The sequence below is a fragment of the Megalops cyprinoides genome, chromosome 7 (assembly GCF_013368585.1).
Source record: "Megalops cyprinoides isolate fMegCyp1 chromosome 7, fMegCyp1.pri, whole genome shotgun sequence".
Classification (NCBI taxonomy): Eukaryota; Metazoa; Chordata; class Actinopteri; order Elopiformes; family Megalopidae; genus Megalops; species Megalops cyprinoides.
Window position 1 is genome coordinate 33192721 of NC_050589.1, and position 288358 is coordinate 33481078.

General features: G+C 42.2%; 4 protein-coding genes across 5 annotated transcripts in view; all 4 read right to left on the bottom strand.

Moving 5' to 3' along the window:
- Positions 1-10081, bottom strand: part of chrna4b (cholinergic receptor, nicotinic, alpha 4b) — a 12710-nt gene extending 2629 nt beyond the window's left edge. The window contains exons 1-5 of the mRNA XM_036532638.1: positions 9985-10081; positions 5174-5325; positions 2866-2910; positions 2657-2766; positions 1-590 (exon numbers count right to left, since the gene is read on the bottom strand). The exon at positions 1-590 is cut by the window's left edge and continues 809 nt beyond it. Of these exons, the coding sequence (XP_036388531.1) occupies positions 1-590; positions 2657-2766; positions 2866-2910; positions 5174-5325; positions 9985-10063 (976 nt within the window). The 5' untranslated portion in view covers positions 10064-10081. The remainder of the gene's footprint in view (positions 591-2656; positions 2767-2865; positions 2911-5173; positions 5326-9984) is intronic.
- Positions 10082-54355: 44274 nt separating this feature from the next.
- LOC118780504 (potassium voltage-gated channel subfamily KQT member 2-like) lies at positions 54356-97115 on the bottom strand. Of its 2 annotated transcripts, XM_036533035.1 has the most exons (17): positions 96689-97115; positions 82685-82775; positions 81966-82092; positions 81064-81239; positions 78923-79048; positions 78564-78674; positions 78089-78184; positions 76201-76295; positions 71391-71459; positions 71030-71059; positions 69375-69428; positions 66517-66761; positions 60176-60284; positions 59637-59768; positions 58428-58520; positions 55841-55964; positions 54356-55761 (listed from the first exon to the last, which is right to left on the bottom strand). In XM_036533035.1, exons 1-17 carry the CDS (start codon positions 96982-96984, stop codon positions 55045-55047), a joined length of 2691 nt encoding a protein of 896 aa, XP_036388928.1. In that variant the 5' UTR covers positions 96985-97115; the 3' UTR covers positions 54356-55044. The 2 variants fall into 2 exon arrangements, with proteins under 2 accessions (XP_036388928.1, XP_036388927.1); XM_036533034.1 differs by lacking the exons at positions 54356-55761; positions 55841-55964; positions 58428-58520; positions 69375-69428 and having other exon boundaries at positions 59247-59768.
- A 4723-nt stretch (positions 97116-101838) lies between these two features.
- LOC118780531 (phosphatidylinositol 3,4,5-trisphosphate-dependent Rac exchanger 1 protein-like) lies at positions 101839-201576 on the bottom strand. Its single transcript, XM_036533076.1, has 40 exons — positions 200946-201576; positions 174135-174200; positions 171420-171542; positions 165661-165765; positions 163945-164046; positions 160252-160413; positions 156416-156549; positions 156071-156186; positions 153772-153921; positions 147253-147400; positions 142428-142528; positions 140445-140548; positions 140069-140118; positions 138147-138222; positions 136518-136590; positions 134832-134974; positions 130378-130470; positions 127601-127749; positions 126731-126816; positions 124652-124791; positions 123939-124062; positions 122115-122296; positions 121557-121718; positions 120741-120951; positions 118592-118877; positions 117918-118124; positions 114707-114795; positions 113974-114056; positions 112768-112858; positions 111474-111602; positions 111303-111344; positions 110170-110387; positions 109642-109744; positions 109009-109152; positions 107983-108097; positions 107687-107753; positions 106898-107085; positions 106328-106430; positions 105670-105737; positions 101839-105001 (listed from the first exon to the last, which is right to left on the bottom strand). The coding sequence occupies exons 1-40, from the start codon at positions 201084-201086 to the stop codon at positions 104959-104961; spliced, it is 4917 nt and encodes a 1638-aa protein (XP_036388969.1). The 5' UTR covers positions 201087-201576; the 3' UTR covers positions 101839-104958.
- A 2861-nt stretch (positions 201577-204437) lies between these two features.
- On the bottom strand, positions 204438-232877 carry LOC118780246 (ral GTPase-activating protein subunit beta-like). The gene is made up of 30 exons (XM_036532655.1): positions 232570-232877; positions 230554-230753; positions 229703-229905; positions 229110-229276; positions 228053-228239; positions 227404-227535; positions 226761-226939; positions 224783-224934; positions 224051-224264; positions 220876-221077; positions 219871-220038; positions 219314-219428; positions 218812-218959; positions 218664-218728; positions 217938-218076; positions 216066-216199; positions 215401-215583; positions 214192-214343; positions 213534-213721; positions 212805-212911; positions 212232-212384; positions 211630-211839; positions 211123-211281; positions 210381-210546; positions 209926-210051; positions 209242-209378; positions 208817-208922; positions 207517-207595; positions 206970-207118; positions 204438-206340 (listed from the first exon to the last, which is right to left on the bottom strand). Exons 2-30 carry the CDS (start codon positions 230719-230721, stop codon positions 206147-206149), a joined length of 4482 nt encoding a protein of 1493 aa, XP_036388548.1. The 5' UTR covers positions 230722-230753; positions 232570-232877; the 3' UTR covers positions 204438-206146.
- Between the last annotated feature and the right edge of the window lie 55481 nt (positions 232878-288358).

Below are 288358 nucleotides of genomic sequence, written 5' to 3' on the forward strand. Positions count from 1 at the left end.
CGGTGATGATGATGGAGAGGGTGACGAAGATCATGGTGAAGAGCAGGTACTCGCCGATGAGCGGGATGACCAGCGAGGTGGACGGGATGATCTCGGTGATGAGGAGGAGGAAGACGGTGAGGGAGAGAAGCACGGAGATGCACAGGGTGATCTTCTCGCCGCACTCCGAGGGCAGGTAGAAGACCAGCACGGTCAGGCAAGAGATCAGCAGGCAGGGGATGATAAGGTTGATGGTGTAGAAGAGAGGCAGCCTCCTGATGATGAAGGAGTAGGTGATGTCCGGGTAGATCTCCGTGCAGCACTCGTACTTCTTGCTGTTATAAGTCCCCACGGCATTCACGATGACCCACTCCCCACTTTCCCAGTAGTCCATCTGATCCACATTGCTAGCCATGCTCACCAGGTCGATTTTGGCCTTGTCGTAGGTCCAGGAGCCAAACTTCATCGTGCAGTTCTGCTGGTCGAAGGGGAAGAAGGTGACGTCGATGCTGCAGGAGCTCTTGTAGATGGCTGGGGGCATCCATTTGATCCTGCCGTCATGAAACAGGTGCGCCTTGGTCAGGTGAGTCACTGCAAAGTCTCCGTCAGCACTGGGGAAACAGACATATCCCATTACTCGCGCTGGCCTTTTAAATCAATCCCCAACATTCTAATATAACATTTTAATTGACAGGTGTTACACATTGGAGATTATACAGTGTTTGACCTTGAGCTGGATTCACGTACGTGTTCGATTTTAATTTCATCACTTTTTGTGTAAAATGCACAGTAATTACACTCCGTATAACCACCTGCTTATCTAAGCATTATATCTTTTTAATGCCCTGCTCTATTACAGTATCTATGGATTAGATGCATTAAGCACAGGATATTATTGCAATTATTACTACCATTTTTATCATTTAGAAGGGAGACTTTGGGTCACAGTTTTATTAGTATAAGCTAGGCTTGCCTTTGGTGCTTTGCAAAAATTTGCACATGTGGATACATAGCACTGAAGGCAACTATTTTTCAGACTTAAATCCTGTCAGCACTGCCAGCATGATACATACAGCACTGGGTGGAGGAGCAGAGCAGCAGTGAGATTACATTACATGACATGCATTTAGCAGATGCGTTTATCCAGACCGACTTCAAGTGCAATAGAACAGAAGTGTGTCCATTCAAGTTGAATGAGCAACACTGTTAGACCCGGCTAACAATACTCACAGACCAGTGAGTGTGAGCACAACACCATTCAAGCCCTACCACAAGTTAACTTGTGCAACCTGACTAGGCAATGGAAACCAAGTACACTACAAGTACAAGTACAAAGGTAGCAGGTGTTAGCGGGTGGGGATTGAAGTGGAACCGAGATGCAGTGAAGTGATGGGTCTTCAGGCTCCGACGGAAGATGGCCAATGATTCCACTGTCCTAATGTCCGTGGGGAGTTCATTCCACCACTGAGAGACCAGTACAGACAGGGATCTTGTCTGAACAATCCCGTTGGAACGGGACAGTCAGTTGCCCCGTAGAGGGCAGCAATCTTGATGGAACATGGGGTTTGAAGACCGATTGTAGGTATGAGGGGGCTGTCCCGTTCATTGACCTGCATGCCAGCGCCAAGGTTTTGAACTTGATGCAAGCGTTAACAGGAAGCCAATGAAGTAAAGTGAGGAGTGGAGTAACTCGACTACGTGTAGGGAGATTGTGGACAAGTCGTGCAGCTGCATTCTGGATTAGTTGTAGGGGTTTGATCGCACAGGCAGGAAGGCAAGCAAAGATGTGTTGTGTTAGACAGGTGACTCTGACACCAGTTAGACCACTGCGTGGAGGGAACAGGGCCATCACACAGCCCCACTGGGATTTTGAGAGATTTGCATCGGTTAAGCCTGTGTGAAGCCAATGTGAAGCCTGCGTGGTGTATATTGCATTTGATCTCCCTCTCCTCTTCTGTTGCATGCTCGGCGAACTGAAATCGTGAGCCTCAGTGATCTACGAAAGGACGCCATGAAACGCTGTGGTGGTATTCCACATTCGCCCACAGGAAGCCAAGGAGTGAGCCACCGATAATGATCTTTGCACTTACTCAGACTGACTGACAGCAGGCAGTAAGCCCCAAGCTGAAGCTTTAAGAGTTCTGATGAAGGAGAAGAAAAAAAGAACACCCGCAAAGAGACAAACACATAATGTGCCTGTGATATAGTTATATTAGTGCATGTCACATGGTTTACATCTAATGTCCATACTGAGTGCAAAATGATGCTTACTGAATGACGCTTACTGAATATTTTTGCCAGAAAATTTTGTTTTCCATTCAGTCATCAATTATATTTTATATTTCAGTCAATTATATTCAGTACATGGCGGTACCACAGAAATGTCTTCATGGATACAAATATTCATCCTCTCACAATTAGCATTTATTCTTAAATAGTTTATTCTTTATATAGCAAAAAAAAAAACATATGACTGCTAGGCATCACTGAAATGCATCAATCCCTAAACATCTGGCTAGTTTCTTTTGGAGTTTGTTCTGAAAGAGACAGTTTTGCCAGAATTTGGAAGGACAAAGATTTCTAAAGACAGAATTAAAAGGGGGGCACAGAGGAAAGACGCGTGTTGCCAGTATACAGGAGTCACAGCCACAATCAGTGTTATCCTGAGACAACATACTTATTGTAAAGGACAATGTCTGGCCTCCAAATGAGCTCGGATGGAATCCGGATGGAGGTCACATTGTCATACTCTTCCGGGTTCCATCGTAGTTTGTAGTCATTCCACTCCTGTTGGAACGTGAGTGGTTAGAACAAGGTCCACGGTATACAAGCACACAATGAAGGATGAATCCAATATATGCTAAAGGTGCTGCGTGCACAGCATACCTGCTTCACCCAGACGTTGGTGGTCATCATCTGGTTCTTCTCATCCTATCAAGAAATACAAAAAAAGGAAAAATAAAAGATAAAGATAGTTAAACTACGGTTCACCTGGAGTCCAGACACCATCACACTTTAAGAGAAGCCCCATAAACCTTTTTTCCTTGAAATGAGAATTGCTTTATTTTACTGAAGATTAGGGTTAGTTTCTGGGTGTCATTGCTAGCGAGTGGTCTGCGTTTTAATGAACCACTTAAAGTAGCTAGTACAGTGGTGAAATTGGACAGGTTAGAACCTGCATATTATTTTCATTATTATTTAGCATTTTAGACTGTTTGAAACCTTATTTAAATTACTCCCAAGGACTATAATTTGCATGAGCAACATAAAAAAGGTCTGGAAATTATTTCACCAAAGGGAAAGATTTTCTTTTGAAGTAAATGCACTGGCAAAAATCTACATGAGAGATAAAAGAAACAAAAATCTTGAAGTTGAAAAATAATAATAAAAAAATGCATTCCTTGTATTAGAAGTGAATGCATTTTTTCAAAGTGCTAAAAGGAGTCTGATGCAACAGCACAGGAAGTGTAAATTTTGAGTTCTTAACCGGGATTCAAATTAAGTAATTAGTGAATGAGGGTTATTCGGAAAATATGCAGTAATTGGTTGCATCCTTTTACTCACTGGAAAATACAGGGCGTAGAAATAATAATGGAAACATCAAAAATATGTGAGTGCCTATTAACTAATAAGGAATTGGGTTGCTCTTTGCCTACAGAACAGTTTAAATCCTTCCTTTTCGGAATGGTGTTGCACAACTGCTTCTGGTGGGATATTGGACCATTTTAAAGAGGGAAAGCCTCAGTTCTTTGAGAACCAAATGAGGCAAAAATCTGCTCTGTACTCTACGCTGCAGAGTCTCACACAAAGGAGTAAGATAGTATTTAGATCTTGTGATTTGAGAGGCCATGGAATGCAATTGATTTCACTTGGGTGTTCACAAGACTACTCTTGAATCAGTTTAGCAGTGTTCATGGGGGCGTTATCATCTTGGAATATGGCAACATCTTGAGGAAACAATGTTTGCACCATAGAGTGCACCTGGTTGCCTAAAATTGTGTTCCTTGGCCATAATTCTACCATGCAGAGTTACAGTCAGACCCAGTGACTCCCACAAGATGGCTGCCCATTCCATAACAGATCTACCACCATGTGGGTTGAAGGCTTCCTTTGACTTTCTCTAAACATAAACCTATCCAGATGTAGAAAAAAGAGTAAAAGACAGTTAATCAGACCATATTACTGTGTTCCACTGCTCAAAGGTCCTGTTATTGTGCTCATTACACCAGGTTATGCATTGTTGTGCATTGGCCTTGGTTACAAACGGTTTCCAAATGGCAGCTCTACCATAAATATCAGCATTCAGGCTTCATTCATATTATTGACTCATGCCCTGGTTTCAAAACTACCTAGTCATCTTGAGGTAAAGTGCTAGTCTTTAAAAATCACAGCTTTCAGAATTCTCCCCAAAATAGTAAACATCTTGAAATAAAAAAGACCCCAGGATTTAGACAACAAACCATCTTCGTGGAATAAATCACTTTTCATGTCACAATGAATTAATGTGGTAAGGTTTTTTATGGAATAATGCTTTTCCAAATGATAACTGGGTGGGTCTGACTGAATCCAACAGACAGTATTTACTTTAAAGCAGGCTTGTTCCACTTTGATAGTGGTTAAGATGAAGGGTCCAGGTGGTATTCCTCAGAGACACGATATTAATCATGTCGGGACCCACATACTGATTCTTCCTAGGAGACTAAGCACTGAGAGGGTTTAAAGCAAATTAAGAAGATACACTTCATCCTCACAGTGCTCCAAATCTCTGTCTCCTCTTTAAAGTGCCACTTGGACCTTGGAAAACTTCTGTGTTAGGCATCAGAGGTTCAGCAGCAGGGAGTGTCACACAGTGGATGAGAGGAAAATAATTTCCAATGTCTTCCCAAGCCATTTCTAAGAAAACTCCAGAGAGAATCTCTCTGATAAGCCCAGCAGTAGATTTCCGTCTCACCTCGCTAGCGAGCCTGACTGCGATCACTGAGAAAAAAGCATGTTGAGAAGCTGGGGTAACTGCTCTAATTGTTTGTCAAACTTGTGAAAATTGCTCCGGTGGGGATATTGTGTGTGAGGCCTGGAGTAAAAAAAAAAAAGGATATGTTTATTTGCCTTGCAAAGAATGCATAGCCTGCTTTAAGCATGTGGATTTAGAGCGTTGAGCTTGTGGGCGTTTTGTGTTGCGTGGGCTCCTCCTCACCACGTCAATGAGCTGGGCAATGGAGAGGCCGAACTGCACCAGCACCACATCGGAGATGTTGGCGACAGGGCGGGACAGCTTGTTGTAACGAGTGAAGAGCGTCTTCAGGAGTCTCTCCTCAGCATGGGCCCGTATTGTCACAAGACTGGAGACTGAACAAAGAGCAGAACACGGAGGAATTTCAGTCCATGGTCTTACTGAGCTAGCCTGCCCAGCACACGGGTACGGAGTATAGGATGCTTACCTCACAGTCTGAACAGGATTGCCCTATTTCATTTTGATACACTATGTTGTAGTGGTTCAGCGTCAGGGCATTGATGATCTTTCTAAGCCATGGTCCAATCACAACAGTTGAATTTCCTCATGTCTGTGCCTTTCCCCACCCTTGTCCTGAACCGTGTGTGACTGACAAGGCAATAACCAATCAGCATGACCCTTTCCAGACATGGACTGTCTCTTGTATTCTGTCAGAATTCTTTACTGTTTTGTGATATTTGATGAGGAGGTATGACATTTGAGTTTTACCACCCAAAATTGGGTCAGTTTTAGTCCTACAGTGGCAAATACACTTTTCATCAGAATGGTATACCCTATGACCTTGTGCAGATCCCAATAACTACTTCTGAGCACTTTACTACAGTCCTGGATGCATTGATGTATGTCAGGTTCCTTTCTTGTACTACCTAGCAAATATAAGGAGCTACACCATGGTACTACATACCCTGTTATTCATGCTGTGCTACTATATACACATGTACAGTCCTACCATATTTCAAGAGTCTGAGTAACCACTCTATTTCATATGCTGTTTTTTTCCCCAAATGGGTGGTAAAAAAACCCCTCAGTAATAAACTGGTGATGCTTTCTCTTCTAGTGATAATTTTGGTCGAGTTCTCTGCTCCAACCTTGATAAAGAGTGATGAAAGAATAAAAATGTTCTTTTTTCGTATCACTCCCAATCAGTCTTTGTGGCACGATCATAGACCGGTCTGAAAATTGACTTCTTCTTCTTGGTCAGAGCTGATGCTCATCAGGAAAGAGGGCCTCCCTAAGGATTAAATTTAGTCTGGGTAAAAAAAAATGCACTTTGGTCAGCACTTTTAAATGCATGGACCATTCAGTTCGCTCTATTTGCGGATCCGAGCAGAGTCCAGGAAACAGCAGAAAGTCGGCCGTGTTTGCTCTGTCTGTTTTTGTTTGTGTAGTCTACTGGGGAAAGCACACGCCCTGGGGCAAGGTATCAGCGCGTATCGGTCCATCGGCGCTGTCTCCAGGGAGACAGAATCTTGCATGGTAGACCATTCTGGGATGCACAGGAGGGCTCTTTGCTGTTCCATTATTACCTGTTTTTGTTTAATACATTTTAAAGAGCACTTAGGGCTGTTCTCTACAAAAAATAGCAGCAGTGTACACTCACAAATATCATGCGACACACATGTCAGATTTCAACCTGAAATGATTTTTGGAGTTTTCATGTAAAAAGGCTTAAGCAGTAAGTACCTGACAGCAAACCTCTGAGAAAGTATTTAACTGGATAGACCAAGCATGTGCTAAGCCAATAGCCCTCACCAGCCTCATTTATAAATGCTTTATATAGCCAATCAAGCCATCATCCCCAACCATCACCAGAGTGACACAATTAAACAATTGGAGCAGAACTTCCCAGGGTTTACTCAATAAGGCGCATTTGTTGACGGGAGAAAACAACATGAGAGGGCGTATACATCGAAAGAACACCTGCATTGCACCTACATATTTCTGTGTGGTACCTCTTTGTGATGAACAGTGCATCTTTATAGTCAGAAGGCAGAATTTTATATTAGAAGCAAAGAGGAAACTTCCAAATTTGCAAACGCACAGCTCTCCAAGCTGATTTGATGACTTTTCCGCTGATCGGGCTGTTGACTGTTTGGTGAGGGTGAAAACATAATATTTTTTATGTCTGTCATTCTGTACACATGAGTGAACTCCGTCCCTTTTCAATGACGTATTTGCGTTCTAGCAGACATCTAAATGAGTGGTTGGGAACAATTAGGGAAGACGTCACTCACAAAGTCCGGAGTATTTATAATCTGTATAAATATTCTTTATTTACTTAAGGAAAATTTAATTCTGGCTTCCATCCAAAACTGTTAATATATAGAAGCTGAAACAACTAATGTGGAGACACACATGACTACACCTTACAAGAATTTATTCTTGGCTGCGCCCGGAATAGAGGGGGGACTCATATTTTGAAGGAGTGCGGCTATAATTTCGCTAATAAATTTAATAAACAAGGAGGAAATCCCCAGTGTGGAATTGATGTTTTGAAGGGCTTTGAGATGAAGGTGAGGAGGTCTCCCTCCTACTGTTCTCAAGCTGTCAGAAATTCTAAAAAAATAAAATAAATAAAAGCATCATAATGTCAAAGCCTATCTACCTTGAAGAAAAGGTGACATGTGACTGTATGCCATGAATAACCTTGCTTTTACTCACAGCTAGGCTCTTTTGCATTGGTGAATAAATGGCAAGTTTGGTTAATGCAATTTCTGGTTTTTAAGCCACACTTTGGGGAGGTAAGAGGGGGGTGGTGCAGAATGGCTGATGTTTTATGTATTAAACAATAGGCTATCATTTAATGGCATATATAATGCCATAATGGCCTATCTGGTAACAAATGGAAAAAATACACTGTGTCTAACCACTTCATCAGGGACATAAATGAATGGCAGTAGCCTAGAGCCTGTTAAGAGCCCCAGGCCCACCCTCTCCAAAGTTAACCTGAGTTATAAATCATTGCTATCTGTTGTAAAATATTGCCAATACTGTAACATACAGATGCAATACCTTAATGACAGTGTTTCAAAGACAGGCCAATACAAATAATATAGAATACAAACTTTTTTAAGTTGGTCATTATTAGTACAAATGTCAGTATGTTTTTTATGTGCTTGCGAGAGCAAATATCCCTAAGAGCTCTTCCATATGTGCCTGCCATAAATATAAATCTTTGAAAACAGTCATGACAAATGATAAGACATTGCATGTCTCTTAAATATTGAAACCCGTTTAAAATGAGATGATCCGCAGTAAATATGAGGGGTATTACCAAAACACTTGTTTTTTGGATGGATTTTTTTATGGCTTTATCTTCACTGAGATGTCTTCATTGCATCAAAAGTACACAAAATGTTATGTACACGCTGAGGAAGAGCTGGGATGATGACATCAATAGATTTAAAGGAGACATTTCACTGTCTTACAGACCAAATATGTTTGATATGTACCATTCGGACTTTTTCTTTTCTTTTTTTTTGCTGAGCATTTCTCTCATGTTATTGCAGACCTGACATTTATCGTGTAATCTAAATGCAGGTTCCAAATCGGGAGTATAATTTAATTAAAAATAATAAAATTAATCTATTTCGCAGGTCTTCTCAAAGGACAAGCTGTTACAGAAAGACTAATTTTCAAGATATAACTAATATAAAAGTCAAGGGACAAAAAATGACATAAAAGATGCCCTTTAAATAAACCCACCAAATGCAAAATTTTCACCAATTATAGCGAGTTGTTATTGAAGCTATGTGCTTTGTTCTCCAGATAATTTTGACTTTCAGTTTGCCCTTTCAGTTTTCAGTTTTGATTTCAGAGATCAGAGCTAGCCTACTTCTAGATAACATTCTGAAAGTCTCTTGTCATGAAGTAGACAGTGGACAAACATGACCTTTAGTTTTCTTATGTCTTATATTGGCAGTGAACTGTAAGTTTATTGGATCAATTCTATAAAACAGTGATGCACTTTTTGTTTTTGATTGCGTGTATTTTTTCCCCACAAATTAGCTTACTAGTTATTACTTCTCCGTTAAACTTCACTTTATTTTCACTAAAAAGACTGAACACTTGCAATCTACAGACCACGCAGCTTTGAGTAGCGTATAGAAGCAGTTGAATTGAACAGCAAACCCCTCCATGTTTTTTTTTTTTTTTTTACTGCGCTTGGAAGATGCGTACACCTCTAGCAACGGATGTGCCCCTCTGTCCACCACTCACTAATTACTCCCACAGTAACGAATATTTGCCACTAGAAGACGAAAAGGTTAGCAGAGTAGTCGCAGCTGTTGAACGGTGTCAATTCACTGTTTCTACAGTGTTTTGTTTTAGCCCAGCGTCCAGTGTTATGAACAAAGACCTGAAATGTTTGCATACATTACAGAAAGTCACATAACGGAACAGCCGTAGGAGTTTTCAGGTATGGAACTGCTTCAGAAACGAGTGAGTTGATGTTGAGGACGCTTGGGATGAAACCAGACTATTAGATTCATGACATTTCATCGTTTCCACAAAATCATGAGAAAAGCACAGAACAGTATTGTCAACACATTTCAAAATATACACATGTAACACAATCTGTTATAGCAGAATCTTGAGGGGTTCTGTCGAATCACAGGCATTATATGTCAAAATCATATAACCTCTGGTGAAATCTTATGCATGTTACAGTAGGCGTCAGTTGAACGTATTCAAAAATAGTTCTGTCCATGTTTCGTACCTCTTTTCTGCCTTCATAACGACTGGACTATTGGTAAAAGCGTTTAGCTTTTCAGCAAAGTCGTTTTCTAAAATCATCATTGTAATATAAAATGTAAGGTTAAATTTAATACATATATTTAAAAACATGGCCAAAAATACAGAATACAAAATTCCCTAAGCGAGACACTTCATTCTGTATAAACTTTGAAAATATGTTATATTGCATTCTTTGCACACAACAGTGCCCAGTAAAACAGTCTAAAAGTCTTAGATTTACCAATAATGATAAAGCTTACCTCGAGAAGCATGTAGTGAGATAAGGAGGACCAACAAACGTAAGCACTTGGTGAGAGACATTCTCATTAGATAATGCATGGATTCGTCTTGCTACGAGTTTCAACCAACTCTTTTTAGTTTATGGATTTCCCCCCTAGTCTTCCAAGTCGAATTCGCTTGTACTAGTGTATCTATGCGTCTTTCAAGGGTTCCGCATGTCATTGCAGTTCCTTTGATACATTCTCCAACTTGCTTTGTCGGGTAGGGAAAATAATATAAAAACAGCTGGTGATAGGAAATGCCTGGAGTTTCTCCAGTGGTTGAAGTCTTCTTCCACCCTTTTCAGAGACAGCTTAGATCATATAATACTTGTTCGGTTGCTCATTCTTCCCCATCGCCTTCTCCGCAGTTTAAGAGCAAGAGGGACTCGTCTCATTCAGTTTGTTAACCTGAGATTACCGTCTTCGCTCAAGTCTTTACTATGCCTCTAACCCTATGCAGACTCTCTCTGTTTCTCCCTCCCTCTCTTCTCCCCTCCAACCCAGTTCAGTTTGCGCGTCTCCCCAGACTAGCAGCTACTGTCCTGTAGCATGTGTTACCGACTTATCGATTTATTACCAAACACAGATATTGCGACTTGGCGACATTTACTGTATTTACAACATCACTGGATGTTATTTCATGCTAATTAAATTCTAAAAATGCAGTTTTGGGTATATATAAAACACAGCCGGAAAATGATCTATATTTCTCTCTAGATAACCTCCAATTCCACCCTTCTGACTGTGTGCAAAAGCGGTCTGAGGAGGACAGTCTGTTGGCTTTCCGCTCTCGAGAGGTGGCAACAGTGTGCAAGAAGAGACGGGAAGGTGTGCGGGAGTGTCAGATCTCATTTCGGGGACAGGATTATGTCTTTACTTTAACATAACCAGAGGAGCAGTCAACAGCGCTCTTACACTTTCTCCATTACAACCGGCACTCCAGGCGACAGTAGATTTCCAAGGGTGGAAGTATTTGAATACCCTTTTCTCATTCATTTTACGCTTCACCTCGTCTGTTTACCCCGTTTCTTCTCTCATTATCTCCAACCTGCAAAAAGCGCCATGGGGAGGTTGAAACCCCGCTATATTTAGATGAAGACTCGCAAGTCGTAACAATGTTTTTTTTCCGCATCATTTCGTTTCCCCAGGCGCCACGTCGTTGATTAGTCAGGGAAATCTCACCCCCCGCACTTTACTGTCATCCGTGCGACTACTGGCATATATGACAAGCAACAAGTACGTTTGACTTGGTGACGAAATTGCGCTGAGATACACTTGCAAATGAGATTGAAAGGCTGTAGTTAGATTATACAGTATAAATTCTAGCAAACAGCAAACCCTGACGTATGCTCTACTTTAAATCTTATGTAGCCGAAGGCATTATGAGGAGAATTCTGAAACGTATTTTCACAGAGAATATTTACAGAATACCAGCCTGTATTTTTTCCCTTCAGGACACTGGAAATCGATGGAAAATGTGTCTTTAAAGAATGTATGAACACCATATCCTTCCCTACCCTCTATTGATTTTTGAAATCAAAGTGTCCTTCAAAAGAACTGATGACTAAACCTGTGTTGGTGGAACAAAAATATATAACGCTATGGGTAAACCTTATTTCATACCCTTCAAACCTCTAAAACCAACACAGATGTATCTTATTTACTTATATTATGTTTAATTAATTTATTTTTATTTATTTTTAACCTTTTTGGCAGGTTGGGGGGGTGTGCAATGTAGTGATTTCTTTGGGGGTCACATCAAAATGTGCTTGTTAGTGATTTACTGTGACTAAAGGGGTTTTATCAGCTTTAATTAATGGTACTTAATGGGCCCATATTTCTTCTAGATGAGAAGAATCAGACTGCTCTTTAGATGTGGAGAAAAGGAACAAAATGACCAATTATACAGGGTTGTTGACACAATGTGTGTGTGTTTGTGTGTGTGTGTGTGTGTGTGTGTGTGTGAGTGTTGACCACCTCCTCTAATGCGCTCAGCCATCTGTGCTGTTTGTCTGTCATGAGGCTGTTTAATTAAGCCTGCGAAGCTGAAATGAGAAGAGGGACTCACCTTTTGCCCTGGGCTCTTTAATAATTCAGAACAGATTATGAACGGTCAGCTCCTCCCTGAGTGCTGTCCTCCTCGCCAACCTCTTGTCCAATCCCGTTTGCTCGCCCACCACTTCTCCACTTCTTGTCCGATTTAAATGTGCGCTGACCCGTCACTCGTCTGGTCGGGGTCTACTCGAACAGATCAGGTTCCCTGTTTGAGCCACCCTCTCAAGCGTTCGCAAGTGGTTGGTCTGTTTGGGGCAAGTAAAAGCCATGCTATCTCCTCTGACACAGGGGTGGCCAGGTCTCTGGGGTTTATCAGCAAGTGCAGGTTATGATGGTGAGACAGCCTTGGGGTAGCCTGTGGGGCCATGCTGGGTTGTCATCAGCTTTGACGTGGGTTTCCCGCAGTGCAATTGATGGAAATGCAGTGCTGGTCTGCTCATACAAAGGCCCTCTCTTCAAGTGTGTAGATACTAATTGAATCTCATTGTAAAAACGCAGTACACCGATCACTGTTTGCAAGGAATGCTTTTCCCTTGGCGATGCAATCAACATTTTATGTGTTGTTGTTTACCATTGCATTACATTACGTGCTCAGCAGGCATCCTAATCCATGGAAAGTTACATTTGTTACATTTTTACATATAATCCATTTATACAGTTTGATATTTACTGAAGTGGAGATTGGATCTGCAATTCTGATTGGGTCTGGTAAGTCTGGAATTCTGAAATAACCATACCACACTGATGTCAACTCAGTTAGTTATGTACAGTTGCTGACTAGGGCTCGCTCTGTTGTGTGTCACAGGTTGCTAGCATCATTGCACTTTGCACATGGTATTTGATTGCAGCCCATCATGATCCACTTAATGAGTACTGGTGCCTCTGTGTAACTGCAAATCTGCTTGCAAACGATGGGGTGAAAAAGGAGCCCCTTTACTAAAACACCAGATGGATACTGATCCCGATCCCATTTCAATTAAAACGTAATCAGTGTTAATATACGTATGGATTCATTTCCAAAGAAGTGGAAGACAAGCAGAGGTAGACATGTATACATAAGTTTGTATACAGGGAGACACACTGTCATTCCACCCTTGAGCACGGTGCTTAGACTGAAATATTTCATGTAGCTATCCAGCTTTGTAAATAGGCAATGTGAAAATCTACACTATGCAGCATCTGGGTGAAGGAGCCTTTAAGAACAATGTCAGGGAAACACGCACTTGTGATAATCTATGGCTTTGATCATTTTTAGTTGTTATATACACAAAGATAAAACAGTAGGATTGGTTCAGTTATCTCATTAAGAACACGGTTGACTTCAAACCAGTGGCTTCCAAGCTGTGAGAATATGTGGTTTGGAAGGAATGATTAGTGCCTAGATTGGCCAGACTCAAATCTGCATAAATTACACTGTCTGCAGTCGATAATAATAAAGCAAAATCTCATTTAGATAAGTCTGGAAATATTTAATCATGACCTACAATGTTAACCAATGGAATGAGTTACTTTTAATATGTGTGTGCAAAGGCAATATATTTTTCTTTAATGTCGCACTATATATATCCCAGCTGAACTTGACGTAGTTGGATGGATGGATACGTCTACATGTATTACGGTGAAATATCAAATCAACATAAATGTAGGTACTACTTTTCAATATCTGGTATTACAGTGACGCACAGTGATTAGAGTTGCAAGCTGGAAGTTATACTATAATCATACACTGGGCCTTAGGGAAGACTGTGGGAAGGAGGGTCAAGCATATGGCAGCATATTTTGCTGGTGATTAACATCTGCTGATTATAGGAGTGACAGGCTGCCCACACTCCTTTAGCTCCATGGACACTACATTATTAATGGGCTGAAAACTGAATGAATCTGTCCAATATTGATCTTTTGGTATGGGGTGTTCTATTCTGTGACTTCCATTATCCTTAAAAAACAGTGGCCTGGAGTGTCCATGAATACACAGGGGGCCTAAGAAGTCTTTGTACCTACAGATGGGAGGAGTTCTTCCCCCTCTGTTAACACCGGTGAGTTCTTGTCCCCTTCGTCCTCATCAAGAGGTCAGAGTAGTCCTCCTTTATCTCTCAGTGTGCTTACAATTCCCTCCAGAGCGGCACAGTTCTCAATTTGGCAGGATGACTGGTGCTTCTGACCACCTACACCATGTTCAGCTGGAGGAGTGAGCCCATTAATGAGACAGGGTTAATCTTACACAGCTAAACTTAGACAGAGAGGGAAAACTTTCAAAAGGTGTGTGCTGCTTTGATCTTACATGAGGTTATTCCAAGAAACTGTGATTTGCCTCTCAAACTATTAATGCCTCAGCCTCCTGTCAATTTCTTTTTGATGAGCTCCATATATTTCGTTTATCTGGATAATGTTAAAGAAGGAAAGCATATACGTCATCTCTTTGATCCTGCAGCTCCCTCATCACGGTGTGTCATTAGATCATTTTGGACGCAAAGGCAGCAAAGCGCTGTTAGCTTGATAAAGTTCCTATAAAACTGTCTTCAGCAGAGACAGCAGCAGTATATACATTCCATTGTGTCAACTGTAAACACGGCCATAAGTCTTGAGCCTTGAAGTGCTCTCACATACTAAAGGAAAGCTATAGAAGAGAGCTGGCTGCCAGGTCAGTGCAACTCAAAAGCTTGTACCATCTGTCCAGGAGACAGTGCTGGCAATGTGGAGATTTCAGGCAGGGAAAAAAGTGTTAGCTTTCTGAAATTGGGAAGCGAGAAATACAGGTAATTGCCTGTAACAGCCTCCTTATTTAAAGACAGATAAGAAAGTGTTTTCAATCGTTACATAAGTGATTAGGGTCATTTAAATTCCTATCAAGTCCAACAAACACGCCACTGCAGAGGGTGAGATACCACAAATAAATGGCCTCACACCAGCCTATTGCAGTCACTGGGGTCAGCCTTGAGACTTTCAGAGAGGCCATTTAATTCTGCATGAAGGCGAGAAATGAAAGGAATGCATTCTGTAATGATAGCAGTGTAAAGGGTATGGATATGACAACTTCTACAGCTGCAGCTGCTTTTCTCTGGCCACTGCTGTTGCTGCTTGGTCTTCTATAATGCTCTCTACGAATGACCACGATAATAATGATGAAGATCATCATCATTATGTTGTTGACTACTAATGATGCCAGAGGTACAATAAGAGGTATATGTGCAACAGGAAATCAATCAACCAATCAATACTAAAATTAAAAGAATAAATCATCTAATTTAAAAATAATGGCATTTCCCTTATAGGTAATCAGAACAGTCTCCCTGTATATTCCAGTCATGCATTCCCCTTAGACAGATGACATGAACTAACATGGGCATTCAATAATGCTAATTTATAAGAAGGACTATACCATTTCTGTTTGAACCTTTATATAACATATTGTGACTGGCAGGGAACAATTATGCACTGAGTGTAGTGTAGTTTTTATATTTAACCTTTTTCACATTTTCACACAGTTTTTGGAATAGCCAGTTGTATAATCTGCTTGACTCATTGTACACCTTCTATGCAAATGTGGCAGGCCTAAATCATGACAATTATAATCCTCCAATATACTCGGACTCAGAGTCCAATCAGAGTATATGTTATTTTTCATACTGAAAGCCCCACTGTGCACTACAGTGGGGAACAGGCTGATTAGAGGATGGGTGGATGTCACTACTGATGTCACTGAGGGGCTTCTCAGATTCCTCAAGAGCCATTAGAGGGCGCCACAGCAGAGAAACAATGGAGCCCTGCTGACATACCCCTTCAACCCCTGACGCAACAAAGCCAATCTTTGTCACTGCTGGGGGCTTTCAGTGGCAGAGTTGGTATTAAACCCAGACCATAAAGCTCAGCCAGCACATTCTGAACAAGAGTTTTTGCAGTTTTCATATATTCTATAGCTTTTGCACTGATGTTGAAGCTCAGGCTGCTGGAAATTGTATTTTTTTTTAAATGCAACGCCTAAATGATTTCAATCATTAGCTTGCAAAATTGAGTACATAATGAATAAACTCTACATCAATACATGGCATACTTCCATTGAAACTGATACACTTACAGTTTGTAGTCAATTCTAGTGAAAAGCCAATAAAAATGTCAATGTTTTGGTGGGATGCATACAAGCGTTTTCAAAATAGACAAACACTTGGTAAAGTCAATAGCAAATGTGTTATTGCCCATTTGTGTTTTCTAAGTCCGCTTAAAGAAAACATCTGACAAAACATGACCAATGTATAATGACAATGATAATGCAATTCAAGATATTGCACCAATTTATTTCAGAACTCACATACTTCTCTTTTAACTTTAATTCAAAGAGAAATGCTGTCGAAGTTAGATTCCTATGCAAAAATAACCAAGTATATCCTTGAGCTGAAATGTATTCCTCACTAGATATCTTTCAGCTACTGGAACAATTGGCACCCATTAGGGAATCTACATTGATAATCCTCACTAGTTTTAAGTGGGATTTGTGAGAATACTGCCAACGGGTTCTAGAATTGCCCTTCTCAAATGGCAACATGTGTCTGCAGCAGTTTAGTAAAACCCATACATTGTTAAATATGTGTGTAAATACTATTTAATAACATTTGAATAATGAATGCATTGCTGTAATATTAAGCTGTCTTTACCCCTTGATGTTTATACTTCATCAAGTTCTTAAATGTTGTATAAGTGTAAAATGAAAGTAGTATTTACTCATTCAGATGTAGTACTTAAAGGTAAGGTTAAAGAACCAGTGAGACTAGATGCACCTGCATTAAAAGGGATGCCAAGAACAACAAATTTAATCAGCATAGAAGATCCAGAGAAAGTAACATGCATGTGTATTTGAGTACATCAAGTGTCAGGACTCAGGCACGGACTCAGACGCGGACCACGAGTGCTCCAATTACAGGCGTTTATAGCAGAATCCTCAAACAAGCAGGCAGTCCAAAAACAGGCAGGGTCAAAATACCAGGTAAGCAGTCCAAGGGCAAAACAGGGATCAAAAACAGAAACAGGCAGGGTCAAACCTTGAAGGCAGGCAGATCAAGCAATCAGGACAGGAGGGCAGGCAAAAACGTAGTCAAGGAACAGGCAAGGCAAAAACCAGCAAAATCCAAACAGGAAAACAGGCGGGAAACGAGACAGGCAGAAAACACTGAAACGATCTGGCAAACAACACAGAGACAAGCAGGGTAGATATAGGGCTGGGCTGATTAGGTGATGGGAAGCAGGTGTGCAGGCAGGCGGGTTGAGACAATCAGGTGGGCGGAGACAGGGCGGAGAGCGGGGCAGGGCTAGAACACAAGGAAAACAAAGGCACATGGACAAGGAAAAACAAAAACACAACAGCTAGGGGGCGGGAGCCCTGACAATCAAGTATTTCAGGCAGAGATTTCATGAAGCAAAGAACATTGTCGTTACCAACATTCTTGAGACCCTTGAGATGTTGCAGCGTGCTTCCCTGGATGACGTCATTTGAGTGACAGGAACCATGGCCTTGATAGTGCTGCTATTCTGTCACATAGCGGCATGTATTGGTATGTGACAGGTGATTGTGCTCTAGATTGTTCTCTGTGCCAAAAAGGTTGAGGTGACAGACTGTCTTTGTGTCTTTGAAAGGCACAACAGATTATTAAATTACAACACAGAGGAAGAGAGGAGAGTGGCATTCTGGTGCTTGGTATTTGCTGGGGAGTGCTCCATTGATCAAACATTTTTTTAGTGACTAAAGAAGTTCAAAATGTGGTTTTGAATCAGTTTTATGCATAAATGCATAGATATATTTGGAAAATGTTCATATATTAAGAGACAAAAAGAAAAAAGACAGCTAGATTTTGAAACGTGCTCAACTGAATTCAATAGCATTTCAATTTGGACAGCCAAGTGATGTTTATGTAAAGGATTAATTACAGAAGAGGGCCTGGAAACATCAAGCCGTTTGTATCGACATCATTTGATTGATGAGTGTTTGAGTGTTATGAACCACCACTTTACCAGGCTGGATGAACTGTTACAACACTCATGAGGCTATGTGCATAGGAAGTGTAAGACTTCCACCACCTTTACATGACAAGATTTCCTGATCATGTGGTGCAATAGTGCAGTGGCTTGGTGTCTCATTAGATTGGAGAGGGGTGTTGTTTGTACAGATATGGCCTGCTAAAACTGCACCAAAAATCCAGGTGCAGAGCACTTGAGGAGCTCCCCTGGGCATCAGGTCTGACAAAACTATTGCCATAAGTCATATGCTGCTCACTCAGTGGCTCACTGCAGCATTGGACCATCTCTGCAGTGCTAATTTGACTGCAGCGTTGAAAGCATTGAAATTTTAGAAGCTTACACGAATCTGCTGTCACACCTTTAGCTGACAATTTCTAGTTCAGAATGTCAGTACTCCAAATTGACTGCTAGGATAAAAATTCCAGCCTTGTAAGAACTTCAGCACTTACAAAGAACATAACTTTGGATAATACAGTCAAATGACGCCCTGTTGAAATGACGCACAGGTTAGGACAACCGAGATATTTCACTGAAATAAATTTCTAACACAAAGCTGTACTTTAATGCCAAAGTTAGTCTTTCATATTCCTTTTGTACCAAAATGCACAATACTACACATTCAAATAGATATAACTGGTTCAATTATACAAACCAGTCCTACACAGCAAAGCATTCACACACCTGCCCACATTAGTCAGGACATTCTGAGTAGAATGGATTTCCATGCAGATAATGAACAGCGTGTCAAGTAATTAAAGCTGTCAATTGCAATGGATTGAAAAGCAGAGTCGGTACTATGCCATACAGAGGAAGCACAAGCACTTCCTGCTAAGCCTGTCACGTTGTTATAAAAGGTAAATACAAGTCATAAAAATAGTAATAAAACAATTATAATGAAACAACAGATTACCCCCTTAAAAAGATTCAGTTGTGTCATAAATGTTCTCATCAGCCTACGCTGTTTGGTTTTTCAAGTTTAAGGGACGCGAATCCTTAAAGTAAGCAGTCTGCAGATATCGATTCCATTGAAAATCAATCTTCATTGTCTGTGTTAGTGGTTTTAAGGGAACTGGTTTGAATCAGGAAGCGGAACTCCAGCCAAAGCCACTCAGTTCAGCACAATGAATTCTTTCACGCTCAGTGTCAGATTTCGATCTACCCTTAGACAATATTCTCAGAGCCAAAAGTCTTGAACATTATGACAAATACGATGTACAAGAGCTCTACAGAAATGTGTATCAGTATGTACGTTGATAAGAAATTTGGCCTTTCTTCACGTTCGTGGACAATTTCCTCTGTGTGGATTCAGATCCTAGAAGCACAGTCTTCAATAATACATGCTAAAAATACCACTTTAAAAAAGTTTTTTTTTTACTTTACTCATCCACATAGCTGGGATGCACAACATTTCCAGGTGGAATGGAATATTAGTGGCTACAGCTGAAATCAATGTCAAATGCAATTATTGGTGTGGTATGTGATGTGTAGTATTACATTTAGTCACAGGTAATTTTCATTCCACTTTTCATTCAAATGAAAAAACAAACGTGGCATTAGTAATGTGACCCAAAGTGTATTAGTGCATGTCTTTTGGTTATCACTTTGGTTTATGCTTGTGCTATGTGTTTATGTTGAATAGGCCCCAGTTTGGAATGAAATAAGGAGATGCCAGGATGTCAGGACAACTAAGGACAACTCTGTGGTGTCCATTATAGGGCTATTATTTATTTATTTTATCTCAGACACTGCCTTCAACATTCAGCCTTAAAAAAAAAAACAGCATGGTAAAACATGTTTATTCCCAGCCATAAATCTTGTCTGTTATCATGAGTTCCCCATTTGGATGGAGATTCCTTCATTTATCATGCCGTGAGCTGACAGACCGGAGTGGTGGGGAGGGCTGGGGACACGTCTGTAACCAGCTCTGCCTTTTAGCTCCCCCTGAACGCACCGCACAGAAGCTGTGCGACAACGTTGTGGAACACACAAATCCATCAAACGCATCTTTAGAGCAGTTTGAATCAGAGCAGCAGTGCACCAGTGCAATGAAAGCAATGAAAGTGTGTTCAAAAAGAGACCATCCTCTGGGGAGCTACAGTAAAACCCGCAACTGGGAAATTTCTGTTCTGTTTCACGAATACCCCTGCCTCTGTCATTCTCTTCTACCTGCAGTACCGCTCCGAGTTCTACTAGTTTTTAACACTAGTCACATCTACTGACCATATTAATTATTATTATTATTATTATTATTGTCATTGTTATTAACAATAGTAAAAACAATAATGCAAAGAAGCAATATGCACAAACCTTTAATGCCATCCAAATGTCATATTTTCTCTTCACCGCCTTTGTCAAGTCTATCCATTTGGGGTTTCAGTATTTAAAGGAGCCTGTGATTGGCAGTCACAGGGGATGGTTGTTGTACAGTAAACATGTCATTTTAAAATGCATGAAGGTAATCAGGACAATATCAAGCACTTCCCCTGTTTTCCCCTGTGGAGAATTAACAGGATCTGAGCCATCAAAAAGCAAATCATTAAATATTCAAAGTCGTTCTAATTTTTTGGTAAGTAGTTCAAAATACTCACCATAGGAACATGCAAGTGAAGCATTCCCAGGACGTTGCTGCGGCTTTCAGGACACTGCATATTACATCAGGACCGGAATGCAGCCTCAAGGCTACCGTTTCCTCTGTGAATTTTAAGGACGGTGATTCATACATTCCTAAATTCTTGTCTGTACAGTTAGGGCAAAGCATTGTTGATATCAGCGCTTTCTTGCTGGTAAGAAATGTGGTTCATTCTCAGGGGAGCAATTGTTATGATCAGGGCTATTGGCTAAACATGTTAATTTTCATACAGGGAGCACTTAAGGTAATGATGAGTAATAAAAATTTGGCCTTATGATATTTTTTTGCTGATTTCTTATGAGGCAGCAAAATTGTCAATGGTCAAAAACATTCTGTACCTATCAAAAGATCTACCAGCATCTGGAAAAGGAATAACATCTTTCCATGCCCTGACTGTTGAAGCAGCTGAGTAATGACTGACTCATAAATATGGAAATATGGGACATTATTGGATCATTCCTTAATTTGGTCATTTTTGCCAAATGAATTGCAAAATTGTCCTCATCATTATTTCTGAGAAGAAATAATGAGCAGATCATTGATGTAAAAAAGGAAAAGTTTAGCTTTTTGGACAGTGTGACTTTGCTGCTATTGTGAAGGTATTTAAATTATAGCTCACCTAAAAGTTGGTGCTGGTGAAGAATGAAAATCCGCAGGTCAATTTTAGTGTACCCTAAGATGCATTGCGTTACTATGACAGTGTCCAGTTATGTGGATGCCAGCTTTCTGCAGAGACAAGTCACTTGCTTATTATATTAACGCCTCCAGTGGCCTCCAGGAAGTCTCCCTAACAATGCAAACACTGTGTGGCTGCTGATTGGTGAAAGGACCTCAGTTCCTTATGGGCCATTAAAAACTTTCCCTCCTGACAAAATGTCGATAAAGGGGTGAATATATTTCCATTCGTCCCCCCCCCCCCCCCAACCCATTTTATGGCTCATTACATTCTATGTGTCAAATTGCAAGACTTAAAAAATAATGAACGTGTAAAAAGGAATATGTTGAGATACAGACAAAGCCAGACAAAGCCAACCTGCAGTGCTCACAGTATGCCGACAAGCAGAGAAGAACTTTCATGGTTGCTCTTCAGAAACTTCACAGAGGACAGATGCAAGCTTTTTACTGCTTCTCGTGGATAGCAGCTCATTACCTCATGCTGATTGTAAGAGTGTGAGGACTCCAGTTTACACCGGTTGCCTTTTATGGTCTTTTCTGTTAAGCATACTGCTGAACAACAAAATATAAAGAATTCGCAATCAAATGGCGCATCAGATAAGATTTGCTTTTGTTTCCATAGACTTTAGAGGCTATTTTCATCTTTCTTCTGTCTATAAAGTTGAAATATTTTTCTTCATAAAGGACTGTTTTTTTCATCATATACATCCATCGGTCAATTATTTGTTATTAGCCACACTGAATCTAAACTATATTTTCCACTTCATATGGTCATCCAAGAACCTTCTTTAAAAAAGGACACATTCTGAAATGATTGATTTGTTCCACTCTGTTGGCATGGCTTGTATATTCCAAAAACCTTTGAGCTTATTTTAGACAGTGAAAGTATTCAGTTGCCAAGATACAACAATTCTGAAATGTGTGTTTATACTCCTACTCAAAAGAAGGCTGAACTAATCCAGTTGACCCCTCTCATACAGACAGACTCTCTGATAAACAGTTCCTCTACTGAAATGTCACAGCAGTGTGAGTTGAAACACAGATTGTAAGGGAGCCCACACTTAACTCATAATCATTTGTGAGTCAGGTTCCAGGACATTGATTAAAGTAAGTCGACCTGATTTGAAAGTCTTTTCCAATGATAACCTTACCCACACGTCTATCTGCACAGAGGTTGGTCATTCCATTCTTTAATTACCTTGCCTCAGTATTAAGTGTCCTTTCACATCACCACAATAAAGTATCTCCAACTGGCTAATTCATTCATCCCTAATGGACTTAGTGGAAGCCGACACATAGCAAAAATGCCTGGTTTGATGAGGTGCTATTATTGTATAACACATACCTCAAAATGTGCTTTTTTAAACAACACTCATTCAGCAGTGGCTATGCTTTAGCCCAAAGCATTTGCATCAGTATCCACAGACAGTGGATTGCATTACAAAAAAAGATATTCTTCCTCAGGCCATAAAAACCTAAGAGCAGGAACACAGTGAGCTTCAGGTGGTCCATCGTTTAGGAACTTCCAAAAAAGTCAATCACGCTGCCAACGATAAGCAATACACTTGAGGATCCAAACTCCAGATGGCTCCAAGCACCTTCACTGCAGGTAATTAAGAGCAATAAATCAAATATAGATAGATGCCAGGGAGCCCATGTTTTCCAATTATATTTCCTTGAATGGACTAGTTCCTGAAATAACACCTATTACCTACACTGACATTTGTGATTTGAGCCAGTCCCCCCCCCACCCCACCATATTTGACCAAGACATCAAATACCAGCAAAGTTGTACCAAACTCAAACTTAGTGACTGAAAGTGTTTTATCCATCTAAGTTTGCTTTCCATCATGAAAAAAGTGGCCATGGTCACAAGCACAAGATCTAATGATAGCAAGCTGCAACAAGTCCAGAGGACTTGGTTTGTTAGGGCTGTGGGCAAATTGCTAATTCCCTGGAGCCGCCAAACTATAACTTTCGAGGAAAGTGGAGGGTAGAAGAGTGGCTCTTGTGATGTGTTCCAAAGCAATTAAAAACCCGAAAACTTGTATAGGCCCTCTCCTGTACTAATGCCAGACATTTCCTCAGCTAAGCATTCTTTGGTCCCCAGGTACCGAGAGAGATAGTTAATTTTCAGTGCAATTTCCAAAAGACAAGGGAGGGAGGGCTCGCCTATTTAGACCAAGGTGGCTGCATTTGAAAGGAGGAGGAAAAATCCATTCCCACTGAATGTATACAATGGGACCTGCGGCGCCCGGGGGCTTCATCAATACTTCTTCCCTGATGCCTTTAAAACGTATCTCCCACGAGAGTGCCGGATTGGTGGGGGAGGAAAAAAAAACAAAACATCAATATGTCCATTTGCTTACCCCAGTGCACTGAAAGACCAACAACAGCCTTGCCTGTCGGTGACATTCAGAGGAGGGCCTTCCTCTGACCTGGCCATATTGACAGTTTGCCACGTACTCCCACTGTGGCCCCTGGAAACATGTGTGATTGACATGCTCCTTGCTGCATATTGATATATTGTGAGGCCATAAGATAAATCATGATCTGACACAGGTTATGGGTGGTGATGAGTGTCCTGGTCGTTTCATAATGGTTGTTGATTGCAGTGCAATAGTGGGGTGGTATTTCATTTACTGTGCAATTGAGTTTAATATTGCACATCATCTGCCAAATGTGAATACAATGATCATCAAATTTGTGCAGTGACAGGTAAAATGTTTTCATGTATTCAATTTTGTCACAACATTTTTGTGCAGGCTAATTTTAAAAACACAAGACAATAACAGATAGTTGTTGTAGAAGAGGGGACACTTTTGATTTGTAACACTGAGATACCCTTCGTCAGGAGTTTGGTGGCTGTGACGGTTTTTCAGTGGGTGCTTTGTTGGAGAAATGACATTCTCATGTTACATTAAGTAAATACAAGGACAATGTGGACTGGGTTCTACCGGAGTTCTACAGATCTGTGTATAGCAGTACAGACCCATCACATAAAGTAGATTTTAAACTCCTTGTTCCAAAAATCCATAAATCCACAGCATTCTGTCCAATAGTAGCTTGCAGATTTATTCTTTTTCTGCATTCTTTGTAGAGCAGCAGACTTTTATTTTGAAGGAAGAGTATGGGAGATGAGGGAAATGAAAACAGAAATGCTTTGTGGGCAAAATTATGGAAATACCCTTCCGACCTTCCGTATTTGATTGGAGGAGGAGCTCTGAAATGCTATTCTCAGACAATGCAAGCTGAGCATATTAGCATTTTCGCGTTCTGCAATTTTCAGCACATTGGTGCAATCACTGCAATGGATAAACACAACAGCTAAAGCGCTTTATGGGATCAGCTCCTTAGTAACAGAGTTTTCAGCCTTATTTTGTTTTTTATGCGATACTTTATTAGTATGCATACAACAATAAAAAGTGGTTTTTAGCATGGGATCAAAAATGAGATCTATATGTGCTGCTTTGCATTGCCATGCTGATTTACCAATGCAAATACTTCCATCCTCCTTCTAACAAGAGCAGCGTATACCAGTACAGACACTGAGTCAAACATGCACACACGAAACACAGACACACGTCCCAGAGAGAGACAGGCCATGTGTTACGTGTTATGCTCACCTCTGGGATTTAAATCCCTGCTTAGAAATACCCGAAGTTGTAGAAGTCACAAAACTGACTGAAAAATAGGTAGTGGATCATAAGTACAATCCTCAGGGCATCTTAAGATAGCTATAAATCAATATCTGCCTGCCTTCAGAAGGATGGTTTTGAATCAATTCCTTGCATTGCACAGATCATTGGACTCTCAGCCTTGCCTGTCTGATTGCATTTTGTTCAAAGATGGGCTTCCTCTCCCTGCTCACACTAATATAGACACCATGTAAAACCCATAACATGTCTGCACAAGTCATGTTATCTGCACTGTGATCTATGACATGACATACTAAGTTCAAGAAGGGCTGTGTTGTAAAAGCACCAGTGACCTTAAACAAACTGTGTCACTCTACCCTGACCATAACGACTTTTGTACTCTTCATAGGCTGGAAAGACAGAATCACAATTAATAATCACAATCTGAGTACCTAAAAATAGATTGTTAATGTTTGTGGGAGTGTAGTGCCCCACACTCACTCCCTGCCTGAGCCGCTACCACAGTAATAATGTTTTATCATGTAGAAGCACAGCATAAAGGCTAGTGGAGAAGGCTTGCCTAATATGAAAAGTGTATGTTCAGAATTTTTTGTGCCTTGAATTAAAATTCAGTTGTCTTTTTTGCTGTTTGCATCAAATGAGAACAGCCTTTCTTTTATGATGTTAAATGAATTTTGAATGTGAATCCTTACTTTCAAGAAATACAAAACAGCTCTAAACTCTGCTACATTAAGTGCATTCCTATGCGCCTTTCCCATTTTGGTGTGTTCTTCACTGTAGCTTTTGTTCATCTGCTACATTACATTTCTGTCATATGTACAGTCCTCAGACAATAAAGTACTTTTTTGTTTCCTTTCCTTTATTTGCAATCGTATTATTATTTGATGTGTGTTACTACTCCTGTATAAGCTGCAGTCAAGGCCAAAGAACACTTTCAAATAAAAACACCGCATTTTGTCTTCTGAACTGATATGTCAAGGTTGTTCAGACTTTTCTCATTTTCTTGTACCCTGCTTCATTTTTTCCTGTGTTTTCATGGGCTGCAGTTACAGTGATTTACTTGAGTGCTCTCAATGTATCAAACCATATATAAGCTTTTGTGATGCAAAGATACATTTTCGAGGCAACACAGTATCAGGCTTTAAGAGGATATAGGTAGTTTTGTTTTATAAAGAAATAAAAAATATTCTGTGGAATTGCTTTATTGAGTGTTGGAGTACACCAGGAGCAAGGCAGAAGAAGTATCCTCTCCACTGTGATTTTATGTCCCTTGGGAAGAGCTTGTGGCACTTCTTTGGGAACAGAAATAATGTGTCTCCAATTAGTGAATTGACCTTGCAAGGACAGGCTTTCCAATAAAAGACATCCAGAGTGAAGATCTATTTTGGCACAAATGCCAACATTCTCATTTGTTGTTATAACCCTTCAATACAACTCCTTTGACTGTTGCGAGTAACCTTCAGGAGTGGTTCCATTTATGATGTGCTCCTTATATAATCTGAAGGACTAAACTAGTGTGCAGGTTCTTAATAGCCCTTTAATTTCTAGCTGCTGTAGTTCCCTGCCAAAAAAGTTATTTTTATCACAGTGTCAGAAATGAGCACCTAAGCAAAAAATTTTCAATGAATAAAGCTGAAACTAAAGCTAAAAAACAGCTAAAATACAGATTTGTGGCAGTGTGGTTGGAGTAGCTACCATGTCGAGTGGTGATTGGATAAGAACCTCGCTGGATTGGATATTTTCCTCGCTGTGGGGTGTGGGTAAATGTGAAAAGAGAATAACCATGCAGAAAAACAACAACAAATAAAAAAACCAAACACACAACAAAACTCATGGGGCCAGTTACAATGACCTTAGCAGGGGACACTACACTCTATTAGAATTGGAACAGGTGTTCTTTAGAAAGGCCCACAGAGTACAGTGGTCCAGTGGTCTAAAACCTGGTAAGGTTATTACCAGTGGACCTCTTGGTTTCTCAGAGAATATGTAAATCTTGAGCATTAACACAAGAGGGCAAGGCGTGCACTGGCTTTTCCCAGGACTTCTCCCAGAGAGGCTTGGGAGTTGTGCCTTTATGCAAAGCTACCGATTTGGAAACAAGCAACAGCTCGAGCGTTAACCAATGAGTTACAGCCTCTGTCCTACCTGTGAGTAAGGCCGTGTTCTCCCTGGCCCTGCAGCATTGCTGGTTCATAGGAGGATGAATGGACAGTGAACGGTGAGAAGTCCCAGACAGGGGAGCAGCCCTCACTCACTGCTACCTTTCCACACCTTTCTGGTTCACAAGGACACCATCTGGAGTTCTCGATGGCAATAACTTAATGATGTTTTCTGTATTATTTCAATAAAGCTTTTCTATAAACCTAGTCACACAGATGTAGCAAAACTTGCAACCATCCATGACTGGAAAATCCAGACGGCATGATCCAGATCCATGTTTCTGATGCCTCTTTAGCATTTGGCTAGCTCTTTGTTTCCCTAGCACAGACTGGAAAATTATTCAGGAGAATGTGATTCTCAGTAAAAGTGAAGTCCACTGCATTTAATGTCTTTGAAAGTCACAGCAGAACAAGTTTGAAAGTTAAGGCTGAATGCAGTGCTTGCCACTGTATCTGCCATGTCAAGATATCCAAACATGCCAATGGAAATGGGTATTTACAAAGGAATCATTAATGCCTGGTGAACAAACATAATATGACTAATATTGCAAAGTAACTATTTTTGGTGTTACTATTAGCTCAGCGGATGCCTTTTCCCAAACAACTTACGGCGGTATTAGGCAGAACATGAAAGTTAAGGCAGCGTGTAAGGATTGAAGCATAACTGAATGGCCTATATTTATATACTTGAAATTTAATCACGCCACCCATTATATCCACAGTATTTTGCCTCCAGCTTGGCTAACAAACATTCGCTGGCATTAATAGCTAACCTGGTTTCGAGTATTCAGGTCACAATTTCCTCCATATTTTCCAAATGTTCTTTGCTGGTAAATGCCAGACCATGTATGTAGGCCACTGAAAAGTCCAAAGAACCCTATTCAATCTGATCCATTATCCGTCCAAGGGTAGCAGCAGCTCCACACAGTCCAAAAGGAGCTGTGGGGAATCAGTATTGGCCACAAGGTCCCTTTATTTGACAGTTTCAGTGGCAACTGTCAATCAATAACAGTTTCATTAACCTCCTAAGTGGCTTCAAAATCCCTTCAAAAATGTACTTTTCTACAAAACTATCTATGAATTTATCTATGAAATACAAGATGTAGAATTCATTGAATTCATGCTATATATGTGTCAAGTTAAGAGTGCAAAGTAGGTGGATACAAAACAGTACTAATTTTGTGTACTAATGTTTTGTACTCTTTATCTGCATCTATATTTTGTCCTTCCTTGCCGGGTGCTGTGATATGAGTCATCTGCATTATAAGAAATGATGATGCTGTGCTCAGGTCAGAAAGTTTGCAGAGTGTGTTTCAGCCTCTCATTTATAACGTATTACAGCAGACCTGTGCTTCTTTTACTTCTCTTTAGACTTTATCTATACTACTATGCTTCCTGTTTTCCTGCACCATTCAAAGACTTGCTCCAAACGGAGACTGCCTCCAGGGGACTGCTTTCTGAGTCAGACTAGAATTATACAGTCAGTACATACAATTGACCACATAGCCTGTGGGAGAACACAGCAACATGGCAATGGTGGGGATGCGAGTCTGATGTCTACCTGCACCTTGCAGGTCTTTTAATAAAACGGTCACGTGTCTGCTAGGTAAGTGCTCTTGAATTTGAAATCTGCTCTTACAGTACATTGATAAGGGCACTCTTGTTCCATTATGTTTTTTTTAAAAAAAGCTGCCCACAGCTGTCTAATTTAAATGCACTGATAAAGTATAATGAGCACAGTGGCCATTATATTAAAAAGTGATAATTTTATGTGGTTCACTAAGGTTGCCTTAAAATAAATCTGAATGGACTGATGCTTACCTATGACTGCAATAACGCTTTACTCATAATTTCTTTGAATTACTTGCTGCCAGGCTGAATTTAAAGGAATGCTGTATTTTGTTAAAGATGGCTGGTGTTACTTTCGCTTCGTGGGATACAGTGATAAGGTATGAACTGTGATTTTGTAGACATTTGTCCTGCACAGTTGAAATTGTGCCACAGAATATTTGCTTCTAATTACCTTGGCTGGTGGGGACCCAGATTAAAAAGTTAAGACCCCAAAAGACAAGACCCCAAAATCATTTGTTACAGACTACATGTATATCTAGAACCCATGCAGTTTTTAAATAGCTTTTGCCATTTTATTTTTTAAGAAGCATCACTTAATGGTGATGAGCATAATTACATTTTCAATATTTAATGATTTATTCCAACAGTGAGTGAGATGGGTTTTAGACTTGTCCCCATGTAACACTTCAATGTTGTGACTGGAATTTGTAACAAGCCTCCATCAATAATGACATGGAAACCCACTGTTTTAATGCGCTTTTCTCTACATTACCTTTTTTAGCCTTCAAAGCATGGTAACATTACACATAGAAGGATATGAGGGTCCTGGGTTGTTATCATTGTGTGAGATAAATTTTATTTCAACGTGTGGCATATTAAAATTTGAAGCTCACAGACATCAAGTTTTACAGAGAGTCTGTGTAAAGTGCCTGCCTGAACTATTCTATTCAGACAGAATAGAATGGTGCAGAGCATCGATATTCTGTAAATGAACAAGAGGGGCAATCGTTTTTGGAATTTTTCCAGTGCTTCCCTTAATGTAATGGAAGTGGCATTTATAGTGTCTGGAAAAAGCGCCCAAATCTTTTGCCCTTGTCCCTCTCACACCACCCACCTGCTTTCACTTCAGATTGCTGGCAGGCATGTATTGACATACTCTGCCATGTTGAATCAGTCGGTTTTGTATAACTTTTGTTTCATTCTGTGATATTTTGTGAACAGTATTTGCCAAAAAACAATATTTGCCAAACAGTATTTGGCATTTATGTGTTTAGAATGGTATTTGTGCCCAAGCAGACTTTACTTCCAAATTCTGTGTCTAGCTTGGTGTATGTTTATATCCAAGTATAAAACACGATAATCACCAGGTTAAACCACTGACTAATGAGACACATACATATTGAAATTCAACTAATTTAGCTTACATTCAACTTACCAATCAATACTAACTCCTTTGCTGTGCAAGTAACTGATTGAAGCCAGACAGGTTAATTAGCAGTTCGTCCAGGATCCTTTGCTCTGTGTGCTGAGATGAAAGCTTGCTAGAGTAATGAAAAATGTATGTGGTTGCAGAGCACCCACTGTGAAAATTACTACTCTCACAACTGAAACTTTTCAGGACCAAGGACAGAGCTACCACAGACAGTCTATATTATGATGAGATATTTTACTTGTTTATTCCTTCCATCCTACTTACTTCTGTATCTACAAGTCCGGTTGGTAATATGAGGTTCCAGAGCTGTGTTAATTGCCTGCTATGGGTTTTATGTTTTAGACCACACCTAAAATAATAAAACAGCAAACTGAAACAGTGGTAGCTTCAGTAATGACAAAAATATGACAAAGATGACTTTCAGTGAGAACCACAGTGAGCTGAATATCTTGTCAATATATAGAACAGCTGTGGTATTACTATACCCTTACAGGACAGGCTACAATATGAAATTCTGCTTCCTGTGCAGTCCTGAACATTTGGTTTTATGCTGTTTGAGGCAGGCTATGACAGGGTAACCCAAGCGCAGGAGTCCTGCATTATTGAATACCGTTGTTGTGGGGTAGATTGGGATGGGATCCAGGAAAAAGTTCATATCAAATAACGTGCCATACGGTGCACCTTATCTAATGTTCATTATTCATATGCCGTGAGGTGAGACTCGTGAAGTCACTGAAGGGAATAATGCATGAGCCCATGCGTCACACTGTGTTGAATCAGCCAGGATTTGAAGTCTGAGCCACTGCTGGCAGACTGACACACTCAGACACCTCGCTTTTGGGTATGCACTTTGCACTTTCCACTTTTCCTGAGTCCACCACGCAAGAGCATGATACAATGACCTCCTCAGCTTTTGTGTGATACAGTGCACCATGCAGCACCATGCACCTAAGGGACCGATGGGGAGCATGTCTACAGCGGAAAAATAGTGTCTTAATAGTGTAAGCCTCAGTTGCTCTCTCCATGACTGGCCTTTAAGCCACATGAAATGCTGGAAGTTTCTGGAAGACACATTTTTGTTACTTTTTAAAAACAGATGCACACAACAATTTTCAGCTTTTTATCCCAACTCTCTTAATTTCCAGTTTTGTTAAACCATTTACCAAGACCTTTAGGTCCCCATAGTGAGAAATGGTATGCAATTCATGGATTTTAAAAAATAAATCTATTGTTACATAGTCATATTTTGTGTAGCCGACTTTTCTCAGAAGCTCTGTAATACACTACACCCCCATCCTCCAGATATGGATTTAGTGCAAGGCTTGCCAACTACCCACAAATCTATGGGCATTTCATAAACAAGAATGATCTCCATAGGTCACAAAAGCTGCAATTGGGCATATTTTTTCACAAAGTCTGTATTTGAGAGATAAGATAAACTGACATCAAGCTTCCAGAGGAATTCCTATTTCCTAGTCACATGAATGAATAGGCCGTCGCCTGTTTTGATTGGCGCGGAAGCTTAACGTGTCATCTCAGGGCCAGAAAGAGCCAGATGCGTTTGCTTAATAATAAAAAAAGAGTCCCATTGGTTAAGATGTCATTCTGTGCATGCCTGGAAAATGTTGGTGATTCATACACCATCACTGAAGCTGCCACTCTATACAAAAAAGTAAAATATTAAAATAAGCAGGTAAATTAGACTCTGTTCTTTCCTACTTTCAACATTCATATGCGTTACCTCAATTAATAAAAAAACAGTGAATGTAAATGCCATACTTTTGAGGTCTTTCTTTGTTTCCTGTGAGAATTTAAGAGCAACTGCATACAAAAGCGAGGATGGCCACCCTGAATGGGTATGAAAAGCCCTGCCATTTCATTAAGAACATTAACGCAAGCATTTTATCTCCCCGGCTACCTAAGCTCACTGGCTTTTCACTGCAACACTTGTTTACTTTGTTTATCAGGCTGTATAGCTATTTTCATGTATGCTTTTGATCTCTTTTTTTTTTCCAAATATTCTACATGTGGTGAGAAATCTGCTCTTTCAGTCTAAAGACACCAAGGTCTTTTTGGCAGCTGGCTGACGTCAGTGCTGATTTCAGAGTCATGTGCATCCATAGGTACTCATTGGGTCACATTGTAAAAGTTCAGCCATTCGTCAGTCCCTTCATTTCCTGGTACCCAGTCGACGCTTCCCTGACCCATCTCAATTAGTCACCACGCTTAGGATTCACAGAAAATTCACGAATGCAGCAGTGAGCTGCAACCTTCTCTAAAGCCCCCCCCCCCCCCCCGCCCCCCCACAGGTTACACAACAAGGTATGTTGCCTTTGAGCTGAAGGCAGAAAACGCTTACTCAAGTGCAAAAGTAAGGAAGGTGGCAGTCCCAGGCTATTGTGTTTACCGTCAAAATGCTGAACTCACAAAGCAGTCAAAATGGTAGGGATGTGAAAACGGAGTAAACTGAGAAAACTTCACGGTGTCCTATTTGTGTCAGTCTGTCAGGGGAGACGCCCACAGAGCACGTGGGACAGGGGTCAAAATGGTGCTTTGTTTCTGAAGAGAAGATCTGAGCTACCTAATGTACACATGACCCTTCCACCTGTACCAAATACAGCAGGGCACAGAGAAACAGGCGTAGAGAAACATCCAATGCAAGGCAATGAACTATGCATTTTCTACATGCGCCTGATTTACATTTGAGAAACTATAAGTCATACATCAGGAAAGTTTGGGGAATTCCATCAGTTTATCATGTCAGTGATATTACTGTGACCTTAATGAATGGTGATCATATTTTTTTTTAGCAATCCCACTGCCAGCATTTCAGCACCTTATGTTGTTCTACCCCAGAGCTTGCCAATTACTTGTCTGAAACAATGAAACAAGGCGTTTGCCCTCTGTTGAAATTTGCTTCAAGTACCTTGGCACCTTTAATTGCACATCTTGAGATTTGCAGATCTTCAAGACAGAACATGTTTTGAAGGCAGTTTACTCTGGGGGCACAATCTTTCCTTCCTCATTTCATTGGCAGTAGATGCTTGGGATCTGGAAATGGGTTCACTTGGCACCAATTGGCCATCCTACACCTACCGAGAAATAAAACCCAGTCCCTTGTTTGCTTCATGAAACAGGTAGAATGAAGTACAAGCATTTGAGTTTTTTTTTTTCTTTTTTGATAAAACCACACACCGGTAGGTTTGAGTTCGGAAACCAAAATTGCTGTGATCAGCTTGTGACTGCTGTAGCTCCAAAGAGATTGGAAATGGATTGAGAAAATACTGGGTGGGTCAAGAGGTCAGATTGATTTCATCATCTCAGACAAAAGTCGCTGCTTTCAGCTCTGCTGTGGGCTGGATTGTACAGCTCAAGGGCCATGCTCTGTGAACAGTGGAGCTTTTGATGTGGCACTTGACAGCTCAGTTTCCAGTCCATGTCAGATTCTCTTGAGGTGGGGACCCGTTTGGTTTCTTGCCAGTCCAAAATATTGATTCAAATTGAGCTTACTTGTCCACTGGCATTGATGGAAGAAGAGTTGAACAACATGGCTGTCATTGAAGTCTGAATTGCCTGAATGGTTGTGTGTGTGTGTGTGTGTGTATGTGTGTGTATGGGTGTGTGTGTGTGTGTGTGTGTGTGTGTGTGTGTGTGTGTGTGTGTGTGTGTGTGTGTGTGTGTGCGCGTATTTGTATATATATGTGCATGCGCTAGGGCAGATAGGATTCACATGTTTAAATATGCTGCATTGTTGAGTTTTAGTATAAATTCAGTTTTAGATTTTCACTTTTCCTATGTGAGTAATACTTTGACTATACTATGCCAAGCGATACTAAGGTTTTGCAGCCACTGAAGACATTAATGACTTTTCCATATCGCTGAATAGAAATTAATGTGAATATAATACGAACATGGGGAAACAGCTTTCAGCAGTTTTTTAGTACATGTTGTTTTTCCTCCAAGTGCTGGTTGCACTACTGAAAAGTGGATCCTATACAATAAAAATCCATTGATAGACACTGTTAAACTGACTCCAGCAGTAGCCATTTAACAGCAAAATATCACTTTCTAAACCTTGCCAAAAAGGAAATTTATCTGATGCATTTTGGCAGTTTGTTTTAAGCAGCAAGAAACTTCCTTACAGTACCATCCAGGCAATATGCCATAAGAACAATTGCATGCCAGCAGGAGAGTTTTTGTTAGGCCTAGTGCTTTAAAGGGCCTGGCATGAGGAGGTCAGTATTTTTTCTTTTTTAATGATGCAGCAAATTCTGATTAGGCCAGTATAGTCTATTTGGGAGTTTGTTGTCCATGAGGAGAAAAAAAAAATTAAGAAACTTTTGAGAAAATTTTTTTCCAGCACTGCCAAGATGCTGAGAGTGCAATGCAGGTCCCCATTGTTGCCCATCATCCTCAGTCTAAGCCCCCCGACATTTCCCTCTCCACACACAAGGCATCACCTCCGCTGTATGGTTCATGACTCGGCATGAATCAGCAAAAAAGCAGACAACCTCTGATATGCCATTAAGCCTACAGGATGACTGGCCTTCATGTACTTTTACAGTGTTCGTTTCACATCTGCAAAATTAATTCATTTCTTTACTGATGCATATGAATGTACATCAGAGTTTCCAGCTTTTACACATGCAAAATGATATTCTTTGAGACTGTGAGAAATAGCCTTGACCAAACCAGTGTCACGGTGAATGTACAAAAGTTGGCAACCCCATTACATATGAGTGAGTTATGTGTGTGTGTGCTGTTAGTCAGTCATGTGTTTTATAATATCTTTTGGTTAAATATATAACGTGGTGTTTTCATGATAACCATAAATGAATGGAACTGAACCAATGCTCTAATTGAGTGTCCGTAAATGATATTTCATTAAGTAAGGGTGTAATCCGCTTTTTGTGACAAAAGGTCATCCATTGCTGACCTAAATGTAATTTTCTTTCAAGAGAAATCATGAAAATCTGTTAGCTGAGGATCAAGGCATAGTCTGATAAAGCACACTTTTACTGAAGACCTGCAGGTAACTTCTCTAAATGATTAATCACTACAACTTGCATTTAAGAAGGTTTTTTTTTTTTTTTTTGTGAAAGTGGTCATTTCTTGAGATATTTTTTTCTCATTCATTACCCATACTCTAAATTTAGGAAAATTTGAGAAAAGCCTAATTTTTCCACCCCCGCTACAGGTCAAAATATCAAGAGTGTGGGAAGTGTAATCCAAGGACATACTGCTTGTGAATGGCCAGGAATGCGTGCGTAGGCAATGGAGAATGACTCGGAGAATGGCAGACTCCGTTTCTCATACAGTAAGGTTAATTAAAAGTGGATATATTTTTTTAACTGCGGTCTTGGCAGACAAAGGCTGATACTTTGTCCGGAATGGGAGCCATAAAATGTCCTGAGATATCGCCCTAAAACGTGCTCATCCGCGCCTTTCCTGTTTGACCTTAAGCGAGATTAGGCCAGCAGTTCTCAGAGAGGCAATGTGCCGCAGAGAAAAACGGCGGGGTCACAAGGTCCAGGCTGACTCCATCAGAGATGGAGAGTTTTAAAGTCTGCAGCTAGCAGGAGACAATGCAATGACATCTATGTGTTCAAGAATACATGGCACAAGATATGATAAATGAAGATCCAGAGGTGGCCCACTTTGCATGAAGATGAGTTAAACCAGCAAGATAAATCCAGCTGGAATCCAGCTGAATCATCTGTTTTGAGAACTATGTTGGCTATATTCCTAAAACATCACATTGTGCTGTATGTACATCTTTTCTTGGAAAGGCAGAGAAGAGCAGTGACGTTTGGCTGAGAGCTATTCACTGTGAATATGAACAAGCTAGGGAATCCTGAGAGAAACACTGCACTAAAACAGAAGTTCTTAAGATAATAACATACATTGCTGTAAATATGTTATGCACTACAAACATTGTCTCAAAAAATAAGAAATGAATTGTCCTGGGTCTCCTCATTGCTGCACTATACTGTGAATACTGTACTTCAGTAATGTTTTCAGTGTTCAATACATTCTTGTACAATAATGTACATTTCTGTAAAAACACAGACACAGTAGCTACATTTTTGCAAGTATTTAATATTATGATATTAATATGAAGTAAATGAAGTTATGGATTAAATTAATTCAACATAAATAAATCAATCAAAAATGGTTTCTCCAAGACCATCCCCTTGTGCAGTTGAATAGAGCAAGAAAAAGTTTTCAGTATTAGCAGTTCTGTCAAAGAACAGCTGTCTTAAAAGATTTAGTAAAGTTTTAAATTGTAGTGTGTCTTGGTGACAGGAATGGTGACCAGTTAAGTGTGCCACATATATAAACAGTGTGGCAGTGATGATAAAGCCTCGCTGGTGTGTAAAGATATAGCCCCAAGGTTAAACAGCCACATAAATACTGTGTGTAGTTCAATAAACCAGGAAGCCTCTGATGAAAATGTCCTCTCAGTCAGTCTCCTGGTACCTGTATCTGTGCCGTTGCAGAGTCCATCTGAAACAGCATTTCACTGGCGCAGTTTCCTCTACTTCTCTACTCCTGAGACCCGCTAACCTCTGCTACTGAAAGAAATTTAACAAGGCATTGAGGCTGACACCCGGAATGTTAATGATGTGCCCCCATTCTCATCCTGAGAAGAGGAGCTCCTGCTATGATGTCAGGGCTGATTTAGCCAGAAGCAGCAAACACCACAGCTAGAGAGATGGATTTAAGCAGTCCATGACAAGGGCCGGTGGAAACAGAGAACCTACCTTTTCACAGATTGCCCTGGACCTGATTCTGACTAATTTTCATGATTAACAAGGTCGACAATTTCAGTAAATGCCAATCAACGGCAGCTGGTTCCTCTCAACTTGATTGCATCTGATAGCTGTCGCATTATGGTACCTTTAGCACTTCAGATGAAATAATTTCAGTTCTAACAATTAAACTGAATTGCATTAAATAATGTTGATTATTCCAACGCGATCTGAGATTTGTTTTAACTTAAGTCCATTTGATAATTACTACAGATAAAACATTTTTATTAGGAGTGAATGTAGGTATCATCAAGATTCTAATGGGTGGTCTGGCCTTTACTTACTAAAAAAAAAAAAAATATATATATATATATATATATATATATATATATATATATATATATATATATATATATATATGTATATATATATATATATATATATATATATATATCATATAGGTTCAGGACAACTCTGAATTACAGATAAGTTCTCCACCTCTTCTGTTTGTAGCTGTATGGTGGCCACAAGCTGCACATCTCTCACACTGTATGAGAAAAGAGCTAGACTCCATTAAAAAAACTACACACAAGAGCTCAGACTCAGGAACATAGGGAACACACAGCCCTGTTGGCTGTTAGATTCATGCACTGTACTTTTCATGCTGCAGTCCTGAGGCCCAAGGGTGGAAGTGACAGACTGACTAGAATAAAACTGCAGATACAAGCAAATACAGCTGCACAGCTAGGAAAGCAATAGGTCTGTATGACAATTGCCCTTGATCTTGCTAAACTGAGGATGAATTTGATATTCAGAGGCAACTAACTCACCTAATGTTACAGCCTAACACTACACAATATGGTTAGTAGGGGGTTGTTTTGATACTGCAAGCACCAAGGGCGGGGGTGGTAGTGTGATGTAGAGGCAAAGGAACTGGGTTTCATGACAGAGAGGTTGCTTGTTCAATTCCCAGGTCGAGCATTGCTATTGCTACCCCTGAGCAAAGTACCTACCCTGAATTGCTTCAGTAAATATCCAGCTGCAAGCTATGTGTTGCCCCGGATAGGGGCTTCTGCAAGCAAGCAGATGAATAATGCAATGTAATCTCAGAGGAGGGATTCTGTGGCAGAGAGCTGAGCACAGAGTCTCAGCTGCACTTTTTGAATGAAAATGTTTGCAAGCCCTGAAGAGGTGTAGCACGCACAAACTGGCTATATTCACAAAACTTCCCCTGCCTCCCACAAACCCAGTTAGGGAGAGGCCATTTGGCAAGCAAAAGGTGCAAAATAGCAGACTGCCAGAGCAAAGCATGGCAACGGGATTCAAGGAGAGCACCCAGCCACCTAAAATAACCTCTTCATCAATGTGCTCGGGGCACCTGAAGACATGCTCTTCATATGGGAGCTGACCTCTCGCCGTTTTCATCAGAAGAGGCTACACAGCTGGATGGAGGTATAATTTAAATGCCTCTGGGAAACAGAGTCTTTATGAGTTTAAAGAAGGCACAATCTTTCAGGCGGTTCATTGTACATCACAACACTGCACTAATGGCTGCTCTGATTTCCTGAACTAGGCTTAGAACAGCTTGGGAGTCCATGTACAGGCTCACTGACCTCTTCATCTCGCTTTTTTGATACGTGACAACTCAATTAACCCAAATGATATGGATCAGAGATAATGTCTCTCAAAGCGGAGGAACTACAGAAACAGGTATGCAAGGTATGCCTCAAAAATTTTGCTGTCTGGCAGCACTTTCACATTTACTTTGAGCCTTGTTCTACTTGACAGCCTAAAAAGTAATTGCAAAATGATCTCCCAATGAGTGTTATATTTTCTCCAGTTAATGTTTTTGCTTGCATTATTTCTAAAAAAAAAAAACCCTAACCCTAACCCTAACCCTAACCTGTTGAATATTCTACATTGTGTTGTTGGAAACCTGTAATGAAAGCTATATTATGATACGCTCTTTTGTCAACAACTTTTATTAAAAAAAAATCAAGTAAAGCTCATGATTAAATAAATGAATAAAATAATCTCATTGAGAAATTAGAGGCTAGTAAGCTGAAGTGCAAAAGAAGCCTGCTATTGTTCTGGGGAAAGAAAAGGTAAGGAAAATGGCAGAAGTCCAATAGATCTGTCAAAATGAAAAACATTTTAGGTATAACTACTATAAAGCAACAGCTTAGCCATATTTAGTCACCATATAGCCTCATGTGTCTCCATTATTTTTACACACTGGAAAAATTCCCTAAAAGACATTCATTACAAACAGGGTTCAAACCTTACAACAGGAGATCATTAGCTTGGACTTTTGCACAAGTGAGTATGGTAAGAGACTCCAAGAGGAATGTCATGTCTGAAAACAGACCCATGTAAACATTTATCTCTGCCACATGTGCATTGATTTTTTACACTTTTTTCCCCTTCAGTCAACTTTGTTTTGGAATTTCCAATGGTATCACAGCAAAAACCTCTGTAGCAGAGTTCCTATGCAATAGTCTGCAGCCAAGAATAATTTTTCACACTACAGGTCTCATAGTGCACTACAGTGGAGTGGGCCCTCAATGAAGGACAGGCGCTACTCTGCTGACTTCACGGAGAAACTTCTGCACCTGATGGATCACAGTCTGCTTGAGAGTGGTAAGAGGAGAAAGCCCTGGCGGAACTGATGTGCAAGCGACATGGCCGGTTTCAAGTCTGGGCCATAGGACCTGCCCTGCTCTCAAACCTGAAACCCTGTGCCTTGAACTCTGAGCTAGTCAGAGTTAGTTTGGTTTATTCGCATCAGGTGAAAAAGGTTTCAGTTGCCAAATTAGTTACCACCAGGTTCTAATAGGTTAAACTGGGGAATAAATACAGGATACTTGTGGCATTTCCCATGCGGAAGAGAGCAACAGAAAAGTGGCTTGTCTAAGATATTTAATCTAATTCAGCTTACACATCTTTCATTTGTAACCTCTGGACTTTCTACATTTCCAAAATCATGCAGTAACTCGCACAATTGGGCCAGACCATTTGAGAATGTTATTAAATGTCATGCCTCGTGACTGTGAATGTGCAAAAAAATCCACAGGGAAGCTGACACATCAATCAAGTGATTGTATCACTTCCTGCACCTGAGAAATGACCTCTCAGATTTGCAGGAGGCAGATAATCGCCTGAACAATCTTAATAAATTCAGTGCTGCTAAATACTAAGTGACGAATGACGTCACGTCGATCAATGTTGTGTAGACTTCTGCGTTGGTGCAGAATGCTCCATTTGCACTCATCTTTAACTTGAAGAAAGCTGTGCTCTAATGATTTAGATACAGAGCAGAGCAAGGAGCGTTAACTGAATCCTTAAACATCTGAAGCATTGACAAAATTATAGCCGACATTGACTGAATGAGCAATTCCAATAATGAACTGGAGCAAGACTAATTTCATATGCAAATTGCCCTTGTCATTTTGGTTCTCGTCACCCCACTGACCCCCTCCACGGAGAAAGCTCTTGTCTGGAATATATGTGAAATGAATATTAATGTAGGACCATGCTAATCAATAGCATGGCCTGCCTTCTTTACAGTACTGCTATGGTCAGTCTTGCAGAACATGTCTGTGTGTACAGTACATGAGAGTCAAACAATGAAGGAGGTGAGGGGCTAGTGATATATTAGATATGATTGACATACAGGTAGTTCCTGCTTTACCACAATTCTGATGGTCCACGTCATGAAATGCCCCCACAAACTGTTTTTCAATAATGAGAGAGTGACTGGTGAGTGAGAGCAAGAGTTAAAAAAAAAAAGAGATGTGACATAGTGAAATTTTCCCATTGGGGCCTTTGAGTTTGTTTTCTCATCCTTCAGATTTTAGTCTGATGTTTTCATTTAGAAAATTTGTGAGGGCAAGCTGCAGAAGATCATGAGTGCATGCACCGTCTTGCCCCTGTGCAGCTAAATAAACACATGACTGAAGATGGCAAATTGTATCTTGATATCCTGTCACTCCCAATCCATGACTGTCACTTTACATCATGTGTAAGTATATGTAAATATGCAAATATTTATACCATGTCCATACCATATGAATATTCAACTTAACTGCATATTTAACTAGCCTTTTGTAAAGACTGAGATTTGTGGCCCAGGTTCAGGAAAGTAATTCCTACTTGCAACGCGTCGTCGGTGGGGAAATGAGATCCATTTCCTTACAATCAGGTTTGTGTCAGGGTTTCCAAGAACAGATTGTGTCATAAAAGTCAGGACCATCTGTATAAACAAGAGGAAATGCATTTGAAATCTAACCCCCATGGAAATACTCATCTTTCCCTGAGCAATTTACCACTAGCCATTTAGCAGATGTATAAAGATGGATATTTAAAAGCTAATGTGACATATTAACAGATGCTGACAAGACTAGACACCTTACAATTTTCAAGTCGCAATTTGGTGGGATGGAGGACAATTGGAAGTGAAATGGAGGACACAGTAATGGCATGAGATTCAAGACAGCTGCTGGTTAAGGGGGGGGGGTGTTTGAGGGATTCTGCAAATCTGCTGATGATCTCTCATAGGTATTGATGCTGATTACTTCAGAAGAGTCATTGTGACACCAAGGCTATGACTCTCTTCCAAAAATCCACCCTGCTGTTTCAGATGGCTTCCAAACCTGTACCACTAAACAGGGACATTTCTAGCTATTGAAAAGATCCGGGGCTAAGTCAAGTTTGCCTGGGGCTTGTCTTTTTTTTGAAGGGAGATCAGCATCGGTAGGTTGGGGAAGTTATATGTACCTTTATTATAAATAAATATTATCACAAGTCAAGTTCCGCTCTGTTACACAGTCTGTCAGTTGTTTCGCTATAAACACGTCCTTTTTCAGGGCAAAAATATTCAGGGCTAGGCTTAAAATATTCAGGGCTACAGCCCCAAATGATCGGACCTAACAACGAACAACGCCACTGCCACTAAAGTCCACTGGTGAAGGGAATAACTCAGTTTTTTGTGTGCAGTATAGGTGTGTGGCCTTCAGAGATGATTGATTTTTAGTGATCTGTAGATGAAGCTGGTCTGTAGATCTCCACGGCAACATTCGTGTACACCAGGAGCTGATGTGAAAGCCACTACAAGCCATTTGAGAATTACAGTGAAGGTTTCTGAGGATAACAATGTGGGTCTCTTCTAAGTTACATTAAAGTGAGGTCTGTCCAGGCTATAAGGAAAGGAAGCCCATGAATACATTATAGACAGCCTCTGTTCCAACAGTCAGAAGCTGAAACAAAACAGTCTGCTCTGGTCAGAAAACACAGATTCTGCAAGAAAAGGTGCCAGTGTGTCAGTGGAACAGAGTGCAAAGCCAATGGCTAGGATTAAATCAAAGCTATCAAATCGTCTCGAGTACTACTCAATCAAAATAAACAGCACCTAGATTAATCTGCTACTGTATTATACATTAACTACACCACCAAGCCTTGGGGGAAAATTTTGTGGTCATTTTGTGGTAGTACGGTACAATAATAAACTACAGCAGGAATATTTGTTCTTTTTATGATTTCATTGCACTTTCCCTTCAGATGACTTGGCTGTGTTGACTGAATCCAGGGTAATGCACAAGACACAATGCAAAATACAATAGCTAAAATGAAGGATATATATATAACAGGTATGAAATGGTGTAGACTGAAAGGAGTATGATCAAATCAGTGGGTGAGGGGCAAATTAGGAAGAGCTGCAGTTACAAGGGAAGATTACATCATACATTCTAATCACACCTCCTCAATCTCACCATCTGATTATAGTCTGAATTTAGTATATGTTGGCTATATGATACTATAGTTGATTCTTTCACCTTTCATCATCCCTCTAATGTCCATTTGTCTATCTTAGATAGGTCTTAGCATTGCATTGATTCCAAGGGTGGATGCTGAGGTGTGTCTCCCATTCTCTATAAAAAAAAGCTTCTGGATCCTTGATGTGGAAAAAAATGCAATTCAAATCCATTCATATCACATTGCATTACTTCCCCAATGAAAGGTCATGCCTCCATTGATCAGCAGTTCGTATCGTTCATCACTGGCTGGGGAGTAAATAGTGCTCCCGTTTCCCTATTAAGTCAATTTCCATGATAATCCATTCCCTGGGACGGTTTTGTCAGGGTGACTTTCAAGGTCAGCCATTACACACACAAATGTGTCAATAAAACTAGGCAAATTGACACAGTACAAATTAAGCAGAAAAGAACAATTAAGATATCTGGGTTATAATAGTGACAACCAAGGGCTATGATACAATTGTTAATTACTGGGCACACTAACTAGCCTACTACTACACATACATGTGCTGCCATGGTGATGATGTTAATATATAGATCCATAGCTGGGAATCGATATCTGATATACACATAGAATATATAAATATTTTAATATGATCTCTGAAGCCTTAATAGTTTAATGTGTATTCATTTGAAGCAATAATATTTGAATTCCCTACCCAAAAAGTAGACTATTAATTTAATCCACTCTTTGTATAAATTTCATCCAATATTAAATGGATTTTACCAAGTCTTAAGTATTATGTTTTATAGGCCTCTTGATGAAGTATTACATAAATGTTGAATCATAATACATTGATCAGCAATCAAACCATACTATTTCTCTGAAATCAGACTGTGGTGTGCTTTTTTGCCTTTTATCTGAAAAAAATAACAGACCCCAGTGACTCACTTCAGCCAACTCAGTCCATGATTCAGACATGTTATTGCACTCACCATTGCGGGAGAATTCATTCCCTTTTTTACTACACCACTTTACATTACAGGCATCAGAAAATGCTGTTCTACCATCTGACATTTCTCGTTTTGAATTTGCTGTGAGCACTGATTGCAGCGAGCCCTGCTTTGCAGCTCACTGCACTCACATTGAAGTTATCATGGCTCGGAAAACTGATGGACACTCTATCCCTCGCCTAACCTCGGGAGGAATTATAGGTCAGCGCTTCAGCCTGCAGCCCGACCGTCAGCAAATTCCACCACTCTAGCGTTACGCCACCCAATCCTTCCAGGGTGGCAGAGCAGTGACCCGGCAAGGACAGGTGTCCAGGAAGGGCGGCGTTATTCTGGCTCCTTCTGAGAGGGCAGGGCAAGGTGAGCTCAGGTAACACTTCCTGAAAGCGACCCCCGTGTCCTCCGCCAACGCGCCCTGGATCATAAATAGAAGGCTGCGGATTTCGCCCTTGCCAGTCTGGTCGACTTCCTCTCGTCTCAAGCAGATGTGGCAAGATTTATTACAGATTTTCTCCCAGGAGCTGCACAGTGTCTGTCTACTGTAAGAGACTATTAATAGGCTCGGATTGTTCTGAAATGCCATGGAGGGGGCGTGTCGCCGAACCCTTTGTTCTGCCAGTGGCAGCTGGTGTCACATACAGCTGGGTTCCAGAAGATGAAGACTCTATTAAATCTGCCCACAGTACACTTTGGTCGCAAAGATTGAGGAAGGAGTGACATTTCTTATGGCATACATTTTCTATTCATTTCAGGGACTGGTAAATGTAAGTTAGTGTACACATCAAAAAGCATAATGCTTATTTAGATGTGTTACCCAAAGGTAACTACAGCACATTGCCATTTGATCAAATCTGGATCCAAGTCTACATATGGAATACAAGCATTTTTGTTTACTTTTTGATTGATTGAAAGGGTATGGTATTTCATGTCTGTTCATCACTGCTTACAGTGCCTCGTCCAGGTCTCTTTAAATTATGAGGTGTTCTCAGAAATCTCACATTTATATTTTAATATGCAGATGTAATTTGAGCTTTCAATTAGTTTCAAGTTTTCTGGAAAAAGTCAATACGTATTTGAAATTGAACTCCAGAGAAAGTGTTTGGTTAGACATAATGAGCACACAGCAAATTAGTAGCCCTGAATTATTCATGCTTACTCTGTACTACCACATAACACTTTCCCTAGGTTTAATATTACCACCATCAGTGTATTTTTTTAAACATTTACATCTGCTATTAAATCAATATGTGTATTAGGTTTGACTTAAGAAAATATTTTTTCAGTAAAAATAGAAATTCTATTATTTATTTCAAGAAAAAGGGACACTCAAATTTATTTGTAAATCAGCATTCCAGGAGTTAGATAAGGTTTCCCACAATGCATAGTGTCCTTGAAAAAATGACAAAAAAACAGTCCTTCTATACTTCCTGATAAAGACTTAAGCTGAAATGTGTCATGCCTGTTGCCTTTCTTTACCTAAACGGAAGGAACTTGGATAACAAAGTCAAGGTTTGCCCTTCACTTTTTTGAGTCCAGGTTCTAAGGAGCTATGTGGGAATTAGCATTAATGAACTACCCACTACTTTTATTTGAATACTCAGCTACAACCTACACCTCAAAGACACCTAAAGCCCTGTTCTGTGAAGTACTGTATCTGCCTTTATGTTCACTGTATATTCTCTTTACACAAATTACAGCCTGATGCCTGTCAAAACTAATGGTTGGAGTAAAAATATTTAAGCAGCGACCTTACCATCCTCACTAAGAACCTTTCACCCCTACACGCTGACCTTTAATGGCTGATAACTCATAAGTAGTGGTGCTGATGACAGGGATATGGGTTTGGCATGCAGTCAAAGATCATAGTGTTCAGCCTCAGTGACTGCTATGAAACCATCAGTCCAATTATTATAAAAGCCGGCCCTGTTTGCAGCACGCAGCTGCAGCGGCAAACCATATAAGTCTCTGCACATACTGAGTAGTTGAACATTTTGTCAGCGATGTCAGTTACCAAGTCCGTGAAAATGTGAGTGATCAAGCAGCATGACCACCCCTTGGTTGCCTGCTTGTGCCTCAGGCATAAAGACAGCCATCTGAATATTCACAGTGGTTGAATGTGTTGAATTTGCTGCCACTGCCCCTCATTAGGTTCAATGCTATTCGCATGTTTGCAGAGTAACAGAAGCCGTAGGGAGGACCCCGCAGAAGGAGCGAGAGAGCAGGTCTCCATCTCGCTGGTGTCAGTCGGTGACCTTTTGGGCTGCTGAAGTGTGAAGTATTTTGTCCCGTCCTCTTTCAGCTGTAATTGATGATGGAGGACTGCCAGCTGGTCTATTAGGCTCAAGGGCACTTGGTGGGCTCTTCAGAATACAGGGGATTGAGGTCTTGGGCCGTCCAAAAATTGCAGGGGATTGACCCTGTCATGGCTAATCTCCTGGAGCCCTGTCCGTGCTACAGGGCTGATCTCTCCATTGGAACCGCGTGTGAAATCAATCAAAGAGTGAGCTGAATGCTGCTAACGCCTCGCAGTGCTCTAACCAGGTCAAAAAAAATCCCAATAGTGGGAGCAGGCCTTCAATCTGCCCACAAGTTTTGTTTTGCTTCTGTACTATCCGAGTAATGAATTTATGGATGAGAGATTCATGTGGAGACTGCAGTGATGGTTTGCTGTTAGTATAACTATGCTGCATTCTTCGCAGAGTAGTTTACCAGCCTAAGCAAGCCAATGAAAAAAAATGCTGGATTCAGTGAATGCAGATTGAAACCAAACACATTCCCAGGTGAGTTTTGAAAAAGCAGCTTCTTGCACTCTCTCTCATGTTAGCTTTATTTCCCATGGCAATTTGTAAAGGACTGTTCTGTATGATCAAACAAAACATGAAGGAAAAATAGGAAAAATGTAGAAATGCATATTCAAGTAAATGTATCAAAACTTCTGATGCTTCTGGAAGACTTGTTTGGAGAAATAACCGAGAGGGACTTGGAGCATACCCTGCTGGTAAAGTTTTGCACTCTGTGAACCTGCTCTGTAATCTCACCCTCACTGTTCTGGAGCCCTCATACTGTTTGGTGTTGGCCAGCCCAGGCTAGGGGATGGTTGGGGAAAGCTGGCTCTCCTGCAGACTCCAGGCTTTAGGAGTCTGCCACCACCAAGACTGGGAGGAAAACCGCTTTCAGTGCCCTGATCATGAGGCCCACAATATGTAATGCTTTGATAAGACTTGGCCTCAATAAGACATGCCTGGCCTACTCTGCAGTTTCTCTGAGCATCAGGAAGGCGCAGTGTCCAGACGGCTCGGCAGGTGGGAAGGCAGTCTGAACGGTCCAGCGAGCCGGGGGTGTCGGGGGCGGGGTTGTGAGAGATGTAGAGATGATGGCAAGTGCAGCTTCCCTCCCCTCCAGCTAGTATACTTTCAAGCAGCAAGCCTGTCATGTGAAATCACCCTAAGTGCCAAATCACCGCCAAGGCGCAGCTATCCCCCGGGGCACAGTTGTACAGAAAGGTCGTGCCACAGCCCACCCCCCAGTTTAAGCTTGAAGACATGTGCCACCAAGTTTAATGTCCCAGGGGCATGTACCCATATCAACAGCCTTCCAGCAGCAGCATTTATTTATTCCTGAGGTTAAGGGATCCAGGAATCCTATTGGACGGGGAAACCAGGCGGAGAATAGCGGCTAAAGTAGACAGGCAATGCAAAGCAGCCCAGAGACCATGTTTTACTGCCTCTGCCAAATGAATCCCACCAGCTGCATGGAGAGATAAACCAAAGGGCAGCAGCACTGATTGAATCTGTGAGGGAAAGCAAGGGGCCACATGCATGAGCCAGAGTCTGAACATTAACAGCAACAGGAGACTCGGAAAACAACAAAATGGTAAAAGGAAAAATAAAACTAGCAATTAGACTTAAGTTGGCCAAGACAGCTCCCCATTGCTTGTACCCGGCCATGCTGACTATACTCAACACATAGCAGAGAACCAGAAATCAGCAGAACGTACAGACAATATAGCAGCACAACTGTAATAATCAAGGGTGATTTTCCTTTTTTTCACTGAACTGATTGCTCAATCATGCTTATGGGAACTATTTCATAATACAGCAATTTGTGTGAAAGTCATAGCTTTGATGTCTTTCATTCAAGGTGACCACTTTGTTTAAAAGTGGTTCACTCTCAAATACCAAGCATCCAAGCACCGATCAAGCCAAATCCTGCATAGCTTCAGCCATGTGACAAACAAATCAACAGGATGGCACAGGTGCTGATAAAAAACCAGATGGCAAGCTCATAGCTGTAGGTATGAGGACTGACATACACACATGTTGCGGGAACAAGTCCATTTACCAAATTGTTTTTCCCAAATCCATTTTCCCTGATTGAAATGTAAAGGAAATGAGTAATGTATGCAACAAAACAGCAAAAATAAACTTGTGTCGTGAGCAACCCACAGATGGTGAGCACCCCACTGCAGCTTGATGTAGCATTCAGCTGTTGTTTAGGAAAAAAAAATCAGATGAGATTTAGTCAGAAGTTTAAACTCTTGCAGTTCTGTTTGTGTATCCAGTTAACCACAGTAGTCTTGACATTTCAAGGTTTAGACCAAAAGGGCGTCTTATTCTTATCTATAAGCTTATTAAATCTCCTTTTGTTATGTTAGAGCACACAGAGGGTTTAGACTCTTCAAAGTTTCATCCACCATAGATGCAAAAAATAAATATCGCACCCAGACTCACACACATAAATGGATTTCAAGAGCAAATTATGAAATTATGTTTATATTATATTTGGAAATAAAGCTTTAAAGATAAACACATTTTTTTCATTGAAGTATCTAATGCTGTACAGAAAGGTGATACTTGCCTTGCCTGGATGTTGCGAAAGACAGACTTCCTTATGTCAACATGGTTTTGGGTAGCTGGGATAATGCACTGCTTATCATTTTTAGGTCAAAATTCTGCATGGAAATGTGACCTTGAGCTGTCGCTTCACAATGTGAGAGAGATCTGTGCAAGTCAGAGAGAAATTTAGTATAAAGCAAGCAGTTTGAGTGTACAATTTTTACAAAATCTGATTTTGATCAGAGAGTAGTCCAATATGTTTTTAAACATACTATGACTATTACTACTTACTACTACTACTAGTAGAACTACTACTACTGCTCAGACTTCGAGCAATTGAAATCCAAATCTGCTCAGACTTCGTGCAATTGAAATCCACAGGGGTGCCCAAAAAGTCATAAACACTACGTAGGCATCGGAATATAAGGAGACAACTGGGGGTGCAGTGAGGTCCATCTGGGGATGCAATACACCCCTAAGCACCGGCCTTGCTACTACTACTACTAGTATTACTACTACTACTACTACTACTAATAATAATAATAATATAATTAGAAGAAGAAGAAAGTAAATGATAACAATGAGTACATTGATAGATATATGCATTTTGTCTCAATGTTTGATATTTCTTCATTTGTTTGAAATCATCCTTTGCCTAAGGTAGCAATATTGTGGAGCAAAGATGTTATTAAAAAGTATTGACTGCCACCTAGTGAACATTTCATGCATTACAAAGTGTGCCTGGAAGGATGGGCACACTAAGAAACTGAGTTGCAAGTTGGCAGCAGACTATCAAATCTATAGAGTAGATAGGATTAAACTCTTTAGACCTCAGGTTTCCCACAGAACCATCTACCTCTGAGTCCCTCCAACATTTACTTTTGTATTATCTAATAAATCATCTAATAAACACATAATTGTAACACAACTTCAAGAGGCGAAGCAAATACCCATAAAACAGTCTGCATTCCTTCTTCTAATAATCTATCAAATCTTTGCAGGTTTTACAGTGCCTTAAAATAATTTCCCACTTGTCTGTCCTGTCTTCATAACTTAAATGAGACCATATTTAGCAATATTAATATGTACTTACTTAAGTCAAGTTAATGACAGAAAAATCAGCTACACTTGCAGCTGATAAGAAAAAGAAGTGGGACTTTCTATTTGGAAAGTCATCCATCCTGGATTCATAGTTTTTAAATTTATTTTTAAATGATTATTTTTTCTACTATTCTATTATTACTAATACTATTATTGTAAGCATTGAAGGTATACCATTCAGCTGTGGAATTTTACATTACATAAATTATGTCTCATTCCCTTACTCTTTCTAGTGTTTCCCACTTGTTTGAAAAACATTTGAAGAGCCAGTAGCCATACCATCTGTTACTGCTGTCATGCCTGATGGATCAGGTTAAGTGGGGTCAGCTGAGGAGAGTACGTGGAATCTGAGAACATCTTTGGTTCCTTCTTGTAATTGTCTTGGTGATTCAGCTGGGGACAGCTCTAGATCAAGCAAATTCAATGGCACAGTGGATTTATGAGGACATGGTGCCCTAGGAGGTCCATACTGTGGATAAAATGCGAAAGCTGTCACACTGTGGTCATTAAAGATCAAATGACAGTTATTGAAAGAAGAATGGGTGTTAAGCCAGTGACGTGGCTAAATTTAACTATAGCCACCTAATCATTCCCCTGCAGTTAGGTAGCTGCACAATCTGTAATATTTCCTACAAGAAACCACTTCTGTATCTTCCCAAAAACACTGATAAACTAAGAGCAAATGACCTGCCTTTCCTGCTCTGACCAAACTTGAACCAAATCTTCAAGGGCTCCAAATGTGTTTTATCAGTCTAATCACATGACCTATAAAGACAGAAGTCTGAACAAACCTGGCTGAACTGCAGCAAGTCTGATCAATGTCAGGCAAATAAAACACCAGCTGGAGGGTGCAAAATAAACAAAGGAAACACACTCCCAAAACATATGACATAGAAATTTTATTGTACAGTTCCCATGAGGCCATGGATCAGTGTCCTACAACACAGATGCTACGTAATATGTGAAAGCTATATTCATGGCCTTAACCTGTAGTTAGCATGCTGTAATGCAGTTTTTTAAACAGAAAAAAACACAAATAAGATTCTGACATTGTGTAAACTGATGCAAGGTGTATACAAAAATTAAGGCTTGCTGGACCGTTTTTCATTGCAGGCTTGAAGAGGTTCACACTGTGTACTATTGCTCGTTTCTTTCCTTTCTCACTTGTTATCCCGTTGCTTTTCTCTCCTCCCCCAAAGAGCTTCGAAAAGCACGCTGACCTTTACACACAAGCAAACCCGCCACTGAACGAAGCAAGACACGGAACAAAAATCTCCCTACGGAAAACTCAAAAGCTGAAGTGCAATAGCATCATAGGAGATTACATTCACAAGCACGTTTCGTGTTACGCTGCACATCAGTGAACCACGTAGACTCAAAATGACAAATGGACAAATCGTTACAGTTTTAAATCCAAGGCATCCGAACGATATTCTTTGGACAAGTAACTGAACAAATATGACTTGGCAAGGCAGCATTAAGGAAAAAAAGAATTAAACAAAAGGTCTAAAAGATCCTAATGTACATAAGTTGCATTTTGTGTGCACAAGAGTGACCCCCATCCAAATAAAGTAGAACTATGTGTTGTTGGGTTTGGACCTAAAATGTTAACAAGAAGTCCAATGTATTTCAGTAACAAGTATGAGTGAGACAGGGAATTTTATTCTTTCTGTTTGTGGCTGTCTTATCACCTCACAAACAGACTTCTGCCATATAGAATGAGCAGTCTGCTTGCACAAAATGCCAGCGGATTAAGGAGAAATGTCTTGTACCGTCTTTATCAGTATTACTGTTACAATGTTCGTAGCTCCTGCAACAATATGTGTTTTGGAAACAGTCATAAAAAGAGAAACTGCCAATGTTTCCCATCCCACACAGAAAGGCAAGAGAGAGAAAGGTCCTTCTGAAACTGTGGAACACAGTTCCTGGCCTGTACACACTCAGTTTGTTCTCACTGTGGACAAGGCACAATGGAGGCCTATGTTTCAATGTTTCCTCAGGTTTCCTGTAGACATATGTAATTATTTAAGAAGTGCTACTCAAGCAAGCATAACAGCACTCACAACCCTTTACTAACATTCATTAGACTACATGACAATACTCATTCATGAAGTCCTAGCCACTTATTTGTACTTACATCAAATGTCACTGAGTATGCAATGAGCAATGACAGTTGTCAGTTTGAGTAAATGGATTTGGATTTTTAGGAATGCAGTTAGACAGACTTATGTAGCACTTTCGAAGTTATGTGTCTACATCCACAGAGGACCCCATTAAGTTAAAATGTTAATTTCCAAACATCAATCAGGAATCAAACACCACATTGATTTTTGTCATGAACAGCACAGCAGTTTTGCTTTTTTCAACCTAAAATAAATGGTTGCAGGTAACAAGTAATACTTGAGAATTACATCTTATTGAATTACAGGAGTTACTATGGCTAAACACTTTGTTGCCCAAGGGCGGTTTTATTGTGCTGACTATTAAAAATAGTCACCTAAAATAGTAAATAACTAATAATAAAATAAAACAACCTATGTATTCTAAAAGCAGGCACATGACTCAGTTGTCAGTTCAGATGGAAGCAGGCATATATAAACAATTTCTAAATACAACTACTTTACTTTTGAAGTATTGCATTGGATATGTCAAGGAGGGAAATCCTGAATAATATTGAATCCGTGGGTGTAAAATTAAAGGAATTAACAATGCATCATTATCTAATAATAATGAAAGGTTTTGCATTGTCTTTCATTGTCAGCTAAATTCTTTCTCAAGTTTGACTTTTTGGATAAAGTAGAATGTACACATAATATTCATCACCCACTGGTGATAAATATAAGATATAGTAAGATATAAAAAGGGCAATTTTCAGCAATACATTAATAAAAGTATAACTATAAATATATCCACCCAAATAGTGCTTGTCATGTCTTTTAAGATGCACATTATCTGAAGAAAGCTAGAAAGACATAAATACATACAGAACAATATATACAGAGATAAAGATTCAAATAACTCTTTTGTTTTATAATGTACAATGATTCTGTAGAAACATGCTGAAATACAATATACTGAGATTTTGTAAGGCAGGATGTTTGAGAATTTAGCTTTCACATTGCTTCTTAATGGGCTACTAGTTTTCCTATTGACACTAAAACGCTCATATTCAATCTAACCACAATGCAGTTTGTCCTTAACTCCAAGCAATGAATTTTAGCAAAGTTCCGAACAAAAGTTTGGTATTCACTGAAATTAACAATGTAGTGCAAGGAACAAACAAAAATATAGGGCTTTCTTAAGTCTGTTACTTGAAGTTAAGAACTCACTGCATTGTAGTTGGATTGAACTCCAAGTTCCAGGTTTTCTGGCTTTTACTGGATAAGGCACACCTTATGGCTTAAGAACGTTTAGTGGATGAAGGGGTTTGCATATTAGAATGCAATAATAGCCTTGCCTTTCAAAGACACAGCACTAGCAAAGGAAATATCTAAGAGATTCTCAAGTTATGCAAGAACTGTTTTGATCAGTATTTGTACCTCTTTGTACTTTACATGTCTGTAGAATCTACTGGGGAACATTGAAACAACAGTGGATCTGATTGTATGATCGGATTGCTCTTCAGTCTGAACATATGACCAACTCTGAATTGTTGATAAAATCATTCACTATCTATATATTTAAAGCAGAATTGATAATACCACATTTATGAACCCTGATGAATGAGGTTGCTGGAAAGCAAATATGCTTCTTTCTGTCATATTTGAGGACCATGTTTGTAGGTGAACTTAGTGTTTATTATAATTTTAAAGAAAATTCAGTTGATAAAAAAACTGTTGATAATATTGTGGCTCATCACTGATTATGATATTATGGTATGGAGTTTTGGACATCAAATCTATTTGTTCGCTAATATTATCATTACATTGATCAGTGAGGTGATTTTTTACATGGGAGCTTGCTGTTATTATTCACTATGCTGTCACTGAGTCATGCCATACATTTCAAAAATGCAATATTTGCATGTAAAAGAATTATAAAGAATGTGAAATCATTAAAGCACTTTTTAAACCCCCATAGAGCCACAACAAACCTAATGTTAATCTCCATTTCAGCTTGCCTATAAATTGAATCTATTTATAAAAAGGTTGAGGTAAAATATTCATGGATATTTATACGCTTGTTCTCTACATTTTCTTATTAACTTCACCATTGCAATGTTAGCTGAAATTAAACCAATGCCAATCATGCAAAGTAATGCTTTTGATTTCATGTCAGACAAAACAATTAAATGAAATTCATTCTCATTTCACATCCCTCTGTTAAACTACATGTATTACTTTGACCCAAATGCATGTCAGTTGTTATATACAGTATCTGAAATTTGTTTTACGTTATACAGTATAGCGTTAACATTCTGTAAATTATGATTAATCTATTGAGTTATAAAATTAGCTTTAGAAGGCTCTGACTTGAATCAAATGCTCTCCTTATTTCCAAAATCATACAGTAGCTTTGTTTTCCAAGGCAGTTGTTTGCCATTAGAGCACATTAAGCATTTTCTAGTTATAAGACTTGTTGCCATTGTGACAATATTACTTGAGTGAACTTCAAATATGCATTACTTGTAATGACATGCTTTGACCAACATGCAAAGCAGTTGTGATTCACCTGGAAGGATTTATTTCTTCATAGCTTTCATTAGGTCATGGAAGAACAGGGCTCTAATGCATTGCTAGCTGGTGCATAACCGTAGTTTACACAGTAGTATATATTTGCAAGGAACAATTTATCAATTTTTTTTTGGTGATTGTGTTGCCATGGGTTAAGACAGGCAAATCCAGAAATGAGCTCCGAAGTGGCTGTCTGACTTGTGTGTTGCGTCACATAACTGAAGATAATGTCGATGGTGATGAGAAAGTGCATGGCCATGAAATCTCCTGAACATCTTTCATCACATCTCATCATTCGTAATTGTGACTGAATGAATGGCGATCTTCCTGCTCCTTAAACGAAAGAATGCTTCTGAAGTTTGCCGCATACATTCGGGGGGCAACGCAAACAGTCTGTCACAGGGACATGGGGATACCTCAAAAACACCGTGCAGACACAGTCCACAGAGTACAGTATATGTGCCTTTCGTGAGGTTTACCCGAATGTCTCAAACTATAAGAGGACTTCTGATGGGTAGAAACAGCCAAGACTGCGGCCTGGTCACTGCAGAAGTTGCTTCATCATTCCTTTTAGCAGTCATTGCAGTAGTTTCAACAGTCATTCCAGCGTTCACCAGGTGGACTGAAGCACAGGAGCCTGCTAGGATGCGGTCTTCTCCCTTACAGGAGACACTTCCAGATATGGTCTCCGGGGCATGCTTGGGACCAGTAGTCCCAATTTTTGGGCCTACTTGGAGCCTGACCAGCCCCTGTCCCCATAGACTGCATCTCCGGTCGAGTGTGGTGACGGGGGGCAGGGGGTGCAGAGGTCAGAGTCGGTGTCCGACTCACCCTCAGCGATGTAGGGCCGGACCTTGGCGCAGAGCGCCACCCCGCCGAAGTAAGCACTGTTGTTGAGGAAGTCCACGTTCTCCTTGGACTGGGAGATGCTGAAGCCGCTGAAGGAGCGCTCCAGCTCCTCGTGGTCCACGGAGGGGATGGAGATGGACGTGTCGCTGTCCCTCAGGGCGCTGTCCCTCTCCAGCTGCTGCTGGTGCTGCTGTTCCAGACGCAGGGGATCCGACATCCCCCGGTGGCTCCCGCTGTGGCCTGTGGAGGAGCGGTCGTGGGCCGGGGGAGGCGGGATCCGGACGAGGGACGGGTCTCCCACAGGTGAGCTGCCCTGGCTGGGGTGCTGCTGCCAGGAGGTGGAGGGAGGACAGTGGCCCTGGGTGTTGCCCGGCGGAGGATCGAAGTTCTTCTGGCCGGCCGAGCTGCCGGAGTGGATCATCTTACCAAAGGGTCCGTTCTTGTCCATCTGTCGGTTCTCCACAGGGCTGTGGTAAGGAGGCGCCGGGTCAGGCTCCTTGGACCCAAAGTAGGCGTCAGTCTCAGACTGGGGGATACCCATGCGCTGGATGTAGATGTTGACCAAGAAGTCCAGCTTCCTCTCCATGGAAACCACCTGTGGGAAGGAAAGGACTCGTGATGCCTGGCACACAGCCTGGGGAGAAACCCCAAGAGGCAGCAGAGTCTCACCCTACCTGTTTCTCCACTTTGCCCAGTCGGCCCATCATGCTGGGGTCATCCGGGATCTCTCCCTCCGCTGTGCCTTTGGGACGCTCCTTATCCGTTACCTGACCTCCCCTGCCAACAATCTGGTCAACTCTAGCAGTTAGAAAAAGAAACCAAACCTAGAACAAAGCCGGTTAAAAGAGGCCTCCTCCATGTCTACTTTCAATACACTGGCAGTATGGAGTAGTGAGTCAGGTGTATTCCTCTTATTGCTGTAGAGCCAAATGTAATGAATAGTAAATACACTCAAATATGCAAAATGTAAATATTTTCATTTTGTGAACTGTATCTAAAGAATGTGCAAGATTGCAATTCTGTTGCCATATTTCCTTAACACAAATGTTTTTAAAATTGCAGGGAGCAATTGTAAATTTGTGCAACGACTAATACATTGAATGACATACGTTGAATGACAAAATTAATCCATGTCTTAAGGGAAGTTTTGTGGCTCTTAACCTTACACCACTTACACCACGCTCTCGAGCAAACAGACTCAAGTCAGGTCCTACAATGACCAAGGATGACCAGTGGCCTATGGGAGAATCGCTCCTGCTGTTGGCTTGATTGGAAGGAATGTAGGATTGTGGGTACTGGGGGAATGAGCACTCTCAGGTACATTTCTCATCTGCCAAGCTGAGATTGTAGAGTGGGTGGGGGGGCACACACATGGGGTAAAATGAAATGAATAGGGGATCGACACAGAGAGAAGAAGAAGGGATGGGGAGCTCTTCAAACCCTTGAAGGTCTTCTTCCTCCTGTTTTTTGTGTGGCGGCTGAGACCTTCAATGTGCTTTGCAAGCTGGGAAACGCATAGACAGTCAATCTACTTAATTCATGTGACAAAGACTTTTAAGTCATAGGAGACCTATAAGTCCCTTTGCCCTGGGTGCGTTGAGATGAGGGTGCACTCGTAGGGGGTTCATTAAAGAAATGAAACTGCAGACTTTGGCACCCTTTGCAAAGTCACTTGTTCTGTTATGCATAGTATGATTCACCAAACCTGGCTCTGCATCATTCTCAACAGAGAACAATGTCACACTAACATTCCTTGAAGTGTGTAAAAATTAACACTGATTATAACAGTTGCATGATATCGGTTACTCAGTGTGTGTTAACACCAAAGGGAAAGGGGCCTTACAGTATACCCTGTATATTAAATTGGTGAATAGTCTTACACTTAATATTAGTTAAGACTGATCCATACTAGTTACCATGAGTTTTCCCCAAATTGCCCAGCAGACTGCCACTTCGATTTTGACCTGCATGTACATAAGAGGAAAATACAGGCCCAGCTAGAATTCCATTCATGAGCCCATTGCTTGCCCTGCCTGGAGACAGTGCAGCTTCTTAAAGTAGGGTTTCATTAAAAAAAAGAAACAGAAGGGATATGTGGCATATCAGGACAAGGGGTATCATCTGACATGCTTCATTATGCTTCATGCCACCATGCATAAAGCAGTGAATAGGGAGGTATGACATGTTTTAGAGCACCATTTGTTTTCCATTTTCCATTGCATTCTGATGAAGCAGAAATTTTCAATGCATCGCAGTCATATCAGCTCAATACCTTTTTTGTTCAGCCATATGACAGCCTGCATGTGTTTGGGGGTTGCTTATTTTAGCTTGTAATGTTAGTTAACATTTAGTTGAGAGGATAATTTAAAGATGTTTAAAACTATAGGTCACCTAAGACTGTTTACTAAAAAACTGAGATGAATTTTATATTTATATTAAATTTACCTTAATATATATACCTGTTTGAAGAGTTATATTACATTTATGTTTTCTTTTTTTTTTTTTTTTTTCAAAATAACCCTCTTTGGAATGTGTCAAGATGGCTTGATATATCAAACCAAGCATTTTGAGTATTTCCCCTGGTTCCTTTTCTAACAGAGCCTGTAAAATTTGATATTCCTGTGATGAAAAAAGAAATAAGGGCAGACTGTCAAAAGAGTCTGAAAAGAGACTAGCATGAAAACGTGCAGCTGGGCAAAGTCTGAGACATCCTAATTTGGCTAACTGAGGCTGTTAAATCTGCAGCTGCAGTAGTAATTTACATAATATGCTGATTATGAGTATTTAATGTTCTCAGGTTGTACACCAAAGTAAGGAATGTTTTACCATTAGTTGAGTAACAACCTTCTGGACTATTCCTTGTACTTTAGACCTCAGGAAAAATGGGTAATAATTAGATAAAAACAAGGCACTGGAATAATTAGGTATAAAAATGTAAATGCAATGTTAACTTCTTCCCAGAAGGTATGGCTTGTTACAAAGAATCAATGAGTAATGTAATTATTAAAATAAGTGGTTTCAGAGGTGTAACATACAACCACTCTAAATAGCAATGCTAACAGTCCTCGCTATATTACTCTTCCAGCATGCTCATTAACTGTGGTCAATAAGTGACCTTAACTGATGGAAGCTGAGACAAGTACAGGTGCTGACTCTAATGTACTGCCACATAGCCTGAATCAAAAAAGGTTTTTTTGCTGTTGATCAAATGGGAGAAAGTGAATGGCCCAATAAGAAGGATGCAGTTTGATGCAGCCTAACCTAGGAGAGTATTGGGGAGACTCTTTGGGTCCCTTGATGGTATACTTCTTATGGCGGGGAGTTGAGATTGGGGGACCCACAATCAAGTCTATCCTGGCAAGGCAAATAGAAGAGACACCAGCACAATGCATAATGAAGCAACATGTGGGAATTCTACGACACATCAAATTACAAAATAATAATAATTAAAAATAACATGGGCAAATAAGTGAAAATATATTCCATGCACACAATGGATTGTGCTAACAGCATTGTTTGTTTTTTGTGCTTTTTTCTTTTTCAAATAAATCTATTTCAATGAAACTGCACACCACTATTGTCTTGTTTGTTTCGCATTTTTGATTCTGGAAGCTGGAATATATTTACATATATGTGGAACCGTTTTTTCAACTCGCAACATATATAGTACTTATTCAGTGGAGAAGTTGCCCATGGAATGAGGGTAGAGGGAGCGAACCAAAAGCTTTAGGGGAGGCAAGGTGATTCCCTGTTTTGGTTCATTTTCCCCCGTTTGGATGGTTGGCACAACTTCAGAAACATGAATTAGCTGTGTCCATCATCAGCACACAAGGCCACACAGTACCATGCTCTGATGGTAAAGAGATCTCGTCCAGCCCAGGGGGCACTGAATGCAAAGCAAAACGCCGCTTCGTGCTGGCAGTAGCCATTCAGTGAAACAGGTTTTCAAGTTTTTTACTCCCCTGTAAGCACAGATCTCCAACATACGGGATCCGGTCAATCCCAGTGACAGTCTCCTTATGCAGCAGAGGCATTCAGATAAGACAAGAGAGCAAACTGTTTCATGAAACAGTGGGCTGGGGTCCTGATTGTGTGAGGAGTTTGGATCAACAGAATAAAATACACAACATGATAAAGGTCATTACCTAGAAGCCTCCACCTCACATGAGACAAAGAGGGCATAGCAAGACACCCTCTTCACCACACAACAGCCTTTCTTTTGAGAAAGGAGACACAGGTGGACAATGTGACACAACACTGTGGGAAGGACAGTCACGTACAGCAGACAGGGCAGATATGAGTCATGCAGTGTGCAGTACTGCACAATTTAGGGGACCGGTTGACAGAGTGCTGTACCCAGTGTTTAGCCGTTTAGCTGCAGACAGGCCTTTGGAGAGAGAAAAGAGGACAGAACAGGAAGCGGAGGGGTTTGGGTGACCAGAGAGAGGTGAGATTCGCTCAGGGTCTTGCCTGGACTGCAGGTTTTTGATTCGGGACAGCATGTCCAGGTGTCCAGCCGAATACTGCTCGATGACATCCATCACATCATAAGGCCTCAGGCTCTCCTTGAACTTCCTCTTTGAGACCATGAACCTCATAATGCTGGGGAAAGGGGAAATGTTGCAGGCGTGAGAAAATTCAACACACGTTATTCAACCTGCATGAAAAATTTTATATGGTTTCACTTCCTTTGGTTGATAATCATTTCCCAATACTTCACACTCTCTGAGTTTCCAGGGAATTACCAAGAACAAGGCATTTGGGGATTTCCTCAGACAAATTATAATCGCTTTTAAATGACTACAGTTTCTCCTCTACACTGTTTCTGAACCACTAAGATTGTAAAAGTAATGGTTCAATAAACTGATCTAAACAATGCAGGAAGAAGATGAAATCTATGGTCTAATGGGCTGGTCAAGTGGATAGTGACCAGTGCCAGAATGTGAGGACAGTGTCACAAGTTTTAATGGAAATGATTTATATCAAAATGTGCTGCACAAATCTCTTACCACACAGCCCTGATTGTAACTTTTAATCCTGGGGTTAAGTCTTGTGCAACAAACTCGCAATGGCAGCTCTTATTGTCATCGACAATGTCGTCTCCGGGGAGGCTGGCTTCTACAAAAGAAGGACAAAGTCTTTACAGATGACTCCAGCATTGGTGGGAGAGGGGGGAATGCAGCCCCAAACTGCCCCCTAACCTCCAGACATTTAGTCTCAATGCTTGCATGGAAGCGAGGTCGAGGCACGGCCATTAACTTGCGCCACCCGGTAACTGGCGTGGGGGTTGACGCCGCTAGATAGGGGGCAGGTTAATGACAGTGTCCGTTTGATTTCAGTGGCTGGTCATGTCAAAAATTCCTGATGCAGGAAGGAGGTGGGTGCAGCACTACCAAAGAGGCAATCCCAGAGATTAAGGGGTTGACCTGACCTCTGTGGCCCAAAAATAAAACTGAGGCATTCTGGGACAGTGGCACCACGCTCGCGGGTGAAGCAGCTCGATAGTGCCAACACCATGCCGCAAAGAAAGGCAGGCATGGAGGTCGGCAGGAGCCAGACAGCTTCAGTATCTGTCACACTTGTTGGTCACGTTCTACATCAAGTAATTTACAGATGTAATCACATCGCAGCTGAATAATTAATCTCTCTACAGCAGCATGAAGGTTGCATAATTTGGGCAATTACATAAAAAGGTTGCGGTTGGGTTTAGGGTTAGGTTGGGGCCCAGGGCTACAGATGATGTTGGGGTCAGGGTTAGGGTTAGGGGTAGAGTTACGGTTAATAACACAACTTGTATGATTAGATAAAAACAAAAGTCATGTTCCACATGAATTATTCAGTGACAAGAGGTACTTACAGCATTTACAAATCACTACGATGTAACTACATAAGTAAATTATTTTCTTAATGTAACGTGTTTCCCTGCATTTTATATGCAATCTGCAGGTTGAGTTACAGCTTTGTAGGCCAGAGATGAGAAATTAGGCAGGAAGTAGGTCCCAAACCTCAGCAGATTACGTATATAACAAGCAGGGAGGCTGCATGAAGGGATCTTATTATATTCCTTAGTAAACAGGAAATGCAGGGAGCTGACAGTGCAGATTTAAAAAAAACTGCAGATGCCCAGCAAGCAGTTAGCAGTTAGCAGTCAACAAAAGGCATTTTCTCTGGGTTTTATGGACATTTTACAATCTGTCAAGACTGGTAACCACAAGGGGAGGAGGGAGGGGGAAGAGGGTATATATACAGAGGGCAGAGAATATTTCCTGCTGTGGACCCTGCATTTTTTAACAGAATGCCACTTTGCAGATGGACCTTTGTAAGCAATCTGAAGAGTTAGTTTCAATGCAATGCCTGTCTGATCAATTTCCAAAGCCAGACTTTAAACTGAAAAATACAGCAATGTTGTGTATTTTATCTCAATGCAAAATGCTGAGAAGTAGTTAGAACTAAGCCTGTAGCCAGCAACCCATGTGTCAGCACACAGAATTTTGAAAAATGCAATACGCCAGCTGATACACATTTACAGAGACAGACTGGGTGGGAACAGTATGTCAGCATTAAACAAGTTATGGTCTAACCCACTATTGTGGTACATTTTCCAAGTTGGAGTTCAGTAAAGATGCAAATGTATTTTATGTGTGGTTTCAATATTGCATTTACATTTCTATGTGACCTTTAGTTCTAAGGAATGAAACGTCTCACATTCCAAACTGATTCTCCTATGTTTTTTTTTTTTTTTTTCAGTTTTACACTCATGTGGTGGCTAAATCCAAAAACTGAGCAGACAAGCATTACAAAGAGTTACCTCCCAATGCTGCAAAATAATCAAATCTGGTGTAAATGAAACATTATACTTCTCTTTCACGAAATGATCTGGTCATTGCAGCTAGGTTGGTATGCATGAAATTTAAAATTAAGTTATAAGAGCAACATTTAAGTGTGGAAAGTGCCAAATAAAGTTCTTCAGTTTGGGAATATGTCTAAATGATACTTATGAGCTACTGAGTGCTTTTAAAATGTTTGGAGTCTTGATATGGGAATGAACAATCATTTGTAAGGAGAAGTAAGTGAGAATGAGTTTTAGGTCAGCAACAAGTGAAAACAGCTTTTCTCAGCTGAATATTCAATATTACTCAAGATTTCTTGCCGTTAAAGTAAGTCATTTAAAAACTCAGTACTCATTTTCCGGTGTCAATCCAGTAGAGAGAAAGATTAAATGATCTTGATTCCTGACTGCCTGGCATATTTGTATATTATTTCAAATAAATTTAATATAAGTCACAAATTTCTAAAGTAGTCGCTGTTGCAATATCAGCTAAGTAAAATATTATATAATAAAGCTGACAGTGTGGAACAGATCATTTGAAGATCAGCACTTTCAACACAGAATTGCTGTGAATACTCTCCAAAAACAATATGGTTACTCATTTTACTGTCAAAACCTGTCTAGACTTCACAGAAATACAAGCACCAAGAACTACTCAACACCTTCACAGTTCCAGTCAATCCATTACTCACATTATTGCCATAGTAGCTATATATTTTTGTGAGAAGCTATAATGAACAATACAGCTGCATCAAAATAAGAGCTTTTCAATGATATGACAAGGAAGAATTATAATTTCAGTTATAAATCAGGTGCAGATCATATATTTTCACAAAGCATGCAACAAAAAAAAAAAAAAGTGAATTCGGGAAGAATAAATGGGGCCTTGTTAAGAAGTCAGGGATTTTGGGCCACAGTGTCAACTTTCTCCAGCAACCTTTCTTGCATTAGGGAAGGGGTAAAATAAAAGATCGAATGTGCTTCAAATGCAAGTCTCCTACAGAGCCATGAAAAAGTTCCCAAACCCCAGTGCTGAGTGGGTGGGCCCATTTGTGGGGGGGAGCTAATTCAGTGCCCTGTAGCGCTGGGGGCAGAGCCCCTCAGACCTCATCGATCATACGGAGTCGTCTCTGTGAGACAAGAGTAGGTCAGCTTCCTTCATGCAGGTCAGAATGCAGGAATGGCAGCCATTGGAAGCGCATGGCTTTGGGTCAGCGTACGCAAGTGGTCATTCATTATTATGGAGTGATGGTTGTTGGCATGAGGTGATGAGATGTGACTAACATCATTGCATGCACGGCTTGCTTCAGCCATTGATTCTGACACAGCTAGCTTCCTTCATATATGTATGTATATTTTTTGTCCTTGCAGTCAACCCCTAGCAGATGTGCGATATTCTCTTACTGATTAACCCCTCAATTGCTGCAAAGAAGTGGAAAGGGAGAGACATGAAATAAAGTTTGTTAAAGAATAGTTAAAATGATAACAAAATAAAATTGTAATCATGATTATTCTAGAATAAATAGGCATTTCATTAAGCAGAAGTCACCAATAGGCCTAATGGGTCTTGTGATTTTCCTTTTTTTTTTTTTGAATCCTCTACCAAAGAAACCTGCATTAGTGATCATAGACTGGCTTTTTCCCTTTATTCTCTGAATACATGTTCATGTACTGCACTAGCTCTCTGAAGGTACAGTGTGGCTTTCACAGGAGACTGTCAAATTTTGGGGTTCTGCAAATATCTTTGGTCAAATGCACATGAGCAAAGAAAAGTGGATGGTGTATTGGTGTATGGAAAGCAAGGGCAGAAATATCGACTGGACTTCTAATGGAATGGATTACAAAGGATTTGTTGACAAACTTCAGGGTGTCCCTGCAAAAAGATGATAAGGGGTGATGGGAAGATCATTTCAATAATTAGAAATAAATAAAATGTGGTGGATCGCTAAACAGTTTCTAAGTTTCTTAAATCAACAGTCATAATGTTGAGCTGTATATCAATCACAATAATATTATTATTCCCCAATGCAGTCTGAACCTGATGAAAATGGATGTAAGCATGAAATGGTTTTCAGCCTTAGTGTACCTTCAGGAGCACTGATAGTTTCAATGATTTTCTGTTTGTAAATTTGAAAAGAAGGTAGCCAGATAATGTTGCTCTACGACATGAAACCAAAAATGTATGCATTTGTTGATAACTGGAATTCACAACAGATGATTTTTTTTCTCTAATCTGGATTAAATTGACCACAACCAACCAATTTCTAGCACCTCCAGGTACTAAAACCCAATGACAATATGTCATATATCACCAATTGATCAAAGATTATGTTTACTGCTTTATTTGTGATTTACTCCAAAATAAACAATTTAAAAATATTATTATACACACTAAAGGTTGGGGTATTTAATCCAAACTTCCATTTTTGTTTTGAGAAGGCAGAAAACAAAGATTTAACATCACTTGGATTCCATTATCAGTTGACAGATCAGCATAGATTTTAAAATGTCCAAGGCTCAGATCTAACCATGGCACATATGCTCTCTCCTTAGCTCAAACTAAAGATACACACCATAAAGAGCTCTGTGTTCAAGGAAATTCTTTTTTAAAATTACATGTGTTACACAAAGTTTAGAACTAAGTACACTGTGAATAGATGTGGGCCTTAGACAAAGCAAAGCTGCCTAATTTGATAAATGAATACTAATATAATAGCCAAAAAATGTCCATCATTATTCATAGTGTATGCTATTGTTAAAAGCCTGAAAAGTTAAAATTACTCCTGTGTTTTTCTCTATACCGCTCAGTAACTGCTGTGCTTGAACATCAGTACTGAGATGTCACTACTGAATTTTCCAATGATAACACTTAAAGAGGAGCTCCATCAAAGATTCAATTCAAATGTTATGCCCTATTATTACTGCACTCAGAAACGTGCAGTTGTTCTGAAATAACATATTTTGGTGCTGTTCACTACAGTACAAAATATCATTTGGACTGAAAATGTAACACTTATGTGGCTTTTTGTCTGAGTAAGGCTGAGATTCAATCAAAACCATGAAGCCATCTTTAGGTTTAGCCATAATCAATATGACTTTTTTCATAAGGGCTCGAAATCCTGAAAAAGATGTAGTCATTTAAACTGTGGAATCATTAGCTTGTCTAAAAACCAAGTGCTTTGAAGGTGAAATACAACATATCAGAAATCTCATTTGATTGAAAAGGGAGTTTCAACTCCCTTTTAGTTGTACATTATAGTAAGTAGTATGATATACACCTGAATGTCAGTAAGCATTTGATTAGTGGTACATTGTTACTGCAGGACTAATTTGCATCTTTACCAGGTTGCAGTGTGTTGGAGTATGATTGCATTTATAGTTGGAAACAAATAAAAATCCACAGTACATTTTCAACAGTACATGTCCAGTAACTTAAAATTCTAAAAAGGAAAAGAAAATGCATAGATGAATTATGATTTTAGAGTAATATTTGAATTAATACACAATATTTAAAAGAACAATAGATGCAGTCGTTAACTTCACACTTGTTTTCTTGTTTACCTTACTACATTGTACACATACCCATGTTCTTATAAAAAATGTGTTTTCTTTAAAGGAGAAAAGCACAATAGCATAACCTACAGCTGAAAGTTATGCTGTGGTGCTTTGGATTATTTCACTGTAGAAGTTCAATGGATAGCAAAGCACCCATTGCTTCTGCTGACCTGGCGAGCTCTTCATTCTGAAATCTTCATCCTGCATCTCAATCAGCACTTTAGCATCAGCATCAAACAGAGAGATGGAAAGGCATTGGTCAGAACTGGGTTGTCCCGCATACGTAAACATACGCTGTCTTACAAAAGCACACAAATGACAACACAGATGCACAGGTAGCAGACACAAGCATGTACCCATACCAAAACAGAGATGAAAAGATAGAGTCACCCACTATGACTTTACCCAAAAGATACCACTCTAAAGTCTTTCCTCCCTTTTGAACAGCATTTATGATATTCACAATGTGATAGACTGGAGGTGGTATGCAATGTTCTTTGAGGATCATTGACAGACAATGAGTCCCTCTGCAAATCTTGAAAACACTCAAGTTATATGAATAAGGGCAATACAACACATGTCTCTGGACAAAAACTGCCAAACCAAGACATGCATGGGAAGCTCTGGAGCTCTGGACATGAAAAAAAAAGATAGAACATGGTAAAATACATGTAATCCTTTCAGTGTCACCCATGTCTTTTATTAAATATTGTGTCGTTAAAAAGACACCACAGGTAATTGATATTAAATTCAGGCACTATAAGCAATAATTGATGTCACCTTTGCAGACAGGGAAATTCTCTTGCAATTTGCTGTGCTTAGGGGACAGAGCTACATACAGATGGTACTTTGTCACAGACTAAAGTGATCATAGATGAATAATCGGTGTCCCCAACAAAGGACCAAAGGGATATCAATTCAAACCACCTAACGAGATTCAGTGACGGCCCCCCAACCTCTCCCCACCTTCTGAGTTTTGCCGGGACGCGCTGCCCTTGATGCGGAAGGCCTGCCTGGCACGGTTGCGCTCGGTGAAGCTCCAGCTCTTGGGCACCTTGCTGGGGCTGTCCTCCATGCTGTTGTCAGCACTGGGGGACCTGCGCATTCCCTGGCCCTGCCCCTGCCCGGGCCCCTGGGGAGAGCTTTTCCCTTTGGTCCCGGAGCTCCGGGGACTGGAGAACACCCTCTCCTTCAGGCTGACCTTCTGATTGCTGCAGGCGGGAGGGAGTGAGAGGAACCACAGAACAGGCATCAGCTGACCATTACCGACTCGTAAGCAATGCCATACCGTCACCAAAGAAGGTTTCAATACAACCAATGAACGGAGAGAAAAATGAATACACTATATCCACACAAAGAATCTCTGGCATTTATGAAGACTCAAAATATGGATTAATATCTCATTTGAGTTGATACAGTATATATGGGTGCTGTTGGAATTATAAATATGAATTTTAAAATACACTCATGATATTCAAAATGTATGTAAAGTGTAAAAATGAACATGGTTATTGAAAGAATATGGACACATGTCTCTGATACAAAATATGATTGCAAATTATACTGCAAAAGTAAGGTACTTTTAATATATATATTCCAATTGAAATACATGGATATAAGTATTAATTTTGAATACCTTCATATTATGCTTTATCATGTTAATTCATTTTTCCTCCATTATAATGGTACGTAGTTTCAGCATTTGGCAAATCAAGTATAAAAATGATCCCTTACCTCTGCACTAACAACATGGAAAATTTGGTTTCACTTTTTTAACCTCTGTGTCTGCACACATGTCAAACATGCAATGATTTGGGCCAATGGAGAAAGACAAGCAAGCATGCGCATATCAGATGCTTCAAGCTTCCTCCCTGTAGAAGACAAGGTCACTACAAAACATACAGACTGCTAGTAGACCATGTTCTCACTTGCGTTTGTCTCGTCACTTGCCTTTAGCAGAATGTTAGCGGAATGAAAGTTAAAAATGTTTCACACCGGCCTAGGTCACAACATTCTCATGTCCAAGGCCGTGGCTTTTCATTCCACTTTTTGCTCTTTCTCAGAAAAGCCAGATGACACAGATTCAAAAATATGGAATACAGAAAAAGGACACCTGAGTAAGTGGTTATGTGAGTAGCACTGCAAATAGAAAGGTTTCTGAAACTGACTACACCACAACCTTAAGCAAAATAAACTTGTCATACTACTAACTGGATTACATTTGGATTACCTCATATACAGTACTAATCGCAAACAGCATATTAAGTATTCCTGTGCTTAATGCAATTGCAGTATAAGCTGTTATGGAGTCAGACTTCAAACTGTAGTAAGTATCAATTCCCCAAATTCCATTCTAATTATAACACTTCAATTCAATTCAATCATACCAGTGCGTCAGGACAGACTACAGGAACAGGAACATCAGGACAGACTACAGGAACAGAAACATCAGGACAGACTACAGAAACAGGCACAGACTACTGAGTTGCCTGAACTCTTCTTGTATTTTGTAAGATTGCTGTGGCCAGTGCAGGTCAAGCGAAATAAATATATCATTTTATTTGTGATGCAGGTAAATTGTGGTGATAAAAATATACTGTTACTGTTATAGCTTACAGTGGTTTTATAATTACATTAAAGACATTGCCTGTGTCCTCCTGGGTGCCAGAAGGTAGCTACTCATACATATATTAAACAGGCTTGAGCTGCCACCCCAGCACCCCAATTTAGAGAAATTCAAGGTGACAGTAGAGATTAGTCCACAAGGTTCAGCTTGATTTCTCTCACCACAAACACAGCTATAAGAGCAGAGAGGCTTCTAATCTGAGAGGATCCTGGAGATGTTTTCATAATTAGAATCCGGACTAGGATGTCTGGTTCACTTCCATGAGAAATACTAGGAAAAAAAGGCAACACATCACCTTAATCTATCCCAGCATGCAAAGCGTGACTCAAACATGCACGTGTCTCTGTCATTTTCCCGCCAAGCCATACAGCTGGGCCTCTCCTGCGTCTCAGTTCAACAGCCACCACGTCATGCAAGTGTGTAGCGTTCACAAAGAGCAAAATGCTGCCTGGTTTCACATGATGTCTTTCCATCACCGTCAAATGTCATTACTAGTGGTGCAAAGTAAATTCGTATGTGCCAGAACCATTTGGATTTCAGTGCCTTGGTGGACCATGGAAAGACCTTAGAACCCATGTAATGCATGAAACAAATAATGTCTCGCAACAAAGGAGGTAAATTAGCATGGCATCAAGCAGCTTGCAATTTAAAACCAAATGTAAAAAAAGATATGTTATGATATATGAATGCAAGTATTAGTATATATACATATATCCTTTTACAGTATGTGTAGTTATACTTTATATATACTCATTTACATATACTGGACTTATAAATGAGGTACAAATAATTTAGCAAATGTAGCTAAATTTAGCTAAAAACTGCAAATGTTTCAGGGAAGGGAAAATGCATGCGCATTGGAGTGTCTTCTAATTTAACAGCAAATATTTTAGTAAATAAAAAAAGAAAAAGGAAAAAAAGATCACTTTCACCCCAAATCTTTTATTTCCTTTTGGGTGTTGGTGTCTCATTGCTTTTGAAAATGTACCACATTTGCAAAGTGGTCACAAAATCTAAATAAACGGCATTAGTCCTGATGGTGACAAGACTAATGGGCCATTTGGTTTGCACCTGGCCACATCTACAAGGCAGATAAATCGAGAAAAGAAGATAAGGTAAAAAAAAAAGGGGTCAAACGCTCAAAAGAAAGTCTAGCCGTGCAGATATTAGTATCTATGCAAGGAGATTCCCAGGGTACCTATGTTGTCCAGGGCAGCACCCACAAAGGGTCTCTTTGCATGAATTCTCATTACTGGAAACGAGGGAGAAGAGGCATTAGGAGAAGGAAAACTCCCTATTAGGAAGTTTAAACAATACTGGTTACAATAGAAGAGTACTGTGAAAAATATCTGTACAAAGTATTTGTGGTGATCATGGATTCACCATGATTTGAAAAAGTAAAATGGTAGAAAATGTGGAATATCAGTTTGATTTATTACTGGCAAAGATGGTAATGTGTATAATATGGAATGTCAAGATACCCTGAGCATGTCTGGCATGTTGTCCTGTTGCCAAGTTCAGCTACATTTTTTTCATGGCCGACCTCCAAGCATATCTGTACACTGTGATAAGGGAGGCCTCAGGACATATTTGTATGGACACAGATTTCAGATTGAGCATCAGCACCCCCTGCTGGATGGTCTTCAGAAGGCATCAACTCAAGCAGCATCAGTCTAGTTTCCAAATCATCCTATTCACTTTGCCTATACAAAGCATCAGCGACAGCAGCAGAAAGCACATTGCCTTCACAGCTGATCAAAGCACTGTATAGGCATTCTGGGAACACTTTGCTGCTTAGAAGACAAATTAAGATAGCAGAGGCAGTCATGTCAGTTTGAGAAAACATGATCCCGCAAGACTTATTTTGTAGAGCGTAGCAAGGTGAAGCTGCTGTTGAACTGGACACTCAGACAGAGATTAGAGGAGACATAATCATTTTAAATCCAGGAACAGTTTGAGCTGAATATGCTCTTAACTGAATATTCTCAAAAGTCAGCTCAGGTACTGTCTGGTAAATGAGCAGTCTGTATGGCCAGTTCACTTACAGACAATTGATATTTCTCATTGGAGCAGCAGCTTCAGCTCCACAACATAAGTTTGGCAAAACACATCAGATAAGCACTTTATAGATTTAATACTGCGCAGCACTTTACACTGTGACTCTGTTTGCTGTGTAAAAACATCATAATTATTTTCTTGTTAGAATTCAAGTAAATGCTATTAATATAATCAGTGTTGACACAGCAACTACTGTATGTTGTTTGAATAGCTTTAGTGTTTCAACTGTGCTATCAAGCACAAAAAATGCTATAAATGATTAAATATGGATAATTATGTTTCAATTAAATGCAATATAGTACAATAGAACATCAGCAATTACAGTGTAATTACACAGCAATACGAGTCATATAATGTAAAGTTTTATTTGTATTTATGTTTTTATGGAAAAAGGAGATCAGTATAGCACTGACACAGATGGGGTGCTTCTATGGATGAGACAAAAGTAGGGTTTAAGGCTAAATTTTTCAGTAAAATATTTCACCCAGATTCATAATGTTAGCAGTCCAGTTAGTTACAGCACTCCTGCAGCAGGAGTTTGTGGATGAGGACACTACGTCCTCAATGGCCACTTCCCTCAAGCCCCACCATATGTGCAGAGCATCATCAAAGCCGTTGGTTTGGATCAGACAGGACGTTTGGGTGTAATGGTGTTGGTAGTCTGGAGTGCAGATGGCACTGTGGCACAGTGGCAAAACCCCCCATTCCTTTTCAATAAAGCACTTCATTAGAGCATACGTATGCTGTGGAACCCAGTGCAACATGTAGGAGAAGGGGTCATTCTTTGATACCGACCTGGGAGAGGGCTCTGGCTGGGCCTCCTTCCTGTGAGTATAGAAAAAGAGAAACACACAAATTCACACACACACACACACACACCATGAAACATTCTACTCAGCCTTACTCCGCTCCATAAAACCATTACTGAACACTGGCTCAATACTTTTACAAATGGAATGTAGCTTCTGCATTACACATAGAACAAAAACCAGCCCTCCTCATTAACTATAAACCATCTCAAAAGTGTTACCGCATATCCTGCATTAGTTATGGGAAGTGAAAAATGTCTTTAAACTGGCAATTGCATTGTGTTAAAGTGCCATTTTTAAAATCACCTCAAAAACCATTTACTCTAAGATACATGAGTTGCACTGACCTGAAGGACAATCCAGATTTGCTTTTCAGATTCCGCAAAAGGTCCAGCTGATTCAGAGGAGGGATGAGCCTGCGGCACAGACAGGTACCACCACATGGAGATTAAACTCAATATTTCAACCTTATACACACTTACATGCGCTGCATTCTTTATTACTGGGGGTGGTAGGGTTGAAACAGTTGGTGTGATCCTAACTGACCGACTGAGTGACTACCCTAGAAACAATATCCTACCACTAGGGGCACTAGAGAGTTAAAAGGTTATTTGTGGTCCATGTTCTGTCATTACACCTATCAACGAAACACTTGTAATACATTATCCTTATGACAGAGTTATCCCTTTTTTAAAAATAATATGGATCATAACAATTTCAGTTTTTACAACATGACTGGATGACTTAAGAGTGAGGGATTGCCTACAGCGGATGGCAGTATCTTTCCAGATACTCTAATCATGAACTCTGGATGCAACAGTTCAGTGTATCTTACATTCCGATGCACAGATCCTCGATTAGACTAATTAGCCACAAACTCAACCTCTTCTATATGGCAGAACTGAGCCAGGAAAAGTGCTTAGAGGTGAATCATGCAGAGGGATCCAAGGACCACAGTGATCACATTTACAACAGAGTAACAAATGTGTTTTAAATCAGAGGTGTTCACTGGAGATCCATGACTATTCAGGCTTCAATCCATCTTTGGTCTGGGTGACTAAAAATGACCCATCAATTAAACAGGAACTCGAATGCCTCAGTGTTGCAGGAGTCAGCTGCTGTTTCAGAGGTATCTCAATAACAACCCTCAGGAAAATGGATCTCCAGGATGAGGAGTGGACACCACTAACACAAATAAGATTGTATTACTGGAAGTCAATCAAAAGTACACCAATCCCTATTGAGGTCTGTTTCAGTTCTTTAACTGCAAAGATGCAACTTTGGAAGCATGACAGCTTGTTATCAGAAGTCGGTAAGTGTGGGTTGTATGTGCAGAGTGAAAATGGGTATTCAAAGTGAGTAAATATTCGTCAGCTCATGCGTTGGACATGCACTCCTGAATCAATGAACTTATCCATAACCCATCAATTGTGTTGGCAGCTTACAGTGCAGTATGGCTGTGGAGCTGAACAGGGTTATCGAGAAGCTGGTAACATGTAAATAAATATGGTTGACCGAATTTATGTTTTATTAAACTAAGCAAACTGGGTAAGTTGACAAAACTGCTTAGTTTAATTCATGTCATGCACAGGCTGCATTTTCATAAGGCTCAGATTTATCATTGCAGGAGACAGCACATGAGCCTTAACTCTGAAAAGCTTTCCTGAAAAAATGCATAAAACTTAATGACTAGCAGCCTCTCCGCTCCTCTTAAACTGATAAAATAGAGCCTGATTTTGTGAAATCATGTTGCTTTGTCAGACAACAGTGCAATCTTGTAGCTTTTCATACAGCTTCTATTTGAAGCAGGCATTTTCAATTTCTCTTGAATGCTAAAATGACAGGTTACATTATTCAATAGTCATTTATACAGCAAAAAAATGCAGACTGATATAAATGCTATATTTAGTCGATTAGACAGTTGAAATCTGAGGGCTAAATATGGGGACTAAAAGCCGCTATCATTTTCAGTGAGAGCAATCTCTCCAGTGAAGGACGCAAAGTGATGGATATTCCAGCTGTGTGGTTTTTCATCATGTCAGTTATCAAGCAGGCCCATCCTGTTGCAAACGGCCATTTTCTTTCCTAACATGAAAAGCATACACTGCCGATATCCATGTGTGTTTCTTGTTTTGCCTTTAATCATAAAACAAAATGAATGCAGCTGGAAATCTGGTCTACCCAGCCGGGCTACTACCATATATGATTTTAAAGAGATGAAAAACAGCATTCTGCCAGATAGACGTTGAGAATTCCAGGGAAGTTGTTGCAGGATCTAATGAAATAGGAGATTATTGCCCTATGTCCACACAATATGGTTTATAAGACAGTTCCATGCATTTGAGGAAGTGCAATGCAGTGCCATCACACCTCTTAATGACTCTGACATCATAAATACTAAACTATAATCCACTCCTTGGGTTCACGCTTTCAGCCCAGGGAAATGACTCCACTCCAAGCCTGCTGCTCGGGAGCAGGCTAGCTGTCGTATAAGAGCTAGCTCTGTAAGCTACAGCTGGCCCACTTGATTAGCTGGAGTCGTTTGCATTTAATGAAGATGATCTATTCTCCCAAGTTGCGATGTAAAGTATTTTGTAGGGCAATAAACATCAGGAGTTTGGCTGTGTGAGAAATGAAAATTGTGGAGATTGCACTGGGAGTGCTGGGTAATCCGGTCCATTCAATGCAGAGTCCGTGCTGGTGCCTCGTCAGCACAGAGCAAGTGAAACAGGCCACACGGCATTCACATGCAGCTCATACAATACCTGTAGGGGCCGTATGTAAGCAAGCTGGTGGCGCAGCAACACGTTAGTAAGGACGCAGTTGATTGGAAGAACATAGAGCCCAACAAAGGGGAAATAAATACATCTGTTAGAGGCAGGGGACTTCTGAGAGGTCAAATTTCACTTTCATCTTTTTTTCACTTTTTTCCATCTGTCATTTTCTACAGTGACAAACAATAGTCAAACTTCTCTCTTTAGATGCACTTTGAAAAACAAGCTACTATGCAGATGGACTATATTTTAAATTCAAATTTGTTGAAATCCCTGTCAGGTTTTTTTTAGTTCACACATAGTAATCAAGCTAATGCTTCAATGAATGTCTATGAACTTCACAATACATATTTTTGCACAGTCAAAAAAGTCTAGATTTCTGCGCTCCATCTACCAAGCTGCCTTTCAAAACAAACCACTGGAAGTGCTACAATCACATCCTTTTCTATATCCCAATAAAATCCAAAATTCAGTACCCATATGCAATAGTTCCTTTGATAATGCACTGGAAAACTGATTTTGTAGGAAATGTAAGCCAGGCCAATATGGCAATCTTACAGATTTTCAGTGTCTCTCTTAACTCACTGCTGAGTTCAATCACTTTTGAATACTGCATACTGGTAGGACATGTTTCACTGTAGTAATTTAAGTTAATAACTGAGTGAATCAAAAATCAAGGGATTGGATGGAACACAAGCCAGCAGTATCTCCATCAGGAACAGTGTTGCCTGCCTCTGACAAAAGCCATTGAAAGTCTTCACTTTGAGCACAAATTATCCATGGTCAAAGTGTCCATTCAAGTACAATTAATTACAAGTACAATATGGAGAGTATACTAGTGAATGGTTAATTACTTAATAGTCTTATTGGCTGCAGTCACTGTCAGAGACATTACTTGCATCCCCAGTGTCTACATGTACTTGCCAAAAGCAATGTTTTTTTCCTCTTTTGTTGGCACAATGACATTATAATTCCTGAAATTAAAAACAATGGTTATATATGGTTATGATGGCAGTGCACAATGCCTTTGCGGTTTTCCTGCAGAAGAGGAATGGGAGAAGGATGACTGTTTGAATGGATTGAGCTGGAAAAAAGGGTTGTTAGTGTATCCGCCATGGCTGCATTCTTCGCCTGATCAGCCGAGGGACCTTTGGGTTCTCATTGGTCCACTGACAGGCCCAGGCAGAGTGACCAACTGGCAACGAACGGTGTCCATTTTTATTTTTGGAAAATTATATTTGGCAGCTTGCCTTGACGACAAGGATCTGTGGCACCGGGGCAGAAGAGTGCTGCCGCACCGAATTCACAGGCCTGGCATGGCGCTTGGTGGTGTGACCGTAGGCGCCCTGGCCCGCCGCCCAGCTCACAGTGGCCTGCAGCAGCCTCCACACCTGCACAGTATCACTCAGCCCTGCACCTGCAGTGATCCAGCAGGCGGCCTAGCAGGAACAACAGGCAGCAGGCCCCATGAGGACAGCAGAGGAGCTTTAGTGGCTAAGTGCTCTCTGGAGCCTTGCACTTTCTTTAACCTCGCTTGTTTTTTTTCAGATGTCAGAAGAGGTTCATTCAGCCAGTTCCCCACCAGACAACCACGGGCCCCTCTCTGCTTCTCAGTCTCAGCTGCCATGGCCAACCTAGTTCTTTCCATTGTTGGATATTTGAATATGCCCATTTGTCCCTCTGAGATATTCTAATATGTCATGGTGAGAGTGAGGCCTCATCAGCCAATAGGTAGAGCTAATGCACCATGTCCAATTCTGTATTATCCCCTGCTGCTTTAAACCAATCATGGTGGTTTATGGTTAAAGAGAGAAGCCTTCTGATTGGTTGTATGCTTGGTTCATACAAGTCAGTGCACAGAACGCACTTGCTATATCCATTTAAAGGGGTCATGAGGCCTCATTCTCCCCTACCATGTCTTCATGCTCACTTTTCCATCTACCAGCCTGACAGGATAATGATAAAAAAGCCTCTGCCTTAAGTGTTCTCTCTTTTGTCCCCTTCAGCAAAATGCCACATCTCTGCCACATCACAGATCCCTAAGTTTTGTTTGCTGTAGATCACATACATTCACGATTTTACTCAGTACAGTACTGGCTGATTATTTTCACATTAATAGCTGTTTAAAGCCTCATAAATTGTATTCAGCAGGATAATCAGTATACAAGAACACAAATGCACAAATCCTGTTACTTTCAAATGCTGAATGCAATATGCCACTCGAAGATAGGTACAAAGTGTTACAGCAGTTGTACCGAATGCCCAGCTAGATAAAATTATAAGATCCGGAATCGCCCATGTTTCTTAAAAGAGTTTCAGCTTTCAAGAGAACAGACAAACTGTGAACACAAGGGCTGATGGATAGAAGAGAGCCAGTCCATACCTGTACATAGGCACAGATACAGTTCGCTCGTAGTAATCCCATGTCGAATGCAGGTCCGTCCGCGAGAGGTTCGTGGCATAAAACCTCCATGCAGCCTGGATTTAAACCAAACAAGAAGCAACATGAATCAAAATGTCCCTCCGGACTGGAAATATTCCTTATGGAAATATTCCTCATCACTGTGGTATAGTATGCTCCCGAATGGAAGGTGCACAATAGGAACAAAAGCTGTGAAATTTAAAATATTTTGTATAAACATCCAATTGATACAGTACAGAGAAGCAAAAGTTCCCAATTGAGCATCTGCTTGTTTACAGACAATGGAGCGGTCGACAACTTATGTCGTCATCTATTGTGTAAAGTATTTGCAGAAACACATAACGGACTTGTGTGGGTTTTCGCTGAAGGAAAACTAAATTCTAAAGTAGGCAGAATATCTTCCAGCAGCGTATGTAACCTTTTATCATAAGGATCAATGGGGTTCTAGACAGTGCTCTGGAGCACACCTGTGTAACATTTCAATAAAACCCATTTGCAAATGGCTGAGCAAGATACTGGAATTTGAAGAACTCAGGATCATTTGTGACCTGGACATTGAGAGAACTGTGGGGGAACAATCAGAACAACAGTTCTGGCATTTGAGTATGAATCCATATATAACTGCCAAGTCAGATGCTAGAAAAAAAACAACAAAAAGCTATCAAGAGCCCCTGTGACCTTCTCTTTTAGTCTTTCTCAGGCAAATGAAGGGTTAAAATGTGTGTCAAGTTGATTCCATGGGTTTGAAAGCAAAACCAAAACTAATCAGGGCCCTCTGGTTGCCCTTTGACCTTGTGACCTGGAAATTGATGGGTTTCTGGACAACACTCAGCGTAACATTTTTTTGAGGCTGTAGATTAAAAGTTTCAGGATTCTGAGAAACAGTGACACTAACATTCATATACAGTTTCATCAAAAGCTACAAGAACTCAAAAACCAATTTTTGTGAACCACAGAAGGACAGAACCATCGGAAGATAGAATGACAGCCTGAAAACAATGGGCCTCTCTCTGTTCGTAGGAAATAGAGACTCAAGGAGATGCTTATTCATACTGTCGTGACGCACACAGTACAGGACTTGTGCACGGGTCATAGTCGCAGTGCGGATATCTCAGCAGCCTCATCACAGCTTCAACCCGCAGCTAAAGACATGTTAGTGAGAGTCGCCCACACGGTGGGCTCATAGGTGAGTCCTGGAGCGTGATGTCTGGAAGAGACACTGATGAGTCATGACTTTATGATCAGTGCTTCCATTCCAAGCAGACGCAGTTCATCTCGGACAGCCAACACTTACGACTAAAATCTGTCAAAAGTGATTCGGGCTATTTTGTATGCCTCTGGCCTCCATGGGCACAAGGATTTCTTGGCTGTCATCATAGGTCATCAGTTTTCCACAGTGAATAGCTGGTAAAATAAAATAGCTCTGTCAATTCTGATGTCTCAAGGTTTATTCATTATATCAAGGAACAAATTTTAAGCTTTTAAGCTATCAAAATGGAAATAACAACAATCTAGGGTGTCACTACTAATCAAGCCAAAGAATGTTAGAATAGGAGACCTTGTAATATGATCAGTAGCAAGAAATGTGTCCACTGCAGTGATAGATTTGCTACACAGAACGTCCCACTGATAGTGCATCTGTGTGTACATGATAATATATAGAAAGGTGTGTTTGTGTGAATATACATGTCATGTCTGAGTTGTGTACATGCACATGTATGCGTGCATGTGCGTATGAACACGGGTACAGGGGTGAGTGAAGGCACGGATGTCCCCACTGTACTGCATTCATACCTCCATGTTTGTGCCCTGATTTCAGCGGTCGCTTCAGAACAGAACACACATTCACCTGGATCAGGCCTGCAGCAGGATTCCGCCTTTTTTCAAAATGTTTCTGCCTGTGCTGCTCCTGGACCTTCAAGGCAAACCCAGACCCTAGGATTCCCTTTGAGAGAGGAGAATCGTACAGTCACGACACATTAACAGCCAGCTGTGAGCTCCTAACGATTCAAATAACAGCCACTTAAACCCAAGCACTTAAAAGCTTTCATCATCAAATCACCTCTCTGCACATCACAATTCAAAAAAGTAACAAAAACAAATGTATGACAAAGTATGACAAAATATTTATAAAACATGCACCAACTTCCACAGGCCCCACAGTGGTGGAAGAGTGAGGCCTCATGGACCCAATAATGGTTGGTGCTACTGTGTGCTGTCAATCGCTGACTTAAATCAGTTACTTTGCTCTCCAATGAAAGACACCATGATTGGTAATGAACTATGAGTCAGTAATATTACACATGATATGGATCCTGCCTTACAGCTGGAAGTGCAAAGAAAGACACTCCGATGAGGGTGAAGGTTGCCGCAAGAAGTCGTCCGTTCCAGGTTATGGGATGCTTATCACCATAGCCTATTGTAGTCAGAGTGATCTGAAAGACAAAAACAAGATATTATTATAGACGCTCCTCCATAATTAATGTTGAGTCAAGCACCATTATCTGCGCATTGTCCTAATACTTCACCCTTATTGTCTATAAGGAATTAAAACATAAATGATCCCCTGTCGAGACAGACAGGAACAGTAAGTGCATTACTGAAATGCTAATCACTATGTTTGGCTTTACCGCTGTTTATAGAGTAGGACTGAGGTATTGCTTAATATAAAAAAGAGACTTACGAGTCCCCACCACAGCGCGTCTGCGTAGGTCTCAAACTGAGTGTTTTCATCTTTCTCAGCCAGATATACCAGGAAGGAAGCCAGGATGAGGCACAGAAAGCCGATATACCAAGCTGTGATCAGCTCCTGCGTGGATTTTAAAAAAAACAGGCCTTGTTAGAGCTTGTCAAATCTGACTCATGCTTTCACAGCTCCCCCAGAATCATATGATGTTCTCGGCAAGCTGCTAGACATAACGCAAAGAACATTGTCCTCTCCTTCTAGGAGGCTGTGGGAATCCAAGGCATTGCTCGGCTAATATTCCTCCATTCTCAAACATGCTATTTCAGTTTGCACAGCCCCATTACTTAGATGCCACCTCCACTCCTTCTGGCAAGCTCATAACACTTCGATGTTTCATACATTAGAGCTCTTAACTGATGGAAATCTTGCTCAGCTCTGTATGTACACACCCATGGAAGCTGTGTCCCATTACACCTTCGCTACGTGACATTTTGACACTGTTGGTTTCTGGTGTCACTTCAGTGCTTTTTAAGGTGCTTAATGGGTATCCGAGTTAGCACAAGGTCAGTGCTTTCTTGACATCCTTTGTGTAGAATATTAATGACACACGCTCTGGCCTGCTGAGAGCTCCACGACTGTGGCTGCTGGCTCGGGAAACGGTGAGGTGCAAAAGGGCCCGGAAAAAAAGACCTGCTTTGAATTAACTACCTTATTATACCTTCATCTGGTAGAGGTGGACACTACTGTTTATCAGACTGTTCAGTGTCCATGGCAACACTGTTCCATGAGAAATTACTCATTGAGGCCTGTTTGTTGAACAATATTTATTTATTTATTTATTTCTGCATGTCATTAAATTAGTTTTTTTTTTTTTTTTGCTGATTGGACACCTTTACCCATGGTGACATTTTACATATTATCCAATTATACTGTTGGATATTAAGTTAATTAAGCCAGTAAAGCTGTGTGAGCAACAGCAGTACCTCATGCAGCACTTGAATCTGCAATTATTTCCTGTGCATCCAGTGTATGCTGATGTTTATTCAGCAGCGCCCAGCCTGCGGCTAGTTTAGGATATCACAGGACTGACTGGCGCTGCCGCCTCCCATTCCCCTCCTGGACAGCCAGCTGTCCGTGTCTGTGGGCTTTCAGTCCAGCCAGGACCTTCTCCACCCAATTATAATGGCCGTAATTAATGTCCTGATTTTGAATATAATATCCATCTCTCCCCCAGTTCTGAGAGCTCTCAGGGTTGAGGGAGAGCTGGGAAATGTGTGGTATGTTTGAAATCTAGTAGCCCTCATCTGTATCACACGTTTGGGTGATAAAACAAATCAATGAGAGGGAAGGAGCTATAATGGCATAACTGACTGCAGTGGTTTACAAACATGTCATCCATGGATCTTGGTGATCCTTTGCTACTTCTTCTTCTTGATCATTCTTGTAAATTAACTTCGGGCTCAGGGTATTTGACCAGAATCAAGAGCATCTATTCAGACTCATTGTAATGTGGTGTGGTTAGTTTCTACACACTGAAATCTGTGTCAAATGTTAGTGTGGAAAAGTTCATAGCCTTCCCTTAACTGTCATACTGTAACACTTTGATTCCACTGTTATGCATTAACTCCTTGAGTCATTCTCAACAGAGCAGCATTAAAACAAGGGCTGCAACTACTGAACTTAGAAAAATGAGTTAGGATAAGACTTCACAGGCTCACAGAGCAAGCCTTCTCTTCACCAGGCAGATACCGTCCTCAGTCACACAGCGGAACACAAGAATCAACTTTAACATCACCTTGCACAGGGGCTGAATTCAAATCTGTGTAAACATACACGTATAAGAGAGCTTGGTGCTTAAATGATACTGCTACAAACATCCAAAACACATCCTGGAGTCAATATTAGTGCTTCACTGGTGTCACTTCTTGGCAGTTGTATGATTTGGTTGGACAGGGGTCCACTCAGACCATACCAACTACACAAGAGAAGATATGCTGATGCAGGGTGCTCAATTTTGGCAATAAAATCAACAAACTGACTTAAGTGGCTCTCACAAAAAAAATGAAAGCTGAACAAGTAATCGGGCCGACCGCAGATCACCCGCCAACAGAAGTAATGTGGGGCCAGGCACTGGTTACCTTGCTGTGGGCATAAACGACAGACCCCAGGAGCTTCCAGGTCCCACCCCGGCGGTCCATCCGGATCATCCGCAGAATCTGCAGGAACCTTAAACTGCGGATGGCAGAGGTGGCGAAGACGTTCCCCTGGGTCCCCGCCGCCAGCACTGAGATGGAGGCGATCAACACCATGATGTCTGCAGAGGGGAGCAAAATTCAATTTTAGTCCCAAGGACATGCGGGACGTATTGGGAAGAACTCAGGCAGGTAAGCAAGGCTGCAGGGATATTTTATATTACATTCAAAACTGTAAGGGGAGCTTTTCTCCTCTGTACACTCTGACACTCTGAGTAATTACCTCATTGATTTCCCCAGCGTGTGATGCCTAACACATTCTCTTAAACACAGTCGGCCGAACACAAGAGGATGGATTATGCATTGCATTATGGGAATCAGATGAGACCTGGGACAGGCTCTTACAGGGCCTGTTGCACATGCTCTGATTGCTTTACTCCTGTTGTGTACCCCTGTGAGTAGCAACAGATATTCTATATTATAAGCAGATATTTCGCCTCTGTGTTTCTCTCCGCCTTCTTACTTACTTATCTCAGAAGTTCAGTTGGCGACAGAAGGTTGCCATGTTGTCTCTGTTTCCAAGCTATCTACAGGTGTTCAGTTTTAGACCAGGGCCCTTCAAAAAAGTTCATAAAGATCCAGCAAATCTGCATACTTACAACTTCAACAATGGCAGAGAAAAGTTTTGGGTGGGAAGTGTAGGGGAGACGAGGTGTAAAGCCGTGACAGAACGTACTGTTTCATGTTTTGTATTACACTGGCTTCCCGCCCGCGGAGGGTGTCTGAGGGGCAGGGGCTGCAGTACCCTGGCGGTCCTCAGGTCTGAGCGGGGGCGGCGGCATTCTCACCGATCACGCAGAAGGGTTTGCGGGCGAATTTCAGCCTCCCCCTCCATCCTCTGTAGCGACAGCAGCACCCCGCGGCCCAGATCCTCACGAAGTACTCCACTCCGAACACCACAATGGTCACGATTTCCTGCGCACGGGGATGGAGGATGACACACCAGAGAGGTGCACGCAGCTGGAATTCTTTTTTACAAGGTTTTATCATTTCATGCATATCAATGTTAACAGCTCGCTGCAGTACTACTCATCCCCATCAATGCAAACTAACACCAAACCACCCACAGTACTACAGATAAGTACAACAATACCTGTAAATGGACTTTGAAGAAATAATTCAGTATTTTCACTAATACTTACTATTTATGTTTTATTGTATTTGGCAAATATGTATGTGTGTGAATCTGAGGTTTTAAGACAACATACCAAATCATACCAAGCAGCCAGTTTGGTCAGAATTATGGGGTCACATTTGATAGGACAAATAAGAACATAAGAACATATGATGACAAGAACAGGCCATTCGGCCCAACTAAGCTCGCCATTTCTTAATTAAAGAGTATCCAAAACTGCATCAAGTCCAGAATTGAACACAGCAAGGGTCTCTGCCTCAACTACATGACCTGGCAACCTATTCCATGATTGATATTGATAACTCTTTGTGTAAAATAATATTTCCTTATATCAGTGCGGAATATTTGTTCTGCAATGACACAAGTGCATACCAGAATATACAAGGCATCTTCTGAGCTTTTTTCATACTCCTTGATTGTGGAGAACACAGAGAGAACCAGGCAGGAGAACACCAACAGAAAACTGTAAGAAAGAGCAAACAGCATACGAAACCATCATTCACACGAGTGTGCCAAATGAACAAATAGCTCATGAGCAACAGAGACAGGGACCATTGCAGAACATTTGCTCACATAATTCATCTTTCCTGCTTCCATGCTCAATTAGCAAACTAAATGTGCCTCATTGGGGAGTCTGGCCAGGTAATTATCACCCACTTTGATTGGCTACATATATCATTGCCTATCTGCTTAAATGAAGCACTGTGGCGCATTCTGGTGCAAAATGGCTAGTGATTGAGGTGCATCCCCACCTACCTCTGCTCCCCTCTCCCCCACCTCATACACACAAACACACAAACACACACAAACACACACCTACACCAAATTACACTGAGATCTGTGAAAGGGATGAAGGACACTGTAAAACAGAGCAATTCATCATCATTGGCACTCAGCCGTCCCCATTTGTCCTCAACAGCTAATGGAGGCTGGGAGCTTATAGGAAGTGTGCCTGGTCATTGGAAGCAACTCGTTTTTCATTGTTAAATGTGTTACAATTCGTTACTAATGACTGTGCACAAAATGCATGGGAGGGAATTGACATTTGCCCCATAAACACACACTTCAGGCACAGAACGGGCGTGCCATATTCCAACACCATAGGCGGTATACACTCCACAGCAAGGACACATTTGCTTACGCAGTACTTTTGGAAAAGCACAAAGTAATTGTAAAAAAACTGGCCATTTTTAGCATCCTAAAAAGCCGCGCGAAAGCAGCATTGAGAATGCTGGCCTGCCTGAGTATAGGGTCCACTGGGAAAACGCAGGCTCTCATACAAGCGCGGTCGATTAATCAGAAGCTGCTGAACGCTACTGTTCCGTTCCACCCCACTCCCCACAAGCGCCCCACTTGCAATCCTCTCAAGATCAAAAATAGCAGCAGCGCCACATGTGCTGCTTTCTGCCCGACAGTGTCTACGTTCTGCATTCTCAGATCTGCCACCGTGCTGCAGATTAGGAAAAACGCCAGTCAGAGAACATTTTAAGACCGTCGCCTTTAATCAACCTAATAGTTAAAGCAAGGGCCTTTTCAAATCAGCTCTGCTGATGATGGGGCTATGAGGCCACGCCCCTTTTTCAGAGGGAAGAGGAGTCTGGCACAAACAGAGCAGCAGCTGAATTCGCTGCCAAGGGAACGTCAGCTGGTGCATTGTGGGATTTAGGGAAATGATTGATGATTTAGGGAAATAGTTGATGGATATGCCAAATCATGAGGATCAAGTTGCAGTAAATTGACTAGAGGAAAAACTCAGAGGCCTTGTTTTTTCTTCCCCAGTAGAGGGATAAATAAACACAACCAAGTCATTATTTACTCCTCATGTTCTTATGATTCCACGGTAAGTTGTGAGCAATTCAGAGACAACTAAGAGGCTGAAGTCACACAAAGTGGTGCCAGGAACCTAACAGAGCTGATGGAAGCCCTGAGGACTAGATGCTTTGCGGCTTGATAGGCTATCTCTGAGAGACAAACAGGGGCAAACCACTCCCCTTCTTTATAACATAAAGTCTGCCAAAAAAATTTCCAAGCAAAGCAGAAAATCCCTCATTCCAGCGAACAACATTAGGGTGGGGAGGGGGTTGAACCTGACTTAGAGCATTGGCTCTCTTGGTCGTACAGCGATCGGGTTGCCAGTACTCAGACTCATTTTTCATTTGCCTCGTATCTCCCTATGTCCGCTCCCGGGGTCACGCAAGGACTGTGCCAGCAAAAGCCAACTTTAGGTCTCCGTGGTGTTCCTCTCATGTCTAATAATTACATTTTGAACATGATGCGAGCTGTAAGTTCAGGAGAAATCCTCATCCTGCTTCTCCTCCTCAGCATTTTGTGCTAACTGTGCACTTTTTTAATGTTTATGTCAACAAATGTGAGGCATGGGATGGAAGGACCCACCTCATCACCAGAAAGAAGAGCAGGGCTAAACAGTAGGCGGTAAGGAAATCAATGCCTTTCTTCTCCGGCCATCCTACCCCTGTCAATTGCCTGTAGAGTGTAGTAATGTTATTTACGACCTCTGTCGCGAGGCATTACCGTCAAGCAGAGGGCACCGAGGTCCCTTAAGACACACACTCCTGTTTGCACCTTCACTGCCGAGGATCTGGGCCAAACTTCTACTATCCCAGCAAAACGTGTGGGAGAGAGTCAGAGGCAGTGGGAAAGCAGCAGTCCTGCTCATAAAAAGAGCTTTCCATGGGCCCAGCTCACATTCATGGATAAGCATGTGGGCAGCACATACATGTCTCACCAAACATCCATCTGTGCATGGTATCTGGATAGACTGGGGACTCACAGAATCCCTAATACTGTCTGTCCACTGATCCACTGAATAACCACAGATGCAGCTAGGTACTTGCAGTTGATTTAACTTTTTTTTTTTCAAGGTGATAGACTCCAATATCCAATATCTTTGGGGACAATAGTGTTCCAAGGGATGTATTTCAGTGCATTTGACTTGAAATATATTTGGCTGAAATACACATATCTCCTATAAAATATATAGAACATACTTAATGCTCTTTTATTGGTGATACGTTTAAAATGGCAGCCTTATACATTGAATTATTTGGCATTATTTATTTATAAATAAATTTTGCATGTGCTTATATGCTAATTTACTAATATAAAGGCTTTAGTGCTGCCTGCAGTAGCTGCTCAAATGACAGAAGTCTTCAAAAATCCTTGCATACCTTTCAGATGTGGGATCAGAATTATCCCCTGTCATCCAGTCCCTTTTAAGGAATATCAGAAATTAGGTGCATCCCATGCTACAAAATCTACTGATTTTTTCTGGGATTTCTCACTGTAAACCCTGGCCTCTGCTAGAGGAAGTGCTGGAGGAAGGAGGGCTAGAGAAAAGCTGGTATTGTTAGTTGACAGGGGCAGGGGAATGATGAGGTTGATTTGATGAGAGCTCTTTCTCTTGCCAAGGCGCTGGATTTAATGGGACGTGCTAATGGACACGACCTTACGAACGCAGCCTCCGGACCAAAGTGGTACTCAAGTAGCTCCCAGCGTGGATTAGCAGAACTTTCAAGGGCTATGCACAAGCCAGACAGGACTTATTATATCAAAATATATTATATCAAAAGTTGAACAACTGCAGTGAGCACTGTTAAGAGCATTATAATGCAAACGCCAGATTAACAGTGATACCAACACACTGGAGCGAATATAAATCTGCAAAGAACAATTTAAAGGATACCTCTAAACAACAGTCCTTTGGTAATAGATATTTAATAGTGATTAAGTGGTTTCTTTATATTTCTATAATATATCACATCAAGAATTTGAGTAATCTTTATTTATTATGTTTTTTTTTCTGAGCAGACACTAGAAGACATTATTCAGGGCAATTTACACAGCTTACACTTTTAAATGTTATCAAATGTTGCAGCTGGGTATGTTTTGGAGCTTGCAGTAGAGTACAACAACAGTGCTCTACCTAGGATTTGAACTTGCAAAACTCTGATAAAAAAAATAAATAAATAAATAAACATTTCCTTAAGCACTGCACCACAGAAATACCCTCACCTATTCACTTAGACCAGAATAAATATATAATTACTAAGTCATGTCTCAGAACCTTATCTTGCAGGTTTTGTTTTTTTTTTTTAATGTCACATTATAATAAACACTACCAGTGTAATAAAAGCATGGGATTTTATGACACTTCAGATCAGTAATCATCCTGTAGCTGAGTCATTTCCATGCTTATCACTGCATGAGTCAGGAGACATTTCTGGAAAGCAGCAGCCAGAACGCATTAGTCAAGCTGCAAGTGAGTGCGAATTACGGCGAGGAGTTCTGTGAGCTCTAGCCTGCCAGGGAAATAAGGACCGTGCAGTAAGTCCGTGTGGCACGAAAGGCAACACATCCCTTAATTAACAAAATTGCGCCGTGACACAACAATTAGGCTGCACTGCCATTCAAAAACACACGCCGAGCACCATGGGAACGGGAGCAACTTCTTAAAACAGGCTTCCTAAGGCCATGTCCCATTGCAAATCAGCAAGCGACTGACAAGAGGGGTATCATTATACTTCTTAAAAAGTGTCATTTCTGTGTAAGGTGAATTGTTCATTTTTACTTGAACAACCAGCCATGAGTTTGCAGTGCATCTGAAAACAGCCAGTATCGGCAATGTATTAAATAACTCCGGATTCAAGTCCCTAATTTTAGCACATTGATTTGAAATACAAGACATCACATTTTCCCCCAACCCAGGTGGCAATAAATGAAACAGGTTCATTCTGTTTTTGTTTGTATTTTTTTGACACAACACAGTGTGAGATCAGTGTAACATGAGTAAAAATAAACCTGAAACCATTTTTTTCCCCAGCACGCAACATATGTTTGGAGTGTGCATATTTAAAGGTGACCATTAGAGTCTCGGATTAAATATGTATGAAAACGGGAAAGGCAAAGGAACGGAAAAGAAAAATGCTTTATAAAATGGACAGACCCCTTCAAGGCACAGCTATAGCACAGTGGCCTCAGCATACAGACTTTAATGGCTTTCCTATAAAGGACAAGGAATCCATACAACCACGCACAGTGTCATTATTCTTAGTGGCTATGCTTTCATTAGCGTGTCGAAACAAATTTGTCTTGATGCTTGAAAAACAATCATTTGCAGCTGTGCATTGCACCCACCAAGACAGGTAGTTTCACTGAAATTGTTATATCAAGAAATAGTAATTTGCAATTTGAACACACGCCAAATCTCATGGTCATTGATGGCTTCAATTAATCATTCATATGAGGAAATCAGAGACTGTTAAAGCAGTCAAGCTTTAGTATAAGCGCGCAAATGCTACCCACTTCCATTAACTTTACTGTGCATGCGGGATGGTTGTTTTGCATTTTCCCTCTCTGTCTACTCACTACACTAAGGTCTAACGGTGATATGTATTCTAATAACTTTCATTTGTATGTATAAAAATTCAGTTTCCATTTGGCAAGTCGCAAAACAATTGTGACTTGCATGAATACATTACTGGCAACACAGTCAATGATATTTAACAGAATTGCAACCACGGCTTTAGACGATTATGCACTCACAGCCGTCCCTTCTGTTGTATGCCTGCGGCCAGTGCATTCCACTCACTCATCTGCTGCCACTCTTAGAAAACAGCTTAAAAGGTGTGGATCTTGATTGATGGATGATTACAGCATATCCATTTTCAGGGCCGAGTCTGATACACTGCACAATGTATAGTCCCACTATTGTGATCAGCAGGCTGTAAGAACTGCCCAGAGTCCAATAGATCTGGCAGGAAAGAACAGACATGAAAAGCACGAGTGCATGAGTGTAACACCCGGGACATTCTCATGACGTTAATGCACCGCATCCACCCCACCTCCCTGTTTTCTTCATGCAGGTCTTCATGTTACTGGTGGCTGCGCACTAAATGATGGAGCTAATTGAACAAAATTGCTCCCAATACGGCGAGAGGCTCTTTGTGTAAGCCATAAGTGGCCACTGCATTCAAAGTCTTCCAATGCATTACAGACTATAATTGTTAGTGGGGCTCTGGTTAACTGTGATCTGTAGTGTTTGTGAGCCCTTGGAATCACGTATGAGTGTGTCTGAGATTGCAGGCCTGCTCTCACAAAAAGAAGGTTTCAAATGTCTTCCAATGCACCAAAAGCAAGTCTTAGCCAACAGCACGTAGCTGGTTTAAAGAAGCAGGGGAACATTTCTACTCCCAGCACAGACCTGGACCCTAGGCATTGATCCTGATTTTTGACTTTTGGAAGAGCGGCTTGAAGCTCTCGTGTTGCTTGCATGAAAACAAAACTACGGGGGTCCTTCATGAGAGTACAGGAATATGTCTAGAACATGGCCTGAAGTTGTTTTTTTCTCCATGTTTTTCTGACAAGAATGAATTTCAGCGTGACTCATATATTCTTGTTCTGTGATTCTTATTTTTACTTTTAGAAATATATTTTGTTTAGAGTTATAAGAGTAATGAGGAGTTTATACCAAGGTTGAAGTCATAGGTTTAAATACCCAATGTGATATTGCTCCTGTAGCCTTGAGCAAGGTACTTAACTTGAATTCTTTCAGTAAATATACATGTAAATTACTGTATAGTAACATAAATCACCTCAAGTGGCCTTGCTGCTGATGTGTCAGTTACAGCTCCAGCAGTTTGAAGGTCTCTGTCTCCCTCTGGGCCTGCACTTAACAGCTTTTGTGCCACACCTTGGTCCCAACAGTGTGTCTTTTATTGCTTTTGGCATAATTCATAGCTGACAAAAAGGGGATCATGCTGAGAGAGCACCAGGAAAACAGAAATTAATAGCATAGTGCTCATAAATAACAACAATAAATAATCTTAAAACTCCTTTCTTTAACATTTTTCCAAAAAATGACCAGGACTATGTACACTTATATTCCTATCTAAACTCCACTTGTGCTTCTTGAACATCCATTATGTGATTAATAAATGAATATAGTAATAATAAACACCGGAATAATTTAGACTGATAATCACATTGTTGCTGACGAACCCACATGCAAGTGTGTTTTGCTCCATTGCTGAAATGCTATTTTTATTTTTAATAGTTTTCTGCATAATGTAAAGGCAGACATCCATGCATACTTCATTTAGATAAACCTGTCACAGAGGGAGATCTGAGATGAGAGATGAAAGCGGACAGGTCTGAAAGCAGTACCCTTTCAGGGAAAAACCTCACAGGATATTACAGCTGGGAATTTGTCTGACAGCGTGCATCACACGTTGAGAGACAGGGAGAAAGAGGCTACGGGTGTGCAGATCAGTCAGCAACAGCAACATCCCTAATGTCCTTTTCACACACACACACACACTCACACAGCTTCACACACACACACACACACACACACACACACACACACACACACACGCATACACAGTAGTGAGTCAGGGGCTGTCACATGCTTCAGTGAAGGCTTGCTGTCATTACCGCCTGCTCGGCTCTGACACACTCATCACCCTCTTCTCACCAGCCCTCAGAACATGAGGCAACCACTAATCAAACCAAAAGCAAAAAGGAAAATGGGTTTGCTAAAAAAAAAAAAAAAACCCACTTTGATTGCTTTTTTGGGCACTTGTTTTTTTTTAAAGTGCCAGTTTTACACGGAAACCTCAGAGACACAAATCTTTGAAAACCTTGAGTGCATTATGCATGTGCCCATTAGTGGCCAGTGATTAAAGCCCACTCAGTGAGGCAGTGCAGTTTACACTATCGATCAATCAATGTGGATTTCATAGACCTCCCTCTATGTGGAACAAGGACAGATTATCTTAACATAGTGAGGGGGAACACAGAGTGCAATCAGATGCAATCTTAATGTTAGAAAAGGAACCATCAGCAACGAGATTATACCAAACCTTCTATTCCGTTTCTAAGTGTTGAACATTAATTCCCATGAACAGCACTATTTCTCCTGTATGACTTATTTTTTTACTCTGTACAATATTGAGAAAATGGGAAAAGATAAACACATAGAAAGTCTTCCCAGCCAATTCATTAAGCATGGGTAGTGCTAGTCCTGGAGGGCCATACGGTCATGATGTGTATCAGTTCTTAATTGCGTTAATTGAAGTCATTTTTTGCAAAGGAAATTAACTTAACCAGTATTGCAGGTGTACATCATTATAAAATTGAAAGCCAACCCAACATCCTTTTTTTTCTTTTTTTTTTAAGTGGGAAGGTCAACTGAAAACTTATTTCTCACTCACTTTATTATCTGGGCATACAAGATAGGTATGGAAATGAATGCAAGGGACTGGGTACCCACTGAATGCTGCTGGAGATTATTAGGGTGCAAGATTGGAAATTTGACCAGGACATAAAGGTTAACGTCCCTATTCTTTTAACTGCAATAGAATCATTAATGACCACAGGGAGTCAGGATCTCCTCCTCCTGAGCATGACACCTAGTACGGCACAGTGCATTGTGAACTGGATTTACTTGGTCCAGTGGCAAAGGTACCCCCTACTGTTCCGCCTAAACCACCCCCAGCAGCAATCTGTCTTCGTTGGAGGTCATCCACCCAAGCACTAACCAGGCCAGGCCCACAGTATGAGATGATGTTGTCTGAGTGGTGTGGCTACTGGCACGGCAGCTATCTTTCTCTTTGATGAAGAGGCCTCCAAACACTGTTATATTTTATATTCTAATGGTATTCTTTCACAAAAATATTTCATATTTTCCTCACATTTTCTGATATCGAAAATGGGCTGAGAATTCTCCCTCTGCCCAGAGATACAGAGAATGATTCTGTCATCTGTATTGAGCTGTTTCCTGCCGGCCACGATTGATGGCATCTCCACAATACCGAGGCAGATATTGTAAGGAGACCTCACAATAGTTTTATTACTGACCGTTCCTCGCGCTTCCTATAAGCAATGAAAGGCCAATCCAATTTTACTGGCCTGCTGCACACGCAGCGTGACAGTAAACAGCACATATATCAAGAGGAAAGTCCTTTATTCACCACAGCTCCTCACATTGATCATGCTGCTTCCCCAGCCTACTATGGAATCAGTGACCGAATGTCACCGAACATCCTGTTGTCCCTGCATAGTTAGTGCTCAAAAGAATATCACCCATTTGTGTGGCAGCACTTAGCCTTGAAAGTGCACACCATGTAAATATCAAACAGATTATCATACGCACTGCCAGGCTTTTGCTAACTGCTGAGCACTGCAACTGGACATCAAAATGCAGCGATGAAGGCCGTATCATGGTATAAATGTTGCACAACGTATGGTTTCAAATAAATCTGTGGCTGTTTGGAGGGTGACAGTTCATATGCAATCTTTATTCCTCTCAGTTTAGACATCAAAAACTTACAGCTCACTCCAGGCAGTGTTTTTGAAGGTGTGTGTCAGGGCAAGAAGTGTGTGAATTACACATATTCATTCTGTTTGATTAAATCAGGCCAAACCTGCCCCATTAAACTGGACCAGAACTGCGACGCAATGGCGGAGTGGTGTCTCGCTAGCTCCAGCTCAGAGAACAGGGATTCTTAATATCACTTCACATAACTAGCTCTGTCTCTCTCTCGGATGCAAGGCAGGTGGATGCGATTTCAGCCGTTTGATATAAATAGCAGCTCCTGGGAGGTTCAGACAGCCCAAAAACTGCTTACATTTAGCATTTTGCCCCCACCCCAGTGTGAAAGCGGATCCCGGGAGCAGCAAAGTCAAGGAGGGTGACGAGCGTCTTCGAGGACCCCCGGCCAGCCGGGGGGACGGGTTTTTTCAGCCTCATTAGGCAGCTGGCCTGTCCCCGGTGGACTGGCGGGTGACACCAGCGATGTGCGGACGCACAGCTGCAGCTGTCGGACTCCAGCGGGCCAGCAGTTGTTCTCGCATAATTAGTCCCTCTCGAAAATTACTGCCTGCAGCATCGCGGGGAGCACAACAGAAATCTGGATAAATCTGAATGAATTCAAAAACAAGCACTGTATGTTTCTGCCCTCTTTTTCATCCTCACAAGGAGAGGTCGTACATGGCTAAATCATACAGAATTCATTTTTCAGAACAGTTCCATTTGGGGTTAAAAAGCCAGCATAGACACAGTTATGAACAGATTCTGGCAACTCTGTCTCTGATTTGTACAACCACATATTAAACAGTGGTTAACCTCAACCAACTGCCAACTGGGGACTTAAAAAGGAATAACATGTGTAGTGTTTTCCTGCCTCCTGCAGCTGAAAATTAATACCATTATGTGAGCAATTAGCATTTAATAGCTTACTTTTCAGTTCCTTTCAGACAATCAGCACAGAACTGTAGTACATATCTGGTGGGGATTGCTGGAAAGTGCTATGATATATCATATATCTTTAAATGCATGGATGAGGTGGATCCTGAAATGGCAGCTTTGAAAAAGGTTTCTGAAATGCTATCAGCTGCATGGGGAGAGCTGCATTGTTTTGAGCAGTCTCTTCAATAAGGACAGGTTTTTAAAAAAACACTATTTAAATCCATAATATAAATAATGTGATACTCTGAGATATTAGAGAATCGTGGCACACATTTTTTCAAGTCAAATGTGAAACTATTTCAGCATGTGTCTGTGATTCACACTTGGAAGCAATTAACTGGAAAAGACAAGCTACAGTAAATGTCAGATGTGCCAATATTTAGTTACCATTATTTTATGATGGCCAAATTAAGTTATGGGAGGTAAAAAAAAAAATCCAATATAAGATATGCAATATACTGGCAGGTGCTGGAGATGAAAATTTATCTGGAGGATAACAATATGGCTCTGTGTATATCACAAAAGCTCAACATAAGTTTATACAATAAAATATAAAAGCTGGAAAAGAACTAGCCCATGGCATTGTTTTGCGTGACCTCAATCTATCATCTCCCCATGCAATGATTGGATTGTGTTTGTACTCTTTAAAAAAATAGTCCAGCTATACGATAGTACGGATTCAAGTTGTAACCTTGGACCACAAGCAGTCAATGCAATGCTTCATTCAGCTGTTACTAATTGGAAACTTTGATTATCAAAGCAATAGATGTGCCACCTTCAAAGTTGAAAGCCTTGGGTGACTCAGATTTGCTAACTATCACCAGTGATAAATAAAAAGTCAGCACAGAAGTACTTTTTCTTTGACCTGGAAAACAGAAAAATAGAAATAGGTGGCCCAGTTGTGGAGCAGAGGTTCAATCATTAGATTCACAGAAAAGGGCCTGTGATTTCAGATCCCAACCAGGCCAGCTGTGTACCTAAATCCCGTTCAAGGAAAATGACTATAGCAAAAATATAGTGAGTAAACAAATGCAGCACAAGATTGATATTCTGAAATGAAGAGTGGTAAGGAGATACTTGGAAGAAACAAGGAGTCTTGGCAGCTGATACAGACCCATTGATTGGCAGATTTGTGCAGCTAAGCAAGACATCCCTGACATTTCAATCTTAATATTAGCGTCAATGACTAGTGCAAAGCAACGGAGTAAAAATGTTTTCCAAATCTTCTTTCCTATACAGCAACACACAGAGGTTGTGTTTTTCTCCCTCATAAAATACCTTCTTGAAAAAATTGTTGAAAGTCAACGTCTTTTCGTGCATCCTCTCCTGGAATTCTAAGTATTAACTGAGAATATAACTGAGTGCAGCCATTACTATTCAAATTCAAACCAGCCCATTCATTCCTTGAACTCTCCACTGCCTTGCTGAAGCAGGACAGTGCAGTTATTGCCCATAGAGAGCAATCTCCTTCAATGAAGTATGATCCGAAGTGGAACACAGTGATGGAAACTTCACACTGTAATCCTAATAATATCATCCAACCCCACCCCCTAAAAATTAAATAAGTAAACCTGTTGGGCTAAGGAGAGGTTCCCTGAGGTGCCCGATCTTCCAACATCAGCCCCACCGAGATATTATCATCAGCTAAGGGTACTGAACGTTTGGTTGCCTCTGTTATACAGACGGCAATAAGAGACAGTGTTGCACAAAGCAACTGACCCGTGTGGAAGAATAGATGCCCAGAACACACTCCAAGTAGGTCACAACCAGGCGATGAAAGTTTTTATAACTTTTTAACGTTGAGGAAATCTCTGCGTCAGCAAAAAAGCCATGGAAGACATATGTTCCTCTCCTTCTTCTCAGGGCACTCTGACCCACCGAGACTGGAAGTGGGACTCAAGGAGAGGAAGACCTTGAAGAAAGGAACGGGGCAAGGCTGCTCTCCCGTGACAGGATTGCATTTGAAGAGTCGGCCCAGGATATCGATCCTTCCCACAGGGAAACAGAGAAAACCCAGATTGCCCAGATGATTGAGCCATTCCACACGTGTCACGTCGAGGGGAACTTTCTTTTGATGCTATTAGGGGTGTGGGGGCTGCGGGGTGAGGAGGATGAGGAGGGGTATCTACCATAACCACTCTCTCTGTTGCTTTGTCGTTAGCTTTGAACAATTCTCATCACAATTGTTAAATTCCACCGATGGTTCCACATCATCTTGACTGCTGTGGTCACTGACATTGATAAAAAGTACTGCGCACAAATATTTTTAAAATACCATCTTAAATTAAATTCATTACCCAAATTGAAGGTCCCCTAGCAGTATGCAGGCAGAAAGCCAGATATTTGAGGGTTGTGGCTTTAATTCGTGCATCTTTGAATCGAGAGTCACCCGGCTGAACTTTCCTTTTTTCTTTTCTGCTTGCTAAGTGCAATCTATGCATTTAGAGATTGTAAGGGGAAAAAAAAACACTAAAGCGACTGCAGGAGACTGAAGTCAGCACACTGCACTTTTATAAATCAGTAGCTGGAAAGAAAACAAGACCTGAGAGATTAGACGCAGCAAGGAGAAGGGGTATAAATTATGAATCAGAAGGTACTCTACTCTTCAACATTTCATTTTGGAGACATGGTTACTTCTCTCATTATTCTTTGCAAAAGAATAACTGGAATGTGGACACAAAGGAAAAATAATATGCATCATAGTTAAGCTGAGGCTTGTGTCACAAGTCCACAGGCTCGCTGACAGAATAGCTATATTTGATAAATAAAGAATTTTTTTCTGTTCTCTCAATAGAATGTCTGACATCAGCGTTTAACATGCCAACCTGCCTTTCTTGTATCTACGATGATGATCACCATATTGTCGGCTCATGTTTCTGTTCTATATTTAATCAGCTATGCAAAAATATTCCAAAGATTCAATACCGGAGGAAAGAGTAATTTCAACAAAGTTTTCCGCCTTGTTTCAAGTCAATCCGCCAAAGACATTAAACTGGCAGCTCAGTCAAAGTCTCAACCAAACACCTGGCCCTCCTACAAAGCCACATACGACACAATTGCTTCACATAGACTTCATAGACAAATTAATTCTCGTTCAGAACAGTCGATACTTCAGAGATTACTGTCTTTATCGCGAATACAGTATATCGTTCAAAATGTTTGGGCTCTGCAAGTGTCCACGAAATGTCCGGGAATAACAGCATTGACGTCGCGGTGGAGCTGTCCAGCAGCCTCCGGTTCTGAAACAGTGGCGTGAACATGCTCAAATTGTTCAGCATCGATTGTGTTTTACGACTCGATTGTATGCCTACCATGTATCGATATCGACGCTTTGCTAAAACTGTGGATTCATTAAAAGCAAACTATTAAATGTTTATTGGGAGGTCAAATGATAATCAACTTCACAGAATATCTAATATATATATATATATATATATATATATATATATATATATATATATATATATATATGAGTTGACGTTTGGTATTAAACACAGTTCGTTTTACCTCAATAGTAAAAGGACAGGCTGGTTTACATGCGTTGTTGATAGACTGTGGGCTTGATATGACTTTATAGGAACATTTAAAGATGCTACCATCTGTGACGGAGTGCCGTCGATATTCTTATCAATGACTAGGCATAGGCTTTGAACTAACCGTATAACATGACATAAACAGCATTTGTTTGATAGAAAATAGAGATACAATGCAGTATATTTACTATGTAGGGAGATAGGGAGGTGTGCAAATTTGATCAAAACTGATGATTTAACGTGTGTACCACACATATCATGTTAATTGGCTGAGCGCAATATTTTATGTAAAGCAATATATTGGATCTGGGAGCATAACGGTTTTCGCCACAAAGTACAACTTGTAAATGCGTACGACTGGTATCTTTCACGTTTCCCATATATGTACAGTAATATATTACCCTGTGAAATTTTTAAAAATCTAACATTGCATTCTATGTTCTAAATCTCATACATGTTCACGTCAAAGCACGTCAGCAACACATTTCCCAAAGGAAATCCATACAGTGGAAACATGTTTTAAATGAATGGGCATGTTCATCCAGGTGTCTGTAACGTGAGAAATCTGTTACTTACACATAAGCGTGATATATAAACGCCCATCCTCTCGGTCTTTCCAGTACATTGTAGAGGAAATTCTGCAGTCTTCGATAGAAGGCATTTCTCTTCGGTGGCTTCCCCGTGCCTGAGATGCTAGACCTAGGCTTGCTTAAGATGCTGCCCCGCTTCGTAGCTTCGGAACCTGCTATGAGCAATGCCCCGTCTCTGTTTGAATCGCCAGCCCCAGCATCCAGCCCAACAAAGCCGACTTTGAGCTTTTTCTCCCCGGTAGGACCCGGATAAACTCCGCCGTTGCGGGACTTCTGCACCATAGTTGAAGTCTGCTGTCATGGGGAGCCGGGTGGCGATGTGTTCGACCCTTTGTCGGGTGGGAGCATCGCAGGGCTGGGCGTGTGGGGATAGAGGAACCGTATCGTTAGTGGAAACGTGCTGTCTCCCGTGCTGCTTCTGGAAAGCCAATTGAGAAGCGCACAAGAATCTGCAATGTGTACAGCCTTCTCACCTCGCTCCTTCCGGCCACCTGACTCTCCATAAAAAAGATTGGGTGGGGGATACGTCTTTAGTAAGTTTTTACCTAAAATATTGTGAGCATCACTTAGAAGAAATGAGAATACTAATAACACTAATAACAAATACAGTATACAAGAGCAGTTACCAACAGAGAAATGAAATATGCGCCACAGAAAGCAATGGAAAAAGACAATGAAAAAGAAATGTACTACTAAATGATAATGCCACCAAGCATCGAAAACTATTTTCAATTTAATTTCATATGAAAATGACGATCATTACCTTTATTTAGACAATTTACAGCAAGACGAAAATTTAATCTTATCAATTGTTTTTTTTTTTCCACATATATTGATTTTTTGTTATCACTGTCATTTCACTGAAAACTCGAGAGGAACTCGTTGACTAGAGTAAGATCATTTTATTTTAAATGACTGGATTGTTAGGGATTTCAAAGAATTCTATGGATAAGAGGGTCCAGGCTTATTCAATGGCAAATTCATTTGTGTTTTTCGGTACAGGAGCTCTGGTGGGATGGAAATGCTGATCGCACAGTGTGCATTGTTCGTAGTGGAGGAAAGATGCGTGTAGAATAAACTTACCCACATCATAAATGCGGTATCAGAATACAAATAAACGCAACGCTGTCATTTTAGTCGATTTGGAAAGACTTTATAATCATGTCAAGGCCCAGATTCAATCCAACTGGCAAGTCACAATGGCCATTTTCGATAATTATGTATGTAATCGATGTGATTTTGATATTATTTACATGATGTTTGAAATCAAAATGATTTCAAAGAAACAAACTAACAAAGCTAATGGCATCTCAAATAATATAACACAATGCAGTTGGCTGGAACCCGGACTCAAGTCTGCCATGCAAATTAATGGGCGTACATGCTGTATTTGTGTACGATTTCATGTAATCTATTTATTCATTCATCGTTGATGACCACATACAATAGATGACTCACAAGCAAAATATTCAAGCGCTAAGAACTGGAGCTTGGTCAATGCAGAAGCAAGTGGAGAGAACATACGGGATTCAATATCAATATCAGTTAGCCTTGTTATTCCTTAATATCAGATTGTTCCTGTAGGAACAGTCAACAAACTGGAACTGAATTCACAACACAGCCGTGAGTAGGTTTGTTTTATCTGAAATAGTTCATGAGAGTTCTGACGGCAAAAAGCCAGTAGTTCAGTGTCATTTGTTTTTTCTGCACCAGTTTCATCACATGTCCATAGGCAGGTAGTCATCTAGTAACAATAGCGGTGAAATTGAAAACAAGTATATTTTCAATACTCAATATCGGTGTCATACTTTATATACTGTATACTGATAGTAATCATAGCTCCTGTCACGACACAAATATTGACATAGATAATGATTTTATTTACTTGTGTGTGTATGTATGTATAAATAAATGTGTCATTGTTAGGTTACAAGCAAAAAAAAAAGCTACACTATGTAAAATGATTAGGGATACAAGTTCATTGTTTATTTTAAAATGTCAATGTTGCTGTTATCATTTGATTCCAGGACTGGAAATGTACAGTATTAAAGCATTTCACCAACTTTCTGCAAAGGAACTGTATGTTCAATAAACATTCAGGAGTGTAGTCACCGATTACTGCACAGGGTGGTCAAAAAGTTACCCTGTTGGAATGATTCCCCATAGTTAATGTTGGCTGCAAAATTAATTCACAAAAACTAAGCTGGTTTTTATGTATGGAAAAATGGGCACTTCATGTCAGTCTATTTCTGAAGAATTGAGTGAACACAATCCAAGACACCACCAACTGATCACAGCACGATGGGAAAAGTAACTTCTTATTCCAAATGGTAAGCATTCAGGCATTGTGTATTTGTTGAATAGGAAATTCTCACAAAGTCAATGTCAAATATTTTGGACATTATCAGTTTTTTCTCATATTTACTGCAGTCTCTGTGGGGTGTGGCTGTTGAGCTATGCGTTGCATGAACATTACAATATGAACAGGGGTGACCGAGTACAGTAGAAATTAAGTGTTAAGGGACTGGGCTTGCAGCAGGAAGGTTGATGGTTTATTTCCCAGATGGGCCATTGTAGCCTAGCACAAGGCATATAAACTCAATTGCTTCAGTAATATGTCCAGCTGCATACACAGCAAATATGCCTGATGTAAGCTGCACTAGGAAGGTGTGTCAGTACATAACAAGCATTAAAAAAGGTACATGCACAACTGCCGTTATATGTCTTTCCTTTGAGTCCCCCAATAAGATTTCTCTGGGTTTGTTTTGCTTGATGTTCAATGGCCTACATTTTGATTGCTATAGCAACGTTCAGACATGCCACATCACTGCTGCCTCTGACTGCAGAAGGACTGGGCTTCAAACAGAGCAATTATCTAAGTGAAGGCCACCGACATCAAAGCGGCCAGGGGCCACTGCAGAGCCTTTGAGCCTTAACATATGCCCAACAAGGATGCCACCGTAAAGCCAACAAGAATGGGCGGAGCCCAAAAGGTAGACCCTGAGCAGAAAATGCCGTAAAAGGCTTTGACATTTTACGAAAAGGGATGAGGCAGAACGGCAGCAGACTCCAAATGCATGTTTAAGAGCATCAGTCCAGCCAAACTGCAGTCAACCTGTACTGCATTATGAACAGGTAGATATGTCGTGAAGTAAAAGTTCATATGAAGCTCTTCAGCACAGACAATGTGGAATGTGTGAACAGGCTGAGAATTGTACCTGTGAAAGATGTGGCATGTTCATCCAGGACTACAGCTGAAGGTGGAAAACACCGATACGGAACCCCTTGAATTTGCATTTCATTTTAAGTAGCATTACAGAAAAAGCAAAGAAACACAAACACACATGAGTATTGTTATTTTTATTAACAACACTGCTCCTGCATTAGCAATCCCTGCATTGGTCCCCATTAAAATGAAGACATAAGGAGTGGTGAGCAACATAGTGTGTTGCAAGTATGTGTGTACGTGTGTGCGTGTGTGTTTTCTTTGGTCTGTCTCAGCTGTTGCCATAGTGATGCTGTCCCGTATTGGGCACCATTGTTTAAAAAAAGACCGCTTAGTGTCCACTGTAGTCTCTGGTGTCACTCAGAATTTCCTCCAATCTGGGAATCTTTAGAGACAGTATGGTGACATTCTTCATCTTATATAATAAATCCCCATGTCACAAATGACCTCTGTGCCACAGATTCACACTGACACCCCCGGCCAACTCAACTATATCAGAACGCAATCAGAGAACCACAATCTGAACTGTAGATAATATTTTATTAACTAGCAAACAGAGGTTAAATTTGCAACAATATCTATAATAATCTGAGAGAAAAAAATTAAACCTTTTTCTGTACAATGTTTTTAGAGCACACAAACTAAAATCAAACAAAGTATGTACAACAGTCAATATTTAGAAAAATTACAATAGGTATTACATGTAACGCATATCCAAGCACAGTGAATGTACTCTCTGGGTTAGGCATTGCTTGGTTCAGTTAAAATACAGCAATAAAACAATACTTTTAATAACAACACTGCTCAAACGAATATACTATCAGCTGGGGACATTTTTTTATAAATTAATCACATTACTGAAAAATTAGTCATTTGAACCACTAAAATCAGATGACAGAATAAACATAATCCAATTGAAAATAGATTAGGTGATCAAATTCACACATACAGTAGATACTGTTGGCAAACTAAGATGAGAAACTGACCTCATGGGTAGCACTCACTGATGGGCAATAGCTATGTTTTGTATGTGAGCTTGTCAGAGGTTAAGGGCAGTAGAGGCCAAACTACCTCAAGAGATGGTCTCAAAAACATCAGCTGTGAACACTAAATGGCTGTCACCTGTCTGAAAACAGCCCATTAAGTGAACTTCTGCCTGTGCGCAACTAAAGTGGGTCCCCCAGGGAGAGAAAAATTGAAACATGATGTTCCTGCCTCCAGAAATTTCCAGAATGTGTGACTGTCCATTCGTCTTGATGTCTCAAGAAGTCATTTAATTCACCAGTTCTTTATTAAAAACAGGACATAAGAAAGGACTGCTCCCACTGAATGCCATGCACTCATATTCCCCAGGTGAACTAGAAAAGACTGACATTTTGCATGAATGTTCATGGAGTTCAGCACCTGAGATTCCATTGAAGGCTTCCTTCTGCAAGTCTCCTGCAATATTGTGTTTTACCACTGAAACATCAAAATATTCTCCACAGAAGAAGGGGACGGTTAACTGAAAATGGTCAAATCAACTGTGGCTATCTTTGACCAGGAATATATACTGTAAGGTTTGCTGTCCACTTCATCACATTGTATACACCCTCATAAAATGTTAGACATGAAGCAAGAAAACAAGAGGCAAGACAGAAAAGTTACAGAGCAAATCCAAGCACATGAAAAAATATCCAGATTCAGTCAAACCACAGTGAGCTTTAGCCTTACCAAATATTGTCAGACATTACTCTTTTTTTCTATTACACATCTTTCGTTAATTCCAGCGACTGCTAGACATGAATTATTGCATAAGAAATGAAAAGACCTTACGCTTTTGTGTAAATTTGTAGATCAAATTTAAGGAGCAGTGAGGTTATATTAACTCTAGGCCTTTTTTTCAAAGCACATACAATTATAATCTGGGTCACTGGCATCCCATGAAATGTACCACCCTGCTCTCTCCCAAATGTCAAAAGGACACCAAGGGCTGTTCCATGAAAAAAAATATCAGCAGCTTAATTTTTAATAGTCTTCTTCCACACCAAACTGAAGCCTGAAATAAATTTGAAATGCTAAGGAAAAACTCAAGTACTTGAAGATGAACCCCATGGAAAGTGATTGGTTGGAAATACCAAGCACACAATGTGTGAATGCACATACAAGATTTATTTGGCACATCCAGCCAGGCATTTCCCCTGGGCTTTTTATTTTCCCATAGAACTGCAGGTGACCTTTTACATTATTTTAAGAGATGGCAAACTGATGACTAACTACGGCTTCGCTCCAGGAATGTAAGGCTCTGTTTGTTTGAAAGCAGCATCTGCACTTTTCTTTTGCCTTGTGAGAAAATATGGATAAATACCTAAAGCATGGATTTTAAAAAGCATATCACTTAATGTTGGACATATTAGCTGAAAGAAATCAGCTAACACAGAAATAAACAGATTTCTCCCAGTTAATGAAACTAAATGGATTTCTATTACTGTACGTTCCCATAGGCAAACAATGTCTTGCGTGCATATCTGAGGTTAAAAAAAAAAAAAAGTTTATATGTAAAAATACAGGGTTAAAATGCACCATTCCCTTACACCTGCATCACCTGAGTGAGACACATGAGAATTTAAGAATTTATTCAATGGTGTATTTTTTTACTTCGTATTTTTTAATACTCTCATTGGATCAATTTTCGCACATTATCTCCTGCTGAATGAGCACTTTATGGACAATATACGTGGCTTTACCTCCAATGTGTTAAAAGCAAGTGAATACAGTTTTGAAAGTGCAATGTATTTTAAATCACAGAAAGTTACCACTAACACTGATGCTAAACAAAAATTACTCAAATACAATTAATCATCCAGCTCAACTCCTCCTACCCCCGTTATCTCCTTTACGCTAGATGTAAAAATACCTTATCTAGGTTTTGTAAACAAGAAATCCTGTTTTGTGATTATGAGCATTATCCCAGCACACTGGGAAAAACTATCCAGCATTACTGTGTGAATGACTTTACTAAGGAGCACTGCTAATGAAATTAATACGTGACCTGGTAAGACTTCGCAATTCACTGTAGGAAAAATTCGCCAAAATGGAAAATTTCGTCAGAGTTCAACTGACTAATGTCCCTCTTCACATTGAATGTCAGGATTTGCTTTGAAGAGGACAGACAATTGGTTAACCACAATTTAGCGGGTAATTCCATCAGAGTTACACCTTGCCTGAACCAGGTAGCTAATGGTTTAAACTAGCTTACTGTAAGAGGCCGGTGTCACAACAGCTTTGATTGGCTGCTTTCATGCGTCGCTTGTGACCGCTTAAGTCACAAGCACAGTGACTGGTTATTGATGAAGATGGCGTTGCCCCGGAGGTGAAGATGTAAAGGGAGAATTTCCACCCTGTCTAATCAATACTGATGAAAAAAGAGAATTTGTAAATAAGTCAAAAGGAGAAAAGCCCTTTTGGTGAGGCAGTGTCCAGTACAGTACATCTTTCGAGCTTGTCGTGCTCCCTCCGTAAATCAGAGGCGAACATTTCAAAATGTCATGACCAAATCGCCATTGACAATCACACCCGTGTTAACCGGAAACGTCAACTTTTCCGATCAAACTGTTGAAATGTACAGCATTTTTACAAATGTATTAAATGTTTTACACATTATATTGCATCTTCTTAAAGTTTTCTTAAATTATAACATTGATCTCCTTCAATCGGCATATATACTATATGTTGGTCCCTGTGACAATAAAATATTGTTATAAATATGTACAAGAAAATAAGAGCAAAATTAAAATATAATGCTTACGATAATTTGTACTTCAGTCATCCCTTTGTCGTCATATTCTTTCCTGCATCTATTATTAACAGTATATTCTGTCAACAATGAAGATGGATTTGAGTCTTCCTTGATAGGCATATTTAGCGATTTTCCCGGCATGACATGCGAAGATAAATAAAACTGTACTATATTACCTCAAAACAACAACATGCTATGCAAAAGAGACGAACATCTTACAATGCCGTGACGCTCTGACAGGCTTCTCTGAGACTATTTACCACATACGTACACTCGCAAAATCAACAAATGATTAGACTTACAGAATATTTAGGCAACGCTCTCCTGACGCTCTCCTTGCATCATAACACTGGTTAATAAAAGAGCAACAAGATAAAACGCTAAAATTTAAAGGCAATATGCTGCTGGTCCTTTAAATACTGTATGCTATTTAGTCTGGAATGCTTTTACTTTTTCTGCTCAATTTAAATACCTGATATTACCAAGGAATAAAATTCCCCTTTGATATTTCAAGACAGACAATAAATAACATGTTAAGGTATCTGCACTGACTTGCTCTCTCTTGCACTCGATCGGCAGCAATAGCACGTTCACCTTTCGACCTCATCCATAACCCAAGGTCTGCTGTAAGTGGGGCCCAACTCCAAACATGCTGCGCTGAGATGGCCTCAAGAACCACGAGGGCCTCGCATGCACCCAGCAACAGATAAATAATACAGCTTGAGTATGACAGCATGCTGAAACTGCAGTCTGAGGCAAGGGGATAACAATGATCCGTGTCAGGTAGTTTACAGTTGGAACAGGAATCCTGCAGTTAACAGTAACAGTAACCTGTATATCTAACTGTAATCCTGCAGCAGTCACACTGACTAGGCGTGCTCCACCAGAACCGAGGCCCGAAGAGCCTGAAATCTCCGAAAGATCCCATCATGAGGAAGGTCCAGCTCCTTCTCTGATCCTGCCGATTGGCCTTATGTGTTCCACGCTCCAGGAGGAACCACAAAGTCCAAGGCCAATCTTTGAACTGGTGTTGTCTGGACAGATTGCTTTACCTAGAACAAACTTTCCCGATTCTCTGGATGTGTCCCTGGGCATTGATAAGAGAGGCAATCTGAAATGACTGATGTCCCGATGTTTCTCACAGGCAGATTTGTGGATGAGCTCTCTACAGGAGACACATGTCTTCTGAATCCGAGTCACTTGTGAACAATGAAAGAAAACTAAAAATACTGCATCGCTAAAAACTCTGTCCTTATAGGTCCCCATCAGAGGGTGGCAAACACAGCTTGAAGAGCCTATGGGAAATAGAAACAGAAATATCTAATTGAATGTAATATACACATAAACATCAGGCAAAATGTAGCAGAGGCTGTAGCAATTCCGCATCATGTGGGCCTCACAAACAGTAACTGTAGGAGTATAAGTAGGAAAATCTTGACAATGGTCTTTGACGGTCAATTGTCCTGCTCCTGAACCCTTGAGTTGTACAGACATACTTCATAAAGACCGAAACTGAAGTGGGGCTTTCAGATCCTTCTGAATCATAATTACAGGCAGTGAAATTCAACTCAGTGTCCTTGTCTTGCCACAGCATATTTAGTCTCCATGCTGAATTGCCATAATTAAATTTTCCACTTCAGTTTTCCAACTTGTTCGATTTTTATTCAAGCTATTTGCTTAACAAGAATCGACCGGTGGTGTTTACAGCAGATGAAGAGTTTTCTAGTCTTCCCTGCAGCTCAGGTCTCCATAAATTAGTACCATTCATTGGTTGGGCATGGAAATCACCTGTTCATCCAGCAATCAGTCACATTCTGGTTAAAGGCATATCTAACACCCATCAGGAGTGGACACCGTGTAACTAGACATTACACTCAGGTAACCTGGCAGTTTTAGAATGCTTCCTCTTCCCAACTCCACAGGCAGCTTTCAGGGCTCATTTGACAGCGCAAAATGCAGTTACCTTGGTGCAGAAGGAGGCATCTGGTCCATCACTTTTAGGTTCTTGGCTGAGATTTCAACCCTGGTACCCTGTCGGAACAGATTTAAGGGATGTGAACTTCATTCTGTCCAGCTTTAATGACAGCACTGGTGTTCTTAAGGGGGAGCAGTGGGGGCAACTGCAGGAGGCCCAGTCCTTGAAGAGGGGCCCACAGACTAAGCACAATGTTCCCCTTCTTTGTCCCTATGGTGCATATTGCTTGCATGTTTATTGTAGGACCTAACCATTTCATTCAGGTCAACACTGTCCAATTTTCCCCACATTGTGTTCTTGCAGAGGGTGGTTGGGGGGCCTTACTATTACCTCCTACATAAGGTCCCAAAGCCGCTAAAGCCACCACAGAGACAGAGAGCTTCGAGTTACTTATTCCCTCTTATACATTATTTCACACATGACTGCCTCCTCTTTTTTATCATTTCTTTAAAATTAATGTTGGCAAAGCAGTCAGTCCAAGTCACCTTTTAAACAGATTAATAGCTCAGAACTGTGCACACACAAAACAGAGCTCACAATCTTCAGATTTACAACTTTACAATTTATGATCTATAACTTGGCAACACACAGAGAGTTTCTGGCAGAGAGTTTTGTTTAAATTTTGATAATGGAATATAGACGGTACCTGTTTGCGCATGATATCCATGGTCTGCATGAGACATCTGGGCAGAAGTCCATGGTTCCGAGCCAGGACCACGGCCTGCTCCAGGGACACACTCAGAGTGCACCTGTATCACACGGAGTGATGTCAGAGATAAAGCCCCGCCCCTACCCCTCCCCAAACAGGAAGTGAGGAGGAGCCAACACTGAAATGCATCCTGATCCACTGTTCAATCTAACTGCAGGATGCTTCATTCATAATTTTAAATGAGCAATTGTGATTTTTTTTGTCTTCACACGATCACTTCAGTGACAAATAAATCACAATAAACACAGCAACAAAAGAAGCACAACACAAGATTCATACCAAATTTAAGAGCAAAAACACAGATTGAATATATTTGAAGACATTTGACTTATTTGACATTCACAGGCCAGGTTCTCTCATACAAAAGTGGCACATCAAAATAGCTGGCCATTCTGCAATGATTAACATAGTCTGCTATGCATGCTATGCCTACATGCACTAGTCATCTCTAATGAGTCATGCACACAAATGGTCATCCTGAAGGGGGCGCTGTGGCAGGACGGGTACCTCTGCATGCCGGTGGCACACATGGTGATGTGGCAGGCGCCCAGTCGGTTGCAGAGCTCTGAGGATATGGGCAGCACGCTGACCCCCGAGGGGTGACTGCTCCCCCCGCTGGATGCGCTGGGCTTAACGTTGACGTACGACTGCATGAGCCGGCAGAGGTCGTCCAGAGCGTTGAGAGGTCGCAGAAGCTGGAGGGGGAGGAGGAGTTGGGGGGAGGGGTTTGGAGAGGGGGAGTACGGTCAGCAGCAGGTCAGGAGAAAAAGTCTGGAGCAACAGCTTTTGTACCCTTGAGCAAAGTAATTAGCCTGAATATGTCTACAGATTTGTAATTAATGGATAATGTGTATATTGTAAACTTGGTGTGCAATTAACAGTGACTTACATAGATATGCATGTAGTCACATAAATTTAATGTAATCAATGGTTTAAACCCTCATCTTGAGCATTAATATAATTTATGGTTGCCCTCTACGAAAGTGTCATTGTGGTTGACATTATAATCAGTGTAATCGCTATAGAGATTGAGATGGTGGTTATCCTAGAATCCAGACAAACATGTTTGATCAGCTTCATAAATTTTAATTGGGAAGATCCTTCCTCCTCTGCTGAATACAAAGTAATTTACCAATAACAAAATGTGTCAATTGGATTCATCTAACAGGATCTACACGTTACTCCATGCCAGGTGTTAATCTAACCAACCAGAGCACAAAATCCCACACCTGCCAGTGGCTTAACACCTACCGTACTGTGCTATTTAGAGACTACACCAGAAATCCCCTGACATACCTGGTCTATCTTTACAGCTGTGGTGTTAGAGTCTGAAGGTAAATTGGATTTCTCTAGATAAAAAGCCCTAGGAGAGAGAACATGAGAGAGAGAGACATCATGCATTTCAATACAATCATATTTGATTGTATATACAATTTATGCATCAAGATATTCAGATGAAACTCATTTGTGAATAAACACAATCAAAGCTCTGCACTCTCATAAACAGTTTCAATGCCTAGCCAAGTGTAATAAAGTCAGATCACTAGATAGAGAATGAGGAAGGAATTGGGAGGGACGCCCTCTGCAGGTACCTCAGCCTGCGGTAGTAGGCCTTGACCTTCTCCAGGGAGACTGCGTTTGTGCGCTGCTGAAACTCCTCCATAGAAACGCTCACCTGAGGGGACACACCCTCTGGCCTCTCCAGCGCTGGAACGGCATTGAATTACATTTGTTTACCTCTTACATTTGGGATTCTACCATGTAACTTGGTTACAAATCCAGTCCATTTCCATAAACATGATGCACCATACATATGGGCTGAGCACACATTAAAGGTACAATATCCAGTGTGGACTGCAAAATACAAGCCATGTGTAACTTTTTTATTATTTAAAATAGAGTTCCCATTTGTTTTTGAAAGCAGAAGAGGCCTCTGTTTAGAGGCCAGCATCCTTGCTGTGCTATATATTTACATATAACATGTCCCTGTAACCTACATATTGTACAGATGGTGTAGTACTAAGTACCAGCCACTAGATGGAGGCATCCATCCATTTTCTACCACTGAGCTCCATACCCCTCTGAAAAGTTGCAGTGAGATTTTACATTGAGGTCTGTTCTATATACTACCATTCAATAGAAACAATGCTAAATCCACGCAGACTTTCCTTTCTTTTATACTGTGAACTTGGCTATCACCGAAATAAATCAATAGAAACTATTATGAAATTGTGTGACCACAAAGCACCTAATAAACCACTTGGTCTTGTCCTGTAACCTCTTTGAATGTTGTCTGGGCTAGTTTTGACCCTGAACCCCAATGAGTGGATAACCAAAGGAACTCCTGTCAGAGCTAAGGTCTGTTCTATTTTTCTGTCGAGGTTACCTATATTAAGCCTTCTCTTAGTAGTGTATACTTCTGACCTAGCACATTTCAATTGTGTTTGAAACCAAAAAAGAAAAAGGCAACACTTGCTTCGATTTATCTCACAAAGCTACAAGAAAAGAAGTTTAGGCTGAACACAGGCCTTCTGTCCTAGTGCTAATACAGGCAGTGGGAAGGCTGATTTTGGAAAGGAGGCTGTTGTGAGGCTGCTTTGTTGGACCGGCTTGCTCACCCCTGGTGAATAGCACCGTGTGAAGCTTGAGGCTTCCCCCGTTCTGGAGCCTGGTGGGCAGCTCGCAGAAGTGGCAGCTGTCCAACAGCAGGGTGACCCTCAGCGCCTGTCGGCTTCCCTCTACTTGGTAGCACACCGACGTGTCTGTGGGAGAGGAGGGGGGAAAAAACACGTCACACGCTAACCTGGATGCCCACCACCCTGTCCTCCAGCTCACCTGCTGTGCATAATCCCAGAGCCATTCATACACAAATGCTACGCGCTAACCGGCATTGTGCTAGGTTTGCGTATTTATCGAAAACTGAGATAAAGCCGTAAGCTCCTTTTAAGCATTTCCACAATAACAGCTGGGCAGTCACTGAAAAAAACGACAAACCCCAGCTTTTTTTCTTTGTTTTATTTCTTCGGCATTCACTTTTAGCAGCTATCTAGGCTCTCTATAATAAATTCCCTGACAGGGGTGAGTGCAGAAGCAACAGAAAATTCTTATTTATGAAGATAGCTTTACTACCCTTCACACTTCATTCTAAAATCCTACCCCTTTACTTCCAGTGCATGCAATTTGTGCTGACATGTGCTTGGCATGTTTTCTCTCAATAATCCACTCTAAAAAGCATAGCCTGTGTGTCTTACTTGCGACCAGACATTCATCCTCCAGCTGGCGGAAGTAAACGGTCACTTTGTCCAAGTCTTGCAGTGCTGCTTTTGTGTCCTCAAGCATCGTTCTCTCTTCCTTCTGTCAGACAAAAGGAAAAATCCCTGCTGAAACACCTGACTATTCCAAGTCAGCCAATGGGAAGTTGGCCTTATCCAATGCAGTCTCTATGCATTCAACTGATTGGCCCAAAAATAAATGTGTTCACTTTTCACTGGATGAAAAAAAAAAATCAACATTTACTTGTTTCTATGTATTTTTAAAACTGCATTTTCATGTGGGTCTCTAACCACGTGAAGGGACAGTTTGGTGCGGTAAGAAGTTTAAAGTGGTAAGTGAGCTGGGTTTCGGTGAATTTTGGGCAGGTCCTTGCCAGGAATGTTTTCAGGTGAGTAGTTAGTGGGGTTTTAGGGGGGTTACTGAGTGGAATTTTACGCATGGGTTTGCCTGGGGAGCTTCTGGGGGGTTTCTGAGGCAGGATTTTAAGGCCTTGACGGGACCCTTACCACGTGAGGCGACAGCATGGACTGGAAGTTGAATAGCACGCCGATGGCGGCGATCTGCTCCAGCCACTTCCTGCTGACCTCCTTGCTGTCCTCCTCGTACTCGCCGTTGTTGTTGTAGCGCAAGTTGAGGGCGGCCAGCAGCTGCTCGGACAGGGTGCAGAGTGCCCCCACCACGCTCTGGCAAAAGATGACGTCCCGGCGCAGCTGCAGGTCCGTGTCTGGGGGGGTGGGGGGGGTCAGCATCAGTGCCCAGCCATGTCTAACTTGTAGTGTAGCAGTCAAAGCAATGACATCTGGACTCTAGGGTTTGTGAGTTTGAATCCCATGCGGTCCCAAGGGGTTAATCCAAAGGTACTTCAAAATAAAAATCTAGCCATATAATCATGACTATTTGAACATGCAGTAGGACTGTATGTCATCCTAGCTAAGCTTTTCTGCTAAGCAAATCAATAATGAGGCTAATATAATTACCTGCTGTTGAAAGTCCACACCACAAATGAGAGGTGGGAAAACATTTCTAAAAGGCAGGTTTCTGAATTATGATATATGGAGTATGGTGTATCTCCATATGGAAAGAAATTTGTCCACATGTTCATATATGAGAAAATATATCTATGTATATGCTTAAGCCCTCTGTATGACGCAGTACCAGTATCCTAAATAAATCTATTACAGTGTATTAGAGATGAGAAGGCATTTTTATTTTGAAGATGAGAGCCCATTTTGGGAAGACTGTAGCAGCACATTAACAGTTTCCATATGTCTACTGTGGATTCACTGGAGCAGGCCCTGGTGTTGTAAGACATAACAAGCCTGTACCTCACAAATAAATCTCCGTCACACTACAGTAATTCACAACAGAGAGCACCCCCCACCACCCCCCTCGCGCTCACAGACACACACACACACACACACACGCACACACGCACACACATAGATCCACCCCTGATAAATGTAATGCAAACAACAATAAAACCAAAATAAATCTGTCGGCACAGCCCGCCAACACTATGTCCAAAAACAAACACAACAGCTGGAGTGTGCTGATCAACAATATCTTCACACTCAGTCGAACCATCATGCTTGATGCAGAAAACGGTTCACGTTGTTTCTTGTTGAGAAAGAGGGTTTACCTGTACACTTCAGCAGGGCAAGGAGAAGCTGATTTTTGCCATCTGTGAATAAAATACAAAAAAAAGAAAATTTAAAACAGAACCAGATTTCTTCAAGGTGACTGTCAAACCTGCTGGTTGTGCTGTTTTTTTTTGTTTTTTTTTTAAAAAAAAAGCTCTACCCCAACCCACCTTCTACGAATTTCTGCAGGTTCTCCACCAGGGATTTGATGGAGCTGGGGAGGTTCCAAGGGTCCTCCTGGATGTTCTTGTGGATCATGTGGCGGCAGCGGGCAGTCCAGTCATCTGTGTGGCGGATTTCTGTGCAGCAGACGGGAGCACGTGTGAGAGCTGTGCTTTAACAGCTCTGATGGGGACTCCTAGCCGCTCTTAGGAGTATAACGCTGCAGCTAATTACTCAAGCTGAGAGTCACATAACCCCATTCTTGGAAGGCTGCAGGCTTTTGACCCAGTAAAACACTTAGCCGCCAGATTCATCACTGCAATGATCAAACCAATTTAGCATCCTTTCTGAGTGATATGGGTTTAACGAGAGCTGGAAAACATGCCAGACTGGCCATCCATGGACTGGCACTAAAGTAGCCCTGCCCTGCAGTTCCCTAAAACTACGCCACAACATACAGTCTGTAACAGATGAAGAGCATAGGCAAGTCTTGGGAAGTATCTGCATATTACTATTTTCGATTACAATCAACTGATCATTGTTTTTACAGTTTTATTTCCCTGTTTATTACACTGTGTACTTTGTTTTCATACGTATTTTTACTACTTTCATTTAGAGGCAGTTTTCATAAGAACTCGAAATACGCAAGACCACAGATATGTTTTGTGAGTTCTCCTTTTTTGGAAGTCCCCTTAAATACTGGTGTCAGAGAAGTATTGCATAAAATACAACAGCAAGTCACTGCCAAAAGCACCTCCAAATAACAACAACAGCAAAAACAACAACAGCATTGTTGTTATTAATTCTATTGCTACTATTACCACTATTACCAGTATTACTACTACTACTACTACTACTAATAATAATAATAATGTATGAATATATTAACATATTGATTTTAAATCAAAATGTTTTACTCAAGTATGGGCTGACTAGATAATAAGCACAGCCTGTAACCAGAACAGGTTACTTCATTTTCTTTATGAAATGTGAATGTGCTTAATGGAGTATCATATTTATTGTCTGTACACAATCCGACTATAATTTGTGTCCTACACAAGTATTTGTTAACTGATGACAGTAATGCTATTTTGGACATTGTTTAACTGCCTGAGCTGTAAGACTACAATCACAAGTTGACAAATTATCACCAATTACATAGTAAGTATCACAATAACATGACACCGCCTGCCAAAAATACTTGTCATCACTGATAAAATATTATGATCTATTACAACTGAAGTGAATGTACATAGGTGAAGGTCCACAATATGTTTTCATTAGGTGATTCTTAAGTGGTACCTGGCTGACTGCAATCCATGGGAAAATGCTTGGTTTCCTCGCTGGCCTTGGTCATGACAGGGCCTTTGAGGAGACTGTTAATGGAATCAACCTGCAGAGAAAGACACACAGTAAGCAATCTGCCCACACCTAGTCTTCTCGAACAATCTGCACTGTCAGGGGCTGTTTACAATGGCAAGAGCCAGTGGAAGTGAGAGGGCCTGAATCTGCTGTGTCTGGTTCTGGACTGAGACGGTTTTTTATAGGATGAGATGAGACTCAGTGTCAGAGGTCACCCAAGGAGGGTGGGACACGGACTGGGCCGCCCGGGCAGAGCCCCATCTGGGCGGTGCATGGCTGCGAGCGGGCGCCAGTGGGAGACGCGATTGAAGATAATGCGCTAAAGATGCGGAGCGCCTTTATCAGAATCATCTGCGCCAAGCGCTCCTGATCTCATCCGCCTGAGGAGTGCTGTAACCCGATAGGGCTGACACAGACGCATTCACTCCACAACAAAAAATACAAATCAATGAGCGCGTCACCCAAAGCTGCTTCAGGGACAGTGCCAGGCACCCGTATCAGTGACGTCCCTGAGACCTGATGCTTACTATGAAAGATCTGCTTAAACCAGGCCAAACTACAGCCAGAGTTTAAGGACCACAGGCAGCTACAGGGTGTATTAAGGGGGTAATACAACACAGCATTTATTTAGGTTGGAACACAAGTAGCAATATTTAACCTAATACTAATAATGATAATATGGGAAATATGGGATCTAATACCGGGCCTGGTGGTAATACTGGAAGTAATATGGGTAGTTATACTGGTAGGAATAATAGTGATGATATGTAGTACTACTGGGCCAGGTAGTACAACTTATTCGAATAAAGGCAGTTTTAACAGTTGTAACTTGGATAGCATTCCGGGCAGAAACACCACTCATCATGTATGCAAGTAGTACATGCATGTAGTAAGTAGTGTAAGTAATAATACTGGTAGTAATATGGGAAGCAATATGTTTGGTAGTTAGTAATGCTGGTAGGAATACGGGTAAAAATACTGGACCCACTAGTCATATAATGTAAGTAGTACATGTTTCTAATAAGTAATGTAAGAAGTAATACTGGTAGTAATAAGGGAAGCAACATGTTTGGTGACTATTAAAACTGATAGTCATATGGGATGTAACAGGTTCAGTATGTAGTAATGCGGGTATAAATACTGGACCTGATTAAAAAGGTGCTCCAGACAGCCATGCAGTTTGTCCTGTTTGTCCGACGGGATTCTCATGTCACACGGCAGCTCGTCGCCTAGAAACAACAATCGTTCCAAAAGATCACAATCACGGGTACCCGGCAGAGTACTAATACATGCTGCGATGCGAGTTTTATTTCAACACCAACCACACTGTTTCTGCTTGCATACAGAGCTGTGCTGCGGTTACATGGAATAATGGTTGGGCTAATTGTGTTTGTAACTAAAAGGCTGCAGGTTCACTTGCTGGGAAGGCCACTGATGCTGCGCCCATGAGTGAGGTATATAAACTGTATTACTTCGGTAAATACCCAGCAAATACCCCAGAGAGGACAGTAAACAACCTGAATGTTACACAAGTTGTACTGAATAAGGGAACGTGAGAGTATGTAAGGGTATGTGAGAATGTGAGAATTTGTGAGAATGTATCTTAAGTACCAGAGTTACTGCAATCAGATTGTAGTGATGTCTGTATGTGTTTTATGCCTTCGTGCAGTCTGCTGGGTTGGAAACCATTAGACACTGTTCTTGCAGGAACCTGCAGAGGAATGCGGTAGATTACGAATTGGAAAGGATGATGCACTGCACTGTGAGGGGGAGAGAGATTTGTCAGCGCATCGTGTCGGCCCGCGTGGGGGAGCGGAGCTGAATTATCGCAGGGCGGGACCCAGGAGATGGGCGTCCGCCTCTCCGATTCCAGACTCACCTGAACCCATCTCGTCGCTCCCCAGGTAAGAGCTGTTGCTACGCACGCTGGTGTAGGACAGGACCGAGTCCCGGTTGCTGTTGCATTCGCTGGAACACACACACCCACACATGCACACACACGCACACACACAAAAAGATGGGCTTAGAGTCAAAAAGTTTATGAACGAACTGAAGCTTGTTTCCTTGCTAGCCCTGCCAAAGAACGCAGAGTCTTGTCTTTAATTACTGAAATGCTCCTGCTCTTCTTCTAATTGGCTACAACAGCATGATCCAAACCGTATGGGTATCAATCAATCCGTTCTCATGTGCTCCGAGGATGCTGCAGCTGTGCGGCCACTGACGCAATGCACAGATCTGTGTATTCTCCGTTTTTTGCACATACGTCTCCTCTGAAGGCTTTCCACGGCCTGCCTCGATTACATCACCACTTTCTATAAATCTCCATATAGAAACGCATGTGGAAAACGTTACCGTGAGGAGACATATTGTTCCTCACACAGTCAGCAAAGCGTGTGTCCATACTTAAAGTATCGCATGATATGTGGAAACAACGTATGTGAAGAGAACAATAAAAAACAAGCACATTTATAGAGAGAAGTGGGCAGTCTGGGGCTTTTTTCCACCTTACAAACCATGTTGGCCTTTACAAACTCTTTTTTTTAGTTCTATGTGCCATTCAGCATCCAAATAACACCCATTCGTCATCCACACAATTTGCGTTCATCTTTATCAAGACAAGTTTAAAATCATGGTGCAGAGCCCTGTAAAGAGCCTTTTGCTGTACACAGTCGGGACAGGAAAATCTCTGTTTGAGTTGCAAGGAAGTCAGGGGGAGATTATATCAAATTTGTTATTTTCTTTTCCCAGTAACCTTGGTTTCGGCATGCTAGAAAGATTCTAGAAATGACTGCAGAAGGAAATCCATTCAGAGATATGCAAGGTGTAAACACTAAACACGTTCATCATTCACCATTTCAAAGCATATACATATATATATATATATATATATATATATACACTAAACATGACAAAAACAAAAAACAAAGGGTAGAAGACATTACACTATGCTAAAGCAGAAATGTTGTAATGGGACACTGGTAACAGAAATTGATTTTCAGTATCAGTCTGTGACTAGCTTAATACTGTAAATCATCAATCATGTAATGGAGACCAAGCTCCCAGACGGTGTTGGTGGCTGAGGTTTAGCCTCCAGGGGGCACCAAACCACATTGTGGCTTGCAGATGGCAATGATTCAGACCACACTGACACACCTCCAGCATTGACAGCCATGCCACAGGAGCGTCACCACAGTGATGTGAAAAAGAAAACACTGCCCACACTGTTTCAGGGACAACATCTGAGGTGCATAGCTACTGCTGGAATATAGACACACACAGACACAGACACGCACACACGCAGACACACGCAGACACACACACACACACACACACACACACACACACACACACACACACACGCACACACAGACACACACACACACGCAGACACGCGCACGCAGACACACACACGCGCACGCAGACACACACACACACACACACACACACACACACACACACACACACACACACACACACACACACAGACACACACACACACACACACACACATGCACACACACACACACACACACACACACACACACACACACACAGACACACAGACATACACAGACATACACAGACACATGGACGCGCGCACACGCACACGCACACACACACACACACACACACAGACACATGGACACACACACACAGACACATGGACACACACACACACACACACACACACACACACACACACACACAGACACACACAGACACACACACACACACAGACACACACACAGACACACACAAACACACACTCTCCCTTTCCAACTAACCCTTCACCCACACACTTATGTGCTGTATTGCAGAAAGTGAGAGGTGTGTCACTGACACATTGTAAATGTATTTGAAATATTTTGATAGGCGACCGCATAAATTCAATGCACTTTTTCACAGCCAAGAACACTGCGGTCTTGGTGGACCCGTTCAGTGTTATTTCAGGACGGCCAGTTTATGTTCATTTGGTCCTGAAACTATGTACCCTGTGCCTTTCTGCTGTGCTATAGCATTGATGTAGTTGAGAGTTGAGAATGAAACAAGAGAGCTGTCTCTGGCTGTTTCCGCTGACAGTATTCACATTAAGGCCTGGGATAACACACCTGTAAACACTCTGCCTCATTGACATGCCGGTGGACCCAGAGAGATACGAAGAAATCTGAAAATACTCCCTCTGAATAAACTGGATGTGAATGGGCCGCTTGTTGGGACGCAAACATACAGCTGTGAGTATTTTGGTATTCTGCTCAGTTTTGATCTAGGCTTCTTTGGTGCGGCGAGAAAGAGTTTCCTTCTCAACGGGGCTTACGTAATCCCTGAGGAGACCGGGCCTCACTTTCCCACATTGCCCTCGGGGCGTGGGGTGTTTCCAAATTTAGTCCTGCCACAGCCAGAAATGGAGACCACAGTCAGCTGGGCCCATAAAGTATTATTCTGACCACGCCGGCCGGCTGGTTAGGCCGGGCCGTCGCCCAGAGGAAACTGGGAGACACATGTGGACTTGTGTGGGCATTAGACAGACAATCTGGTCATCCTCTTGCTGGACATTGAATTAAGAAACAAAAAACCAAGTTCGCTTGGCAATTACATCACAGGCTTGTCCAACTGGGAGCACAAGACAAGGCTACGCGGGGTGCGGATACAAGTTGTTTTCTATAATGAGACATGCGAAATATAATGAGAGACCAGGCCGAGGCAGGCATTTCATTTGGGCGTATGGCATGCTGTTTCGCCCCAGCCCTTTAGGGTGGCAGACAGAACCCAGGCTTATCTAAAAAAAATATCTAAATTGACTTCTTAATGACAACACAAACAGACTGGCAAGCATGGAAATTGTAAGAAAAAACTGTGGTATTTTTAGTCTTTTATCCATCTAGAACCATATTACAAGGGGACGATGCGAGCTATTGTTAGGATTCAACTGGCCATCTGTATGCTATTACCACTTAAAGCAGAATGTTGTGCATAACGTTAAAAAAAAACACATCTTAGCCCCGTTCCTCTTATGATCGTATATTTCCCAGGAAGAGCTGGGATGTTAACCATAAGTAAGCCTATATTTGGTGCAACATGGTCCTCCTTACCTATAGGAGTCTCTGTAGCTCATGGTGTCATGGCCCGAATCCTCCTGGTCGTCCTCAGACACTTTGAAGCACACCCTCTTGATCCCGCCGGACTCCGTCTTGTCCAGGTCCCCCTCCTCAGACACGAGCGAGGTGGGCGGAGTCTCCTCAGAGATAGGAGGCTCACAGCCCTCGGGCTGGGTGGGCTCCGTTATGGAGGACAAAAGACTGAGGGGTGGTGGGGGTGGGGGTGTGGGATGGGGGGGAATGAGAGAAAAGACAAAAAAACAATGAGGGGCGAGGACGGCAAAAATATTTGAACTTCCCTCAATGGTGTTGTGGCTTCAGTCGCCATTCCGTTTGGGTTTGCCCCGGAAATATTTTTGGTGCACGACCCCTTCCCTGAAGCCCAGAACATAAAATAAAACGCATAACAGACGGGGAAAAACAATGAGGATTTCACAGACGGCTGAGGTCATGACCTTTGGTTACACGGCACACATTGCTGAAGTTCCAAACTAGCTATGCAAGTTGTCTAAAAAAGGGTTTTCTTCAAATCAGTCTCGATTGCTAAACCGCAATGTGCAGATTGCTGAACTGGGCCTACCCCTCTGTATTAAAGCAGTGCGGGCGAGGCAGTGAGACCGCAGTCAGGATTTCAGTGCAGCCCCCGCCCACTGATGCCTGCCACTTACACGTCTATCTGCGCCACGTATTGCCGCATCTCCTTGACGGCCACGTCCATGCGGTTGAAGAGCCGGATGTAGGCGTCCTGGGCCTCCATGTCCTCCTGCTTGAGGAGAAAGCTCAGGCCGCCCCCTTCCTCCTGGGCCGTCCTGCCGTCCAGGCTTCGGTCCAGCGGCGACCCCTCGCCATCGGCGAGGCCGTCCTCCTCTCCGTTCTCCAGGCTGTGGCAGCTAAAGGATGGGGCGGCCATGCTGGTGACGCAGTGCTGCGTGTGGGACATGGGGTTCAGGTTCGCTGCGGAGACAAAACAGCACAAAGTGAGCTCTTGAGTACCATTACCAACCAGTATTAGCAGCTGTAGTAATAGTAAGTCTTAGCTGGAATATATTTATCTAGACACTTTTATCAGGACGAAATGTAAGACTATTATGGCAAGATATATTCAGTGAATTTATCAGAAGTTATCAACGAGCATTATAGAAGCCATGGACAGGACTGCCGATTAAGTGCCAATTCCAATCAGAAACACATTTGTAAGAAGAATAATGCAAACTATCAAAACTTGTTTTTTAGGCAAAAGGTACCTTCTAAAGACTTGCATGAGAGAAAACAGGAAGTGAAAAGGATGTCAGTATTCACAAACACGCTTCTTATTAAAGAAGCACTACACAGATAGTGCAAAAAGGTGTGAATTCACATTGGTAAAACTGTACAGCAAGCAGACTGAAAAGATCAAGGGCAGCCGCATCGCGAAAAATGAAATCAGCTGCGACTGAGCGTGAAGCAAAAAAAAAAAAAAATCCCTGCAAAACGTTTTCACGGGACGGAGCTGCCAAGCAGATGTCGAAATGAGAAAGGGTCTGAAACAATACAAACACCAGTCTTCCAGCCAAGAGAGAGTTTGCCACTGCTACGGCTCAGGAGCATAGCCACAGTGAGATGACGTGTAGGGTGACAAACCAGACATCGATTGGTAGCAGTCACAGCAAACACAGGGGCCAGATGGACCACAGCCACACCTGTTCAGACCATGTTCTACCTGCTCCGGCACTCACATGGTAAGTGGCAGCAGTTATTTGGTATACGAACAATTAAACATACACATGAAGAAAGCAGTTTACCACAAAAATGTGTCTTAAAGATGGTTTGGAACAGCAGCAAACACACAGACACACACTCACACACCAGATTGTGGTTAACCAGGTTCGCCTCTCGAGCGTGACCTGATGGAGATGATTAGCCAGGAGGCAGGAGACTCCACTAATTTACAGCGGGAATTGTTAATACGGCAAAGCAGAACATTTACTGGGCTCATTTCTCAAAAACACGTCTTAAACTGTGGGGTTTAATTGCTATTTTACGACTTCTAATTAATCACACACGCCCCATTGAGGACAATCAGTCAAAATGATCCCTTTATTTCAAGCAGGAAAAAGGCAGTTAATTTCTATAACAACATATTGACAAAATACTGTTTCTTTCTGCAGTTATGAAATTCTACAGTATGACCTCTTAAAAAATATGAGGTCAAAGACAAAAAACTCAGAACAAAAGACCCATTATCACTCTGCTCGAAGCACCACATGTACCAAACAATTGGGAATTTTTCATCCATCGTTATCTTAACTGAAGCTCTGAGGCCTATGAACTGAAGCTCTGACAAACTTGCATTAGTGAAGCTCTTTAATGTCTCAAATGTCTGTGTGCTGCAGTTCTGTGGCTTGAGTGGCTTCATCTAAGATGCCATTATCCTGAAGCTCTGAGGCCTGCATACCGAAGCTCTGAAGTCCACTCTTAAATCTGTACTGAAGCTCAGAACCCTGTGTACCGAAGTTTAAAAAAGTCTGTGTTAATAATCCCCAGAGGTCTGTGCACTGATGTTTTGAAATCTGTGTACTGAAGCTTTGAGAAGCTTGTTACAGCTAAGCATATGGAAGCTTTGAGGCAAGTATACGGAAATCAGAAGCCGATGTGACTGAAGCTCTGACATAACTGTAATTAGGCTCAGAGTTAACTGTAACAAAGCTGCATGGCAAGTGTAGCTCTGAAGCCCTGATGTAATTGTACTGAAGCTCTGAGGCAAGTGTATGGAAACTCTGAGAGCCCTGTTTTACTGACCCTCTTAGGCCTGCACTGGAACCCGGAGAAGAGTCTCACCTTGATCTGGGTCAAGGCCGAAGAAGGAGTTCTTGCGGCCAAAGCGGATGCTGAAGGTGCGACCGGTGGACGTGGGGGTCTTGGGGTAGGACACCTGCATCAAGTTGACGTGACAGTTGGTGGGGACAAAGTCCATGCAGCCCAGAGGGTGGGGCTTGGTGGTGGCTTGTTTAAACGTGGGCCAGGCCTTGCTCCTCAGCTCCTGTGCAAACTGAAATACGAGACAAATGAAACGATGACATTATCATGACCATGCGTTAACATAAAGGAATCATTTCAAGTTTGACGCAAGTTCAACAAATGAATCCTGCAGTCCAAGTAGTTTTGTTAACCATTTTTCATTTTTATTGTACTAACAAATTAACGTCACAGTATGCACTTATGACAAATTCAGCAAATACCAAATACAAATTTTGTGAAATGGAAGATGACTTTTGAGGTGGGCAGTCAAATGCATTATGTGATCATATGTTGCAGTATAGCATATAGGCACAACCATATTCTTTAAAAAAAAGAAACAGTTTCACACAGATTTCTGAATATTATTTTACATTTACATTTATTTATTTAGCAGACGTTTTTATCCAAAGCGACTTACAGAAGTGCATACATATTATCCATTTGTAAGCTACTTTTAAAAGTCACACTTTAGGCACAATAGTTAGCAATGTATTTATAAACTGAGATCCAGTCACATAATCATCCCACAAGAGCATGAAGCTGAACTAAGTGGTCAAGCGGCTCATCTTAAGGGACTTTACATAGCGATCATGCAGCTCTCAGTGATGAGTGGGAGGTGAGGCTTGGGCGGCTCACCTGCTGGTAGCTGCAGATTCGCCTACGGATGCTTTCCAGCTTGGTGTCGCAGATGTTCCTGAACTCGTACTGCGGCATGGACACCATGCGGTCACTCTGAGACATCAGCTGGCTGCAGTTCTTAACAAACTGGTTGTCGTCTCCGGCGAACGCCTCCAAGATCTGACAGGCAAGACCAAAAAAGTCTTAACAATTCTCATCAAGAGCAAGCAGTGAAAATGTGGTCCAAAGCTGAAGTCAGTAATTTGCAATTTTCTGATCATGACTTTACAGTATTTACTAGGCATGCTCAGAAGACAAGAAAAAGTAAATGTGACAAATGCATCAGTGCTTCTGTGGTTTCCAATATTTGTCCTGTCAAAATAAGTGGGGAAATCCACAGCTGATTGGTATATCAGATTTTATGCTAAAAGTTTGAACCATGAAAAATTTGTTTGGGAGTAGTGGGTGGTAAAAATGATGAAAACCGAAACGGAGCATGCCAAACCAAACTGTCACACATATGCTGCGCGGTCTAGGGCAAAATCCTGACCGATGAGGCCCTGAAGAGGAGCCTACCTTGGATGTGAGGCTGAAGCAGCCCTTGGGCTCCACCATCTTCTCCAGCACATGGCTCTTGACGCCCGCGGTGCTGACGTACTCATAGACCACACCATGCTCCAGGTGCACATTGTCAACAGTCATGCTGACCAGGGGGCCATCATCTGAGATGCTCATCTTCCCCAGACCCTTCACCGGATCTAAAGGACACAAACCAGTACACAATTACAGTGAAGAACAAAGATTCTTTGAAGGTGGAGGCAGGGGCAGAAAATTAGCAATCCTCTAATTTGCTTCCAATCTGTTCTGCTTCCATCTATGACAGATGTGACTACTCTTTTAATCTCTGTTTCCTGCCAAAGCTATCCAATCAATGAGAAAAAACAAGATAGCTTCAAGTCATACAGAGCAGCTTCATTTTAAAAAGCTGCAATGAGAGGGGCCAGCATTTTAACAACACAATAAACATATTACGCTAACACAAACAAAGAGGCACATAGAGAGCACGCATTCAGATATGACTAATAAAACCATGGTAAACAGTTTTTTCTGCAAGAAAGCAAGCCATTCTCTCACAGTATTAATGCCAATAAAACTTCCTCTCCTGTCTTCAAAGAGAAGATTTGAAAAGCTGCAAACGTCTAATTTTACAAATGGCTACACAAGTCAAATCATTTTTAATACCTTAGCTGAGGTGCACTGAAAGCCAGCACACCCTGTCTCTCCAAAAGATTTAGGAAGAGTCTGACTCTCATAACTGCATTTAGGTTTCCCAGACTTTCCACTGTTGAGAGATTGGAAAAATGACACTGCTTCTGGGAAATGGTCTGTGTGAGAGTGGCCACAGTTGCCCAGAGCATCCATTCAGCTTATTTCAATCCCCAGAAGCAGAAAAATGAACTTAAGTTCCACTCCTTCCTCCTTGAGGCGTTTCGCTCTAAAACTTCTTAACCTACGTTTAACTCTTATTGAGAGATGAGGGTTGTCTGCTAAGCCCTTCTAGAGATTTGGCAGAACAGATTAACAGGACACACAAAGAGCTTTGTGAAGTGTAAAATTCCCAACTTTCCCAACTATTCCCAACACCTCATCTCTCAACATCTCTCAGTGCCCATCCCCCCACATCCACTGCCGCTGCTGGGCCTAAGATGCAGAGTGTGTGCCACATCAGCAGAAGAGACAGTTGAGTCTGTTCCATTGCTCCTCCTCTAGTATGGCTAAAGAGCCTTTCCTTTAAAGACAGAAGCCACCTGATCGCTGACCGTCAGAGGAGGATAAAAAATTCAGATTTACATCATATGACGTGAAAGGGACCAGGTTTTGTAGATGACCCCCTTCCTACCACGCTGATGTGACTTTTCCCTGCGTCTGTTTCCGCCGCTCAGACGCCGCTGGGGAGCCGACAGCCGGGTCGGTCCATTAGGCTTTACGCTGCTTCACTGGAGAGTTTGCGTGCTCATGCTGACATCTGGCACCGTTAATGAACTGTGTGGAGTCTCCCCTCCAAATCGGCAGCGGCATTTGAAACGACGAGGCAAACTTGATTTTCGGCAAGGCCGTCCGCTTTGGCATAATTTTCGGCAACGCCGTCTGTTTCAGCTGACTTTGAGAATGACTAATGCAGGCTCATAACCATAACTGTGCCGTGGGATTTTTTTTTTCCTCTGCCCACTACTATAATGCTATAGGGCTGAGGATTTCATCTCGCGCATGACTTTTTTTTTATGAATATGCTCTGTATCTTTCAACTGAAATAGCAGGCTTCGTTTCCCCTCCACCAGGCCCCACAACCTCAGGTGCTTCCTCTCTGAAAGCCACAGGGGGACGTGGACAGGCAGATACCTGTTCCGTTCGTGACATCATCTTCCTCGGTTTCTGATCCTGTTGCTGAAGTGAACCTGTCACTGATCAGGGACCTCTCCTCCTCCGCATCCTCGAATGTCCTGTACACCCACTGGGTGAGGCCCTGTGTGGACAGATCAGAGCAACCAAGGCTTAGCAACACCGTTTCAGCCGACAACGCATATTCACAGCACAGTGGCAATGGTACAATGGCTTTAGGGTGTCTGCCAGCACGAAATATCACAGAACTTAAGCAAGCATACCCTAGCTATCAAAATGCATTAACAGATTTTTATGGTCTTTCATGGATAAAAATAAATAAATAACACAAAATGGGGTGTACGCAACGCAATTCAAGTTTGAGTATGAATTTTTATCATGTGTTGCATGTGTATAAGGGGTCACTGAACTGAAACAAAAAGGGCTGTGGAAGAAATGAAGAAATCTAACCCTTTCCAGGGCTCATTACTCAAACTTTAAGGAAAAAGCACATTACAGTTAGATTAATAGAAGCCTTAATATCAACGTACTATGCTCATTGCCAGTACCTGGATGAACATTTATGGTTGCTACTTAACTGTGAATGTGGCATAATAATAATAATAACCATAATAATAAATAATCACAAAAATAATAATAATAAAGAAGAGTTTAATTAAAACTGAGAGTGTGCCCTGAAAGCATTGCAGTATTTGGCCTCTGGCAGTTCTTACCAGTTCCTGTTGCTCCTCGCTGGTGCGATGACCTGAGAAGTGGTCCAGGACCTCCAGGTAGCTGTCAGCATTGACGTTGTTGCCGTTGACTTTGAGCACGCACTGTCCCGGCTGCAGGCCCGCAGACGCGGCTTCTGACCCTGGGGGCCGGAGACAGAACACCCCCCACACACAGGTCAGCATGCTCACCTCTCTGCATTCATTATCTCCAACTGCCCTTTCGAGCTGGCGACACCAGCTCTTTAGAATAATTAGCTGATTGTCATTCAAGAGGATCAGCATAACGAGAAGGTTATCTAGACACTGTGCCATGCTTTCCCCTGAAAGGATGCATTCATTCAAGTGATATTTACCCCTTCACTGGTCATGAGCGAAGTTTGATCTTACAGCATTCAATATTTTACTGATTTAATGCAGGATGTTTTTTTTCTTTTTTGAGAAGGGGATTACTTTTTGGACGATCCTCTTACTGTTTGCCTACAAATAGACATTATGAAAAGGAAAAAAAAACATACAGATGATTTATTTCCTCTACATCTATTGACTCTAGCTGAACAAAGACTAAGAGACAAAGAAATAACGCTTCCCATTTTGGGCCCTCCATTAACTCTGCATACTGGCCTGACAGCAGCTATTTTCTCTTATAACATATCGAAAAATACTCTAATGCCCTCCCTGCTTTTAAGAGATTGTCCTTCAACTTTAATTTTCACATCATTTTCAGGGTCCCAAGGCACTCACAGACTATGAGGACAGTTCTTTCCACATGGTGCAGCTCAGTGTTTCATTAAAAAGTAATTTTATTTTAATTGTGCGGTTGCCAAAATTCAATTTGTAGGTTCCTGGACCTGAGCTGATACAATAATTTGGTCCAAATGTCTGATGTTAATGAGGTCTAAACTGACTTAACATTTGGTATTAAAGTTATTTTCAGTCTGAATGTTTTTAGAATCCATTATTGACAGAACAAAATGAACAGGCTCACAAAGAGATTTATGGAACTTCATGCACTTTATGGGAAAGTAAAACTTGAATGTCCTAATGTGTCAAATAATGAGCTGTCCCTAAATAATTAGTTGTTCCCCCTTGGGTACAAAGTGACCAAGATTAGCAACAACGCTGGTTGGATGTGGAAAAAAAAAGTTGTTAAATTTCTTGCAAGACATTGTCATTAACAGCTATTTTAAACTGAATGCTGACTTCCAAATAGTGGCATGAAACATTAGCAGTTAGAGAAATGTGCGAATTCCTGTAGACTTAATATAGAATCACTCCGCACTAGTTATGTTCACCACATGTTTGCAGATCCTGTCAATGTTGAAGCTTCCTTCATTTTGTGCTTCACCGGTTTAACATTTCTGAAAACATATTTTTGCCTATTAAGCCATTTTTTGCCCTTGCACAAGAAAGTAATTTTTTCTCAATTCGGATGAAAAAGACAAGGAAAATGCATTTGTTAATAATGAGGTAAGCTTTGGCTGAAATGAAATCTTTGGAAGTTTCCAGTGTAAGAAGGCTCTATGCCAAGTTTGACTGACTTGGAGACAGTAGTAATCTAATGCACAGGAACTGTGCAGGGCTTAGCTGGGGTTCAGCCACAGAGATCACAAGTTGCTCAATTCTTCTCTGAGCCCTTTAAATATCTTTTGCAAGCATGAACTTTTGAGACTTTAAGGCTGGGTACATGCTTATTCTGAAACTGAAAACAGCGCTGCTAATCCTTACCCAGTAGAGATAAGTCATAGAGATACGGCCTAACAACAACATGTGTGCACTGACACACTTCCTCTTAGTTGCGTGCATGCTGTGATACGCTGTGCACAGTGACTGCTCACACGAAGCGTAGCGCTAACCGCAGTCCCCCCTTGGCCTCATCAGCTGCAGTACAGCTGAAAAGCCACAGCGAGTCCTTCTCAGTCCAAACAGGAAGGGACCTGTACGAGCTGCAACGCAGTACCACTTTTCAAGCGCTGCAGCCAACAGTTAGACCGTTGCTGACAAAGAAGCATCAAGGGATGGGATAAGGAAATTGGGGCTGTCATGTGATTGGTAGGAGCCAATAGGATTTGTGCTGCATACCTTTTCTCACTGCATGCACATAAGGAGGGGCGGAGCCGCAGATTTTGAAGGAAAGCGAGTTGCCACAGTCCGGGATCTTCACAATCCTTCAGAAAAAGAAGTGGTGAACAAAAAGAAATGGTGACATACACTTCCTACTAGCACCACTACAAAAATAATTACTATCAATGCATTTATTAACATGCAAATGTTGAATTCATGTACCATTATTGCAATAAAATAAATGATCATGACTTCAACAACAATGATGGAGCAAGTGATAAGAAAATCTGCTGAAATACATGGCCTGTGTGTGTCCATTGCGATTAAAAGAAATGGTTTGTCTTGTAAATGTTTACAACACGTCTGCCTAACAGTGCGGTTAACATGCTACACGTGTGATGACAGATTTTAAACGTGTCACAGTTCTGTACTCTTTGACCACACAACAGCAGTGGTGCAAACAGAGCCCAGGGTTTGCATGACGAGAGAACAGCATGACCTCAGCAAAGCCACAGGCACCAGAGATCTCTGAAGCCAAAATCAATTTCTTCAGAAATTTCGGTTCTCGAGAAAGTCTGAGGAAGTGAGCCTGACAAAGCTACCACCGAAGCCCCTGTCCACTTCTCACTTCTTAAAAATGGGGCAGATTTTTTCTATCATTCTATTTTTTCCACTTGTTGAGTGTAGGCAATCTAAATCATTCTAAAAAATGTAGCTGCAAGCAGCAGTGGCCAAGGGCTAAGCGGATAACTGCCAACAGTGACTTTTGGTGGGGGAATGGGGGCCTGCTTGAGAGAAAAGCCATCCCAATGTTACATCATTTTCCTTGGCATGTTGATACAACCGACTGGCACCCTCGGCCGTTGGCCGAGACAAGTGTGGACTCACTCCTTGGCTTTTGTGGCCACCAGCAACCGCAGGGATCGGCGGATGCAGAAGGACTGGTTGATCATGGTCTCCACTTCGGAGAACGGCCGCAGGAACACAAGGTCCTCGTTGATGGTGTAGATCTTCCTGCCTGTCTGCAGCCCTGCCATCTGCAGACACAAACAAACAAACACACACACACACAGGTGAGCAGCATGTAAAAAGAACAACCCACTGGGATCAGACATCAAAATTTAAACTCACCTTAACAGGATGAACACATAATCACATTAAGTTACTGATCTGCTTTGCAGATACTCTTTCCAAAGGAGACTATGCTGATATATTTTACAAGTCATCCACATGCACAGCTGAATATTAAGTGAAAGAATTCGGGATTAGTGTCTTGCCCAAGGTGCTTAACAAGTATCTGCTCAAGATCACCTTTATTCCATGAAAGCCTATTAACTGCAACACCTGCAGCTGAGGCAGATTCACGCAGCTGTTATACACACACACAGTATGAATGATTTACAACTTCTGAAAATTATTAGAGCCGAGCAGCGGACCTCTCATATCGCCTTACGCCCATAAATAGCGGAAGCCGCTGGACGTCTGCTGTAATAACAACTGAGAGGTCATGGGAGCCTGCACAGGAAAAGCCCTCCTTCTCAGACAGACCTGAAACTTGACCTCTCTCTTGCACAGATAACGCGGCTAAGCCAGAGAGCGCACGCTGCCTTGTGCGGAAGGCTCAGATTTGATTTGGAGTTATCTGGCAGGGTGACATCAGCTCACGTGATGTGAGTGATGGTGTGCCGAGGAGTGGGGGGGATAACGATATGATCCTGTTCAGTCAGGTATCTCCACAGATCTGTCTGTGTTAATGCGTGAGTCTGTCAGGGCCCAGCTGGTGCCCTGAACTCGGAGCTCTCCTCAGTAGATACGACACAATAGCATTAAACACAAAACCCTACAAATCCAGACATGCAATGAGCATATATATAAATATATTAAAGACATCGCAATCACTATGTATGCCTGTGTGTATGTGATCTTGTGTCTGTGTTTTTGAGACTGCATGGTGTGTGTGCGCGTGTGTGCATGCGTTTGTATGTGTGAGTCTGTGTCTGTGTGTTGCGATGTGTGTACGTGCAAATGCATGTCATTGCGTGGCTGTGTGTCAGTTAGTTTGCCTGTGCTGTTTGTGTATATATGGTGTGTATATATATACATGTGTGTGTGTATATTTGTGTATGCATATGCGTGTGTCTGTGTGTGTGTTTGTGTATGCGTCTGTGTGTGTGTGTGTGTGTGTGTGTAGCTCCCGTGAGAATAGGGAGCTGTGTGTTGCTCTGCCAGTAGAGCGGGGCTCTGGGTATGCCGAGTGTGGAGAGTAGCCTGAAGCGCTATGATGGAAATATGAGTAATGAGGATATGGCAGTGCCACAGTGCCACTGTCCCTGTAGCTCCCACGTCACCACATTCTGCACAGGGACAACGGGAGCCCGACTGCCACTGAGGCCCTCAACTGAGGTGTCTGCCAGAGGAGCCTGGGGGTGAGGGCGACACTGGCTGTTGGTGGCCTCTGGCTTGTGATTGATTGATGCAATTATTATTCTTTTATTTCGCAGTATCTACTGCTATAGAGGGAGACACTGTCAGTCATTTCTCACCGACACAACGCATCACACTCGACAGATTTCATTAAAAAAAAAAGCCAAAGACAAAACAAGGCCTTTGTTTGCTTGACATATCACCATAAATCCTTTCATAGTCCATCAGCACAGGTAAAATATATTGGTTGCAATTTATCTGAGTGTGTATTTGCATTTCACTATCTGAACTGGATGAAAGATATTAGACAAAAAAATCTTACTTTTGAATAATAAAAAACATCAGCATGCAGCCTTCTGTTGAGATTGATAAATGTGCTGAATGCTCTGCCACTGATCTGAGAGCAGTGGAGGTCATGCGAGGTGGTTGATAATGAAGGCTCTGTTCCCTTTCTTCCAGGCTCTGGATCAGGGCCCTTTCACACTCATCTGCTGTCGCTTTGCATGGCTTCGGTTGCCTAGCGGGCAGCCCCTGGGAAACAAGCCCCTGCTTTCTGAGGGAGGCGTTTAGCATTCTCATCTCTCCTCCTTTCAGCTTCGTGTCTTTTTAATCAGGCCCTGGGTTCGGTGATCCGCTTTGAAAGGCCAAGCTTGTCGTCTTTGGACAGGGTCACTGTTGTTCACTGAACGGAGCAAGGGGGCGCCGGCTCTTCCGTTTCCCCCCCTCGCTGTCCCGCGGAACGAGGATCGGGCCTGACGTGAGCGTTTCGCTCCGTGGCTTTTGCGGGAATCTAAACCGGCATGCCTAATTACCTTTTCCGAGCATCTCGGAATGATCTAGAGAGACAAGGAGAATGGGGGAGGAGGAGCGATTGCAGCATGACGGGGACAGACTAATAATGTGTGGTCTGACTAATTACGGCCTCATTGGGCACTGAGGTGTCCGCTGAGGCGGCATCATAGAAGGGGTTTGACACACTACGGAGCTGCAGCTGTGCGTTGCCCTCCTGAGGCTCAGAACTGACCTTTGACCCCTCAACCCATCCTTGCTTTTTTATTGTCGCTGATGATCCAACAGATGAGGTGAACACAAAGGCCTTCAAAGGAGGATTACATTTCAAGGTTGCAGGTGGGCTTGGGCTACACCCACACCCATCACAGAAAATGACGTCATCCACGACGGCAACGGCGACGGTGAGGGTGGAGGGGGCTTGATTGACCCAGGACGGCAATAATACTCACCTCCGCATGAGAGCCGCGGCGCACTGACTTCACCACGATGGCCTTGTTCTTTTCCTCGATCTCGAAGCCGTAGTCCTCCTCCTCTGGGTGGATCTGAAAGGGAGGAAAACACCCCATCGTCTTCATCACCATCAACATCACTCGAAGGACATGCTTACTTAGAACAAAATGGGAGAGGAAAATCCCATTCTCAGTCACTAAGGTTCTTTAATATTTGATCACTAACCAGAACTTGACAAGCAAAGTGAATTTTAAAGATGCACTGTATGATTCATTCCTTGACAGCATCACACAGAAATTCATTTCCTTAAAGAGGATTTATTATCAAGAGGCCAGGCCTTCTTTATTCTCTTTCAACGGCCAGATAAGACACATACATGAGATATCTCTGCTGCCTGTCAGCAAATCCACAGGCACTTTAGCAGGAGAACAACAGAGGCCACACAGTTGTAATAATGACCTGGGAGCTGATTGGTTCAATGGCTGGTGGGGAGGGGAGGGGAGGTGGTTATTGATTAATAGTTGGGTGGAATGCTTCAACCTTTCAGCAGAAAACAATGTCTGTTTCTGTCCATTCTTAATTTAGACCATTCAAAGTGGCATATAAGTGCCAGCTTTTTCAGACACAAAGTCGCCTTTTCTTTTAACCTTTCCTCCCATTCTTCAAACATCTGCAGCCAAATGTCACTACACTTACAGGGTGTTGGCATTCTATGAAACAAAACATGGTTGATGTTTATAAAGTGATGCAGGCAGTCAAAATCTTCCCAAAAAGAGAATGTAATCCGGTTATGAAGGAGACACTCAGGGCAAGCCTTCTGCTGAAGGTAAAGGTAAAAGTAAGATAGCTCCAAACAAAGCAAAGCTGTGAAAACATGTCCTAGATGCACTGTAAAAAACCACTGCTAATGTGCATATGTAAATACAGGTGAAAATACAATGTACTACAATATTCGTTTGCTGAACTGGCACTTTCATCCGGTGTGACTTATTATGGACTGTATATTTTTGTTTCTTGACCATGGAGAGAAGACATCACAAATGAAGCGTTGCCAGTAATGTGGGACTGAGGACTGTTTCGTTCACATCCATGGCTGTGCTTCTGTTGTCTGCCTAAACAAGTAAAAGCCAATCAGGAACCAAGAGATGCGACAGTAACTCTAAAGCATGCCAGTCGCGTTCATATCAGCACAATGTGCTGCTTTAAACAGACAATGATTTTGACATTTTAAAACTGTTTGATGAGCACGCACGGTTTAAACCTCGACGCGGTTCCTTGTAATTATCGAAGCTCTTCGTCTCTAACTGACAGCCTGTCCTCCTGAATGCTTGCCTGAACGCTGCGATAATTTAGTCACGGTCATGAGCCCTTTATCTGCACGGCTGCTCATCCAGTTACGACCTTTCCTTGGAAAATTTATCGTGTGACCACGGGTTTCGCCAATTTACTGAGATACGTCGGGCAGAAGCAGCCTGCCTTCATTAACGGAAGCCGTAAATGCGGGAGACGCTCCTAGCATGCTAACGCTGCGCGAATCAGAGCGGCTACTCTCGGGAACGACGTGGCCGTACACCACTGACGGGGAGGATTCTATAGTGACGCTACACCTGAAACAGTGAGGCGAGTTGGTTAGCCTAGTAGTAGAGAACACATTACAACTCATTCAAGGGGATGTGGTCGCTTCAGGTTTATCATTACACAACAATCACTTAAAAAAATATTGCTCTCAGCCTTCCACTGAAGCGCGAAAGAGAGCCCTTTTCTGACAGCTTAAAGGTCAAAGCAATTATTGGCAGCATCAGTTTGAAAAGTCTTTTAATGACCCTGGCTATTGCTGAAACCCCCAAGCATACACTATAAGCGCCAATGTGGAACTGTAAGAGGCTGTGTTGATTATATAGTCTCGTGGACTGGGAATAGACGTTATTCCTGTGATCCTCTGGCTGCCCTGACTAAATGAAAACATGGAATTATCTCCAGACAGCAACGCCAGACTAAAAGAGCTTGAGGACCACTGCTAACTGTCAATCATGGCAAGGGACAAGTGTAATGTCTCATTACCAGGAGCCTGGTCTTCAAACTGAAAAAGAAAGAAACTGAAATCTCTAAAGGTACTCAGACAAATATATATTTTCCTGTTTCAATGTAGATGGTTTTTAGTAATTACACCTGTAACTGAAAATGTAACAAAAAAGGAAATATGCTACTCTGCAATGATTCCCTTTTTGTCATGGAATAAAAGGACCGACTGATATTTACCGATTACAAATGATGACGCACATTCGAAATTGCCGGAATTATTGTTTTGTTCTGTTTTTCTTTTCATAATAATATGTTGGGTGCTTTCCCTGCTTGAAATATTGCCTGGATGAGACAGATTTATTCCACGGTCTGTCTTCATGTGCCAGATTTTTGATACCGCTTATGAGTCTTAAAAGAGTGTGACGGTAAGGACACCAGCATTGGCCTCTACCTTCATGGGAGAAAATGAGTTCTGCCAGAAACTGTTAAACCTGAGACTGCCAGAACCCCTCCCTCCTGCTTGCTCTTCCGCCTGTGTACTACAAGAAATGAAGGATTGGACAGTGACGTCACCATACACAAATGTTGCTGTTTTCTTGGAAAGCTGCACACCGGAAGCTAAAAATAGAAGTGGACCAAAAATGCAGACAAAAACTGTACTGTAGTTGTTTTAGTCATGTATTTTATTAAAAGTTTACTTTACTATACTATACTATTACTGAACTATACATTGGCGTTTTCTCAAACTACTTCCATTCACTTTCAATGACAGATTTGGCCCTCAGTACTCAGATACATCCTACACTGCAAACTACAAAGAGATGGCATTGTGCCATCACTGGCCAATCCTTAGTTTCGTGGTCTTGGCCTCCCTACCTCCATGGAAAGTATGTATGCTCTGTCTTTGGCCATGTCCCTTCAATTTGTAATGAGCCAGCAAATCTGTACACTTTCATCCTAAAAACCTGCAGAGATTTTTTAAATGTTGAGCACATGGAGTTGAACGTCTGTTCAGAAAATTGAATATCTGTAATTCATCTCAGAGGGCTCTTCTTGGTGAAGTCTGGCTCGCGGTCAGGAATGCAGGGTCTGAACAGCATGGGGGGATGGAGCCTCCCTATACAGCCAGCCAAATTATTCAACAAATCACCAAAACCCAGTGAGACCTGCAGAGGTCTTTAAGGAATAATCCTTATCCGACGGGCTGGCAAAACAAAGGCACTGATACCCAGATGTGATAACATAAAATGGCACCCGGCCGGGGTGGTTCAATAGGAGGAAAAAAACCCAGGAGAAGTGACTGGTTAATTGAACCAAGAATTTATGAATCTGCTTTGTAGGACACTGGATCTGTGTTTTAGCACATTCAGCGACACATTATATTAGCAACCAGAAAACGTTATTTTTATTTCATGAAATTATCTAAGCGATAAATCGTATGTGTGAAATAAACTGGTCACACTTGTTTCAGAAAACTTTGGTGCCCTTTAACAGTGTGTTGTATCTGGCGGAGGACTTAAATAATGAGACACAGACAACGAGAGGAAACGCATAAGCATCCCTACTTCATGTACTGCTCTGTTGCTGGCTTCTGCAGTCTGGCTCTGTGGCGTTACTGTACACACTTGCCATACAACTGCAGCAGCAGTAGTTTCAAATTCAAAAAAAAAAATGTGCGGGATGTTGTATTATTTGAAATGTGTATAAACACTGGAAGACAGAATGTGCTGTGGATACACAGTGTTTGACCGGGGCCAGCTGTGCAGTTTGGATGGTTGTTGACTTAGAGAGGCGATTTGGCAGTCAGCTTGGCTCTGGGTAAAGGGTAAAGAGCCTGCATGGTTATGTGCTGGCCAGCACTGCAGATAAACACACAGACATCCCCCATTAAAACATTTACTTCTAAACCGAGCACTGCTGAAGGTGCTTTCACGTCAACGTCAATGTCAGTGCCTCAATATGTATTTATAGTGTGTGGGGTTTGGGGCCGTGCTGGACGTCCCACTACAGCACATGCACGTCATCTACCAAAACATGTGACCCAGACAGGGAGAGCAGCACTGTGACACTTCAGTAAGGAGTCAGGCGACCAAGGAGGATAGAACATCCCATCTGGTAGCTTTTCAAGACAAACCAAAGTGGGGAAAGTAACTAATTTCCAGTTTGAGTGAAACATTGCAATAATTAAAATAGAAAAGGCATAAAAAGCTCTTTCAGGAAAAATGCTCCTTCAGAGTCTGCTTGAAACATTGTCTTGAAAATAATAACACTGGGGTGTTTGGGGACAGCCTAAAAAAGGGGGAAATTTATCCCAGGGGGCAAAGGCCTTTGTGCCCTCTGTGAATAACGTGCGTGTCGTGGCGATTACAACCGAAACGGCTGTGGTGGATCAATTTTCACCTTCGCGGGCCAGGGCTCGGTGAGGCCTTACCAGCAGGGACTTGGCCACGATGTTCTCGATGAGCTTGAAGTCGTTCCGCAGCTGTTTGCTCTTGGAGCTGGTGCCCTCCGTCTCCTCGTCGGCGTAGAAGCGGAAGAATTGCGATTCATCTTTGAATTCGCTCTTCTCCAGCACTGCCAGGGGAGGGGAGGAGAGAGCAGTGTGAGTGCGGTGATTGTGAGTTCGTTCTGCCAGTGCTTCATGAAAGAATCACAGCTTTCTATATCCCTGTAAAGGAAGTTTTCCGATTCGTCGTCTATTTAAAAAGAGCTGACTCAACAGGGACTGTAGGGTTCACCTCAAAAGAGCAATTATTAAATGCCACCTGCTAATAAATATGAATAAAAAACTAATATTAATAAGAAAACTAATATTAATAAAAAAAGAAAAATAACTCTGGATACAGTGTTACTTGGCAACTTCTCCAAACCCAAGCAGCTGGTTAAACAACACACTGTGGGCTAGCATAAACACAGTTAATGAACAGTGCACCAGACTAAGCTTGACTTTTAAAGAGGGGAAGAAAGCACAGGGTACAGTAATCCTGCTCTTTTCCTCGCAGCTGTAAACACTGTCTCATGTTTGAGGATCTAAAATTGTGTTATTTCCTATTTCCATGTGTTTTTGCAGACGTTTTGGAAGCACAGGCTGTTCTTCTGCTCTGTCCTTATGAATCGTTTCCAACTAAAATACCTCCGAAGGGCCCTTGTGCAGAAGCAAGACACTGCGCCAGAGCCACGCTTGAGGCCGCAGTCTGAGAGACCAACTCGAGCGTGCCTATTTACAAGGCGCCCCCCCCCACGCGTCCAGTATACGGTGCGTGAGGAGAGGGAGTAAGACGCAAACACGGCACAGTCGTGCAACCCCTCGGGAACGGGAGAGGTGGCACCCAGCTGCTGCATCGCACGCAAGTTAGTCGTGCTGGAGTGAATGGATCCAGGCTGGCCAATGAGAGCGGGGCGCCTATTTGTTTCACAACAGCAAACTCGGTGTTCGGCCAGGAAAGCCGAGCCTCCCTATAAGACTTCTCTCATTGGTCTTTTGGTTATTGTTAGCTAGTGCATGTGGAAAAAAGAACAGGTCTTGGGCACAGGAGAGAAGAGCACTGGCATTACGAAATGCACAGCAATCAGTCTTTCTGTGCATCGCATGAAGCATACATTCACTGTCACACCCATTTTGTGTAACAAATTCAAGACTCTGAAAACAAAATGTTTCGCGGTAACGGAAAAGCATGAAAAATGGGATGAAAAAAGTTACACTTGCCAAAAATGTGTTGCCCGTAATCAGACAATGCATGCTGTACAACTTTGAGCTTGGTTAGACAGACCTAGGAAGACTTAGGAAACCAACGGTTAAGAACCATTGATTTGGTGTGTACTAGGTGCATGCAATTTTAAAATATTTAGCAATATAGTTACATCACTTGCAAACACCAATTAGACACACATCCCAAAAGATAACTGAAATATCAGTTGTTTTTCAGAGAACAGCACTGCGTGACCTTTAACATGGTAATGGTCCAAGCTAACCCAGGACGTCCGCGCTGAAATGCAAAACATGACGACTCTGGTGAGGAACACTACGAATAATGTTTATGTTGAAAACTAAGCCTCAGCCAAACCACAGATTTATTTTCCTCATGACTATATTAAACATGCTTTCTGATGTACTGACCGTGGTGCATGAACCCGCTGTTGCACAGCCCGACACCCAGTGTCACTGCATCCTCACGCGTGGAGCTGTCACCCTGCGGTTTCGGGGGACAAAAACACAGTCACCGTCTGGCAAAAGACCGCAGGTAAAGCTGGAACTCCGCTGTGGACTGACAATCAGCTAGGCAGATCAATATAATGAATTAGCCCATCAGAAAACCACTTTCAGTGAGCTGCTTCTGGCTTTATTGTATTTTAAAGGTTGTGCCTTAGGAATGCCTTCCACAAGCTGAGTAGTCAAATGCAGCCATTCAGTAGCTATCTGCACACCTTTCTTTCACATTTTAACACATTGCCATAATAAGCCTACCATATTCAACCTCACAGACCAGAAACACAACACAGGACCATCCTGAAAGCAATATCATAAGGGGTCCATGCTATTGTTTCGCAAACTACATACAAATACTGTCAGAATATGTCTTGTTGTAAGAGGGGGGAAAAAGCAGATGCAATTTAGGGTTGCCATGCTGACCTAATCAACACGTAATTATTGTGCTGAACTAAAGGATCACACGCTAGCAAAATACACTTGTTCACGTCACAGCAGCAATCAACAGCCAGAGCATTAATGGGGACAGATGCAGCCGCTCTGGTAATTCACAACTTCTTTTTCAATGGGGAAATGGGACGTGGAATTCACAAGAGAGCGGAAACAAACAGAGAGTGAAAACATGCACAGAGGCGCAGGAGTGGTTTACACAGAGCATGACTAAAAGGGCCAGTCCCTCTGAGGTCTTCCTGACTATACTGTACCCACTGTACGTTTACTCACTCCTGATACAATGGCATCCTACAGAGCAGGGGATAATTGGGACATTCCACGCAAGCAGTCAACAGTCAGTCATATACAGTCAGTCAGTAAACAGTCTTCACTGCCTTCCACTGACAGAAACTAATATCTGAGAGAGGAGCAATGAGGATGCCTGCCAAACAAACAGGACTGCACAGAGAGAGAGATCGCGAGGGAGAGGGAGAGAGACAGACAGAGAGAAGGAGAGAAGGGGGAGAATGTCAGAAAAAGAGAGGGAGAGAGGGAAAGACAGTAAAAGGGAGGGGAAGGAAGACACAGAATGATGGAGAGAGGAAAAAAACTGTGAGAGAGGAGATGGCCAAGCAAGGGGTAAGGGAGAATGAAAGAGAAGAAAAAGAGAAGCAGTGACAGAAAATAGAGAGAGACAATATGACAGAGAGAGAGAGAGAGAGGAGAGAGACAACGAATGAGAGAGAGAGAAAGAGAGAGGAGCAGAGGGAAAAGGTGTTGACTCCGAGACCCTGCCTGGGCTTGTTTCACACTCCACCCGCGCAGGCAGAAAATGATTCAGAAATTAGCTCCTGTCATCACTGCTTTCCCAGTCCGTCTGCCGTGCCCCACAGAGGGTTCCTTGGCTTTAAATCAGTTCCCAACAACTCAGCACCCCATTCACAGCTACCACCGAGGCCGTAGCACAACGGTACCACCGCTTCAGGTCCTTAAAGCTCCACAGTCTGAGGAATTATTTAAGGTAGACTGTGCTCACACATAGGGAAAATCTGGGTGTCACCTACACTGATAATAATTTTCATGTTAGCATGCTCAGAACCTACTTACCTGAGATATTAGCCAGTCAACCAGTTTGCTTGCTGGAACCACAGACTTGAATGTTTTCAGATGGTAGTCTCTATCCCTGCATTCCAGAGCAAACATGAGAAGGCAATTTTGTTACACACGTATCTATATCCTAAGGGTGTTTATTTAAGGTATGTACATAATTCCGCTCATACACGAGCACAGGACAAGTTAACACTGGCATATTAAAGGAGTAACATTTTTTGTAAATCTTCACTGGGGTGTGGACTTTGTGGTGTGCAATCCTGGGCAGTTATAAGACTTCATTACTATCTTATCCTTCAGTAAGCGAGATGGTCAATTTTTTGTATTAAGTACACATTTATCTGCCGAGTTCATTTCTGACCAAGGGGAATCTGAGCAGTAAATTTTGGCACTGTAACTCATTGTAAGCGGAGGATGCACATCCGCATGTCATTCAAAAAAAAACACAATTCTTGTAAGGGGAAACCGATAAGTTAAACAGGAAGTGCTAGAGAGGATGTGCGGTTGACGAATGTGATCTAATGGAACACACAGGACATGTGTCTGTGCGTGCTTTAACAGTTCATTCTCCCCTGACTGCAGCTACACCACCGAGACGGACGTTTTAGCGCACAGCAGGGAATTCAAACAAAGCTAATTAGCGTGCGGGTTTAAAATAGCATTACACACCCTTGTCTGTGCGTTGTTCAACAAACCCAGAGAATTCTGAGTGAAAATACACGCGCCTCCTTCTGAAACTGAAGGACTTTCTTTAGTACACATTGTTTTACAGATCCAGGATTCATAAGGGAGCTTGGAATATGAAGTGCTATTTGTTGAAACAAGGAAAAAGTGACTACTACGAATGAAAATAATGCATTAATTTATAATGCTTTTCATTGTTATTATTAAACATATAATTGTTCATTTTAATTATCAATGCCACCTACATTTATTATATGTGTTTGTGTGTGTGGGTATATACATTTAGTGTTTTTTCCCTTTCTCTCAAAAGTATTTATGGCTCCTGTGGTTGTCTTTAATTATTTTAGCTTTGACATTCTATTGTGTTACTGTAATTGTTCTTAGGTGTGACAGACCAATTTCTTTGGCAACAACTACAAACCTTGCTCATTCTAACTAAATGCCTTTGAATTTTAATCAATTTTTTATTTGATATTGACGTGGAAACTTGTACATCTGTCATGCTATAGTCTTACTTCATATTACTTCATACTGAGTTTCTTATATTCCTCCAGTTTTTTAAAATATTCTGTCCATGCGTACATACAAATGTACCGTGAAGTGCATTATAAAATGGACTCTTCGTATCTGTTCCTTTCAGAAAAATCTGAAATTGAGTGCTGAATCGATGTCATTTTGCTCAACCGAGTATAAAGCTTTTAGTCAGAGACAGCTGACACTCGCCACACTGTGGCCACATATTCTGACATTTCAATCAATGCCAAACAAATCTGCCGAGTGAGAAGAAGGACACACCGTGCAATCTTTGCAAATTAGTCCCTAAATAAGGTTATTTAGGCCTGCTGCTGCTAGCAGCAAATGCGTCTGCAGAAGAAAATTGTGATCGATGGCACAGAAGGAAATCCAACTGGAAAAGGGCTGCTGAATGCAAGTCAAAGATCTGGAGTGACAGAGAGAGCTGGTGCTATTTCGCTCCATGTAATCCCCTTGGAGGACGGGGGTGCCATCCACTGTCCTCCTGGCTAGCTGAAAGGTCACTACAATGCCGGGATCCAAAAGCTTCCGGATTCGATGTCCACAGTGTGTGAACGCAGTAAAAGAAGAACATGAATGCATTGCATAGATAGATGTGCCGGTGTTGCTCATTTCGGAGCATGGAGGTCCATCCATGATACCTCAAACGATGCAAGAGCCTGTGTCAGCAGATGCTGCCAGGTGGATGTGGGGGAACTTACTTGATCACGGGCGTGAAGAGACTGTGGAGACGGCAGTACAACCGCACACCCTGCAAAGAGGAACACAGCCCACAATCAAATAGTGTCACTTGCCACCACTTTGCCTTATGCATGCTTGCACTGTTCAAACCATAAATCACTTTCCTAGCTGCCTCGTGTCACCTGAGAACAATGCCTGTATCTGACTGTTTCGGCAGTGGTTAGATACAGGCCTTAGGGGTGGCTGAGGTCTTGCTGGCATGTTGGCATGTATTTCAAGTCCGCTTAGCATGATTATCAGCGCTGTCCACGCTATCAGATAATGAACTTGTCACTGTGATGTGATGGTCTTTGTTGCCTCTTTGTGAAAGCAGGAACACCGAGACGATGAGGATACCTTCGACATAATGTCCTCCATTTCACTCCTGGCTTTGTAGGTTCCATCATCATACCGGAATCTGTACAGCACCTGCTCATTCTTGAACTGGTGCTTGTCAGACACTGGCAATGGAATGAAGGGGAAAAAATACATGCAATTAACAATCACAGACTATCAACTGTATTCATTCTAGGCTGGAAACACAGGCGCACTGCATAAATGAATATTCCGACACATTATTTTCCATCTCAATGCTATTTAAGACCTCAGAGCCAATGTTTCACTTTAACTTGTTCTGCTGCATGAGAAATACACATACAATTTGTGATAACATATTACATAAGCATACTAAAATGTGAATAATGCAAATACCAAGTGAGCCAAAATGATATTTACTGTGGAAGACAATGGATGGAAAAGGATGGAAACAAAAATGCAGAGATAAGGAGGAGATGGTGGGCGGGGTTTAGCAGGAGAATGCATAGGAGAGAGAAATGACAGATTTGGAAATGAACTGTGCTGCCATCTCTAAGTCTAAGTCAACAAATGTGGTTTAAATTGAAATTACTGACACCTTACAGAAAACAATCATTTTGATGAACATGCACACATCTATGCGTATGTTATCAATAGCTGTCTTACCAACCTCAAAGTAATGCATCACTATCATTAAACACAATGGCAATATGCTGAGATTTAAGGCAGCGCTTCAATTTGCTTCCTTCATTTACTTCTGTAATTAGGCAAAGACGATGGCCATCTTAGCTTTCCCCCAGGACCACACGCCTCTTCCCAACAGCCACAAATGTGATCTGTTTGGCCACATCCTATGGGGTTGCAATAATGAAGCACGATGTGTAATCTGGGCACATATGGTCGACACTCACCGGAAAGCAAAGCCTATTCATTTTCAGTCACACAGATGTGGCTTTTGAGATGTTTGCACAGTGAAGCAGGGGACACATACAGTCTTCTGTAACCCCAAGGGCTATAATTATTGACTGAATCCCGCTACACACGGAATGGCCAGGGGTCAATACAGAGTGTGAAAGAATGTGCAGTGACATATTAATATGTCACTGCACATTCTGCACTCCTCTATACTGCACACTGTCTCCTCTATATGCAGATCTTAAGTGTCAGAGTGACACAAAAATCAAAATTCCACCTGCAATAAAGCAGGTCTTTCAATTTGATGCAAGGTGTCTTATGGAGTTACTGGTGCCTCTGGCAAAAACCTAAAATAAATCATAATTTTATGTCATTTTAATCATAAATTGAAAGAAAACTCACATAAGGTATTCCTCCATATAACCTTGCAACACAAGGAAATGATACTCTGAAGACTGAGAAAAACAGCAAACAGGCAGAGAAAATAGGATGCAGACACATTAAAAGTAATTATTCCCCAAATATTTGCTGTGCAGTTTTACAGCGCTTACAGAGGCAGAACACAGAACATCAGCAAATTAAAGATCAAGTCAAGCGTCTCCAGAATGTTTTTCTTGAATAAAAATGAGCCGGGTCTCTCTCTGAAGACAGGAGGAAATCATTCTATTCAAATATCACCATTGTTTTGGGACAAGGTGAATGCATATTAACTGAGCCGGAGACAGTGGCAAAAAGGAGGGCAGTGTGAGAGAGAAAAGGGTGAGAGTGAGAAGATATTTATGAGACACATTCTCATGTGACGTCACAGGGCTGCAGTGGTTACCACAGGCCTAAGGTCACAGGTGTAAATCATGTGTGAGCACGGCTGTTGCTCGCTCAAAACTGACAACCATCATGAACTACTTCTGTAAATATCCACCTGAAGAAGAGCATAAGTAAAAACACAGAAGCTAAGTCTTAAGTCTAACCAATAAACCATGCTGCCATGGAGTCTGTGCTCCCTGGGACAGAGACAGAGGGAGGTCCGGGGAGACGGGGGGGGGGGACGTCACATGGGGAGGTGAGACTTTATGACCTCGGGGACCGCGAGAGTGACAGAGAGAGCCTCACCGTGATGGATGATGCCGTTCTCCAGCAGGGCCTGGCCCAGGTTCACGCCCTCGTCTGGCTTGCTGATCTCTCCGCTCTCTATCAGCCAGGACACGAACTCGCTGCAGACAGCAAAGGGAGAGGGCATAACGGGAAGTGCTGAGTTTGACCGTCCATCTGCCAGCTGTGCAGCGTGACGCAATGAATAAGCTAACCACTGTTAGCTTGTCCGTCACAGACACCCGATACACATTCTTCACGTGTATTTTATCTTCTTGAATCTGATTTAAACTGACAGGAGAAAAGAGTCCAAGCTCACATCTAAGCCGCTGATCAGAATTTTAAGAATACATTTCTTTGAATTCTCCAACATGATTGGTTGAACAGAAACCCGTACCTGGGATGTGTTTTGATAACCCTGGACACAGACATATTCACCTCCAGCTCAGACCCAGTCTTCTGCTTCCACTATGATGTGACGGGATCTGCCCTTCCCAGCTCCTCAGCTACTGAGTCTCCCCTCTCCCTCTCTGCACCGGATTAGAATTACTGCGCCCCATCCCCCTCCCAATCAGCACCCCTCTGCCTCTGGGATTACTCAGTGCCCCAAACAACACGCCGAGCCTCAGCACAAATTGCACGTTTTTGAAGACTATTTCCTCCTAAAAAATGCAAAAATAACGTTTTAATCCATTCTTCTCAATTCTTTCCCCCTACAGTTCAGATTGGATGCTTGCCAAGAGACTGTTTGGATTAGAGACTCCTATCGTTTCCAATACCGCGAGCATGACTCTGAAAGTCTTTACTTCTCCATCATGTAGGCTGCTTAACACAACTCATCCGCCAGGATGTCAGCAACACACACAACACAACACAGCTGGCCGGAGCGCAATATAAATTAGCCAGACCTGTCACACGTACAGGTGCCCTTCTACCCAAGGGGCAAGCACCTTTCGACCCACCGCTCCCACCTGGACAGTTTCTCTAAGGAAGGCTGCAGCCTGAATATTTTACCATATTTCAAATGCGCCTCAGACTGGCTGCCCTTTTTTGCATGCTGCACTGAACAGCACAACTGTGTGGATTTGCCAAATTTCTTTCAGCCGTAAAAAAAAAAATACTCTGTAAAAACAATTACTGTACTGCTAATTACTACTGGCAAAGGACTAAAAGACTGTTGTTTGCATGCAGCCAACCCAAATGATGGAAAAGCCTGGTTCATTTCGACAGAGCTCTCTCAGGGCTTGCCCAATCAAGGAAAATAATTAATTCAGTCTTTATGCGACTCATAGATATTCACAACATGATAACCACGCAGAGACGTGGGGCTGAAAATGAAACAGGCTCAGAGGGAGATGAGACAAATATTTGATTAGTCCGGCTCTGTGTGTATATGCGTCTGTAATAGTGCTAGCCCCTGCATACGGTATTCTCTTTCACCAAAACTATCACCTTTCCGGAGCAAGGGAAGGTTCAGTGAATCTGTAGCACAAATCTAAGCACTGCTATAAATCTTAAGATCTGGCTGACTTTTCTGGTTGCAAAATATCTGTTATATTATTCATAGACTCAAAATCAACTCTCGCCGGGAGCTTAAAGAACTTGGATTACCTCTTTTTGTTATCGAACAAAGTTTTAAAAAAATACATGTTCAGAGCTATTTTGGTCTTCATAACAGCTTGTACTTACATTAAGGGCCAGTGCTGAAGAAAAATATGTAAAATACATCCACACTTATGAGACAGCCAGTGAAGAAAGCTCAGGGAAATGCAAAGCTGGCAGTAAGACTGTGGGTCTTGCTCAGGCTAATATATCTTTGTAACAGCTTTGCTGTATATTTGTAGCTCAGAACAGATACACAGATTTTCCACAGTATAAAGGCACACTGTTTTCACCAAAGGTGCAATGTTCCTTTTAACCATTGCTGACGCTGATTCACTGTTTTTGCAGTATATTTGTGAGTGCCATCATTGCAGGTTAAACCCAATGCTGACTGAGGCATGAAAAATCTGTGTATTGATTGAAAAGCATTTGCACTGAGCTGAGACTAATGCAGTAGGTAACCAAGGCTTTTGGCTGCTCCCTGTAATACTTGCATTAAGAGACCTCTTATTCAATCGAGGTACCGCCTAAATGGAGGACAGGCGAAAGAAAGAACAATGTACGGTATCGATTTCCTCGCAGTAATGGTGTCTGCGAGGGTGTCTGACTGGCTGAGCATTCAGAGCGCGGTTCCTGGAAGAGCGAAACAAGTGCCCCCTTCTCATACCCGCCAGAAGAAAACAACAAGAGCAAACAACTGCTGACAAACGGAGCACTCCGCCAGGCCTGCGACAGAACGTGTTCGCTCCTCTGCTCCTCGCATTTAACTCTTCCACTTACATCAGAGGTCACCTCTTCTGTCCAATTTCACTGCAAGCTTCACTTAAGGGGACTGTGTACACTGTGCGAAAACATTTGATGAATTGCGAAAACATTTGATGAATGCAGTTCCACCAATTAAGTAAGTATGACCTATCATTGCAGTTAGTTAGGAAGCATCCATTAAAAGGGTACTACCTTTCCATTTTCAAAGATACAACTAATTTAGAAATCAGTGTTTTCAAAACTGTTCCCCTCATATGCTCATTGTAAAAGGCTCTAACATTGATATTTACAGATGATGGACATGTTCAATTTAGTGACTTCCTGAAAAATGTGGCATGGCAATCAGAAAAATGTAAGTCTTAGCTGCATACTGTATTAGCTGCGTACTACCTGTTTATTTAGTGTTTCAAAATATATCATTCTTAATCATTTAGCTGTAATATGCTTGCTAACCGTATAAACAGTTCTTTAAAATAATATGGATTTCATATCTTGAGAGAAAATTTAAGGCACACCAATGTCTTTGAGAGGGGAAAAGCAAATGACAAACAAATGTCACGGCACTGGCAGGAACTACTTGGCCAGCTTGGCAGCATAAGTCACCTGTACAATTCCATCAAACTACATTACAAATGCTCTTAACCAGAGCACATTACATAGCTTACAGTTTAACAATGTTCCAGCTATTGTCTTAATCACATTATAATCGCGTTATTAATGTGCATGCCAATGTGGCAAATGTGAGTTCAGTACCTTGCCCAAGGTACAACAGTAGCCCACCCAGGAACTGAACCGGCAGCCTTTGGGTTACCAGCGCTGTTTCTGACTACTGTGCCAATCTGCTTCACTACAGTGCCTCACGTCCAACACCACGACGCAGTTTGATCGTTTTCAGACCGCATCTGCTCCTGTGATCGTGTTTACAAAGCTACGTCCCCGGACGGACCTTGCACGTTGTATCAAATTTTACATGAACTCATTAAATCAACAATCGCGGAGGGTTCACGCAGACTTGATGGATGGGCGCATTATCGTTTCGGCTGAGTTAAACGTTACACCTGCCCTCTTGTCTCTCATCAAGCCAAGCGCAAAAGGAGCTCCGTGGTGCTCTGCGGAGGCGTGCAAACAGAAATTTTTAATTGCTGTTTGAGATGGAAATGGAACGTTTGAGCCGAAGCATGACGGAGCACGCGCTCCCGCGTCTCCACGCGCAACACTCGCTCTCTGTCTGTCTCTGGGAGAATTCAGAGGAAGCTGCGGTTAAAATGGGGTGTGATGGCTGCCCACTGAATCTGCATCCAAAACGGAGTAATCTGAAAGAGGCGACTGGTGGAAGGACCATTTCCAACTGGTTCGCTTGTCTAAGGGAGGGCATCAGTGTGCAGAAATCAGTGCGGCTTCAGGGCTGGACCTCTGGGCTATTGAGAGGGGCTCGACCCTCGGCTCACTCATCCACACATTAAGCCAACTTCCAGATATGTCAAAATGGACACGTGAAGAACACTGCCCAGAAGAAAACCATAACTGCACTAACACTGAATTAGGTCATTATATTACACAAACATATATATATTTATTATGATACCTTCCCTGAGTTACAAAAAACACGTCTCTCCAAGGAAAAAAGTGTACACAGAGTTAAATTTTCACAGTTTAATAAATGATGCATATCGACTGTTGGGAAGTTTGGTTGTCATCTGTAACTGAAATAAGTTGCCTGGATAAGATCGTCTGCTCAGCTGATAACCGATAAAAATGCATGCTTGAGGGAGGAGGATAATTACTTTAAGTCCACCATCATGTCAACAATGTCCCATTTAAACAACTGTCTCAAGTCAATTATTCCAGTAAACAAAGGTTAAACTTGGACAAGTGACAATGTTAGTGGCAATGTAAATTGAAGCAAATTAAATTAAATTGTACTAAATTCTCCATTATATCTCAGAGCAAAAGACTTGATGGAAAAGTACAGGGGTTTGCCGGTCATGTACATGTGTTCATGTAGATCTGATCATATCCGGTGATTCCTATCCTACAAAACCCCGCTTTGAAACAGAATTCTGTTCTGATGGATTTTTTTTTTGCCATGGGTTTTGGCTACTGACAGATAATTGATTAATAATCAATCAATCCATCAGTCTGTCAGCCAATCAAGTAATCAGTCAAGCACATCATGTTTGTAGCCAGGTGCTATACAGAGTACTTTTACAATCGAAAGGACTAAATAGAAAATCTGAGTAAGTCATAGATTTAGGGGGATGTCCCCGACCCCACGAAAAGGCCATCAGGGGAAACTCCAGGAAAGAGAAAACAAACAACAGAAAGTAAGCAAACATCAGCTTGTAAATGAACATCTCCAAGCGGTTCATTGACATCTCAGTGAATGCGTGTTGTCTAGCTTCTCCCTTTGATCTCACCTGCTTGCTAAGACCCTTTTTTTTTTTTCTTTTTTTAAACCTAACTGCTTTGGGGGACTTACTTTCCGAAGAAGCACTTGGGCACCATGGTGAGCTTCCGGCGTCGGTCTTTGATCAGGTGACGGCTCTTGCTCATCATCATGTGGTACAGCTTCTCTCCTTTCTCGGCAATCATGACGTACGCGTCCCGCTCCATTCCCAGCTTGAGACCTGCCCGACACGAATACCCCCCCCCCCCCCATCAGATTACTGTACAGACCATCTGCACATGCAGAGTCAAGCAGTGACCATTTATGCTAACGAAGATATGCGTGTTTTATTACTCTTCTCTGTATGAAACTATCGCTTGCCTTGCGAGTGTTTCGTCAAACATGTAATCAAGTAATGGTATGGCAGCAATTAGGTAACTACAGCTAGTGTACGCTGGGGCTGAACAGTCAGCCAACATTGGTTGGGACAAAACACTTTATGTCTTGTCATATTGGCGTCCATACATTCTAACAGCGGTATGTTTTGATTTAATCATGCAAATTCAAGCCTAATTAATCAACAGGATAGGTTTTTGTCACAAACAATAGCGCTGGCAGATTGCTCTGTGATTAATTACAGGGTCATTGCACGCCAGGTGTTTCACACTGTCTGTCTCAGTGCTCACTACAAAAACATTAACATCACCAAGGGGGTTTTGGGCATGTCCTGCTCAGAATAATATTACTAATCTGTTGAGAAATAAAAATCCCCCATTGAGCGATGATCTGGAAAGGGTCAATGAAAAATGAAAAGTGACCAAGTCTAAAAGCAAAAACAACAAAAAAGAAATCACCTTCGTTTATAGTGGGATTTTTTTTGTGGTCTCAGTTTTAAAGCTACAATGAAGGTAGTAAGTCCCACACCTACCTTGACTCATATTGTCCAGGCAAATAACTTGTTCTTTTGTTTTTGGTATTTTCCAAAAAAAGTTTTTACTGAACTATTACATCTAATTTCTTGACTTCGGCCTTTAGCTCTGAGTTGATACCATCGTAAGCATGACCTGTCATTGTTTAACTGAAGATATAAGCCTGGCCCATCTAAACTGATGTTATTGAAAGTTTGGTGAAGAGTACATGAGACTGTAACTTCACAAAAGAGCCTCTCAGCAATGCTTGCAAGAAACACAACCTTGCAACCATTTACCCAAAATCTGTAATGATCAGAGGCAAATCCTCTGCAGGATTCCTGTAAAGATTATTGGAATCTATCCAAGACTTTTTCACCAGACCTTTTGGCTGCTTCCCAGTGCCATTCACGTGAACTACTTTGTCTGAGACTACTAGAAATTGCTCAATTTACAATGGTCAGTGGGGGTTAATGACCCAAAATTGTTTGGCAGCATTTGAAAGTGCGGTCCCTAAAGTAAATACAGCAATCCAAATTTCAAGAACTGCATGCCCCCACACTATAGCATTAAAACATATACAATGAAATTCTCTATGTGTTTCAATACTGTTGTTGACATCTACTGATGTTTCACCAGTCCCACACTTTAGACTGGAGTAGGAGAGGAATGAGTGAAGGAAAAATTCTTATCTAGTTCCCTGCTGAATGACTGCATTGATCTACATGACTGCCACCCAGCCTGGCATGGAGAAGCAGGGGGTTGGGGGGGTGCTTATGTGTGATGCCAGTCTAAACAACTGAGAGTTCCGAGATCCTGGAGAAATAAACCCTGCTTTAAATGCTGCGAGACGTCTAGACTTTCTCCGCAATAAAGGGGACACTCCTGGACCCGAGGAAACGATTCCAAGCCCCAAACGGGCCGTTTGGGTCTGACTCACCACCAGGTCCAAGGGACCAAGGGACAGACCATAAAGGCAGTGTCAGGTCCTGACTACCGGCACTTGTGAGGTTTCTCTTTGCTACAGGCACACATGTGAACCCATGGTATTGCTCTAATGTGCCGTTGCTACGGCGGGGAGCACCGTTGAACGGCTGAACGCAGTTTGAATTCGCAATGAAACGACTATGAAAAGCAAACAAATTGTGCTTTGATTGAGAAAGGTCAGCCTTATAAAACGAACACCTCCCACTGCCACAAGGCTCATGAGACCACTACATAACACACGTATATACATTCATATAAGAAAGACAGAGACAGACAGAGAGAGGTACTGTATTACTGGTCGATTTCTTGTTTTGACCTTCTTGTTCTGAAGGGGGAGAGGAAGAAGACAGAGAGAGAAGAACGAGAACGAGAGAGGGGCCATTTTTCCTCTCCTGTGTTCTCACTGCAGGTCTCCAGGGTGAGCTTGGAGCTGGTTGAGGGCGACAGTAGAGCAGCCTGCAGCTAGCAGCAGCTGGAATGGACTCAGAACAAAAGCATGGCTATAAGGACAGAAGGCCACACAGGCCTGTCCTGTCACCCAGCTCAGCTGTCTGAGGAGCCCATGGGCTCTGGCCTCCACCGACTACCAGAAAAAAAGCTGTGCCCTATGAAGGGTAAACCATTTCTGTCAGAGATTAAGGAAATTGGAAAATTTCTGCATGTTGATGTCATGAAGGTCAACACTGTGTGGAACTTTCCATATTACATGCGATTCTTCAGGTAATCACCAATGCTAGACCTTTGGGTTGGACATGCAGGTGTTCCTTTTTAAGACAGCTTTTGTATCCCTATGGCCACCAACCACATGTAAACTCACGCTGGACTATGGAGCCAGTTACTGTTACTCTACATGTATGTGTCTACATACTTGTTGCCTGTCCTAAGTAAGTACTGGTTGTGTATTGTTCTTAAGCCCACACTTGCATGTTTTCAGCTGTCAATCAATGAGTTGTGGGGGTGAATTTCCCCTTGAAAACACAATAGTGAAATCTGATCTGAACATGACCTGCCTCGTGCAGCACGTAGCACTGCCCCTTTCAAGTCAATGCCCCTGTTCACTGTCCAACGGCTTTCTGGATTGACCAGGCCAGCTGAGACCATGCGTCCACCTCACTGGCTTCAGCGACATTGTTGCACAATAATCATTTAACTCCTGCCTGTCACATCAGAGGAGATCTTATACTCCTTCAGCTCTAGCCTATATTAGTATCACTTAGACACTTTTGTTTGAACTCAGGACTATGACTGCCTGAAGACACCAGTGACAAACCTTGGTAAACGCAAAAAGACATGAGAGGCATGTAAACTAGAATATCATGCTAATAGTTAAAGCTGTGCACCCTGTGACAGCACTTTCTGCCATTGTGGCAATGGCACTTTACTTATTTATAAGGATGGTGCTAATGATTCAGTATCTGTGCGGCTACTTGCCTAACCCTACTGAATGCACTAGTGAGTCATCCTGGATAACAGCATCTGCCAAATGGAAAAATGCAAATTTAATCCACAAAGGCATGCTGGAATCCCCTAAGTTTATCTGTCATTCTGAGAAGTCCCTTTCGCTCTGGAGTATTACTCAGCACAAAGCTGATGACCGTCACAGGGGTACCCATTGAGTGGCACACCAAAGCACGACCTCTCTGCACGTTCAGCGCACGTGCCACGGGGTACGGCTACAATGCCTGGCTCCCTGAAACACAGCTCTGGGGAGTCGGTGTTGTGGCAGCCGAGTCTGCCTTGGGGCCCTCGGTAGATCTCCCAGAATGCAACGCGCGTGACTGATGTGGCATCTGCTGGCTTAAGATCTACTGCCAATCACTGAAAGCTGATACTGACGGAGGCCTGGGAGGCCCATAAGGCAGGTCCTTTTGGCAAGGTCAGGTGCAGATCTGAGGGTTTCCGAGAGGCCCTGTGACAGCGTCCTTATTGAATGTGGTCATGTGTCGAGCAACACTATTGCTTTGGGCATTAAGCTTGTGCACATGGCTTTATGCACTGCGCAAGGTAGATGTGGAAGAAAAACCATGTCAGAATTTTCGACAGAGAAATACAATTTCTTTACAATATGAGAAAATGCCTACATTTTCATGTTAGGGCATCTAATGAGTAATGAGACCATAAAATGAGAAATCATCTTAAACCAATTTAAATTCATAAGTGCTGAACACAATATTCCACTGCTTTTACTTCATAGACTGAGTTCTAATTTGCTCCAAGAGATTTCATTTAAGTGCTTTGCTGATGTGATTCTTAATTAACTGGCCACAAACCCTGAGCCAAATTCTTTTATTTCCCCTTCTCACATGTTGCAAACATTGCTGTATATCATGGGCTTTTTGCCTGGAAATAGGAGCCCTGGTGACTACATCAAGGACTAACTGACCCTCGCTCATTCCCCCAATGGCAAAACAAGAGACAGCCCATTCCAGGTGTCTCCTGTCCCAAGTTAAAACACACCTTTGAAGCTGCAAAAGCAAAAAGCAAAAAAAGGGTGTTCATTCCTAAGGAGAGAGCAGCAAAGCAACATGGTACTTGAAATAAGAAAGACAAAGTTAACATCAAAAAGAGAAACAGGAAACCACATGTACTGATAATATGTACTGTCATATATTTTAAATGCATTCTGTATATCTATATATACATTTTGTACAGAACTTGGTGACTCTGTCTTCTTCAAGCAGTATGCCTGAATGTCCACTGAATGTCCATTATTTGCCACTAGTTTTTAATAATGATTTTTAAAGAAAATCTGTTCCTCTGAGCAAAACTGTTATGCAAACCTCTACATCTGTCTGCCTCATGAATGCATCCTTCATCCATTCACTAATACTGAAAATATAGGAACACCTGCCAGGGTCACGCCCATACCTTTACATACATGTGAGACTGGCCAAGACTGGAATTTGGCACTAAGAAAACGTCCCTTTGAAATTGGAGAATGTAAATGCTGTCATTAAATCACCGTTAATTCCAAATGTAAGGAGACAAATCAATGCTTCACACTAGAGTGGGCCATAACCCCCTTGCTGCACTGCTTCGAGGGAATCCCAGGGCTTTGGAGAGGATTGGTTTTGAACTATCAGAGGGAATGAATTATGCATTTATTCTTCTCTATTGCTCTACATTGCACCATGTTATATGGAGCTGATATTTCATGGTATAGTCCCCATTATAATGGTAAGGCCAAAAACAGATGACTGACTCTGTACTTTATATCGAAAGATCTCTTCATGAATTTCTGTAGCTTACATTTCATCACCAGAACTCTTTTGTTCAATAATTTAGAAAGGGAGCCAAACAGGATAATTAGTGATCTCTTGTAAGATGCTCCACTGGGAGCAGGTTCTCAGCATTCTGTTGATTATGCCTGGATAACTAAGATTGCTGCAAGGCTTGATTAGTTTGGGCTCAACGTTATGGCACACTGATCTCCTGTGTTCTCCTCTTAATCTTAATTTGGTAGAGCATCAAGATCCAAGCAAGTGCAATGCTGCCAACTGGCATGTTACTGTTACTACTACCATATCGCAATGGTACTGTATCAACAAAAACCACTGCATTTATATTAGAAATTTACAACCGTGTAGTATTTGTCATTGCATGGAAAAACAGCTCTAAAAGTGATGAGTCATAAAAAGCTCAGCAGGTTTTTATAAAAGCCTAGTCAACACACAGGAGGCACGACAGCTTCGCAGAGAATAGTAACAAACATAAGGAGTGGCATGTTTTCTTGGTGAGTGTTGCTCTCTCTGGCAGCCTGCCACCAGTTTATTCCAGGACCAGGGTCGATGTTCTGTTTTTAGCGCATCATGGTTGTTTTGTGAATGAGTTGTCCGATCTGTCTGCAGCGTCGCCAGCTGTCGCTCGAGCTGCACCACGGAGCAAAACACCGGTTGCTACAACCCTCCAGAAAAAAAAAAACAGCGCCGAACACCGTCACCTTCAGTTGTTTTTAAGAACCGAATCACATCTTCAACATTTCAGATAAGACCAGGTTTAGGAAAAAGCAGAACTGTTGGTGCCACTGTTCCTTAAAAGTCTGCTTCAGTTAATCTTGCGAGCATACTAAATGAGATCAAATGCGTTCTAATATTCGGTCAGTTGTGCTGCAAGTTATTTCACCACACATTAAGACGAAAGCGCTGGAGTAAGTGTTCCATGCATGGCAGCCTAGGAAAGCAATTTCATCAATGACCGCACTCGGTCTGGTTAACTCAAACACCAGCCCCCGTGTGATGTGAGCTGGGGTTATTTTTACACAGAAGTGTGCTCCAGGAAAACATACTACAATTTCTGCACACCGAATCTGCCAAAACTAACTCAGAAGAAAAAACAAGGCTATTCGCAAGAGAAGTGGCTGCTGCTCTGTCCCGATTTAGACTGAGTCCCAGATGTGCACTCTCCTTAACTCTGAGAAATACATTTTAGGAAGTGTTACATTTTTGCATTGCTTACACAATATTATTCATCAGCACCCAGCGCCCCCATTGTGTAATGAATGAAAGAAAAATAAAGATGTTTCCTAACTTGTTGCTCCACTTTAAGGGCAAAGTGCATCACTGTCAGACATGATTTGTGCTGAAGGATGTTTTTAACCCTTTGGTGTCTGGTAAGGGTCCTGGAGGCCATGCAGCTAAAGCATTTGTTCTTTCAGTAAAACAAAAGAAAAAGCCCAAAGACATAGCTAAACAAGCGCAGGTCTTTCCCTGTCACTCACTCTCTCTCTGCTCTCGCTCCTTCAGGATGGCGTCCAGCCACTTTTGTTTGTCCTCTGCGTTCTTCGCCATGCACACAAACCACTTGTTCTTGGCCGTGTTGTGGATTTTCCAACCGTTGGTCACAGTGTAGTTATTGCTATGGTAGTCGGCTGTAAAAGAACAATAAAACTTGGTTAAGAATGACTGTGGTACTCACATTAATCAACTGAACGAAGACAAAAAAACCATCATGGAACAGACCTTTAAATTTCAATAACTTTGTCCTTGAAAAACAAAATTATATCAATGTCACATTTTTGGCTGTGACACAACAAACAGTAGTGTCCCTCACTAACTCACAAATTCACCAACTAAATGAATGGCTCCCCCAAAGTAACAATGGTACCTTTATCTGCCGACTAGATGGCAAAGAGGCACTAATGAAGAGAAGCACAGTCATCGCAGTCCCTGAGCAGTGCTTGTTTTGCTCAGTTCATCATGAATTTTCTTGAGATCAGATTAAGATGCAGCTGTCCACCCATTTTTACCAGAGAAAGGTGACAGGGACTACCCAGACTCCACAAGGGCAGCTTACATTTCAATTTTGCATCAATCAAATTTATTAAATAGCTCCAACTGTTCTCATTGTTGTTAACAATTATAACAGACAGGACTTGCAAGTCACTGCCGCACTCATACTGCTACTCTGACCTTGCTAATAAACACACACATACCAATATGCACATAGGCATGCATAGATCAAAAGATAAATAGCAATACGAAGATGAGCTCAATGTACATGAGAGGCTAAGAGGTCATAAATCTTCACAAATTCAGCATTAAATCTCTAAACTGTACTAGGGAAACATGTCAGCATAAAGAAACTGAAATAATACAGCAGCATGAATGTTTCCATTTAACCATGGAATGTTTATAGTTAACTATAAATTTTGTCTGTGAAAAACATTGTTAAGATTTAGGTCTAGTCATATGTTGCAATGCAAAACTACCTCTGCCAATACACAACAATTAGAATGAGATATTAATGATATCACAGTGAGACAAAACACCTCATTCACTAAAGTAAACACACCTTAAAGCATCAATCCCTAAAACACTGAAAATGGTTAATTCCTAGTGTCTGATTAAAGATCCTCATAAGGTTTTTGTTCGGTATTGTCTTCATATGCTATGTTGTTAAATACATGACCATGACCTCTAAAAAGGAGGCATCATTACAAATTGATATATCTCTGTGCCTGAGGCAATACCAGGCCCATTAAGAGGAGAGCGAGGTGTCAGCTGTTTGTATGAATGTTTATTAAGACCTTATTGGAGTCACCTTGAAGTGATTAATCATGCTAATGTCACACCTGTGAAAATGCAAGGATGGAAAGTGATACAGTAATCTAATGCTGAAGTCTCTGGGGATTTCACAGCAAAGTGAACTACTACATCATAAGACGTACAACAGAACTAAAGCTGGTTGAAAAGCTGAACTCTTCATGTGTGCGCTTCTTTTAATTTGTCACTGTGCAGACCCACAGTATCAGTTTGAAGAGAAACCTGGGCAGTGTCTGACTTTCTCTTTCAAAAATGACTGATTAGTCAGAAAACGCTCTCCCTCTGAGTGTCAGATCTCTCCTTTTCTCACGAGAAAGCCATTTGAAATGTTTGTCTCTGCGGTTTGCCCCAAACCTTCAGAGGCGCCGGCTGGCAAAGCGGCTGTGCCCGTCTCGTTCTGCCAGCCTCAGTGTGGGGAGAGAAGGCAGTTGCTCAGCACATGGCTGCCACATCCTCTCTGGCCTCTTTCACCCTCGACCACACAAACAGGCAGCTCCGCACTACAGCGCCTGCGCGCTCACCTCGTGAACCTCCTGCCTTCTGAACAACACAACCGCCTTCTCTCCTCACCGTCTTCCATCGGCAATTGGCAATTTTTATTGAACGTGTTTTACTGAACATAGTGCCGAAGGCCAACAATCAGGTCTTCACAGAGCACCCTTCAGAGAAATAATTCAGGTTATACTGGATATAGTGCAATGAAATAACTGCGATATTATAACAATGGAGAAGATATCGCTATGGTTGACAGTAACAGAATCAACAAGATGTCCAAATAGAATATACTATAATTAATGTAGTATGATATCATGGATATGTGACTTGCTTGAGAAGACAAAAAACACCAAACTGTCCTTTTGTTAGTCAGGAAACGTTAGAACACTTCTCCTTTGTCCCCTTGTTGTAAACACCCATTGAAACAACTTTCCTCAAACAAGTTTCCCCCGGGCCAAATCTGGCTGGTCCAATACAAACCTGTTCCATCCTCCACGTTCTCCACCTCCATCACCTCTGTGTTGATCCGGCCTCTGAACAGGTACATGGGTCCGTTGATGGACTTGGTCCTCTTGGTTGACTTCTTACCCGACACCCTGGATATATGAACAAAAAGGCCAATTACTCATAGGGTCACCACACACCAGAATCAGCTGTGTTTGTCAGAATGCCATGACAAAAACGTTTTTCACAGACGTCTTCTGACGTACAGAGCACTGCATGCTGTATCAGTTGCACTGGCTTTACATGAGATGGAAAGTGTGAACAGGAGTTTTGGAGGGTGCTCTTTGAAGCCACTCCGCAACAGGGGACCGTGATACTCGCCTAGATTTCCGCTTGCAGTACACCAAGAGGTTGTCGAACAGAAAGAAGACCCTCTCCTGAATGTTCCCGGCAGAGATCTTGAGTAAATTGCCATACAACAGCAACTCTGTGCAGATGTCAGTGAGATTGGTGCCCTGTGAGAAATGTGGAATGAAAAATGTAGTTCTGAGTAACATCTAGGGTGGTATTAATATGACAGCATTAAAAATAGTTATAAAGGAATTTTTCTTGTAATTGAGTAGTTGCATGTTCCGTTCTCTTGAACAAAGTACTTAACCTGAAATGCCTTCATACAGTACAGAGAAAATGTGGACAAAATGGTATGTAAGCTATGTAAGTCACCCCTAGATACAGGAAGGGCAACTTCCAAGAAAAATAAAATGAAAAAAAATGATGAATACAGTTATTTCATTACACTAACCAAGCTGAACAAGGCTGAGCTGAATGTGTGGTTGAGAGACTGGTGTTCCAAATTTAAGTATGACTTTTCTTCTTCAAAGTAATGGACACAAACATGTAAAGCACCTGGTGTTGACTTTCAATTGCGTGCGATTAATGATAAGTAAAAACATTCTTATTTTCATTCACACAAGCAAATACACACACATCCATCCCTTCCAACCTCCAGTCACGCACACATACGCACACCTACCAGCAAACAACATCAACACACGGCACAAACAAAATGTTACACTATTTCCCAGACAGGCTGTGGAGTCAGTTAAACATTGGTGTGACCTTTCAGCAAACTTCTCTCCGGCTGCCTTTGTTTTTTAAGCCTGCTTTGAAGAGGAGGTCATCTGGGCGGTTCCTAAAGCCAAGAGCAGGGGTTTCTGGGAGTTCACATCTGAATGCTAATGTTCAGTTCTAAATATGGAAACCAGGAGACTTTTAAATGATGCCAGACACCATCCCCTACAGACATCTGGACATCCTTAACCATGCAGGTCTAGATTTTTCTCATATGGCATGTTCCGTGATGCCTCACTGTTTGAAAAATATGTCTTTTATTTGAGGTGAGTGAGGTAAACCAGTTTCTAAGAGAGTCTGTGTTAAATATGTATAATTTGGTAATGTCACAAGCATTTGATAGTACCAATTACTTCCCTTTAGATTCCAATGAATGAAAAAAGGGGACAGATCTAATCTGAAAGACATTCATTTAAAGGTTATGCAGACATAATCTTTTACAAATTAGATTCCAAAAATAACAATGGATAGCCTGAACAGACAGTCAGTGAGTGAAGGCATTTTCTGTGCTTTCACGGCATAATCTGTTCCGTTTGGCAGATGTTGAATTTGCATTCAGCCAATATGAAGCCTTTCCAGATGAATGGGGCTTGTACATAGCCCCAGAACTAAGTACTTTTCTCCAGGTGATTTGCTCAAAAAAATCATCAGAAATCTTTTTACACAGTCAGGATAATGTGTGCAACACACTGATGCCCTTAAAGAAACAGGATTCTGTGGCTTGACCCCTTTAAAAGATATCCTCGCTGAAATTATTCAAATATTAATACTGTCTTCCGAGCTCAACAATAACTCCAGAGAGGTCCAATTACATTTGTATTGGGAAGTGGAAAACAAAAATAGCAGTCAATATCATAAGAATATTAACTCCAAAAATAAGTTTTAATGAAAAATCAAGACCTGAAAGGAAAAAAATTTGGGAAAACAAATCTAGTTTTAGTTTTGAAGTTCTCTCAATGTCAGAACCACAGTCCTCTAAAGAAAAAGAGTGTTTGGAGCAAATACATTTGGCTTCTCAGCCTACAACACCAAAGCACAAGAGTGGTAACCCTCTTCACTTCACAGTAAAGATAATGTATTGAGGAGGCCTAACCACTTGGATGTTGCACTGAGGCAATGATGTCATCAAAGACATGTTGATCTCCACAGGAAGAAGCCTCCTGAGGCTCCACACCATCCGTAACTGATTGCGTTCATGGCCAGGTTCATAATTGGCTCTATTAAAAATGAGGACAGCTCATCCTGAACAAAGTTCTCCACAGGTCATTGGTGTAACACTGCTATCGTGCCACAGAGGACACAGTTTTGTTTTAATGATAATTACACGGCAAGAGCAATACACAAATATCTTCCCCGCAAGAAAAATGTAGAGCCCATTCTAGGAATGCTGTATCACATTTACCCAGTGACATTTTTAGTGACACGCAAAGTGAAGTCGATTCATACAAAAAAAAACCCTTTCTTTCTAAAGACGAGCGTCACATAAGTGGTGCCCTTAAACAGGCACTCGCTGCAGATTTTACCAAAGGTTCTTCCCCAGACATAAATTCCTTTGAACTAACCTTTTAATCATAAAGGGTCCGCCTACAGCAGAGAGAACACTCTTTTCTTTCGTCCACAGTGTTGTGGTTGAAACGGCTCATGATGGTGAAGCCCTGTTAGTGTGTTAGGGGCTGAGTTTCCACTGTGGGCTGGCTGCTCGGCCCTTTCGCTAGCTACCACGCGGGCGGCTCTTCCACGATGGAAAACAAGGAGCTTGATTTTGCAGAGGCAACGGGCCGGGTAAAGGGGGTGCTCTGTGTCCGATGCTTCAGCAGAACATCGTGCGACAGCCCACTAGCACCAGGGGCTGTCAACACATGATAAAACAGTGTGTTAAATCTGGAAGGTCCTTATCGTTCAAAGCTGCGGCAAACACCTTTCGGCGCCTGTCCTTCCGTTAGCACGAAAGTGTCAGAGTTGAGAAAGCTGTCAGCTCTGTCAGTGAAGCGGCTACCAGTGTGACGCAAGACACGGCTATTCTGACGGGTCTCTAGAGCAACAGTAGCCCTGCTTCCCTTTGGCTTCCATTCTCATTTCCTCCTTGTGACACAGTGAATGAAAATGTTGCCCGAGGGCTGATTTACTTGTACGGATTCCCTGAGCTCACCTCCCACCGGACTTGTGCTGTTGCTTAACTCACCCCCCCCCCCCCCTCCCTTGCCCTGAACTCTCTTTCACACCGTAGCTGTGACTCAACACCAATTCATCTTATCTCGAGGCGTTGGGCACGGTCAGTAACGTCATACCAGGCCACAATCACTGAAGCACGTGACCCGAACCAGTGGTGTTTCAAAAGAATATAAAAACAGCAAATGAAGTATTGACATAAAATGAGGAATCAGGTAGTTGCTATCAGAATGTCAAAAAGTGTCTTGACATAACCTGTAATCTGACAGACTAAAAATGGCTCCATATTATCAGATGCTCTGGGCCCTACACTTTCAGCATGTGATTCTTCCATATCTACAGATTTCGCTGTTTCCAGTACATGTCAGTTCACATAAATGGCATGAGCGTCACTATGGCTTGTATTCTACCACGTCTGCAGTTTCTATTTACCGTCTCTCATGACCAAAGATTGACTGATCATTAATACTACATATTTACATTTCTTGTTTTTAGTAGTTTTTCTGCATACAGATTCCTGTGTATTGAAGAGTGAGAAGTTAGTAAACTATTCTTAACATATCCAATCTGACTGCATTGTCCCCTGCCCTTAATACTGAGAAACGAAACTTAGCAAGTGTCACGTTTTTAGGTTACTTACGCAACGATTTTCATTATTTGGCAAACTTACAATGTTGTGTAAGAAGTGACACAAAGGTAAGCCTTAGATTCTCCACACAATTTTGAGGACAAAGCTTACTGCTTACTTAAAGCTTACTTTCTTAACTGGCAAGCAGATTAAAATAGTGTTCTGTACACACAGCGCTATTAATCTACCCTCTCACAGTAAAGGAGGAAAAAATAAATCTCCCAAGTGGCACGGTGGTGAGGGAGGGAGGGTGGGTGGGTGTGGGGGACACATGGGGCGAGCTTCGCACCTCCCAACCCTCGATGTGCGACTGGAGCTGCTCCAGGGCCTCCAGCTTCTCCATCTGCCTCTTGGTCTCGTTGATGTTGGAGCAGACCGCCTTCATGGCCTGCAGGGCCTCCTCCACTGCAGGGTAGTCCGCGTGCTTCTTCGGAGTCCTCTTCAGCAGCTCCTGGGGAGGATGGGGGAGGGCACAGAGTTCGTTATACTGGTTAGGGAACCTGACCTTTCACCAGGAGGCTGCGGGTTCCAATCCCAGGCGAGGCGCTGTTGTTGCACCCTTGAGCAAGGTGCTTAAATCGCTTCAGTTAATATTCAGCTGTATAAATAAGTGTTCAGGGAAAAGTCTGTTGCGCAAGCTGCCCTGGAGAAGGGTGTAATTTAATGACCAGGCAGTCTCTATGCGCCAAGGTGTAGGGAGCTGATTAGTTATAATCAATCACCTTTAATAAACAGCAGGGAAAGGTCTCTCTAAGGGACATGACTGGTGCTGAATAACCAGGGACTCAGCCTTTAGCTATGTGATGGCAAAATACACATGGGTACCTCAAGTATTTCGCGCTTTCGAGCTTCCTTCATTCATAAGGTACATTCCCAAACAAAATATACAACAGAATCTAAGCATCTATTCTAATCTAACCTTTTTATCTGACTTCTTTGCATTTTTGTATCTTTGACTTGTAATATATTGATTGTAACATAATCTATCTTCGGTATAAAAACAGGTCTGTAACCCTTAAGAACACACTAAGCAATCTGACTAAAAGGAGATAAAGAGGATTTGAAACCATTTTACAATGATTGGCACTGAACACGTTGCACAAAGCTCTGTCATTTTTTCCCTTCTGTCAAAATATGCAAGTGATATGGTATGAGAATATCATGACAATAATGAAACGATGCTGAATCACATATGTGTCAAGGAAGAAAAAATGCAAATCAAATGAAAAAATATGAATCCAAACAGACACGTTCTTTATAAAAAAAAAAAAAAATCAATTTTGCACAGGAAAAAAAAACTCGGAGTGAGCCAACTGAGTACCCAATGAAACGTGAAACTGCTTTGAACCAGGAAGTATGTATAGTAACCAGACATCTACCCAAAAGTCCGGCTACAGATGGCTGACTCAGTATGCCTTCAACTGGCAAACATTTGGAGTTCAAACAATCATGAACATTCAGCTTTTTTGGACAGATCTGAAGCTTCTGTGTCCAGTCTTTCTATATATCAGAACTTGACACACTTAGTTACAATGGAATTAAAATTAATTCCGTATTCTGCTGTTTGACTGACTGTCCAATTCTTCCAACATGAACGTCAAGCATAAAGTGCAGAATTGAGACAGAGCAGCCAGAACTCAGAGGCCTTGGTCACACTGAAATTACTGGTGGTTACAAGGCCCCTTTTCTGAGCTGATCATGTTCATGAGCAGTGTGGTTGTGAAAGGTAGAAACTAGAACTGAACTAGATTGTCCTGATAGAAGCAGGTAGCGAGAACCGATGATATCTCTGTTTAGTGTGCAAATGAGCATGCCCTTACATGTTTGAACCAGTAAGTAACTTTTGGGAGTAGATAGTGGTTGTGCACTGAACAACAGTGAAAACAGTAATACCCATCCTGCTAAGCAGAACAGACAGTTGTTTCATGGTGGCTCCTCTTGATCACTGTGCCTAGGACCCAGGAGGTTCATTCAGCTGCAAGTGCCATGATTACTAGGAACAACTTTATTTTGGTCCTTGCTGGCCTTTTACATCATCAACAGAGAGCGAAGGGCTTTCCACTTTCCATGCCTGTTTACTTCGAGCTCTTGCACTATGCTCTGAAACGGGAGTTCCGCACTCTAAAGTGCAGTGGCCTCACCTCCAGTCTGTGAGTGTGAACAGACTGCAGCGTTGCTTACGATTAGCTGTTGTGGCCATGGGGCTACAATATGAGTGTGTCAGCAAGGCCTGACAGTGTGACCGTTCTCAAGGTTAACGCTCTCCCAGCGGGTTGTTAGCGAGAGGAGCGTCTCCACTTGAAAAGTGGGCGCTCACTGTAGCTGAGTGGAAGGGCGCACTACGCACTATCACCTTTGTACACTTACAACAACGTGCGACCTCAGTTTCCTGCCCAGCCAATCAAACAGCGGCCTTGTACACTTCCTCAACCTCAGCAGCACAGATCTGAGGCAAAAAGAGTTAACACGCCATGGCCCGCCCACAGTGAGAAGCCAATGGCCAGCTCAGGTGCAGCGATGGTGACGTTTGCGGTCATTTGATGGGACAATCAGAAAGGCAAGCAGACAGGACAAACACCTGCAGACTCGTTAATGAAGCCCTTGTTATGTGCTCCATTCATCTGATGTTTTTGTTAGGAAAGGATTTGAGCCTCTGCCAAGCAGACATTTCAGACCTTTTTGCAATGCAGGGACATGGGACTAATTATCAAATGTACCTTCACTTTGCTTAATAATACAAGAGGTCTGCCCAATAGTAAGAAGTCCAACACTATAGAAAAAAATCATTAGAATACAAATTTCACAATGTAACACTTTAAAGCCATTGCCCTCTTATGTAACACAAATAAAAGAGCAACATTAATTTTAGACAATCTTTACTTCTTACAAAAGATCCCATGCTTTTTTCAGGGTTCCAAATCCCTGTCAAAGTGACACTAAGCCGCAAAACACATTTTCAATTTACTCCTCACGTTCCAGTTTGGTCGGGATGTGAATAAGGTGCACAGACCTCGGTCTCAGAGGGGCTGATGACTTTCTCTGTTTTTCAGCGTTGACTCACTCAGGCACTGTGTGCTGCCTTTCCCCTCTCCAGCGAATTATGGATGCTTGATTTTAGATCTCCCTTGCAACAAGTCAGTCATTTTACGATCTAAATGAGACCCAAAAGCGCGTTCAGGTGGCTGTGCTGGAAGCATTTAAGGCATGATTACCACTACAAGGAAGTTATGATTTATCAAAATTTCAGTTCCAAAGGACAGCAATCCCTTCAAAGTAGCTCGTCTCTGCCTCCAGTCGTCAGCATGCACAGCAAGGTTATTCACTCCATGGGGAGAGACAGCAAATGTATTCTGGGGTTGGAATGAGATGTGTTATTGTGGAGCTGTTTATGGAACCACAAAAGAATTTCAAATTAGCTTTTCATTGCTTTGTAGAAAAAATAACATCTCTGCTGTGTGGATTCCTACTTTAGCAAGAGGAACAACACACATTTATAAAACCGCAGCTGAATTATCTTTTTAAAGGTGCACACTGGAAAGGGGTAAAGTAATTTTTTCGTGTTTGTTTCACTTCCTCCTCTTCCATCAGCTAATCTGGGATTTCGGTTCTGTAACACTAGAATACCTTCCCCAACAAGGGACAATTTCTGCTAAAAAAAATATGGTTGCATCTCTTTATACTCAGTGGTGGCTTGTACACCACACCTACTCATGACACGTAACTTCTTCCATTAGTGGTTGCCTGTTTTGGTGCAAACCCTGTTGCGATGCTTGCTGATTTCTATATGACCAGGGAAGAAATCCATCTGTGGTATCACAAACTAACCTATACACCCTCCCTAAAACCACACGCACACTGCCATTCTGGTATTAACACAACACAGCCACCGTGGCTCTCGTAAGACGACTGCTGCAAGTAATATGTTTGGGAGCCCTGTAGAGTGTGAAGGGTTTGCATGAGTGTGAAGACAGGGGCCGGTTACCTTGAGCAGGAGGGGGTATTTGCAGATCCTTTGGATGGGTGAGAGCAGGTAACCTTCCAAGGGAATGTCCGTGCTCTTCTTACCTCCCAACAGCATGCAGTGCTGAAAATGACAAACACAAACACACACACACACACACACACACAAAAGTGCTCCATGTTATCAAGACCTCCCTTCCTTCATTCTCCTGCTCTCAGCATCACAAATGACAGTGCACTCAATGAAAATTTTACATAACAATTTGTGACAGCCTTCGTGAAAAATGACACGGGGGGGCCACTACAGCACTGTTGTCTCCCTCCACGGAAGCGAACACCCTTGGTTCCACTCTCCTTGCTAATAACAGGGAGAGCAGGGATCCCCACACAGCACCTGATAATGAGGGCGAATCTCGCTACTTGGAGGAAGATTGACAGAAGGAAGACACAACGCCTAGTGCAATACCCACACCGAGAAGCAGACAATACGTTGTTTTCCCTAACCAGATCCTCAATTTCTAATAAATATGGAAATTGAGGAATGCAAAGATGTATGTCTACATAGCGGTTCTGCAACATCTTTTCGCCCCTGGAGAAGCCTTCAGCACTGACTGTGTAATGTGGCCCGGATACAGACTTATCCATTTTTCTGATGGGCATGTAGCAGCACCTTGTTTTGTGTTGATATTTTTGCATATGCCTGGGCAGATAAACTCTTTATTCTTCATCACGAAGAAATACTCTCCAGTAATATATTCTGAAAACATTTTGATAACATTTCGCAAGTAAAGCGAACAATAACTCTAGCCATCACGCTTTGATCATCGGATTATTGGTTAAATAGGAATGGGGGCCCTGCCAGAAAGCAAAACCCAATATGAAGTTGCTGGATTTTATTCCAGTTTTTTCTTTGGCCTCGCCTGGCAGAGGCAGCTCAGAAGAAAACTGACAATTATGCTAAAGACCTGCAATGGTTTTTAGGCATCCCATGCTCCCATTGGAAGGCGCTGCGGGGCGCGAAGCATCGCCACGGCAGATCAAAGGCCGGGGAGCGCGCCATCCGCACGCAGGACGGGAGCATTTCCATACAATCACTGCCGATACGCGCGGGGAGCAACAATGAGGCTCCCTCTTCGGCGAATCGCAGGTGGGGCGGGCAGTCGTGACGGGTGGCTCAAGGCACTGCGGCGGCAGCACGTTTTTAAGAAAAGCAATTTCGTTTTGAGATCCCGGAATGCCAGACGGGACGCCTGACGAATGCAGACAGCGTACGCTAATCTGCATTTTATTTCCTCAAACAAGGTCTCATTATTCATATTTCATAAGCCTTGCTCCTTTTTTAATGAAATGTCCTCTTTATTACATTCTGAGCAATTTTATGCCACTTCCCTCCCAATTCACTACCTTGTGTCATTTGACAGTCTTCCTCAAATAAAATGATGGGCTAGACAGGTCTATCGAGTGAAAAGGGGGTGTTTAATTCCAACCAGCCCAATAAAATAGGTTTAATGGAGAAACTGTTTATAGACTCCAGAGTCAAATGAGGTTCCTGCTTTGTCTGTCAAGAGGAGATAAGGGTTACCACAAGGTCAGCAGAGCACTGACATGAGGTGACTCTTCACTCTTCGATGTCCACACGCTTGCCAATGTATCGTAGCAAGCAAATGCCTCATCCCTCACAGGAAAGCCTTCGGGGAGATGAAATGAGCATAATGAAGCAGGGAAAACTGTGACTCACCAAGAGGAAGGTCCTGACATTGGGGATTTTGTTGAGCTCCATCAGCAATCTGAGTGCTTTTTCATGGTTACTGCAATACTCCCCGTACACAGAAAATTTGCTTTTCTGAAAGGAGAAAAAAAATATATACACAGAATACACATCACTTATATGAAACAGAAAGAAGACAACAAATCAGGCCTGATTCATGTTTGTACTGAAAAAAAAAGATGGTTGGGCAGGAAAATGATGTTGGAGATTTTAATCACACTTGATTGCAGAGACACACTCAGACTGCAGAGAGTACTGCTGTGGTGAACCTGAAAAGAGGTGAGCAGAACACCCTTCCAGTGTTGCTGTTCTGCACTACAGTGAGCTAGGAAACCCGACCTTGGCGTCATCTGAACTAGGCCAGGGCAGGAAATTCTACCTTGTGTGCGTAGAGATATCCTTCAGAGATGCATTACACTCTCTCTGTTCTGAATGACCGCGGTGAGATCAATACAGAGGCGCTGGTTCGCTCTGGTCAGCAAGGACATGGGGAGCCGTACATTGCAAAGGGATTTACCAACAAATGAGTGAGTCAAGCAAAAGAGAGACTGGCAACACCTGATACACTGAGTATGAAAATAATACAATCTGGGCTATCTGTTGCAATGGTTTGAGTCCAGGGGAGTACAATGTTTCCGCTGGCCCAGAAATGGTAGAACAGAACAGAACAGAACAGAATAGAATAGAATAGAATAGAATAGAATAGAATGGTTTTTGTTTTGTTTACAGGCAGTTTAGGGATTCTGCACCATTATACAAGACAAAACAGACTAAAACACATATTTTCAGTAAAAAGCACTCCTTGTCTGGGATAATTGCCTGCCTCTGCTCCCACTTTCATGTCCTGAGAGACATTTCTGCAACAGCGATTAGACAAATTGAGCAGATTCCTCCTGAAAGCAGGGCTGAAATTAGGCTAATCCCCCTCGGTCCGTAAACAAAGCAGCGCCCAGAACGGGGCCCGTCCGCCGTGGGTGCTCCTTGACTTTCACCTGCACAGGTAACTGCACCTTGCCTCTGATACGGCGTTTGGTGCTGTGCAGCAGACGCGGCGTGTACTGCGTTCCCTCTCTTTTCCACAACACTGCGCAGAGCACGGTGGTGTGTTTGAGCGGCAAACACAGCCCAAGGCCATGAAACGCCCCAGGCCTTCAGGGGGAACTGGCAGATAAATAGAGATCTACCATTGCTGGGCTGAACATCTGTTCTGACATATGCTGCAGAAAAAAAAAGAACCTTTCACAATCTGAACGTGTATCCGATAAAGGGAAGAAAAAGGATATCAGCTAAACAGGAGTAATGACCTGTGCTGTAGGTCATTTCCGAGGCACAAACAGCAGCAGGAGTTGTTTTTTTTTCTTTTCATCATTATTAATTTTGTCACCATTACTATGAACAATGACATCTGAGCACAAGCTAAACCAAGGAGGAAATAAAACCAAATCACAATGCATTTTATCTTTAAGTTTGAAATACGAAATTGCTTATGTTTAATTTAAGGCTACATATTGTGTTCATTTCAGCAATGGTCAATCACATGACCTCCTGTGAAAAATATGTAAAAAATAACACTTACTGAAATTCAGTGATCAAAGGCAAGACCCACAAATGCTGTGTGCTACTGATCTTTTTTAAACTTGTTGACTATTATTCTTGAGGACACTTGGAGCAAATCCCACGATGCCTTGTGGTTGAAGGTCTCTTTTGTGGTCACACTCATTTTCCAAATGGCTGCAACAAAGATTTAAAGTGGAAAGGCGGCTCATGCCTTAAAGAATTGCAGCTTAGTTTTGGCTAATCTGCTGGGAAACTACACAGCTAAAAGCCAAACGACCAGTTTAAAAGTTACGTTTTTAGATCTGTGTATGTCAGTATACATTTTTTCCACATCTGTGATAGGAGGAAGAAAATAATGTCACATAGTGTCATTCTGTTCAGGACATTTCCTGGCAAACTTGTGAGGACAAAGTCATGCTACATAGCATTGGAAAAGGTTTCAAGGAATGTTTCTGTGTCCATTTTGTGATTTAAAAGGAATTTCAAGGCCATGAAAACACACAGCAGTGCCCTGCCTGCAAGGGTTCTGTGAGCAAAGCATTATGGGTAGGGCTTCACACCTCCTCTTATGGGTTCTGTGAGTGAAGCAACAGAAGTAAGACGCCCTAATTCAGAGTGATCAAAACTGCTTCTTTTTACTTCTTTGCCTCCAAAAGATGGCAAAATGAGACTATACAATCGAGAATAAAACATGAGAGCATCAGAGAGTGTTAGACTTATGAGCTTAAGTGTCTCGTCTCTTATTTCATCTCATCTCACACACAAAAAAATGCAGAGCCAAAGATGAAAGCCGCGCTTGCTAGCATTACGCACCCAGACCAGCAGCACAGTTCAAAAAGACCCCCTGAAATATGTATCTGCCTCGCCGAGCGCTTGGAGATCAGATCTCTGCCTGTCAGGGTTAACACTTCTCTGGTCCACCCACAGGAAAGAGGGAGCGCCAGGAACTCTTCCCTCAACCGAAATCCAACCCAACGCAATGAATGCGCTCTCTTTTTATCAAGAGCCTTCACAGCATTCTAATGTTTAGCACACTTAAGCTCCTTACACGTTACGGATTGTCCATTCATACAGCTGGATGTTTACTGAAGCGATTCTCGTCAAGAGCCTCACTGAAGGACACGAGAGCAGTCCCCACCCCCGAGCTTGATCTTGCAAAGTTTCGGTCCCGAGTGGAACCACCCCTCCTACACCGCAGTCTCACACTCCTTCGCTTTATCTTCCTCACCAGTTCACTGGCGGGGTAGCCTTTCCACCCCGAAATTAAACGTTTGAAATGCGGCCTCCGGCGCTGACGGAATGAAAGCTGGGAGCTGTGCTCAAAATAGCTTGGAGAGTTTGTTTGCGTCTTTGGTCTTTTGACAGACTTTTCTTTTTTTTTTTTTCCTTGACTGGATTTTTTTTTTTTTGGGCTGTGCAAACACGAGTGTGAATCAGTCTCCGCAAACACTATCAAACAGAGGTAAATGAGGAGACACAAAAAGTGGGCTTGTAATATTTCATAATGACGAGACTGTTGGTGGGACCCGCAGTTAAGGTGGCAGAGGGACAGATATTAGGCAAATGTTGAAATCTGTAGACTAACCTCAAAGGTTTGCATTGCGAACCTGGTTCAGGCTAAGGTTGGTACCGAGTATCGCATTTCTTCAGAACGTAATGATTCGGGTAACCTGAGCATGAACCGAACATGTGGAGCTAGAGTCCAAAAAACGTAAAATTGGTGGGTACAAATTGACTGGCTGACATACACAGAGAGCCTTTTGAAATGCAGCCCTAATTTCAGGAACTGGCAACTCTTGCCCAAATCCCACTGGTTTCAATAATTTAAGTCTTCAAAAATTAAACCCGCAATGGGAGTCTGATAAGATGCCTTCTTTTTTTTTTTAGATTTGCCCTTACTTCATATGGGATTATATCTATTTTTGGATTGATTTACATTACTTCCACATTTTATTTGCTGAGCACAAAATCTTATCCAGTATTACATGAGTTTTTACATGGCATCCATTTGTACAACTGGATCTTCACTGAAGTTTCAAGTTATGTACAGTGGCTTGAAAAAGGGCAGAACAGCAGAGGCCCAGTGGGAATTTGAACCATTAACTTTCTGGTTATGAGTCTAGTCCATTAAATGAGAGATTGACAGAGCTCTTAACGCAGGGGGGGAATGAATCCTTCCTCCGGGTTATGGTTATTTCCTCTGTGATTCAGAGTAAATCATCTCCAGGCTGGGATTGGAGGGTTAATAAAAATTGAAAACAGAGAGACTTCTGGGTGTTCCTCTGCTTTAGCCCAGGTCGGGGGGGGGGGGGGGGGACACCAACAGACGGGGGCAATCAGTCCCCTGGCAGGCATCACCAGTGGGAGATGGAGGGAGGAGGGGGGTGTCTGCTGATACAGTCCCGGAGTACAGAGTTACCTCATTACCCCTTCTAACCCTGTGTAGACTAAGGCAGCAACTGGACACCGGGCCTGCTCCAAACACCGCGCCAGAGGGTCTCCCGGCCAACCCCACGCAAGACACAGGGGGGCACGGGGCACGTCTGCAATGGGGGACGCACACAGCCGGACCCCGTCATGAGGTCAACGCTCAGTGGACCTGTGACTCAGCCCTGTCTCTGTCCCTGGGGTGGAATCGATATGTGTGCGGCCGGAGGTGGGGGTGGGCAGGGGACTGAGTGTGAGGCGATGGCTAGGAAAGTCAACACAGGCTTGCACCGCAATGCCCCACTGGTTAAGCGCAATTTCCCAAAATAATGTTTTGGGATGTGCATCGAGCTACTGTGCAGACACACACAAATTACCTGAGATTCTCCACTGACTTTCCTAAAAAAAAAAAACATGTCCAGGACTCCCTTTGTGGCACTTCCGAGAAAGACCTGGGTTTTAACAGATCCTACAGAATAAAATTTTGTGTGCATAGAAATTTTTGCTGGGCATTTGTAAAGCTGTAACTGATGGCTCAGTTTCAGGTATGGTCACTCCTGCTTTCCTTCAGATGTGATTCAGTACTTTACGCATCCACCATTGGCACTGGATGACAATGCCGTATGGCGTATACAGTACTTACATACAATAGGCATTAATACAGTCATTACTCTTAAATGTATACTTGTGCCATATACAAGTTGTGTCTTAAAATAAAGCATAGTGGCCAAAACAATGAATTATTATCATGCCCCAGCGTAATGATTACAAGCGGTGGTCAAATCACATGGGTGGTAAGCTTACATGTACCACCTGGTCAGCCAGCTCATCTAAGATGTCCAAACCATACCCACTGTTTTTCTGTCAGTTGTGTCAAAATGGGGAGAGTGTCCAAATTAGTAATCAAACAACGCTTGCCAGCTTTGTTCCAAAATGATCCGTTTGCAGAATTATGGGTTCCGCTTAGCGTAAGCAGCTATAAACATGGTCTGCCAGGCATTAGTGGAGGGATTAGCTACTATCCACCCCAGGGCGCTGCAGTTAAGTGACAGAGAAGCCCATATTTCTGAGGACATGCACCTTCCTTCCTGCTTCAGGGCCTCTGCTGGACACCCGTAACTGACCTCCAGTCAACTCCCAGCAGCTATGGTCCATACGTACAACTTTTGAGAATGCATGTGTGTCTGGAGCATTTGAGATTCACTGGCATAGAAAACTTATGACTTCATGTTCCCTAAATGTCCACATATGTTTCTACAGATATTCACATTCAGCTGACATATCACAAGAAGGTTGTAGAATCCTAGTTTTAATTCACACCCACTGCACTGTGAATGTTGCGTTTGGGGGCCAGCCTCTGCCAGTCTGAGGACTAATCAGTCCTTGATTCAGGCTCTGCATTCTCGGGTGGACTGGCATGGGCCGTCAGTCTTCTTCCATTGTTGTACGGCAGACGGACACGTCGACTCACTCCCGGTACAGATGGGACTTTGTTGTCATGGAGGGGCTAACGGGTTCAAAGCAAGGCTGGGAGAATGGGGGTGGGGGGGAGGTAGCAGAGTGGCAGAGTGGTACATCCGCTGGAGAGAGTGCCAGGCCTGGCTGGGACAGTGGAGGAGGGGGTACAGGGGGGCTGGGGGTGTGTAGGGGGGGGTCTGCCCTGGCAGGAAGCAGTGCTTTGGGGAAAGGGGGGGGGGGGGGGGGGGGGGGTGGGGGTGGCATGAGGAAAGGGGCGCTGTACTCACAAACTGGAGGAAAACGTGGCCCAGTGCGTGCTGTGCTTGCGGCTCTGGTTGCAGGCTGGACTCCAGGGCTGCCAGGACCTCTTTGTGGACGTCCAGGATGACCTCGATGTTGGAGAATAGGACCTGCGCCGATAGGGGAGAGGCGAGCAGAACACAGAGAGGCCCTGTTAGACGGACAGACACTCCCGCTCTCTCACTCTCCCTCTCTCTGTAGGAAAAACCGTTCACACGGTCGCAGTGCCATGGGGCTTTGCTGTGGTTTCCAGAGGAGCTCAGAGCCCCTCAGTACTGCGAAACAAAGCAAGGACTGTTCCCTCCAGCTCTCTGCCTGGCCCTCCGTGGCATAAACACCACGGCATCTCATTAATATGGATGCTACCAAGACGGAAAAAAAACATATCCCACATTACCAGCCGTTAGAGCTCTGAAGAATGCACTTAGTGCTGCTCACACAGTAATGGGACAAATCTGACACACACACATAGCTTCTCATATCACAATAAAAATATCACATGGTTTTAACCTTGGCCAAAAAGTAGCAGACAAAGAATGGAATGTGACAGAAAAAGCCTTTAGAGTGTGTGCGTGACCTCTGTCTTTCCCAGACAGCACAGCACAAATCAGCTGTTTCAAGACTCAAAGGGTGCTTTTACTAGACAACAAATACCAGGGAAAGTGTTTGGTTGGACGAACCAAGCACCTACAAATCAGGGGCTGGAGGTGGTGCATGCTCTATTCCCCAAGAGTAACACATTCCCAGTATTCCCATACTAGGGCTGCACGATATAGCCGTCACAATATATCGAATAGCTATTTTTAGTGCAATAAAAGCTAGCCCTGGTATGTGGCGTTAGGTTTCTTTCCATATTTAATTTTTTCCCTTTAGTCATACCTGATGCGGGAGCACACCTCCAAGGTTCAGTGAAATGCTTCCAGGGCAGAAAAATATCACTTGTGTCTATAGGTTGGTTAACTTACCTATTAGCTTTGAAAAACACACAGCAAGCATATGTTTTCACTCTTTATCTTTGTAGCCATGTGTTTCTATCTACCACATGGAAGCAGCATAGTGCTGTTGCTGTGATATCAACACTGAATAGATACGAGTGGCTTTTTTTCCCCCGGAAGCATTTCACATGGCCTCGGAAAACCGGAGGTGTGCTCCCGCATCAGGTATGACTAGGGAAAGGGAAAACAACACGGGAATAAACCTAATGCCACATACCGGGGATAGCACTTATTGCTCTAAAAATAGCTACTTGATATATTGCGACGGCTATATCGTGCAGCCCTACTGACTACCAGTCAGTTATTAGCAATTTACAGGGAATAACATCTATTTTATTGCCCAATGAGATGTACCTTCTTGTGAAATTACAATTCTTACAATTCTCAATTCTCAGACAGCAACCACAGATGGCTTTTAAGTGTGTGAACTTACAGTAAATGGGAATAACAGACAAGGATAACAAAACAAGCAACACAGGGATTTTTTTTTTACATTTTCAAAAGGGATTAATAAAGTGCCATACAAAACCGATTTTAAGCTATATACTGTCAACAGGGGCACAGGTGTAAAGTAGTCAAAGGGACATTTCACACTGACACAAGGAAGCTTTTTTTTTTTCCCCCCGCACAGACAATAATGTACAGAATAGCTTAGCAGGACGGCTAACAGAAGCAGAGACTTCAAGATCAGGTCTTATATCAAAAATGACCCTATGACATAAAGTGGCATATAATTCTGTCCAGCTCTCACTGTGTCACATTAAGTTCGGCACGCTTAAAATGGCAGAAAACATCTCCCTGCATGTAACGATCATCTGCTCAAACCAATGCCTTTCTGAAGTTGAAAGGGGTGCAAATGCGAAAGATCTCATGTTCCCACTTTGGCAGGACAGCCAATATGTCACCCGTGCCACCCAGCAAGAGGACGGTCTTAAACCGAGCCCCATCTGCTCCAGGGTTGTGTTACACTGCGTCCAACTGCAAGGACAGTGATGTCTAGAAACAATTGCAAATCTGTTATATTGTCACAGTGTCTGCCCTTAGCTTCACCCCAGAGAGGCAGAAACGCTGAACAAGAAGTTCAAATGTTAAAGGCCTGAATCGACTCAAGATAATTTTATTTGACTCAGGCCTCAATTCAATCTAACTGCAAAGCGCTTTGTCCCTGCACTCTGGAGTTTGCCTTCCTGGGACTAATTACAGGGCCTTTCACTGAGTACTTCAGAGCTCTCTGAATGTTTCTTTGTTTCTTTAACTGTTTTTAGAGAATCATTAGGGATGTTGGCTGACTGTTTATGTTATGGATGAGACCAAATATTCAACTGTAAAATTGACCATGAAATCAGTAATCAGCTACTTGGATCAGTATCCAAATGTGGGTAGATGAAAAAGAACATGAAACGGAGTTTTATTCTGTCATCTTTGTTGATGAAGAAGAGCCAAAGAAACCTACTTAAAATAAGATTAATTCAATGGTTGAATTCAATGAGCTTCCTCCTGATAGATTTTGTGAATGCAGACTTTGTGTGTGAAATGCAGAGCCATTATTATGGAGTTTAACAGAGTTTCTGTGGGAAATTGGGGCTCAGTTATTTGAATATTCACCTCATAGAATATCCAAGGATCAAATGAATCGAAATGTGCATCTACAGTTTAGACCTAAAAAGGGTAGGGATTTGGGAGGGGTCAAAAAAGGAGGAAGGTTACCTTCACGTTTTCAGGGGAGAGGCACTGCTGGTCATCAGCAGTCTGTCGAATCCTTTGCAGAAAGGCCTGCGAGGGAAAAGAGAGGGAAGAGTGAGGGTACGGTCAAGTACATTCCTCCCATTACCATGGTTTGCTGTGAGGTCCTGAATGACCGCTGGAGGGGACTGAAACCTGGCTCAGACTCATCTCACACAGAAACACTGCCCGTTCCACATATGCTCCTGCTTTCATGGTCAAAGGGAAGGTACAAGCGTAATAAATAAAGAATCACATGTCATGCCTTCCTGTAGTGAACAACCAGTATGACAAAACATGAAATGGCCAGTGAAAATGGCTTATTAAGTCAAATGCATTACGCTCTGCCTAATAGCCTTGCTGTGCTCAAAAACTCAATTTCCTTGAAATTACTTATAGATTTACTTGGAACTTCATATCGTTGCTTATTGGGATTCCAGGGTACAGCCTCTTTAAATATGGTTACTGTGTTTGATTTCATAATCAGAGATGAGCCAGCACAAGAAAAAGCTGTCTGAAGCTTGTACTGCAGGGCATAAAACCCTGACACAGTTCTGAGATGCAACTTTCTCGATGACGAAAGGTGCTGGCAAGAGAAGACTTGATCCCAGTCCAGCCCTTAATCCTCTTGAATTAATTTAATCTTCATTATCCATTTTAATACGGGTTCATGTCTGCGGCTTGGGGTCTGCAAACTCTACACCCCGCCGAGTATCGCAATGGTTTTAACAAACAGCAACGGCTTAACGGCTCTACACCTTCGTTCCTAATTCTCCCGCTAATGGGCCCGTCTGAGCTTCCCGACAGATGTCCGGGATCGTCATTAGCAATGGCATCTGGATCTCGTCATCCAGAGGTGTGGCGATGCCTCTCGGGGGTGAGTGACAGCCGCTTCTGGCCCCGTCTCCGCTTACAGGTCTCGGAACCCCGCTGCCACGGTTCCATAAAGTACATAAACGAGCGAGGGACGACACGGAACCCACGCAGCTTTCAAAGGGGCGCGTATGCCGGAGGTCTGAGGAGTGACGGCTCCCGCGGCCGGGGAGATCAGAGGCAGGGAGGCCAGGCCGGCGGGGAGCGTGCTGCGGAGAGGGCAAAGGAGCTGGACGCTGAAAGGAGTCGGACAACCCCACAGCACAGTGCAGACAGGCAAGGCATCAGTCAACTGAGGTTTGATTTGTGTCAAAGAAAAAAAAAAAAAACTCTCGTTTTCAGAGGATTCTTCAAGGGGAATTCCAAGCCCCAAAATTAAAAAATGGATATGCCATTCCTCACCTTAAGAGTGGCTGGTGTCATTTCTGTCACAAGTCAAATTCAATACTTTAATCAAGGAATTGAGCATGTCATTCGATAAAACAGAAAAAAAAAAACTGACTCGGCAGGCAGCTCTACTTAAATGAACTGGACTGAAGCACTGGATTTACCACCTGAGGGGAATTATGCTGTCCTTTCGGTAATGCCCAGTTTTAATTTTTGGGCGGAATTCCCCTTTAAGGACTGATGAAGGGGCAAGGTACACTTAATTTTCATATGGTATTCCACCCTCAGCTCATGGGTCCCCCACAATGCAATACCTCGCTCATGAATATTCATAAGCGAGATGTGGTTCGAGCTCTGCTCTCCTATTGAAGACCCCATTGAATCTGCGTTGAGCAGTTGACGCTCCCCCCTCCTACCTCAGCAGGGAGAGCTGGCGGTCTCTCTGGGGAACGCAGGGATTGGATTTCATTCAGCTTCTTGCAGCCTCAGAGGCAAAAGCTAAGGAAAAGCTGACCGTGGCCATTCAAACGGACGGTGTTTGGAGCACAGCCACGCTGTACAGACCAAATCAATTCTCGGGCCACGGGGCCCTTTACTTAGAAACAGCATTTCGGTGTCCTTTTTCACCGTGCAAGATCATGTTGCAATTTTGATGCAACGACTCAGAGTGAAACATGAACAAATGTAAGGAATTCCAAAATATTCTTAAGCATCTTGCCACACTTAAGAGCAAAGTGATCAGAGGTGAAAGAGGTGGGTTCATCAAGGTATAGATGGGTATTCCTATTTCAAGAGCCAACTTTGAGCAAGTAACGTATGGAATCGCAGCATTCTAACCGAGGGTCAGAGATACATGACAGCGACCCCAGGAGACTAGAAAAGGTCCAAAGTGATGGCACACTAAATTATTTACTGTGAAGTGCAGAGAGGTGTAAAAAAAAAGGGGGTATCGTTTCGCTTTTGATGAGGTCTCTTTGACATGAATGAATAATGTATTAAGAGAGCTGAATACACTATGTAGACCTATACTCACAACTTTAACCTTTCAACCTTTACAGGTTCTAGGGCCAGGGTGATTTGTCTAGTCAAGATGCCCTTTTTCACTTTATGGTTGATTTATGCCAGGTAAAACAAAAACTAAATCACTGTCTTTTATAACTCAGCAGGCCCAAGACCTCCCTCCCTGCCAGTTCGGGCACATGAACTATGAAGCTCATGCAGATGGAATGGAATAAACTTTTGTCTATTAAAAGGGATTTATTTTTTAAATATCATCTTCAAATATACACAGAAATGATGATTCTCCATGTATAGTAAAATCATGAGTAAAGCTGCGCTTTAATGGAGCTAAACATGCATGGAAAGGAGGACGTCAAGGATGGAGGCTGACAGAGTCAAGCCTGTTAACTCACATGGCCTCAAGTCCTCACTGAAGGTCAGCAGCAACAGCTACGTGCCAACTGCCCAATACTGGAGAGGCACAGGATGTTTACCCCGTGCCAGCCAACAGTTAATTAGGAGGCATGCCCCACCTACACACGGATTTCATGGGGCAATCTGTCGATGCCCCGGTACCCCCCTTCCCCGAAAAAAAAAAACACCCTTGACTCCACACAGCCACCACCCCCACCGTCTCGCTCCTTCCTTTAATGACAGACTCCAGACACCTGCAATCACGCTGCACTTATAAACACGGAGTTTTCTGGATGATTCAAGGCTGCCTGTTTTGGCACACGCCACCACTGGGGGAACTTGCTTCCTTTTTCAAACATTATAAGCGCGTGCCGGCCATAAATCAAAGGGATCTCGGTTTACAGCAAGGGTAGGGTGAGCCTAATGACTGCCAATTGTAACTCAAACTGGCACGGTGGTGTCCAGCCTCTACGGCGTGCATCTCCGAGGTCCAATTTTCACTCAAGAGCATCAATAATCATTTTCCTGTACAGTGAGGGCAAGTCTCTCATTCATGTTTAAGGTTACGACTGACGTCAGGGTGGCAGCTGATGCCGGTTCCTAGTTCCTATTTATAAGGGATTAGGATGGTGGTGGGGTGGAGGGGGATAGATGGCCCTGCTGTGGTTCATGCCTTATTTGCAACTTAATATGCAAGCGGCAGGTCGACAGACTCCTGGCCCGGTGGAAATGTGTCAAACAGATGTCAGCGAGGCTAACCGAGTGAGGCGAACACAAAGAGGCCCATTCAATCACCGTTACGCCCTGACACCACAGGTTATTATTCAAAGCCTGTGCGGATCCTCGGTGACGCACGCGGGCAAACGCTGCTGGCTGCTCATCATCCTCCCAAAAACAAGGAGCCGCATCTCCACCGGAAGAAGCCGTCTGGTAAAACGGTAAACAGTGGCGGTCGCTTATACTTTTCGTTTGCTATGGCGGGTTTTCACAATAAAATCACTAAGGAGCATCTGACCAAGCGTAACAAATAAAAAACTTCCAACCGCACATATAGGTGTAGAAACTTGAAAAGATAAGATAAGCAGACAACGGCAAACATGAAAATAAGAGTATGTGATGGAAAACAGGCCGATGAAATAAAACGCTGGAAATGACTCGGCATGAAAAAAAGCATGAGAAAACCAGGATGTGGTGGTATGGTTGAGCTGCCTCATGCGGCTGTACAGTACGCGGTACGGATCGCCCAGATCGACATGCCCAAGCAAAGCTGCAGAAAAAGCCCTCCATGCAATCTGGGCAGCATTCCTGTCTTTGCTTCCTTCCCGTTTTCGATAGCTTCGGGTGATCCTTCCTTGCGTTGGCGTCAACAGCGCGTCATCGTCATCCCCTCTGTATGCAGCCCAAGCTTCTCTGGTCAAAACATAGACGTTGCCACGGCTACCGCCGCTGCTCATCAGGGCGGGGAACAGAGCTGCGGCGGGGCGGTGGAGGACGGCGCCTCGAGCCGCGAGCGCACGCTTCTCGGCAGAGGTTATCACTGCGTTCGTTTGTGTTATCACCCTGATAAACATCCTGTGCGGGGGGACAAACAAGCCCATTAAAGGTTAGGTTTAACGGTGTTGACCTGATCTGGAAACGGTGATGTTGCTTACATCGGCTGCCCGCCTCCGGCTTAGACTGCTGAAAAACTCGATTCAATCAAAGAAAGTTCAAAGTCTAAATTTGTTGTACTGCGTCCCTCATATAATACCACAACAGAGTAAAATTCACTAGGCTGCTGACTTCACTTCATGCATTGATGTTTAAGTAAGACTTTTAATAATGCAACTAAATCTTAAGGCTGAAATACACTGATTATCAGCCTGCCAATATCACCTGTCAACATTTGTCCCTCTTGAATCTTTGCAACTTGGTTAGTCCAATGATGAATACTCTCAAGTGTTAAATTTTTAAGAGACGGTCACATAATACATATAAAAGGTATCATATGAAACAGATCCTTGAACTGCAACGACTTCATTTGGTCTGGATTATCCCTTCATACTATTTTTGGTTAGTCCAATTTTCCTTTTTCATGTCTCATTTCTACTTGCTACTACTGTGCCAGCTGTAATTAATTAAGTGGTTATGAAATGATGAGGGAATTGAAAGCAGAGATTATAGAAATGTTTGCATTTCAATTTTAGTTCATTTCATACTTCATATCATCCTCATACACACCCCATACAGTTTTATAATACAATATAGTTTTATGATATAATATCTCTTATTATCTTTCTTGCATTGATTGTGTAACTTGCTGCCCGCACTTGCTGTAGGTGACTATGTTGCTAGGAAGCATGTTCACGCAATTATCAGGGAAATTAAAAATTTCCCAGTCCAAGCATAAGAAAAAAAACTACCCTGGACTATAAATATCAGTACCAGAATTGACAGAATATTGATTCTTCTCCTCCTGACACTCTCCATCAGTGTACCCATACTTTGATACCACGGCTTTAAAAGGCTGAAGTAGCAAAAACGCATTTGCGATTTTTTTTGTTTCAAATCTCCAATACACCCAGCTTGTGCGTCCCAAAAGGGAAACGATAGCATGATTTTCCCCCCCAATTTTCTTTCAGGGCCTCTAATCTCCTAATTTGTTCTTTATTTGATTCTTGCACTGTTCCCCATTCTTATAATGTGCTCTTTGGCACAGGGAGTATTTGTCACCAGAGTCACCTTGGAAATGGGTTTTTATTGCTTTCCGTTAAACAAATACAGGCCTCCTCAGGGATGCCATGTCCGTAAACTCATTACATCGCAGTCTCTGGGTGCCTTGTAACAGGAAAATATTAAATCCCCCTTCAATAACGACGTATTAAGAAATGTCAGTTATTATTAAAGGTAGCCAGCCTAGCAATATCCAGCTTCTGGGAACGAGGCATCCAGTTGATGTCTTTCTTGCCACTTTTACGTCCACTCACTAAATGTACAGGATATCTCTCCCACGCATCATCCTACTATCTCTTTTCAGTGAGAAACACTGCCCTGCTCAAACACAACCTAGACATGTATCATTATGATTAGCACTTTAAAATCGTGAGTAATGAATGCTTTTTGTCAATTAATTCATCAACCCCTGTGGAAAAGTCACACATGCAGAGGTGGCCAACAATGAAATCATTCAGTGTCCACGCAGCCTATCCAAAGTAGATGCACCCAAAATAAACATATTAATTATTCATCGGTTTAGCCATTTATTTGTGTGTTGATTTGCAGTCTGTGCTGTTTGGTTGGCCTGGTGGTGTGAAACGTTCTAAACTCAGCTCAGAACCGAAGGCTCTGAGATTATTTTTAGGGCAGAGGGCGCTGTTATGAGGTGGAGGGCTTTGAGAGGCTTCACACTTATTTCCTTTTTTTGTCAGTCATCTGAAGGGAAGCGTTTTCGGGTGCTGTCAATAGAGGAAGTGAAAATGGCCTGCTTGGCAGTCAGGTCAGTCGAGGCCCGCAAGCTTCCTTTTCTGAGCCGAAGCCTCTCAAGAGGCTCCTGTTCTTTCAAACGAGCGAGGGGTGAGCAAACACCGGAGGGAACCAAACCAAACCTTTCTGTAAAGACTCGAGTTGTCTTTCTTGACATGAAACAGGAAGGATGTCTCTCGATAGGAAGTCATGCTCTAAAGAAGCTGAACATGACACATATAGTACGGGAGGATTGAGGAACAAGCAGCATGCACTGCAAGAAAGTGTGCTGTTACTCAGCTCAAAGCCAAAATAAGTACACTGTCTGGTGTTCTTGAATTATTGTTAAACTACCAGTAATGCTGCATGCATGATAACCAATGCACTTTAATTGTGACAGTTTAGCTGATAATTAGAGGGCAGGACACAGCCAGCATAATGAATGATTACACAGAGATTTTAATTAATCAGCCAACAGAGAGACATGGGCTATTACATTTCTGGCTGCCTGGGCTCCTACAGGATTTTAGAGGAACCTTTCAATCAGCAATTGATTTAACCCTGGAACACCAGATGAGGCAACTTCATGTCTAATGAATGACTTCAATCAACCAATTAAAAACAGAGACATAATGGAATCCAGCCTACATCCCTCAAGTCCTGGCATTGTCTATCAATGATTTAACAACACACCAGCAGATGTAGTCACACACTTGTGATAAAGTTCAGTTTACAGTGGTCTCCTAAAGCCCTGAAGATTCCTGAAGAGATCTTTATGGTTTCTTCCTCCACCGCTGTCAAGCAAGGGCATGGGGTGTGAACCTTGTAGACAACAGTCATTCAACATCTACATCAAAATACGATTCAATGCATTACAATTCCACAATCTCCTACAATTAATCAAGCACAAAAGCCCACTCAAAATGCAAAAAAACGCCCTCTTATGTCCTGCTGAATGGTCTACATCTTAAATTAAGACTTCTGTTCATCATGACAGTTTAGACAGATGAAGGTCATTGAAAAATAAGTAAAAGATGAATCAGCTTTAAGTAAGGTGTAAGAACAGGTAATATACTGCAAATTTTCAAAATCTGCACTAATATTAGGTTCTGTACATGTCTCATATCACAGACTGATATAAACACTGGCTCCCAATCACAAATGTGAGCTCTACTGCTACTGGAGAAAACACAAAGGCTCAAAACCAGCCAACACCCACAGAGGTAGACAGACAGACAGACGGACAAACAGACAGTCTCTCGGCCAATTGTGGGCTGGCTTAAGACAGGCATGGCCAAATTGGGGGTAGCCCTGTCTGACGAACCGGCAAACCGTCAGATGTTCACCACAAGCTCAGTCTGTCATGAACCAGTGAAGCGGGAATGGCCAGACCGTGCAGCATCAAACGCAGACTGTCCATATGCTCGCGAGGGGCTTCTTTTTGTTCGCTTGGACCCGCTGTGAAATCGGCCCGACTGGTTCGGCATTCTGCTGTCAATTTCTCCCGATGCATTACAATTTAATGTAATTAGGAAGCCCCCTAAAGTAGTTCCGGCAGAAAATGTGCTACTGCTGAAAACGGATGATAGATACCTCCGGACGAGATAAAAACTCTGTTTGACTACTTCTGGCCTTTTATGCGGAGTGCAGCCGTTTGGCTTAGCACCACATGCAGTGACCGTCACTGCTGAGATAAAGAAAGAAGAAGATGGATCGTCTCTTTTTAACCCACGCAAACCCTTAAACACAACAGGCAAATCCTCTGTGCTACCAGTGGATTGAGTGACCTCAGTAAAGTGCTGTGCTAATCTCGTTGTTCGGAAGACTGGTGCATTTTCCACCTCCGGGTGTGCAACTGGAGTAGCCTATGAAACGATTCTTGGTGACCCTTGACCTTCCATTTAATGACCAATTAAGCCTACAGGTAGTAAACCATACCATAAAGCTGACCTTTGACAGCCTTCAATTTTGCCTCAGCGCGCAACCCTGCCTTAATGACTGTAAACAAGTCTATAGTTAGACCGTGACAAATTAGCGGACCGCCTATGCCTGTCCTCACAATTTGAGTGCAGTGTCGTTCAACTAAGCCTTGTCAATGAAGAATTCTGACTAATGATGGAGGCAAGGGGTCCAAACCTATATCACTGAGTTTCATTCATCTCAGTAAACCACGGGCAAGCTAGCAGGGGGTGAACATGATTAGACATGCTAGACCCAGATCAAACTGAATTATTTAAACGCACATATAGAAACCTTCATCCAAGGATCTGTTTTCTTGGGCAGCACTGATCTCATGAAAAATGAATAAATTCCAATAGCAACTGGTACTCTACATCAATGTTACACACAAGATGACATTTATGCTGGAAGCTTTGAACATGCGTTTCACCCAGTATTTTTCATTTGCAGATTGTGTTCATTAGCTTGTTTTCAATCAAAGTAGTACTTAATGTCTCACATATTGCTCTTTCAATATGTTGGCAGCATACCCATCTGTATGTTACAATAGATTGAACTCGGCCTAACAGATGTTTTTAAGCACTCCTAAGGAGAGGAAATATTTAGGATTATCTTTTCCTTTTGCAATGGCCTGGAGGGGTGCATAAGATCACAAATGTCTAATTCCTACTTTTTTTTTCCTACATTCTTATGTACTTAAATGATAAATTGAATTTAAGACGTAGATTCATAAATAAGATTTTTTTCTAGATTCTGTTCACAATTGCATTCTGCTTGCATCACATCCTGCCGCGATTCCTGGCTAAAAACACAAAATGACAAAACCCGAGTAATGACGGAATGGGAAGCAACCTCCTTGACCGGCCGGCCGAGAAATAAAAAAATCCCACGTTCAAGATGTCACCATGATGGAGACTACTGATGTTGTAAAATGACAGTGAAAAGCAAGCTCTTGTGAAAATCTGGAAACCACAGTGGCTACATGGACTCTGCATGCGTACTGCCAGAGTCCTAACTCCTGACATGAAAGGGCCGCTCTGATTGAATTGCGAGTTGCTTACATAACTGCTCGCTGTGGTAAGTAGCTAAAGGGTTTAGCCCATGTCAGTTAACGAGATTAATACAGGCTTGATCTACTCCCAGTCATTTGATCAGGCGCATAGTAATGGCGGAGCTTAGGTCAGTCTGAAACCTGTAGATCAAGAGCGACGACTCGATCCCTAGACCTCCAGTGAAACAGGCATTTTAAACAGCTGCAGCATAGAGCCAGCATCATCAGAAACAGCTGAGGTGTTCCTCTTTTGTTTCTGGGCTTTCTGTAAACTGTCCAACCTGCCTTTGTTTGCACTGTGTACATGTGTACGGCCCCTGCTTGTTAAGCAATTCGCAAATGTGACGCTTCAACTGGCTCTGAGGCTGAGAAAAGGGGGAAGTGGAGGAATTTTAGTGTACTTTTAAAACCCCTCAGCTCGTCACGTGACCGCGGGCAGTCAGATGTTTGGAGCTTACAGACTCAGCAGGGGAAGGGGGGGGGGGGGGGTGTAATCTGAAAAAGCAGAACTGAGGAGATGGGAGAGGTGGGGGGGTGGAGAAGGATTGCAATGGTTGCGCTAGTGAATGTTATCAGCATTGCACTGAAGTCCCTGCTCTCTCACGGGTCTCTTTGTCCAGGAAGGCCATGTCAACTCTCAGCCCCGCGCTGCTTTGCACAGAAATAGAATCCTTTTGTTGTCGGAGGCGGCGGCTGGAAGTCGAAATCTCCTCTCTCCCGAGCATAGCTTCTTCTGTCAACTTGGTGACCTCAATTCCATCTCCGCGCTGCTGGATCTGAAATTCCACCTGGTGCCGAAATGTCCTCTTACAAAATCAGTTTGCCGACGTTGCCAAGCGTGAATGGCAACTTGAAATGCAATTGATTTGTTTAGCTTTCTTCCATTGGAGGAAAAAATATATAGAACCAATGGGTGATTCATGCTATAAAAAGCTTGACATTTATGGCGGCATTAAGGCCCTGATTCAATCTATGTGTGGTGTTTAATTCAATCTTTAATGTCTTCCATGACACTACATTTCCAAAATATGGAAAAACGTTGTGTGAAAATGATGCAAAACAAACAACAGCTGCTGAAAGCTAAGGACAAAGCACATTGTGGTTAGACTGAACAGAGACTTCAGTCTGCAGCTATAAGCAAAACACAGACAATCTGCCACATAAACAGCAGCAAACACACTTATATGCGATTACCTTGAAAGACCCACATTTGAGCAGTTCAAAAAGAATTATAATAATTATAGCCTGATTATAGGTTCTGCTAAGGGTCAGGGTTTTCTGTAGGGCTATGATTATTCGGCCCAGTGTAGACCTGTACACATTGCCAGCTGTCACGGGCTCCTGAGGAAAGAGAGTGGGCGACAGAGCAGTGGAGAGCTGGGGAGCCGGTCGTATGAGCGACAGCCACAACCCCAGGTGAACACCGCCCCAGCCAATGCTCAGCATCTCCCTTTCTTCACGCTTGAGGTTTCTGGAAGTTTCTCAGAATCAAAAGCTGCTGTGAAATTAAAGCCACTCCAGGACTGCGGGTCTTGACCCCTGAGATCACGGGGTCAAAACGGCAACAAACGCGTCCGTGTGATTCAGCTCAATGCCAGCGAGCCGCTGCCTGTATTAAGCTCCTCAAAATTATGAGAGAAGAAAGTTTGGGGCTAATGCTAACCATGTGAAACTTCGAGATTAAATATCTCACAGCAAAAGTCATGTTACAATGGTATTGTGATTTTATAACTCGTAATCTCCTTTATAACCCTCAGAAGAAAATGCTTATGGGACAAGTGGAAAAGTCACAAATAGGACAGGTCTAGCTAAGACACCTTTTGTTTGACCTAAAATGTGCAACTGCATTTGACTTGGACATGTATAGTCATAATGCACACAAGAATCTAAAAAAGGGATCTTCTTGTATTACATATGAAACTCCCCAAGAGCAGCCACAAACTTAGCCAAGCTTCCTCTGAATGTCAGAATGCTGACATGCTACATACTTAGACTGCATGAGGAAACAAACAAAAAATGCTTCATTAAAAGGTGTCTGGTAGCGCCCCAGCTCCATGATTCGGTCAAAGACCTTCCACCATAAAACGCGATGCCTTTCCCAGAGAAGTTACAACTGCCTTTCCCACTCTCTTATTGTGACTCTTCCAGGAAAGCATTATGTAACAGGAAAACAAATTGCTCGTTAACGCACTAACAAACGGAGCCTTTCCAGCTCACGCGAAGTTGTTTACCAATAGGTACTTTATCACTCGGTGCTAAGGGTCCGAGCAGAAGGCGAAGGTGAACCTTTTGCTGGAGGGGGTGCAGCCACAAAGCATCACAGTTCTTTTTTGACACTGAAAGTAAGTCCTGGGAGAGGTGTCAACCTGATCAGTTTGCATTCCCCGAGAGAACGTGAACCCAATGAATCAAGAGGCGCACTAATTTTCAAGCAACTTCCCAGCATCTCAGAAAACAAACCGGAAAACATAAAGAGCAGAACCCTGCTGCTGATGGCGTTTTACTGGCTGACAGGGTTTGAGTCGGCTGAGAGTGGGGGCTGCTGGGAGAGGGAGCCGTTTTGACTGCGTGGCGTGAAATTGAATAAAGACCAGGCCTTTGTGGCCGGGTCCAGCCAGGCAAGACAAAAGGGCCCAATAGCGCTACAGTGAGCCTGAATGCCAGGGACCCCCGCGAATCGCTTCCCTGACTGGCGCTCTCACACCGGGGAGGGGAGAGGGCTCTTTATTCATAGGCCCCTGCAGAATCCTTCCGGGCCCTTCCAATTCTCCCTAGAGGCTCTCTTTCCCCACCGGCCAGCACCGGACACAACAATGTCCTCTTTTAATCCCACCCTTGTCCTCCACTTCCGCTCCAAATTGAAAGTTCACGGGTGTTTGAGCACTCCATGGGGGGAGCCAGCAGAAATCTTGGGAGACGCCCTCCTCAAACGCGACGTGGTGAAAACGAGGGGATGACTGGCGTCTTCGCTTGTGGTGGCTCAGAGAGACGGAGCTAAGTCCAGAATTGAGGAGTCTCAGTTTAAAAAAGAATTAAAAACTTAGAGAAATAAATGCACTAACAGATTACACAACCCTGCAGCCCTAACTCAATCATGACAACTCAATCATCGGAGTTCCTTCAAATTATATGTTGATGTGGTTAGGCAGTAGCCTGATAGACTGACATGCCCTTCATTTCAGCGTTGTAAACCTTGGGCTTCCTCCAGGACTGTATGAACTGTGGTTTATGCTGTGCTCCCTGCTTTATGCTGATGCATTTTTTTCATGCTCCACGCTGTAATGATGCATGTTAAAATTACGCTACATGCAATTTCAGGGGGGGGTGGGCAGCTGTTTCATCTCGCATTTTGGTTAAGCGTCCAGCATTTTACAAGTATGACTTTGTGATCATCTAATACATGATTACAGTTGGATTTATAAATAGCGCTTTTACAGCTGTTCTGAACAACCTGTAATCCAACTGCTTTTTAAAGACAAGACGACCCACTCTTTTGCCCCCCTTTCAACTGCAACTGGTAACCCGCATAATTACATAACCCCCCCCCCCCCCCCCCCCCACACACACACACACAAACACACACAGACACACACAGACACACCCCCTTCATTGCACTTCCCTGAGATCCTTTTACAAGTTCAACAGATAAAGCCCCTTCAGAGACTCCTCCGTACTGAGGGATTCTGATCTGAGCTGCCGTGTGGCATGGGAGATAACATCTTGAGACGGAACTGAAGAGCCATCTGGAACTCATTTGGGAAATCTGTCCGCAGCGGACGGATCACGGATGGGAGACTGATCGAGGGAATTGGGGGGGGGGGTAACGCGGCGTGAAGGCCGACAGCCCTTATCATTCAGACGCGACTGCACTGCCATCTAATATGCCCGCGCATCTGCGAGCCCGAAAAACAGCGTTTTCCACAAAACACTCACGTTGACAGGAGATTTAAATTGCCCCCAGCGGCCGCTGAGACTTATAGGTTAATTACTAAATGCAATTAACGTTCAGTGAGTGTCAACAAGAGAGTAATTACATGACAATGTTTATTTCCCTCTGCTTGAGTGAAAAACTGCATATTTCAATGTACAAATATCCAATGAGGAAGGTAACATTTATGCATGATCATTTGGATGGATCGATTCACAAACTGATTTTGCTTTTATTTCTCAGCCGCAGGGTACATATATGACACAAAAGGCCATCACATCCTTTGGCTCAGCTCAGTGCTTGAGGAAAGAATGCAGCCCAAGAGCTAGCCCTATCGGTAACAATATATATTTAATGAGAGATTGCTTGATAGCTTGCCCGGGTTTGGACGACTGACAACACACTCACAGGGTAACGCCGTGAGAAAACGGTACAGATTACCAAAATAACAAACCCCATCGACTGAACCTTAACTGCTCATATGGCAAAGTTGTGAATATTATTCCTGGCAGTAATACAAACTGTCTGATGTTTCTTTAAGCTTAAATTTTGCTATGTTAAATCACACTGTATTTTATTTTAGCAGCAAAAGGGAATGTACACAGAATTTTTTCTCCAGTGGAGCCATCCTTATAGTCATAACAGAAAATGCCTCCATAGCTGACATTTAATAGAATCAAAGACGACTATACTGATGCACTTTGCATCTAACACTGGCAAACATGTAGGAGGACACCAAGGGCTCTGTTCAACCTCTGTTGAAACCACAGAGCAGTTCCTCCTTAAGTAAGAACTGTTTGGTAGCCATTTACATCAATGACAAAAGTAACCCTAGCTTAAATTTGTTGTTGGAATTTAAGGGCAAACCACTTTATGCTTGGATTGAATTGGGGCCTGCAGCTTTGAAACTTGCACCATTGTTTGCAGAAATTATAGAAAGACAAGCCATACATAATTAACAGTGAAACTGCTTCTTACATGATAGCCGCAGAGAGGAAAGCTGACATTATTTTCTCTATGCGCAATTTTAATGTAACGTTATAACAAATCCAGCAATTTCTCACGTGTACTCAAAATTTGTCTGACTGCTTCCTGGTCAATGAATTAATCCCCACACTCTGGGGTCTTCTTCAGGTTCCTGACATCCTGACATTAGATGATTATGGACACACAGCAGTACGTATCGGCAACCAAAGTCTTGTTCAGTAACAGCTTTGAACAGTCAAGACTGGACATGGACATGCCAGAGCAATCTGAGTCAAATGACACCATCAATGTTTATTTCACAAGTCAAAGAAAAGGCCAGCGATGAATTATCTGTACCCTGAGGGTGTGGGAGACACTATTCCTGACAAGCATTTGCAGCATGTTTGAAAACAGTGTGGTAGGCTTGGGGGTATTTCCGATGAAGATGCTTACAAACGTCGGCTGCAGGAGCATTTCCCCAAATACATAAATCAGTAATCTGCATCTCCAGTGAATCCCCCTTTCTTAGATGGATTACCTAAAAATTATTGTTAAACAGATTTAAACAATGAAACTAATCAGCAAGGAGTAAAAGCCATTTCAACAGGTAGAAATGCATTCAGAAGTTTCAGTGCTGCACTGTGTTGCAATATCCTTCAGTCTGTAGCTTGTTACCCCATTAACAGAAGAGCATATTGTGTTATAAAGAAATGTGAACCAGCGATGGGGGAGTGAGGCTTCAAGAATTTTGATGCAGCTACTGTATGTGCAATAGGTGACACACTCTTTTGACACAATCATAGTGTTCTGCTATTGCCAACAAAGTCTTTTGGCTGGTCAATGTGAGTCAGTGACTGAGAACACATGATAGCTCCATCCATTGTGGTGTTTGTGAAGCCTCAACTTCCCTTATTTAACAGTCTGAAATAGTCTTAAAGAAATGATATAGAAAGCTGTATTCTGAATTCTGGACATTTGACACCAAAAGCACTGTGAGTCATGGAAACAAACACATTATGCTTAAGTGAGCAGGGTATTGCTCCTATTTTGCATCTTCTTCTGGGAGTCAGGTCAAAAGCACACAAATGGGTGACTTCAGTGAAAGACCTGGCCACTAGAACATGAGCCACTTCCAACAGGAACTACAAGGAAGCTGGAGAATATGACCTTTCATTTCACAGGACGTGGGTCCTTTTGATATGGGAAAACATGGCCGCATTTAAAAAACCTCATGACATTGAAAAGACTTACTTACAATGCTGGAAAAACACATGTTTGATACTATTTCATCACTGGAAAATAGCAGTTTGAGCATGTGGTAAATGTCCTGCCAGTGAAAAACAGAGACAGCCCCTGACATTTGCACCAACTGTGCGAGTGAGTAACTCTTCTCTCATTTGTGATGCTAATACAGTGTAATTCACAACATGGAATAATACTTGATGCAAGCGGTGATGTGTGTCATGTTGGCAGTTTCCACAGGTTATTCCCAAAATTTGAGTGCTTTTCATCCACATCAAATATGATCATTCCTGTTACATTCACTTCAAGCTGAATTTCAACCACGAAAGTAAATCGATTATTTTACTTTAAGAGCATAAAAGCGGAAACACATTCAGTTGCCACCTCATGAAGTGATGTATGAGTCTTTGTAAATCCACTTAATAAGATAATGGATTCCAAGAGCTCCCACAGCTTGTGTTAAAGATGGATTCTGAAAACTGAGTACTGCATGTCCTGAGAGGAGCTGCCTTTGTCTTTCGCTCAAAGACACAACTGAGCTCAAACTAGAACAGAAACACAGCCAGTGTTCAGCAGATTATCAAAACAAGCCTGTGAACATAATGGCGTGTGGGCAGCTGGACTGCTGTAATCCCTGCTAAGAATCCCACTTCAGTTGCCTCAGGCTCTCCCCGCCGCTCTCCCGGCCACGGCACAGGTGTTTCTCTCAGACAGGTGGTTTCCATATGTCTCTGCGCGCCAGCGCGGCCCCTTGGCTCGGCGGAGCGAGGCGCCGGAGCACACGCGCCGGCGACGCCGGTCAAGCGGGTCACGGTAAAGGTGTGGTCCAGACCCCGCCTCTGAGGCACAGCGCCGACGCTCAGACCAGTCTTGGCAAAGGCGAGTGTATGGGGCTGCAGTGAGGTTTGGACCAGGCGTATGGCAGCAGTTAGAGGAGCATTTTCCACACTTCATTCTGGAGAAACAGGTGTCTTTCTCCAGAGTTTTTTATCATTTCTGTTTACCATTAATCTGAAGTACAGCTTTATAAACAAGCGTTGGAACACTTCCTATTAATCCCCATTCTTGATGCCACAATTAATAGTCTGGAAGTGAAAAGACATAACTGCTCATTATACAGCGTGTTACAGCGATTTTAACATTAAAATACAGAAGGAAAGACGTACAAGAGTATCAGATTGCCGTAACAAAGCAACAAATTACCCTCGAAGCACTTGCTGTAGTGTGAATGGGTGTGTATGCGTGGACGTGTGTGTCTGTGAATGTGATTGTTTCTGAGTGTGTGTATGTATGTATGTCTGTGTGATGATAAAAACATTTGGTCCGCGGGTGCCAATGAAATTTCATGCCATTTCCATCATGAGGGGGCACCAGACATCCCCCGCTAGAAGCCAGACACACAAAGCCCCGGTGCTTGAAGAGTTCGAGGTCACGTATTTCCATGGTGCATCATCCATTTGTAAAGGATGACAGAGATCAAAGCCCAGCAGCCCACCAGGGCCGGCGCTGTTCTAGGACCGGCATGTTCCGTCCAGCCTCTTCGGTCCCATTGTCTCAGATGCAGAACAGCTCATTAATCTTTCACATTACAAAGAAAAACTCTTTATGGAGTGGAAATAGCTCATAAATGAGCCGCAAACAGCGATAATGACTGCTAATCACATGTGTGCCATTAATTGTCATGGGAATCAGGTACAGAAATGCTTTTCTTGACCCCATGAAAGGAAGCACTTGGTTGTTCATTTCTGCTCACTGGCTTAAAAAGCATTTGGTGTAACTGGCCAGATGCATTGTACACTGTACATACCAAGAGACTGCCATTACCCCAGCCTAGTTAAACACACAATCCTCGTAAAAGGCTAAAAGCGGCCCAACATCTCGCACAGCCAGCTCCATCTGTGCCAGTTTGCATCATGTGCCAGGGTGCAGCGCGAGCACGTCTTGAAAAATAGAACAAAGGTAAGGCCGTCTTTGTTTTGTGACAGCACCCCATGTAGCAATCGCTGCCGCGTAGCTCTGCACACATAGGCAAAACAGGAAACAAGTTACCTTCTAATCAAGGGTGCTGCTGGCGCTGAGGTTGAACATTCTGCCCTGAAATCTAACCTTGAGTCAGCCATTGCCACTTGTCACTGCACACCCCATCCCCCATCCATTAAACACACACACGCATTTATGTACATTATACATATACCTTGATAGATAGTTAGATAGATAGGCACAAACATCCAGAAATACACACATGCACACACAGAAGGACCAGGGAGACTACAGCAAGCCTCTAATTTTAAGCAACCACAAAACTCCAAGTCACCTTCTGCTGCAGTCTCAGAGGCGGGATTTAATTTATTGACCGGAAACAGAAGGAGGTGGTGGTTTCCCATAACACATGCGCTGACATACGGGCATGTGTTGTGACATACGGTGACTTGACAATGGCCTAACAGTTCTCTGTGCCTGTTTGCAATAAATCCTACCTATACAAGGCATGCTGATCAATTTCAATTACACCGGGTTGGTCTGACAGCTGCCCTTCATGTCAGCACACTGTTCCAAGGGTAAGAACCAGATCATACATGAAAACCTATACACATAGGTTTGCGAAGAATCTAGGCAGACTGGCCATATAGTGCTGAAAAAGGGTAAAGCAATATGTCTAGACTTACAATCCAGCTGTGGTCAGCTCAAAGCATCCCTTTAAATCAAGCCTTCCCACCAACAAAGACAACAACCACCACTTCACAGACCAAGTCGATGGACTTGATAGCATCTCTTGAAAAGCCTAAAGAGGGAGGAGCAAGGTTATATTACAGGGTCAAATCTTTGACTGTGCGAAAAAGGTTATCCCTTTATCTTCATTTTCTGAACTCAAGCTTCAGTTTACCCAACTGAATGCTCAGCCTGCCATTCATTCTTCGTTGTGCATGCGTGCAGGCCGAAGGGTCTAACACAACACTTAAAATGACCAAATTATAGGGACTTTGTCTGTGGGCAGCATTTGGCTTGCCACAGTGTGGTAGTTACAAAAGAAGGGTTGGAATACTATCAAAGGCACGGATGGGACCGGGAAGAGCAACACCCAGTTATCTGTTGCTCTTTGTGTATCTAGCGAGGGGGAATTTTTAAACCACAAAGCTCATATTCTGCTTCACAAAGCTAATTCCTCACCCCCTCCTCGGAATCCACGCCCTCTGGAGGAACGTGTCTTAGGGTGGGGTTCTTCCACAGTCCTCCTGCCATAGAACCACACACAAACCCATGCATCTGGATTTATTTGATAATCCCAACAAATGTCTTGCAGCATTTAAATCTGTGACCACAGCGACCATTCCCACCCGGAAACAATGGAAGCTCTTTTGGTTCTAGCTGCCATACAGGCCAAAGGGTTAATGTCCAAACATGTCCACTGAACTCTATGGGCCTGTGTGTCTCCTAAACATCCAGCCAAACAGTCCTGCGTGTTGTCTAGCTCTGGAATGTACGGCTAATATTCTGCTCAATTCAAAAGCCACAAGGCAGCTCAGGGCTGCAGCGTGATAGAACAGTGAGGAAATATGAAATTTAAATACAGGGTTAATAACACTGTTCCTGATGTAGAAATAAGACGTCCAGCTCAAGAGATGATCATCTGAACATCCTCTTCACTCATTGATATCAAGTCACTCTTCCTGTTAACCTTCAGATTATCAAGATTTTTAACTTTTGTTAAGCATCCAGTGACCGGCTCAAGTGACACCTCCTGCCAATAATTCCCTTTCAATGTGCATGGAAACCTAATTTTTGCTGTTCTGTGTAAAAATGGCCACACAACACAACAAGATTTCATATACAACAAACTGCAGTCAAACATGTTTCGTTATTCCCAAGCAAAGACCAAAGGGGTAAAAACCTAGTGGATTTATTGTTCTGCACAATAAATAGCCACTAAATTCGTGGGAGCAAAATCATCTTGTGCAGGTTATACTATTTTACTCAGTTTGGTTGTCACTCTGATTTGGTTATTTTTCTCAAGCGTGTATTTGCTCTGGGATTTGCATTATTAGGTCACCATTGCAGCAAAAATCATTGCGAAAAGAATGAATAAACAATGGTGGGTAGTGGGCATTAGGTCATGTCTTCGCAGGCAATGCTGAGAGGGTGCAACAGCAGAGCTCTGTTGTTTCAAAGTGATATGAGAGGCTAGTCTGGAAATGACACCATCCCTTCAACATTTAATGAGTTCCCAGAACAGGTCACCAAAAACACGACTGCCTTCTTGACTTTTCTGCGCGCTCGCCAAAGAAATCTTCGATTAGCCTGTTTGCAACTAATTCCTGGAGAGATATGATGAGAGTGCCATTTTTATTTCGTTGATTAGATGTTGTTAGATCGATTCCAGATGTGTCATATCTTTCAAACTGAACTTTTTTTTTTTTCCCCAAAAATCCAACCGTGCCAGAAATCAAGCATAGGTCAAGTGACGCAAATTCATTTTACATTAATGGAACTGCATCATTTCCAAAGAGCGCTCCCACACATTCATGCACTGAGACATCAGTTTCTTTGCTGTTGTTCTGCACAGTTCAGCATCTCTGCAGAAACCACTTGCCAGAAGTTGCTCACTGATCCTTCCAAAAAGCCCAGCATTCCTGTGCATCGCTGCCAGTTCCCCTTTCACACTTCCATCTCCCCAAACAGCTTAAAGGAATTCCGCTGCTCTTTCACTACACGCCGTTTCCCCGGCTCACTTTCCTACTTTTGCCCACTTTTTCCACCCACACAAACAGCTCTTCTTCTTGTACCCATGAAGGGAGGTATTGTCAGTTCTAATCTCCTGCAGAGCTACGTTTGTGCCGGAGTGCTAATTAAGGTGGCACATTGAACTGCCTGCATATAAAATTTAGGAGATCATTACACTGTCATTGGCTTATGTTCTAAACAAACGGGGCTTTCCCCTAAATGTTACTGAGAACAATCTAAAACTTAAACTGTGGATTAGCAGAAAGAAAAACGATAAAACAAAATTGTATCACTGATTGTTATCTCCCCAATGTGTAATCCACAACACCTCAGATTATCTGATTCAGATGATTTGTGGCTCCACCTTAAGTATGGAGCTCTCAGATTTGACGCTGTCAATACTGTGCAGGTGATGAACACAGTGTTTAAGGGAAAACTAGCAGGGGAGATGGATCATGAGAGACTAAATACAGCACCCTGGTTCATCCGCACAAAGGACCGCTAATTGCTTACAGGGACAGGCCCACAGTGACAGCCCTTTGCGCATCCAACTCATGGGGTGGGAGCCCCTCCCCCGGTATCAAATTACCAAAACCATCTTAACCCAGACACTGGAACACATCAGTCAAGCACAGCAGGATGCTTCTCTCAGCAATATGCTTTTAATTTCACATATCTCCCAGGTAGTGTGAATTAAAATGTTAATTACCCACTAAAGTGAATTGAAGTGTATGAAAAATGGGTACGTAAAACATCCCAAAAGTTCTTTGTCTAGGTCTGCTTCCTTGTACATTTTTGCCTGTCTTTTTAAAACTTCATGAACGTGTACCACTGCCACGACACTTTATGGCATAGGGTTTAATCCAGGGTGGAAAGAACAAGGATTCAGGCCAAGGTATTGTGTGGCATTGCTATCTGGACGCTGCTTCTCTTCCAAAATTGCAGACCATTTCATAATCTGTTGTTGTGAAAGTGTGCATCCTGTTAAACCACTGGGATGACCACCTAAAGGGTATAATTTAAGACTGGTGCACTGGGACAAAGTTTGATTTCTTCTCCTGCAAGCTAACTCAAACACATTGGCACCAGGTTTGCCTGTCTTTTTTTTTTTTTTTGGTGCAGGCCTGTATACATTCCACTTTGCTACAATGTGCTGCCCATATGAGGAACATCCCGAAACACAACAAACAGAGGGAAGGCTTAGAGGACGAAGGCCAAGGTGTTCCTCTCCTAACCCCCCCCCCCGCCAGCTGCTCCATGAGCCACACAAATAAACTTGTGTAATTAGCACGTTACTACAGCAGACAAAGCAAACTGAGTTATCCTTATCAGAATTTTGAGTTAACCCAATCACCAAATAGTAACCTACAGTGAATTAAGTCAATTTTTACATATGACCATATGCTGAGACAGAAGGTTCAGATTATATAAACAAACAATCAAACAAAAATGCTTCAACCCTAAACATCTTGAAATGTAATATAGTAGCCATAGCTTCAGAAATGAAACCAAAAGTATTTTCTATTTACCATATGTGGTACTTTAAATCCCTTGCACGTGCAAATCTACAAAGAGTTTTAACAATACACACTGGCACAGATTAACACTTCTGACACAAGCACTATGGAGCCATTATACTGTCGGTTATGGTGTCCTATCCCTTGAGATTCAGCACAAATTGTCTCATCTGAGACAACCACTATGGAGAGTGACCAGTTGACAAATTAGCACCCAACCTACACAAATACATTTCCCCTCTTGGTAGGTAGTACAGGATTAATTTGGAACCGTTTCGCCTGAGTAATTGAATTAACCGTGACAGTACGCTGGTTCATTAGGCAGAAGGGGAATGACGCTTGGTATAGCCCCCCTTCTCCACAAAGACCCTGTAGGACATCTCTTCTGAACAGTGGAGGAAAAGCAGGGATATTAAAGAAACGGAGGAGAGGTCACACAGAGTTTAAACTGTTTTAGTGCAATTAGCCTCTTCGCCCAGGCTATTTATACCATCGACAATGAAACCGAACGCCACCTTCCCTGGCGAAGTTGCACCAATAAAATCAACAGGGAGACTCGCAGGAAACCCAACGCTGACTTCCCCTCCGACCATTCACTGAGCTGAGAAAGGGCCGGCTTCCTGTTATTTTTTCAGGGTCGGGGGGGGGCTAGGGGCTGTGCCTGAGGAACTTGGCCCAGCTGGCTTCTCAGGACGTAGGGATCAATCAACCTTTTCGACAGAGGTGGACCCTTTGCGGCTGACCCGTTCCTAGGAAACAGGGGGTACGTTTCCCTTGCTGTGATGGACACAGACATCAATACCTGTAGTGTAGCTGTCATTCTGCAGTGCCCCAGACTGAAAACAGGGAACTCTCTTCCCCCTTTAGGGGAAGGGGAGGCTGGTGACAGAAGCATTCATGGCTGCCAGCAGTGAATCATGGAGAGGACTCACTTTCCCTGGAGGTTAATTACACGCTGCAGTGTACGGCCAGAGACAGGTGGCACTTGTGCTGTTTCGGTCAGGGGGAAAAAAAAGATAGGAACTTGTGGAGGGGCATGCCAGATGTTTCCAATTGGTCAGAGTGGCAAACTATTTTCCAGGCCTCTGAAAGCCCTTCCTTGCATTTAATGGTGATTACAATGCTTTCGGCCCTTTCTGGAATCTCCAAGGGTAAATTGCCAGGCAAGGTTCATATTTCAGCTCAATGGAAGTGTGTGAGAGTGAAGAATGTTGTGTAGGTGTTTTTTGGAGTTAACATCCATATAGCTCACTGCCCAGTGAGGTTAGGTCTAGACAGCATTATTTGACAAATTCATTTAAAGGCTTCTCCCCCACTGGCAATACAGCCTATGCTTCTCTGTAATGGGTCACTGAATCCTGCAATCCCTCCAAATCTTGACTAACTGCCCCTGGGCACAATCAGACTCCCTCTCGCTTACATGGCCTTGAGTGATAACCTTAACGCTGCATCCCGCTCACAGAGCAGAACCATAACAGGACCAGCTTTATCAAGCCAAGCTACATTTTTATGGTCCTTATAAAAAATGTAAAAGCCTATGCAAACTATAGATCTACCTCCTATAATGCAACTTGGAATTATAATTTATTATTTCAAAAAAGAAAGCCAATTTTGTTAACATCACACACATTCCACATTTTATCTCTCTGAATACATCTGCCCAGCCATTCAAAGGGTGCATCGGGAAAAGTGAGATCCAATTTCACCTGTGTTTGATTGAGCCATTTTACAAGCCCTTCCATGTTTGTGTTGGCACAAGATAAGCAATTAAGGCACAGACACAACAATGGCGAGTCTGGGCCAGGAGAACACTGCTGCGCATGTAGCTTTGTTATAGCGGTTGCAGTTTTATTGATGCAGACACTGTAAAAAAAAAAGGCCGGGGTGCTGAGTGCTTCAAAATCCCAACAAATGAACCTCAAAAATCAATACAAGTCAAAAAGAGACCATCCATCAGCCTGGTGTGTTTTTCCCTGCCCTGAAAGGGGACATGTTTCCAAACCAGGACAAACAAAGAACAGACTCTTGATGAGTAGAAAAAAGCTGTCACGCTTAACAAGGATTGATTCAATTTGTCCAGACGCATCAATCCCACCCTGCCACCCCCCCCCCCCGCAAAAAAAAAAAAAAACACACACCTCTTCAATTCTCCATCTCCATCCATGGGGTGAAGACAGACGGAGTTATCTTTACCCAAACCATATGGCATCCCTCCTCGCCTCGAGCCAGACGCCTTATCTGCACCAAACGAGCCTTTTAATGACAGAGCTTTCACTGCTGGGAGCCACAGGGAGCAGAGCGGGATCCAGGGGACTGTTGCTAATCTGATTTTACGAATGTGAGCGCTTTGCCTACTGCCCGTCACACAGCGCAGACGTACTGACATCCACTGCAATGAACCGATGGCTGGGATTCTCCTTGTATGGGAAGCCTTGAAATGCAAACCATACTACAGGTATACACAGAGAGACTGGAAAAACAGGCTGAAAGCATATCTACAGCTTGCCACTCACATAAATTCAATTACCCTGAAAGAAGGCAACTAATGTATTAGCAAAACAGAGCACTTCGATCAGCATCTTTAAATAAACTTGTGAATTCACTGTGGTGCTGATGCGTTTACGACAGCACTGTGTGAGGGACTGACACATGCTCAGATGCAGCCCACGGTGTGCTGAGTATGCCACTATTCCTGCAACTTCTTTAGATATACATCTGTACTTCAGTCCATCAGTAAAACATCCTCTGTTAAGTGATGTAATGTAATGTAATCACTAATTGAATATATTAGTAAATACTTATTTGTCAGAATTTCCATATAATTAAGATTATAATGACCCATTGCTGCAATAAAAATGGCAGCTAGAATACAAAGAAAGGGAATGTGGATTCTTCAAAGCGTTGCCCTCTGGGCTGCTTCAGGAGGGAGAGTCTCACCCTGACCATGAGGGGAAAGGGTTAATTGGTGGGATGGGGCAGCTGCTTACTGCTGTTCCAGCTTCTCTCAACCACCCCCCCCACCACCACCACCACCACCAGGGAATGTGGATTAAATTAAAGGGATTCCGTATGATGTCATAGGGGAGGTGGTCAGGGAGCCCAGAAGACCCACCCACCAACCCAGAGTTCTCAGCCCCCAGCCTGAAGGCTGATCTGTAAACACCTTGTTATCAGCACCCTGTGGCTATTGTTTGTTTCCAGCAGCATGGCTTCTGATACCAGTCCCACCGCTGCGATGCGTTTCTACACATCTGCGTGAAAATGTCTTCGGAATCTGCCGAAGGACTTTTGAACGCGCAGCGAGAGTGCTGCCAAAATCTCATCCTCGACGCATTCCAATTTCATCTGTTAAGACATTTAAAGACTGCCCTGACAGCCTGACCTGATTTGCATCAGTCCCTCATTTCTGTGTTTGCAAAGACCTGGCCCGTAACCTTCCTTAATACGCTTTCACCTATGAACACTTCTTTCCCCACAGTGGGCCTATTCAATGCGCTTTTCACTTGCCTTCCTCCTTTCACCTCAGCCATATTGTCTCCAGGTGTGACCGTGCAAGTCTTCAGAGAATACAGACTTCCACTGAACCCTCTGAATGGGTGTGGCGTGTTTACTCACAGATAAGTCTATCCTGTTAGTCGGGATTCAGCATCACTTTATTCATTTTACATTCAGGGTCCAGCAGCCACTGGCGAAGGTTCCAGTGAAAAGGCCAATGTCAGCTCCTAACACAGGCAGGAGAGATGAGACAGCCCTCGCTGCATGCAAATACTCCCCTTGGGGGGGATGCCTGTGCATTACAAGATGGCTTATTTTGTTGACTTGCATATCAAATCAGCGTACTTTTGACCACCGGGCAACAGCATGTGTAACTGGTTAAGCCAGGGAGGCCCGGTAAACTAGGATATGATGCTGTGGACATCATCGACCTAACAATATAACAATAACAGCCACTTTAGCACGCAATTAAGATGCAGTTGACATGGAACAAAACACACTTGGAATTCAACAATGCCGGGACAACAGAGACTGGAGTCAAAGGAAAGGAAGACACAAAGGAGAGTGATGCAAGAGCCTTAAAATGATGGTACTGTATCTATGCCACCCACAGGCTGCGAGCAGATAAGATGAAGGCATCTGTTCTCAGTGATGCCTGCAGGCCATGGAGAAGAATGACTGTTTCTTATCAAGATTAAAAGCCCTCAAAGCAGCGAAACGCTACTCAGCATTTATTATAAGAACAAGCAATTAGCATAATTAAGTGGTCTGTTTAGACAAAAGGGGGGTTAGGATAACCCCGACATTAATGACACTGACACGGGGGGGTTGGGTGGACAGATAGATTTGATGCAGCAAATGGCTGAGTGTTTGAGAATGCAATCATTGCATAAAATCAGCACAATTACCCTGTGATCTGTTTTTAAGCGAGGAGCGGTATGTAAATTCTGAGACTTCATGTAGGTCCTACGTCATCGAAGCGCGAGCGTATCTATACAGAAGACTGATTGCACTGGCCGAGCTATTTCGGCATCACACTATTCAACCAACCGAAGTTGTGCACCAGCGTGTCCCTAACTCAGTAACAACACAGTATTTTGGTGCTTCTGGTGCGACAATGTTTGATAATTATAATTGGCTAAAGACAGACTGCAAGCAAGCAAGTCGTGTTTCGGCCAAAACAATTTCTCTTCTCCTAGAGCCTCCTCCAGCGCGCGGGCTGACACTTGATTTATGGTGGCATGGGAGAAGGGACCACAGCTACAATGTAGCCTGTCTGCTTCATTCATGACGGGTTCATACTCGATCCGTAAACTGCTCAATGGCTGAAAGCGTGAATCCAAATCAAGACATAAACCATAAATCCATAACAATCTGCAAAACGATTTCGACAGTATGTTCCGATCTCACCCACTCGGAGTTTTTTCTTTGGTTTAATATAACTTGTATTCCAACATTTCACAGGTTAGCTAGCTACACTAGCTAGTGTGTGCTTGCTTTACAGTTGTCATCATCGGACCAACACCAGGAATAACGAATGTGTACCTCTATTCCCTTTTAAAGTGTCTCCTGTAAGGTAGAACAGCCAGTTAAAATACAGGCTACGGAAAATGCTTGTAGTAACAGTAATCTATATAAGCTACGTGCTGCAAGTTAGCTAGTTTGCCAGAGCTGATGAACTTCACTTTGGCAGTGCGTGCAGCCTATGTTATTACGTAGAGTTGCAGTTTACGGTTTCTCACAACCTGTATGACATGGGAAGCGATGTTCGTTAAAAGAAAACAAGGGAACTGACACAAACTTACCGACTGAAGGAAAAGCAGTGTCCGCACGTAATCCCTCTCGGTGTTCAAAATCTCATTTAAAACGCAGAGCCTCAAACGGAGCTGGCGATCGGAATCCTTTGAGTTCTGTACACCGTTCTCTTGCTGCCCTTCCTCCTCCATGTTTACCTTCTCTATCCTTTAAATTTGGAACACAATCTCCACTGAATGAGCTACCTCGCGTGTTTCAAGAAATCCACGGTCTTAATCCATTCCGCTACGCCAGTGCATCTTCAAACACCCGACCAAGGATGCGCTGTTTGAGTCTTGGTCAGTTTCAGAGAAACTTCCCCAAAGTAAGAAAACAATGACGCCAAATTCAAAACATTCCCCTGGCTGTTCTTTCCACGTTTATGTAACTAAAAAGCAATGAACAGACCAGCAAAGAACAAGTGCAAGCGACTTGTATTGGGATATATTTTTTCGGACCAAAAAGCTCCTAAAGTTAATTAGTAAGTTTCTTTAAAGGTGGATTTAAAAAATGGCTCTTGAATGCATGTCCACCAGCAGTTCGATAAGTCGACAGCATAAAGCACCGTATGCGCAGAGAGTTCTGCAAGAGAAAACGCCAGGCTAAGCAACGGCACCGAGATCTTCAAAGTTGCCTCCTTTAGCCCCGTGTAGAGAGCAGTGAGGGTGTTAGACTGAAGACACAGAAGAGCTACAGTGCTGTAGGGACCGTCTATAAGTTGTCACCTTTTACACAAAGTCAAGTTGTGCAGTTGCAGCAGGCAGAATGCAATATATTTTCAGGTAAAAAATAACACGCATCGCTTTTCACCGTAGATCTGTTCATTTATCCATTTCATGAGATCCCACAGTCTGTTTAGTATCATTTTTGCTTCGCATTTGTGGCCGTTTAGAACTAGGCCAGAAGCATTGAGAACTGGTTGCTAAAAGTTCATTGTGGTGCGCTAATAATCACAATTCTGTGAGAAATTGCTTAACCAACCACAATATAAGTTAATTTTTCAGTTACTGTGTGATTTTTCATGAATGAAAAATCTTATTGACAGAAATACTCCCACTTCTCACCATATGCAATTTAATTGCGCGATAACCCCTAGCGCGAATTCCGTGTCAATGTGTAATTTATACCATTAAACCGAAAATAATACGCTTTATACATTATCACAAAAGAACAGTTAAAACAACAAAATATAACAAGAGAAAGGGAAATGTTACTAGTTCGTGAACATGTTACAACAGTAACCTGTATTTCTAAATAGCTTTGTTGGAGTCAAGTGTGTATGATCAAGAGGGAAAAGCTCGTTAACTTCGGTTAACAAACGTTATATCATTCACAGCAAAATTATTTGACATGCAATTTAATTTGCATCTGTGCGTGTGAAATACTTCAAAAAAAAAAAAAAATCGAAAAAGCCGTGCATTATCAGCCATTTGTCATGATGACACATTTCAATAAAAATTTAATTGCATCGTGTGGGCTACACAAAACAGATAAGAAGTGCTAGTCGTCCAATTTGCACTACCCTCTTCATTGCGAAAATATGAACAAGTATATGCGCTCCAAAAATCATTTTGCAAACATTCATAAATCATGAAAATGAATTTGACGAACTTCGCGACAGTTTATTTGAATAGCTACGAAGCTATGATTAAAGTTAGAAATATTAGAGAGCCCCAAGGCTGTTATTTCACTTAGAGTTTGCATAATTATGTCATCGTGTATTTCGCAGGGTGGATAAATAGTCTGAAAACTCGTGTTCAGAGAGAAAGCAGCACTCAGAAGAGGACATATCAGCCTTAATAACGTGTTAATTCATTTTTTTTATAATGTCAGTAGATAAAATGTTCTAAGCTACATTACAAATATGTATGAGAAACTTCTTACTTTCTGTCATTGTAGACATAACGGAGATATGTCTACACTGTAGGCTACCGTTGGACACGCCAGGGAATGTAGACAATATTCCAGGCTTTCAGTCATTCGGTGACCTCTGCTGGATTCATATCTTCTATAGTTCTTATTTAGGAAGTGCTTTTTAAGATTAGTTGTCACCCAAAGTTCATGTGTAAACCTTTGTAAAATTGATGTAAACATACTGGAATTCAAAGCAGAGAGATTTGCGTATTCCTGGAGAAATATAGCTACATAAAACTCTGGTAATTTTATATAACAGTAGGCTATATAATATATAGAACGCAATGTTTTGTACGTTTATCGACAGTACACCCGAATTTTTCTTGGGGGACAGTGAGAGACCTGTCTTAAAATTTTACACTTCCATCGGCACTATGCGAAAACGAAGCCCAGCCCAATTAACGACTTTTTTTTCAAACTTTTTTTTATCAACAACATCCTGTTTGGGTCGCCATACACGTGTAGTCTGTGAACAGATAAACCGAAAAAAAACAACGCCTATAGACAACCACAGCGAACAACTCCACCCAGCTGTAGACATTTCATAATCGTTAAACCAAAACCTAATCAAGGTTCACACAATTGATTCCCGTTGGGTAACGCACCCATCATTTTGCAAAGTAGAACCGCTGAATTAACTGTGACTACTAGTGTGACTACTAGGTAACGCAAAAATAATAGCACTGATCACCAATTTGCCATGTTATAGAAAAGACTAATGTTGTCAGAATGACAAATTTTCAGACAAGCTCTTCTTTTGAATTCAGTTACCGTTGCCTCTGTAATTTCGAGCATAGTTATGCAAAACATAACGAAAAAAATTAGGCCATCGTTCAATTCGGATATGGTTTTGAGTGTTAAAATGAGGTGAATGTCATTGCTTCTAACTCTACCAACCCAGTGTGTGCGTTAACAAGGACGCACACAACTAGTGGTTTAAACTCAATTCTAAAACAGACAAGGCAACAAAATGTTTTGGTGGATTAGAATGCCCCCCGGTGGATCCGAACGATACTACAGATGATTAACTTCCATCATTCTACTTTCAACTTTTTCAAAGTATGTATCCTTCAAACATATACACGATGAATTATTAATGAGTCAACACTGTATTGAAGTCAAAACTGGTCTGTTTAAAAGTACCAAGGCCCAAAAGATAATTTGTTTCAACACAAGTCATGGAGCACAGCCTTATGAGAAATTTTCTAAAAAATTTATTTAATACATATGCATTACATTCAATATCCAATGTGTTTCTTTTGGACACATTATTGGCATAAATACAAACATGAGTTTATCCCCCTCCTAATACAGACAACTGAAATTTACTTCACATTTTCATATTTATACATAGTCCTCCTTCCCTATTCAGCTGAATGAAAGCCTCCAGAATTTACAAAAAGAAAAAAGTAACAGGATCAAGTTTCATCTGTGTTAAAACTGAGACTGTGCATTGTATCTCTTGCACACAGTGGATGTAATATTACACATTTCAGTGATTTTTCATGAGACCATGTGCAAAGGCAACATGGAGCACATTCAGCAGGTTTCCAACTTTATTATTAAATTATTATTATTATTAAAAATGCATACTTCAACAGTTATCTGCATTCACATTCCATTCCTTAGCTGAAGCCTCATTTGAGTAGTAGTCTTTGGATGATCTAAAATCTAAGACCATACTGGTTAAAAAAAATTATAAAGGCCAAGATAGGAAAATAGGATAAAAACATTTGCCATTATTTTTTGACCTTAATAGGGGTAATGTTAACTACACTCTCCTGAAAATCTGACCAATGAGCTGATTTAGAATATTCCAATCAAAATTCAAAAATGTTTTCAGACAAATGTATGAGAAACTACAACATGAAAGTAATTCAAAAAGACTGATATCTTCTCCACCACAGAAAATCAAGAACAGGTATTTTACAGATGCTTATCAAATGTGAAGGAATAGGACTCTAATTTCCATTAAAAAATTAAAAAGATTCAAAAAACAAACAAAAACAACATAGAGCTAGTAGTACGCCTATGATCTAACACAGCCAGCATGAAGTCATGGAGGCATATTCTAAGACAATGTCACAGGCAGGTACGCCTTTGACCCTAACCAGGTTCTAAAATGTGACTTAAGCCCTTAAACACATCAAACTCCTCAATGCAGGGCAGGACTAAACATCAAAATGAAAAATAAATCAGGCACAAAAGAATATTTTAAGGGAGGAACATGTAGCCACACCTTTGACAACAACTGGTATGTTGAGTAATGAGAGAAGGCCAGGCTTCTCTTTGAGGAGCTCACTGCAAGGCCAGGAAACGCCTGTGAAGAAGCAACCGCCTCTACACTCTCAGGTGCCCTCCAACCCTGAACACCGAATTCCATTTAATTAAGGACAGGAACCCATTTCACCAGCTAATGAAACGGGTTTGACTATCACCATCCACTGACATGCATACACAGAGCAGCAAATAGTGGGATGACAAGCGTGGCTTTACCACCAGTGACATCTGTCTCGTCATTCCCCGAACTGGTAACTGATCAAACCTGCGGGGCAATGCAACACAACTGCGGAGTGCAGGACAGAGGGGTGACGTAACATCACAGTGACAGATGCCACACAGTGTCCAGTGTCAGACGATGCCGTCTCAAATGACTTTCACTAGACGTTTTTCCAGTAAGATCGAGTGTCGCTTTCAGTGCAAAAGAGATAAACAATGTAGAACAACATCTGAATTGCGCAGTACTAACGCCTAATCTGGAGGTTGTTCGGTTGAAGTGCATCGAATAACAAACAAATGTACATGAACACAAAATATGACAGAAACTACCTGAGATTACAGACATTGACATTTGAGATTTGAACTAAGGAGATAAGGGGAGGGGTCCGGGTTTTCAAAAGGACGATTTCAAGGTTGATTTGTTTACCCACGTATTGCTCACCTCACACTGTCTTGATTACCACTACAGTATAATTCTGGATTAAAAATGTTTGATTGTTGCAGTTACCTAAACCCCTTATCAATTTTCACTCTGGTCTTGAAAGAGTTCCTGGAAGAAGACACATGGACAGGCCCTCTCCCTGTGTAGAGAGTAGAGGTGGGAAGTGAGGCTGTATGGGAGGTGGAAGGGCAGACACGAGGAAGGCGGGGTTTTTCAGTATAGCCATAATAACACTCTGCTGTTTTTGTAAACCTCTGTTTTAAAGGACGTGGCGGTTAAGTGCTGATATAAATAACACAACGGTTTTATAAATATATAGGATCTGTGCAGTCCATGTAAAAGCAGCCTCTCTGCGGGTCACAGGTTGGGGCTCCTCTCTCCCACCTCCTGGAAGAGTGAGGTATAGAACTCGGGCTCCAGCTGCTTGTTGCGGTAGCGGCTGATGATGTCCGTGATCTTCTGCTTCCGCCGCACGTGGGGCGGGTTATGAGAGTCGCTCTCCAGCCTCTTCCTCCGGCACATGTTTATGACCGTCTGCCTCACCAAGAACCCTGTAGCAAACGGAGATACAGACAGGGAGATAAAACACTCCTTAGCTGTTGCCTCACCCCCCCGTGTAACCAGAAGCCAGCAGGAGACCAGGAAGACTGTAATGATAGCTGGACTATCTTTTCTTTTAAAGGGTACCTGAGGGGGTTATCTGATCATTTTCTTGACATTTATCACACATTGGATCTAATTGAAGCTTGAAATGAACACAAATTAACCCTTTCGCGCGTACGATCACAACGGTGTGATTAGCCCTTTTGCATGTACGGTCAAACCGGTGTGATTAGAACACTAGGTTGGAAAAATTCTAGCTAATGTTAACTTTGAGGAAACAGTGATTTAACGTTACAAAGTATAGCAAATGCGGCGGTGAAAATTATGTAATGTGACACGTGCGCTACTTAGCATAGAATAAGTCACGTACAAAATGGTTAAGCTTAATAATTAATCAAAACTGTTTTTCTGAAAAAAGAAAAGAAGATTAAGCATTTGGAAATTAACTCCAGGGTAACTGTTTCAGTGTTGAACCTGTAACTGAGCACAATACAAGTCAATGGCACATGTAAGGATAATTTTAAAAATGTGCCTTGTAATAGTTTGTCACCGCCCCCTAACGGGAGCCTATTCTCACCCAGGGCTCTTCTGCTGACCACCATCCCGTCCACTAGCGGGATGGCCATGCTGAACTTCCCCGCAGCTCCGTGCAGCTTCACGCGGAACAGGCCGGTCTTCAAAGGGTGGATGAAAATGACCGGGACTTCCTTTTCCGACGCCGTGGGCCTGAGGGGGGCAGGGGACACATCAGAAACACAGGCCCTCTGCTGCACTTCCTGTGTTTGGAGTGTGCTCGGAGATAAGGCCGTGGGGGGTTTCTCGCCCCAACAATGGCTCCATTCTCCAAACGCCGCAACCCAACTCTTGGATTAGATTGCTGCAGGGGGCACACTGCTACCATTTTAAATCACATCCATGAAGCCCCTGCAGGAAAGGACCTTTGAAAGGGCTGGCTTTTATTTGCGGCTGCAAATATGCTCCCACAACAAAGTGCATGTGTGGTTACGCTTATTGGTGGTTTAATGAAAAAACACAGGCAAATACATGGAAGTCCTCTTGCATCTGTAGCCATGCAGTCCGCACTGCGATGACTTCTGGGTTGTGAGTGAGGCTGGATGAAATACCTGCCAGAGGCGCTGTTGTTCAAGGCAGTTTCCACCCCAGTGCTAGTCTCTGCCAGGAGATCTGAAAGGGGGAAGTGTTCTGGAATACAAAACAAGAGCAGAGTGCCTGTCAAGCCAGTATTCACTCTACAGCTGACCCATCCAGGACACACAAATTATATTAATGAACTGACTATATATTGTCTACCTTCTTCAGATTAATTTAACATGTTGACTACAGCTGGTTAGTATTTGGTCGTTCTGAGATGGGCAAAGCCGGCGCGTCCATACAGGCGAACTAGGCAATTACTTAGGGTGGCACTTTGGCAAGGGCTGCAAAATGTGGGCCAACCAGGGGCTAACTATTCAAAAAATATATGAATTGCTGAGGAATGTGTCAATCACGCTGCACCCACAGCCGCCTCCCGCCCCCAGCTCTCATGAGCCATGACTGAGGATAAGGAAAGCAGCATGTCTAAAGGACCGAAATTATCTAGCTGCGAATATAAAAAGAGAAGACTATTGAAGGAGCAAGCACTCCAAAAACAGAGGGATTCGTTGTTAAAATATATTGATCCCGGGAGTGTTAGCAAGGATAACGCACCTTAAAGTCCACCACCGAACCAGGAGACCGCTAGCACAACTACCGCCGTTGTTCCACCACCATGTGCTCCACAAGAGGCAGCAGGTGCTAGCTTTAGCAGCATCACCAGAGCAGGCACTAACCCGCCTTCAAATCTACCGTCAAGTCCATCGCCATGTCAGGAGATTGCCAAACCAGCTACGGGCATTCCCCCACAAGGAGAAACAGCAGGTGCTAGTAGCACCACGAGAGCAGGCGCTAACGTTAGCCTTCCTTCAGATCTACTGTGAAGCGTCATGCATACTTTAATATTGTTGACACTTTGAGCACACTAGCGTTGCACTAGACTATTTGTGTTATGTGTATGGCCTATTGGCGTTTTTGTGTTGTTGCTGGTTTAGCTTTATGTGTATGGCATATTGGTCTTTGTGTGTTGTTGCCGGTATGGTACATTGTAAATAGAGGGGTGGCATAATTGTCTTTCGCCTAGAGCAGCAGAATTGCATGCGCCAGTCCTGGAGATGGGTTATCAAAAAGATTAAACCAGACTGCATTCATTAATCAAGGTAGCTTACATATCTCACATTTTACACATCCATTTAAACAACTGTATATTCTATATATACTGAAGAAGTATATTTTAAGTACCTAGCTCAAGGATACAGGAGTTCTGTTCCTATTCCTACATGTAACAGCAAAAAGAGAACTGAAATTGAATAAAGTTTTTTTTTTTCTTACCAATATCATCATAACTCTCCATCCAAACCACCAGCACTTTAGTCTCTGGACCCAGAGGTGGTACTGTCCTTCCTATGGGTGCTTTCTTACTCCTCACCGTGGGACTCTAACATAAGACCAAAGGCCACAAACAATTTAATATATCATGAATCACCGCTTTGCAGCTGAAATTTCAACAACACTGACACTCAACATAAACACGTCTCATTAGGTGGCTGTCACACTTCTTCCAAATGAAGTAACTCACACTGTGACAGATCATTCTGTAGTGAGTCTGCAGACTGTTGCAACATAATGCACAAAGACTTCACGGAGCTGATAAAGAGGCTTAAAAAATGAAATTCCTCTGCTAAAACAAACTCCACCCAAAAACAGCTGTTGGTGGGTGGTAAAACAGGAGGGTAGGAGGTTCCAGTCTGGCTTACCCTTTGAGAGGGCCCAAGGTTATCAGAGAGGGTCGAGTGGAGCTCTAGCGTCAGGTTTGGCTGTTTCAGCGCAGCAGGCAGCAGGTCCGCCTGGGAGTCGGTTTCTGTGGTGGGCTCACTGGTTTCTGAAGATTCAGCTGCAGCCAAGAGCAGAAAAAAGCATGCATTAGTTCTGAACCCTGTTGCGCGGAAACATTGTGGGGATATGATGTAATCTGTGTGATCATCACTTACATCGCCATGAGTGGTATGAAATCATTAATGATGGGCAAGTCAGATCAGGAAATCTCACTATAACCTTCCATAGGCAAATTATGCATATATGTATTTTTGGAGCAAAATCAAGACAGAGGGAAGTTTGATGTCATATGCAGTGACCCTGAGCAACAGTAAATATGCAGTGTAGATAAACATGCACTCATTTTTTAAAAAATTTTCCCCAATTAGCACAGCTTACGTTTTTCTATACTTCAATTTGCTGGTGTTGGATACGTACAGAAACCCTTCATCTCTCTGAAATGGCAGTGCCTTCCTAGGGCAAAGGTTCAAAACAGAACCTTCACACTGCAAGTCCTGTTTACCACTATGTCACAATGCAGCCCTAAATGTGCTGGGAATCGGGGAAAAAATGCCAACTAATCAAAAAAACAAATCAGATGTTGGGAATGACTGTGAATCACTCACTAGATATGTCCGTTAGCGAAGGGACGACAAAAGCAATCTCTGTCAGAGCATCTGCGTAGTACAGCACCCTCTTCTCTCCGTTGAACAGGCCCCCACCGGAGTCCTCCAATGTAACAATCTCTTCTGCTGGAACAGAACGGAGCTGTCAGAGCCACATATGTCATGAGAACATCCAGCTGCGGCAATAGTGGTAACCCCAAGTGAGAGGTCCTCTGCAATACTGACTCTGAAAGGGAGCTTGGTGCCCTCTACTGGTAACTCTGGGTTTGAAGTTGACTCCCTACACTAATGACCCTGTAAAGGAGGTTGGCACCCTCTACTGGCGAGACTGGGCATACGATTTGTATGTAACACAGATGACCCTGAGTGTGAGGTTGGCACCCTCTGCTAGTGACTCTGGGCAGGAGGTTTGTGCTACGCACCGGTGACCCCTGGCGTGACATTTGTTTCCTCACCTTGTGGCTGGCCCTCATCCTCGCTGCAGGTGTTGATGGACCAGCTGGTGTCCACATTCCCCGTCCAGCCCGGGTGACGGCCTACTTCCACCGGCCAGCCCAAGGACAGCAGAAACTCCAGGAAGTGGTGCTGGACGTTGGCAGAGGAGTCCACGTTCCGCAAGATCTGCAAAGGACCAAAATTCTATCAGCCAAACAACTGGGGCCTCTGCACATGATTTCACAACACTAGTCACTATCGCATTAAATAGAGGGCAGCAGGTAGCGTGCATTAGCATGTATTAGCATTTAACGCATTTTGAGAGAGCCAATCAAGTATTTCTGTAATGAACAAAAATTCAGTCTTTTAAAAGCAATATTGCTCCAGAGATAGGCTTTTACATAGTATAAACACACTTATACAAATGTGTCACTTTTTTCCAAACTTCAGAACACTCAACATGATCAAGTACTTTTAACAAGATCAATGAAGACGCTGATGTGGTCTGAACTGATGCCGTTCAAATGTAGAGGTAAGCTGCACTGCACAGCAGTTTTGTCCTCATTACAGTCATGCAGTGATACAATTCCTGTCCAGATAACATTCTGGCAGCCTATCATCTGGTGATGGGAGACTAAGGTTTCACAAACCCCATAATGGGTAGAGCTATCACTTGCTATCGATCGCAGACTTGTACAAGCCAATAAAAAGACACTAGTATCAGTAGCAAAACAATATGACTGGTCACCCACAGGGTCTTACCTCCTGGCTGCTCCTCTGCCCGGCCCTCATGTAGAAAATGAAAACAGTGTCAAAGGGCCGGCATGGGAGCAGATCAAGATACTCGATGTCTTCAAAAAAACCAGACATGGCCGAGTCCAGTGCAATCAGATGAGGAGGTAGGCGGCTGCTGCCTTGTTCCTGAAAAAACAGTTACATAGAGATTAGGGAAGTGGACTTCCAATCACAAGGTCAAACATGAAGACATAAGGTGTAGTACTTTTGGAAAAGGTAACCTTTTGAGAAAGCAGTCAACCTATACAGCTTTGGTAAGATTCCAACCATACAAATTGCTATCATTTTTGTGTACAAACACACACATACACACACACGCGCACACACACACACAGGGGGCACTGCATTACTTAACCCAAATTGCATGAATAAATACCTAGCTGTACATAAATGAATAACGGGAAAAAAAGTTAAGCCACGGAAGTCACTCAGGGTAAGAGCATATACTGTATAGTAGATATACAACAGGTGTACCTTCAGCGCTTCTAGCGACAGGAAGCCGAGGTGGGAGAGGAAGAGGCGGGCGGTCTGGAACTCCTGGGCAGGTGGAGGGGGTCTGCAGTCGGTCAGGGGGTCGGGGAAGCTCTTGTTCCTCCACAGGTCCTCACATTGCCTCTCCAGGGCCGACTCGTACTCCACCTGCTTCACCATCACGCTCTGCAGCCTCTCATGCTGCACCTCCAGCTGGCGGGGGGGGTCACAAAATGTTATACATACAGCTTGAACCACTCAAAGGTGGGGGTGCTGTGTAAGTGTTTTTTTCTGCCCTCTGCACAGCTAAACCCTGCCTCTAGTTTCGACTGACTCCACCTCTAGCTAACTCTGTCCTGATCACCCATCACCCAGGTCCTGAATTCCTGAATTTAGCTTGGCAAGCATTTACCATTTCACTGCATGCCAAACTCCTTAGGCATTATAATGAGGTTCTTATGCTGAGTGCTTATTCAGTGGCCCCAAGTGCTCCCCCCAACTAATGTAGTTTCATTTTACAACAGTGGTGTGGAGATGAGGTAATGACCCCACCAACATTTATGCTCAAGCAGGACAAAAGATTCAGGCAGACGTATCCTTCTCACCTCCTTGTTCACAATGTCGTCCAAGTCTGGGATGCTCACGTCCGCCTTCACGAAGGGGATCTTGTACACTTCTTCTGGGAAGGCCCTGTGCTTGACGTTGAAGCGAATCCCCACGTCATTCTTGGGGGTCGGACGGCCTTCGGGAACAAACACCTGCAGCAAGAAGAAGAATGTAGAGAATGGTTGTGAGCATGATGATCCATAGCAGCATGTTCAGAGAAATGAGGAGACGGTGAAAAAGTGCGTATGATATGGATGGTCATTCACAGCCTTCAGTAAAACTTAATCTTCCATATTATGCCCATTTAACAACCAAAGCTGCCACAACCAGTTTATCTTACCACTGTAATTTGTAATGATCTAATGAGAGGATGAACGTATTCTGAAATCAGTTGATATCATAATTCCACAATATTTCATAACTGACCTAAGGAAAAGCGTGTGGTTGGACGCACCAAGCACCCATCAATAACCCCTAAAAGGCAGATGCTTGGTACTTCTGACCAAACTGGTTTTACCTTCTCATAGGTCCACAGGTGTCATTGGGGTCTAAGGATTGTAGGTGTGTCTTACCTTCTGATTGGCTCGCGCCGTCCTGGGCTGGTGGTGCAGCTGCATGGTCCACGCGTGCCTGCCGGACATCCCTCGGATCAGCACCGTCAGGGACGGGCAGGGAGCTGCTGGGAACCATAAAGCAGTGATTCAAAATGCCAAGACATCGCAGAGGACAGTGCAGACTCTCAGTACAGACTGGCACACAGCAAACAGTGCAAACCAGAAGAGAGCAGACAGCGCAGCTACATCAGACAATGTAGACCAGCACACAGCAGACAGTGTAGACTAGCCCACCACAGATGGCATAGACCTATCGTTTTGAGCAAGGTGTCTGTGGAGTTTATAATTTCTACCTCAGTGTACAACATACGTTGATATTTGTTTGGATGTGTATGAAACTTGAGGTATTCTCAACAGGACTCTGAAAAAGCACCAAGGTCTACTCTGTGAGAATCTAAATCTGAGGGAAAACGCCTGATTGGACATAACAAACGATGATATAAGAATTTTGTGTAGCCGGTACATCCAGCTACATACTTTCTCCTTTACATAATAAGTTAATTTCACGTAAGGCTTCACATAATATTAATTTCTGGCTCCAATTTGATACAACTGCTAAATGATCTCTGTAAGGTGACCCTACAGTTGTGTTTCTCAAAGAACAGCCCAAGGTGCTCCTGAAGGGACTGGGCTTTAGTGCATGCCCCTGTCAGACACGGTCAGACACGGTCAGACACGGTCACTCACTCTGCTCGTTCCCCAGCGGCTGCTCCAGCATGGCCAGGATGACCGAGTTGTCCAGGACGAAGTAGCGGAAGTTGCCGCGGCCGGTGGCGCTGAGCCTGGAGCATTTGATGAGCGTGTCCTCGTTCAGCAGGCTGCAGAGGGACGCCGGGCCGCTGGGGGACGGGAACGCGCCCAGGACCTGCATGATGCTGCCGCGAGAGGGACCGAGAATGCGGAATGAGACCCGACCGTGTCGCATGAGGACCGCGATCCAGATGACCAACCAGAAGTAGAAACATGACAAAAGGAAACGTTGGAGCGTACTTTAAAGGAAAGCCTACGTCTGTCCGCATTCCACATTAGAAGTGAACCCTCAGGAAAGTGTTTGGCCAGATATACCAAGCACGCAAGACATCAAACACTTTCACTTGGTTTTTAAAATCAGCAAACCGCCCAAGACAGGCCAGCAACCAAACAAATCCTAATATTAATCAAAGGGTTAAGACCTGACTGAATGTACCGATAAACAAATATGAATGTGGCTCAGAATATGCAGCGATGCAGGCAGGTACATCAATGGCTACATTCCTGAATAATCATTGGTTGGAAATGCTTTCATTTTGCTGCAGTCACTACTGCAGTAAACATTCAGCACTCAGGCAGAGAGGCGTGTCCTCACCATGACAGAGTGGCCTCTGCCGCGTCCTTTACCCTCATGGAGGCGGGGTTGTGCTCCTTGTCCCCCTTGTACCTCACTTCCTGGTCGCTGGTCTTGGACTTGCTCCCCGATATTCCCAGCTCCACAATCTCCAACACTTCGATCAGGCAGTCCTGTGGAGAAACAGCGTGTCAATACCCAACTCAGCCAAGCAGCCGAGTCAGCACATAGGACCGCATTCACAGCTATCTTTGGATTCCCAAAATAACGCCAATGTGTGAATGTTTACCCCATACTGTGCATGAGAATGAACACAACCGCTGCTCTATTCAAACACGGCTGGTGTGTTATGCATGGCACAGTTATAAGAAGGTTTCCTGTACATACTGTATCATTTGCACCTTTAATTAGAGGCTCTGTATGCTTCACTAAGCAACAGATACAATAGTTCTCTGTATGCTGATCCAGCTTGTGTCTTATTGCAATGCATCTGAATTCACAATCACTAAGTAATGTGCTACACTCACAATAACAGTAGCTACACACATCAGAGTCAGAGTGTCACTGGTAGTCACTGGAGAAGTGTGTGTAGCCATGCATCTGAATGGAAAACGGCTTTTCAAATCAAAGCGCTTTCATCCATTTCCTTCTGCCACAAGCTATGGAGTGACACCTGCCACTGAATTCTAAGAGGTGAGAATAAGTAGCTCTCCCTTTGAATTCTAGGCACGTGCGCAATCACACCCTCAGGCCTCCTCACACAGGGCTCCAGTTTCCGTCTGCTCGTAATATGGTCTAGTTCAACAGGGAGCAAGAAACGCTGCTGGCAGTCCTGCTAAGAAGCAGGTAGTGAAGCCTATTGTTAGTACCGCTTAGCATGCTAATGAGAGTTCATTTCTATGCTAAGGGCACTGGGCAACTGAAAGTGACATGTAGCACCTCCACTACACTGTTCCATTATCTCATCCATGCATATTAGCAAGATGTTTAGCATTAAAGACAACAAGTAGCATCTCTCATTACTCCATGAAATCAGCAAGCAACAAAGCCTCTATTCTCTATGAGTGCACCAATATACATTCCATACAATTAGTACAACTGTACCGTATGAGTTGCACGTGAACAAGGCCTTAGCTTTCCCAATGAGAGAGAGAGGGGAAAGAGTGAGAGAGAAGGAGAGAGGGAGAGGGAGGGAGAGAGAGAGAGAGAGGGGAGGAGGGGTGACCGTGCCTTTTCGTCCAGCATGTCAGGGTGCTCCGTCAGCCACACGCACAGGCACTGGAAGGCCGCCACGATCATGGAGTGCAGGTCCCGGGAGTGCTGGGGTGCGGGCCGGCTGCACTGGAACACGATGTACCCGCACACCGAGCTGACCGCCCGCTTCCTGTCTGCAGAACCCACCCCCGCCTTCACCTGAGCAAGCACACCAGTCAGGAGAAACGTCTGTCAATCACGGCGCTCCCAACCTCACTAAAGGGCCACCAAGGCCTGTTCTCTTAATCATGATCAGTACATTTCACTTGTGTCAACTGCAAATGCTGTCTGGACTGATGTTACATTTCGCACTTAACCAGAGTATGCATGTAACAGGAGTAAGTGGGATTAAAAGAGGACCAGCTGTTTACTGTTCAATAAATGGAAGATTATGGAGTGTAATAATCTGCTATTCCATAATCGGGAACTGACTGAAGTGTTTGAAGAGGAATCCCTGAAAAGCTATTGGACTGGCCATTCCAAGTCGATGTTTGGTAGGATATTTTCCTCTTAGAAATTCATCCTACTGAACACTTTCCCTGGTTTGTTACTTTCTTACAGGACCACTTCAAGTTCCTTTCCACAGTACAACAGTATGGTGATATAGGGTCTTCCCTTCGCTCTGATTCTGGCTGTGTTACCTTTGCCAGGCCGGACAGGAGCTCTAGGGCGGCCAGCGAGATGCTCATGTCGGGCCGCCACTGCGAGTTGAGCCTCTGGGTGACCAGGTAGATGGTGCGGGTCAGGAGCCCGGCGGCTGTGTCTGTATGGAGAGCTACCATATAACCCCAATACCACGCACCACCACAGAGAGGGAGAGCTAGGCATTAGTGACTACAAGCGGAGCGCACGGACAAGCAGCAGGCACACGCAGCACGCAGCCAATCAGCCAATCATCCCTCAGCAAAGGAGAGGACCACTCTGGCAGCGACCTTCACTGCCGTTAACCGCAGTCTATACATGGCCTCAGGGTCATGATCAACCTGACCACTGTGGTGCTTCACCCTCAAGTAACACATTTAGGAATAGAGTGCCACATTATTTCAAATTTTGACATGTCAAAATGTATTTTTCTTACAGTTTTTAAATGAAGTAATGAGTGCATTCATCACTCAGAGCTAAGGACAAAACACCACAATGGTCTGATTTAACCCCTCAAGGGATGTGAATCACACACACAACCCTTTGGCAACCAATGCTGAAATCTTAATGGTTGAGTCCGTGAGGCGTTTGACGATCCACTTAAAGCTTGACAGGTCAGTGGCGAAAAGAAACGATCAACACACACTGAAATCACTGCACAAGATTAACAACATGCAAACCCATGTAATTCCATAACAAAATGATTATGGAACGGTTTGTCAAATTTACAAAGGCAATCATAAGATTTAAGCACCGCATTTCAACACAAGCTGACATCACAACATGTGCACAGATCTCTCCCACACAGTCTTGGCCACAGTAAATGTTAATAAAGAATTAGAGGATTATACAGCTGTCGCCGCAGAAGATGTTATGACACAAATCTTACATTGTGTAGCAAAAAAAAAATCTGGTTCATGCAATGAAGATTGGGGGAAAAGAAAAAAATCAAAGTGCCTACCCAATCGGAGAACTGCCTGCAAATTAGACAATTAGACCCATCTGGCTAATGGAGCTACACAGACTCCACTTCCGCTAAAACGGTACCTTTTACTAATGACCACATCTTTGTATCTCTTGACGTGGAAAGCTTTCATTGAAACGGGTCGCAGTTGCCCTGTTATAAGATGCAGGTATTCAGGAGATCATGCTGGCATGGTTAACGCCTGTGCTTAAAGCCTGGCTTTAGTGACAGAGGGCTTTCTAGACAACCTGCATATAAAATGATTCATTTATTTTATGTTTAATATGAAGAAAAAAGAAATAAAATTATCCATCCCTTCCCCCACAAAAAAGGCAGTCCCACAAATCAAACAGCACAGCATCACTCCAAATGTGAAAAAAGGAGAGTTCGGTACACACAAAGGCTTTTCACCAAACACTCTCTGCATCTACATACCACTTTTACGGTGTCTGCTACAAAAAGGATAAATCCACAGTCAATTTCTTTTCTCTGTACATCTGCTCTGTCCTTACTGAGGCATTTGGGGAATGTGGAAGAGAAAACTATATACATAACAAATGCGCTGGCCTCAGTGTGGATTTAACAAAGAGCACAATCAATAGGGCTTTTGCTTAGTCTCTGTTCCGTAGATTATAAATTGCATAATAATATGAGTCAGATTAAAATGAGTTGTCGCTGGGACTGCAACCTACTTCCAAAAAGCAAACACACGGTACACAGAGTGGGGAAACCAGAGTATTCGTGTGACACTGATGATACGTTTAGACTCTCTCAGACTGGCCCTTCATTTTATTTTTATGTCAACACACGTGACACATGGCTCGTTCTCAGACTCCCCAGACTCGTACAACATAAAGCCTAGCACAAAAGCCCAAGGCGTGGCGTCAGTTTGTCCCTCCGGGCTTACCGTAGTCTCGGAGGAGCGCCTGCGCCGGCCGCTCGCTCTCTGGGGTGGCGGGCTCAGAGCCCCCCCCGCTGGCCGTGCTGATGCCGCTGTTGTTGCGGCTGTGGCTCTTGGTGGACATGTGGGCACCATCTATGCTGCCCTATGCACCCAAGCAAGAGGAAGACAGTGTCAGATCACATGACTAGAGCCAAAAGAACCAGTCGTTTGGAGTTGCTAAACCATTGTAGTAAAAATCTTAAATCTGTGTGAAGTCCTCAGGCACAAAGGGAATCGTCATACTATATTCAGATTTGATGCCTTTTGAAGACTTATCCTCAAACTATATCTGGGCGCACTCAACCTGGATATGCCTTAATCCGCTGGCTGTGATGAGACCCCCTAAAGTTCATAAGAACAGTGTTTTAATGTAAACAGAACAAATTGTCACAAGCCAGTATTGCGGCCTATTGGGTATGGATTTAATAAACTTAGCTAATTGCCCTTATTTGTAGAGGCAGAATTGTTGACATACTTAATTTAAAACTGTGTTTTGAACTATGAACAGCTCTGTGTTGCTTAGTAGTTGCATCACAACAATAGTGCTGGTGCACTTCACCTGGTTATAAGCTATTTATACTCTGCACTGTGTGTTCCAATGCTTAGATAATGGCATCTCTCAAATCAACAAATAATCACATCCTCTCACAGAAATGCATGTTTGTGGAATTACGCTGCGTTCAGTCCTACCGTTTCATTCTGTGTCCCAATTGACTCCAAAATGGCTGAATCCTGGACGATATTCAGCATGGCACCTGAAAAGACAATTCCTTTGTTTAACACATTGCTTACATTGCTATGGTGGACAGAGGGACATGCTCTGTCTGGACAGACACACCTAGGATCATCTGCGTGTTGTTGGGGTCAGTCTCAGTCTGCAGCGCTCCAATCAAAATGTTCACAAGTCGGAGTTTGAGGGACAGGAAGGACACAGCCTTGTCGTGGATGGCACTTTCATCATTGCTGAACTTTCCTTCCAGAAGAACCTGCCAACGAGAAAATGGGAACATGCACAACGTTTAAACCCATCTTAGTCATGTGGCCGACTAAGTAAAAGTGGGTTGCTCGTTACGTTTCACTGCTAAGCATATGTTAATGTCTAACACAACTTCAAGAGCTTGTTAAGAGCCAGATACTTCTTGAAGCAGTTAGGGTTAAGTGCCTTGGTCAGCAGAGGTACCCTCCCTTGGTTTTATCCCTGCAACCCTCTGCTCAGAATCCCTGTTCTTTACCCACCAATCAACACCACCATTACTGTGTACCTACATTAACAACTAGCATGATAAACGACTAGCATGTTTACAGACTGAGTTGAAATTGACTTGGCAAAATGCACTCGCCTCAGATTTTAAGTTCCCAAAGTGGAGGGGAAGGGGCAGCATGGAGAGCAGGATATCGATGGAGGCTCTCCTTAGCTCCGTGGGGTTCACGTAGGTCTTGAATTTGGACAGCTCCCTGGGGGTTGAGAATGGGACACCACTTCAGAGACAATGACACTCTTAAAATCTACCCCTAGCACTGGGGCAACAAACAAGTGCATGCAGTAGTCCAGCACAGATCTTTGTACTTCCCCAACTGAACTAATTCCAGAAAGAACAATGCATAGGTGGGAGACTTATAAGATTCTCTTCTTGTAAAAATTAAAGCGCACATCTTTCTCCCCTCAAAAATGGGTAGGAAATGCTCTTTTTAACGGCACACCTTAAACAACACACTTCTTTCTCTGGAGAATTAAAAGTATTACCTCTTGAGAGACACCAAATGCAAGTCAGCATTCCATCGACCGCATAACTAAACCTAGTCAACTGAGAGATAACTGGGACCTAAACATACAGAGTGGCATTTAGTGTGATAAAGAGCTCAGTTCCGCGGCACCAGGGCCGTGAAACCCTCGCACCTGTCAGGCAGGATGGTCTCCAGGGCAGAGATGAAATAGGGGGCCACCACGTTGACGCCCTTCAGGTCAGAGCAGAAGAGCGCTGAGGAGTTGAGGATGATGCTGGCCAACACCGGCCTGCAGATGAAGTCCGAGATCTGGAGGCCCTGGATCAGCACCATGTAGAACCTGCGGGGAACGGAGCGGCGGCGTCAGACAGACCGGGAACGTTTCAGGCACAGACAGAATGGGGAAGAAATTATTCAACATCAAAATGACAACCAAAGGATTATAAACATATTATAAACTATACTACAAAGTATAGTGCTTCGATGACATGGAAAATGACATAAACCAAAATGTAAAATAAACATCAGGCTTAGCAATAAGACCCGGCAGCTCCAGATCATTTCACCATTTCACCAGATCATTTCACCACCACCTAGCACTTTTCAGTGGCCAATGCATTGAAAGACAGTTTTTGAAATCCATAGGATGTCCAGCCAGGTGCTTTCACATGGTGCTTTCTAACACTAAACAGGATCTGTGGCCACAGTTGATAGAAGTACATATTTGCATCTGTTAATTCTGGGGAGTTGGGCAAAAAAAAATGAAATGAAAAAGAGAAGTAGATCCTGTGGTCTCCTGTAGCTCTAAAATGGCTGCCTTTAATTAAAGTATCACCAGAACCACCTGATGTTCACAACACGTGAATGAAAAGTATTCTGGGAGAGACATGCATGTGCAGTGTACGGTTTCACGCAACTTTTCCATCATGCTAAGCTACCATTCCATTTCTGTAACCATGGCTACGCTACATTTACATGTATTCATCAAGCAGACACTTTTATCCAAAGCAACTCACAAGGCCATTGTGGGAACAGATGTGTGCAGATAACAAGTGGTAACCATAGGCAACAAGCAGAATCAAATCAATGCAGTTTAAGTTCAGTCCTAAGATAATGCTCAATTCACACCTGAATGTTGCATGACAGAGGGTATAGGAGTGAGGACAGGGGCCGTTACCTGGACAGGTAGACGGGCAGGATCTCTTCTCCCGTCTTCTTGCTGCAGAATATCCTGCACAGAGTCCCACAGGCCTCAGCCCGGCCCGACTCATAGCTTTCCGGGAACTCGTTGGCGTCAAACAAGGGGTTAGAGACCATGGTGTCAGTGGACATCTGGGACCCCTTCCGCCGAAGCTCCATGTGCGCCTGGGTGGCCAGGGCTGGGGGTGGAGAAAGGGGCGGAGCAACTGAATGAAAGGAATCAGCATCCTCACAGATGACAGGGACCTCTGACACAAAGAGCTTGCCAAGAAAAAAGAACGAGGCACTCCTGCCTCTGGTTTCAGTTTATCACAGAGACATGGAAGCAGCAGCTCAGTTTGACAGAGGGGAAAAAAATTCTACAAGGTTCTTCCTAAAGACGTTTCTCTTTAGTGGGAATAAAACATCCTACTGTTTCAAGACGCTGTCAGAACCTGTGCGTATATGTGATCACACCTCTATTTAAAAGACATCACAAATCCCACCTGCCATCTATTATTCAACAGATGGAATTTGTCATGTGTGGGTCTTTAAAAAGAGGTGTGATCACTTACACACAAGCTCTGACAGTCAGTCCAACTCAACGCTGGCACAGTTTATCCATTTATTATTGTTTTAAAAAATATTTTACCTTCTGTCATAAAGAGCTTGCCAAACACAGCTACGCTACTATAGGCTTGTTACTGACTGAGTAACAAAGCCAAGATATATGTAGATTTGGAAAAACAGGGCTCTCCATTCATGTACTTTATGAAAATATTCTCTACAACTCTCTGTGACGGTTTTCTTTAAGATAATTATGGGGTGAGGGACACTTGGAGAGTGGAGAGCCTCAAGTCCACATTTACCATAGAGCAGTATGAGCCATATTTTGCTTGGATTAGGAATATAGCAATAACAAGACATTTACCATAGAGAAGTGTACTCCACATATAACAGTTCATTGCCCTGGTGCCTGATGCAAAGTCTCTTTGTCAGTTCCCTGGAGTTTCTCGAAAAACAGGATATTACTCGTACCGACAGTGCAGGACAGACAGCTATGTCATGCAGTAAGGCACATACCAAAACAAACCGACCAACCAAGGAACAGAAAATAAGGAACAAAAACTTTGAACTCTGGGTAAACGTAGGGGGGTTCAATTGTTTTTTTTTTTTTTTTTTTTTTTTTTGGTGGGGGATGGTTAGTGCAAAAATCGCAGGACACATGACATGATCACGGACTGGTGGGGGGGTGAGAGGTTGGGCTGACTGGCACAGCACAGGATCCGACCCAGCAATCTTTCCCAGAGAATCACAGGAAGGAAGTGGACAGTTCTAGTTCCACAGGAAAACAAGTGCTACAACAAGGACTCAATGATGATGGTGTAAAACGACATCAACAAAAATAAGGAAAAATGAGGACGATGAGGAAAAAAGAAGGCATATATGCAAACGGACAAAGAAAAAAAAACTGACTGCGATTTAAGAGAAGCTACTGTTCCTACTTACAAGATTTATAAGAAAGGAGAATTTGGATAAAAGTTGCTGCAAGATAACAGGAATAAAAATGGAAACGAATCAAAGCACAGTAGGGTTACAAATATATTTTATAGTTGATTTCTTCAAGGATTTTTCTCTGTTGCTATTGGTTATTGCTCTCTGTTAAAGGGCAACCAAGATTGTTCTCTGTAAAATGATCAATGCCTTACTGCCATCACTTTATTTATACATCTCATCAGTTTATGTTTACTGTAAATTGTTTGGAAAAACCAATTGATCAGACACTGCAAGCACACATCTGGTACTACAGATGATGCTGGTGAGAAAAGCTGGGTTATAAATGAGTCATACACCTGTACACTTTCCCTGCATATCATTGTTGTCTCAGAGAATGATATCAGTGCCCTTTAACTACAGTTCCGGTCTGAAAGTAAACTAGCTCAAGACAGCACAGATCTGTAGTTAGAACTAGGACACTGAGCGTGCAGACCAGGAAACAAAAACTAGATCAACACGCAGAACACACAAAGCATTAAGGATTACAGGATTTCAAAAACTGCATGACATATTATCAACATATCACCTTTCAGCTCAGAAGACTTATCAAATATGATACAGAGTTATCTACACAATTCTGCAGTCGTGAAACATATTTAGAGGAGTGTAATACAGGGGGATAGTATTCAAAATCTAGGAACTGTCGTGGATCAGTTACCCTCATACTGACTATTAATAAAAATATATATTCTTTGTCTAAGGTTTTATATGTGAACGATTATTCATTTCAGTGGACATGTTCTTGTTTGCATCTGCAAGTGTTAATTAAGATTAAGTAAATTACAGCTAGAAAAACTGTGTGTGTGTGTGTGTGTGTGTGTGTGTGTGTGTGTGTGTATGTGTGTCTCTGTGTTTGCGCATCACTGAACTGGTTTGTCCTGCCTTCCTCTTTGGCAGTTTATGAAAGAACAAGACGTACATGTAATCGCCAGATCAGGCTAATCTAAGTGGCCATCAGCTGACAGATAAAACCACATTCCACAGCTAAAATACTGGGTCTTAAAAAGCCCATTCACCCACAGCCAAGATAAAAATCTTCATTCCAAAACTCACGCTCTGGTTTTTTGTTATTCTTCTGCCAAGTGCAAAGCAACATTTTCTGAAGGAACCATGAATAGATGTGGTAGTCTGGCTACAGAGTTTTCTTCTAGAGAAATGCATCCCCTCGATAGATTAAACACAACACGAGGACAAAACCAACACAGCTTTTTGCTATCACTGTGATGGGAAACCATAGAATACTCAACGCCCTCCACAAAAAAATTGAGTCCCTGTCACATTTTATTGCTACTGCACATTTCTGTAATGAAAAATTAACGAACCGACAGCTAAATTAAGCTATTCTTTCATACATACTGACACAATGCAGTGAAGATTGTTTTCTGAGCTGGAAGGGGTTACACTATGACCACAGAAAGACGGAAGCCAACGCGCCATTACAACACCGCGGTCACTGAGAGCAGCAAACAGCACCATTAATCTTGCAGGTGGGGAAATTCACCCAAAAAAGAAAAAGAAAAAAAAAGAACAAGCGGGGGGGGGGGGGGGGGATAGAAGAGCAAAGAAAAGCACAAAAAAAAGTGCTGTATGGGAGAGAACCAAGAGTGGGCTCTTACCGGTCATGCTGTGGTCTCTGTTTATGCCATTGTGGAGTTTGCAGTGGACCAGGGCAGCGTCAAACAGCCAATGGCCAAACAAGTGGAGGATGCTGTTGACCTTTGGCCTACTCGGGGCAGGCAGTGGGCGGGGCTCCGAGCAGGTCTGGTTAGGACTAGGCAGTGGAGAGGTGGAGGTCTGCTGTGACACCTTGGGAGGGTGGACTGTACTTCCCTGTGAAGGAGATGAATTGCACAGCAATAAAGAAATCTAACCATGACAGCTATTGCAAACCTACAATTTCCTTTGGACTCACTGTGACATACCTATAAGCCTTTGTTCCAAAGTAGTGTTACTGTCAGGTCCTCAAGAGACACATGCATGCTGGACTTCGCTCCTTACAATTCCCCTGATTTATTTTTTTACAATTTCTCCCCTGCAACCCATTTTCTTGGAACTGCCAACTGTAAACACATTTCACTGCAAGCGTGACACTCACAAGCAGCCTCACATCAATATTTTTCACTCTTCAAGTCATACAGTTCACTACAGCAGATCGGGTGCTCATTGGAGGATAGGCAATATTCTGACACCGACATCATCACAGCAACCGGCAAGGTGCCTTTGGGCAGTGAGACAGGCAACCTCTGCCAACATATCTATCCCTATCCCCAGCAGAACAAGACCCTGTGTTTAACTATACATCTTGCTGACAACATTACGGCCATGCAGTCCATGGAGGTGAGACTTACCGAAGACGCCTTGCTGGTGGTTTTGGTAACCACCGTGGGCTTGTGCTTGCGGCTGTGCGGGGGTGTGGTGGCAGTGGAGGTGGGGGGTGGAGGCATGCTCAGTCTGGCGACAGGGGTGGGCGGGGTGCTGTCCGACTTGGGCCGAGAGACACCTGGGAGAAATTGTGGGGGTGGGGGTGGGGGGGGGGCAGTCAGAGCAGAGAATCTTGGCCCAGAATCTCTCTTCGTCCAGACACTGTTAGAAGCAAATTCTGCGGATTAGCGGTTTTAGTAACAGCTTCTTTTGGACCGTAACATTTGCCATCCTCCTCGGAAAACTCAAAATAAATTCTAAAAGAAGAAAATACAACATGGGAACATTTCACATGAGAATGCTGGGGCCCACCCTTACTTGGCAAAGCAAATTCAGTGATGATGAGGGGTCCCTTGAAGGCTTTCCAAAAAGGAAAAGGCCTTCAAAATCTGACCTTCCCGCGCACACAAACTACTGAAGCTAAACATGGTTACTGCAGATAGATTGACGGTTAACAAGTAAATCAAATACAAAGCATTACTCGGTGGGATTGTACAGTTTATACAAATGTCAGTATTTATCACATATCCTCTCAGGACAATCATGTTGAAACATGCAAGAAATGATTTCCCTGCCAGAAGAGCTCAGACTGATTTGGTAAGCGCTACACCACTGCACACAGATCGATACCATATTATAACTGCTCCAGGTGCAGGAAAGCAATCATCTTCACCAAAGTCAATCAGGTACGAAACCCTCTCTTCTGGCGACCAATCACAAATGACTTACCTCCATAACAGCATTGTGCTCTAACACTGCGACCATAATTTCCTTATTGATGGACTTCAGAAAGCCTCCTATTCCCTTAAAGGGACATAAGGGCAGAGTTAGAGTGACAGTTTGCTCAGTTCTGATGGTTAAAACAGGCCTGACAAAACAATAACGATCACCGATAAAAGGAGAACCTGATGCACTGTCTACACGTAGTGTCGATTTTGTACCCTCGATTTCCCTTCTGGCCAAACAAGCTGACTCAAGTCCGAGCAGCGTTTTACCCACATACAGTAATCAATATTTGTCCTCCACTGTACAAGGGGGATTTAACACTCACCTTGTAAACACATAACACTTCCATTCACATGCTTCCAATGGAACTAAAGTAACATTGTTTTATATGTACTGTCTTTCATGTCATTTCTTGCAATACACAGGGATTTGATACCCCCACATGACACCGCTTTAGCCAAATCTTTTGAAAACCCTTTCATTCATCCCCAGAAACAATAAGCCGCCATCTCTGTAAACTTGAAAAAGCTTGTAAACCATCCAGCCCAAGTAAAAGGCTTTCTTTCATTCTGATTTTTACAAAGGGGCATCTCATGTAACATGAGATGGCCTCCCCTCTCATATCCCTTTTGCTGAAACGGTATAGCCAAAAGAAGTGAAACAAATCTGCAAGCTATTAAAGAGAAAGGAGAACATGGTGATAACCTCAGATGCACTTGTGTGCTCCTGGTCTGCCTAAGGAGGTAGAGATGAGAGAGATTTGAACAACTCTCAGCCAAATAACATGTGGATGCTAACACGCCCTTGGCAATGCCATGCATTTTTAAATCGGCCACTAAGGGGCCGACTAATTTCGACTTAGAAACGTACAGGTATTTAGTCATGTAAAATAAAGGCTTTTTGATTTCTCGCTCACTAAAAAGTGTACACGGAACCTCTTGACTTTTTTTGGTCTCTTTTTCTACGCTTACTCTGCTTTGCACGTGCAACTAAACACCCCCTGTGGTTGTCCTCCGCATTGATGGTTTTTCCAGAAAACTGATCATGACACGATGACTCTAATGAGCATAAAGATTAAATGGTGAATGTAAGGGAAACTGGAAGTCCATGTTTTTTTTTTTTTTGAGGGGACGGCCCTGGTTTTTAGCATTCCTGCGGGTCCTCGCTGGAGGCCCTTACCCAGGAAGGCATCCACCAGGCAGCTGATTCCCCGCATGGCCCTGAAGAAGATCTGGGGCAGCTGTCTGAGGCAGGGGTGCTGGATGACCTCATGGGGCATTGCGCTGACGTTGAGCAGCTGCTCCTGGAACTTGGGCGTGGTGCTGACAATGGCAGGGTTGCTCAGGTCCACCGGGTTACTGGAGTGCAGCAGAAACAGAGCTATAGTTCAGGACCTCCGCTCAGACAGGCCCAAACACCCCCCCCCATGCATGAGTTCAGCACTCTGTTATACAACACAGTGTAATAAAAATAGCAATTGCTGAACCTGACACATGTTCAGATGTGGTCTGGCATTTTCTGTACATACTGTTGTTCATATGGTATTATCATACGCCCTATTGTCCTTTGCTGTCCAATTCACTATAGATAAGAACTTCCGTAAAGGAACTTAATATAAATGTAACTCAAACTTACAGACAAAGCAAATTACAGTTAAATTGATTAGGGGCCTTTGTAAAGAGAAGGTGAACACACATTGATCTGCAACACTACACAAACAGAATAATGGAAAGATGCATGAGGGCATTGGGATTGATACCCTTCTGCACAGTGCTGTGTTTAAATGTGGATTGAATAGTCAAAGACAAAGTCAAAGTCTTACCTGAGCATGTGCAAAAAGCGGAACCACGTCTGTGTGACACATTCGTTGTCCATATCTGCGGGGATCAGGTTTGCGTCTTCATCCGGAACTTTGAATGGAGGGAAGGAAGGACCATATGTGAACCGCAGCAACCTGAAGAAAAAAAAAACCCCACTAGTACCATTTTTCAGCTTCTCCTGGGGGAGCTACGGTAAATGCACAATTTCAATGCACTTCACCAGCTGTCAGCTGCAACTGAAACAAAACGCATTCAGTGGAAACTAGATGTCATCAGACTCAAGATTTTCCATTGTAATGTCTGTCCCTGCGGTGCTGAGTAGTGTTGCTCCCGAATATTTATTGGCAGTAAAACCGTTACTTGTTTGGCTCTATTTCAAACTGATACGGCCATGCAAAGAAGCACTGTAAGAGCCAATCATTCATAACCAAAACACATTCCAGGCCTTTTTGCTTACGAACACATAGTATTAACCAGCAACTAAAATCAAGGATAATCTTGAACTTCACAGATGTTTTAATAAACTTTGAAAACTCTGGCCCTCCCCACTGTTGAACATTAACGTTAACGTTGGAACTCCCTGATTTTACGGCTCAGACAGCTACCATTAGTACTTCGATGGAACAGGAAGGAACACCGCTCTCGTGTCACCTGGAAGTGAGGGCAGAGATGACCTTGCTCCACTGCTCCACCACCGGGGGGTGGTGCCTCCAGTTGGCCAGCATCTCCCTGGCCGTCTTCCAGTAGGGCGGGGTGGGAAAGCAGCGCGTGCAGGCCAGGAGCCACACCTCCAGCAGCACGCTGATCAGCTTCTCCGCCAGCTTCTCCGCAATCCCGCCTGCAACGGTCCAGACAGCATGCTCACTGACCACAAGGTGACCACACAGCGCTCGCAAAGGACACGGCGGGCGAACATCTTTCACCAAAGCCACTGTGGTCACACTTCGAGTGGTCAGAGTGTTACACTGCGACCGCTCAGCATTAATCAGATGTCAATAATCATGAGATCTTTAGAAAGCATGTAAGAAAGAACCAAACCTGTGCCTATCCATGATGGAATAACAGTGTGATATAATATGTGGATAGACCAGTTTTGTACCCACACAATGTGTGACGTGACAACTGGCACATTCATTGCTTGTACATGACTCACACTGATTCAAAACAGTAGCTGACTGCTGTGATCTCTTTCCCCCAATAATGCTGGTCAAAGATAAGATGCACAACAGTTTAAGTCTGCAAAAAGCAATCAAGTATGAGGCCGCCTATGAGACACTTTGTAAATATACATCTGTTGTGAACTAAACGGCTTTGAAAAGATTTCCACACCAGAAGTCATAAACCTTTATACTAGTAGTACTTTAAGACTGAAGATATTTTTAAATCTGGAGGATTGGAGCAAATCTTGTGACCTAAATGGTACAGAGGTGTTTTCCTTCTCCCTCGTTACCAAGCAGAAAACAACTTTATACAACTAGTCTATCATCACTGGATTGCTTCTCATTAAGGCTATAAAGTTTAACCCCTGCTCCTTGCAGCCTCAGAGTTAATTCAGTGTTGATTTTGTTTTTCAAGCCAGAGCCATCAATGTAAGCAGGTGCTAGTGCACTGTGCACCATGGTGACAGCCATCAAACAGCTCTCAGGGACCCCCCGAATGTTAAAAGGGGGCAGCGTGAGGGTGGAGATGGGGGTGGGAGGTGACTGACCTCCCACGGTTGGCGGTGCCAGGAGCGTGTCACTGATTCTCAGCAGGAAGAGGAGCAACACCTCCCAGGTCTCCCGTGCCATGGTGCCCGACTCCCGCGCCAGCCTCTGCACCGCCGTCAGCACCTGCTGGCACAGGCGGAAGTGAATGGGGCTGTACTGGTCACCCCTGCCCCCGGAGTGACACGCAGAGCAGGCGGAGAGAGGAGGAGAGACAGCGAGAGAGGGAGAGAAATGGGGGAAAGAGGGAGAGGGAGAAAGTTAGCACGTTACTAGGGCTTCATTAATCGTTTTCAAATGATGCATGCATCTTTAGTCTGACAAAACTATGCATCAAAAGGGAAGGACATGTTTATCAAAAGCGCATGAACTGGTTTTATTTAAAAAATACTGATATTGATTTTCCCTTTGATTAATGTCTTTCTGTAGCTAGCAAATCACTCCAGACTGCCCAAGTCAAACTGGTATATTTTGTTGAACATTGATGTTAACACTTGTCTCACTGATATGTCTGCCCAGTTCAAGGCCCTGCTGGTCCACAGGGCATGTCCCCTGCCACCATAACACCCTGCACTCAGCGCCGCTCCCACCATACCTGGGCAGAAAGAGGTTGTAGAGGTGCTTGAGGATGACCTGGACGTAGAGGTCAGGCTCCTTGATGATGGGCTTTGGGATGGACCCGCGGGGGGACACCAGCGCCATGATCCAATCCGTGTACACGTCCACACACAGCCTGACAGTATCCCCATCCAGAGGCAGTGTGAGGCCGTAACAGAGGACTTCCATCGTCCACTTGACCTGCACAGGCGGCATGGTTCACGCTTACAACTGCATCGCTTGTTACATGCAAGATGGGAGCATTCTACATTTTCTCGTCTGTGCGCTTTGAGTTTCTACATGAGAGTGATACCATGTGTCCAGGAAAGGCAATGCTATCACTGGAAGCTGAAGAAAGCTTCAGACAGAGCTGCAAAAAAGGGTATGTCTGCAGCCTTCCCGTTTAGCCACCCATGCAAAAAATAAGCCAATCTGACAGCTCCAAGTAGCACGCAAGAGGAGCTGTCAACTGGGGAGAGAAACAGTCAATAAAATTACTCGGTGAAAATTGCCAAGGGGGAGCTCAGTTCACCCCTACCACTCGACAGCCTGACACACCAAGTTAGTACATGTTATGCAGAAGACAGCACGTTTGCCCAAGGCAAAAGGAGCACCCACAAATCAATGCACACTGTTCACTTAGGCAGGGTAGTTTCACAACATTCAATGAACAACACTCAAGATGAACTCAAGATTCCTGAACAGATGCATTTTTAATTGCGTTCACAGTAAGGACAACCACAACTGTGGTAAACGCACTTGACCACTTCAACCCCACTGATCAGGTTTATATTTTCTGTTTTGACCTTGACTGGAAGGCAGCCAGAATGCGACCGTGCAGCCACTCACCTCTTTGTCCGTTTTGAGGATGCTGTCCATCAGGGGGGCCACCCCCAGGGGGTGCACCACGGCCTTGGCCACCTCATGTCCCACCGCCGGAGGGTAAGTATGCAGGACACTCAGGTGCCCCTGGTCACTTAGAACAGTCAGGTGCAAGGACCGCCACTCCGAGTACATGGTGTGTTTGCTCTACTCGATGCAACAACCACCTGCAACACACAATAAATCTTCGCTTGGAAACAGCAGATCATATTTCTGCATGCCTCTATGCGGTCTGACAATGTACATAAGGGTTCATGTGCTTTAATATCACAAATATGATGTTAAGCCTTAACAGAGTCTACCCTGGGAATCGCAGGAGCCAGTTGCCCAGTGATCAACCTCATATGTGTCTGTATTCAAAAAAATAACCCAACAACCAAATACTTCAAAACAGGACACTCAGTTTCATTCAGATTCTATACAGACTTCTGATTACAGCATCGCTCCAGAGACAGACAAACACAAAGAGCACAGTCATTTAGGACATTGGATCTTAGGTTGGTTAGGGTTCCTGCAGAAATTATCCAATTCTCTCAAAACAACAGCTTCACAATCAGCATAAAACTGCATCAAACAGTAAAGCCCATTCATTCAGAATAACCAATTAAAACTTGAGACACACGGCAAATTGTTTACATTTCGTCAATATTGTGTTGTCATGACCCCTTTTAATATTCGCTGTGATCAGTCTGTTAATATTTACAGACTCCAGTTAAGTATTCGGCTGACAGAGCAAAGGATGTAGTCTTCCAGCAGCGTGTTTTAATTCCACACAAATGACTCCTGTCATGTGAACAGTTGGTTGCTCACTACATTTCTGCCACAAGCATTACATTGAGGTTCCAACTAAAATGTTTACAGTTAGAGCAATTGCAACATTTGTTTTTAAACGCAGCACAAGCAATGCACAGTGAAATGTTAGTATGTGTTCCCAACAAGGTCCGGTATAATAAGGTTAAGGGAAGCACATGCATCGCATTAGGCAAGAGTAACTGACTGAAGCAATGTAATTTAAACGCAGGTTATTCGATTGTGGCAGGAAAAACATGGGCCATTCTCCAGTTACCACTGACGGGGTCTGGTTTTGTTCCGAGGCGGCCATGACCACTGAAGAGCTGCAGAAGCAGGCAATGAAAAAATTAAGCGCGCATACACGCAGATATTCCCAACAAGGTGCCGTGTAACCATGCACAAAATTCGCCAAATCCATCTTGACTAGCTGTCAACATTAAATCAGCAATCAAAGCGTTTTGAAAAAGCGTTGTTTTCAAAAATATCTTGTAAGCTACACTAGACAGCTCGATCGTGCTCATGTATCGCTATTTAGCTATAGCCACAGGCTGGCTAGCCATCGTTAGAAAGCTTGTGTGGACAGACCCAATGTAGATAGACCCAAGTAGCTGAATCCCATCTTCTACTACAGTGGCGCAAAATTTGAAAGCAGCGTCGCTGTCAGTGTCATTACCTGAACTTATACAGAGCCACTACGTTATCAGTTAAAATCCAACACATTTAAATTCCCAACAACACTGGGTGAATTGCTCTAGCTGAAGATCACCAGTCTAGCGATTTGTACGTTTGCATATAGCTTATCTTATCAAGCAAGTTAATACTTCCGGGATCCAAAATATATTTGCAAACGTTACCTATCTTAGGTGACTGGATATCCAGAGGTAGCTAGCAAGCTAAATTAAAAGCTTTTGACTACCCAATGCTAACAAGTACTTTAATGGCTAACAAGGTAGCCACATAGGTAGCAAACTTAGGATGTTAGCCTCTGATGCCGCCGGTAATGGGTGAAGTACAAGCCCGGAACGGGCACCAGTCGAAACTCGTAAGGTGGACACGAATACACTGTTTCACACTGTTAGCAAGAGAAGGCCGCAATGCGGAATAATCGTCTTGACAGCTTGCTAACTTTGCTCGATAGCTAGTCACATCAAAACAAAAAGCAAGAATTGTACATGAATAAAGGCTTGCTACCTGTGCAAGAAGAAAGAGCCGACATTTCTCAGATCCCGATTCGCAACAGATCCCGGTTTACAGAGTTTCACAGCGTCATCATCCTTGTGAGACTGTCGAAACGTACTGCTATTTCCGCCTAGTCGCTGTCCGGCGGTGTGCGAGTCCGAAGTCTTGCTAGGCTTGCTAGCTCGCCTACTGTCATCGGGCACTTGGAGCGACTGCCGAGAGCAACGACCTCTTCTTCTTCTGTTTGGGCTTCACGACATATAGCGCAGCTTGACAGCGATTTTCTGCCCCCTAAAGATGTGGAGGGTCACCACCCACAACAATCGCACAGCAAAGGAATTTAGACCCTCCCGCTCGCCTAGCAGAGAAACGCCGTCGTATTTAGAATGCACCTGTCTTACTACAACCGTTTTATCCGTTTTATATTAAGGGCTATGAACAGCCAGAGGCAGACCGGAGACGGGTATGAATCTACTTTATTATTCTGTTGACTTTGTCCCATTATAATAGCATATTAGAACAAATTACTCTCTATTTGTTGCCTACACAAGTGTGAGTGAGTGTATGTGTGTGTGCATTTATATGCATCTGTATGTCAGTCACTCTGTAGAAGAGTATGTGCTAAACAAAATGTGATGCAATGCGTTCCCAAAACATACCTTAACACTCTTCTTGGTGCGTCTCTAATGTCAGCGTAACTTACTGTATCTTTATAGGATTATGTACCAAAAGCACTTTCCTAAATATGTTTTTTCCTCCCTTTAAAATATGTGGTATGCATTATTTCATGGCTTGAACTGATTCTGTTACTGGTGCACCTTCACAAAGTGTCATTTTGCAGTACACTGCGGGTAGGAGAGTTGGATCAAAGGCTTAAGCCATGATTTCATTAAATGTTATCCTTTGAGTTTAGACATTAATCGGTCATTGAATTGGTCACTTAATAGGTCAGTCCCTACCTATGTCAACCACCTCCTCTGGTCATCAAAGCTGTCACTGATGTAATGACCTGCAGAATTAGAGATGTACATCAGGCTTTTGAGCCCCTGGGGATTCTTGCTGCATTGAACTGATATTAAATGCAAATGTTAGTGTGTGTGTGTGTGTTACATGTCTCACAGCAGGTCATGCAGTGTCCACTGAAAGGCAGTAGGCTGGAGACCCTGTTGTCACAGCTGGCTGGCTGAGTCCTGGAAAGGACAGTTGGAAACCTGGTACTCTGAAAGAGTACACTGCCCCCTAGTGCCATCCTCCAGAACTTAAAGCAACAACAGCAATAGAGTGCCTCCCAATAGTTTGGGAATGAGTTCTAGGGTCTCTTCCTTGATTTCTCAGAGACATCAATTGAGGAGATGAGGAAGAAATGTGAGGGGGAAAAAGGAGGAGGTACTTAATACACTGAGTGAAACTGGTTGTTGTTGCACTGAGTTTAAGGAATTTCATATGATGTTTTTTTTCCCATGAAATGTATGGTTAATTTGACTTTTGCTAGCCAAGTGTTTTATTCATAAAATGCTATTTTGTATAACAAGCCAATTTTATCTATAAATTTATAGATTTAAAATATCACATCACCACTTTACAGGATGAAAAATCCATAAGATGTGTGCTGTCAATTGCTGTCAAAATAGAATTTATTTATGTAATCACAACAATATGAAAATCCATATAATGTCACATGTGTGGTGGTTTGCATCAGAGATCATATCCGCATTTGGATACACTGATGCATCCACGAAAGCAGACAAATGATGGCATGTCTTCCTTCCTTCATTCCACCTACAGAATTGAAATTATCCATAAGGATGGGACCAGTTTTCAATTTCTGGGTCACAGAGGACATAAGGAGTGTTTTTTATATTTATTTTTTCTTTAATATGTTTCTTTAAATGCTTCTTTTCAAATATAGATAAGCAATATATATGCAGAGAAATTACAACAAAGGAACAGCACCATACAATGAGATATACAGACAATAGATATACAATGCAATAAACAAAAATTAAAAGAGAGGGAAAAGGGAAAGGGAAAACAAAATAACCTAAATTAATAAACAAAAATTAAATGGGAAAATTAAAACAGAAAAATGGAAAACAAATTAAAATAATATGTCTAACCATAACCATGCAACTCATGTGTTTAAAATGCAAGACATCTTCTCAGCTTCTCAACAGATACAGAACAAATTGGATCTGGATTTATTATGAAAAGCTGTAGGCTTTGTGAATATGGCAATTCCAAACGAACAAATCAGTTTCAAGGCTTCTGTTAACATGGTTTCACCAGTACCACAACCCAAAAATAAAACCAAACATTCAGAGAAGTGAATGAGTTTGATTAACTAAACATTAAAAGGGGGATATCATTCCCAAAGGTAGAGTATCGCAGCAATAAAAGGACAACCACAACCAAACATGAGCAATGAGGGGATATGTTAAAATTAAATGTAACGGATTCCAGGATACAGGAATCTAGGAAAGGACACAATTTAACACTGTGGAGCCATAATCTTATCGTTCAGCCAAGTTCCACTCACTCTGTCCTCTTCCCTCTCTCCTCTCCTTCCTCCCTTTATTTGTAGAACCACTGAGCTCAGCTGAACTCTTTTCAGGCAGGCCTGGACTCATGAGGATATCACTGGCTTTTTGTTCCAAATATAATTTTTTAAAGATTAATTCAAAAAAGACTGAATTAATCCATTCAGCCACTCCACTGGTTATACACTCTCAGTACGTTTCCCTCTCCCTCTCACCCCCACTTAGCTCTCTCTCTCTCTATCCCTTCCCCCATCTCTTTCTGTCTCTCTACTCACCATTGTGTGTATGTGCTGATTCTGTTCATCTTTAAGGTGCTTGGTTTCTGAGCTTCTTCAGGGGAAACCAGACAAAACTACAACTTTGATCAAGACTCTTGTCTCCTCACCATTACTGTGCAGACTGTTGAGAGACACACTTCACTTTTCTTCTGTCTATGAATGCTTGCTTCACTGTAGTAAAAGTACTGTTGGTCTTAGTGGTTGTTGTCACATCAAATTGTGAAAGGAAGGAATATTACCTGCAAAGGTAGGACATACTACCTGCTCAGAGGACAGTGACCCCTGCGGGAGGGGGAGGTCTTAAAACTTTGTCTTGTCCCATGGCTGTAGATGGCCCTTCATGGAAGGAAAAATAAGCCAGCTCGGTGGGGCGCTCTGCTTACAGTCAAGGGGTTTTTCTTTTCCTCTTAGGTCTCCCTCTGTTTCTGCTGCTGTTACTATGGAGACAGAAGCAGTCACTGACATGGTGGGAGGGGTTTATTTTGAAGGCCAGGGGGTGGTAACAAGATTATGGCTGTGTGCATGTGCATCTGTATGCGTGTGTAACGTCCACTTAAAAACACCTGTGTGTCTATGTGTTTGTCTGCGTAAGCACTCACCTTGTTGTTCTGCCAGGCCCATTTGGATCACATGGTGCCTTTACATTGGGTCTGTGGTGAGTGCAGTCTGCAGGGCTAGCCCTAGGGCAGTGTACAGCCTATCACCCATCTTCTTCAGGTACCAGCAAGTGTCAACAAGGGTAACACATCAGCTGGACAACCGGAATTCTGTACAGAAGGGAAGTGTTTTGCATTAATATCCAACTGCTGGAGTATTGTGAGGGGGAGTTAGGAGGAGAGAGACAAGGAGCAGAAGTAAGGAAGAGAAGGAGGCAGTGAGGAAAGGCAAAACAGGAGTGACAGAGAGAGGAGAGAGGGAGGGACTGAGGAGGAGAATGAGAGTGAGAATGAGAGAGAAAGGGTGAGAAAGAAAGAAGAGAAGTGAAGAGAAGTAGGAGGAGGGGGAGGGCAGGAGTGGGAAGAGAGACTCATCCTGATTAGTTCTTCCCAGGCCCCTACAATGTCAGGTATTCTTGACAAGGATCATTCTGGATTCCATCCGCAACCTCTGTTTTTACACCCACAGCCATACTGTAGAGACCTGAGCATGTCACCCTGGCAACCATAGAACTGGAATATCCAGATGTCTCATTTTGTGTAATGTGAGAACCAAGTTTTTACTCATCCAAGCTGCTTGGTTTCCCAGACATATTGATTCATTAATGACTTTAAATAAAAATGAATTGTAGAAATTATTGACAAATATTTGACTTAAGCACATGTCCACTTTAAAAGCTATAAGCCTCTTTCGGGACAGGGCAAATTTCATGCTGCTCCTGGGAGATTGGAAGACACTTCATTCCATTCATTAATACTGAGAGGTCTGGGTTCAGTTTATCTGATACCATGTTTTCTTCCCAAGAAGTCAGGCTGTATTCCCCCTGAACTGTCTTGGATCATGGTGCTGGATATTCACGGGGGAGAGAATTATTAGAGGGGAGAGGCTTATTATAGCCTCCTACATCACAAGATGTCTTTGAGCCCCCTTTCTTTTTGGTCCACTAGCTCTAAGTGCTGCTCACAGAACATTAAAAAGCCCATTCTGTCAGGCTTCGACCCCACAGAGAACAATCCCAGGTAATTTTTTGGTCAGTTAGAGGGCAATTCACTCCAGCCACCAGCCAATCTTACAGCCAATGGCTCGTTGCCTTCCCAGCTTGGGGTGGGGGAGGGGGTTATAGGAGGGGGGGGGGCGGGTGTGCAGAGGTGCCAGACTCGAATGATTTACTTCACTGGGCAACATTATCCTGGAAAACCACTGAACCCTAATGATGTAGTGCTGATCCCTAGACTCCGCAGGAGAGTGAGAGGCGGCCCATTTCTGTCACATGCCATCCACTGCTCTCAGAGTGAACATGGGAGAAGGGCTGTCCCATCCGCTCAAGGAGGCCGGGAAAATAAAGCCCCAGTCAATAAGAAACAACGAGGGGTCTGAGGTCAGAGCTGTTGTGCCATTGTGCTACACGTTTCTCAATATGTAGGCTGTATATTTAACACATGGCTGTGAGCAAGGGGGGCTCATAATAGCCAATTCAGGTTTCACTGTACTCACTGTGGTTTGTAGGAGACACACGGTGTGCACGTGAAAGATACAGGTGAGGCTGAGACTGACACAATGAAATTTGACATTTTGGTCCTCCTGCCCCCATCAATGGTGTTGATGAAATGAAAAACACATGGGTTGTGTTGGTGTAACACGGGAGAATTATTTTGGTGAATTTGCAAATGGAATGTCACAGTTTATGCTAAACAACTTGTGAGGTTGTTCCTGCCCAAGCTTTGATTCTAGTGACATCAGTATGATAATCCTCTAGATATAGATGGACCTCAAAACATGACATTATCATTGCAATAGGTATGCTCACTTTAAAGTGATGTAAAAAAAAAAAACAGCACCACATTTTTTTTTAGCAGACACAGGTTTATTTTTTTGCATGAACATCATGAGTGTGCAAAAACGTGTTTCCATTTGTGGTCTTGTGTAGGCAGCATGTAAAAGTTGCTCAGCTGTCTCATTTTTTTTTTATAACAGTCACATGGCAAAAACAGTCAGGCTAGCAACATCAATGTGTCAGTGTACACAATGTTGACTGAGAAGTTTTGTCTACCTTGGATTTTCTGAATCACTTCCTTGTCTCAGTCTGAAGCTGTGTTTTTCCAGGCAGTTGGGTAAATTCCATTAAAAGCCTTTTTCAAGGTGTAAAATCTATTCCATTCTTACAATATAAATCCTGTATAACTTTTAAAGTAATACTTTATTTTATCACACTAATAACGTAATAGGCACATCTAAACATGCCTGAAAAAAGTGCCTGGAATGAACAAGAAAGTAAGCATTTGAAAGTTAACTTCAGGGGAAGAGGTTAGGCATGAGGCCAAAAAGCCGTTGCAGTATGGTACAGTATGTGAGGACACATTGTTTAAAACACGGGAAGGATGTTTCCGGAAAAAAAGCCCATGCCTACAGTATTTGCAAATGACAATAAATGTATTCACTCTCCAAAGGGAAAGAAATTGTCTGTATGTGTCAACCACACACGTCTTTTACATGGGACAGTTGTTGTCCATTTTGAGTGTTCACAACCAACAACCAACCAACCAACAGTTCTAACCTACTCAAACAACCAGTTTGTCAGTGATAGGCTCCACATTACAATACTTCACCAACTTTAAGAATCATCATGCTCCACCCACTGTATGCAATAATAAGCCCTAAAAAACCTTTACCAGGTCTATGATGGCTGACATATCTTAGATTGTTATGGTGTTTCTGAAGTCACAGACAACACTATCACCAAGTCACCAAGCTGGTTCAATGTATTTATTGAAGCATCATGACCTATTAAAGCTGCAAACTATAGGGGCAGTGTAGCACAGTGGTAAGGAGTAGGGCTTGTAACCGAAAGGTTGCTGGTTCATTTCCCCGCTGGAGCACTGCTGCTGTACCCTTGGGCAAGCTACTTAACCCAGGATTACCTCTGTAAACATCCAACTGTAAAAATGGATAGCATGTAAAAATTGTAACCTATGTAAGTCACTCTGGATAAGAGCATCTGTTAAATGACAATAATGTAATGTAATGTAGATACACCTCTTCAGACTCCACCTGGTCTCCCCTACTTAATTTACATCACAAAGTAATTCACAGATTAAATCTTTCCATCTCTTGTGATTTTACCATTTTACAGTAATTAGGACTTTGTTGGGTTATTGTAGGTTATTGTAGCACTTTCAAATTCACAGTGGCATTATTTTTTACAGCATTGTGTGATGAAAACACATACAAAATTTGTACCCTTGTTAAACTTTGTAGCCTTGTATGACAAAATATAAATGTAAATGGAAGCATTAACACTCACAATGAGCATTTGGCCAGATACATTAACAAGGTGTAAACATAGGCCTGTTTACTACCATGTGTCACAGAAGAGTGCCATTATCTCAACCACTTTGCACATGGCAGTAAACTGCAAGACTGAACATGCCCACTAGATGGACGCCTTTCGCTGGAAATTTCAAAATGACAAAATGGCTGCTTCACTGTAGGGGGAGACAAACTCCCAAGGTTGAGTTAAAAAAGGATCAAACTCAGAGCCCCATTTCAGGGTGAAAACATATGCCCTGAGTCCGCATTGCAAATGGTTCTCCCTACGAAATATAAACATTGACAACATCGAAGCAGTGCACGATACATGTAGCCAGTCTCAAATGAAATAATGTCTCTTCTGTCTCCCTAGCCATGGGAGAGCCAATGCAAGCTGCTGCCTATTTGCATGTCTCCACCCACAGTTTCATTATTGCTAATTTCTCAGTTTGAAAGATCTTACACTTGCACGCCACAGAGTGTGCTTGCACACGGCGGACTGCTTTTCTCACACTAGCATTTGCATCTGTACAACACTGGCTTGTTCCACAAGGATATGCAAATACAGCCCCAACCCCCCTATCCTTGGAATTGAATTGAATCATGGTCCATGTTCATCTACCATGTGTGCATGCAACAATGCATCACTGTTCTTGTACTCTAAGATGTCTGTGTGTGTGTGTGTGTGTGTGTGTGTGTGTGTGTGAGTGTGTGTGAGTGTGTGTGAGTGTGTGCGCGCCTTTGTATGTATTGGCAATCAAGCTCTTTTCAGAGGATATGTATCATCATGTGTGTCAGTAACATCATTACTATACAGCTGAAACAAAATAAGATGTCACAAACAAAAAGTGCCAATTACATAAAAGGTTTTAAATAATGAAAAGAAATTTACATTTTCAGGCAATGAAAGCATTTTTTGAGTGAAATGGGTATTTTGCCTTGCATTTCTTTATCTAGATGTGTGTACATTACAACGTGTTCACTGGGTTACAGGCTTATGTTACAGGGGAGCCTTAGGTTGTAATGGAAAACTCTGGGCATCTTCCACCACCACCACCACTCCCACCCCCACCCCCTTGCCCTGACTGTCCCATTCTCTAGCAGGGCAATATCTCATTTGTTCTAGAACATTCTGACTTCCCCCATCACTGGCACACAATCAGGCCGCCTGCTCTGAGGCCCCTTCAGATAACTGTTAGGCAGCTGTAGGGTTAAAGGCTGGCCAAATAAATCTGCTGAAATGACTTTGGAGGTGAGAGGCATGCATAATACCAAAGTCAGAATGGGCTGCGATGAAGGTAATGACGTGCTTGTTGTTGAAGGTGAGCAGTGAAACTTGAAAAAGAAGAATCGCCGCTCTGCTTTTTTTAGGACCTGCTCTTCTTCATGAAGCAGACAGCGATATTTGATGCCTGTAGAATCCATTTTGTTTTATGTAGCAAATTAATTATTTACTACATTATTACTATCAATACAAATTACACCATATCTTATTTATGAATGACATATATCACAAATATTTTCTAATCACAACATTATTATTATTATTATTATTATTATTATTATTATTATTTCTCTTTTGCTTGCCACTGTCTTCTGAGAATACAAAACCAGACACAAACCTCTTGGGAAATGAATAATTTATGCAGCCGAACCTTTGAGTAAAATGAAAACAAATGCGGCGTAATAAACCTGGGAAGATAAAGTGATTCAGCGATGATGCTCCCCTCTCCCTAATAAATCAAAATAAAAACAGAGCAGGACTGCCTGTAATCCCCTCTCCCTCTTCAGAACAGGAACTGATGGCTGGAGCGGGACTTCTTCTGCTCCAAAAAAGCCAGTCCATGCTCTCCTTAGGATCGGTGCTGAAATATGTAATAATGCATTTCCGAAAGGGCAGGGATTCAATTCAAAATGCAGCAAATAATTAATTGAGTGTATAAAAAATAAAGGTGTGTATGAAAAAACAAAAAAATCTGATTTTGTACCGTATGGCAAACATAGCGTAACGTACAGTTGCATGCCACAGATGATGTGAGATTGAATATAAAGTGCAATTAAATACTCTTTAATTCTAAACCCCTTATACCCATAGATTGGCACACAGAAAAAATAGGACTGAAAATGGAGTTCCAAAATGAATAAACACTGAAACAAGACAAAATGGTGACCTTGACACAAATGAGTAATTTTTTCTTAGTGCATTGTCAGCAGTCACAGTACACGGCATGTGCATTCACTAACCTGTGCTATTGTTGGAGATGTCAAGGTTTCTGAAGTTCTGCACCCGTTTGTGAGGAAGTGGATTCAGAGGCTTACTATTTGTGAAAATGGCACAACATACCAAAAAACAAGACAACCCAATTCTAACTTATCATCTGTGTAATATATTCCATTACTCACAGCTTACTCATAACCTAATTGTAGTCACCCACATATTGAACGTATCTATGGACAGTTAGGTTCATAATGTTTGTAACTTGTAGTTCATTTTCTCTTTAATTATAAGTCAGAGAATAACAGCCCTGGGAGTGACAGGTCACTGCAGTTTGAATCTTGTTTATGGCTAATTTCATCCCCCATAAAGCTTTTAAAAGCCATCACAACCATACATAATTCATCAGAACGTTCACATTCTGCTGTTTTTCACACTTCTATCATTACTTAAAGGACAGTTTTCAAGACAAATGTGCAGGGGTCATGGCTGGTTCAGACGTCAGAGTTCACAGTCCCGACATGTCAAAGCTTGAATAGATGCTTTCATTACATACTGCCAATATTAAGTTATGCTTACAGCCTTGAGCGGCACGATAAATTACCCTGTAATTTAAAGAACACATTCGTTTTTTTAAATGACCACAAAATAGGAAAAAGTCCAAACTGAGTCTGCAAATCGATTATGAAAACCACTTCCAGGTAAAGCAAAACCAAGCTGGCAAGCCACGCCTACTCAGGGACCCACATTTCCATTTACAGTTACTGGTTGAGAGCAAGTAAGGTGGCATCCTGTGTCTATTTATCAGAAATAAACTCCAGTCGCTGCTTAGAACCTCAAACGGGGCAACACGCACCCACACCAAAGTTATCTGGCTGAGTTTCTGGTTCTTTGCTTTGCGATGGGGGGATTTCCCACCTCACTTCTCTTTCTCTCCATACAGCTCATGTGTAGAATTTCTGCTTTTACTTCAACCACATCTGAAATGAATGGTTGCATATTACAGAAGAGCACCTGACAGAAAGAGACAGAGAGGGAGGGAAAAGGAGAGAGAGATTTTGTGGTGTCTTTTAATGCGCCTGGGTCACCTTCCAGGGCCCATTTTCCAGCTGGAGAGTGGAAACCCTGTGCTTAGACCAAGAAGCGGAACAGCACAGAGCGCTAAAAATCATCAACTGCCACATAAAGAAGACATAATCCTCAGCTCAGTTTCCCTTACATCCATCAATGTTACAACCCTGCTGCATAAATTCATGAACAATAATACCAGCTCCACCCTGTAACGCCCTCTTATCTTTTGCATAATCTCTATGGTTACCACATAGGGATTTTTTTTTTTTTTTGCAAATAGGATGGCAGGATGGAGTAGTGGCAAGGGAGCCTATCATGTTACTACACGGGTTCAGATTTTCCAGGATGGTACCTTGAACAAAGTATTACACCACAACAGCTTTGGTTAGAAGCACAGAGGAGTGAGACCTAACATGTAAAAGGTGGCACTGACTCCGAGAGTGCCTGGAAAGCAAATTAATAATAATTACAATACTAATAACTTGAAAATAGCAAGAAAAATGGTAATGGGGTCACCATCTAGTATCTGTCCTAATACAGCAACCATTACATTCAGGACTTGGAGCTAAAATGCTTATTAACACAAATGGGAAAACTAGCCAGTAATATAGACCATATAGATGCACTGTTTTAGATCTGAAAATTGAGCTCTCCATATTCTCTTCTGCAGAACCATTAGCCTGCATAAGCAAAACCCCTGCAATCAAGGCAATTCAATCCCCAAATAGCTGCAGTACTTGGATGACATTTTATCCTCATCTGTCCCTTTACTACTGGTATCTATGTTCTCTGCACTGTATGAAGTACCGTCACAATGGGCTCGTAGCTTGATTTCATGGAAAAACCTGATTCACTGGAGATTTTTGGCAGATGCTTTGAATGGGCTCCTCCACGGTTGTATTATAATTGATTGAGGAATTTAATCACTCTTTAAGATGATTCCATCAAAACTGGACCCATAGACACGCCGCACAATAAACTACTTTACAGTGGTGTGTCTGGTGCTGTTTTTCAGTCTGTGCACACAGTGTGAGAAAATAGAGAGTAGAAGAAGGAAAAGGTAGAGGTATTGTCCATGATACAATGTCTAGCTGCTCTGTTTAGGCCTATAGGTACGGTAATGTTTTTTTTTTTTTCAAACTCTAGGTGCCACTGTTGTGTAAATTAAGTTTCTGCCTGAAGAAGGTTTGAGAGAATCATGCTGGCCTTTCTTTGGCCAACGCAAAGACATTGAATTACATTGAATGTCCAAGAGGGTAAAAGAGTACCAACCATAATGTTTTACACCAATGTTCAATAAAATGTAAAAAATGGTACCAATGAATCCACTACCCCAATAAACAACAGAACAGTTGTACATGCATTACTTGTTTAGTTACATGCTGAGCGGAATCTCTTCCTCCTGCAGAAAGTTGTGGTTCTATAGGCTGAGTATATCAGTATCACCTCAACTTTATGTTTCACTCCAGCTGAGATGTCAACAAGGAAGTCTCCTCATTTTTAGGTGTGCAGACTTAACATTCATTGATTCATCATTTGAAACTGTGACATGCTTATTGTGAACTTTAAGCTACAGAACAGCTGAAAGCAATGGTCTAGCTGGTTTAGCTAACCTGAAACAAACTAGCCATTAGAACAGAAGAAAAATGAAACACCCCCAAGTTTCTCTCTCATTTTTAACAACTCCCTCATTTTACATGCTACACGTCAACTGCGCACATTAATAATGCCTCTGACACAGGGAGCAATGAATTATGCATTTGAATTTACCTTTAAGCTGGAGTTGGCCCCTCTTTGCGTGCTGCCATAGTTTGAAATCCATTTTGACGACAGTTACATTCAGAGGATAGGGAGTAATGAAAACGCGAATGGCTCTCCTCAGCAGAGATCCATCAGACGCTTGTTTTTAGCTCTTTCAGATTATTTCCCTGTCTCTGTATTTTATCTCCCTGAAACGGAGGAGAGCAAGATGGTGATGTTTGAAGAAAGGCTACAAAATAGTGTGCACAGTGAAGTAAAGCAAAATAAGAGATGGGGTCTTAGAAACTGTGACGATGTGCTTTTGAAATGGGCTTGCAGGAAAAGCAAAACCATAAAGATGATTACGGGAAATATTTCTTCCCTTCTGGACGTTAGATCAGTTTAAATGAAATGACAGCTCATCTACGTAGCGGTCTGCAATTAATAATTTACTCCTTCTTCTCTTAGTGTCGAGCATGTCGTGAACTGAGTTGCTGACCTAAAAATACTGAAAGCAGTAGCTCTTGTCGCATTGAACATGTTGAATGCTGTCTGTCCTTTACAGTCTAATCTTGCGGCTGCCTCTAAATGTGATCATTGGCTTTATTTCCTTGCATTTCAATTCATTATTATTCTAATTATTATTAGGTATAGTGCATGCTTGGCAGACACCCTTATCAAGGGTGACACAAATAGCTCACTTTTTTACATATCTATTTTTGCAAATATGTATTCACTGAAATAACTCAGGTTAAGTGTCTTGCTGAAGCACACAACAGCAATGCACGCCCTGGTAATGAAACCTGCAACCTTTTGGTCATAATTTGAGTTCCATAAGTTCCCTGCTGAACCACAGTGCCACACACTTTACAAGACAGCACTAGCAAATGAGGTGCCATTAATTGTGTTACTGATGTATTTACTTCTTGTTACAGTATATAAATGAAGGCCTCAATGTTGATCATTAAAATAGCTCCTGTAATTGCTGAACAGATGGAGCAAATGTTTTTTTGATATCTAAAGCGATATGCATGAGCTCGTCATCTAAAGTATTGGATTTTATTCAAAAATGACCTACATAAATTGTTTTCCCATGGCAGTCTTCCCATTTATAAATGCCCACAAATGCACTTACATAAAACAGTTATACTGGTATGTTATAGGCACACATTCATATTATCGACCAGATTGAACCTAAACTATGATTATTTTAGGTGTGACTTTCATCCTGAGAAAAATGGCATCCCAGTTAAAAACAACTTGATTAAAACCCTCAACAAGCATTACTTTGTCCTATAATTGAATTTTCCACGAACAATAGAAATGCTTACCATAACAAGTAATCAGAACGTTGGTTCATCCTTTCCCATAATGCACTGCTTCAAGAATAAAATACAATCAAAAAGAAGGCAGAAATCTGGGCCAGAGGTTAATTTGATTAAATCTCTGGACATATAATGAATACTAATTGTCTCTGAAATGGATTTTTTTGAAAGGTGCTCTTTGTTGAAGTGAGAACTTATTTGTTTGACCTGATAGTGGACAAGGATCAGTGTGCATAATTGTTCCACCTCATACCATAGTAATGAACAAACCAGACTTCGATGTTTAACTTTCAAGATTTTCTGGGGGGTATATTTTCTCAGCCAAACCACAGATCAAATCAAACTGTTCCATGTATGTTCTACACCCACGGGAGAATTTTTCTGGCAAGTTTCAATAAAGTCCTTTCGTTAGTTTTTCAGCAATATGTACAAACTTCATATTTTATGCGCAAATACATTAACTGTAGCTAAGCAGTTATTTTTGAAACCCGATGTAGACTAGTCACAAAGAAGGGCCTTTGGTTGGGGCCATGTTTACAGCTGTCACATATGCAAGGAATCTGTGGTTTTCATCAACGAACAAGGTTTTCAGTACATTAGAACGTGCTTAAATTGGGAGGGAGGGAACGGGATCTGTAAAAAGAAGACTGTGGCTTCCAGTCTTGGATGTGGCACTGCTATAATACACGTGAGCAAGATGCTTAATTACCTCATTACTACAGTACTAGACTCCTTATTTATTTCAGTGCAAATCATGCTGTATAAATGGATCAGATATCAAATAAAACGTATTTAAATTGTCCTGGATGAGGGCATCTGCAAAGCCTATTATTAATATTATTATTATTGATGTTGTTGTTAATATCATAATATTGATCATAATGATCAATCCAACACAATTTAAATGCCTTTTAATTGACCACCATTTCTTATACTTTATGCCCACCCCCTGTCCATTTTTGAAAGTTTCCATGTTCTGATAACAATACTACATGTACATTCCCTGACACCATATACCTATTACAAGTTTTTAGAAACTCACAGTGTATTTTCTTCAAATGAACAGAACATGAAAAAGCCTCCTTGGTTTTGCACAAAAACGTGCCCTTAATCTAAAAGGGCATCACAAAACTTGAAAATGTACTGACTTCACTTAAAAAAGCCAACGTTTATGACTCATAGCACACAATGCAGACCAGGCAAAATTACTAAACCCAACCCGTAGCCTGAGAATCAAAGGGTCCATACACCTACAGAGGCTAAGATGAACTCTCAAGTACTAATATCAGGAGCTCAGCATATCTCAAACCTCACACACAAACTGAAACTCTACACTAAAACTGGGACACTTTCTCATAGTGCCGCAGCACGTCTAATGTCAAACAGATGTATTGGTCTCACGTTGTTCTCATATAAGCACATATCCCTACAACTCCTATATCCCAGAGCTATCCAAGAGTCCATTTCAGTCATGGTCATTCCCAAGCACAGCTTAAAATGCTCAAAAAATTAGTGTCTGAACAATAGTGAGAATTCACACATTATAGCATGTGAAATGAAATCATTGTTGCTTTCATAGATTTTTTTTTTTTACCAATGACAAAAACATTGACAGAACAAATCTAAGCTTTTAGGAAAAAAGCCCTCTTGAGCTAAATGATGAATGAATGAATAATAATAGTTCAGATGTGAACCTAGAAAATTTAGTTTGCTCAGCAGACGCTCGTATCCAGAGCAACAGTCCATAGCTTACAGTTTGTACATGCTATCCATTTGTACATCTTGATAATTAGGGAAGCAGTTCAGGCTAAGTACCCAGCCCAAGAGTACAACAGCAATGGCACACCTGGGAGTAAAACCAGCAACCTTTAGGTTATGAGCCCTGCTCTTTCTCACCACAAGATAATGTCATTCATATAGCTTACACTTGTTTGGCTCTGTGTGCAAATTAGTGTGATGTGATGTTGCTAATTATGAGGTGCTGTGTGCATGTTAAAAGTTAGTACTGTATACATAATACTACTGCATTGTTTCACAGATTAATGCTCAACTGTGTTACTGGCAGTTATGTACCTATGTTTTCAGTGTTGCCCCTGTGATATGCATTGAAGCGTCTTGCCATGATGAATGAAAGTGCCTGAGATACATATTACAATTCTACTGATATCAATATTTAAAATAATTCACCTTAAATTATAATTATAATAAGACCTCTGATGTCCCTTAAATTACTACGATTTCTGAGAAACAGTGGCAAGAAATACCGATGCAGAATTTTTGCCCTGAAGTACTCATGAAGTCTGTGGGTGCCGCTGTTTTAAAGGAAGACAAAGACTACACCACTATCGCTGCGAGAGGGTGCAGCGTGCTGCTGTTTGAATCTCTTTGCGTTACGCCAGGAAAAAAAAAACATATGCGCCTCATGGCTATGTGCAAAAACATCTGTGTATCCTCTGGTAAAGTTTGCCCTGGCAGTCCTTGTGTCTCCATGTTGTTTTTCTCTGGATCTCTATCAAACGATCTCGAGATCGTGTGCAAAACTGTTTGACCTTTTGGATGAAATACTATAAACACGGCCTCATTTGATTGTGCTGACATCAAAGGTTACAGTGATTTCAAAATGTAACAGTGGCTGTTTATCTTTTTGTCCAGACCAGTGTTTTTCCCGTGGCAAGGATATTCTATATTAAAATTCTAGAGCTGCCAAGATATGCTCTTTTTTGAATATTCACAAGGAGCTGGACACATTACCAGCATGAAAATAAAATGCAAATTTAAAAAGTTGCTTCTGGATGTTAAATCAGCAACACAGGCTTCATCGGAAACCCTCTGACAGATAATTAGTTATTGAAGACCTAAACCCACATTAAGAAAGCACTTAAAATTATTCAAATGGCAAGTCATTATAAGTTCGACATCGGGCTGAGTGAAGTACCACTGACAGGCAAACAGGAAGAGAGTGAGAACATGCAGACAACACATGCACATGCACACACATACAGAGACACACACAAATACACATGGACATGTTTGTACTAACACACACACACACACACACACACACACACACACACACACAGTTGCACACTTGAACATGTTTGCACACACACACAATCACACGCGCAGTCACACACACATTTGAATTAACGTTCACTCTACTTCCCCCATTATATCCATAATCAACGAAACTTCAAAAGTTCCAACATCCCTTTGAAATACAAACATCTGTGTCATTATGGAGAGATAATTGTGTCCACTTTCATCCCGGTATAATTAGGATCCTTTTTGTGAAGTCATTCGTTTGATAGAGAACAAGAGTGAATGTGACCTTTATTTCTTTAATCATACAGCCTTTGTTTAAAATTCACTTGTAAATCAAATATATTTCTGAGTGTCACCGCCTAAGATGGTATCTCTGTCCCCCCTAATGGAATCTCTTGACTCAAAATAGCTAATATCCCTTATTTACTGTAGTTAGGTGGCAGCAACCAAAAACACAATGCAAATACTGGAGCACTGAGCAGTGTGCTCTACTCAAATTAACCAATGGAAACTGCTATCGACTTTCAGTATGGCAAAGCAATAAGAACTTGCTCAAGAAACGAGCCCGTACTTTCCCTCTGCAACTCAAGGTAACCATTTTAACAGTTTAACACTCTTCTATGACTAAAAAAAATCAGTGTGGCACCACGCACCTCAGCAAACACTTGTTCATTGTCACGTCCCTTCTTAGTTATCAGACAGAATCGGCATCGCGTCACATGTAGTTACTATCAGAAGAAAAATACCGCTATGAGGATGTTTGGCTACCCAGTAAAATATATGCTTGAAATTGTATTGATTACTCTCCACAAGAATGTTTTTCAGATACATTCGCATCTTTAATTACTGCACAGTTGAAACATTAATGAATATTCATTGCAGAGTTTGTAGACATCGCTCACCCCGTACACATTACTGTAGGACAGCCATTTCAGAATAAGTCAAGTTTATAGCGTTAAAGCTTTATAACATTGACAGATTTTCAGTGAGCTTTCATAAGTCATTCATAAAGAATGAAATGTGTTTACTTAAACAGACATCGCACAACAATCCATGTTAATAACAGGCACTGCAAAACAATGAATTAATTACAATAAATGAATTGATAGTTAATGTTTTAATGATGTATCAATGGTTAATTATTGTAAAGTATGATGTAAGGCAATAATGGAAACAGCATTGGGTGGTTGTTACTTGGTACTGTCATGATGATAGGCACTTAGCAAACTGCACTACTGCTTTTCTAGCTATATTTTATGTGCTACATTGGCAGAAATACCAGATTCACTGTATTCAGATTCAGTATGCCTTCTCTCACTTATTACGTAACGTTACACATAAATTAGGTGTTGTATAATGTGCTCTGAGTAGCCAAAATTTACCATTATAAACACATTACCTGATTTTAAAAATGTTTCAAACAGTATTATCATAGGAAATAGTGTGTCCCAGAGATTTGCTTGACTGTCTGCAGTTGATTCCATCCTCAGTAATTGTTATATAGGGGGTGCACTGTAGTACTGGACTGACTCTGTCAGTAGAAAAGAATATCAATGGAAAATCTACCATGAGATCATCCATCCTCTTAAATGTCCCTCTGAAGATACGTATCTACTTCCATTCGATTGATTTCAGGTATACTCTGGAACCAGATACATGTCTTACCTAATAAGTATTACTCATTACCATTAATTACTGTATTACCTCATTACTTTGTTGTTATTGTTTTTGGATATTACTTATGTAATTTTGGTTGTGCACTTACACTTTGGCATGGTTTTTCTTTGGATGTTGTGTATGCTATTTTGAGAAGTGACAAGTGCTTCTAGGTCTCAAAATGGGACCATCAACTACAATTTCTCTTGTCCATGTTATTCAAAAAACACAAATTAGATCATGCATATTGTGTTTTTGGAATGTTGAAAATTTCTTAAATGATATTACCATGTATTAGGTTTTGGCATAACAGCCCATATTGTTAAACTGCAGACTGCTGTGGACCTTTCTGGTGTCATATCCTATGAACTGCTCAAACATCATGTTGTAAATTAGGCTTGATAAAGAAAAACTTCTGTAGGCCTTACTAATAACAACGACACAGGTCAACAGTCTCTATATTTCTCACATAAAGGCAAAGGGGAAAGGAGTAGCACTTGAACCCCAGGTCAGATTGGAGTCACCCTCTTGAGTGGCTGAAATATAAGACCAAGCTAAAGTAACGTGCTTCTGGAAACTCACAATGTCACAACCTGAAATTAACAAGTCTCAAATCCACACAGAGGCATCTGACACCCAATGTTGGTGTGTCAAATGAAAGTAATTTATTTAACATAAGTTTCAGTTATATTTTAATACAAGCTTCTAATGGCAGCTTGAAGTTGATATTTTCTGGAAGAGAGAAATAAGAATTTAAAAATTAACCCAAGGGAAAGTGTTCACTTTTCAGTTTTTGGTTCTTCTGACCAAATATTTCCCTTGGTTTTATTTGTCATTGAATTAGCCTTCATACCTTTGAACGGTTAGTTTCGTCTCCCATTAAAAATATCTTTATTAAAGAGTTAAATGCATGTGTGCTACCAGATGATAGTTTGCCATGTTGAAATCACATTGAAACTCCCTATGCAAAAGTGTGTATTCATTTGTGTGTGTATGTGTGATACCTGTAAGGATAATGAAAGCCTGTGATGAAAGATATAGAGAACCAGACAGCCTATCCAATGGGACTTCAAGCATTAACATCACCATTGGTGATTGGTGACTAGGCCTCTAGTAACAAACTTACTTCAATCATCATTTTGTCCTAAATTTACAAATATATTTGTATGCAAGTTTTATGTAGGCCCTGTTCGCATTCATTTTGGTGTTCACTGAATTTGTTTGTGAAGAAAAAGTAACATGTACATTTAAATATGTGCCAAAGTTAAGGACAAATATTGATTGAGTCCAGGAGTTTGTTTCAGCCACACGCTTGAAAAATGTAACTTGAGCGCCCTCGTCAAGGCCCTTAATTGTCAACATGAGAGAGTTTTCTTGAAGATGTTTCCATGTTGTTGTAAGCCTTGCAGTTGGCAGAGTAATTCAGTGCTTTACAGCCTGGGTGAATGGCATCTGGGCTTCAGGTTTTAAGGGCCGTTAATCCATTATGGGCTTGTGCCCTTGGGGTCCAGAGAAAGTAAATTTGGAATTACATGCATTGTCCAATTTAATGAGACCTGGGGTAGAGGACCCCTAAATGTTTTTTAATTGATTTTCTTTATGTTGTGTTGGCTTTTGGGGGATTATCTACCTATTGAATGGCCACAGTAATATGGTAGTTTTGTGGGAAGGGATGTATCACACAGTACAAATGTTGGGTATTTATTTGCATATGACTGATTGCTGAACTTGCAGTTGTACCTCCTGTTTAGTTCAGCCACCCAAAGCTTGAAGCAGCATTGTTCTTTGTTGTGTAATAGAGCTTCTCTGTAATCAGACGGAATATTGGATTTAGAGTAATAGCATATTTATTTCTAAAATAAACACACAATATAGTTCAACATGTGGGGCAAAGTCTAATATACATTGTTGCAATATTTTTAGCAGTGCTCTGGCTGAAATAATGATATATAGGCTGGTCCCTCATCAATGTATTAATATTCATGAACCCTTTTGAAATGCAATTGTTACTTTTTTACTATAATTGCATCTGGAGAGACCTGTGATAATTGGTATAGGAACTAATAGACTCCTCTGAATTGATTAATTTGCCTACATCTCAGCACATGGAAATTCTCTTTGTGAGTGCTCCAATTCTGCTTTTCCGAAACAGACTGAGCTCCTGCCATGTGTGAAAGTGCTCAAGAAAAAAATGTGACATTTTCAAAATTCTATTTAATAAACAAATAACTGCAGTTACACATAACTGGTTTCTTGGTGAGTCAGAAATGTCTGCAGTTGTACTTTTTTTTCACTAATATAAATTTTTTACTTTACAAAGCCTTCCCTGAACTGTTTCTGAGTCTTTGAATAGGAAGTTGGTCCATGTTGTAGAATAATAACTAAAAAAATCATATTTTTTCCAATCTCAATTAAAGGTCACAGACTGTGTATGCAGTGATGAACCAGTTTTTCAGTTTGCATTCCAATCCATGCGAGCCTTTTCTCCACAGCCTCAACAGCAACTCATGAACCAAACGATCTTTTAGAGGGTAAATTCAAGCAAGCGGACACCTTAATCCAGATTTGAATGTCCAGGAAAAGTACTTGCATGTATGAGTTTGAGTTAGATTTGGGTGGGTTAGGGCTGGGGACAGGAATTGTTCAATGAATTCTCAGTGAGCTAACAGTAGCTAATTTCAAGACAATAACTCTCGAGAAGGCCTTTGGAAACTGATGGTGGGAAAGTAGCAATCAGATTGGAGTATAATATTATGAGGTATTGCCTTCACGCCTTTGTATACACTGGGATGGATAACTGATATAACACATCTGACACCATGGGTACAACCAGTCAAATTAGTAGCTTTTAGTTTCCTTTTGTGACTTAATACTAATTAGGCATGACCTTCATTTCAAAGAATGCTATGTTTATGTATGAAACATTTATACAGAAGTCAGCTTACTGTAGCTGAGTCAACATGTCAGTGCTCCCGCCCCCTAGCTATTGTGTTTTGTTTTTTCCCCTGTCCATGTGCTTTTGTTTTCCTTGTGTTCTAGCCCTGCCCCACTCTCCGCCCTGTCTCCGCCCACCCGATCATCCCCTCCTGCCTGCTTACACACCTGCTTCCCATCTCCTCATCAGCCCAGCCCTATATCTACCCTGCTTGTCTCTGTCTTGTTGCCAGTTCGTTGCAGTGTGTTTTTGCCTGTCTCGTTCCCGCCGTGTTTTCTGCCTGATCGCTGTTCCCTGAATCGACCCTGCCTGCTCTTCGACCTTGCTCCTGCCTGCTGTCCTGCCTTGTTCACCTGATCTTCCTGACTACCTGGTTTGACCCTGCCTGTCCCCGGCTTTGATTCCTGACTGTGTTTGGACTGCCTTCCCGGTATTTTGACCCTGCCTGTTTTGGACTGCCTGCCTGTTCTACGACTCTGTTAATAAACGCCTGGATTCTGGAGTTCTCGTGGTCCGCGCCTGAGTCCTTGCCTGTGCCTTGACAGTACGAACTGGCCATCATGGACTCAGCGGACCTTCCCCAGCTGAGAGCAGCATTGGAGTTGCAAGGTACCCTGCTGGGAACCCATCAGAGCCAGTTGGAGGCAATCGGCAGGTCCCTGGAGAGCTTCGCCACCAGCATGGCCAGCATCACGGCTCAGCTGCTGCAGCTTCAGCAGAGCCGCCCAGCGCCACCTGCAGCCGTCTCTCCCCCTGCCCTGCCTGCACCTCCGAGTCTGGAACCCCGACTGCCACCTCCCGAGTCGTATGCCGGCGATCCAGGTACCTGCAGGTCGTTCCTCTCCCAATGCTCCCTGGTGTTCGAGCTCCAGCCCTCTATGTTCCCCACGGACCGGACGAGGATTGCATACGTGATCACCCTGCTGACGGGCCGTGCCAGGGAGTGGGGCACCGCAGTCTGGGATGCCGGTGCCTCTTTCTGCCACTCCTACGCAGCCTTCACCGAAGAGATGAAGAAGGTGTTCGACCGTTCCAAGCACGGTCGTGAGGCTGCCCGGGAGATGCTGCTGACCCGCCAGGGGGGCCGATCGGTGTCGGATTTCGCTATTGATTTCCGCACCCTCGCTGCCTCCAGCGGGTGGAACTTGGAGGCTCAGTACGATGCGTTCCTCAACGGCCTCTCAGAGCCCATCAAGGACGAACTAGCCACCCGGGAGCTACCTGCCAGCTTCGATGCCTTGGTGGGCCTGGCCATTCGTGTGGACCAGCGCCTGATGCTGCACCGCAGGGAGAGGGGTTCCCGAAGTCTGCCCAGTTCCTCCCGGGAGCAGTCCTCTGTTTGGGCTGCACGGGGTCCTGCATCTCCTCCACCTACCCCTCCAGGACTGATGCAGGTCGACCGGACTCGTCTGTCACCTGCCGAGCGTCAGAGGAGGATCAGCACTGGGTCCTGTCTGTACTGTGGGCAGACAGGGCACTTCGTGGCAATCTGCCCGGCAAAGGCCAGTGCTCACCCAGTAGTGAGGGGATTACGGGTGAGCGTCACCCCCTTACACCTGTCCCCTGAAGTCCATCCTCTGTTCACCGCCACCCTGATCGTCGGGGGTCAGTCTCACTCCGTTTCTGTCCTAATAGATTCGGGAGCTGACGGAAGCTTCATTGACGCCAACCTGGCGGCCCAGCTGCACCTGCCCCGCATCCCACTGCACTCACCATTGGAGGCCCATGCCCTCACCGGAGCCCCACTGGTCCGCATCACCCACACCACCCACCCGGTGAGTTTCCTCATTTCCGGCAACCACCGTGAAGAGATAGTGCTGCATCTCCTCAACACCCCTCAAGCCTCCGTGGTCCTGGGTCACCCCTGGCTAGTGCAGCACAATCCACACATCGACTGGGAGGGCAATAAGATCCTGGGCTGGAGCCCCTTCTGCCACTCACACTGTCTTCGCGATGCCTTGGTCCCTGCTTCACCAGCCCCCCCTGCACCTGAGGATTTTCCTGACCTCTCGGCAGTACCGGCAGAGTATCTGGACCTTAAGCCGGTGTTCAGTAAGTCCCGTGCCACTTCGCTGCCCCCGCATCGTCCTTACGACTGCGCCATAGAGCTCCTGCCCGGTTCGTCACCCCCTAGGGGGCGCCTGTTCTCCCTGTCCCCACCGGAGACCGAGGCTATGAACCGGTACATCCAGGAGTCCCTGGCAGCAGGGATAATCCGCCCGTCCTCCTCGCCCGCAGGGGCTGGCTTTTTCTTTGTTGGTAAGAAGGACGGCTCTCTTCGTCCCTGCATTGATTATCGGGGTCTCAATGCCATAACTGTTAAGAACCGCTACCCCCTACCCCTTCTGTCGTCTGCCTTCGAGTCACTACAGGGCGCCACCATCTTCACCAAGCTGGATCTCCGCAATGCCTACCACCTGGTCAGAATTCGAGAGGGGGACGAGTGGAAAACAGCTTTCAACACCCCCTCTGGGCATTATGAATATCTGGTCATGCCATTCGGTCTGATGAATTCCCCAGCTGTTTTCCAGTCCCTGGTGAACGACGTCCTCCGTGATATGCTCAATCGGTTTGTGTTTGTTTATTTGGATGACATCTTGATCTTTTCTCGCTCCCGGTCCGAACACGTCCAGCATGTCCGTCGCGTCCTTCAGCGCCTGCTGGAGAACCAGCTATACGTCAAAGCAGAGAAGTGTGAGTTCCATCGGAGCACCATCGCCTTCCTGGGTTTTGTCATCTCCGCGGGAAGCATCCAGATGGACAGGCAGAAGGTCCAGGCAGTAGAGGAGTGGCCTCGCCCCACTTCACGTCGGGAGCTGCAACGCTTCCTGGGGTTCGCAAACTTCTACCGCCGCTTCATCCGCAATTACGGCATGGTGGCTGCTCCTCTCACCTCTCTGACTTCTGTTAAGACGGCATTCTCCTGGTCCCCTGAAGCCGAGAAGGCGTTCGTCGACCTGAAGACCCGGTTCACCTTAGCGCCTGTCCTGACCCAGCCGGATCCTGCCCAGCAGTTCATTGTGGAGGTGGACGCTTCAGACATAGGAGTGGGGGCCATCCTGTCACAACGCTCGCCGACAGACAACAAACTTCACCCCTGCGCCTTTTTCTCCCACCGCCTCACACCCACCGAACGCAACTATGACATCAGTGATCGGGAATTACTGGCAGTCAAACTGGCGCTGGAGGAGTGGAGGCACTGGCTGGAGGGGACGAGCATCCCATTCCTGGTGTGGACCGACCACAAGAATTTAGAGTACCTCAAGTCGGCCAAACGTCTGAACCCCAGGCAAGCCCGCTGGTCCCTGTTCTTTTCCAGGTTTGACTTCACCCTGTCATACCGCCCCGGTTCCAAGAATGGTAAGCCAGATGCCCTTTCACGCCAGTTTTCACCCGCAGAGGTACCCCAGGAGCCCAGCACCATCCTGCCCGCCCGATGTGTGGTCGCGGCTGCTCAGTGGAACATCGAGACCGTCGTCCGCACTGCACTTCGGGCCGAATCGGGCCCTAGCACCTGTCCCCCTAACCGTCTTTATGTTCCCCAGTCTGCTCGCTCTCAGGTCCTGCAGTGGGGGCACTCCTCCAGACTCGCCTGCCATCCCGGTGCTCGACGTACTGCGGCGTTCATTAGCCAACGGTTTTGGTGGCCCACCATGAACGATGACGTCCGGACCTTCGTCTCCGCCTGCTCAGTCTGCGCCCGGAACAAGACGTCCACCTTGCCGCCCGCCGGCCTGCTACAACCCCTGCCAATTCCCAGACGACCCTGGTCCCACATCGCCCTGGATTTTGTCACTGGCTTGCCCTCGTCTGACGGTAACACCGTCATCCTCACTGTCATAGATCGCTTTTCCAAGTCGGTACATCTCATTCCGCTGCCCAAATTACCCTCTGCCAAGGAAACAGCCCAGCTGCTCATTCACCATGTTTTCCGTTTGCATGGACTACCCACTGACGTGGTGTCTGACCGGGGGCCCCAATTCACCTCTCATTTCTGGAAAGCTTTTTGCAGGCTACTGGGTGCCACGGTCAGCCTGTCATCCGGGTTTCACCCCCAGTCTAACGGCCAGACCGAGCGGGCTAACCAGCAGCTAGAAGTGGTACTGCGTTGCCTCACATCTCAGGAACCCACGGCGTGGAGCCAGCAACTACCCTGGGTGGAGTACGCCATCAACTCCCTGCCCTCTGCATCCACAGGGCTGTCCCCCTTCCAGTGCTGTGTGGGCTACCAACCTCCCCTATTCCCGGCCCAGGAGGAGGAGGTGGGGGTCCCCTCGGTGACGGCGTTTGTCCAGCGCTGCCGTCGCACCTGGAGACGCGCACGTACCGCACTGCTCCGCTCCTCGGCTCGGGTCAAGCAGTTTGCTGACCGCCACCGCTCCAAGGCACCCCGCTATCGCCAGGGTCAGCGAGTATGGCTCTCCACCCGGGACCTTCCCCTCAAGGTGGACTCCCGCAAGCTGGCTCCCCGCTTCATCGGCCCCTTTCCCATCGCTAAGGTGATCAGCCCCGTGGCGGTCCGGCTGAAGCTCCCGCTCTCCCTTCGCCGCATCCACCCAACCTTCCACGTCTCCAGGATCAAACCCGTCGTCCGCAGCCCTCTCTGCCCGGCTCCCCGGGCTCCTCCGCCTCCCCGCCTGATTGATGGAGCACAGGCCTACACTGTACGCCGTCTACTGGGGGTTCGGCGTCGGGGGCGCGGTCTCCAGTACCTGGTGGACTGGGAGGGCTACGGACCCGAGGAGAGATGCTGGGTCCCAGCCAGGGACATCTTGGACCCTGGCTTGATCCGGGATTTCCACCGCCGGAACCCGGGCTCGCCTGCTGTGACGCCTGGTGGCGTCCGTAGGGGGGGGGGTACTGTCAGTGCTCCCGCCCCCTAGCTATTGTGTTTTGTTTTTTCCCCTGTCCATGTGCTTTTGTTTTCCTTGTGTTCTAGCCCTGCCCCACTCTCCGCCCTGTCTCCGCCCACCCGATCATCCCCTCCTGCCTGCTTACACACCTGCTTCCCATCTCCTCATCAGCCCAGCCCTATATCTACCCTGCTTGTCTCTGTCTTGTTGCCAGTTCGTTGCAGTGTGTTTTTGCCTGTCTCGTTCCCGCCGTGTTTTCTGCCTGATCGCTGTTCCCTGAATCGACCCTGCCTGCTCTTCGACCTTGCTCCTGCCTGCTGTCCTGCCTTGTTCACCTGATCTTCCTGACTACCTGGTTTGACCCTGCCTGTCCCCGGCTTTGATTCCTGACTGTGTTTGGACTGCCTTCCCGGTATTTTGACCCTGCCTGTTTTGGACTGCCTGCCTGTTCTACGACTCTGTTAATAAACGCCTGGATTCTGGAGTTCTCGTGGTCCGTGCCTGAGTCCTTGCCTGTGCCTTGACACAACATCACAAATAAGAAACATCTGACGAATGATCATATGTAAAGAAAATGTTAACCATTGCACAATGAGTGAAAAATTCAGCGGAAATGAACAAATTATCAATATGTACATGCAACTCCCAGTACACAACTGTAACTCATGTAACTCAGCATGCAGATGTTCTGTCTCAGTGTTTACTGTCATGGTCACATTTATTGCATACATGAGGCCCCCATCTGTCATGAATTTGCCATTTGACATTCTTTGTATTAGTAGCAGGCAGCATTCTCAATTCCTGTCCCATCATAAATGTACAGTACATATTAATCCTTGGTCTATATCTACTGTATTACTACATAAATAAAAATGAAATATATTAATTTTTTACAATATTTTATACAATATTTATATACTATAAAATTGGATTGTAGTTGTAATCAAGATTGGATTATTGCTTTGCCCAACTGTCAAGTAGCCTGAACTTCCCTCTATCTGGTACAAAACACAGCAGACAGGAAGAATGCTAATGTGTGTATGTGTGTGTTTGTGTAATTTTAGTATTACTCTTAAATTGCCTCAGTATACTTAAAAGATCCCAGAATCCCCTATACACTTGTGTGACTCACAAGGAGGTGGACATTTCTGATCATTGCAAAGAGCAAAACAGACTGCAGACATTAGAGACATGTCAGTGTGGAAGAAGCAATCATGATCTGCACACATAACATTACATTATGTGACCCTAAAATCCGTACCTTAGGTTATTATACAAACAAGTGGTAATATAGTATTTACAAACATGTTTGTGGCTTGTAATGTAATTGCACATTCAATTGTGCAATCTCAATGTGAATGTGTACAGTAGTTATGTGGGTACATGCAGGTACAGTACAAATACACTAATATTAGGGCCACATAATAAAACATGGTTCCTATGCTTCTAAAACTAATAGTTTCATAGAGTTACATCTTCTTCTTGTAGAATGTCCATAATATTCCAGTGCTGAAGGGTGGTTAGAACACTCATGATGATGTGGGATTCAGATTTGGATCAGTTTGCTCACTGAACTTTCACAATAAATAGCTAAATTATTATTTAATTATTTACTGGATTTGTTTGCTCTTATCCAGAGAGGCTGCCATAGCCAAGATATGTGCTTATAGTGCATGCCATGAGAGTTGCAAATGATATTATGTTGCAGTGGTTATGTGTGTCTGTGATGGAAGTAGGTCTTTGGTGCTTTTTGTGAGTCACACTACAAGTGTTAGTTCAGCATTTAGCTAAAAATGCAGTAAATCATGAAAGACAGCAGCACCGCCTTCAAATCATTTTGATTTCAAACCTTTTTGGAGCTTCGATTGAATCGACCCCATGTCTGAACCTGAATTCAAAAAGGAATATCTGTTTGGTATTCAAACTTTTTTTTTTTTAATAAAAGAATAAAGCATTTGATGTTTACAAAGAACAGTTTGTCATTGATGTATATGTCAGACCGTATGATATTAACAGTCATCAAATCAGTGTTCAGACGCTCTTTGGCAGAAATAATCCAATCATTTAAATGCATCCAAATGTTTCTTGGCTCACAGGGGGAGGGATAAATGAGAGGTGATTTATTTACTTACTTTATAGATTCGTCTTCTCCGGGACCAAAATCATATTAAACGACAGGACGGCATGCTTGTCTGTTCGTTCAGATTGAATCAGACTGCAGCGGCTTCCACTGCAATTACTGCTCTTCTGAATCAGGTAACCTTTAGAAGATGCTTTTGAAAAATGAGTCACCACAATCTGATTACAGAAACCATCTCCTTCTTGATCCGACTTGATGCATGCACTATATCAGGTAGTGCTGTAGATGGGGCATTATGAAGTGTCCAACTTGGTGACAGAACCCGAGCAAGGAATCCATGTAGGAAAACACATTTAGTTTCTTTGAGAATGAGAATGTGTGTGTGTGTACTCCGCGTAGCAGAATTATAGCCAAGGAATACAAAGTCATTTTAAGCAACCAGGTGCAGCCTACGGAGCAAAAATGGTTTCCTCAAGATGTTCCCATATTCCAAGATGAGAACGCCCTCATACACTCTGTTCAGTGAACTCAAGGGTGGTCTTGTGAACACCTGGATGAAGTCAGACACCTTCCATGCCCTCCCCAATCACCATATCAGAACATGAATGAAGCTTTATGGGATATTCTAGTATGTAGAGAGCAGAGTGGATTTCCACAGTCTTTGTTTCTCTAAGATCTGGAAACTTTACTTCTTCAAGAATGGTCTTTTGTAACAGCATTCCAAAAAGAGGCTGTTCTGAAGGCAAAGGGCCTTATTCATATAGTTTTGTTTGGTGTTTAAATGAATTTAAACAGTGTATTAATATACTGTATCTAATGTCAGAGATGACACTTATAATTCTCCACTACTGAATCACACCAAAAGGCAATTCAGTCTGGATTTTAAAATGTGACATGCACCCATTTTTAATCCCCCCCCCCCCCCCCCCCCCACCACACACACACACACACACACACACACACACACTCACATTCCACCGCAGACAATTGAGTTGGTCTGGCATATATTGTTTTTGGAAATAAATCGGTCGGTTCCTTCTACTTCATGCACCCTGACATAATTTGTTTCCCTTTTTAACTCAATTATTGTCACTTAGTTCATCTCTGGGGCTGTACAGTCTGTGGAAAAATCCTTTCCTTTTTGTGCTGTACAGAGTAAACTTGGAGTCTTCTGTGCTCCTAGCTTGCCTTTCAGTTTCACAAAAAAATCACATGGAAGAACATTCCTGACTCTTCCTCCCCCTAACAACACGCTCAAGGGATTAATAATGACCTCAGTGACCTGCTCTCACCTGTAAAGACTGTGGTTTCATGACAAATCAAGCCCAGAAAAAACAACCCATATGGTAGATGGAATGGCCACACAGCCACTACCTTCCAACAGTTATTACGACTGTCTTTCTACCATCCATTTTGCTTGATGCCAAAAATTAACACAAACTAACACTGATTAATCATAGTTTACAAGATTTACGTCAAAATTAGTCTTTCCAGCTTATTCTCTTTATTTCGCTTGTTAATGATTTTTGAAGTCCTTATCTTACAATGCAGCTGGTTTTTCATCATACGTCCAGTCTGAGCTCAGATTTGCACAGCGAAACCAACTCTGCTAATTCTAACACAAGGGCTCTTCAAATGCCAGCTTTTGTTTCAGGATTGCTGTGCTGGACTCTCAGTTCACTTCATGAAGTGAAGCATGATTTACCAACAGCAGAAAGACCCACTTCTCTCCCCTGTGACCTCACGGCGGTACTTGTGTGTGCTCGCCATTGTGTGTCTGGAAATCAAGACTGTGGCCCAAAATGAATCTAACCGCAATGTGCTTGCCTCTTAAATGTCACTACTGGCTTTGTAGTTTTACTCTCATTTTAGCAAAGTTTCCACTTTGTGTTAGAACCTGAGTGTAGCAAATACATTGAAAAGCTCCAGTTCACTTTATCATAAATTTAGATAAAACAGTAGTCAATACCAGCTATAATGCTGGTGCAATTCATCAGTAAAACTTATACCAACATTCAATCAACACTACCAAGTTGTGTTGAGCAAAAGTGCTATTCAATCACAGCCAAATAATAATAAAAACACCCTTTTAGATTAATTCTGCTCTGTATTACAATTAAATAACACCATCGTCACAAGTCGTCACTTCATTGGAATATGGCACTGGATTAATCTTTAAAGATTTTTTTGGATTGAATATCATGACCATTTGTGATGACTTGGCAGTTTTGATTAAATCCAGGGGTAAGTATCTTATAGTTTTCTTGTCCTTCTAATACAGCACACAAATTTTTCAAGCTTGCCCAAAGTACATTATAAAGGACAACCTGCCAGTTCTCTGAACAACTTTGATATTTCAGTCTTTTAATAATTTAGTACGAACACGAGAAGCCCTGCCATTATTATATTCCACATACGCTTTAATTGGACAAACATATTAGAAAGGTCTTTGTTGTGTCAATTAGTTGATTAAGTATCATCTGCTCTGTGCGTTCTTGCAACCTGATCTGTTTTTAAATGGATTTGTGTGCAAGAGAAACGGGACTGTGGAATGGAACATTTTCAATTAAATGTCACCATGTTGAGTGACAGGAACTATTTGATAGGGCTTTTAGTCTAATTGCATGCATTTCATTAAGGGATTCATTTATCAAGAGAATTAATCAGTTTGGAAATAAGCTGAATTAGATCAGGTAGGTGCTGCAGTCATTAAAATACATTTAATTATAGTTCAAGAAAAAATACACTGTGTTCACAATGTTTGGGGGACCAAAAAATCCTTGTCCAGCAATGTAAGAACTCTATAAAACATAGATTAAATTTTATCAACATAACTTATGGTTTATAAAACATGGATAATAAATTTTGCCAGGTGACAGAAAATTAAATTAAATCTTTCATTTTTCCTCCAGTGCAAGTATTGTAGGATTTAAAGTTTTCCACCAAAAGATTTGCAGAAATCACATGTTGGCTATTACATATGCACTGCTGTAAAGGTAAACACATGAATTAAACATTTTGAGAACCCTGTGATCATTTCTGGGTTTTTATACTGTACCGTACACGTGCAATACATTTCATGCTTTTGGTTATTTTATTCCATGACCATATTGACTTTATGGTAGTTGTGTATCTATTTAGGTGGCCCACTGTTTATGACTGTGAGTTACTCCTCCACTGCTGTGCAAACTATGACTGCTGCTGCATCACTGCCAGGGCAAGAATTAAGCACATATTAGACCAAAAAATGTGGTACAAGCTTAAGTCTGCTTCTCAAAGGTACGAACAAAGCACCATAGCGTTAGATTGAATGTGCCCCCCCAGAGCTGATGATTGCAGATTGTGTTTGATACAATGCCGCCTTTATGAGAGAGCACAGACAAGAAACACAGCCATGCATTCATTTCTCAGAGAGGGAGAGAGAGGGTGGGAGAAGAAAGGGCAGAAGAGAGTCAGGCAGAGAGAGAGGAGGGAGAGCGAGTGAGACAGAGTGACAGAAAGGCAAGGGAGTGAGGTAGATGTAGAGAGAGTGAGAGTGAGGGAGAGAAAGAGAGAAGAGAGAAATAGATGAGAGTGACAGGGCAGAGTCACAGAGAGTGAGGGAAAGAGAGGGGGAGGAGGGAGGGGGAAAGAGTGTGAGTGCAGAGGGTTAAAGGCAGGCAGAAGCGCTGAGGGGGGGAGGGGCGTCACAGCACGAATCTCTCACCCTTCAAAATATTTGCAGAGCACCTGATTATCATCTGATAAATCCAACCTTATTTGGACTGGAATGACGCCAGTGTCTGAATTCATATATTCACAACATTCAAGCCTGATTACTGTCACTCTGTGCTTTCAGGTCTCCTGCAGTTTCACCGGGCTCACTCCCATTTGCTTCAAAACACTGATCTCAGAGCTACTCTGGGTCCAAAACACTGCATTATACACACCATCTCATTTCCAAATGGACAGGACCAAATGAAAAAAAAAATGCAGAAGTGAGAATGCATTAGGAGGATGCCAGTGCTGTCAGATTATCCCCTCTGCACCACCGTGGCCCTGAATTGCTTGCTGCCAAAACAGACACCCAAATTTGGCTTTCGTTTCAGTTTTCAGGGCCAGAAATGACTGCACCGATGCAAGTGGACGGGTGCCACTGCTGGCAGGGGCTTTGGGAGTTGTTTAAGAGCCAGAGCTGCTTCAGGAGAGAAAAAGAGGACCCGCTGACACTATTACAGTACTAGTGCATTTTATACCGTAGGTAACATTTTCCTTTCAAAAATATAAAGAGCAGACTGCATTGCATTGTAAAAAAAACATTAGTGCACTGGAAACATTGGTTATTATCATCGTCATTATCTCCATCATAATTGCTACAGTTGCGAATGCTGATACTGTTTCTGCTGAGCTTGCTGAACATTATGTGAAGTCTACTTTCTTTTCACTACAGAAAACAAAAACAAAATGGCAGTACATTCATGAACACACGCTGAGCCTCATTTTCATCAAGGTACTTGATGAATACCAGCTCAGTGAGCTGGATCATCTCAAGAGCAGGGGCCTTCTATATGTTATTTTCTTTTAAAAGCCAGACGACATCAATGCAGCTACAATCTATTCTGACCAGAAAAAAATATATACATATATCTTTACTCATTTTACAATAATAATAATGTTCTTCACTGTCACACTTTAGTGTTTTTTTTCTTTTTTTTCCCCATAGTTCAAGCCTGTTTGGCTATTTTTGTCAGCATATACTCTGTGTATATATACTCAACATGCTGTAACTTTCACTAGATAGTTTTAGAGAGCTAAAATTGTGTTGTTCTTCAACTTAAGGATTTAAGGCCTTCATATAGGAGTTCTTTGACTATGTACAACTGTATAGAAACTTTTGTGTCATCATGTACATCATACAAAAGATGCTTTAGAATTCATATCTATTCAGCCACCAACAGCTTTTTATGTTTTGAGGTTCACCACAGAGTACAACATCCTGCAAGATTGTAATTTTCTACAAACTGAATCCATCATTTTGCCACACAATGTAAACTTGCTATTTGTGATCTCAAAGGCCAAAAGCATGACGCAGGAGCTGGATTCTTTGCCTGGACACTGCTGTTGATGCTGGAAGGAGGTGTGGCATGGCACCATGCCTCAAGTCTCTTCAGCAGAATATCAGCCGTATGAATGGGTCACAGAGCACATGATGAATGGAAGTTGACAGGGATGGAGAAATAAAATGAAATACAGTTGTTGGCTGACTGAAGTTGTTGTACTCTGTGATGAACCTCCAACTCACAAACAAACAGAAGCCTCAAATTCCCCAAAGACAAGTAGTAAGTAATTGTCGATGACAGGAAATTTTAAAGACAAAAGCTAATATATGGTTTCTTTTGACAGTGCAAGGTGTTGCTGAGTCATACAGATGAAGATCATCATACATATCTGTCAAATGCTAATTCACTTTTTGCTGCTGTTCTTTTTCTTCTGGTAGCCATATCCTGTTTGTTTTGCATTAGTGTCATGGTTTTTACCACCTGCAGATTTTTAAAAAATTGTACTTATTTTTGAAGTAAATGTTGAAGCTGTACTGAAGCTGTTTCTGGAAAAAACAAAACAAACAAAAAAAAAAAAAACAACCTACTGCTTTTAAACTCCAATAAAGTATATTGCTATAGGCCTCATATCAGGGGAACTATTGTGATCAAATTTGCTGAGAGGAATCGTTGATTTCCTGTGTCATTCTGATAGCGTCGTATCAGCACGAAACTTGCAGAAAGCTTTTGAATATGAATGCAAACCAAACCTCTACACAGTGAGAGGCTCTGCACTGAAAACATCCCAACGGTTTTTGTCTGTGATTTTTTAAGACAAATTTCAGAGAGAGCGAAGGCGTTTTGAAATCTAGATTTAACGAGGAAGCACCGTCTGTCTTTCCGAATCGCTAAGTGGGAGCATGCTAACAGATGGACGGCGGGGTCTGACTTATGTTATGTTTATCCAAGGAGGACAGGGCTGCCGCTCTGTTTACCTCACGGTTCGCCTGAACGTATACACAACCCGCAAAAAACCCATCTCCGGGTTAGAGCTACGAACGCGTTTGCAGTCGGATGCCACAGAAGAGAGCGGTAAGGATGATAGCTGCTTCTAAACAGAGCCGTGTCTCGCGAGGGGAACTCCCTTGTCATTTTTCATCCAACACCTCCTTATTACTACTCTACCTGCCGGTGTTTGGTTTCCTCAACACACCAGCCTCTAGTTTCAACAGAGTTTGGGGCCGTGCAGAGAGTATTACACTGCTTATCGCAGTTTTGAATCGAGCCAATGGAGCTACTACAGTTTGCAAGCCATTGTTTATTTGCTTACCTGACAACCTGATTCAAGGCAATTTACATGTGTACCATTTATACGAATGTGGGTATTTAACAGAGTAATATAGGGTAAATAGCCTGCTCAAGGATGAAATGGCAGCACCCCATCCTGGGAATCTGAGTCTGACATTGGTTGTGATTTTTGCTCCTTATAGTCCACTGCTTCGCTGCTGTGCAGCCATAACCTTGTTGCAAGACCCCCACTCTGTTCGTAATATGAGTGAACGGAATCACTCTGAGTCATCTAAATACTCGTCCAGAAATGTCAGCGTTGCCCAGTTGCTCTGTATGTTCAAAGGTTGGTTATTTAGCATGCAGTCGTTCGCACGCCACAGACTTAATAGAGGCGAATAGTTGGTGGTTTTGTGTTTGTTTTTTTTTTTTTTTTTTTTTGTAATTCTGTTTGCGTCTCTGAAGAGAGGTTGGCGATGTTTCTCCTCACCATTTGCCCTTAGCTGCAAATTTGATTAAATCCAATCGGCTTTATGGCCCCATTTTCACTGCGTGTTTTAATTGTCAGTGATTATCCGGTTGCGCCTGAATTTCAGAGGGTGAAATGTGTCGCGAGGCCTGGACTGCGACGTGCGCAAACTCAACGCTATTCAGCGGACATTAGTTTCACTGAACCGCACTGTTCCCGATCGTGAAACGTCGTGTTCCCTGCAGCACAAAGCCCTGCTCAATTCAAGAAAGATGCTGAAGGATGGGGAGATACAAAAGGCACAGTTTTCCAAAGGATATTTTCAACTTCAATAGGCCCGAATAATCACCGCCCCTGTACAATGTGTACCGCAATTATGTTCATTATGTGAAAGATCCTCTTACATAATTCTGTCATAGCTAAACAGTTTTAAATGTGCACTCATTTTTAGCAAAGAAAAAATGAGACTCTTAATCTCTCATGTGAATGGGACTGATAAGCTACATTACTGTGTGTTTTGCTGTGATTACTGAAAGAAGAGCCTCGTTCTCATTTTTTAAAAAAATATGTTTCCCTTTTTGCAAGTGCACTTCTTTTCTGAAAAAAACCTAACAAAAGTTGTGTGATCAGCACACCTTTAAGGATGTAAAAAATGGTTAACTGCAAATATACTATATTGCGTTGTACATATACACTATACGCCTTAGTAGATGTCACATAGTCAAGTGGTTTACTGACCTAGTGATCTCATTACGACAAAGACTTGTAATCAAAGGCCATAAATATATTCAAGGCTGCTCCGTTTACACTGAAATCCCTTTGGTCTGCCTTACTTTTTAAAATGACCACCAACATCAGACTATGCAGTGTTGAGAAGTTGAGTGTATGATTTTGTTTGTGGTTAGAAGATGGTGGGGTGGTAGTGGTTGTAAGCAGTGTTATGTTTCTCAAAATTAGTTTGACCTTTACTTGCTCAATAGAATGGGCTTCTGTGCACTGCAATGCAAAACCTGATTAAAGCAGCCTTCTCTTTGACCCTAACTTCACAATCAATAAATGTCAACTGATATTTGTGGCCAGTTGAAAATTCATAGACATTGACTTTGCCTGCCAGAGTGAGATGAATGGCCTTCAATAACTGGCATATCTCATAGCCTTTATGGAATAAACACAGTGCAAATTTCTACATCTCTTAAATTAAAAACTTAATGATTTAGGCCCAGGTTCGATCACAACACACAGTAAAGCACAGTTTTGACTTTCGATCTAAAGTGAGACTTTTGGTTTCCCTTTTATACGTTTTTGTGCTTCATATACATTTTAGTGACCATCAAACCACAAAACGTAACCTTGGAGGGGAAAAGTGCACGGTGGTTACATTGGAGGGTCCAAATGAATAAATGTAAATGTGTCATTAATAATTCCAGTGGGTGTTGGATTGTCAGTCGCAGTGTGAATTTGTGTACCAGCATAGACAACTACACTTTTTAACCCCATCTATGACATTCACACATACAACCATCAACACCTCAGCCTCCCCTTGGCATTTTTATCAGATTATTGTGAAATTTTCCATCAGACTAAATCCTTCAGGATCGATGCCTCTTCACAATAAACCATATACAATAGGCATTACTTACATTTTCAGTATTGAAATCCTGATGAGGCCATGGTTTCGATGGTCTGTTAATAATCAAGGAAGTGGGCTGTCTCCACATCTACCAAAGACCCCATTCCCGTTGAATACACACACTGGATATTCTTCAGTTACCCACAATTTATGCTATGCCCATCATAAACAGGGATCTCACACAGTATGTCCACTTTAAAGTTGAATTTTTTCATCCACAATGCTTCTGATATAATTAGCATAAAGTGGCCTGAATTAGGTTCCCTGCAGGTAATATATTAATTGAAAGACTCCAGATAACCTAATGCATCTCCATAGGACTGCCAATTAATAAGGCAGAGTATAAAAATACTGCATGGATTTGATCACGGGGCCTATGACCATTTGAGTACTGCTTTCATTAAATTCAAAAAATTTTATTCAATATATTTTATTGTACACATATTATTTAAATGGCATAAAATATGATTTTTACAAGCATTTTAAGTACCTAAAAAATAGCTTACATTTCAGCAGCTTAATCAGATTCTATTTATGATTCTTGCAAATACCACTGATGATTCTTGCGATGATGTATAATTTGCCTTTTGGTTGGGGAACTTGTGGCGTAGCCAGCAGGTTTTGGTTAAAAATCCCAGGGGGGCACTGCAGTTGTATCCTTGAGCAGGGTTCTTAATCTGAATTTTCTGTAAACAGCCATCTGTGTAATCGGTAATATCTAAATATAGGTTGTGTAAGTTGCCCTGGATGAGTATGACTGCTAAGCAAATTCATATTTGTTCATTGTGCTCACTGCATTCATCATATTGGAACTCAAAAAAGTTTCAAAGACCTCAGACTTTTTGGAGTCACTGAATGATGACAATCATAATTGACAGGTTAAGCATGGGTTTTTGATTCAGTGAGTCACATGAAGGTTTCATTTAGTCCCCGTGACTCATAATTTCTCATCAGTCACTGGAGGTAAATCAAACGTTGAAAAAGCAGAGATGCTTAATGCATCATCAACCCAAGAGATGCAGATATTAACCATGTGCATTTGGCATTCTCCTGGTATGACAATACAGTTTAGTCATTTAATTTCCCACATGAATATCAACTATAACAATCATTTCAGATGCCACACTGACTATTAACCAAGCTTGATTTACACAGCAATTTAGTGCCTGTAATTTTGTGCATATCCCCATTTGCATGGACAGCATAGTTGGTTATTAAACTCCTAAGTTCATTCATGCTGATGGTGAATACTACCTCTGAAAATGTTTCACACGATTGCTAACGCTAACTTTATTACAATTTAGCATGTTAACCAGTAACAGAGGCATAAGAACAGCTGAAGGTCAATGCGGACCTTACTACAGCCATGTCATTACTGCCTATAATCACTATTGCCTGATGTCAGGGAACTATCGCAATGTAATAGTTATGACAAGTCATTAAAATTCATTTAAACGCCACACACAGCATTGTAAATATGCTCCCCTCGAAAAGAATGGCAAAGTCTTTTCAGGGAATTTTCTACCTCATATGAAAAGTGAAAATGTGAAAATTGCCCAGTCTTTGATGTTTTTTCTCTTTTTTTCTGGCCAGTAGTGTTCAGTTCTCTATTGCAATAGTCTCACATTTTCCACCATCTGTATAAATGCGATACCTCTTTTTAGTACAATGAGCCGGGAATGGAAGTGCCGTTTTATATAATCCCTGAATCCCTCCGACTCTCACACTGTATCATGCAAATTGGGTGCAGTTTGAAGGGAATCCAGCTTCTACCATATGTCTGAGCAGAGGAAGAACAACAATTTGCTATGCATGCATTGCACCAAGCTTATGGTAATAAGGTATTAAATTAGTGCTGGACCTTATTACCCCTTCTATATCATTTCTGCATGAGAAGCGTTCATAAAATTGTGATGTTGTACAGGAGAGATTGAGGCACAGAGGAGGAATGTCTTGAGGCAGGGCTGGATGTTTTTAGATTGCCCCTTTGACTGCTCTCCAACCAGTGGGTGCTAACTAACAAACTTCCTTTTGATATAAGACATCTTCCCTGAGCAGGCTGTGGAGAATCTGTCAGCATAGGCCTTTGTGTTTTTCACACTTCTAGCATTTTTGCTTTTACTCAAATAGTCTAAATGCCATTAAAGAAGAGGAGCTATTTATATCAATCACAAATAATGTTTTTTTTTTTTTTTTTTTTTTTAAAACTGCTCATTTGTTGTAAATGTGGCTGAATGAATTTGAAACATTAAAAGAGTAGGAACTGCTGATCAGTGGTAAAAAAGCATAAAAAATACATTTCATTTTAATTGTTGCTGTTGTTTTTTTTATTTTTCCCCACTGAGTTATATTCAGAAATAAACTGCTAGATTCAATCCACATTTGTCATTTGGCTCTCACCTTAATAACAAGTTTTGTTTATTCTCTCCAAATAACACAAAGTTTGGCAAATTTATTGATCACAAAAAGTAATGAAAATATTCTGTTTGGGAAAAAATGAATGCCTGCATTTATTTCTTAAGCACTTATTTCAGTGTTAACAGCACACGCTGACTCCTGTAGGTTTTCCCAGTTTCACCCAGTCCTAGTCAGTGAATTCTGAAAGAGGAAGTGGAGCACAGAAATGAACAGTGAGTCTTGTGTGTAGCCCCTGTTGGTTTCTGCAGCTTGTCTCACCCGAAACGGCACTTTCATGGTCTCTTCACGCAGCCCAACTGTGAGAGAGTGAGCAGATATTTCTTTATATTCCTCTCTTCTGTTCCCTCTCACTCCTATTGATCAAATATTTATAGTCATATTATTAGTAGTGTTTGTTTCTTTAGCTCGGTGCCGTTGTTATTGTTGACCTTGTTTCTGATATGATGCATTTAATGGATCATGCTATATTATCCTCATAAATTGCTCTTATCCAGAGTATCTTGCAAGTCTAATATGGCATGACAGATTAAATACATCACAGCAGCAATGAGAACAACAACAATATTGGTACAGAGCAGACAGAATTGATGTAAATCAGTATTGGGGTGGAAAGTGTTTCAATAAAAGCAAACCAGTAAAAAGAGTGCCTACTAATGAGCATCATAATGGTACCATACTAGACTGGACATTCATTGTAAACGATGATCTATCGAAGCACCACTACCCTACGTCACAGTGTTTACATGATTCATAAGAGCAATATTAACTTGCATCAGGCTAAGATACTTACTGTCACTAAAAATGAAAAAGTTTTGCAAAATTATATCACCCTTATGATAATCAGGTACAGTCCCCTCCGTATTTATTCATACACCGATTAAAGAGGAAGTGAAATCGTGACATAACAGAAAAAATACACATTTTGGTGCATTGAGTCTTCACACAAGCATTCTTCACAAAAGCATTCACACTGCTTTTTAACACAGGGTTTTTGCGATGTGAGTCCAGGATGAGAAATTATTTACAGTTGGTTAAGAACATACAAACATACATTTTTTTTTTGTTCTGTGAGTAGTTCTCCAGCCATTATCCTTCATTGTGACAGAGAGCGATGGCTATGAAAGTCAGCTCTAGCACAAGCTTTCCTCTTCCTCAGTTTCCCTCAGCTATTAGCTGAGTAATGCAGTAATACTGATAAGAAGTATATGTTATTTCCTCCAGAGTAGCAATGCCGTTGGTACTTCACAGGCATTTCAATATGAATATGCCTTTTGAATGGAACCATTCAACTGTTCATCAGAGCAGAGCAGAAAGAGCAATGATTTAAAAACAATGATATTATAGTATTGTGTGCATGTGTTTGTGTGTGTGCAGTGGTTAGATGGTGGATTCCAACAGAGCCTTTGACCCACAATATTTGCAGTTTCTCCAGTGGATGCTGAAACACATTACAGGGGAAATAATAATTGTCATTATGTTTAATTCCTGTGTACTGGCACAGATTAAAAAACCTAACATTAATGATGTTTTCATTTGTTCACTGACTAATTAATGTTCGCACCTTGCCAAGAATCATTTTCTTCCTCTGCTTAATTCTAATTTGGGCAATTAATCATGCGAAAAGTAATTAGCACTGTAAAATGTGAAGTAAAGCCACTTATATCCTCCAGGGATACCTGCTTTGTTTCCAGATGCAAATAAAACTGGTAAAAAAAAAAACGGTCACGGCTGGCAGTGGCTTGATGCTGTGGAATATTACACATGATACTAATGATTGTGTTTGTTTTTGACTGCGTGGGTGCAGCGCTTGTGTTCCAGCTCTGGGCCTAAGGCGCTGCTGGTTTCCCTCACTGTCAGGGCCCTCCTTCAGGCTGACTCATACTACGATCTCAGCAAATGCAAAGCTAGCGTTGTAATTATGCTATTAGGATGATTAAAACTGGCTAAGTCAGTTCATTTCATGAGAAAAAAGACACCAGCTCCACAGTACTGAAGCTGGCCATGGTCTGAAATTGAAGCATCAGGCTTGCTAATAAACACCTCTCCTTCTCAGTCTACCCATAAGACAGTGTGCCATTAACTTTTGACATCAGCATGTCACTGATATTAACACATAATACTACACTGATGCTTCAAAGTTAACTGCAGTTGGATTGTATTGAGGCTTATATGTATCATATTCAAAATTAGCAGACAACGATGGTATATTGTCTGGTGAGCAAGTGGTTTATTATATAGGTACTGAACCATAATGTGCACACACTGCATTCTGTGTGGAACAGTTATAACCGTTTATAAGCACCTTTACCCATGGCTTTCCTGCCCTACTCCTGAAACCAAAGGCAAATTCACAAGAAAGATGTAAATTATATGACATGTGCACATTAAATATGAGAATGTACCAATTTACAACAGGTGAGAGTTTCAGGTCCCCTTTCCAAAATAAGATGAGAATAAGATCTTTGAGGCTAAAACAAAACACAGGTTTCAACACTGAATAGCATCTTCAAAAATGTCCCCCTTTATGTACATGTGCCCTTATTTTGTGATCCAGCAGCTGTATTTCACACTACAAGTCCTACAGAAACGAAACGGGACAGCTGAAATCTGTCTGATGTAAGCTGAGTGAATCATAGGCATCGGGCAAGTCACAGGGTACACGAGAGCAGGGAGGTTAAGAGGCTGTGCTGCTATACCTGCCCCTACCCTGCCGGAATAAGGCCAACATGGCTAGTATCAAAGCTGGGCTGTAAGGCTCAGCCTGTGTTCAGAGCAAATGCCTTCACTGACTGAGCCACTGAAGGGCCTCAGATTTTCCAGTTTTTAACAAAACATGAATTAACAGAAATGAGTGATGTGATTGTGTGATTTACACAATACCCTTGTTGTCAGTGTGTCCCCTATGGCTGTTTCAGCAAGATTCGAAAAGTTTCAGGGTTTCAATCTCGACTGAGTCATAGTGCACCGCAGACTGTGAAAATGCTATCTATTGCTTCCCTGCTTGCCATTGAGCAATACAGAGACAGGCCAGAATGCTGAACAGGGGGTGTACTGTCTGCCTCCTGTCCACAGAATCAAAATAAGTTCAAGCCAAACAAACGATCAGGCCTAGACATGACACCGCCTCTTCTTAATAGCCCTCATTGTAAAACAAAAAGTGGAATAGTTTATAGGTGTGGCAAAATTACATTGCATAGTATCATAATGTTCTCATGAAAGCAAACACGTGGGAAGGGCAGTTCCATTGTGTATCTGCAGGAGTCTGTCCCACAGTGGGTCCCTCTCCCGTTTTCTTTTGGGTGGATGAACATTGAACGTCAGCTTTGTGAGCATATAATTACGGAATTTTATTCCTGAGTCATTGATGTGTGATGCTCTGAAAGCAAGGGCTTCATTGTATGGGGCTGCCTGAGGGAGCTGAGTCAATCACAAGGTCAGGCTAAGGGCACCACCTGCAAGTTCAGAGTTCGCAGGTCAGGGGAAGTTCCAGTCACTGAGAGGAGAGGCCCTCTAAGGCCCCTCCAAGGACAGCCTTCTAAGGAGCCTATTCAAACCTGCCATCTTGCCCTAACTGGTTAAAAGTTTTAAGCAGTGCACACCTTTTGTTATGATTTCTGCTACTTGGTCATTAATCTCAGCAAGAGCTGAATATATGACTTTGAGTATATAAAAATCAAGCAAGCTTTTCTTAAAATTGTTAGTCAAAGCCACAGTAAAGACAAAACTGCACAGCAGGGGGGCTGAGTAACCCTGAGGGTGTCTGGGGGTGTGTAGGATGTACCTTTGAGAGAGTTTAAGAAAAGCCCAGAAAACTGCTAATGGAAAATTCAGGGTTTTTTTCCCCAAGTAACATAGAAACTCCCCAACCAGCAGGTTGAATAGAGATCATGTTTTTGCTTCTCAGTACGTTGAATTATCCTAACAAAAAATTTTCAGAAAGTTCCTATCACATTTGTTTCAGTTTGTTGCATCACATATTTATTTATTTATTTATTACAGTGTTGTTGTATCATATCAATGGCACTTAATATAGATTTAATATAAATCAAGCTATTGCATGCACATTGTGTCTGTAACAGAAAACCCCTTCAAATAAACTGCTGAAAATGTATTAATTTGGCACACTCTTTCCCACAGTGATACTGTTGTGGCTAGGCTATCTCTTCCTGTTGTGCCTCTTAGCAAATTGAATTTTCGAGTAACTCACAATGCATTTACTGAAAACAGCCTCGCCAAGCAAAGGGTTGGGGCGGAAAGTGTGGGTGCTGTGGGAAAGGCTTCTTTGTGCTTGGTAATTTTTTTTTCTTCATAAAAACCCAAAGATGTTTGCATTCATGATAACCTATACTGCTTAAATATGTGGCTTATGATAAGAATGTAAGTTGCATGAGGTTTTTGTTTGGGAGAGTAAATGTAAGGGAATGACAACATGCCACTAGAGTACATTTGGGCTTTTGTTCTCACACATTATGTCACGTTACATGAGGATCTTTAAAGATCTTGTCATGGTGTAAGTGATTCATGTAGCCTGGTTTTCACTTATGACTCATCAAAAGGCATTAAAAGGAGTGTGATTGTGTGTATTGTCCATTGTGTAACATAAGAAACTTAGGCCTTGAGTAAATATAACTACAAAGCAGCTATAGTTGAGTAAAGTTACCCTCTATGGATTTAGCCCATAACAGAAACTTTAAAAGGAAGTAGAAACTTAAAAAAAAGACTTAAAAAAGACAAATAAAAAAGAAAGAAAAGCTGGGCTAGTCAAAACAGAAATCGGTCTGTAATTCTGGCCTCTGTTTGTACTTTTAATGTTTTCGTAAGAGGGAATGCTCTCAATATCATCTTATTTAAAATAAAAACAATAATATAAAAGCAATATTCTAGTTGGTGGGCAGTCATCCCATGACATACAGTGCAATTCTATTTGAATTGCCTCACTGTATTTGTCTCTCAAGCTTGCCTTCTCTAACCTCCATTCTCACAGTGAGCTCCTCAGTTATTCCATCCCAGCAGAGCATTGATTTTTCATGCTGTTAGCCCACATCATCCCGCATTTCCTCAAAGGAAAATTGCTAGGGAAGAAAATTCACTGTGATCGATTGGAGCATGCGACTGAATTAAGGTCGCAAGCAGAAACCGAGCTGAAAGCTCTCAAACTTAGGCCTGGAGTCAGTGAACATTTGTCCTTAACTTTGGCTTTAAAATAAATAAATATTTAAATAAATTAATTCATAAATACAATAATAGCCAGCATTATGCTTTCAGTACAAAAGGATTTTTTTTTCATGACCCAGCAGTGATCGCTGAGCTCACCAGACCGAAGGGTGAGGGAAAAAAAGTAGCATGTGCATTTAATTGTGGGTCATTGTTCAGGACAAGTGCGACCACTGTGTTTATTCTGACACACCCCCATTGGTGTTCATTATTGTAATATTTATGCTTTGAATTCACCCCAAAAAGCAGCCCTGAACTAGCACTCCGGCTTCTTCTGCCCTTCACATTGAATACAGTGTCCCATTCCCATCATTCTCCACCCCCATTAGTTCTGACCACACCCTTCATGTTGCGCAGAATATTTGAGAGTGTCACAATAAAATGTGACATTTTTTCATTTGACTTTTTTGTCGACAAATGACACTTAATAAATAGAAGATCAATGTTTTCAGCAGGAATTGGCACAGTGCATGTATTTCCTAACTGATATAACTGAGGCCATTGTAGCATATTTGTTGTTACATTTTTCCTTAATAAAATGATTTTTAGTCCTGTGGGCTTTATATTGATCTGCTGCTGTGAAATATTTGACAGTATACCTGAAGCGTATCTGTCTGGCATTTTTAGTTGTCCTGTTAGCTGACAGCTAGTTTTGATTGATTTATATTGGGGATTTCTGTTTTTAGTGGACAGGATGGTTCCAAGTGGCCTTTTAGGTATTTGTTCATATATACTATGGCTTGTGTTGTAGTTGCACATTTGCTATATGTGCATTGTACTGCACAGTATTGTCTAATGCACTGTAAATTACACTGGATTAAGGCCTCTGCCAAAAAATTAAATATGGATAATATCAATCTATGTCACGTCAGTTAATATTGCCACTGCTATGGAGTATTGGTAGTCCATAAAGCAGCATGCAACATTAGCATAGAACACAGAAGATAAATGGATAAGCTGGCTCTACACTGCCTTGACCATAGTTGTGTGCTACAAGTTGTTTTGTACAGTTTTTTTTTTAACATAGTCTGCTCTGTATCAGAGAAGTGTTGCAAACACCCATTTGTGCACACACAAACACACACACGCACACACACACACACACATGCACACACACATATACATATATATTTATTGCATGCACATCACTGATGATCACTGATGTTTTCTCAACAAATTGGACATTTGATGTTTTTCTGATTTTTTTAAACAGGCTGAGCAGAGGTGAAAGCAGTCTCTTTGTCTTCCTCCCAAGTCTGCTTGTCATCACTTTGTCTGCGGCGATGTGACCAGGAGACATGGACAGTGATTTAGCCTCTGCACTACAATATTGACCGGCCAGCCAAGGGCCTCTTGCTCCACTTGGCCCCCAGGACTGGAATTTTCCACCACACACTTTTGACTTCCCGTTTCTCTCGCTGGTCAGATCCAGAAGTAATGTTTCCAACGTCTTCATATAGGGCAGGTTATATGCAGCACGTGTAACAAACATTTCACAGGTGCTAACTCAATCTATTATCTGTGCATTTACACCCATCAATGCCCTGTAAGTGACTTCAAGGTGACATTAACGACAATGTCACTTCCTGTCACTTGCTGCATATTACTGTTGCAGAAATGTGTCAGTGAGTCAGGGCTGCCGCATGCACTTCATTACATTTCCGCTCTAATTAATGCCATGTCATGTGTGATACCTGACAAAATTTAGCAATCTCCAGCTAGAAAAACACATGATTGAATGGCCTATCAGTATTGAGAAATGCTGAAATCAACCTTGACGTTGACAGGCATTAATTATAAAAACCATAGCCTACCACCTCAAAAGTTAGAATGTGTCTTCTTTGCCAGTAATATGGTGTGTTTGTCAAAAATTACAGCTTCCTCCAATAATGTCTTGAGACTCCACGGTTGTCATTCTGTTGGCAGGGACGTTGTTTGATCAATGTGTTGACCGATCCAAGCTCACTACATTACGCAGCAAAATAGTAGAAAATGCCGAACCAGATATTATCCTGGAAAGAAATATAGGACTGTTGGTCTCTGCAGTACACAATGGAAAATTGTAACCCTCTGTTCAGGGGGTAAACATTGTCACTTTAATTGCAATTGCAAAAATGTTTGATATTCAGTAAATTAGATCCGTAACTAAAACTTTTTTTTTTTCGGTGGAAACTGAATTTTATCTTTAACACAGCGCCATTAGCGGCAGAAGTCAGGGCCGCCTGGAGGCCTGTAATTAACTCCAGTCGAGCGGAACTAAACATTTTTGACATTTTTCCTAGTCCGGAATTAACTGTCACAGCAGAGGGACAGAGTAACCATCTTGTCACATTGTGTTTGTGTAAGAATGGCAGCATGCCGTGTTCTGTTTCAGAAAGTCAAAGTTTCAAATCGGTTATTTTTCATTACCCACGATGGAAAGTATGACAAAAACTAGAGCTTTGTGTTTCTTTACCCCTCCTTTTTCAGCTCTCTTGGGCAGCTGAGCAAGTGAAAAGGGAATGTACAGATCTGCTTGCCTTAAAAAATTGAACAGTGGGATTTTTCAGAACCAGGAATAAAAACAACAGAAAAAAAGATCTGAGTAGAAGAGATGAAGAGAAAAAAAATATATGGTTTCCAGCACTGTAGAAAAGGTCTTAAATGGGCTCTAAACACTTTCCTTGTTTTATGATCTTTAGATGCTCCTTTTAAGGTATAAACACATGGAAGATGTATGTAGAAGATTTTATTTTGTAGAAGCAAGAATAAGGGAACACTGCCTTCTGAGGGACAGTAAAAAGTGGCCACGCTGAACACCGGGTACCAGTGGCCTGGGATTTACACTCAACGTGGAACAGAAGAAAAAGAAAACAAACAAAAATTACTTACATGTCATAAATCTGTGTTGTGATTAAATGCAACTGACCAAAAAAGTGACACCCAACTGGAATTGCTATTTCGAAACCATGTTTATGTTACTAAAATAAACTTGCAATAGAATTTCACTCTGAAAATTCAGCATTGCTTGTTCTGTCTGGAATACTGTTTTATATTTATCAAATAGGTATGCATTTGAAGACTGACTAAAATCATAAATCATATGTCGTCATTTGATATCCATACGGGTAACCCCTGCATTCAATCAAAACTGCTAAATTAGAAGGGAAAGTGCTATTCAATTTAAAATGGATGAATATATGGATGTGATAATGTTAGTATATGGAACAATATGGATTAATTAACATGGAAACGTATCATATACGATGATAAAGTGAATCTTGGATTCATTTAAAATGGCCACACCACCTTAAGGGGGCACTTTACTGTAATATGTTGCAGGATTAATCTAAAAAGTTTTTTTATTATTATTGAATAGGGTTTTTCCTTAGGATAGCTTCAGAATTTCAATTGAATTCATGGGTCAGTGTTAAGCATGGGGGGCTTACCCTACTCAAACGCATCTTAGGCCACTGTATGAACAGATCCAGACAGAGGCTGGTTGTTACCACTATGAAAATAGTTGATAGGAGTGTTGGTTGGTATGGTGCTGATACATGTCCCATTTGTCTAACGTTATGCTCTGCAGGACATTAAAGCTGTGAAATTTAGTGCAAACTAAGAAATTTAAAGCTGCTACTTGAACATGGTGCTGGTAGGCCAGTAAGGGGTTACTCTCATAATGGAGCAAACGGCACCCACTTTCTCTGTGAATTTATGGGGACGCTGTGTTGTAGGAGGTGATGTACTTCAGGTGAAATGTCAAAGAAATGTGCTGGGTTCCTGTGGTCATTAAAGATGCCATGCAACTCTTCACAAAACATTAACACTGGTGTTCTGATCTGAATCCTAATGGTTATGTGACATCTTAAGGGCATAAGAAAAAAACATGATAATGATGTGAACGGACCTTTCAACTCACATTTACTGTCCATTTTGCCTATATTTATGTATATATAATTACCATCACAAACTGTACACTATAAATGCGGAGCCTCTAATGCATTAAAACAATAAGACCACCTAACAGAGATTAAAAACAGTAATAAAATAATACTTTAAAATTAAATGTTTTTGATACAGCTGTAAACAATAAAAATGTATTTGTCCTCTCATTGAACTGGCTAGTGTGTTCTTGCATTAACATTTTCAAAGGGTGTACAGTGCATTCAGAAAGTATTCAGACCCCTTTTTCACATCTTCTTATGTTGCAGCCTTATACTGAAATTGTTTAAATTAAATTAAATTTTCCTCAGCAATCTACACTCAATACCCAATAATGACAAAGCAAAAACAGGATTTTAGAAATTTTTGCAGATTTATTAAAAATAAAAAATTTAAATATCACATTGACATAAGTATTCAGACCCTTAACTCAGTACTTAGTTGAAGCACCTTTGGCAGTGATTACAGCCTCAAGTCTTGTTGGATAGGATGCAACAAGCTTTACACACCTGGATTTGGGGATTTTCTGCTGTTCTTCTCTTTAGATCCTCTCAACCTCCCTCAGGTTGGATGGGGACCCTCGGTGGACCGCCATTTTCAGGTCTCTCCAGAGGTGTTCAATTGGGTTCAAGTCCGGGCTCTGGCTGGGCCACTCAAGGACATTCATTAAAAGTAGAAGGGTCATTGCCCTGTTGGAAGGTCTACCTTCAGCCCAGTCTGAGGTCCTGAGCGCTCTGGAGAAGGTTTTCATGAAGGATATCTTCCTTCAACCCTGACCAGTTCCCAGTCCCTGCCGCTGAAAAACACCCCCATAACATGATGCTGCCACCACCATGTTTCACCGTTGGGATAGTATTGCGCAAGTGATGAGCAGTGCCTGGTTTCCTCCAGACATGACGCTTAGAATTGAGGCCAAGAGACCAGAGAATCTTGTTTCTCACAGTCTGAGAGTCCTTTAGGTGCTTTTTTGCAAACTCCAAGCAGGCTTTCATGTGCCTTTACTGAGGAGATGCTTCCATCTGGTCACTGGGCCATAACACCCAGGTTGGCAGGTTATGTCAGCTAGTACTGCATACCAGTTGTGGCTGATATAGAGCTGGTCTCTCTGTCAAGTATAATTTGATCTGATGAAAGGGCGACACAAACCTTTGGATGCAATCAAAACCACCAAGCCCTCTTAAGGGAAACTGTTACCCAATCAAAAAAAAAAAAACAAACTCCCAAATCCAGCTACCAGATCAATTTGTTGAAAACAACCAAACCATTTTAAGTAGGAAAAAGGCTTTGTTGAAATACAGTGCTGGATTAATCAGAGGATAATGCTTTCCCTTAAGATAACGTGGCAGATTTCGTTCAATCCAGGGGAAAGCATTGTTATTACTCACACCCTGAGGAAACTGCATTTGACTCTCTATCTTTTCCTCTGGATTTCCATTTTCCACTACAGGTCAAGCTTGTATCAGGGCCTGCAATTTCTGACTGCACATATTAAGATATCTGCACACGTTTAGAACAAAAAATTCAAAACCTAACAGCTTAAAAAGTAAGCAATGTTGAGGTCTGGACCATACAGTACATAGGTGCACCAGACACCAAAATTAAATATGTTAGAAAGGCAAGCAAGTAGGTCGAACCTGTAATAAAGTCAGTCTTATTATGTTTGCTATGGTTTTCATCTCATCTGAGTGGAAACTAATTTTGAGGGGTGTGTGCAGAGATATGCTAGGCAAATACAAAATGTTGCTATATTGAAGTAAGTGGAATGTCTCTGTTTAGGCAATTGGCAATTGTATGAATATATGGCTGTGCATTCCACACACTTGAAACAAAATCGCATGGAATGTGTGAAGAACCTGAAGCATAATACATGCTAAGCTGAGGTAAGCCATGTCATGATAGATAATGTGCTAGTGCTGTATAGTTTTTCCCATTTGAATTTTCATCTTCCATCCACAGTCTTTAGGTGAAACCACTTAGATTATAATCATCTCATCTGTTTTCAGTAATCCAATTGCTTTTGATGTCATTTGCAAGCACATATTGGGTACCACTGGCCATGAAGCCAGAAAATCACAGGTAGGTATCTCTGCAATATTCATTACAGATATTCGTCAAATACACTTTTTGCAAAGTGATTTTAGTTGGAATTTAAAATTGTTCCTCTTATAAACCCTACTCTATTACGTTCAGCTGGTAGAGGTACTGTATGCAGCCTCCCATTTTGATAGTGTATTGTCTGCTTATTATTTATATTAATTTAATCCAGGGCCCCAAAGGTTTTTTTTTATTATTTTTGAGTGATTTTGGGTTTCTGAATTCTGGTCACAACACTCAAAGCTAAAAAGCAGTTCTAATGCTCAACATAAAGCTTTCTGACATTTTTGCCCATTAAAATCTGTTCTGTCATATTCTATTTATATTTCATTTAATTCACTAGTTCCATCATGTTTTGCTGAGAAGCCCAAATGACATTTACTTTGAAAATAACATACTCCAGATACCTCTGAAGGTTGCCAAAAATGCAGTTTCATTAAAAGGATGTAATTACATAATGGTTTCACATTACAGCGAGTGCATCATCTCACGAATGTGAATGTCAGCTTTATGAAACAGTGAATCATCCAACCAGTCAAAATATGTCTTTGTTTGATGATATAATAAAATGTCACATGGCTCTTTTTTCATTCAGTCTTAATTAGAAACTGAGCTTTCTTTATTGGTCTCCTTGTGGAATGGAATGTTCAGTAGAAATGGAATGGTTATTAGAGTAGAATTCCTTGGAAAATTTAGCAGGGTTTTGCTATTTGTTCAAAAAGTAGACCAAAAGTAGAGATTTCCACATTTCATTTTGTCAGTCAGTCATGTGACAAACATGAACCCGCTGGCTGAATTGTGAAGCCTTGAGTCTCAGAAGTAAGCATTGAAGGTTACAGTAAAATTAGGCTTTAACAGGTAGTGTACTCTGACATTCAAGAGATGTATATATGCATTCATTTGCAAATTACAGCATGGGGAACGCAGAATACCCATTTGAACTGTCATTCAACAAATCAAAGGGTTATGCAGGCTATTTTATGGAAAACAAAAAACACAGTGCACACATTATATAATTAGCCACACATGTACACATATGTATATATGTATACAAGTGTATTTCAGTATGTTTGTTTTTTCCCTGCAGGAAATGCTGTATATTTTGTTCTTTCACACATACATAACTGCAGTGGTTATATAAACTGCAAAATCCAGTATAACAACTGAGAGGGCGTTGACTGGATTGAATTCATTATGCAAAGAGTCTGAAATGCTGCTTTTTCATTCCTCAGTAAGTCCCCTGCCATCTGGATCAAGCAGTAGGCTCACCTTTGATTAGTCTATCTGAGGGGGAGCGAAATGCGCGAGGGTATAAGATTGGAGAGCCGTATGCAGTTGTAAATCAAACAGTACGCCATTGAACCGGAAACCATCCTGTTCTGTCTACAGAGGCACCAGTATTGGTGCGACAGAAAACAAAACGCAGACGTTGCTTCAAAATAGTTTGATTCGAACACAGATGAGTCCCATCTAGGTGCAGAAATCAGACTGCTGAATAAGTGCGTATTATATCTAATCAAACGCCAAGTCTGTGAGATCACACAGAAAGATATTGAAGGGTGTGTTCACTTTAAGGCAATCATTGAGTGATTTAACTGAATGCAGGCCTTTGAATACATGCCAAGTGTAGAAAAAGATGCCATGCATAGCACAGATACATAGTTAAGTATGTTTTATGTCGTGCGCAATGTGCAATGTGGATTTTCAGTCCAAAGAATTCCCAGATAAAGAAGGATGCTAAACAGAAATTACATTACATATGGATCTACTGTAGGATTAACCTAAATTAAATTAAATGTGCTTTGTCCATGGGGAAAAAGACTTTATAAACATACATTTCTTTATTTAATGGTTGCAACTGGATGAAGCAGGCATAGAAAATGACAGGCTCCCTCAGCAGTGAATGGCAGTAATGATGTTTCACCACTAGAGGGTGAAAGTCGCTGTTGAACAGTACCTGTTACGCTTAGCTCAGTTGCGTTTGTGTCTTACGTAATGAGTTTGGCATTCAAAGTGAATGGAACATGCTGTTCAGAGAACACAAAAAAGTGGGTTGAGGTTAGACTAAATGTAGGCCTTGGTTCCTTCATCTGCTGTAGTGTGTGTGTGTGTGTGTTTGTGTGTTTGTGTGTGCATGTGTGTGTGTGTAAATGTAAGAGAACATTACGGTTTTTTACTTTTCATTTGAATAATTTCTCTGCCACCAACTCCCCCCCATACACATGCATACACACTCATATACAAACACAAATCCTGATCTGTCAGAGCGCATATTTCTCTTATGATTGAATGTTGGTGAATGTCAATGACTTTTCCCTTAGACAGAGGTTTTAACCAACACTCCTGCAAAAGTACATAATTTTAAGAGCTGAAAGAGCTCTCTCTTTATCAGATAGAAACTGCCACATTATTTAGCTTTGGATTCCTCATATGATTGACTCTCATTGTCTCATTTAATCTATTTCATCAGGTACATCTCCACATTTTTCATTACCTAATATAGTTTGCATTTATGTCTTGTCATTTGGTAGTTTTCAGTTATTCATTTATCAGGGTATCTTTATGATTTTTAACAAGCTTCAGTGCAACAAATGAGGAGGAACAATCGTTTAATATCTTCTGCATTGCTACACCTTGTTTTGATTCTCATGTGGTCTTTATATTTTAATTGCTTTGAGTTCTTACAATACTGGTACTCATCTTTTGGAATTATTGCATGGTGCTGAGGTGCATGGGAAACAAAACTTTGACGGCCATTTGACATTTCCAGATATGGTCTGCAGAGAGAGAGAGAAAGAGCAAAAGAGAGTGTGTGAGAGAGAGAAGGAGAGGGTGAGCGAGAGAGAGAGAGAGAGAGAGAGAGAGCCTCGGGCACCAATGTAGCATGGAAATGGCTGAACCAGAAAAAAAAGCAAGAGAAAGAAATGCTTCACTGCAAATGTTTCATTTCAGTTCGGAATGGAGTCTGTCCCCATTTTACTGCATACTACATGTCGGCCCCTTGAAGTATTCTATTTTTAAGGGCTGCCTTCTTGTTTCAGATGGCAATGAAGCATACCAGACAGACTCAGTCAAGAACGGCTCTGGTCTCTCAGACACCATTACAATGGCAGTGTGCCATTATGGAAGATATATTCCCATCCAAGGTACTTCAGATGTGAGGCCATAGTCTCTCAGCATTGGAAGATCAGTTTGATAATATTTTATGTGTCTCCATAAAATCAGAAAACCCCTTTAAAATTTATATAATTCTTACTCCTGAGGCATCCGTTACCATTTCAAACCAATATCCAATGTTAACACCTTCCAATCATCTCCATCCTTTTATTTGTCCTGTCACCTCAACTTTTCAGAAAATTCTTCTAAGACTTGTCTACATTACATTTTTGTATTAAATGCAGGAACTGCCCATAACTGACAATGAGTAATGAAAAACTAAGCATGGCTTTAATTTGTTTATCTGGGGAAATTTAACTGCCTAAGTTTAGGGCACATTGACAAAAATACAGAGGATTGCACAGAGCCCCAAAATGACCAGTGAGCCTCTTGGATATATATTTGTGCTGTGTTTAGATTTTATTTGACAGGAGAAACCCCAATGTCTCTAGCGCTTTGGAATAAATGTATTGCTTACCTTGTGTCCATGTAGCTATTTCAGCCCTGGGCATTGAATACATGAAGGTGGGCCACTCTCCAGCAAATACACAATAAATGCTATGATAACAGGAGCTATGAACACACCAGCACCATAAACAACCATACTCTCTATACATTTTTAGTGAAGAATATGAAAGCCATAGGGATGGTATCAGAGTCTAGACTGTCAAAGGTAGATGGCAAATTGGTGGGGTCAGCTGCACATCTGTTATTCGTAAAACATTTCAGCCAAGCGAGAATTTCTCTTCATCAAGACAAACGATTTGAGACATTGGTATACGGTTGCAGAAAACAGCACATCCTTGAAACTGATGTCTGTGAGCTTGAACCTGCGTCTGTGAGCTACTGAGACACTGAAGACAGGGTGGTCTGTTTCAAAAAGGTAATAATTAAGACTGAGGGAAGACTTTTCACACTGATCCAAATGATAGACCTGTAAAAAGAATCCGTCCCCAAACTGTTTTTCATGCGGTCAAAAGGATCTATCAACAGTAAGGTTATATTTTTAGTGACATTTGACGAGAACTGTTTTGAAAAAGTAATTGAAAGTGAAGTCAATAAAGTGACATATATTATTTATATGTAATCATGAAGCTTGGGCACTGTGTTCAGAAAAATCTGAGATTTTTTTCCATTTTAGCGGTTTCTCTTATGCAGTTCATCAGTGCAGGGGAATAAACACTACACAGTGTTATCCACGTGTGCCAGACGTACCTCTTTGCACAATACTGCTCCTGTGCTTTTGCACTATTTCCAAAAAGTTCTCCATTTTGTTTTTTAATTGCATTCCGTTCATTCCTGTGATCAATATTTCATTCCCTTCACCATTCTGTTCCGTTCCTTTGTTTCCTGTGTTGTTTCATCTTACATTCACAAACGTTAAAAATAACACAAATTTCGTTTCAAAAAAGACAGCAATAAATGAGCCATCTGCTTTCCTCAAACTCTGTTATCTGCCTGTCATTGAGCAAACAGATTGCCATTATATGACCAGAAACATTGTTTCTATTCTGAGTGCTGATTGTTCAGATTTGTTTTTGAACTCACCTCATTTACAACCTCAGTTTTTATTCCAACATTATTTTTGGCAGCAAAAGTGCGTGTCTCCTTCCTGTGTACATTTTTTAAAAAGTGGCTGTATGTTGTAAACAAAGCAAAAAAAAGGGAACAAGGCTGCCCAGAATCATGAGATACTGCACTACCTTGTGCAGGGTGGGAAGCCAGAATTAGAAAACGGCTGAATAAAACATTGATTAAGTAGGATTGCATAGATTAAATGCTCTACAAATTCAAACAAATGATTTGCTTCAAACGGTCCGAGGTGGTTTATTTGAATAAATGCAGTGGTTAAAGCAGAGTCCAATCTATCTCCGTACGAACGCTACAATTCTTTCATTCACTTCACTGTTTTATGTTAAGTTGCTTGCAGGGAAAATAAAGATTAAAATTTATGGGCCCTTTTTCATTTCTGTGTGGGGGAAAAAAAAGAAAACTAGCGGAGAAGGAAAATCAAAATACTGGGCCCCTTTTGAAACCAGCCTCAGTTTCAGTTCAAATACGTCCCCATCATCTCCATGACAACAGTTGTACTGGTAACATGGAAATATATTAATGTAAAACCATGGCAACGTTTTCCAATTGAATTAAGCAGCACCTGTGCACATTACTGAGGGAGATAAAAGACAAAAAGCACTGGCTGTTGCTTACTGAACAGCTGTGCCTTTCACATTTAAAGCCCTGTTTATTTCCTTTAAGTGAAACATTTGATTTGATAGATTTATTTTTTCTAGGAGTAGATCATTTTAAGGGTTTCAGGATATTGTTTCACATTAGATCAATGTATTTGTGTGTGTGCATGTGTGTATAATGAGAAGCCTGGAGCTGGCCGTTCAGAAATATCATAATAAACAGTGTTGTCATTATTGCTCTTGAAGTGAAAATGCAGTGACTATCGCTTTCTTTCTGCACCTTTACCACAGAGAAAACCATTAAAAATGCCTTTGGATATGTGGTATTGCACATTTACATATGCATTGTGCATTTTAAAAATGTGTTCTTGTTGCATCAATTAGAACACAACATTACATGACAGTAAATACTATGGTACTGAGATTAAATAACAATATATATAATAACTGTACAGCTCTCTCTTTCTCTTTCTTATCTCTCTATATAAATGAGCGTAAATTGAATTTAATGTCTTTGGGTGTACCGACTGCACTTTTAAACATGAGACTGCCAGATACTGAGTGAGACCCGCAGAAAAATTACATTGTTCTTCAGCCACACCATTATTACAGCCAGCATAGGAGCGCAAGAGCAATGACAGCTGTGTGATTTTGGTTTGTTTTATTGTAATCATATTTCTATATTTTCAGCAGATTGGTAAGGATGA

Coding starts and splice junctions, on each gene's coding strand:
- LOC118780246 (XM_036532655.1), bottom strand. CDS start 230,721: ATGTACTCGGAGTGGCGGTCCTTGCACCTGACTGTTCTAAGTGACCAG. Junction 218,729..218,811: donor CAACACGCAGATGATCCTAG/GTGTGTCTGTCC, acceptor TTGTCTTTTCAG/GTGCCATGCTGAATATCGTC. Junction 216,200..217,937: donor GGCGCTCCTCCGAGACTACG/GTAAGCCCGGAG, acceptor GTTATATGGTAG/CTCTCCATACAGACACAGCC.
- LOC118780504 (XM_036533035.1), bottom strand. CDS start 96,984: ATGGTGCAGAAGTCCCGCAACGGCGGAGTTTATCCGGGTCCTACCGGG. Junction 79,049..81,063: donor TCGTTTATGCCCACAGCAAG/GTAACCAGTGCC, acceptor AAATCCACGCAG/GAGCTGATCACAGCTTGGTA. Junction 60,285..66,516: donor GTCCCGGCAAAACTCAGAAG/GTGGGGAGAGGT, acceptor CTTCTTTTGTAG/AAGCCAGCCTCCCCGGAGAC.
- LOC118780531 (XM_036533076.1), bottom strand. CDS start 201,086: ATGGAGGAGGAAGGGCAGCAAGAGAACGGTGTACAGAACTCAAAGGAT. Junction 124,792..126,730: donor TGTGCATGCAGTGAGAAAAG/GTATGCAGCACA, acceptor TCCGGCCCCCAG/GGTCAGAAGCCGCGTCTGCG. Junction 121,719..122,114: donor GCTTCAGCCTCACATCCAAG/GTAGGCTCCTCT, acceptor CTTGCCTGTCAG/ATCTTGGAGGCGTTCGCCGG.